Source organism: Heteronotia binoei, chromosome 2 (genome assembly GCF_032191835.1).
Source record: "Heteronotia binoei isolate CCM8104 ecotype False Entrance Well chromosome 2, APGP_CSIRO_Hbin_v1, whole genome shotgun sequence".
In the NCBI taxonomy this organism is placed as follows: Eukaryota; Metazoa; Chordata; class Lepidosauria; order Squamata; family Gekkonidae; genus Heteronotia; species Heteronotia binoei.
In genome coordinates, this window is record NC_083224.1 from 199,227,797 (window position 1) to 199,514,676 (window position 286,880).

Sequence of the window (286,880 nt, forward strand, 5' to 3'; positions counted from 1 at the left end):
CCCATGCACCAGCCATGCCCTGGAGAGCTGCTGCCAGTCTGAGTAGATGGTACTGCATTGCTGCCCTGTTGCTAGAAAAGCAGGCTGGGGCACTCCGCTTGTAGCAATCGCAGTGTTCCTTCCTGCACGGCTGGGCGTCTGGGCAAACAGCATCTCTGAAGAACGCTCACTTACACATCCCCTTTCCCCCCTTCTCTCTGACAGAGCGATGTTGCCGCGCACCAGCGCATGCTGAGGGACAAGGGCCTGCTTCCACACACCACGACATCCGCGCCATTGCCGCTGCCTTCAGGAGCACGCCGAGTGGCTGAGGATGGCCAGCAGGGAACCAGGGACTCCTCTCTTAGAATAAGTGGTGGCTCAGAGAGAGAAATGGTGGGCCAGATCCTCTCAGTCACGTCCAGAACAGCCCGCGCAGCAGGAAGTCTTGCCACTCAGGATGGCAACAGCCTGGAGACTTTTGACTTGGACTCTTATCCCTGCCGTAGTAATGGGCAGCTCTCCTGGTTACACGTTCCAGTCACAAGGTACTGTGGGAGAGGGTGGCGTTTGGTCATGCAAATACCGTGTGTGTCGTTTCTGGGGGTTTTAGGCGGGATTTTAAATGTATGTTGCTGTGATCTAAATTGTAAGCCTGTAGAGTGAGAAAGATGGGAACTTAGACTGATTTCTCAGTAGCCTTATGCCGCTGCCACGCTTGTCTTCCTCCGTCGGATTTCACACTATCGAATTTTCACACTGTACATTTCTGGTCACCGCACCTTCAAAAGGATATTATAGCATTGGAGAAAGTCCAAAAAAGGGCAACTAGAATGATTAAAGGTTTGGAACACTCTCCCTATGAAGAAAGGTTAAAACGCTGGGGGCTCTTTAGCTTGGAGAAACGTCGACTGCGGGGTGACATGATAGAGGTTTACAAGATAATGCATGGGATGGAGGAAGTAGAGAAAGAAGTACTTTTCTCCCTTTCTCACAATACAAGAACTTGTGGGCATTTGATGAAATTGCTGAGCAGTTGGGTTAAAACGGATAAAAGGAAGTCCTTCTTCACCCAAAGGGTGATTAACATGTGGAATTCACTGCCACAGGAGTTGGTGGCAGCTACAAGCATAGCCAGCTTCAGGAGGGGATTGGATAAAAATATGGAGCAGAGGTCCATCAGTGTCTATTAGCTACAGTATATATGTGTGTGTGTGTGTGTGTGTATGTGTGTATATGTATGTATGTATATGTGTCTGTGTGTATATTGGCCACTGTGTGACACAGAGTGTTGGACTGGATGGGCCATTCGCCTGATCCAGCATGGCTTCCCTTATGTTCTTATGTGACACAGAGTGTTGGACTGGAGGTGCCATTGGCCTGATCCAACATGGCTTCCCTTATGTTCTTATGTGACACAGAGTGTTGGACTGGATAGGCCATTGGCCTGATCCAACATGGCTTCCCTTATGTTCTTATGTGACACAGAGTGTTGGACTGGATGGGCCATTGGCCTGATCCAACATGGCTTCTCTTATGTTCTTATGTGACACAGAGTGTTGGACTGGATGGGCCATTGGCCTGATCCAACATGGCTTCCCTTATGTTCTTATGTGACACAGAGTGTTGGACTGGATGGGCCATTGGCCTGATCCAACAGGGCTCCTCTTATGTTCTTATGTGACACAGAGTGTTGGACTGGATGGGCCATTGGCCTGATCCAACATGGCTTCTCTTATGTTCTTATGTGACACAGAGTGTTGGACTGGATGGGCCATTGGCCTGATCCAACAGGGCTTCCCTTATGTTCTTATGTGACACAGAGTGTTGGACTGGATGGGCCATTGGCCTGATCCAACAGGGCTCCTCTTATGTTCTTATGTGACACAGAGTGTTGGACTGGATGGGCCATTGGCCTGATCCAACAGGGCTCCTCTTATGTTCTTATGTGACACAGAGTGTTGGACTGGATGGGCCATTGGCCTGATCCAACAGGGCTCCTCTTATGTTCTTATGTGACACAGAGTGTTGGACTGGATGGGCCATTGGCCTGATCCAACATGGCTCCTCTTATGTTCTTATGTGACACAGAGTGTTGGACTGGATGGGCCACTGGCCTGATCCAACATGGCTTCTCTTATGTTCTTATGTGACACAGAGTGTTGGACTGGAGGGGCCACTGGCCTGATCCAACAGGGCTTCTCTGATGTTCTTATGTGACACAGAGTGTTGGACTGGATGGGCCACTGGCCTGATCCAACATGGCTTCTCTTCTGTTCTTATGTGACACAGAGTGTTGGACTGGAGGGGCCACTGGCCTGATCCAACAGGGCTCCTCTTATGTTCTTATGTGACACAGAGTGTTGGACTGGATGGGCCACTGGCCTGATCCAACATGGCTTCTCTTATGTGACACAGAGTGTTGGACTGGATGGGCCATTGGCCTGATCCAACAGGGCTTCTCTTATGTTCTTATCTGCCCTAGGGCAGCAACTGGCTTCACCTTTTTCACGCGTCAAACAGAAACCAGTTTTTAGAGGATCTTGTTTGCTGTGCGAAAGAGGCGGAGTGAATTGCAGCCCCGGGGCAGAGAGTGTGAAATCCGACGGAAGCTCCGCAGAGAAGAGGAGCGTGACAGCGGCATAACGCTAGTGGGAAATCGGTCTGCGTGGGAAACTAAAGTGTGCTAAGATTGGATAGTATATCCTGGGGGCGGAATGGGTTGTTCGTAGAGTTTTTTTACAGGAGAGTTAGTGCTGATCTCTGGGGGGTGGGGACTGGAGTAGGGAGCTTGTATGAGGTGCTGAAGAGTTCTGTGAGAGAAATCTGTGCTCTGTGTGGAATGTTGTGTGCGTTTCTGGTCACTGCACCTCAAAGATACTATGGCATTGGAAAAGGTGCAGAAAATAGAACACCACCTCTATGAAGAAAGGTTAAAGAGGTTAGGGCTGTTTAACTTGGAAAAACGACGATTGAGGGGTGACATGGTAAGAGATTTACAGAATTACGCATGGGATAGAGAAGTAGCGAAAGGAGTCCTTTTCTCTCTCCCAATACAAGAATTTGTGGGCATTGTATTTAGTGAAGTGAATGAACAGTAGGTTTAGAACAGATAAAAGGAAAGACTTCTTTATTAACACGTGGAATTCACTGCTGCAAGAAGTAATGGCAGCTACAAGCACAGACAACTTTAAGAGAAGATTGGATAAACATCTGGAGCAGAGGTACATCAGTGGGTATCAGCCGCAATATATAGATGGAACAATCTGGAGCAGTGATGCTCTGTATCCTTGGTCCTTGGGGGACCACAGTAGGAGGGCTTCTGGAATTCTGGTGAGCCTCTTGATGGCGCCTGGGTTTTGACCACTTTGTGACACAGAGAGTTGGACTGGATGGTTCACTGACCTGATCCAACATGGCTTCTCATGCTCTTATGTTATGTTACTCTTTGTTGTTAGTTTAAGTGGCAAGTGAAGAAAATAAGTCTGTGGAAGTTATCAGTCTGGGTCGCAAGCTGGGAAGTTAATCTGTGTGGAAGTTATTGCCCTAAGTGGCAAGTGAGAAATAAGCCTGTGTGGTTAGGTCTACTTAAGGAACCATTACACTTATGTAGCAGTCTGAAACCATGGAGTCTATTAGCCATATAGAAACAGTTACGCTGTTGCAAATAAACTCTGTGTTTAAAAACACAACTGTTTATTTTGGAGGACAGGATCCCCTTTTACCTCAGAGCCACCCCCATGCAGTGACCATTCTGTTGCTCTACCATGGACAACTAACCCATCCTTTTCTTTGGGTCCAACTGAGACTTCTAAGGCAAGAGATTTTGGTGGCAGTGAAAACAAGCAAGGCATGTAGGCATCATAGCACAGCTCAGAGCACTACAGAGAGGTGCCTTTACAGAAGTTACACATAAAGGGTTCACACATGGAAAGAGCAATAATGTTACTGGCATTGATGTAGTGGTTAAATGTGCGAACTCTTACCTGGGACAACTGGCTTTGATTCTCCACTCCTCCACTTGCAGCTTCTGGAATGGCCTTGGGTCAGCCATGGCTCTCGCAGCGCTGTCCTTGAAAGGGCAGCTTCTGGGAGAGCGCTTTCAGCCCTACCCACCTCACAGGATGTCTGTTGTGGGGGAGGAAGGAAAAGGAGATTGTAGGCCGCTCTGAGCCTCTGTCCTTGAAAGGGCAGCTTCTGGGAGAGCTCTCTCAGCCCCACCCACCTCACAGGGTGTCTGTTGTGGGGGAGGAAGGAAGAGGAGATTGTAGGCCGCTCTGAGCCTCTGTCCTTGAAAGGGCAGCTTCTGGGAGAGCTCTCTCAGCCCCACCCACCTCACAGGGTGTCTGTTGTGAGGCAGGAAGGAAGAGGAGATTGTAGGCCGCTCTGAGACTCTGTCCTTGAAAGGGCAGCTTCTGGGAGAGCTCTCTCAGTCCCACCCACCTCAGAGGGTATCTATTGTTGGGGAGAAAGGGAAAGAAGATTGTAGGCCGGTCTGAGACTCTGTCCTTGAAAGGGCAGCTTCTGGGAGAGCTCTCTCAGCCCCACCTGCCTCACAGGGTGTCTGTTGTGGGGGAGGAAGGGAAAGGAGATTGTAGGCCACTCTGGGACTCTGAGATTCAGAGTGTAGGGTGGGGCATAAATCCAATCTCATCTTCTTCTTTAGTGGTGGGATACGGGCTTGAGGGGATAGCCATTTGAGGGAATATTGATTTGAGGGAATACTGTTCTGTAGAGAGCAAATGGAAAGAATTCCAAAAGGGTAGAATTACAGTGTATCCCCTCCCCCCCCCCCAAGCAGAGCAGTTCAGATCCTGAGCATAATATAACTTCTATAATCTTAAAATGAATTATGTGTGTCTCCAGGTCACTGCTGAGTGGGACTTCCTGTGTTAATGAGTGGCCACTCATGCACACAGCTTATAGGGAACATTGGATATACACCTGAGGGAAAGAAATAGATAATTCACAAATATTTGTGAAGAACACAAACATAAGAAAGGGAGAAATGACAGTGTTTGTAGAAATGAAGAAAGTCACTCTAATAGCAAAGTGTGTAGAATTGGAAATCCCTCATGAAAGAAAATCTGTAGAGGTGCTGAGGGTCTCTCTAATACAGCACTGGACGTTGGCGATTGGCAAAGTAGGAACTTCATCAAGTTCTGAGGTAATGTCCATATCCCCTGAGTACACAGAGATTCTGAAAGAGCAGAATAGATTAAGAGATCTGGAAATAAAAGGGAAAAAAAATAAAATTAAAATGGAAGCAGAGCAACTTAGAGCTGAGGAAATAAGAATTTGTGGAAGTCATAATTCTGGGTTACAAACTGGGAAGTTAAGCTGTGTGGAAGAAATAAGAATTAGAGTTGAATCAGAATTGGAGAGGGAGCAGTAGATAAAAATAGAAACAGAAATTTAGGCTTTGAAGCAGAGAAATTAACGTTTGAAAGGGAGCAACGAGCAGAGTGACTTGAGGTAGAGAAATTACATTTTGAGAGGGATAAGTGGAATTGTGAAAAGTCCGTGGTGTAAAAAAACACCTAGAACAAGATAAAGAAAAGTAGAGGGTCTAAACTCTCCAAGGATAATGCCTCAAAGTCCACCACAGAATCTCCAGGAATTTCCCATAAACTGCAGTTGATGAATGGTGTATGGTGCTCTTTGCAAAATTCAGAAATGACAGGAAATGCAGCTAGGTGCCAGGCAAAATGGGGCCTCTCGGGTACCTTGTTCTGCCACAGAGGATGTGAAAAGTACTTAGCTGGCCCAGGTCTCAAGGTGGTAGCCCTCAATGGGGGAACCTCTCCAACATTATTCTGCCACCACCCAGCACAACCAGGATTCCATTTCATTGCTGCCAAAAACTTGGGAGTTTCAGGTATTCTTGTCCAGTAACCTGTATTTAAGAGACTTCTTCAGATTAAGAATCACCTTCCTACACCAGTTTGGTTGGCACTTAGCTTCAATACTCCCTCTAAGCTGTGGAGTCTTGTGAGCAAAAATTTTACTGTGTGAGCTGCTGGCATTATAGTTGTGAGTTCCTGCATATGTTACTTTGCTCTGGGTCCATTTTTCCTGAGCTAAGACAAAAAGGTGTGAGCCAGAGGGTAAAAAAACTGTGAGCTAGTTCACACTGGCTCAGTTTAGCTCACACTGCTTAGCTTATATTTTTTAGGTTAGATAAAAAAATATTTGGCCTTCATTTCATATTGAGTGGGAAGGGTCCCATGGATTTTCAAACTAAAAACCAGTTTGGTGTGGATAAGTATGTGGACTCTTATCTGGGAGAATAGGGTTTGATTCCCCACTCCTCCAGTTGCAGCTGCTGGAATGGCCTTGGGTCAGCCATTGCTATCACAGGAGTTGTCTTTGAAAGAGCAGCTGCTGTAAGAGCTCTTTCAGCCCCATCCACCTCACAGGGTGTCTGTTGTGGGGGGGGGGGGAGAAAGAAGATTGTAGGCCGCTCTGAGCCTCTGTCCTTGAAAGGGCAGCTCCTGTGAGAGCTCTCTCAGCCCCACTCACCTCACAGGGTGTCTGTTGTGGGAGAGGAAGGTAAAGGAGATTGTAGGCCGCTCTGAGACTCTGTCCTTGAAAGGGCAGCTTCTGGGAGAGCTCTCTCAGCCCCACCTGCCTCACAGGGTGTCTGTTGTGGGGGAGGAAGAGAAAGGAGATTGTAGGCTGCTCTGAGACTCTATCTTTGAAGGGGCAGCTCCTGGGAGAGCTCTCTCATCCCACCCGCCTCACAGGGTGTCTGTTGTGGGGGAGGAAGAGAAAGGAGATTGTAGGCTGCTCTGAGACTCTATCTTTGAAGGGGCATCTCCTGGGAGAGCTCTCTCAGCCCCACCCGCCTCACAGGGTGTCTGTTGTGGGGGAGGAAGAGAAAGGAGATTGTAGGCTGCTCTGAGACTGTCTTTGAAAGGGCAGCTCCTGGGAGAGCTCTCTCAGCCCCTCCCACCTTACAGGGTGTCTGTTGTGGGGGAGAAAGATGAAGGAGTTTGTAGGCCACTCTGAGACTCTGTCCTTGAAAGGGCAGCTTCTGGGAGAGCTCTCTCATCCCACCCACCTCACAGGGTGTCTGTTGTGGGGGAGGAAGGCAAAAGAGATTGTGAGCCACTCTGAGTCTCTGATTCAGAGGGAAGGTATAAATCTGCAGTCTTCTTCTAAAACTATTTGGCCACTTCCGTTTTATGCAGAGGAGTTCCTCTCCAGCCTCGACCACTATGAGATCGCCTTCCCCGTCCAGGTGGATCAAAACGGTGACTTCCTGACCTTTGACATGAAAAGCAAGTGGAAACGGAGGTCTCGGCGCAGCCCAGACGCCTCACCTTATGACCTACCGGAACAGCAGGTGTTTTACAAAGTTTCGGCCCACAGGATTCAGTTTCTCCTCAACTTGACCCTGCGTGCCAACCTGCTGGCAGAAGATTTCCAGGTGGAGTACTGGAAACGGGATGGGGTGGACCAGCAACACGAATTCCACGAAGACTGCCACTATGCCGGTCACTTGCAAGACCAGTATCTGAACTCAAAAGTGGCCATCAGTAACTGTAATGGTTTGGTAAGTGAGCTACTTTTCTCTGGAGTTGTGGCAGGGAGGCTTTGAAAAGAGTGTGGTCAGGGACCGTTTTGTAGAAAACTAGGTGGTGGAGCTCATTAGCATAACTCGCTAGCATATGCCACCACCACCACCACCCCAGCCAAAAGCAACCTGATGCAAGAAAGGAGAGCCCCAAGCGAGTGAGGCCTGCTTGGGCTGGCTAGAGATCCACCCTGCCCAAGCAAGCCTCGCTCACCTGGGGCTTTCCTGGGCCACCCCCCGCCCCAGTCAAAAGTCCAGTAAGCCACCCACCGCCCCAGATCACATAAGAAGTGGTGGCGTGGGCTTCTCCAGGTGTTAATGAGGGCTGCTGGGGGCGTGGCAAAGCTTCTGGTGGCCGGCTGGCTGCCCGCTCTCCTAATCCAGGGATTGTTATGCAGCTGCACCTCCTATTCAGTGGACAAGGTAGGTGGGGAGGAGGAGGGGGAACCCCCAGAAAGGTTCAGGAGTTGTGCTCCTAGGAGCTCCTGCAGAATCTGAGGCCTGGGTGTGGTAGAGATTTCCCAGCAGCTGTTGGCATTAGAAGTAGAACTGTGCTAAATTTTCACCCTTCCTCCAACCCACTTCTGTTTGGATGCCATTCTTAATTATAACTGGACTTCTGCTTTCTCCTTCCGTTAGGGTTGCCAATCCCCAGGTGGGAGCAGGGGATCCCCCGGTTTGGAGACCCTCCCCCCGCTTCAGGGTCGTCAGAAAGGGGGGGGGGAGGGAAATGTCTGCTGGGAACTCTATTATTCCCTATGGAGATTTATTCCCATAGAAAATCAAGGAGAATTGATCCACAGGTATCTGGGGCTCTGGGAGGGCTGTTTTTTGGGGTAGAGGCACCAAATTTTCAGTATAGCATCTAGTGCCTCTCCCCAAAATACCCCCCAAGTTTCAAAACGATTGGACCAGGGGGTCCAATTCTATGAGCCCCAAGAGAAGGTGCCCCTATCCTTCATTATTTCCAATGGAAGGAAGGCATTGAAAAGGTGTGCGGTCCCTTTAAATGTGATGGCCAGAACTCCCTTTGGAGTTCAATTATGCTTGTCACAGCCTTGCTCCTGGCTCCGCCCCTAATGTCTCCTGGCTCCACCCCCAAAGTCCCCAGATATTTCTTGAATTGGACTTGGCAACCCTACCTTCTGTACATGATCCCGCCAGTCTGGGATTATAGTGTTGAAAGTGCCATGATTAGGATCCCTTGTTCCCTCGTGAGCCTGCTGTCTGAAAAGATCTTCTACTGAGGCTCTGTTGTGTCAGGCCCTCCCTGACAATGGAGGCACAGATAGCTGCCACTGCGAAATCCGCCTTCTTCCATCTTAGAAGGGCGAGACAGTTGGCCCCCTTCCTGGAACGTAGCGACCTAGCAACAGTGATCCATGCAACGGTCACCTCGAGACTAGACTACTGTAATGCCCTCTACATGGGGCTGCCCTTGTGCCGAACTCGGAAGTTGCAGCTAGTGCAGAATGCTGCGGCCAGGCTGCTACTGGGACTACCTCGGTGGGAACATGTGCGGCCTGGGCTGAAGGAACTGCACTGGCTTCCAATTATATTCCGAGTTCGCTATAAGGTGCTGGTTATCACCTTTAAAGCCCTATATGGCCGAGGCCCTGCCTACCTTAGGGACCGCCTCTCCCCACACGTTCCCCAGAGAGCACTAAGATCTAGTTCTCAAAGCCTTCTAAGGATCCCTGGACCAAAAGAGGCCAAACTAAGAGTAACAAGAGAGCAGGCCTTTTCTGTAATGGCCCCCCACTGGTGGAACCAATTGCCGGAGAAAGTGCGAGCCCTGCGGGACTTTAATCAATTCCGCAGGGCTTGCAAAACCACTCTCTTTCTGCAAGCATATGAGGAACCCTGAAAGCGATATCTCACCATCGAAATACGTCAACTGAATATAGCACCTTAACTTAATTTTAGCTGTAATTTAATGTAACTGTTTTAACTGTATGTATTAATTGTATTTTAAAATTGTTTTATAAATCATGGTATACCATGTTATGTTAGCCGCCCTGAGCCTGCTCCGGCGGGAAGGGCGGGATATAAATAAAAGTTTATTATTATTATTATTATTATTGTGGCCCCACCCCCTCAGAGGTGAGATGGTGATCCGTAGAGACAGAGGCTTCTTGGTGTTGGTGCCCCAGTATGGAATATATTTCCCACAGCTGTTCATCTGGCACACAGCTTGTATTTCTTAAGCTCCAGATCATTCTCTGGCATTTTAGTTGATTTATGCGTGTGGGATTTGCCCCTCCCTCTTGTTTTTTGACTAGAAATGATTCAACATTTGACAAGAGATATTTTTAACTGTTGTTGAGGCTGATAGTGGCATGAATGGATGTTTTTGTACGTTTAAAATAACTTGTTGAATGTTAATGTCGGAAGCAAGCTCAGAACTATCTCAGCTCCATTCTACCTCACAGGGTATCTGTTGGGGAGAGAGGAAGGGAAGGAAATTGTAAGCCACTCTGAGACCTCTAGTGAAGGGTGGGGTATAAATCCAGTCTCCTCCTTCTCCTCTTCTCCTTCTCCTTCTTCTTCTCCTTCTCCTTCTTCTTCTAAGATCCAAAACTAGAAAACCTACATTAAAAAGAAAATGTTGACAAGCATACATTTAGTACAGCGCTGGATGAAGCAAGGGATTCAAAAGAAGAGGTTAAAATGCAATTCCTCTATACATGCCCTATCTGTTGTTAAATATAAGGCAGGCTCCTTAGCTTAGAAAGTTACGAGATTTTAGCAGGAATACCATCACCTTCATCGGGCCACTACATGGCCAGGCCTCAGTTAAGAGTTCTCTCTGCTGTGATGGAATCAGTACCAAAGAGCCTTCCCTCCTTCCTCCCAGGCAGGAAACGTTTTGTAGAAAAATAGGTGGTTGGAATTCATCCAAGGATTGTTATGCAGCTGCACATAATATTCAGTGGACAAGGAGGTGGAACTCTCAGGATGAGGTAGAACTCTCAGAAGGATGAGGTGGAACTCTCAGAAAGGTTCAGGAGCTGTGCTGAATCTGAGGCCTGCTCCCAGTTTTATCATCTTTCTTTTTCCCCACCCACTGACCGGGCCAGGCTGAGTCAAAGAAGCGTTTCTTGAAGACTCCAGGAGTTTCTTCCTGAAGTCGTTCTGGTATTTAATACCTCCAAATCTCTTCCCTGCTAGAGGAGGAGGACCGGACCATCCCATCTCAGAGAGCCAGTTTGGTGTAGTGGTTAAGTGCACGGACTCTTATCTGGGAGAACCGGGTTTGATTTCCCTCTTGCAGCTCCACTTGCAGCTGCTGGAATGGCCTTGGGTCAGCCATAGCTCTGGCAGAGGTTGTCCTTGAAAGGGCAGATGCTGTGAGAGCCCGCTCAGCCCTTCCCGCCTCACAGGGTGTCTGTTGTGGGGAGAGAAGATATAGGAGATTGTAAGCCACTCTGAGTCTCTGATTCAGAGAGAAGGGCGGGGTATAAATCTGCAATTCTTCTTCTTCTTCATTGTCTTTAGCTAAACCCAGGCCTCATTTTGGGCAGGAGCTCACAGTAGCGGAGCTTCAGAACCTCTAAATTTTATTGTGCTCTTTCTTTCTCTCTCTCCCCCCCCCCCCCACCAAATACTTACTTCTGGGCTCCATTGTTCAAAAACCCCTGTGAGAATTTTGCTGAAATCTTAAGATCTGACAAACTTGCTAATATTTTTCCCCACAAAAAAGGGGGGAAATAATCAAAACATATAAAGCAGACAGATGGCAATCTTCATCATGCCACTGTGGCCACACGGGAAAAAAGTAATTTTAAAAGTATGATGGGAGTAAGGTTTTATTATGAAATGCTGAGCTGATATAGTTTAGTACACCTTCTGGTGATGTCAGGGGTGTGTGGCAAATGCAAATGAGTTGTGCTAATGAGCTCCAGCACCTCTTTTTCTACAAAACGACCCCTGGCTAGACCTATTAGCATTTCTTAAGAAATGGCTGAGTTGAGGGTGGAAAGCCATTGAACCGACTTCCTTCTTCCTGCCTTTTCTCTGCCCAGAGAGAAAAACTTTTCTAAAACTCCTGGTGAAGGTTTTACTCATCTCAGGAAAGGAAAGGTCCCCTGTGCAAGCACCAGTCGTTTCTGACTCTGGGGTGATGTTGCTTTCACAACGTTTTCACACCAGACTTTTTACGGGGTGGTTTGCCATTGCCTTCCCCAGTCATCTATGCTTTCCCCCCCAGCAAGCTGGATACTCATTTTACCGACCTCGGAAGGATGGAAGGCTGAGTCAACCTCGAGCCAGCTTCCTGAAAACCCAGCTTCCGCCGGGGATTGAACTCAGGTCGTGAGCAGAGCTTAGGACTGCAGTACTGCAGCTTTAACACTCTGCACCACGGGGCTCTTCTTCCCCAAGGGAGGAGCCTCAGGTTTTGCTCTGTAGCTCCTGTGTGATTGAGCAAGGGAGGAGCCTCAGGTTTTGCTCTGTAGCTCCCGTGTGATTGAGCAAGCCTGGCAAAGCAAGCTGTGATGCAGAAGGAAGCAAGAGAAAGGGGGGGAAAGGAAGCAGAGGACAGCCAGTTGCTTGGGGGCCTGTCCTGTCCTTCTGGAGAGGCGCTCAGGTAGTTTGCATGGTCCTCCCCTTCCCTTCTTCATTCTTGCCTTCACAAAAGCCCTGTGAGGTAAATGAGGCTGTGAGGCAGAGAGTGACCAGCCTGTGGTCACTCACAGTGTTTTGTGGCAGAGTGGGGTTTTGAACCCAAATCTTAGTCTGATGCTTTAGTGCAGGGGTGGGGAACCTTTTTTCTGTCAAGGGCCATATGGATATTTATAACATCATTCACGGGCCATAAAAAATTATCAACTTAAAAAACAGTGCTCCGCCAAGGAAGAATGATTCAGACCAGCAAAATTAATGCAAATAATTGTTTTTCAATTTGAAGTCATGTGGGGAAAGCCTAATCTGGCACACACACCCACACCCACACACCTGGCCTGCCGCCCTAGGCAAATGCATAGGTCCAGGGTTTTTTTGTAGAAAAAGCTCAGCAGGAACTCAGTAGCATATCAGACTACATCCCCTAATATTAGCATATTCGGTCACACACTCATTAGCAGATTAGGCCACACCCTCTGGGATAATCAAGTGCAAACTGAACTGTGACAGTAATTTTTCCAGGCCCTGCAGCGATTCTGACTGCCCAGCCAGGCCCCAAGGAGGCTGCCGCACAGCACATCTGGGCCCTGTGATCCCTGCCTGGCCCTGGGGAGGCTGCTGCACATTGCAGCTGGGCCCCACAATCCTCGCTGGCCAGCCAGGCCCCAGAGAGGCTGCCACATGGCTCAGTTCAGCCCAGCAATCCCCGAGGGCCACATCAAGTGATTTTGAGGGCCGTATATGGCCCTCGGGATGGAGTTTCCCCACCCCTGCTTTAGTGACTCCACCACACTGGCTCAGGGAAGGAGAAGAAGATGAAGAAGATATTGGATTTATATCCCACCCTATACTCTGAATCTCAGAGTCAGAGCGGTCACAATCTCCTTTACGTTCCCCCTTCCACAACAGATACCCTGTGAGGTGGGTGGGGCTGAGAGAGCTTTTTACAGCAGCTGCCCTTTCAAAGACAACTCCTGTGAAAGGCCATTCCAGCAGGTGCAAGTGGAGGAGTAAGGAATCAAACCCGGTTCTCCCAGATGAGAGTCTGCACACTTAACGACTACACCAAACTGGCTCTCAATGTGGAAGACAAAAAAGACTCCCGCATCTCACAAGGGAGAAATGAAATTGTAATTTGGGAAGGGGCAGGCAGCCTTTGAATCAGACAACTTTCAATCGTCCGTTTCAGCCTGCAGTTAAAATCCATAATTCTACAATCCTGGCTGACTTCTGCTGCAATCAGATAAACAGCTGGATGCTAAGCATGAAGCAAAGAAGGGGAGGGATACAAAAGGGACCGCGGGACTGTGGTCTCTCCACCTTCGCCCCCTCCAAGCACCGTGCCACAAGCCAAAAGGTGACCTCTTTTCCACCCAGCCGGTTTCATAGGCTGACGCTTGACATTTTGTCTGACGTCCAGCCAGGCTAACCTCACAGTACCTCGCTTGTGCCTGGAATGAGGGCTCCAGGCCAAAAGCAACAAGGGTTTCGTGCACAGAGGAAATCCACCGCAGGGCTATCAACGCCACCCCCTTCCAGGGCTTTGAAACTAGGGACACACAGAACTGATTCAGCACTGGTTGGCGTGATGGCGGAGGGGGGGGCGGGGACAAACCACGGGAGCTCCACGCAGTTTTTAGCCGATTTGGGTGGGTTTTGGGGGTGCAGGACACATAACAGCATTTTTATTTCAAAACAAACAGGCTCAGCTTCTCATTGTGTAACCCCTGTTTTGTCTCAAAAACTGGCCAGGCCTGATTGCCAGAGGTTAACAAAAAAGCCAGGGATAAGTATACACACCGCAAGCCATGATTTCTCTTCCAAACCATCTTCACTTTGAAAGGAAGTGGTGGTGGGGGGAGTCAGGGGGAACCACCCAGATCTTTCAATAGCTCATATCAAACCCGGGCTCTGTGGAACATGGCATCCGGAGCGTCTTTTCTTTTTTAAAATGTAAGGAAATTTTTAATTCCTAGTGGCTGCAAAAACAGGCTTGAAAACATGTGGGTAAAACCTTCGTAAGTTGGCTCCTTGCGCAAACGTGACGTCAACGCACCAATTTCCTGTGATGTTGTAGGGGAATCTGGCGTGCGCACTCTGGTATACCGGGTTTGTGTGTTTTTTTTTTTGCGGGGCTGGCTCAATGTATCTCTCTTGTTCAAACCCCCACCCCAAGCCCAGTTCTCTGCAGGAGGCCGATGGGCCTACAGAAATGTCCTTACCTCAGCCAGAAAACCCTTGAGCCAACGTGTTGTCCTCAGATAACCTCTAATTATCTAAATATTTGAGACTCCCCGCCCCCAGCCACTGGAAGAAATGAGATTGGATTATATACTTCAGTCATCCCGGAGAGATGTTTATATAACCTATTTCTTCTTTATTTAAAAAGCGAGTGTTCCCCCACAAAAACAGGTACTGCAGACCTTCCGTGGATAACTTCTTCCACTGAGTCAAATTCTTTCCTCCTAATTCAAGGAGGAAATTAATGTTTTTTTGGGAAGGAGACCCCGTCAAGGCAAAAAACCACTCAGACATAGAATGACTTGCAAAGTTCGATGGCTTCTTCTCCCTTGAAGCTTTCAGAGTGCTTTGAGCAGGGCAGGGTTTGAAATTACAGTGGGTCACCCAAGTCTTTTCAGACTTGCTTTTTGAGAGCTCCGGATTTTTTGGTAAACAGGGCTGGATTAAGAAATAGGCCAAGTAGGCACCGGGCTATGGGTAGGGTTGCCAGTCCCCAGGTGGGGGCAGGGGATCCCCCGGTTTGGAGGCCCTCCCCTCGCTTCAGGGTCGTCAGAAAGCGAGGGGAGGGGAGGGAAATGTCTGTTGGGAACTCTGTTATTCCCTGTGGAGATTGATTCCCATAGAAAATCATGGAGAATTGATCCGCGGGTATCTGGGGTTCGGGGGGGGCTGTCTTTTGGGGTAGAGGCACCAAATTTTCAGTATAGCATCTCGTGCCTCTCCCCAAAATACCCCCCCACGTTTCAAAAATATTGGACCAGAGGGTCCAATTCTATGAGCCCAAAAAGAAGGTGCCCCTATCCTTCATTATTTCCCAAGGAAGGAAGGAATTGAAAAGGTGTGCCGTCCCTTTAAATGTGATGACCAGAACTCCCTTTGGAGTTCAGTTATGCTTGTCACAGCCTTGATCTTGGTTCCACCCCAATGTCTCCTGGCTCCACCCCCCAAAGTCTCCTGGCTCCACCCCCAAAGTCCCCATCTATTTCTTGAATTGGACGTGGCAACCCTAGCTATGGGCCCCCACACTTTTAGGCGCCCTGGGCTGACTTTCCCCCCGGTCTTCCCCCTGCTTGCCCTTCCAGCCTGCACACGCAGCCACCAACTGAGCCTGTTATGTATGCAGAATTATGTCTAGTATCTGGGTATTCCTATTTAGCTCATTGGAGCCGGGAGAACGGAGCTTGGGGAACTAGAAACAATGGACAGCAGGATGCTGAAACCTGCTGCCCTGCACCAATCATAGGGCCCCGGCCAGTTTGAACGGACCAATAACCTGCTAGCACAGGAACGCAGAGTTGTATATAGTTACGGCCCCGTGGCCGGTTACCTATTCTTGTTAGTGCAGCCATCTACCATGCTGCCTCTAATAAAGAGCTGTACACTCCGTATAGCGCCAATACTTCGTTTTAAATTGTTTTAAATTATAATTGTTTTATTGTCTTATTGTTTTATATCTGAAATTGAGATGTTGGTTTTATTATGATGGTTAGCTGCCCTGAGTCTGTTTGAAATGGGTCCCATGCTCTTTAATTTGTTTGTTAATGATCTGGAGTTGGAAGTGAGCAGTGAAGTGGCCAAGTTTGCAGATGACACTAAATTGTTCAGGGTGGTGAGAACCAGAGAGGATTGTGAGGCACTCCAAAGGGACCTGTTGAGACTGGGTGAGTGGGCGTCAACGTAACAGATGAGCTTCAGTGTGGCCAAGTGCAAAGTAATACACATTGGGGCCAAGAATCCCAGCTACAAATACAAGTTGATGGGGTGTGAACTGGCAGAGACTGACCAAGAGAGAGATCTTGGGGTCGTGGTAGATAACTCACTGAAAATGTCAAGACAGTGTGCGATTGCAATAAAAAATACCAACGCCATTCTGGGAATTATTAGGAAGGGAATTGAAAACAAATCAGCCAGTATCATAATGCCCCTGTATAAATGGATGGTGCGGTCTCATTTGGAATACTGTGTACAATTCTGGTCACCGCACCTCAAAAAGGATATTATAGCATTGGAAAAAGTCCAGAAAAGGGTAACTAGAATCATTAAAGGTTTGGAACACTTTCCCTATGGAAAAAGGTTAAAACGCTTGGGGCTCTTTAGCTTGGAGAAACGTCGACTGCGGGGTGACATGATAGAGGTTTACAAGATTATGCATGGGATGGAGAAAGTAGAGAAAGAAGTACCGTACTTTTCTCCCTTTCTCACAATACAAGAACTCATGGGCATTCAATGAATTGCTGAGCAGTCAGGTTAAAACGGATAAAAGGAAGTCCTTCTTCACACAAAGGGTGATTAATACATGGAATTCACTGCCACAGGAGGTGGTGGTGGTTACAAGCATAGCCAGCTTTAAGAGGGGATTGGATAAAAATATGGACCAGCAGTGGCTATTAGCCACAGTATATATATGTGTGCGTGTGTGTGTGTGTGTGTATGTGTGTGTATATATACACACACACATATTGGCCACTGTGTGACACAGAGTGTTGGACTGGATGGGCCATTGGCCTGATCCAACATGGCTTCCCTTAAGTTCTTATGTCTGGGGCAGTGATGCTGTGCATTCTTGGTGCTAGGGGGCAACAGTGGGAGGGCTTCTAGTGTCCTGGCCCCACTGATAGACCTCCTGATGGCACCTGGGTTTTTGGCCACTGTGTGACACAGAGTGTTGGACTGGATGGGCCACTGGCCTGATCCAACATGACTTCTCTTATGTTATGTGACTCAGAGTGTTGGACTGGATGGGCTATTGGCCTGATCCAACATGGCTTCTCTTATATTCTTCTTATATAAATTGAAAATAAACAAACAAACAAACTGTTATTTCGTCTCCTCGATGCTTTGAACCCACTATATTATAGAGCCGCTCTTTGCCCGACTTGCCTGGTGCGGCTGCTGCTGGCGTCGCTGCCAAGTTTGCCTCTCTCTGCCTCTCCCCCGCAGCTTTGGAGAAGGGGCTTTTGGGAAGGGGCCTGCAGGCTGCAGCAGGGGCCACAGGCGATGGGGCAGGCATTTGTTCTCTGAAACATTTTGCAAGGGGATCTCCAAGATTTCGACTGCCTAGGGGCCTCCACGGGGTTTAATCTGGCACTGTTGGTAAGGGGGAGCAGACTGAACTTCTCAGCAAAGACCCACCGTGGTTGGGGAAATGGGTCCACGCGTATTGGTGATCCGTTCTGTAATTATTTTTTCGACCAATGTATGTGTTCGTTTTCTCTCCTTCTTCCAGCATGGTGTGATAATAGCTGAGGATGAGGAGTATTTCATCGAACCGCTAAACGTCGGCGCCAACATCAGCGGCAGACACGAGAGCGAAGGAAGTCCCCACGTGGTGTACAAACGGTCCTCTCTCCAGCTCCCATACACAGATGTCGCATGTGGTGTGTTAGGTACGCACCAGGCTGGTGAATGTGTTGCTATTCCATACAACCACTGAACCTGTCTTCCTGTGAATCTCAGCATTTTTTTTTTAAGGGGTTTCCAGTCCTCATCGTATTTTGTTTTCCTACTGTACATAGTTTGGTCTGGCTGTTGACCTTTATGGTTCTTTGGTCCTAAAGGTAATTCTCAAGGACTTTTATCCCCTACACTTGGGCAGCAGATTCCAGACAGAGTAAAGTGCCTCTTAACTCATTGAATGAATAACTTGTGGAACTCTCTGCCACAGGATATAGCAGTAGCTACTAGTACCGGTGTCATTAGTAGAGGATTAGACAAGTCTATGATCAAAACGTCCACCAATAGCCTTGATGGTTCAATGTAACTTCCATATCTAGAGGCAGTCTACCTCTGAATGTTGGTAGTTAGCTGGACAGCAATGGGGAGCCTTTGGTACCTGCCAGTAAGCTTTCTGGGGTCATTTGATTGTCCACAGTGTGAAACGGGGTAGGAGGAGCCGTCAGTCTAATCCAGCAGGGTTACTCTTGCATTCCCAACTTTTAAACAGAGCCTGATCCTATGCTTTTAACAAAAAGTCTTGACATGTAGAAACAAGAAGAAGAAGAAGAGGAAGATATTGGATTTATATACCGCCCTATACTCTGAATCTCAGAGCAGTCACAATCTCCTTTACCTCCCCCACCCCCACAACAGACACCCTGTGAGGTAGATGGGGCTGAGAGAGCTCTTACAGCAGCTGCCCTTTCAAGGACAACTCCTGTGATAGCTGTGGCTGACCCTAGACCATTCCAGCAGGTGCAAGTGGAGGAGTGGGGAATCCAACCCGATTCTCCCAGATAAGAGTCTGCGCACTTAACCACTACACCACACTGGCTCTCAAGTGGATAGAGAAGGGATTCACTTTGGCTAATCTCTTTCTATTTTCTTATGCCACCCTTCCTTTGTGGGCTTCAGCATGGGATGTGTGGGTTCCCCCTTCTCCGTTTTTATTCTTACATCATGTTGATGAGGTAGGTGAGTCTGAGAGAAAAAAATGAATACACAGGATTTCATGCCTGAGCCCCTCCCCCCACCCCCAGTCTTAGAACAACACTCCAAACCTCATAGACAAACTATACGTCGCAGGCGGGCATGGGACAACCTGCTGGCAAACAATGATATTTGATGTGTGAGTTGAAAATCTAGCAGCATAAAAACATAAGAGAAGCCATGTTGGATCAGGCCAATGGCCCATCCAGTCCCTCCCACTGTGCCCCCCCAAGCACCAAAAATACAGAGCATTACTCCTCCAGACATAAGAACATAAGAGAAGCCATGTTGGATCAGGCCAATGGCCCATCCAGTCCAACACTCTGTGTCACATAAGAACATAAGAGAAGCCCTGTTGGATCAGGCCAATGGCCCATCCAGTCCAACACTCTGTGTCACATAAGAACATAAGAGAAGCCCTGTTGGATCAGGCCAATGGCCCATCCAGTCCAACACTCTGTGTCACATAAGAACATAAGAGAAGCCATGTTGGATCAGGCCAATGGCCCCTCCAGTCCAACACTCTGTGTCACATAAGAGAAGTCATGTTGGATCAAGCCAGTGGCCTATCCAGTCCAACACTCTGTGTCACATAAGAACATAAGAGAAGCCATGTTGGATCAGGCCAATGGCCCATCCAGTCCAACACTCTGTGTCACATAAGAACATAAGAGAAGCCCTGTTGGATCAGGCCAGTGGCCCATCCAGTCCAACACTCTGTGTCACATAAGAGAAGTCATGTTGGATCAAGCCAGTGGCCCATCCAGTCCAACACTCTGTGTCACATAAGAACATAAGAGAAGCCCTGTTGGATCAGGCCAATGGCCCATCCAGTCCAACACTCTGTGTCACATAAGAACATAAGAGAAGCCTTGTTGGATCAGGCCAATGGCCCATCCAGTCCAACACTCTGCGTCACAGAGTGGCCCAAAAAACCAGGCGCCATCAGGAGATCCATCAGTGGGGCCAGAACACTAGAAGCCCTCCCACTGTGCACCCCCCCCCCCCAGTATCAAGAATACAGAGCATCACTGCCCCAGACATAAGAATGTAAGAGGAGCCATGTTGGATCAGGCCAATGGCCCATCCAATCCAACACTCTGCGTCACAGAGTGCCCCAAAAAACCAGGCGTCATCAGGAGGTCCAGCAGTGGGGCCAGGACACTAGAAGCCCTCCCACTGTGCCCCCCCCCCCCAAGCACCAAGAATACACAGCATCACTGACCCAGACAGAGAGTTCCAACAATACACTGTGACTAATATGCTTATCCATATGCTTATCCAATCCCCTCTTGAAGCTGGCTATGCTTGTAGCACCATGTGATCTTGTTTCCCCCGCCTCCCCCCCACACACACACACATCTTTTCAAGTGCTGAAAACAGTTCCCCACAACTACTTTGGCTCTTGAACAGCACAGGAGGGGGAAACAAGATTGTATGGTGCGGCTGCACTGTGAGCCCTCGCGGCATTTTTTAAGCTGCTAAATTCTTGTCTAGAATGGGTGTCCATTGCCCACCCATACCTACCTGTAATGCGTAATTTGCAGGGCTTTTTTTGATAGAAAAAGCCCAGCAGGAACTCATTTGCATATTAGGCCACATCCCTTGATGCCAAGCCAGCCGGAACAGCATTCCTGTGCGTTCCTGCTAAAAAAAACCCCAAAAACAAAAACCCTGGTTTTTTGGTTCTTACGTGGCAATGGCAGACAGGTTTTCCTTAAAGGCGCAGGAGCTAGTGAAAAAAGTGAGGAATGCAAATCTCACCTGTTGCGTTAAATAAACTGCCGCTCATACATGCTAATATATATTTGAGTGTATAAATGCACAGCTTTTAAAAAGGCATAGCAAGGACATAGCAAGTAGCAAATCACTAGTTTTAAAAGTTATCCAGAAGGGTAAAAAAAGAGAGTTTGCTCCGACAAACATTTGCTTTGAGACCTTGAGTTTTTGTGGGGAAATTCTCCCCTGAATTTTGATCCTGTAATCTGTTGGGGCAGAAGGAGGAGCCAGCCAGATTCCTGGATTCCAGAAGGAGGAGAAGAGAGAAAACCAGTTGACCTTCGCTGCAGAACCATTTTACACAAAGCTGCTGAACAGCCCCCGTGTCTACCCCCGCCCATTACATTCCTCAGCCGAGACAGAAAGCCAGCCTGTTTCCAATTTATTTCTTGGAAAACAAGAAACAGCAGACAATGCAATCCAGAACAAGCAGTTGAACACCCTGTGTTCAAGCCCCTGCATTTGGGTTTTCCCTTCCGGACTGGTGGCTTTGTCACACGCGGGCTGGCAAAGCAGCCTAGAAGTTGATCCGGGGATGGCGGGCCAGAGGAGAGCCTCGCTGGGGGGGCCAGACCCTCTGTGTGCTGAACTTCAGAAGAAACAGCCTAATCTCAACTTAGAGTAGGGGCTTACCTTGTCTTCCCTGACTGGCTACAGATCTCTAGGGCAGGGGTGTCAAACTTTGGGCCCGGGGGCCGAATCAGGCCCTCGGAGGGCTCCTATCAGGCCCACGATCAACTGGCTGTCATCTGCTTCCTTCTCCCTCTCTCTTGCTTCCATCTGTGTCACAGCTTGCTTTGCTAGGCTTGCTCAATCGCACAGGAGCTACAGAGCATACCCTCTATTTTCTCCATTGGCTGAGGCTCCTCCCTTGGGGAGGAAGAGGGGGAAGGGAGAGCTTGCATTGTCAGGTTATCACAATCACACAGCAGAGCTACTGAGCCAAGCCTCTCTTCCTTCTATTGGCTGAGGCTCCTCCTTCTCCTGGTCCCCTGGGGAAGGAAACAGCCAGAGCTTCCTTTGCCCAGTTCCCTGGATCCCATGGGAGAAATTAAAGAAAGCTCCTTTAAGACCAATGAGTGCTAATATTTTAAGCATGGTTTAAGTTTTTTAAAAAAATCTTTAATTGTATTTGTCTGTGTCCTTTATAAAATTTATATCCCTACTATCTAATCTTAATAGGTACACACATGGCCCGGTCTGACACGGCCTGGCATGCCAAGGTCTCATTTATATCAGATCCAGCCCTCATAATAAATGAGTTTGACACCCCTGCTCTAGGGTCCCAGCCAGCAAATGATCTTCCTCAACATTAGTTCTCTAACTGGAGTTTCTGGAAACTGGGCCTGCATGTTGTTATCTCTTAGCTTCTTCTCCAGGCTTTTAGCTCTAGACACTGAAACTGGGGACCTTGAAGAACATGCCCATGTGTATGTTATTACCACAGAGTTTAGGAGAAATGGAAGTACTAGAACAGGCGTCCTTGACATTAGACGGCCAACTTAGATCTGCAACTGTGTGCATGCTTTGTGTGTTTTTTCATAGACCTACATCAGAGCAGGCGTCCTTGACGTCAGACTCTTGTTTCTGCCTTTCCTGGTGTCCGCTGACACCTTTCCTGATCAGGAGGGGAGCCTGATGAAGCTGAGGCGGAGCCGAGTTGCTCTTTATGGGGGACAGAGAATGGCACCTACGTGGACTAGACGTCCACTGACACCAGGTGTTTTTAGAAAGTTGATGGGGACAGTTTTGCCCAGCAAAGCTTTTGATTGGCTGGGCAGCTTTTTAAAAACATTGTGTCGGCAGCAGCTTCTGCCGCAGCACAATCTTCACTGTGTGACTACAGCAGCCATTTTGTGGCTGGCAGCCATTTTGTGGCTGTCTCCATCTCTGGTGGCAGCCATTGTGTGGCTGTCTCCATCTCAAGTGGCAGCCATTTTGTGGCTGCACCCACTATGCTGTGTCAGAATTCCGAAGGTGCCCACAGGCTCGAAAAGGTTGACCTAGATGAAATCTCACGTCCTTGATGTGCTCCCTTCCCAAACTCTGGAAATCTCCTTAAATGTGACCTGGAGGCTCCCTGCTTGGCAGAGCTGGTGTTGGGTCAGCATCATCATCCAGGGCTTTTTCTGGAGCAGGAACTCCTTTGCATATTAGGCCACACACCCCTGATGTAGCCAGTCCTTCTGGAGCTTACAGTAGGCCCTGTACTAAGAGCCCTGTAAGCTCTTGGAGGATCAGTTCCTTCAGGGGTGTGTGGCCTAATATGCAAAGGAGTTCCTGCTGCAAAAAAAAGCCCTGGTTATGACACAACTGCATAAGTCCAATACTGAGCAAGGGCCCAGTATGTGAGCATCAGGTAATGACCTCATCAGTGACTGATGGTCAGGGGTGGAATTCTAGCAGGAGTTCCTTTGCATATTAGGCCACGCCCCCCTGATGTAGCCAATCCTCCTGGAGCTTCCAGTAGGCCCTGTACGAAGAGCCCTGTAAGGAATTCTAGCAGGACCTCCTTTGCATATTAGGCCACACCCCCTGATGTAGCCAATCCTCCTGGAGCTTACAGTAGGCCCTGTACGAAGAGCCCTGTAAGGAATTCTAGCAGGACCTCCTTTGCATATTAGGCCACGCCCCCCTGATGTAGCCAATCCTCCTGGAGCTTCCAGTAGGCCCTGTACGAAGAGCCCTGTAAGGAATTCTAGCAGGACCTCCTTTGCATATTAGGCCACGCCCCCCTGATGTAGCCAATCCTCCTGGAGCTTCCAGTAGGCCCTGTACGAAGAGCCCTGTAAGGAATTCTAGCAGGACCTCCTTTGCATATTAGGCCACACCCCCTGATGTAGCCAATCCTCCTGGAGCTTACAGTAGGCCCTGTATGAAGAGCCTTGTCAGCGCTTGGCTACGTCAGGGGTGTGTGGCCTAATAGGCAAAGGAGCTCCTGCTAGAATTCTACCCCTGCTGATGGTCGTCTGGTTAATGAGTGTCTGAGGTCGCCCACGGCTTCTGAGCAATGGCCGTGTTTCTTCATGTTTCCGGAGCAAATATCCCTGCGTGTTCGAAATAGCTGCTGGGCAGCCAAACTGTGCAGCGTACGGGTGAAGGCTTTGGAGAGGGCATGAGCCGAGTGTGAATTACTTGATGGAAACGTAGCGTGTCTCACCAGCCGTCTTGCCCCTTAGATGAGAAGCCGTGGAAAGGTAGGTCGTGGTGGCTGCGTACACTGAAGCCCCCTCCTCTGAAGCCGCTGGGCAACCTCACGCAGCGAGGTCAGCTGCCCCTGAAGCGGTCGGTCAGCACGGAGCGTTACGTGGAGACCCTCGTGGTGGCTGACAAGATGATGGTGGGATATCACGGCCGGCGGGACATCGAGCAGTACATCTTGGCTATCATGAATATTGTAAGTGTTACAACCAAGATGCGACCTCTCTCCTTTGACTCCTAGCTTTAAAATCCCTCGCTGGGGCCTTGCAGCCCCCTTGGTCGTGGTCTGCTTTAGGTAACTTCATTTGTGCCTGTTCCTTTTAAGATCTGACCGTTTTGCACGTGTACACAAAGGCCCACTTGGATCTGAAACTGCGCGCATGCTTTGTGTGTTATGTCAGGGATTCCCAACCCCCGGGCTGTGGACCAGTACCGGTCCATGGACTGTTAGCAAACGGGACATGAGTTGCATAATTATTTCATTATATATCACAATGTAGTAGTAGTAATAATAATAAGACATTGGATGTATATCCTGCCCTCTACTGCGAATCTCAGAGTGGCTCACAATCTCCTTTATCTTCCTCCCACACAACACACCCTGTGAGGTGGGTGGGGCTGAGAGGGCTCTCCCAGAAGCTGCCGTTTCAAGGAGAGAGGCTCACAATGGCCTACAATCTCCTTTCCCTTCCTCCCCCACAACAGACACCCTGTGAGGTGCGTGCGGCTGAGAGAGCTCTCCCAGAAGCTGCCCTTTCAAGGACAGAGGCTTAGAGCGGCCTACAATCTCCTTTATCTTCCTCCCCCACAACAGACACCCTGTGAGGAGGGTGGGGCTGAGAGAGCTCTCCCAGAAGCTGCCCTTTCAAGGAGAGAGTCTCAGAGTGGCCTACAATCTCCTTTCCCCTCATCCCCCACAACAGACACCCTGTGAGGTGGGTGCGGCTAAGAGAGCTCTCCCAGAAGCTGCCCTTTCAAGGACAGAGGCTCAGAGCGGCCTACAATCTCCTTTATCTTCCTCCCCCACAACAGACACCCTGTGAGGTGGGTGGAAATGAGAGAGATCTCCCAGAAGCTGCCCTTTCAAGGGGAGAGTCTCAGAGTGGCCTACAATCTCCTTTTCCCCTCCTCCCCCACAACAGACACCCTGTGAGGTGGGTGCGGCTGAGAGAGCTGTCCCAGAAGCTGCCCTTTCAAGGAGAGAGTCTCAGAGTGGCCTACAATCTCCTTTTCCCCTCCTCCCCCACAACAGACACCCTGTGAGGTGGGTGTGGCTGAGAGAGCTCTCCCAGAAGCTACCCTTTCAAGGACAGAGCCTCAGAGCAGCTCACAATCTCCCTTATCTTCCTCCCCCACAACAGGCACCCTGTGAGGTGGGTGGGGCTGAGAGAGATCTCCCAGAAGCTGCCCTTTCAAGGGCAACGTCTGTGAGAGCTATGGCTAACCCAAGGCCATTCCAGCAGCTGCAAGTGGAGGAGTGGGAAATCAAGCCCAATTCCCTCAGATAAGAGTCCACACCACATTTATTTAAGCACCACATCAAAATAAAGTGCACAATTGTATCATCCCAAAACCATCGTGCCCCCCCCCCCTCCGGTTCATGGAAAAATTGTCTTCCACAAAACCGGTCCCTGGTGCCAAAAAGGTTGGGGACCACTGTGTTATGTAATATCCATACAGGTGGAGTTGAAGTAAAGCAGCCCACTGGAGATGTAGGGGAGAAGGGGGACCGGAGGAGCAGATCAGAGCTAGATTAAGTTGGGATGGAGCCAAGTGGTTCCTTATGGGGAACAGAGAATGGCAACCAGTGGAATAGATGTGATTGTCAGATTTTCTTACAGCTCAGCCTCAAATATGCAGGAGGTAGAACCTGGGATTTAAGGGATGGAGCCTGGCAGATCAAGGGTGGGGCCTGATGAAGATGGGGTGAAGCCGAGTGGTTCCTTATGGGGGAAAGAGGATGGCACCTAAGTGGACTAGTTGTGGCTGCCCCATGGGAAAGCTTCTCAAGCCATGCAGCTCACCCCTTCCCCTTGATTCTGGCCCTGTACCCCCAAGTCTTTACCGTATCCCCCTGGAGACCCTCCCTAAAGTCGGAACCACTGAAGTTCCAGGTCAAAGAAGCCCCTCTCTTTTTTTAACACTGGTCTTTTTTTGTTTCCTGGAGGTCAGGTTGCTAAACTTTTTCAGGACTCGAGTTTGGGCAATATAGTCAACATCCTCGTCACCCGCCTTATCCTGCTAACGGAGGACCAGGTAAGGACCCTTCCCTGGCCTTCAGTTCATTTAAACCATCAGGCGCTCCCCCCATGCCTTCACCAGCGCTGGGGTGTGTATATGTGTGGGGTGTTTAAAGATGCCTCTCCACGCCTTCCCCAGCACGCCAGCTGGAGCTCTGGCTAGCTCAGGCAGTGCACTGCTCCTGTGTGCTCCTGCCCAAAAAAGCCCTGATTAGACTAATACCGTTTTCGCACACAGCTAACCTCGCTAACCTGTTCCCTCCGCAGCGTCCGGTTGGATTTTGCACCATCTGCGCTGGAGTTACAGGAAGTGCCGCGGCTTTTGCGTAGCAAACGTAAACCACTAAAACCCAGTTTACGTTTGCTACGCAGAAGCTGCGGCACTTCCTGTAACTCCGGCGCAGATGGTGGGAAATCCGACCGGACGCTGCAGAGGGAACAGGATTGTGACTGCGAGGTAAGCTGTGTGCGAAAACGGTATGTATGATGCACACTGTGGACTTGTATTGGTTTCATACTGGTTTAAATGCATGCCATGGCTTCCCACAAAGTATCTGGGGACCTGAGACTTGGAGATCCCCAGTATACTCCTTACAGAACTCCAATTCCTAGGAAATCCATGAGGCTGCCATCTTGTCTAGTTTTGCCCAGAAAGAAAGTGCCGGGGAAGATCCTTTCTGCATCTGAGAACATAAGAGAAGCCATGTTGGATCAGGCCAATGGCCCATCCAGTCCAACACTCTGTGTCACACAGTGGCCAATATATGTGTGTGTGTATATATACACACACACACACCCACATATATGTATGTATATACTGTGGCTAATAGCCACTGATGGACCTCTGCTCCATATTTTTATCCAACCCCCTCTTAAAGCTGGCTATGCTTGTAGCTGCCACCACCTCCTGTGGCAGTGAATTCCACGTGTTAATCACCCTTTGGGTGAAGAAGCACTTCCTTTTAACCCGACTGCTCAGCAATTTCATTGAATGCCCACGAGTTCTTGTATTGTGAGAAAGGGAGAAAAGGACTTCTTTCTCTACCCTCTCTATCCGACGCATAATCTTGTAAACCTCTCTCATGTCACCCCGCAGTCGACGTTTCTCCAAGCTAAAGAGCCCTAAGCGTCTGATTGTGTGGACAGGGGCCGGATGCTGCATAAGACAACTTTATATATTGGGGGCAGTGGTGCAGTGCTCACTTTGTGTTTCAAAGATCCCAAATTCAACTTCCTTTTCCCCTGACTGAAAAGATCTCAGGTCCTGTGTTTGCCTCAGATCTCGGATAACTCGAGCCAGTCAGAGAGAGCCGTTCTTGACTTGATGCATTGATGAGGTGACTTAATTTATAGATATACAGGCCTCATTTGGGGATGGAGCTCACAGGAGCAGAGCTCCAGAACCTCTAAATTTTATTGTGCTCTTTCTTTCTTAAACTCCCCCCTCAAAAAAAAAAACAAAAAAACATTTGCTTCTGGGCTCCATTGTTCAAACCCCCTGGGAGAATTTTGCTGAACTCTCAAGATTTAACAAACATTCTAATATTTTTCCTCACAAAAAAAAATGGGGGAAATAACCAAGACGTATAAAGCAGACAGGCGGAAATCTTTATCCTGCCTGTGTGGCCACAGAGGAGAAAGTAATTTAAAAAGTGTGATGGGAATAACGTTTTATTATGACAATTCTAATTCAAGAAGCCTTTTAAGGTAGATGCTGAGCTGATAGAATTTAGTACACCTTCTGGTGTGTCAGGAGTGTGTGGCCTATGCAAATGAGTTGAGGTAAATGAGCACCTTTTTCTATTAAATGACCCCCCGTATATATACATTCCTTCAACTTCCCCAGCCAACCTTAGAGATCAACCACCATGCCGGCAAGTCCCTCGACAGCTTCTGCAAGTGGCAGAAGTCTATCGTGAACCGTAACGGCAACGGGAACGCCATCCCGGACAACGGCATCGCCAACCACGACACTGCTGTTTTGATCACCAGGTAAACTGGAGATTTGGGGGGGGGCGCAGAACGAGGGGCCCCGCTGCTGGCTTTAGCACCGGACAGAAACCTTCTAACACCAACTGACCGCAGAAGAGCTGTTCTTCCTTCCTTCTGCTCGCCAGACCCCTGGCGACAGCGCGAGCCACCCGGAGCCTGGCTCGTGTCAGGAGAAAGTTGTGAAATACTGTGATGTGAGAGCAGTGTGTATCTCCGGGGGATTCCTGCCTCTTCCTGCCCTCCTCTTGCTCCGCACGTGCAGGACGTGGATTGGAAGAGTTGCTGACTTGGAAATTCTGGAGCTTCCCTCCCCTCCCCTCCGCCCCAGCCCTCGCTGTTGGAGCAATTATTCCTCGGCCCCGCAGTCCCTGAGGCCTAATTTCAGCAGTCAGCCTTTGGAAAAGACATGGCCTGCCTTGGTGCCTTCCCTGTGTCTTGGAAATGCCTCACAGACCGATAACATCCTGTTGTATGGTGAGGTGCTTTTTCAGAAAGGGGATGGACAGAACCCTATTGATTTCAATAAAAAGGAAATATGTTGAATCGGCAGGATCCACTCAAAAGAGAACAGTAAACCTTTTTTTTTTTTTCTTTTGGCGCCGTGACCTTTTTTCAGCATGCAGTTTGTATTTTTGGAGGGCCTGAAAGAGTTGGTGTGGTGCCGTGTCAGGCTAGGTTCTGGGAGACCCAGGTTCAAATCCTTACTCTACCACAGAAGTTCACTGGATGACTTGGGGCCAGTCACACCCTAACCTTCCTCACAGGGTTGTTGTGAGAATAAAACAGGGGTGGGGGGGGAAGAATTGTCTCCGTTTCCTTGAGTTACTTGAGGACGTGTAGGATAAAAATGGAGTAGATGAGAGGATAAGGGAGCAAAAATATTTTTTTTTCCTTTTCATCACTTCATCGGAAATAACAGGAACATAGCAAGGGCTGTGCTGGTTGGTTTTCCTAATCCATCATCTTGTTTCACTCAGTCGCCAGCCATTTGCCCCATTAATGGGGGCACCAAGGTCGTTACAGCTGGCATTCAAATGTGGACTCTCTCTGAACATGGAGGTTCCACTAAGTCGTTGGGGTTAGAGAGCCAGTTTGGTGTAGTGGTATAGTGGACTCTTATCTGGGAGAACTGGGTTTGATTCCCAACTTCTCCATTTGCAGCTGCTGGAGTGGCCTTGGGTCAACCATAGTTCTTGCAGAGTTGTCCTTGAAAGGGCAGCTTCTGTCAGACCTCTCTGAGCCCCAACCACCTCACAGGGTGTCCGTTGTGGGGGAAGAAGGGAAAGGAGATTGCAGGCCTGAGACTCTGGCCTTGAAAGGGCAGCTTCTGGGAGAGCTCTCTCAGCCTCACCTACCTCACAGGGTGTCTGTTGTGGGGGAAGAAGATAAAGGAGATTATAAGCCACTCCAAGACTCTGATTCATAGGGAAGGGTGGGGTATAAACCTACAGTCCTCTTTTTCTTCTTCTAATACCCATTTTTGAACCTATCCTCAACAACTTTGTCCCATCCTCTGTTGAAGACATCTAAACTAGTGGCCATTGCAGTATCCTATGGCAATGAGTTCCATAAGGTAATTTTACACATTGGATGAGGAAGTATTTCCTTTTACATGCCCTGAACTTCCTCCCCGTTGACTTCATTAGGTGACCCCCAAGTTATGAGGGAGAGTGAAAAATAGTCGCTTCTCAGTTTCTCCATGCATAGTTTTGTAAACCTCTGTCAAAGGAGCAGAAAATAATGGCCCTTTTTCCACTTTTTCCTGAGCAAAGGCCTCTGGGTCAAATGGATGTATCTATCAGTCTGTCCTTGTTTATTCAGCCTTCGCTCCAGGGAGCTCCAATCAGCACCCACAACTCTCCCTTCCTTTTTTTATACTCACAACAGCCCTGTGAGGTAGTTAGACCGTGTGTGCGTGATTGGCCCAAGCGAGCTCCCATGGCACAGTGGGGATCTGAACCCGGATCGTAATCCCTCATCACACACCCCTGGCTACATCTCTGGTGCGGCTGATAGGTTGAAATCTGGTTCATTTTTCTCTTGTTCCTTTTCTGTTTTTCTTTTAGGTATGATATTTGCATCTATAAGAACAAGCCATGTGGCACTCTAGGTAGGTGAGAAGTTACCATCACTACCCTGAAGGAGATGTGGGGTGGGAGAGTGAGTTTCGAGATCAGTTTGCAATGTGTGGATGGTTGCCAGAGCTACCGAAACTTGGGGTACTAGCTATATTATGCCATCTAGGTGTCTGTCTTCCATCTGCTAATTATCGTCTATGTACCCACCTTTTATCTTCTGTATTTCTGCTTACCTTCCATTTTTCAATAACCTGTATATGCCTTCCTTCCTTCCTTCCTTCCTTCCTTCCTTCCTTCCTTCCTTCCTTCCTTCCTTCCTTCCTTCCTTCCTTCCTTCCTTCCTTCCTTCCTTCCTTCCTTCCTTCCTTCCTTCCTTCCTTCCTTCCTTCCTTCCCTTTCCTCCCTTCCTTCCTTCCCTTTCCTCCCCATTAACACCTTTCCTTGCCCTGTTTCCATCAACCTCCAATCTGTCCTCTTTGTATCTGTCTTCTGCCTTTCGTTTTCTATCATTTACGTATCTGTCTTCCATCTTCTTGGTTTTTATCTGTCTCCCATCTATCATTGATGTATCTGTCTTCCATCTTCTGCCTGAATATCACTCTTCCATCTATCCTTCATCTTCCATGTATCTGCTGTCTATATCACCTATTTATCTATCCGTTTATTTCCCTTTTAACCTTCTCTTTCACCAGGTTGCTCAGAGCAGCATAAATGGTTCTCCCTTCCCTATTTATCCTCACAACAACCCTGGGAAGTATGTTCATCTGCCAGAGGGTGATGGAGTCTGGCCCAAGGTTACCCAGCAAGCTTAATGTAGGAGAGGGTATTTGAACCTCGAGCTTAGCCTAATAGTTTAACCCAGGCCTCAGATTCAGCAGGGGCTCACAGGAGCACAGCTCCTGAACCTTTCTGACGACCCCCTTCTCCCACCTACCTTGTCCATTGAATAGTAGGTGCAGCTGCATAATGATCCCTGGGTTAGGAGAGTGGGCAGCCAGCCAGCCACCAGAAGCTTAGCCACACCCCCAGCAACCCTCATTAACCCCCGGAGAAGCCCACACCACCCTTCCTCCACTTCTTATGTGATTTTGGGCAAAGGGTGGCTTGCTGGTCTTTTGACTGGGGGGGGGGGGGTGGCCAAGGAGAGCCCCAGGTGAGCGAGACCTGCTTGGGCTGGGCAGATCTCTAGCCAGCCCAAGCAGGCCTCGCTCGCCTGGGGCTCTCCTTTCTTGCATCGGGTTGCTTTTGACTGGGGGGGGGGCATATGCTAATGAGTTATGCTAATGAGCTCCACCACCTATTTTTCTACAAAATGACTCCTGGTATAACCATCGCACTATGCTGGCTCCCCCCAGTGGCCTCCCTTCTGGAATTATCCACATGGCCAGGAATCATCCCCCACCATCCACTACATCCCCACAGCTCTTGAGGGTATGTATCCCCTCGGAAGCCCTTGCTCCAATCTGGCGTCACTGTGATTTTCTGTGGGATCTCTAGCCAAGTCACCACTTGGGGCGGGGGTCATTGCACCAAATAACTGCAGTCAGGGTTGGAATCTAGCAGGAGCTCCTTTGCGAATTAGGCCACACACCCCTGATGTAGCCAGTCCTCCAAGAGCTTACAAGGCTCTTCTTTTGTAAGCTCTTGTAGGATTGGCTACATCAGGGGTGTGTGGCCTAATATGCAAAGGAGCTCCTGCTAGAATTCCGCTCCTGACTGCGATAAACTGAGAGGTGATCCTGTGTTTGGCAAATTCTCTCTAACCCCATTGGTATGAGCACAATGGCTTGGTGGGTGGTAGCCCCACGGTGGGTTTGAGCAGGGGAAGAGAGGAAATGTAAACAGCAAAGTAGGTGTTCTCTCCCTCCAACATCACCTTGACCTCCTGGAAAATTAATACCCTGACCTCCTTGATAATGTTCCCTCCCTCGCAGGGTTGGCGCCCGTGGGCGGGATGTGTGAACGTGAGCGGAGCTGCAGCATCAACGAGGACCTCGGCCTCGCCACAGCCTTCACCATCGCCCACGAGATCGGCCACACGTGAGTCATGTTTGGCATGGAATGTTGCAACGATCTGGTTTGTGGGACAGCGGGTGCAATCTGGGACACACTGTGAGTTTCAACAAGAGCTGATAATCCACAAAAAAAAAATGATCGGAAAGATCCAAGGCTTAACAAGTGTGATCGTAGAGCAAAAAACATTCTTCCAGCTCATCATAGCTCACTCTTCATCATCATCATCACATTTTATTTATATCCCGCCCTCCCCCACCGAGACAGGCTCAGGGCGGCTAACAACAGGAATTCAATACATACATTGTGTTATAACTAACAGCATAAACCTACAATTAATTAAAAACTATTAAAATTCTAAAAACAATAAAATTAACATTAATATATTAGTGCTATTATACAGATGGTGAGTTTACTTAGCAGTTTTAGTCAGTGAAGGCCATTCGAAAAGGAACGGTCTTGCAGGCCCTGAGGAACTGTTCAAAGTCCCGCAGGGCCCGCATTTCTTCTGGAAGCTGATTCCATAGCTGTGGAGCCATAACGGAGAAAGCTCTAGTGTGGGTGCTCTGGAGTTTTACCTCTTTTGGCCCGGGAATAGTCAGCAGGTTCTTTCCTGCTGACCTCAGTTCTCTCTGGGGTTAGTACGGGGAGAGACACTCTTGTGTACTTGAGGTGATTGAGGTGACCGGCTCCGGCATGAAAGCAATGTGTATATTGCCGAATACCAGGGCTGCACAACTGCTTGAAAGGGGCCTGAGACCAGAAGTACTGGCATGAAGCATCCTACCAAAAACAGCACGACTGAAAAACATACTCATACATAACACCAAGGATGGGGCCATCTGTATTTTACCCTGGGTTTTGCTCCTCACTTTTGATTATTTATTTAGGAAGGGATGGCCAAACTTGCTTAAAGTAAGAGCCACATAGAATAGACATCAGATGTTTGAGAGCCACGAGGGAGAGAGGGAGGGAGGGAGGGAGGGAGGGAAGGAAGGAAGGAAGGAAGGAAGGAAGGAAGGAAGGAAGGAAGGAAGGAAGGAAGGAAGGAAGGAAGGAAGGAAGGAAGGAAAATGGATATGGGAGAGGGTGGGCGGAGGGAGAGGTGAAAGAAAGCAACTTTAAATGCCTTCACCGAGCTGGCTGATGGGGTTGTGGGGGCTCCTTTCTATACGGCTCCTTATTCATTGCAAAATCACGAGCGGAACTACAAAGGACCCCACCCAACTTCACAAAGTTGTATATTGAGTAAAGGCTGTTGCCTTTGAGAAAATGCTATAGTGACTTTTAATGGATAAAAGGAAGTACCGTATATACTCGAGTATAAGTCGACCCGAATAGTGACAAGAGTATAAGCCGAGGAGGGGTTTTTTCTGCCCAAAATTTGGGCAGAAAAACTAGGCTTATACTCGAGTATATAGGGTACTTCTCCACCCAAAGGGTAATTAACATGTGGAATTCACTGCCACAGGAGGTGGTGGCGGCTACAAGTATAGACAGCTTCAAGAGGGGGTTAGATAACAATATTGAGCAGAGGTCCATCAGTGGCTATTAGCCACAATGTGTGTGTGTGTGTGTATATATATATATAATTTTTTTTTTTTTGGCCACTGTGTGACACAGAGTGTTGGACTGGATGGGCCATTGGCCTGATCCAACATGGCTTCTCTTATGTTCTTATGACTGTATTGGGGAAGGGAAGTATTCCTTGTATTCCTTTTGTATTAATTGAATTATTTTGTCTTATGTTACACTAAAACAAGAACGCATGTACACACAATCAGTGTGTGAATATTATTGTTGATCGGTGGTTAGTTCTACAGTTAAAACAAAGCAAGACTATAAAATACAAAACAATATAATAAAAACAGGTCATTGGACATAAACAGCATGCAAACTATCTGAAGAAGTGGGCATGCACACGAAAGCTTATATCCAGAATTAAACTTGTTGGTCTTAAAGATGCCACTGGATTCAAACTTCGTTCTGTTGCTTCACACAAACACCTACCTGAATCCAGGGCCTTTTTTGTAGCAGGAACTCTTTTGCATCTGAGGCCACACACAACTGATGTAGCCAATTTCCTGGAGCTTACAAAAAAGAGCCTTGTATACTGTATCAGACCCTCGGTCCATCAAAGTCAGTATTGTCTACTCAGACTGGCAGTGGCTCTCCAGGGACTCAAGCTGAGACTTTTCACGCCTGGACCCTTTTTGTTGGAGATGCCAGGAATTAAACCTGGGACCTTCCGCTTCCCAAGCAGATGCTCTACCGCTGAGCCACAGTTCCTCCATCTCCATCACCTACTGCCTGGACCCTTTTTAGTTGGAGATGCCGGGGATTGAACCTGGGACCTTCTGCTTACCAAGCAGATGCTCTGCCACTGAGCCACGATCCCTCCATCTCCATCACCTACTGCCTGGACCCTTTTGAACTGGAGATGCCGGGGATTGAACCTGGGACCTTCTGCTTACCAAGCAGATGCTCTACCACTGAGCCGCAGTTCTTCCATCTCCATCACCTGCTTGTCTGAGCCCTTTTTAGTTAGAGATGCTGGGAATTGAACCTGGGACCTTCTGTTTACCAAGCAGATGCTCAACCACTGAGCCACCATCCCTCCATCTCCATCACCTACTTCCTGAACCCTTTTTAGTTGGAGATGCCGGGGATTGAACCTGGGACCTTCTGCTAACCAAGCAGATGCTCTACCACTGAGCCACCATCCCTCCATCTCCATCACCTACTTCCTGAACCCTTTTTAGTTGGAGATGCCGGGGATTGAACCTGGGACCTTCTGCTAACCAAGCAGATGCTCTACCACTGAGCCACCGTCCCTCCATCTCCATCACCTACTGCCTGAACCCTTTTTAGTTGGAGATGCCGGGGATTGAACCTGGGACCTTCTGCTAACCAAGCAGATGCTCTACCACTGAGCCACCGTCCCTCCATCTCCATCACCTACTGCCTGAACCCTTTTTAGTTGGAGATGCCGGGGATTGAACCTGGGACCTTCTGCTAACCAAGCAGATGCTCTACCACTGAGCCACCATCCCTCCATCTCCATCACCTACTTCCTGAACCCTTTTTAGTTGGAGATGCCGGGGATTGAACCTGGGACCTTCTGCTAACCAAGCAGATGCTCTACCACTGAGCCACCGTCCCTCCATCTCCATCACCTACTGCCTGAACCCTTTTTAGTTGGAGATGCCGGGGATTGAACCTGGGACCTTCTGCTAACCAAGCAGATGCTCTACCACTGAGCCACCGTCCCTCCATCTCCATCACCTACTGCCTGAACCCTTTTTAGTTGGAGATGCCGGGGATTGAACCTGGGACCTTCTGCTTCCCAAGCAGACACTCAACCACTGAGCCACCGTCCCTCCATCTCCATCACCTACTGCCTGAACCCTTTTTAGTTGGAGATGCCGGGGATTGAACCTGGGACCTTCTGCTAACCAAGCAGATGCTCTACCACTGAGTCACCGTCCCTCCTCATTGAATTTAAGTTGTTGCTCCATAACAGAGGCACCCATTTTCCTTCTGCATGCCTCTCCATGCTGCTTTGGTCTTGTGAGAGGGGTTATTCTCCTACTCTGCTGTCCTGTAAGGTTCATGGATGCATTTATTTACTTTGTAGATTTTCCATGCTTCCCTTAAGCATTTCCTTGAAAGCCAGTGTGCCAGTGGGCCTTTTGCGAGCAACCAGCCTCTGCCTCTTAACTGCTCAGCTAATTAGCTGCTGTGACAGGCCGAGGCAAGCCGTCCCTTGCAGTGAAGCCAGTGGTGCCCACGTGTCTCACCTTCTTATCTGGCATTGAATTTTCCAGGTTTGGCATGAACCATGACGGAGTGGGAAACGGCTGCGGTTCCCGGGGGCAGGAGACAGCCAAGCTGATGGCTGCCCACATCACCATGAAGACCAACCCCTTTGTGTGGTCGACGTGTAGCCGAGATTACATAACCAGCTTCCTGGAGTAAGCATTACCGTTTCTTCTGTCATCCTCCCACAACCGTGTTGCCTTTCCTCTTTTTTGCAAAGTGACCCCCAGCCCTAGGGTTGCCGGGTCCCTACTGAGGGAGGGGATGGGAGGACAGCGCTGCATGCAGTGTCCCCGTGTGATGACATCACTCAGAAGTGACATCATCATGCTGGGGACGTTGCACAGTGACCTGGTTTTTAGGCAAACTCTATGGTAAGATTGGGCTCAAACCATAGAGTTTTGCCTAAAACCAGAGCATCGCCGTATGATGTCCCCAGCGTGACGACGTCACTTCCTCTTGACATCACATCAGGGACATTGTGTGGGATTGTTGCCGTTGGAGGTGGGCAGGAGCCCACAAAAGTGGGGGATTCCCCCACTCCCACCTGGGGACTAGCAACCCTACCCCGCCCCTATAACATCCTGTTCATTGTCCCTTCCTCTAGCTCCGGAATGGGACTATGTCTAACCAACCCCCCGCCCAAGCAAGACTTTGTCTACCCGACGGTGGCGCCGGGCCAGGCCTACGATGCGGACGAGCAGTGCCGTTTTCAGTACGGAGTTAAATCTCGCCAGTGTAAATATGGGGTAGAGAAGCCTTCCTGCTTTTACTCTTGGTTCCAAAAGGGTACTGGCCTATCTAAACCATTCTTTTGCTGATTTTTGACTGCCATCTTTGTAAGCTGTTAAATGGGAAAGGGGTTTGCAGCTTGTCAGCTGGGTAAGATCAGGTATGCCGACAGTTAATGTTGGGGTGCGTTCATAGTTCCCACCCAAAGAATTGCCCCAGAGTAGAGATGAAGTAACAGTTCTGATTTTCCTACTTGTAAAGGAAAACTGCTGTTCACTGTTGCAAACAGAAGTATCCCCAGTAGAAAGTAAATTTGTGAAAATTCTTGCCAAATTTATGGGGGCGGGGGGGGGGGGGGGCGGGAAGTGCAGTGACTTAATTGTGCATTCCGTTTGTGCAGCTCAGTTGTACAATTAAGTTAGTTGTGTGAAATAATTTGTATCTGTATGAACTTATATGTAATGCAGTCTTTTCAAAGAGGAGCATGACGCGCAAATAAATAAAAAACAATTGTAGTATTAAAAAGTTTAGACTACTGTTTGCTCTTTCGCAAGGAAAGTGCTATGTGCAGTTAATCCCTCTATTGCTTCCTGTCAGTTTGGTGTAGTGGTTAACTGTGTGGACTCTTATCTGGGGAACCGGGTTTGATTCCCCACTCCTCCATTTGCACCTGCTAGCATGGCCTTGGGTCAGCCATAGCTCTGGCAGAGGTTGTCCTTGAAAGGGCAGCTGCTGTGAGAGCCCTCTCCAGCCCCACCCACCTCACAGGATGTCTGTTGTGGGGGAGGAAGGTAAAGGAGATTGTGAGCCGCTCTGAGACTCTCCGGAGTGGAGGGCGGGATATAAATCCAATATCTTCATCTACCTCACAGGGTGTCTGTTGTGGGGGAGGAAGGTAAAGGAGATTGTGAGCCGCTCTGAGACTCTCCGGAGTGGAGGGCGGGATATAAATCCACTGTCTTCATCTACCTCATAGGGTGTCTGTTGTGGGGGAGGAAGGGAAAGGAGATTGTGAGCCGCTCTGAGACTCTTCGGAGTGGAGGGCGGGATATAAATCCAATATCTTCATCTACCTCACAGGGTGTCTGTTGTGGGGGAGGAAGGTAAAGGAGATTGTGAGCCGCTCTGAGACTCTCCGGAGTGGAGGGTGGGATATAAATCCAATATCTTCATCTACCTCGCAGGGTGTCGGTTGTGGGGGAGGAAGGTAAAGGAGATTGTGAGCCGCTCTGAGACTCTCCGGAGTGGAGGGCGGGATATAAATCCAATATCTTCATCTACCTCGCAGGGTGTCTGTTGTGGGGGAGGAAGGGAAAGGAGATTGTGAGCCGCTCTGAGACTCTTCGGAGTGGAGGGCGGGATATAAATCCAATATCTTCTTCTTCTTCTTTGAAAGGGAAGCATGATGCACAGTGAAGCCTATTATAATGTGCAGTAGACTTGGGTTGTTGCCTGTCCTTCAGAATGGGTAACATGTCGCGCAGTTCAGCAAATTATAACACGTAATGTATAATGCACAATTAAGCCAATCATTCTGCACAACCAGTTATTCTGGACTCCTGTCTGTCCCTTGAATGGGGAAGATGATGTCCTTAATATGTCTTTTTGAGTGGGCATAATGTGACCCATTTCCTACTAGCCTGATGCCGATCTCACGCTCCTCTTCTCCGTGGGGCTTCCATCGGATTTCACACTGTCTGTCCCGGGGCTGCGACTCGCTTTGCCTTTTTCGCGCGGCAAACAGAAACCTGTTTTTAGAGGATCTTGTTTGCTGTGCGAAAGAGGCGGAGCAAGTCGCAGATAGTGTGAAATCCGACAGAGAAGGGAGTGAGAGCGGCATAAGGCGAGCGGGATATCGGTCTTTGTTGCATAATTAAACCCAATTGTAATTTGCAAGAGATCTGTGTTTCTGTCTGTTCATTAGAATAGAACACATGACGTGCACAGTGATTTGGACCTACTTTATGAAAAGGACACGTCAGCATTTGCAGGAAAAAATTGTGTACATGCAATGCTAGCAGGCAGGAAGACAGAAACACCCATAAAATTGCCACCCGTTAAATAAATAAATTCCCTGCGCCACTTTCTTCTTAGTTCTGATTGTCCTTCAGATAGCATCCAGCCAGTATGAGGACTGCCCTTGCTTCTTGGCACTACAGACAAAAAATGGGAGAAGGTTACGCAAAGTAGCCTGCAACAAAAAATACCCCAGGGTATCATAACCCAATAACTAAAGAATACCAGTATATACAATTCATGCACTTCTTAGTCTTTACAGTTCCACCAAATTTTGAGTACAAAAATCACTCTATTATGTTCTAAATACAAAAGTCCAAACGTGGAATTTCCACACAAAATATTCATTTCAATCTCACACAGATGAATCTCTCTATATCAGGGGTGGCCAACGGTAGCTCTCCAGATGTTTTTTTTTGCCTATAACTCCCATCAGCCCCAGACATTGGCCATGCTGGCTGGGGCTGATGGGAGTTGTAGGCAAAAAACATCTGGAGAGCTACCGTTGGCCACCCCTGCTCTATATTAATGGCGGGTCTCCCCATAAACATTTCCAAAAACTTGTTGAATGCAAGTTTCTACTGTCTTCGGGAGGGACGGTGGCTCAGTGGTAGAGCATCTGCTTGGCAAGCAGAAGGTCCCAGGTTCAATCCCCGGCATCTCCAACCAAAAAGGGCCCAGGCAAGTAGGCGTGAAAAATCACAGCTTGAGGCCCTGGAGGGCTGCTGCTAGTCTGAGTAGACAATACTGACTTTGATGGACCCAGGGTCTGATTCAGTATAAGGCAGCTTTGTATGTTCGTATGTTCAAGTACTTTTAACTTCAATATACAACAGAGAAAAGAGTTTTCTAAAGCTCCACAAAAAAAGATTTCTTCACAAATTTACAGAGCCAATTTACCAGGGCTTCTGTAAAGCGGCTCTATAAATTTGTGAAGAAGTCTGTACACATCATATATAGATAATTTTTGCGGTATCACGGAGCGATTCATTTGTGTGATTATGGAATGAATATTTTGTGTGGAAAGTCTATATTCAGACTTTTGTATTTAGAACAGGGGTGGCTAAACTGTGGCTCAGGAGCCACACGTGGCTCTTTCACACACATTGTGTGGCTCTCAAAGCCTCCGCCATCCCATTGTCTAGCTTGGAGAATACATTTAAAGTGGAAGTTGCTTTCTTTCTACCTCTCCTTCCCTCCCCATCTATATTCCTTCCTTCCTCCCTCCCCCCCCTCCCTGTGTGGCTCTTACATTAAGCAAGTTTGGCCAACCCTGATTTAGAACATAACAGAGTGAAATTTGGTGCAACTGTAATGAATGCTGTTTAGGAAGTGCATGCATTGTATGTACTGGTGTCCTTTAGTTCTTTAGTTCTGATACCGTAGGGCAGGGGTGGCCAACGGTAGCTCTCCAGATGTTCTTTGCCTACAACTCCCATCAGCCCCAGCCAGCATGGCCAATGGCTGGGGCTGATGGGAGTTGTAGGTGAAAACATCTGGAGAGCTACCGTTGGACACCCCTGGCGAGGGGTATTTTTTGTTCCAGGTTGCTTCTCAGCACAGCATTGAACTTAGGTTTGGAAGTGACATTTTTCAAAGTTTTGGGAAACAAATGGTACCTCCATAGATCCTAATCCCACATGCTGTTCCTTGCCTTGGCTGTGTTTTCTCCATCCTGCCCACCATTGCATCTTTTGCCCTTCAGGAAGTTTGCAATGAGCTCTGGTGCCTTAGCAAGAGCAACCGCTGCATCACCAACAGCATCCCAGCTGCAGAAGGGACCATCTGCCAAACGAACACCATCGAGAAGGGGGTGAGTGGCCGCAGGGCCGCAGCTGGGGGTGGGACGGGGTCCTATACTTGCACATGGCGTGGCTAAGCGCACACACTCTTATTGGAGAGAACTGGGTTTGATTTCCCGCTCTTCCTGTTGCAGCTGCTGGAATGGGCTTGGGTCAGCCATGGTTCTTGCAGAAGTTGTCCTTGAAAGGGCAGCTTCTGTCAGAGTTCTCTCAGCCCCACCCTTCTCACAGGGTGTCCGTTGTGGGAGAGGAAGGGAAAGGAGATTGAAGGCCGCTCTGAGACTCTGTCCTTGAAAGGGCAGCTAATGTCATAGCTCTCTCAGCCCTACCCACCTCACAGGGTGTCCATTGTGGGGAAGGAAGGGAAAGGAGATTGTAGGCCGCTCTGAGACTCTGTCCTTGAAAAGGCAGCTTCTGGGAGAGCTCTCTCAGCCCCACCCGCCTCACAGGGTGTCTGTTGTTGGGGAGGAAGGGAAAGGAGATTGTAGGCCGCTCTGAGACTCTGTCCTTGAAAGGGCAGCTTCTGGGAGAGCTCTCTCAGCCTCACCCTCCTCACAGGGTGTCTGTTGTGGAGGAGGAAGGGAAAGGAGATTGTAGGCCACTCTAAGACTCTGTCCTTGATAAGGCAGCTTCTGGGAGAGCTCTCTCAGCCCCACCCACCTCACAGGGTGTCTGTTGTGGGGGAGGAAGGGAAAGGAGATTGTAGGCCACTCTGAGACTCTGTCCTTGATAAGGCAGCTTCTGGGAGAGCTCTCTCAGCCCCACCCACCTCACAGGGTGTCTGTTGTGGGGGAGGAAGGGAAAGGAGATTGTAGGCCACTCTGAGACTCTGTCCTTGATAAGGCAGCTTCTGGGAGAGCTCTCTCAGCCCCACCCACCTCACAGGGTGTCTGTTGCGGGGGAGGAAGGGAAAGGAGATTGTGAGCTACTTTGAGACTCTGAAATTCGGAGTGGAGGGCAGGATATAAATCCAATATAATCTTCTTCTTCCAATGCTCCTGACTTCCAACTGGCTCTTATTCATCTATAATATTTTTGTTGACCATTTTGGTTCTTTGCTTCTTGCAGACGGTTTTGGAGATGTGTTTGCATTTTGTGCACGCCCTGCATTTGTTTGGGTGCAATGTATATACAGCATGTAATCCATACATCTAATATTTGCATGCTCTGGCCTGGAGGGCCCAGGCTAGCCCAATTTCATCAGATCTCAGAAGCTATGCAGGGTCAGCCCTGGTTAGCACTTGAATGGGAGACCACCAAGTCTCCCAAGGAAGTCTAGAGTTGCTATGCAGAAAAAGGCAATAGCAAACCTCCCATTAAAGGTCTCTTGCCTTGAAAAGGCTATGGCAGGGTGGCCAAACTGTGGCTGTTTCACACATATTGTATGGCCTTGGGTCAGCCATAGCTCTGGCAGAGGTTGTCCTTGAAAGGGCAGCTGCTGTGAGAGCCCTCTCCAGCCCCACCCACCTCACAGGGTGTCTGTGGTGGGGGAGGAAGGGAAAGGAGATTGTAGGCCGCTCTGAGTCTCTGAGCTTGAAAGGGCAGCTGTTGTGAGAGCCCTCTCAGCCCCACTCACCTCACAGGGTGTCTGTTGTGGGGGAGGAAGGGAAAGGAGGTTGTGAGCCGCTCTGAGACTCTTCGGAGTGGAGGGCAGGATATAAATCCAATATCTTCTTCTTCTTCTTCTCTCAAAGCCCTCACTACCCAATTGGCTGGCTTGGAGAAGGCATTTCTCTCTTTAAATCACTTCCCCAAGCCAAGACAGCCAGTGGCTTGGAGAAGGCATTTAAAGTTAAAGTTGCTTTCTTTCCACCTCTCTCTCTCCCGCCATCTATTTTCCTTCCTTCCTTCCTTCCTTCCTTCCTTCCTTCCTTCCTTCCTTCCTTCCTTCCTTCCTTCCTTCCTTCCTTCCTTCCTTCCTTCCTTCCTTCCTTCCCTCCTTCCCTCCTTCCTTCCTTCCCTCCTTCCTTCCTCCTGCTCCCAAACATTTGATGTTCGGGTCTTGTGGCTCTCAAACATCTGACATTTAGTCTATGCGGCTCTTACGTTAAGCAAGTTTGGCCACCTCGATCTATATTATTGTTGACCATTTTAGTCCTTTGCTTCCTACAGAAAAAGTCCTATCAGGAACACACAGGAATGCAGTTCTGGCTGGCTTGGTTTTTGAGGGTGTGGCCTAACATGCAAAGTTCCTGCTGGACTTTTCCTGCAAAAAAAAGCCTTTACTGTTTCCACACTGGGCGTTTTCGCACTGACCTTTTACTGGCGGATCCACCCTCCTCACGCCGGCGGATCTGCAGGGATTTCGCACCAGAAGCGCCGGCGCAGCCAAAAGAGCCGGCTACTTCCGTCGCGAAGCCAGCTCAAACGTTTTCCTGCTTCTTGGCGGTTTCCGTTTGAGCTGGCTTCGGGACGGAAGTTGCCGGCTCTTTTGGCTGCGCCGGCGCTTCTGGTGCGAAATCCCTGCAGATCCGCCGGCGTGAGGAGGGTGGTCGCGCCAGTAAAAGGTCAGTGCGAAATCAGCCACTGTGTTTCTCCCATATACTCTGTGCATTTCCCAGCTTTGTTTGGGCCACAAAATTAGCATTCTATGTTATACAAATTGTTTGTGTATAATATAGAACGCTAATTTTTTTTCTGTAGCAGGAGCTGCTTTGCATATTAGGCCGCACCCCTCTGATGTAGCCAGTCCTCCTGTAGGCCTTGTATGAAGAGCCCTGTAAGCTCTTGGAGGATTGGCTACATCAGGGGTGTGTGGCCTAATATGCAAAGGAGTCCCTGCTACAAAAAAAAGCCCTGGTAATGGAGGAGGAATTCAAAATGACCCTTAGCTCAGAAAAGGCCCTAGCCTTAGCAAATTGGTAATCAAGAGCAAGGAAAGTCTAATCTTCTCCTCCAGGTCTTGAAGGCCCTTCCAATTATCTGTCTGTTTATCTGTCACATATCTGTCCTGCCATTCCTGGAGGAGCTGGTTTCCCCTGTTTTGTTTTATTTGCACCGTATCTTCTTGTGCGGCCAGTCAGGCCAAGAGAGGGCCACGAAACCTGGCCTGATTTTGAAGCCAGCCTTCCCTCCTACTCCCTGACCTGTGCAATAGCCTTTGCTACCGGAGGCTCAACAGGAGAACAGGCCTTGTGAATGGCTGGCAGTGGGTGGGACTTCTTCTTCTGCCCAGCCTCACCTCTCAACAGCTGCAGATGGAGAATATCAATCACAGGGGGAGCACTGGGTTTTTCCCGCCCCAGGCTGCCCGCATGGCTGCGCCCTCCCCCCACAGGGTGTCTGAGCAAGGCTGTGTTGTTCCTTTCATCTGCCTTGTTGCCGGTCAGGGGAAAGGGCCACGGGGCTGCGTGCCTCACTCTGAGGCTGACTCCCCTTGCAGGGGAGGCAGCTTCAGAGCAATGCCGTGCCTCCTCCTTCCTTCGCCCTGCTTCCAGGCGGGAGAAAGGGCCGCAGGACTGCCATGCCTCGCCCTGAGGCAGTCTCCCTTTGCAGGGGAGGCAGCTTCAGAGTGAGGCCACTCTCCTCTGAGCCCAGCTAGGAGGAGAGCACAACCTGGCACGCAGTTCCACCGTTCTCAGTTTCTGGGGTCTGCGACCGGGAAAGCTGAGAGCAGCGGAGTGGTGGGAGAGGGCACTTGAAGGCACCCTGTGGGTGAGGTGCCGCCTAAGGCGGCTGCGTACTTCGCCGACTCCCATGTGCCGGCCCTGATCACTCAACAGCTGGGTGCCCTGGCTGCAGCCACTCCATGGCTGGTGGCCCACAGGGGGCGGGGGTGGTATCCTGCCTTTGCCTTGTGTGTTGGTGAATAAAGGCAGTGAACATCTTCCATCCAGTTTGCCGGTAAGTGTAGAGGCACTAATAGTATTTTTGATAATAACTAGGTCATGAACCTTTCTGAGGGTTCCCCCTCCTCGTCCCCACCTACCTTGTCCATTGAATGGGAGGTGCAGCTGCATAACAACCCCTGGATTAAGAGAACAGGCAGCCAGCCAGCCAGCCAGCCACCAGGGGCTTTGCCACGCCCCCAGCAGCCCTCATTAACCCCTGGAGAAGCCCACACCACCCTTTCTCCACTTCTTATGTGATTTTGGGCGGTGGGTGGCTTGCTGGCCTTTTGACAGGGGGTGGTGGTGGTGCAAGAGAACCCCAGGCAAGTGAGGCCTGCTTGGGCTGGCTGGATTTCTGGACAGCCCAAGCAGGCCTCGCTCACCCGGGGCTCTCCTTTCTTGCGTCGGGTTGCTTTTGGCTGTTGGGGAGGTCAGAATATGCTACTGAGTTATGCTAATGAGCTCCACCACCTGTTTTTTACAGAACGACCCCTGATAATAACCAGGGCCTTTTTTTTTGTAGCAAGAACTCCTATGCATATTAGGCCACTCACACCCCTAATGTAGCCAGTCCTCTTAAGAGCTTACAGCGGGGCCTGTACGAAGAGCCCTGTAAGGTCTTGGAAGATTGGCTACATCAGGGGTGTGTGACCTAATATGCAAAGGAGTTCCTGCTCCCCCCCCAAAAGCCCTGCCAATAATAATCATAGTCATTAAAGTCTGTGGTGATGAAACTGGTAGAAGTGATAGCTGAGCCTTTAAGGTTGCCTTTGCTACAGATGGGTAACGGTTTGGCAAGTCCTTTCTTCCTTCAGTTATGCTAAGAACAGGCCAGGACAGAAGAACTGGCACGGGAAGAGACGGAAGAATCTGCAGACGAAAGGTCCACGACTTCTTTTTTGTCTCTGAACTTCCTTGTCTCTCCACCCCCCTCCCCACAGTGGTGCTACAAAAGGGAATGTGTACCCTTTGGCACGAAGCCGGAAGGCGTGGATGGAGCTTGGGGGGCCTGGACTTCTTGGGGAGAGTGCAGCCGGACATGCGGAGGTGGCGTCTCTTCGTCCATCCGCTACTGTGACAGTCCCCGGTAAGTAATCCCCGGATCCCTCCGGGGGCCTGATTTGGCCCCTGGGCCGCATGTTTGACACCCCTGAAGAGGTTCTGAGTTCCTGTCCAAAATGAGGCCTGATTCACGTTAACCCTTGAGAGGAGGCCAGGGGGACGTTGTCTCACAAGGGGCTAGTATCGGGGGGTTGCATTCCCTCATTCGACTTCTGCTACGCAACATCTGAGGGCACTTTTTGTGGTGCTTCAAAAGGGAGTGTGTACCCTCTGGTGCATGGCTGGAGGAACAGCAGCGTCTCCGTCCATTATATGCCAGCAATCCCACACCAGTGCTTCCAGAGGTGGAATACTATCAGGAGCTCCTTTGCATATTAGGCCACACCTCCACGATGTAGCCAATCCTCCAAGAGCTTACAAGGCTCTTTTTCGTAAGCTCTTGGAGGATTGGCTACATCAGAGGGGTGTGGCCTAATATGCAAAGGAGCTCCTGCTCAAATTCCACCCCTGTGTTGCGGCACCTTTGAGAATGCCACTGCTGGCGCGTAGCCATTTCTTTCTTTCTTATTTGTTTCTAAAGACCAACCATCGGAGGGAAATACTGCCTTGGGGAAAGGAAGCGCTACCGGTCTTGTAACACGGATGTGAGTACCATGGTTATTCTGCGATGGGAGGTGGGCAGAGGTTTTGTTGCATGCGCTGTTCCCCTGAGAGCGACCTGGTAACATATTTCACAGCCTTCTCCCATATTCAAGGTTCATTTTATCCAGGGCTTTTTTTTTTGTAGCTGGAACTCCTTTGCATATTAGGCCACACACCCCTGATGTAGCCAATCCTCCTGGAGCTTCCAGGGCTCTTCGTACAGGGCCTACTGTAAGCTCCAAGAGGATTGGCTACATCAGTGGGGTGTGGCCTAATATGCAAAGGAGTTCCTGCTACAAAAAAAGCCATCATCATCATCATCAAATAGAAAAAAGGTAAAGGTAGTCCCCCTGTGCAAGCACCAGTCGTTTCCAACTCTGGGGTGACGTTGCTTTCACAACGTTTTCACGGCAGACTTTTTACGGGGTGGTTTGCCATTGCCTTCCCCAGTCATCTACACTTTCCCCCCATCAAGCTGGGGACTCATTTGACTGACCTCGGAAGGATGGAAGGCTGAGTCAACCTTGGGCCGGCTACCTGAACCCAATTGGCCTGATCCATTGGACTACCTGAACCCAATTGGCCTGATCCATTGGACTGCAGTACTGCAGCTTTACCACTCTGCGCCACGAGGCTCTTCATCATCAAATAGCCATTCCCTAACATTTCCCCCCAAGCGTCTGTTAATTCATGAGGAGGACAGGGAGAGTTCCAAATTGCTATCGTGATTGATAGCGGTCAGTAGGTCTGTCCGCCAATAATTTCTGTCCTTGTTCTTAATGGCCAAGTTGTCTCCCACTTCATCTCCCTCTTAATCCACACTATTGCAATATTTTACAGCTGCGGTTGACATTGGGCATTTTTTGTTCACACCAGGACTGTCCTTCTGGCTCACAGGACTTCCGAGAGCTTCAGTGTGCTGAATTTGACACTATCCCTTTCCGAGGAAAAATACTATACCTGGAAGACGTACCGTGGAGGTGAATGCAGAGGCTGAGAAGGGGGCAGTTCCACTGGCAGTTCCCCCTAGCCCCCAGTTTGCGGCCCCTGAAGACACAGCACTGGCCCATTCCTGATACCCACAAACAGCTACTTTCCTGAGCTGAATGTCTTGCTGTTCAAGCTGAAATGTGAATGTAGGACTCCACCTGGGGTGGAATTCTAGCAGGAGCTCCTTTGCCACACACCCCCTCAGATGTGTCTTATGAGACCAGTGTGTTGGGACTGGATGGGGCATTGGCCTGATCCAACATGGCTTTCTCTTATGTTCTTATGTGACACAGAGTGTTGGACTGGAGGGGCCATTGGCCTGTTCCAACAGGGCTTCTTTTATGTTCTTATGTGACACAGTGTTGGACTGGATGGGGCCACTGGCCTGATCCAACATGGCTTCTCTTATGTTCTTATGTGACACAGAGTGTTGGACTGGATGGGCCACTGGCCTGATCCAGCAGGGCTTCTCTTATGTTCTTATGTGACAGTGTTGGACTAGATGGGCCATTGGCCTGATCCAACAGGGCTTCTCTTATGTTCTTACGTGACACAGTGTTGGACTGGATGGGCCATAGGCCTGATCCAACAGGGCTTCTCTTATGCTCTTATGTGACACAGAGTGTTGGACTGGATGGGCCACTGGCCTGATCCAGCAGGGCTTCTCTTATGTTCTTATGTGACAGTGTTGGACTGGATGGGCCATAGGCCTGATCCAACAGGGCTTCTCTTATGCTCTTATGAGACACAGAGTGTTGGACTGGATGGGCCACTGGCCTGATCCAGCAGGGCTTCTCTTATGTTCTTATGTGACAGTGTTGGACTGGATGGGCCATAGGCCTGATCCAACAGGGCTTCTCTTATGCTCTTATGAGACACAGAGTGTTGGACTGGATGGGCCACTGGCCTGATCCAGCAGGGCTTCTCTTATGTTCTTATGTGACAGTGTTGGACTGGATGGGCCATAGGCCTGATCCAACAGGGCTTCTCTTATGCTCTTATGTGACACAGAGTGTTGGACTGGATGGGGCCACTGGCCTGATCCAACATGGCTTCTCTTATGTTCTTATGTGACACAGAGTGTTGGACTGGATGGGCCATTGGCCTGATCCAACATTGGCTTCTCTTATGTTCTTATGTAACACCAAAAACAAAGACTTGGAGGTTTGATTTGTGCAAGGAAGCTGGGCTGCAAATGTCAGTAGCATCTATACAGGAATGGTACATTTGCAGAATCCTCTGGAAAGCCCCGGGCTGCTAGAAAGGAGACTGTTGCTTTCACACGTCTTCCCTTTTGCCAAAACCGTTTCCTTTCCCTCTCCCGCCAGGGGGCGTCAAATCCTGCTCACTCAACTGCCTGGCCGAAGGTTTCAACTTCTACACAGAACGTGCTGCTGCTGTGGTGGATGGCACCCCCTGCCGCCAGGACTCGAATGACATCTGTGTGAGCGGAGAATGCAAGGTGAGCACCCCACGCTGTAAGCACCATGCCTCACTGACTAGAGATGAATTTTGTTGTTCAGTCACACAGTCGAGTCCGACTCTTTGCGACCCCATGGACCAAGTCATGCCAGGTCCTCCTGTCTTCCACCATCCTCCGAAGTCTGCTCAAATTTATGTTAGTTACATCAGTAACACTGTCCCACCATCTCATCTTCTGCCGTCCCCTTCTTCTTTTGCCTTCTGCCTTTCCCAGCATCAGGATCTTCTCCAGGGAGTGCTTCCTTCTCATTGGGTGGCCAAAGTATTGGAGCTTCAGCTTCAGCATCTGACCTTCCAGGGAACAATCTGGGTTGATTTCCCTTAGGACTGACTGATTGGATAGTCTTTCAGTCCAAGGGACTCTCAAGAGTCTTCTCAAGAGATTCTTCTCAAGAGAGGAATGGTTATCCACAATTATAAATATCTATGGTGTTTAGCAGCCCTGTGGCACAGAGTGGTAAAGCTGCAGTACTGCAGTCCTAAGCTCTGCTCACGATCTGAGGTTGATCCCAGCAGAAGCTGGGTTCAGGTAGCCGGCTCAAGGTTGACTCCGCCTTCCATCCTTCCGAGGGCGGTCAAATGAGTCCCCAGCCTGCTGGGGGGAAGTGTAGATGGCTGGGGAAGGCAATGGCAAACCACCCCGTAAAAAAGTCTGCTGTGGAAACATCGTAATGCGACATCACCTCAGAGTCGAAAACAACTGGTGCTTGCACAGGGGGCCTTTCTTTTTTTTATGGTGCTTTACATGGTATTTTTCCATGTGGGCTTTTTTCTGCATGGGCTTTTTCTGTATGGGCTTGTTTCCATGTAGGCTTTTTTTCCCCCGTGAGCTTTTATGACCGTGGGGTTTTTCTGTGAGCTTTTTTCCTGTGGGCTTTTTTTCCAGTTACCCGGTTTGAGAGAGAGCCTCCTGGTAGGGTGGGGATTTGAAGGCGGATGGGTCATCTTCCTGATGCTAGTTTGTCATTCTGACCACCACACCTCACGTGCTCTCTCTTATTAGCATGTGGGCTGCGACCGCATCCTGGGCTCCGACACAAAGGAGGACAAGTGCCGGGTGTGTGGGGGAGATGGAAGCTCCTGTGAAACCATTGAAGGGATTTTCAACCAATCGTTGCCGGAAGGAGGTAAGGCGGATCTTGTTTTTAGCTTGCATGCCAATAAGAGACGGGTAGAGATTTTTTCGCTGCCTTAGAAAGTCACACCATTTCTGTGTCAAGGAGAGCTCTTTAAAAAAAAAACCAGAACACTTACAGAGGTGGAGTTTGAATGGAGAAATTCAGCCTGTGGAAGGCACCTATTGGCAAGAGGTTGTGGCGTCACGAACCTCCCTAAATCTTGGGGGTAGTTTTGCAACTCTTTAAATGTTTCCAAAGTCATGGAAGGGGTGAAAAAAGGAAGCAAAGAATGACAGCCCAATAAATGATGCTTCCAAGGTAAGTAAAGTGCGGGGGAAGAAGAATTGGTGGCTGAACCTCCATTCAGTTTGCCAACATGTTCATCTGTCTTGCAAATTGCAAAGCCTAACAGAAGCCGGGATTGTCAATGGAAGATACTTTGGCAACATGTTGTTCTCACCTTGTGAAGAGCAGTTCATGTGGATTATTCTGATAGCTGAGAATTTTGAAGACTTGCTGCTGAGAAAGCTGACCGGAATTGTGGGTAAATGCACACAGGGAGAACTGTCTTTTCTCTTTTTTTGCCTCTCTGGCATTTATTTCTGCTTGTCTCTCTGGGTGGTGGCTGATTTTGCTCCTCCACTTGTACCCACCTTCTAGGGGGAGTTAGCTGCTAAGCCTAGAGAGGCACAAAAAAAGATAAACATTGGCAGGAGCAGGCCTTGAATTCAGCAGGAGCTCACTGGAGCACAGCTCCTGAACGTTTCTGAGGGTTTCCCCTCCTCCTCCTCTCCACCTACCTTGTCCATTGAATAGGAGGTGCAGCTGCATAACAGTCCCTGGATTAGGAGAGCGGGCAGCCAGCCAGCCACCAGGGGCTTTGCCATGCCCCCAGCAGCCCTCATTAACCCCTGGAGAAGCCCACGCCACCCTTTCTCCACTTCTTATGTGATTTTGGGCGACAGGTGGCTTGCTGGCCTTTTGACTGTGAGGGGGTGGGCAGCCAAGGAGAACCCCAGGTGAGCAAGGCCCGCTTGGGCTGGCTGGATCTCTAGCTAGCCCAAGCAGGCTTCACTTGCCTGGGGCTCTCTTTTCTTGCGTCGGGTTGCTGTTGGCTGGTGGAGGGGCAGCATATGCTAATGAGCTTCAGCACCTATTTTTCTACAAAACGACCCCTGGGCAGGAGAAAGGCAGCTGGAATCTTCTGATTGCTGGTTATCTCCTTTTCCCACTTTCCTCCCACCCTTGTTTATTTCCCTGTTTAGGAGCTAATTTTCCCTAGGACAGGAGAAGCAGCAGGGGGAAATTAGATAAATTTCATACTCTCCTCTCTCTTTTTTTTTTTGTCTTCCAGGCTATGAGGAGGTAATATGGATCCCCAAAGGATCAGTGCATATCGACATCCGAGAACTCAACCTTTCTGTGAATTACCTGGGTGAGAACTTTGAGAAGATCCTAACCCCCAGTGCCTTGCAGGTGCCCTCCCAGTCTTTCCCTTTCCATGTTTCTGCACAGCTTCTCCCTCCCTCCCTCCTGAATCCAGAGCCTTCCTGTATTATTTTGTCCTCAGGGCTGGATTAACGATTAGGCCAAGTAGGCGCTGGCCTATGGGCCCCCACGCCTTTAGGGGGCCTGCGCCAGCTTCCCCCCCCCCAGTTTCCCCCCTGCTTGCAGCCCTCCCAGCCTGTGCACACGCAGCCAGTTACTGAGCTGCTCTTTGCCCGGCTTGCCTGGAGCGGCTGCTGCTGGCGTCATCGCCAAGTTTGCCTCTCTCTGCCTCTCCCCCACAGCTTTGTCAAATGGGCTTTTGAGAAGCTGCCTGCAGGGGCCATGGGTGGCAGGGCAGGTGCTCCGCCTCTGAAATAATCTGCAAGGGGGCCCCTGCACGGGGTTTAATCCGGCCCTGTTTGTCCTGCTGTTGTGTCAGGGTGCGGTGGGGTAGGGGGGTGGGCATGGCAATCATTTGGCCTCATTTCCCTCTGACACCTATAATAATAATACTTTTTATTTGTATCCCGCCCTCCCCGCAAGCAGGCTCAGGGCGGCTCACAACACGTAAATACAGTGTACAATAAAACCATATACAATAATTACAATTCCAGTTATAAAATCATCCTTAAAATCATTAAAATTACATTAAGGTTAAGATTGTGGTACTATAGTTAAGATCTTCCATAAAACATGTGACTAAAACATAAAACATATCCAGCAGGACTTTCTTGGCTCGGTATTAAGTGAAGGCTGTTTTAAAGAGGTGGGGTCTTGCAGGCCCTGCGGAATTGGTCTAAACATCGCAGGGCCCGTACCTCCTCCGGGAGTTGGTTCCACAGTAGGGGGGGCCGCTACGGAGAAGGCCCGATCCCGGGTGGACTTCAATCTGGCCTCCCTTGGCCCAGGGATATTCAGCTGGTTCTTTGCAGCTGACCTCAGCGCTCTCTGGGGTTCATACGGGGAAAGACACCTAGGAATGACTTCAGATTTCTCATCTGTACTGTTTTGACGCAGAAATCCCTCCTTCAGTTTCCCTTCTCCCCGGTTCAAATCGAACCCTTTTTATACTGTTTCTGACTCTTTTCGTTGAAATTTTCCTGTACAACAAACACCTTATCCAAGATTATCTCCTCACCCGTAAATCGACGTGACTGTCTGTTATAGAGACAAAAACAGATGTCGTATTACGGACCATGCTCCCTCAAAGCTTTTGAGTCTTGTGAGCAAAAATCCTACTTCATGAGCTACTGGCATTAAAGTTGTGAGTTACCAAGTAATTTAGTTTATTCTGGGGACCATTCTTCTTGAGCTAGGACAAAAACGTGTGAGTTGAAGGCTAAAAAAGTGCGAGCTACCTCACACTAGAGGGAACACTGATTACGAATACCCTATAAATTACATATTAAAAACGTACAACATAGTATGGAACATGACCAAGCCTACAAAAACATTTGCAAGAAGCAGTAAACCAAAAATGAAAATGAAAATATAAACAAATATCAAATGATCCTGAAGGTATGTTCCGTATGTGGTATTGCTTTTCTGCAGCACAAGGATGCTTCGCCTTGTGGGAAAGCCATGTAAAAAGCCGTTTATCAAAAAAGGTACCCCCCCCCCCCCGAAAAAAAATGTTGGAAAATATATTTATTTTAGTAGAAGAAGAAGACCGCAGATTTATACCCTGCCCTTCTCTTTGAATCAGTCTCAGAGCGGCTTACAATCTCCTTTATCTCCTTCCCCCACAACAGACACCCTGTGAGGTGGGTTGGGCTGAGAGAGCTCTCCCAGAAGATGCCTTTTCAAGGACAGAGGCTCAGAGTGGCCTCCAATCTCCTTTACCTTCCTCCCCCACAACCGACACACTGTGGGGCAGGTGGGGCTGAGAGAGCTCTGATAGAAGCTGCCCTTTCAAGGACAACTCTGCCAGAGCTATGGCTGACCCAAGGCCATTCCAGCAGGCGCAAGTGGAGGAGTGGGGAATCGAACCCAGTTTTCCCAGATAAGAGTCCACGCACTTAACCACTATACCAAACTGGCTCTCAGGAAGAAGGAAGAAATGGGCTTCAGGAAAGAGAAGCTAGTGGGAAGGCTCCCGACAGTTCGTTTCTCACCACAGAGCAAGGAAATTCAGATGGGGATATTCCAGACAAGCCAGCCAGATTTCAAAATGTGGTGTCATCCCAACAAAGGACCCTACATTCACTGGTCTTCTGGCCTTCTCTCTCTCTGGATTCAAGCCCAATAGCACCTTAGTGAACAATAAGGTTTTGGAGATATAAGAGTTTTGGATCTATTCCCCACTAGCCTTATCCCACTCTCACTCTCCTCTTCTCTGCGGGGTTTCTGTCGGATTTCACACTATCTGCCTCGGGGTTGCAACTAGCTCCACCTCTTTCACGCAGTAAACAAGATCTAAAAACCGGTTTCTGTTTGCCGCACAAAAAAGGCAAAGCGAGTTGCAGCCCCGGGGCAGATAGTGTGAAATCCGACGGAAGCCCCGCGGAGAAGAAGAGAGTGAGAGCGGCATAAGGCTAGTGGGGAATCGGTCCGAGAGTCAGTTGTACTTGTATCTGACAAAGAGAGCTTTGACTATTGAAAGCTTATACTCTGAAAATCTTGTTGGTCTCCAAAGTCAATCAGTTTTGTTGCATTAGAGAGCCAGTTTGGTGTAGTGGTTAAGTGTGTGGACTCTTATCTGGGAGAACCGGGTTTGATTCCCCACTCCTCCACTTGCACCTGCTGGCATGGCCTTGGGTCAGCCATAGCTCTGGCAGAAGTTGTCCTTGAAAGGGCAGCTGCTGTAAGAGCTCTCTTAGCCCCACCCACCTCACAGGGTGTCTGTTGTGGGGGAGGAAGGGAAAGGAGATTGTGAGCCGCTCTGAGACTCTTCGGAGTGGAGGGCGGGATATAAATCCAATATCTTCATCTACCTCACAGGGTGCCTGTTGTGGGGGAGGAAGGGAAAGGAGATTGTGACCCGCTCTGAGACTCTTCGGAGTGGAGGGCGGGATATAAATCCAATATCATCTTCTTCTTCATTATCTTCTTCTTCAAAATGCCTTAGCAACCAACAACCAGACTCAACAATAAAAAAAAAAACGCAATAAAACATTCGATACAACAATAACATTATATTAATCTTGATAAAATTTAGGCTGAATTATCAATAAAATGTATCCAACGACATCCTAAGAAAACAACCCACAGTGGTAAAAAGGAGAGTAATTAATATATCTCATTACTCATTTTTTTTATTTATAATGGCAGCCATAAATCTTGCCACTTGGAAACGAATATATTTATCTCTCTGACAATAGGAATGCTAATTTCTCTTGGCCCGACCTTCCAAGAAGGTGAGATAAAATGGTACACGTTTTACACAGTAAAATATGACACGAGAGAGGTCTTCAATAGACATTTGATCACAGGGGCAAACTCTTTTCTCATGTATCTGCTTAAAACGACCTTCATCGGCCAACCATGGCAAGAAATCAAAATGAGCCCTTCTAAAAACTTTTCGATTCTTGCAATTAATTAAATTAACAAAATATGGAGAAGATACCAGAGGTGAGGGAAATAACTGTTTATAAATCACAAAAATTTTCAATTTGCCTAATAGTCCCATGTCAGTTTGAATACACTGAACCAACAATCTTTGCTTGACGAGAGATTTGGCAATCTGGATATATTTTTCAGATGCGTTGCTAGATCATTCTCTAATCCTAAAATCTAAAGTAGCCCCCTGGTTCAGACTAATCAAATCTGATCATCTGAGTTCCCCAGACCTGGTTAATATCTCCAGATTTAACATCAGAACATCCTTCACAACTCTCCACTTTCAGACTATGCAAACAACTCTGTTAACTGGTCGATATTCCCACATCCCAACAGAACAATGGTTTTGCATCTGTGGTTCACCTATGCTAGAGGATCTCCCCCATTATATTCTATCCTGTCCACTCTACAACGCCCACAGAACTAAATTTCTGTCTGGAGTACTAACCTCCTTAAAAGCACATTCAGAAACTGAAAAGATTATATTTCTGTTATCTGGCAATGATGCTCATGTGTCCCATAGAGTCTCTTTGTTTGCTCTCGCAGCTAAGAAGATAAGAGCAAGAGTAATACCAAATGCTGTAACTTCTTGAGGTTGGCGTTTCTGGGGAACTTTTAAGGTGTTAATTGGAAACTTTGTCGTTTGGGTTCCGTTTTGTAACGGCCAATGGCTATACACAATACATTTTTTACTGACTGACTGGCATTGTAAAATCCAAGGGGGGGCCGGGTCTCCAAAGTGCTTCTAGACTCAAATCCAGCTATTCTACTGCAGACCCACATGACTACCCTAAATCTGTCCATCTCGCGCTCTCTCTGTATAAAACATCCAAGTGAATATATATTCTTTGCTTATTTAAACACTGTCTCTTGTGTTGTCCTTCCAGCTCTAAGAGGAGAAAGCAACGAATACTTTATCAACGGGAAGCTCTCAATAGACCCTCCACGGCGATTTGATGTTGCCGGGACCACCTTCCACTACCGGCGCTCTCAGGATGAGCCGGAGTCTCTGGAGGCCCTCGGTCCGACTAACATCACCCTCGTCCTTATGGTTAGTGCTGCTGTCAAAATGGGGTGGGGAAGACAGATGTGATTTCACACATGCAAATCTCCAACAGGATCAAAAGGAGAGGGGGCCCACTAGCAATCCCCCCACTGGTGAATATTGCAAAAAAGCTGAGAATCTTTCAGTTGTTTGTGATCCTTGATTGGATAGGATTATGTGTTGCCCTCACTCTGAAGGGTCTTCATTTGCATCAGCACAGAGTTCAGTGTGATTGGCAACATAAGCACTGTGTTGCAAGGATCATTGTTGAGAAAACAAAAAAACCTTGAGGGGCTTTCAGGTTCTTGAAAGGGATGCCCATCTATGTGCACACATGAATGATTGTCCTCTCCCGTGGCAGTTCCATCTCTTCCCACGAGCGTCATCCTCTGTGAAGAAGGGAAGTGACTCAAAAACAGTATTATAGCATTGGAAAAAGTCTTGAAAAGGGCAATTAGGATGATTAAAGGGTTGGAACACTTTCCCTATGAAGAAAGGTTAAAGTGCTTGGGGCTCTTTAGCTTGGAGAAACGTCGACTGAAGGGTAACATGATAGAGATTTACAAGATTATGCAGGGGATAGAGAAGGTAGAGAAAGAAGGACTTTTCTCCCTTTCTCTCAATACGAGAACTCCTGGGCACTCAATGAAATTGCTAAGCAGTCAAGTTAGAATGGATAAAAGGAAGTCCTTCTTCACCCAAAGGGTGATTAATATGTGGAATTCACTGCCACAGGAGGGGTGGCGGCTACAAGCATAGGCAGCTTCAAGAGGGGATTGGATAAGCATATGGAGCAGAGGTTATTGTTGGAACTTTCTGGGGCAGTGATGTTCTATATTCTTGGTGTTTGGGGGGGCACAGTGGGAGGGCATCTAGTGTCCTAGCCCCACTGGTGAACCTCCTGATGGCACTTGTTTGTTTGTTTTTTGCCACTGTGTGACACAGACTGTTGGACTAGATGGGCTATTGGCCTGATCCAACATGGCTTCTCTTATGCTCTTATGTGTGTCAGAACTTGAAGAACTTCAAACGAAACTCATTACTTTGTTGCAAAAGTATAAGACGTTTATTGAGAACTGTGTTCAGGGAAAGCACAAGTTGACTCTGATAACGAGTCCAGCTATCGATACATTCTTTATGCAGTTGTAACAGAAACAATAAAACCATTTCTCACACTCTGGGAGACAGTTGTCTGTTCCCAGGGTCCCTTATCTCCATGGAGGAGGAAGGAGCCCTGCGGTGATGCTCAGGCAGGCTAGCTTCAAAGGACACCTGCAGATGTTTTCCAGAGGCTATCTGTCACCCTTCAGTGGTTACAGTTTGTTTGAAATGCAAAGCATTTGGTTAGTAGGCCTGACCAAGGACATAGGATTAGTAGGCAGTTACAATATGGAGTCGGTTAGGCTAAGGGCACCAAGCTCAGCATACACAGCAGATACAAGTTCTGACAATGTGACACAGAGTGTTTGACTGGATGGACAATTGGCCTGATCCTACATGGTTTCTCTTACATTCTTATGACTGGGAGCTTATTTAACTTGTGTGATCAAGGCACAATCTTCCTCAGCCATCAATTCCTTCTAATTAGGGTGGCCCACCTGGGCAGTATAATAAAAAGTAGAGACATCACCCTGCCAACAAAAGTCCATTTAGTCAAAGTGATGGTATTCCCAGTAGTAATGTATGGCTGTGAGAGCTGGACCATAAGGCGCAGAAGAACAGATGCTTTTGAGCTGTGGTGCTGGAGAAGACTCTTGAGAGTCGCTTGGACTGCAAGAAGATCCATTCAATCAGTCCTAAGGGAAATCAACCCAGACTGTTCCCTGGAAGGTCAGATGCCGAAGCTGAAGCTCACATACAATGAGAAGGGAGCACTCACTGAAGAAGACCCTGGTGCTGGGAAAGACAAAAGGCAAAAGAAGAAGGGGACGGCAAAAGATGAGATGGGTGGACAGCGTTACTGATGTACCAAACACAAATATGAGCAGACTTTGGAGGATAGTGGAAGACAGGAGGGCCTGGCGTGACTTTGTCCATGGGGTCGCTTAGAGTCGGACTCGACTGTGCGACTGAACAGCAACAACTCAAGGTTGGAAAATACTCTGAGATTTTGTCAGAACTCAAGAACTTCAAACGGATCCCATACTTAGTTATAAAGCTAGGATTTTATTGAAGAGAACTAGGTGCTGGAAAAGGCAAGATAACAGTAATGGCGAGAGCCAGCATCAGCTTGATTTTATACACGTAAAGCAAACATCTCACAAAGCCACAATTCACATTGTAGGGCGCAGCTGTCTTCTCACCATCACTATCAGTAGAGAGGATGCCTCCCTACTCCGAAGGCCATGCTGTTCGGCTTCAAAGGGTCCCAGTGTGAGAATGTGCAGAGACAAGACATAATTCATTCTACAGCCCCAAATATTTTGGATACCAGTGGGGCAAGGTTAATTACTATTCAGGCACTCTGGGTTAAGCAGAGGTTACAACATGGAGTCAGTTTGGTTCAGTAACAATACAGCTCTAAGCCACAATAAAACTACCATACAGCATTGGTCACATTATAGAGGACCAGCAGCAAAGATACAAGTTCTGACATACTGCCCCCCCTAAGCGCCCCCTCCCACGGGGCCGGCCTTGGGCTTGTGCGGGTACAGTAGGTGAAACTTTTTCAGCAGTTGCGGTGCCACTACATTCTGAGACTCGACCCACTCGTCACAGCTCGGGGGGAAGTGTTTCCACCTGATCAAATAATACAGTTTCCCCCGTTTGACTCTGGAGTCCAGGATCTCCTGGACTTCATGGTGACTCTGACCCCTCACTGTCGTCGGAGGGGGCGGTGGGGCCCTGGGATGGAAGGACGTAGCACCAGGGTCTTTCCGAAGCAAGCTGCAATGAAAAACAGGATGGATCTTACTTAGTGATTTGGGTAGTTCGAGTTCTACCGTTACTTTATTTATCACTCTTTTGATTTTGAAAGGTCCTAGGAACTTCAGTGCAAGTTTGCGGCAGGACTGGGGAAGGGGAAGGTTCTTTGTCGACAGGAAAACTGTATCCCCCACCTTCAGATCCCACTCCGGAGAGTGTTTTTTGTCAAACTGTTTTTTGTATGCTTTTTTCGCTTCCTCCAGGTTTTCCTGAATTCCCTTCCAGCCGTCACGAAGTCCCTCCCACCATTGTTGGCATGATGTTGGCTGGGATGGGCTGGCTGGGAGGGCGAGCGTAGGGAACGGCTTGCCCTCGTAGCCATTGATGATTTGAAAAGGGGAGGTTTTGGTTGAGCTATGGAGGCTATTGTTGTAGCCGTATTCTGCAAAGGGGAGGAGATCTACCCAGTTGGACTGTTGGAAATTAATGAAACAGCGGAGGTATTGTTCTAGAAGGCCATTAACCCTCTCCGTCTGTCCGTCCGACTGGGGGTGGTAGGCAGAACTCAGTCCTTGCTCAATGCCAGCTAGTTTGCAGAACTCCCGCCAGAAGTTGGCAACGAACTGCGTTCCGCGGTCACTAATGACCTTGTCTGGGAATGAGTGTAGGCGTACAATGTGAGTGAAAAAGAGCTGGGCAAGTTTTTTGGCTGTAGGTAACTGTTTGCAAGGAATGAAGTGAGCCTGCTTTGAAAAGGTGTCGACTACGACCAAGATGACTGTCTTGCCCTGTGAGGGCGGGAGCTCTACAATGAAGTCCATGGAGACTACCGACCAAGGTCGGGTGGCTGTAGGGAGGGGAACCAGGTGGCCCGGAGGTTTGCCCCCCCTTCGTTTCGCCATGAGGCAAGTGGGACATGATAGTACAAATTCTGAAACATCTTTTTTCATTTTCGGCCACCAAAATTGGCGGGTGAGCAAGTTGAGTGTTTTGACATAGCCAAAGTGGCCGGCCAAGCGACTTGAGTGGCAGCGGTCCAAAACCTCCTTCCTGAGGGGATCGGGCACATAGATTTTTTCATTATGTAACCAGAGCCCGTTCTCGGCCTTGACCAAGTTGGGGGGGCGGTCAGTTTCTTGTTTGTACTCTGAGAGGAACCGAGAAAGTAATTCTAAGTCCGGTGGGTTGGTCTGTTTACCGGAGCGGGTGGTGACCCCCCCCGCGATGGCTGAGGGGGAAATTAGTGAGTCCACCACCTCCTCCCTGAGACTGTCGTGTTGGGGCAGGCGGGAAAGGGCGTCCGCTAAAAAGTTCTTTGAGCCCGGGATGTGTTTCAACACAAAATCAAACTTGGCAAAGAAGCCTGCCCACCGGATCTGTTTTGCAGTCATTTTGCGACGCCCAGTGAGGGCTTCCAGGTTTTTGTGATCGGTCCAGATTTCGAAGGGGACTCTCGCTCCTTCAAGCCAGGAGCGCCAGGTTTTTAAGGCAAACATAACTGCAAATGCCTCTTTGTCCCAGACCGACCAGTTTCTTTGTTCATTGGAAAATTTCCTGGAAATATAGGCACAGGGTCGGAGCACCCCATTTTCTCCCCTCTGCATTAATATGGCTCCTACAGCGGCGTCGGAGGCGTCGCATTGGACCACAAAGGGCTTAAGTTCGTCAGGATGAGCCAGCACGGGTTCGGAGGTGAAGAGGCGTTTTAGCTCAGTGAAAGCTTTTTGACAGTCAGGCGTCCACGTTAGGCGTGCGCCGGGTTTTTTAGCCTCGTCGCCCTTCCCTTTAGTTTTGAGGAGTTCTGTAAGAGGGAGCATGACCGTGGCGAACCCCTTTATGAAGTCGCGGTAAAAGTTAGCGAACCCGATAAAACTTTGTAACTGCTTGCGGGTTCGAGGGGGTTCCCAGTCTAACACCGCTTGGACCTTTGCGGGGTCCATGGACAATCCCTCCCCCGACACCCGGAAGCCCAAGTAATCCAGTTCGGTCTTGTGGAATTCACATTTTGACAATTTGGCATACAGTTTGTGTTTACAAAGGGTGCTTAACACTTTTCTGACCAAAGGCACATGAGACTTTAGATCTTGTGAATAGATAATGATGTCATCAAGGTACACCACCACCCCCTTGAACAGGAAGTCCCGCAGCACTTCATTAATAAAGTTCATAAAAACACCCGGGGCTCCCTGTAGCCCAAACGGCATGACAAGGTACTCAAATTGTCCCAGTGGGGTGTTGAAGGCTGTCTTCCACTCGTCCCCCTCTTTGATGCGGACGCGGAAGTATGCGTCTCGGAGGTCGAGTTTGGTAAATACTTTCCCCTTTGCTACGGTGTTTAATAAGTCCTTTATCAACGGGATCGGGTAGGCGTTGGACATGGAAATCCCGTTTATCGCACGAAAATCTGTGCAAAGCCTAAGAGACCCGTCCTTCTTCTTTCGGAACAGGACAGGGGCGGCATGGGGAGCTGTGGCGGGTCGAATAAAGCCACGCTTTAGATTTTTGTCCAAAAACTTTCGGAGTTCAGCTTTCTCCGCCCAACCCATGGAGTACAGTTTCGCTTTGGGAAGCTGCTGCCCTGGGATTAGCTCAATGGCACAGTCCGTAGGGCGGTGGGGCGGTAGCTCATCCGCTTCCTTCTCGCTAAATGCCAGCTTTAAGTCTCGGTACTCCTTGGGGATGGAGGCGACTTCCTCGAGTGTGAGGCACGCCCGCATGTTTTGGGGGGGAGCGTGCGGCCCCCACTCGGGGCGCCAGTGGTGATGCTCGCACCTCCAATCCGGGAACCGGACGAGCTGTTCCTCCCACCTTATGTCGGGTTGGTGGCGGGCGAGCCAAGCTGAGCCTACTACCACGTCGAAAGAGCAGGAGGGGGCGATTACGAAAGTCTCAATTCCCCAATGCTCCTCAGTCCCTACCGGGACCGCCTGAGTTTCTAAAGTACATGGTTCCCCTCTCATGGGCCCCCCGTCCATTTGCTGGAACTGCATCGGTTGTGGCAGGGGCGAAGTGGCTAATCCCAGCGCCTCAACTAGGCGGGGGGTGATCAAGTCCCTGTTACACCCTGAGTCGATTAGCGCTCGGGCGTGCATGAATCTCTTTAGGTTCGGGTTAAGGAGGGTGACGGCCATAAAAAGTAAACCCCCAGTTGCTCTCACCGTGAGGAGTGCCGGCTGTTGTTGGACCTGCTTTGCGGCACCCATTAAAGCAGGTCACTGTCGTTTCCCGCCGACTCGGTATCGTCCGACTCCTCGGTCGATTCTTCGACTGCCGCCAGGCTGGTGGTAAAATCCTCGTCAGTCGCCAAGGAAGTGGCGACGGAGCCCCGACTGGGCTCCTTCGATCGGCTGCTCTTCTTCTTCTTCGGGCCCGGGGTGGTTGGCCGCGCCGTGGGTGGTGTGGATCCCGCTTTCCCAGGGCAGTTAGCAGCAAGATGATTTGGGTCCCCGCATTGGAAGCACTTGCGGGCGGGAGACGGGGTGGAGGTCGTCGGAGCCTTCTTCCCTTCAGATTTAGTTGGGGTGTGTTTGGCTTCCTTCCTCGCTAGTTGCTGTCTCCTCATCCCCACGTGTTGGAGGTTGGTCTCCACTTCCCCGGCCAGTTGGATCCAGCCGACCAGCGTGTCGGGCCTTCCCTGACTGTAACAGCGGTCGAGGATGCTCGGATTCAACCCATTGATGAACGCGGTGTATTTCATGACCTCGTTCCATCCCCTCGCTGCCGCACAGTACCCCAGGAATTCGGTGGCGTACTCGCGGGTGGAGCGGTTGCCCTGTTCGATGCGTTGGAGGGCAGCGACCGCCTTCTCCTCCCGCAAGGGATCTCCATACTGGCGGAGCATCGCGTGCAGGAACCCTGCCACGGTAGCTAATTCGGGCTTTCTCCCCATGAAAAGCCCCACATACCATTTGCGGGCCGCCCCTCTCAGTCGAGACGCGATGTGGTACACTCGGCTGGCCTCGGTAGGGTAGTCGGCGCCCCAGTGGGTGAAAAACGTGTCGCACTGAATAGTAAAGTATTCCACGTCCTCCGGATTCCCATCGAACGTAATCTTCAGCTCTCTTCCCCGTCCCTCGGCCCCTCCTGGCGCTCGCGGCGCCCCAGGCGGCGGTGCTGGGCCCGGTAGGGCCGGCGGGATCGGACCGGGTAGTGCAGGCGGCGCCGGGGCGGCCGGGGCCCCTGGTGCGGGCGGCGCCGGCGGTGCCGGGGCGGCCGGAGCCGGCGGAGCCGGAGGTGCCGGGGCCGCTGGGGCCGCTGGGGCCGGCGGCGCCGGGGCAGCTGGAGCCTGCGGGGCGGGGGCCGGCGGGGCGACAGGCGGTTGCCCCAGTGGCAACACTCCATACGGTATCCCCAGGACCGCGGTTTGCAAAGTGCGGAGCTGGTCGTGGATAGCGCCCAGGTTCTGCTGCATCTCCTCGGCCATCGTCACGCGGGAACGGTGCACATCGCCGTGGATTTCCCGCACCCAATCGAATAATTCGTTGCGGAGGGTCCGGATCGGGTCTTCCCCCCCTCGGGGCTCCGTGCCCTCCGCCTGGCCCTCGTCGTCGTCTCCTGCCCCTCCTTCGCCCAACATGCTTCGATACCGCTGCTCCGCGGCGTCGATTGCTGCCGTGGACTTCCGCGGGCTCCAGGTTCGCGGGGCCGGGAAGGCGGCGTCGACCGAGAAGGGCGCTGGAACCTTAATTTTGCGTCGGACCCCCGTCACGTTTGGGTCGAGCGGCGGGTCCTCCGATGGGGTGGTGGGCTCTCCGTCGTCTGGTACTTTTGCCGCCATCGAGCCAAGCCTCCAGTACAGATAAGCCACGAACAATGGGATTACTGTTATAATGTCAGAACTCAAGAACTTCAAACGGATCCCATACTTAGTTATAAAGCTAGGATTTTATTGAAGAGAACTAGGTGCTGGAAAAGGCAAGATAACAGTAATGGCGAGAGCCAGCATCAGCTTGATTTTATACACGTAAAGCAAACATCTCACAAAGCCACAATTCACATTGTAGGGCGCAGCTGTCTTCTCACCATCACTATCAGTAGAGAGGATGCCTCCCTACTCCGAAGGCCATGCTGTTCGGCTTCAAAGGGTCCCAGTGTGAGAATGTGCAGAGACAAGACATAATTCATTCTACAGCCCCAAATATTTTGGATACCAGTGGGGCAAGGTTAATTACTATTCAGGCACTCTGGGTTAAGCAGAGGTTACAACATGGAGTCAGTTTGGTTCAGTAACAATACAGCTCTAAGCCACAATAAAACTACCATACAGCATTGGTCACATTATAGAGGACCAGCAGCAAAGATACAAGTTCTGACAGATTTAGGGGTGGAACATGGGGAGGGTGGGGGTTGGTGAGAGTAGGGACCTCTGTGGGATAAAATGCCATAGAGCCCACCCTCCAAAGCAATAATTTTCTCCAGAGGAATCATTGTTTTATCTGGAGATCAGTTTTAATCCTGGGAGATCTCCAAGGCCGTTCTTGGAGGCGGGCAGCCCTACTGCCAACCCAGATGGAAATAGTGTTTTCTCAGCCTGCCAAATTCTTTCAGAGCCTCCTCTTCATATACAAAGGCAAGCTTTATTTGCTTTGGAACAAGAGGAGATCAGGAGGGAAGGATATGGTAGCAGCCTGGTCCATTTTGAGGAGAGTACAGATTAATTGACAGCCAAACCCGTATAGCCTCTGTAACTTCATTTTGTCTCTTGCTAAGTTTCTGAGCCCCGTGGCACAGAGTGGTAAAGCTGCAGTACTGCAGTCCAAATTCTCTGCTCATGGCCTGAGTTCAATCCCGGCAGAAACTGGGTTCAGGTTGCTGGCTCAAGGTTGACTCAGACTTCTATCCTTCCGAGGTCGGTAAAATATGAGTAACCAGCTTTCTGAGGGGAAAGCGTAGATGACTGGGGAAGGCAATGGCAAACCACCCCATAAAAAAGTCTGCCGTGAAAACGCCGTGATGCGACGTCACCCCAGAATCGGAAACGACTGGTGTCACCAGTAGACTGAGCCACAGCAGGCTGCTCCCAAGAGAATGTTTTCATTTACACCCTCCTTATCAAGAAAACTGACTTGTTTTGCTCTGTTGCTGAGTACCAGGTGCAAGGTCTTTCAGTGTTGAGAGTATAGCTTTGACTATGCTGTTCTTGATTTGTAGCCAGCAATTAGAGTATAAGATGTTTAGTTTTAACTACGTCGTTTGAGTGAGAAGTTCTGCCTGGCCTTGCTGTGTATGTTCGAGGCCCAGCACTCAAGGCTTTTTTTTTTTGTAACAGGAACTCCTTTTCATTTTAGGCCACACCCCCTGATGTAGCCGGTCCTCCAGGAGCTTACAGTAGGCTCTGTAATAACAGCTCTGTAAGCTCTTGAAGCGAGCAGACTTCGGAGGATGCTGGAAGACAGGAGGGCCTGGCGTAACTTTGTCCACAGGGTTGCAAAGAGTTGGACTCGACTATATGACTGAACAACAACAAGCTGTTGGTGGATTAGCTACATCAGGGGTGTGTGGCCTAATATGCAAAGGAGTTCCTGCTGCAAAAAAAGCCCTGGATTGAAGCCTGTTAGTTCTGTAAGTCTGACGCTTCGTTAAAGAGCCAGTTTGGTGTAGTGGTTAAGTGCATGGACTCTTATCTGGGAGAACCGGGTTTGATTCCCCACTCCTCCACTTGCACCTGCCTCAATGGCCTTGGGTTAGCCATAGCTCTGGCAGAGGTTGTCCTTGAAAGGGCAGCTGCTGTGAGAGCCCTCTCCAGCCCCACCTGCTTCACAGGATGTCTGTTGTGGGGGGAGAAGATATGGGAGATTGTAAGCCACTCTGAGTCTCTGATTCAGAGAGAAGGGCGGGGTATAAATCTGTAATTCTTCTTCTTAAAAACTCCTTGTAAGCAAACCTGGACCTTGCATATCATTTTCTTGGGATTTCTGCAAACTTTGAGGCTTCTGGCCTGCGCTCCAGTGGAAGTGATTTGCTTTATGAGCTTCCCCACTCAAAATTTAGCTGTGCTAGTAAGAACAAGACAAAACGGAACTGTATATATATTTTTCGTGTGTGTGTGTGTGTGTGTGTGTGTGTATATACGGTTGGACTAGATGATCCTAGGGGGTTGGACTAGATGACCCTAGGGGGTTGGACTAGATGACCCTACAGGTCCCTTCCAACTCTATGATTCTATGATATGATTCTACTGTATGTACATATATGTACATATGTATGTTTCGGCAGGCCTTTAGCAGCTAAACCGGGAGAGGACTGCCATCCCGCTTCTCCAAAGAGCTACTGTTTGCTATAAGATCGCCGTCAGGATAGAAGAGCCTGCCTATATTGAAATGTGCAGCACCATAGAATGTTTTAAACTGTAACTGTATCTTATTGATTTTAAATTGTAATTTATAATTGTTTTGAATTGAATGGATTGTTAGCTGCCCTGAGTCCGCTCGCAGAGAGGGCGGGTTAGAAACTGAAAGTAATAATAAATAAATAAATATTTTGGGGGGGGAGGAAATTAAAACACAGAGGATTTGTGTACAAACTTAGAATTCAGCTTTAGTGAGCCTGTCCCCTTCCTTCCCTTTGCTTGAAAGCATCCTTGGGGAGCTTTTCTTCCATGCCAAATTATGCTCAGGCAGTCCTTGGGAATGAAAGTGGAATATTCTTCGGGGATTGTACCCCACAAGGGAGACTATTAACCTGCTGATGCTGCGATGTTGTTTCCACTCACCCATCCCCCACCCCCACCCGATCCCGGTAGGTTCTCGTGCGAGAAGAATTGCAAGGGATTCGGTATAAATTCAATGCTCCCATCACTCGCAGCTCTGTGGCCCAGTACTTGTGGCAGTACGTCCCGTGGACAAAATGTTCAGCTGTCTGTGCCGGAGGTAAGAATTTTTACGAGGGTGCACCTGGAGGGAAATTTCTGGTGGAGTTCAGCCAGATTCCCACATGAATCAAGTGCTCCCTCTGTTCTGTTCTTATTTCTCTCTGGATCTTGTTCTGTGAATTAATACGAGTTTAACTGTGAGCCTTCTTAAAATTAATTAGGAATTGGATCAGGCATATACACCTCCAGATTTCTCCCTCTCCAAGTATCTGGCCTCATTTTTTTTTAAGTGGAACTGATGTGTTAGGAATCTTCTGTCATCCCTGATTTTTAAAAATTTCAATTTTGCATAAAGAACATATAATGGTTTGCCGCTGTTTTCAGTTTTGACCCCATTTCATCTAGTTTGGCCCTCCTTCAACCACTTCTCTGGTTTCTGCGGTATATATCTTTGCAGCCCACAGGACTAGAAACTCAGCCTTAAAATCAGTGCCAGATTAAAGCCTGCCCCTAGGCAGTCAAAAAGGGGGCTCCTTTCTAATTATCTCAGAGTCGGAGCACCCACCCCACCACCCGCGGTTCCTTCCTGCTACAGCCTATAGGCACCTTCTCAAAAGCCCCTTTGACAAAGCTGTGGGGGAAACCGGGGGAAAAGCCAGTCTGTGGCCTCTAAAGGTGTGGGGGCCCATAGGCCAGTGCCTACTCGGCCTAATTGTTAATCAAGCCCTGCTTAAAATATATGAAAACTTTAGTGAAATATGTGCTCTGACCCTTCTGTGGTGCATAGATCTCCTTTAGGGTTGCCAACCCCACATTCTAAGAAGGATCTAGACAAGCTGGAACGGGTCCAGAGGAGGGCGACAAAGATGGTGAGAGGTCTGGAGACATGAGGAAAGGTTGAAGAAGCTGGGGATGTTTAGCCTGGAGAGGAGATGACTGAGGTGATACGATCACCATCTTCAAGTCCTTGAAGGGCTGTCATCTACAGGATGGTGTGGAATTGTTTTCTGTGGCCCCGGAAGGTAGGACCAGAACCAACGGGTTGAAATTAAATCAAGAGTTCCCGGCTCAACATTAGGAAGAACTTCCTGACCGTTAGAGCGATTCCTCAGTGAAACAGGCTTCCTCCTTGGGAGGTGGTGGGCTCTCCTTCCTTGGAGGTTTTGAAAAAGAGGCTAGATGGCCATCTGACAGCAATGAAGATCCTGTGAATTTAGGGGGAAATGTTTGTGAGTTTCCTGCATTGTGCAGGGGGTTGGACTAGATGACCCTGGAGGTCCCTTCCAACTCTATGATTCTGTGGGTTGTTATACCCAAGAAAAACCACTCTGTGAAATATACTTTATATCAGGGGTGGCCAAACTTGCTTAATGTAAGAGCCGCATAGAATAAACATCAGATGTTTGAGAACTGCAAGACGTGAATGTCAGATGTCTGAGTGCCACAGGACAAGAAGGAAGGAAGGCAAATAGATGGGGGGAGGGAGAGGTGGAAAGAAATCAGCTTTAAAGGCCGCCTGGCTTGATTTGGAGAAGTGATTTCGAGAGACCAATGCCTTCAATGAGCCAGCCAGCAGGACAGTAGGGGCTCCAAAAGCCACACAATGTGTAAAAGAGCCACAGCTTGTACACCCTTGCTTTATGTTATCTTGCTATACATTTTTATAGTTTTCAGACAATTTCCACAACAAATATGCACGACTTTACAAATAGACCGCAATGTTCATATTTCCTCAAAATAATCCTGATACACAAAGTCAATCAAATCTTAAAGCAATACTTCATCATAGTTAAAGCAAAAGTCCTTTTTCTTCAGTGCTGAAGATTTATATTGGTACTTCAGCCGGCTGCATGCTGTTGTATATAACCCCCAGGGGGGGACAGAGAATCCCCCAGTTTGGAGGCCCTCCCCCTGCTTTAGAGTAATCAGAAAGTGGGGTTGGGAGGGAGGGAAATGTCTGCTGAGCACTCCCATTATTCCCTGTGGAGACCAATTCCCGTAGTACATACGGCCGGGGCTGCGCGGACTGCACTGGCTGCCAGTGGTGTACCGAGTTCGTTACAATGTGCTGGTTATTACCTTTAAAGCCCTATATGGCCGAGGACCTGCCCGCTTGAGGGACCGTCTCTCCCCATACGAACCCCAGAGAGCGCTGAGGTCAGCTGGAAAGAACCAGCTGAATATCCCTGGGCCAAGGGAGCCAGATTGAAGACCACTCGGGACCGGGCCTTCTCTATTGCAGCTCCACTACTGTGGAACCAACTCCCGGAAGAGGTGCAGGCCCTGCGGTGTTTGGACCAATTCCGCAGGGCCTGCAAAACCTTCCTCTTTAAAATGGCCTTCACTTAACACTGAGCTAAGATAGATTCGCTGGAAATGTTGTAGCCATTGAACTTTATAGAAGATCTGAGTTTTAGCACCATAATGTTAATTTTAATACAAGTTGATTTAATGATGGTTTTATATAATTGTAATTATCGTGTATTATGGTTTTACTGTACATTGTATTTATATGTTGTGAGCCGCCCTGAGCCTGCCTTGGCGGGGAGGGCGGGATATAAATAAAAAGTATTATTATTATTATTATTATTATATAGTAGGGTATAATGGAAAATTGATCCACAGGTTTCTGGAGCTCTGTGGGGGCTGTTTTTTGAGGTATAGGCACCAAATTTACAGCATAGCATCCAGTGTCTCTCCTCAAAACACCCTCCATGTTCCAAAAAGAATGGACCAGGGGGTCCAATTCTATGAGCCCTCGAAGGTGCCCCTATCCTTCATTATTTCCTATGGAAGGAAGGCATTTAAAAAGGTGTGTGATCCCTTTAAATGTGATGGCCAGAACTCCCTTTGGAATTCAGTTATGCTTGTCACAATCTGGCTCCTGGCTCCACCCCAATATCTCCTGGCTCCACCCCTAAAGTATCCTGGCTCCACCCCCAAAGTCCCCAAATATTTCTTGAGTTGGACCTGGCAACCATAACTTCCTTGTTTATCACTTTTGTTTTAAAATAATTTATTCTCCTGGGGGTTCAGGGATGGTGCTGCCTGTTGGTACAACAGGAACTATTTGCTCACGGAGTGTTGTGTGCTTTAATCTCACCCATCCTTAACTGTTCTGCAGGCAGTCAGGTCCAGTCAGTCGCATGCAAGAAACAAGGGGACAGCTCTACAGTTCTGAACCAGTTTTGCAGTCCTGAAACCAAGCTACCAGAGAGGCAAAGACAATGCAACACAGAACCATGCCCGCCAGCGTGAGTTCAGCCCTTTGCACTACCCACGTTACATCAGGGTGGAGCAACGGAGGGGGTGGGGGGAGAGTAAGAACGTTGAAAGAATCAGGGGTGTGCATTAGGTGTACTTGGGAGGGACGGTGGCTCAGTGGTAGAGCATCTGCTTGGTAAGCAGAAGGTCCCAGGTTCAATCCCCGGCATCTCCAATTCAAAAGGGTCCAGGCAGTAGGTGATGGAGATGGAGGGATGGTGGCTCAGTAGAAGAGCATCTGCTTGCGAAGCAGAAGGTCCCAGGTTCAATCCCTGGCATCTCCAACTCAAAGGGTCCAGGCAGTAGGTGATGGAGATGGAGGGGCGGTGGCTCAGTGGTAGAGCCTCTGCTTGGGAAGCAGAAGGTCCCAGGTTCAATCCCCGGCATCTCCAACTCAAAGGGTCCAGGCAGTAGGTGATGGAGATGGAGGGACGGTGGCTCAGTGGTAGAGCATCTGCTTGGTAAGCGGAAGGTCCCAGGTTCAGTCCCCGGCATCTCCAACTAAAAAGGCTCCAGGCAAGTAGGCGTGAAAAACCTCAGCTTGAAACCCTGGAGAGCCGCTGCCAGTCTGAGCAGACAATACTGACTTTGATGGACCGAGGATCTGATTCAGTAGAAGGCAACTTCATAGTTCATATATGTACTTGAGCTGAATATCTAAAACTGTTTCATATTGGTTAAGGGGCACCCAAAATGACCCAAAACACTCCCAAAATTTTGAGACTGGACTTGGTGGTGCCCTAGGCCAGGGGTGGCCAACAATAGCTCTCCAGATGTTTTTGCCTACAACTCCCATCAGCCCCAGCCAGCATGGCCATGCTGGCTGGGTCTGTTGGGAGTTGTAGGCAAAAAACATCTGGAGAGCTACTGTTGGGCACCCATGACCATGGCAGCTGCCTACCTGGCCTACTCTTATGCGCCAACTCTGGATGTGGCTGAAATTGAAAAGGCTCCCTAAGACAATTTGCAGGAACAAAAGCAGATGAAGACGACCAGCGAGATATTTTATGTCACATTCATTGCAGAGGTGGGGTGGGGGAGGCAGAACACCTTTTCAGGTTTTAGTGTCATTTTACTCCTAGTCTAGTAGGACTTTCGTCTCATGTCTTAGCCGTTGTTTTTATGCAGTTGCTTATTTCTTGCTGTTATGCTGTTCTTTGGGGAGGGTGTTAGTTTTATCGCTGCTCTAAATTGATGGGTTGTGAGGTTCCTTGGGTCAAGCATCGGTATTTCGAATAACCAAGCAATTGTTTAATACAAAGACTCGTTTTATTGATAATCCGGTACTTGCTTCAAGGTGCGATACCTTGGAAGTGATACAAAGTTTCACATGGTGTAGAATCTTAAAGGCTACTTCAAAGGCACTGGAAGAGATAGCTTCAAAACATAACATGCAGATGTAAATTGCAGAGAAATTTCAAAGGGTACCATCAACTAACCATTATGTTACTACAAATTCTCCCGGTTCCCAGACATTCCTGTCTTTCTGATAAGATGTATGGATGGGAACGGGTGGGAGAGACACCTCACTTACAGATACAAGGTTACTTGCATATTCTAAATCTTTTCTCTAGCGGTGAGAGGAGGGGAGGGGGAAGGAAGCTTTGAAATGCAACTATGAGAGAGAAGAATTTAGAGGCAGAGAGGAAATGGATTCAATCACATACATCGATTCAGTACCCAGAAATATCATGCTTGACACCTTGGTGCATGTGAAATGTTATTTATTTAGATAGATGATAGATAGATAGATAGATAGATAGATAGATAGATAGATAGATAGATAGATAGATAGATAGATAGATAGATAGATAGATAGATAGATAGATAGATTGATTGTCATTGTTCTCAACAAAAAGAGAGCAACGAAATGAGGTGCTCTTCCACAAAACATACCAACACATCAAACACACATATTCATATTCATACCATTTAAATACATCTAAAACCATTTAAACCATTTAAACCATTAAAACCATTTAAATACATCTAAAACAGATAAACATTCATAAAACCATTAAAACCATTTGAATATATCTAAAATAGATAATCCTTCATAACCCTGCATTTAGCCTAACCACAGCACTTGGATAGAAACTGTCCTTAAATCTGTTTGTCCTAGCCTTCAACACTCTATATCGTCTACCTGACGGTAAGATCTCAAATAGCAAATGGCCCAGATGTGAAGGGTCCCTTAGGATCATTTGTATCTTCCTTTTACATCCCATTTAGGCCATTTATATTCTGCCCTTTCCCAAAACGGGCACAACATTCTAAAAACAGTAACAGTATAAAACAACAGTAAAAACCAAATCGATAGGAACAATACAATTTGATAATAGGAATAATACATTTTGAAATAACCTAGATATGTTTTACATAAATGACAGCAGACACATCAAGCTGATTTATGCTGAATCAAACTGTTGGTCCGTCAGTGTTGTCTACTCAAAATGGCAGTGGCTCTCCAGGGTCTCAGGTAGAAGTCTTTCATATCACCTGCTGTCTGGTATTATAACTGGAGATGCCGGGGATTGAACCTAGGACCTTTGCATGCCAAGAAGAGTCTTTGCCACTGAGCTGGGTTCCCATCTCAAGTATTATCTCCTCCAGGGGTTGTTTTGTAGAAAAATAGGTGGTGGAGCTCATTAGCATATACCACCCCCCACCAGCCAAAAGCAACCCGATGCAAGAAAAGAGAGCCCCGGGCAAGCGAGGCCTGTTTGGGCTGGCTAGAGATTCACTCACCTGGGGTTCTCCTTGACCACCTCCTCCCCCAGAGTCAAAAGACCAGCAAGCCACCCCCACCCCCAAAATCACATAAAAAGTGGAGAAAGGGTGTTGTGGGCTTCTCCAGGGGTGAATGAGGGCTGCTGGGGATTCCTGGTGGCTGGCTGGCTGCCCGCTCTCCTAATCCAGGGATTGTTATGCAGCTGCACCTCCTATTCAATGGACAAGGTAGGTGGGGAGGAGGAGGTGGAGCCCTCAGAAAGGTTCAGGAGCTGTACTTCCGTGAGCTCCTGCTGAATTTGAAGCCTAATCTCCTTGTTTAGATGGGTGATTGGGAACTGGACTGAATGCAGCCGTAGCTGCAACCAGGGGGTGAGAACCCGAAGCGTGATCTGCCAGCGGAAGGTCTCTTCCACCGAGAAGAAAACCCTGGATGACTCCTTATGCCCCCTGCCACGCCCCCATCTGCTGGAACCCTGCAACAATCACACCTGCCCCCCGGAATGGGCCGCTCTTGACTGGTCTGAGGTGAGCGTCTCTGTGTGATGAATATCTGATCCGAGCCTAAACTTATTCTCTCATGACGGCTGTTATCCAGAATAGCTAACCGTGGTACCTCCGTGTTCACAGGCAGTATACTTCAGGGGATAGACAACTGCAGGGGCTTCTGTTGCCTTCATATCCTACCTGTTGCCTTCATACCCTACACGTCCAACCATGCTTTGAAGGAGAATCCTGGCCTAGGTGGGCACTGTCTTATCCAGTTAGACAGTTCTTAGGTGCTTAGAGAGCCAGTTTGGTGTAGTGGTTAAGTGTGCGGACTCTTATCTGGGAGAACCGGGTTTGATTCCCCACGCCTCCACTTGCACCTGCTGGAATGGCCTTGGGTCAGCCATAGCTCTGGCAGAGGTTGTCCTTGAAAGGGCAGCTGCTGTGAGAGCCCTCTCAGCCTCACCCACCTCACAGGGTGTCTGTTGTGGGGGGAGAAGATATAGGAGATTGTAAGCCGCTCTGAGACTCTGTCCTTGAAAGGGCAGCTTTTGGGAGAGCTCTTTCAGCCCCACCCACCTCACAGGGTGTCTGTTGTGGGGGGAGAAGATATAGGAGATTGTAAGCTGCTCTGAACCTCTGTCCTTGAAAGGGCAGCTGCTGTGAGAGCCCTCTCAGCCTCACCCACCTCACAGGGTGTCTGTTGTGGAGGGAGAAGATATAGGAGATTGTAAGCCGCTCTGAGACTGTCCTTGAAAGGGCAGCTTCTGGGAGAGCTCTCTCAGCCCCACCCATCTCACAGGGTGTCTGTTGTGGGGGGAGAAGATATAGGAGATTGTAAGCTGCTCTGAGACTGTCCTTGAAAGGGCAGCTTCTGGGAGAGCTCTCTCAGCCCCACCCACCTCACAGGGTGTCCGTTGTGGGGGAGAAGATATAGGAGATTGTAAGCCGCTCTGAGACTGTCCTTGAAAGGGCAGCTTCTGGGAGAGCTCTCTCAGCCCCACCCACCTCACAGGGTGTCTGTTGTGGAGGGAGAAGATATTGGAGATTGTAAGCTGCTCTGAGACAGTCCTTGAAAAGGCAGCTTCTGGGAGAGCTCTCTCAGCCCCACCCACCTCACAGGGTGTCTGTTGTGGGGGAAGAAGATATAGGAGATTGTAAGCCTCTCTGAGACTGTCCTTGAAAGGGCAGCTTCTGGGAGAGCTCTCTCAGCCCCACCCACCTCACAGAGTGTCCGTTGTGGGGGGAGAAGTTATAGGAGACTGTAAGCTGCTCTGAGACTGTCCTTCAAAGGGCAGGTTCTGGGAGAGCTCTCTCAGCCCCACGCACCTCACAGGGTGTCTGTTGTGGGAGGAGAAGATATAGGAGATTGTAAGCCGCTCTGAGACTGTCCTTGAAAGGGCAGCTTCTGGGAGAGCTCTCTCAGCCCCACCCACCTCACAGGGTGTCTGTTGTGGGGGGAGAAGATATAGGAGATTGTAAGCCGCTCTGAGACTGTCCTTGAAAGGGCAGCTTCTGGGAGAGCTCTCTCAGCCCCACCCACCTCACAGGTTGTATGTTGTGGATGGAGAAGATATAGGAGATTGTAAACCGCTTTGAGACTGATTCAGAGAGAAGGGCGGGGTATAAATCTGCAGTCTTCTTCGTCTTTGTCATCTTCATTATCTTTTTCATTGTCATCTTTGTCATCTTCATCTTTGTCCTTTTCATCATTTTTTCTTCCTCCTTTTCCTCCTCCTCTTCCTCCTTCAGAGGCAGTATACCAGGTACCGAGGACAAACGAGACAGGTCTTCTGGCTGACTTCTGGATTAGCTAGTCTCACTCAAAAACACTTTTCTGTTTATTTATTAAAATATTTAGAGCCCACCTTTCCTTGTTGGTTTATGGTGGCTTACAGTTCCAAATAGTAAAAGGTTGTGAAGTGCAATACAATACCAAGTAAGCCTCCTCTTTCTAATAAGTTCTTATATAGACAAGTGGCTAATTCAGGGGTGTCAAACATGCGGCCCCGGGGCCGAATCAGGGCCCCAAAGGGCTCCTATTAGGCCCCCAAGCAACTGTCTGCTTCCTTCTCCCTGTCTTTTGCTTCCTTCTGCATCTCAGCTTTCTTTGCAAGGCTTGCTCAATCGCACAGGAGCTACACAGCAAAACCTTAATTTTCTCCATTGGTTGAGGCTCCTGCCCCTCGTGGTTCGTTGGGGTGGGAGGGAAAGAGCCAGAGATCCTTTGCCCAGTTCCCTAAATCCCATGGAATATATACAAAGAAAGCACCTTTAAGACCAACAAGCGCTAATGTTTTAAGCATGTTTTAAGTTTTTTTTAAAAAAATCCTTACTAGTGTTTGTCTGTGTTCTTTATAAGGTTTACATCTCTGCTACCGAATCTTAAATGGGTACACACAGGGGTGGCCCAACGCCCCATGGCACCCTAGGTAGACTTGCTGCCTGGCGCCCCCCCAAAGCACCCCCCGCGCCTCCCCCCCCATGGTTCCGTGCTCCCCCCCGCAGCTCCGTGCCACCCACGCCTCCTCTCCTCCATGCCGTGTCTCCTCCCCCTCCCTCCCTTCCCCACCCCATGTCGATTCCAATGCCGGAACCGGTTCGAGCACTGTGTTCCGACTATCTAAAGCGCACTCCCCCCAACCAATCACTCGATTGGCAGGTAAAACAGCGCCACGAGGCCTTGCTCACAGTATGTCAGGACCAGCGTCCTGAAAGGGCGCCCCAGCTGCCGCTGACTCCTCCCCTCCCCACTTCCTGGATGGGAGAGGAGTCAGCGGCAGTGGGGCCGCCCTTTCAGGATGCTGGTCCTGACAGACTGCGAGAGAGGCCCTGCGGCGCGGTTTTACCCACCAAGCGAGTGATCGGCGGTAGGAGGGGAGGCTTTAGATAGCTGGAACGCAGCGCTTGAGCCGGTTCCGGCATTGAAATCGACATGGGGTGGAGAAGGGAGGAAGGGGGGAGGCATGGGGGGGGGTGCAGAGCCACGGAGGGAGGGGAGGGGCGGGCAACAGCAGTGGTGGTGGTGGGTAGCGGCCGGTGGGTGGAGAAGGCAGGCAAACTCGGTGCTTGCCTGGGCACCGGGAGCTGGTGGGAAGCCCAATTTGGTGCCCTAGGCCTAGTTTACCTAGTGGGCGAGCCGGCCCTGGATACACACACACGGCCCGGCCCAACACAACCCAACCTTGCCCAACAAGGTCTCATTTATGTCAGATCTGGCCCTCATAACAAATGAGTTCGACACCCCTGGGCTAATAGCTAGGCTCTCTACTTCACACGGTTAAGTGTAGGGGACATTCCAAATGGGAGGGCTGTTGCCAGAATCAGGATCCTAACCCACGTTGACCAACATACATTCACCTCTTTTTAGGTTCTCAACCTGCAACCTTTTAGTTTAGCAGTCTGTCCATGTACTCCCAAGTGAGGAGGGGGGTTGGTTTGTTTCATGTTGTTATGCAGAGAAAGAAGGGCTCCCCTGAGGTCAGCCGGTCCCTCCTTGTAATGCTTCCTTTCCTTGCAGTGTACCCCGAATTGCGGGCCAGGTTTCCGCCACAGGATTGTGCTGTGCAAAAGCGGCGACCACACCTCGACCTTGCCGACCTCCCAGTGTCCTGAGAACTCCAAGCCCCCCACCAGCATCCGGTGCAGCCTCCGGCGCTGCCCGCCCCCACGGTGGGTGACTGGCGAATGGGGAGAGGTATTAAAACCTTCTGATTTTTGTCCTGTCACTTGCATGCTCAAACCTAAGGGTCTTTCTGGCTTGGGCCACTAGGGGGAGCCGTGCCCACGGGTAGAAAGTCTGCAAGGTGCCTGCCCATCATACTAGCTGTGGAAGAGGGGCAAATGTATTAAAGGGGATTCTCTAAACATAGCCATCTAGAGAACCAGCCATACAAACAAGCAATATTTATTTATTATTTTATTTTATGTACCGTATTTTTCGCACCATAAGGCGCTCCGGAGGATAGGAAGCACCTTCCTCCTGGGGGGCGATCCGCTGCCTCTTCCTCCGATCCGGCGCTTTCCCCGCGCCTGCTTGCCTGGCTCCATCTTCTTCAGGCAAGCACTGGGATCGCTCCACGTGGCCCCAGCGCTTCGCAAACACCGGCTGCGGAGGGGGCAGCGTGCTTCCTACTTGCCTGTGTCCCTGCCTTCAGCTGTGATGTTTAAAGCAAGCGCTGGGATCGCTCCCTCCCCCCTCCGATCCCAGCGCTTGCTTTAAACATCACAGCTGAAGGCAGGAACACAGGCAAGTAGGAAGCACCCACCCCTTCCGCAAACGCAGCGCTTTGCGAGCGCCGGCTGTGGCGAGGGCAGCGTGCTTCCTACTTCCCTGTGTGCCTGCCTTCAGCTGTGACGTTTAAAGCAAGCGCTGGGATCGGAGGGGGGAGGGAGCGATCCCAGCGCTTGCTTTAAACATCACAGCTGAAGGCGGGCACACAGGGAAGTAGGAAGCACGCTGCCCCCTCCGCAGCCGGCGCTTGCAAAGCGCTGGGGCCACGTGGAGCGATCCCAGCACTTGCCTGAAGAAGATGGAGCCAGGCAGGCAGGCGCGGGGGAAGCGCCAGATCGGAGGAAGAGGCAGCAGTTCCCCCCCCCCCGAAGGTACGTACCTTCGGACTATAAGACGCACACACTATCCCCCCCACTTTTTTTTGGGGGGGGGGTGCGTCTTATACTTCGAAAAATACGGTATATCCCGCCCTATCCCACCGAAGCAGGCTCAGGGCAGCTCACAGCATAAAAATTCTAACAATATAATTCAGAATTAAAATACAATAGTAATTACATAGTTAAAACATTAATATCGATACATCAGTCCATATTAGTGTGCTATCTAAACTTCCTTCAGTATTTCGGTGCTGGTCAGTTATAAGCCAACCGGAAGAGGGCTGTCTTACAGGCCCTGCGGAACTGTCCAATATCCCGCAGGGCCCTGACCTCTTCCGGTAACTGGTTCCACCAGCAAGGGGCTGTAATTTAGAAGGCCCTGTCCCTTTAGGCTTTAACCATTTAATGTCATCACACAATGCTATCAAAGAGGACTGGAAAGAGCAGCTTAATTTTTAGGAACACAAGGAACTTCCCCATTCCATCATCCAGAATGTCTGTTCCATCATTCAAAGTGGTAACAGACTGTAGGTGCTCCCTTACTGAAAGCACTTTGTGCAAGGCCAGAAGTGATTTTTACAATAAAAAATAAGTATTTACCAGAACATTCCTAAAACAAAAAGATAAGGGTAGTCTCCTGTGCAAGCACCAGTCATTTCCGACTCTGGGGTGACGTTGCATTTCCGACTCTGGGGTGACATTGCTTTCACAACGTTTTCACGGCAGACTTTTTTACGGGGTGGTTTGCCATTGCCTTCCCCAGTCCTCTACTCTTTCCCCCCAGCAAGCTGGGTCCTTGTTTTACCGACCTTGGAAGGATGGAAGGCTGAGTCAACCTCGAGCCAGCTACCTGAACCCAGCTTCCGCTGGGATCAAACTCAGGTTGTGAGCAGAGCTAAGGACCGTAGTATTGCAGCTTTACCACTTTACACCACGGAGCTCATATTCTTAAAACAAGCACAGCTTATATTCTAATACTGAACCTGGCTCCATCTGCGGATGCTTAAATCCACAGACTGGGAACAGGTTGAGAGAGGAGATTTTTCTTCGAACACAAAGGACTACCTGCAGGTTTGCAGAAAAATCTGATACCTTAAGAAAGGGGGCGACAGTTTTTTTAAAAACCAAACGTGGGAGACATTGTCTGCACTTGTACAAAATAATATTAGCAAAATAATCTTTGAGGATGGCCATGGCCACAGATGGAAAGGGCTGATACAGAAAGGGTTGCCAGGTCTGACTCAAGAAATATCTGGAGACATTTGGGGTAGAGCCAGGAGCAAGGGTGTAACAAGCATGATTGAACTCCAAAGGGAGCTCTGGCCATCACCTTTAAAGGGACCGCACACCTTTTAAATGCTTTCCCTCAATTGGAAATAGTGGGGAATAGGGGGACCTTAGAACATAAGAGAAGCCATGTTGGATCAGGCCAATGGCCCATCCAGTCCAACACTCTGTGTCACATAAGAACAGAAGAGAAGCCATGTTGGATCAGGCCAGTGGCCCATCCAGTCCAACACTCTGTGTCACATAAGAACATAAGAGAAGCCCTGTTGGATCAGGCCAATGGCCCATCCAGTCCAACACTCTGTGTCACATAAGAACATAAGAGAAGCCATGTTGGATCAGGCCAGTGGCCCATCCAGTCCAAAACTCTGTGTCACACACTGGCCAATATGTGTGTGTATACACACACACACATTGTGGCTAATAGCCACTGATGGACCTCTGCTCCATATTTTTATCCAATCCCCTCTTGAAGCTGGCTATGCTTGTAGCCGCCACCACCTCCTGTGGCAGTGAATTCCACATGTTAATCACCCTTTGGGTGAAGAAATACTTCCTTTTATCCGTTCTAACCTGTCTGCTCAGCAATTTCATCGAATGCCCACGAGTTCTTGTATTGTGAGAAAGGGAGAAAAGTACCTCTTTCTCTACTTTCTCCATCCCATGCATCATCTTGTAAACCTCTATCATGTCACCCCGCAGTCGACGTTTCTCCAAGCTAAAGAGCCCCCAGCGTTTTAACCTTTCTTCATGGGGAAAGTGCTCCAACCCTTTAATCATTCTAGTTGCCCTTCTTTGGGGGCTCATAGAATTGCACCTCCTGGTCCAATCTTTTTGAAACTCGGGGGTTGTTTTGAGGAGAGGCACCAGATGTTATGCTGGAAATTTGGTGCCTCTACCTCAAAAAATACCCCCCCCCGAGCCCCAGATTGATTCTCCATTATACCCTATGGAAACCAATCTCCATAGGGTATAATGGAGTGCTCAGCAGACATTTCCCTGCCCCCCCAGCTTTCTAATAATTCTGAAGTGGGGGGAGGGCCTCCAAACAGGGGGATCCCCTGCCCCCACCTGGGGATTAGCAACCAGAAAAAAAAGTCACATGGAAAGGCGGAATGGGGGGGGGAAACAGTAAAGCTCCGTGTATTTAATTTAATTCTCCTGTTTTGCTCCAACGCTTTATCCCACCCGAAGCTTATTGAGAATTAAATCGATTAAACCTGTCGCACTATTGATTCAATCGCTGCAGAAATAAACATACATATGCAGCTGAAGAAGAAGAATGTGTTTTGTGGATGTATGGCATTATAAACCTGTGTCAGTCCACACTTTTCCAAGGCTTATTGCTATATGGAATAAAAAACTGGATTTACAGCATAGGAGTGCTTAATCCCAACTTTATTGAAGAAACAACAACTCTTGTTGCTGAGTGGTGGCTAAGCCAGTTATACACGGAGCTTTACGGCGTTCCCCCATCCCACCTGGGGATTGGCAACCCTTGATATAAAGTGAAAAAGATTTTTTTAAAAGGTGCGGGGGGGGGGGGTTAAAAAAAAAAAGATGCAGCAAAGGAATAGGGTCACCCCAAGCCCCCGTTGTCTTCCTCCCCCCCCCCCCCATTATCTCCCACAGTGCTCAGGGAAGTGCGGCTTTGGCCAGCAGAGGCGATCGGTCCAGTGCCTGTCTCACACTGGACAGCCGTCTAGAGAGTGCGTGGAGACTCGGAGGCCTGCAACGACGCAGCAGTGCGAGAACAAGTGTGATTCTGGACCCACTGAGAACCCTGAAGGTAAGGCTGCCTCAGACGGCTTTTCCCTTCTAATTAATTGCGGGTTTGTCTTCCCTGTTGATTGAAGAAGACGACGACTGCAGATTTATACCCCACCCGTCTCTCTGATTCAGAGACTCAGAGCGGCTTACAATTTCCTTTATCTGCGAGGTGTGCGAGGTGGGTGGGGCTGAGAGAGCTCTCCCAGAAGCTGCCTTTTCAAGGACAACTCCTATGAGAGTTATGGCTGACCCAAGGCTATTCCAGCAGCTGCAAGTGGAGGAGTGGGGAATCAAACTCGGTTCTCCCAGGTAAGAGTCTCCACACTTAACCACTACACCAAACTGAACCCCAAAATCCCCCTTTCAGTTGGTCTTCTCCTCTGTGCAGACTGAACCCACAGGTCTTTTATTGTCATGTAATTTTCTTTTTGCTATGTCATCCACACAACAGTAAATACATGACTTAAAAAATAAACATACAGTGTGTATATGCAATAAAATGAATCTACAAAACCAACAGAGCAAACCAAAGCAATTGACCAAAATATAGACATGTTATTAATGGGAAGAAGGCAACGGGGACAACTGCTCATAATTATTTTACACCAGACATAAGGGAAGAGAAAAGCTCCTTTTGCATGGGAAAAAAACACTCTTTGCAGCCACTGAGTGCAGACAGATATTTGGGGGATGGAATTTAAGAAGCAGCAGAACAGTGAAAGAAATTCTGCACCTGCCCAAAAGGGATCAATCGTGGCCAGGGGTCATTTTGTAGAAAAATAGGTGGTGGAGCTCATTAGTATAACTCATTAGCATATGCCGCCCCCCCCCAGCGAAAAGCAACCGACGCAAGAAAGGAGCCCCAGGCGAGCGAGGCCTGCCCAAGCCAGTCCAAGCAGGCCTCACTCGCCTGGGGCTCTCCTTGGCTACCTCCCACCACAGTCAAAAGGCCAGCAAGCCACCTGCTGCCCAAAATCACATAAGAAGTGGAGAAAGAGTGGCGTGGGCTTCTCCAGGCGTTACTGAGGGCTGCTGGGGGCGTGGCTGGCTGGCTGCCTACTCTCCTAATCCAGGGATTGTTATGCAGCTGCACCTTTTATTCAATGGACAAGGTAGGTGGGGAGGAGGAGGGGGGCCGTCAAAAAGGTTCAGGAGCTGCGCTCCTGTCAGCTCCTGCTGAATTCAAGGCCTGGCCGGGCCCAGTCCAGAGGAGGTGAGGTGGACCTCTCTGAGCCCTGCTGAAGTTTTGAGGCCTCTGGGGATGGAAGACAGCATGGTATAGCCCAGGGGTTGCCGAACTGCAGCTCAGGGGCCACATGCGACTCTTTCACACACATCGTGCAGCTCCTAAAGGATGAGGAGGAACTTAATGCAGGCTTACTCTCAAGTAGGCATGCTTAGTATCAGGACCTCAGTCAACCTCTGAGTGTTGACCCATAGGTAGGTGATTGTTTCTGCCATGTGTGAAGTGGGGGAGGAGAGGGAAATAGGCAGGCTTGCAAGCTCTCCTCCTCCATCGTAGAGGTCGTCTGGAGACCTAGAGCAAGGAAAGAGACCACAGGAAGAAGGGACAGAATTAAAGAGGGTGCCACAGGGTCCCCCTTAGTTTCATAGCTCTTGTAGGAGCTGAATTTACTAACCTTGGTGTCAAGGCAAAGAGAGATGCATAACGATGCAAACAGTGGTCAGTGATGTGTATGTTACATGTGTGTTTCCTTCTCCCACTGGTGCCAAAAAATAATTCCCTAACCTTTCCCTATGCTGGTCTTATGGTGACTGTTATTCCCAGCTTTTGTTTTCCTTTTTTATTAAAAAAAAGTCTTCTAGCGTGTTCATGTTGTCAAGTGCACACATATGTAGTTTATCTTTCTGTGCAAAGAAAGTAGTAAGAGTTTTACTAAAGATGTGTGTGTAGTATTTGTTCATATCTTGCTGCTCTCAAATATCTGACGTTTGTTATATGTGGCTCTTAACGTTAAGCAACAGAGCTTTTTTTGTACTAGGGACTGCTTTGCATATTAGGCTACACCCCCCTGATGTAGCCAATCCTCCCGGAGCTTACAGTAAGCCCGGTAAGAAGAGGCCTGTAAGCTACATCAGGGGTGTGTGGCCTAATATGCAAAGAAGCCCCTGCCACCAAAAAAAAGCCCTGTTGAGCAAGTTTGGCCACCCCTGCTATAGCCCAATCTTGTCAGATTTCAGAAACTGAGCAGGGTCAGCACTTGGAATGAGAGGCTCTGCAGAGGAAGGCTCTGGTAAACCACTTCTGCTTCACACTCGCCTTGAAAGCCCCTTGCTGTGGTCTCCTTATGTTGATTGCAACCTGAAGGCACTCATGTTTCCAGGTCCCCCTCTATTTGGACTCGCCTCACCCCGCCTTAGCTCTGATGTTATCCCCAAATCTCTCTCTTTCTGTTTTTCACTGCTTTTCCTTCTTTTTTCCCAGTTTGGTTTTGAGAGACGGTTTGGTGTAGTGGTTAAGTGCATGGACTCTTATCTGGGAGAACCAGGTTTGATTCCCCACTCCTCCACACGAACCTATTGGAATGGCCTTGAGTCAGCCATAACTCTGGTAGGAGTTGTCCTTGAAAGAGCAGCTGCTGTAAGAGCTCTCTCAGCCCCACCTACCTCACAGGGTGTTATTTGTGGGGGGAGAGGGAGGTAAAGGAGATTGTGACCGCTCTGAGACTCTGAGATTCAAGGTATAGGGCGGGATATAAATCCAGTAGTAGAGCCCCATGGCGCAGAGTGGTAAAGCTGCAGTACTGCAGTTTGAACTCTCTGCTCACGACCTGAGTTCAATCAAGCCAGTTTGGTGTAGTGGTTAAGTGTGTGGACTCTTATCTGGGAGAACTGGGTTTGATTCTCCACTCCTCCACTTGCACCTGCTGGAATGGCCTTGGGTCACCCATAGCTCTGGCAGAAGTTGTCCTTGAAAGGGCAGCTGCTGGGAGAGCCCTCTCCAGCCCCACCCACCTCACAGGGTGTCTGTTGTGGGGGAGGAAGGGAAAGGAGATTGTAAGCCGCTCTGAGACTCTTCGGAGTGGAGGGCGGGATATAAATCCAATATCTTCATCTACCTCACAGGGTGTCTGTTGTGGCGGGGGGGGAGGGAAAGGAGATTGTGAGCCGCTCTGAGACTCTTCGGAGTGGAGGGCGGGATATAAATCCAATATCTTCATCTACCTCACAGGGTGTCTGTTGTGGTGGGGGGGGGAGGGAAAGGAGATTGTGAGCCGCTCTGAGACTCTGTCCTTGAAAGGGCAGCTTCTGGGAGACCCCTCTCAGCCCCGCCCACCTCACAGGGTGTCTGTTGTGGGGGAGGGAGGTAAAGGAGATTGTGAGCCGCTCTGAGACTCTTCGGAGTGGAGGGCGGGATATAAATCCAATATCTTCATCTACCTCACAGGGTGTCTGTTGTGGTGGGGGGGGAGGGAAAGGAGATTGTGAGCCGCTCTGAGACTCTGTCCTTGAAAGGGCAGCTTCTGGGAGACCCCTCTCAGCCCCGCCCACCTCACAGGGTGTCTGTTGTGGGGGAGGGAGGTAAAGGCGATTGTGAGCCGCTCTGAGACTCTTCGGAGTGGAGGGCGGGATATAAATCCAATATCTTCATCTACCTCACAGGGTGTCTGTTGTGGGGGAGGAAGGGAAAGGAGATTGTGAGCCGCTCTGAGACTCTTTGGAGTGGAGGGTGGGATATAAATCCAATATCTTCATCTACCTCACAGGGTGTCTGTTGTGGGGGGAGGAAGGGAAAGGAGATTGTGAGCCGCTCTGAGACTCTTCAGAGTGAAGGGCGGGATATAAATCCAATATCTTCATCTAACTCACAGGGTGTCTGTTGTGGGGGGAGGAAGGGAAAGGAGATTGTGAGCCGCTCTGAGACTCTTCAGAGTGGAGGGCGGGATATAAATCCAATATCTTCATCTACCTCACAGGGTGTCTGTTGTGGCGGGGGGGGGAGGGAAAGGAGATTGTGAGCCGCTCTGAGACTCTTCGGAGTGGAGGGCGGGATATAAATCCAATATCTTCATCTACCTCACAGGGTGTCTGTTGTGGTGGGGGGGGGAGGGAAAGGAGATTGTGAGCCGCTCTGAGACTCTTTGGAGTGGAGGGTGGGATATAAATCCAATATCTTCATCTACCTCACAGGTTGTCTGTTGTGGGGGGAGGAAGGGAAAGGAGATTGTGAGCCGCTCTGAGACTCTTCAGAGTGAAGGGCGGGATATAAATCCAATATCTTCATCTACCTCACAGGGTGTCTGTTGTGGGGGGAGGAAGGGAAAGGAGATTGTGAGCCGCTCTGAGACTCTTCAGAGTGGAGGGCGGGATATAAATCCAATATCTTCATCTACCTCACAGGGTGTCTGTTGTGGGGGGAGGAAGGGAAAGGAGATTGTGAGCCGCTCTGAGACTCTTCAGAGTGGAGGGCGGGATATAAATCCAATATCTTCATCTACCTCACAGGGTGTCTGTTGTGGTGGGGGGGGGAAGGGAAAGGAGATTGTGAGCCGCTCTGAGACTCTTCAGAGTGGAGGGCGGGATATAAATCCAATATCTTCATCTACCTCACAGGGTGTCTGTTGTGGTGGGGGGAGGAAGGGAAAGGAGATTGTGAGCCGCTCTGAGACTCTTCGGAGTGGAGGGAGGGATATAAATCCAATATCTTCATCTACCTCACAGGGTGTCTGTTGTGGCGGGGGAGGAAGGGAAAGGAGATTGTGAGCCGCTCTGAGACTCTTCGGAGTGGAGGGTGGGATATAAATCCAATATCTTCATCTACCTCACAGGGTGTCTGTTGTTGGGGGGGGGAGGGAAAGGAGATTGTGAGCCGCTCTGAGACTCTTCGGAGTGGAGGGCGGGATATAAATCCAATATCTTCTTCATCTTCAATCCCAGCGGAAACTGGTTCAGGTGGCCGGCTCCAGGTTGACTCGGCCTTCCATTCTTCTGAGGTCAGTCAAATGAGTCCCCAGCTTGCTGGGGGGAAAGTGTAGAGGACTGGGGAAGGCAATGACAAACCACCCAGTAAAAAGTCTGGTGTGAAAACGTTGTGAAAGCAACGTCACCCCAGAGTCGGAAACGACTGGTGCTTGCAGAAGGACCTACCTTTACCTTTTTTTATAAATCCAGTATCTTCTTCTTATTATTTTGTGTCCCCCTCTGCTTGGACTTGCCTCACCCCACCTTAGGTCCGATGTTATCCCCGAATTTCTCTCTTTCTGTCTTTCACCGCTTTCCCGTCTTCTTTTTTCCCTTCCAGAATGCAAAGATGTGAATAAGGTTGCCTACTGTCCTTTGGTGCTGAAGTTTAAGTTCTGTAGCCGGCCTTATTTCCGACAGATTTGCTGCAAAACCTGCCAAGGCCATTAGACCGCCGTGCGCGATCGGTGCCGTGAAGAAACTGGAAAAGCCGGCAGGGGGCAGCCGTGCCGTTCCCCCCACCCCACCTCGCGCCTCTGTCACCTGGCTGCCCTGCGCCCCAAGATCGTCAACAAGTTCCAAGCGAGTGCTGCAGCCGTGTGAGATTCTGCCTGTTCCTTACGGACTTCCATTAAACCACTGCTGATGCATGCACTGAGGACAGGGGCGGGGCGGGGGGGGGGAAGGGGGGGCGCTATCAAGTGCAATGAGAAGCAGAGAAGCTGAACAAGGTGCAGATGAGAGCATTACTTGAAACTCTGATATTATTTATTGTAGTAGCACAGCTGGGGGACCCTAAACGCCAGAAGGTGGCCCTGCCCAACGGTATCCCCTCCACGCAGACACACAGGGTGGGATCGACGCAGGGAACCGAAAGACACCTCACTTGCATCGTCCAGATTCGATTTGCCGCTTTTGTCGTTCGGTCGCACAGTCGAGTCTGACTCTTTGCGACCCCCTGGACCAAGTCACGCCAGGCCCTCCTGTCTTCCACCATCCTCCGAAGTCTGCTCAAATTCGTGTTTGTTACATCACTAACGCTGTCCAGCCGTCTCCTCTTTTGCCGTCCCCTTCTTCTTTTGCCTTCTGTCTTTCCCAGCATCAGGGTCTTCTCCAGGGAGTGCTCCCTTCTCATTGGGTGGCCAAAGTAGTTGAGCTTCAGCTTCAGCATCTGATCTTCCAGGGAACAGTCAGGGTTGATTTCTTTTAGGACTGACTGATTGGATCTTCTTCCTGTCCAAGGGACTCTCAAGAGTCTTCTCCAGTGAGTGCTCCCTTCTCACTGGGTGGCCAAAGTATCTGAGCTTCAGCTTCAGCATCTGACCTTCCAGGGAACAGTCTGGGTTGACTTCCCTTAGGACTGACTGATTGGATCTTCTTGCAGTCCAAGGGACTCTCAAGATTCTACTCCAGTGAGTGCTCCCTTCTCATTTGGTGGCCAAAGGATTGGAGCTTCAGCTTCAGCATCTGACCTTCCAGGGAACAGTCTGGGTTGGCTTCCATTAGGACTGACTGATTGGATCTTCTTGCTGTCCAAGGGACTCTCAAGAGTCTTCTCCAGTGAGTGCTCCCTTCTCACTGGGTGGCCAGAGTATCTGAGCTTCAGCTTCAGCATCTGACCTTCCAGGGAACAGTCTGGGTTGACTTCCCTTAGGACTGACTGATTGGATCTTCTTGCAGTGCAAGGGACTCTCAAGAGTCTTCTCCAGGGAGTGCTCCCTTCTCATTGGGCGGCCAAAGGATTGGAGCTTCAGCTTCAGCATCTGACCTTCCAGGGAACAGTCAAACCTTTAATGGCATAACTGTTGCAAATGAGAATACACCGAATACAAAAAATCAAAAAGGGATAAAATCAAAAAGAAACCGAGATTACAAATGCATGGTCAGGTTTAAATTTAAGGATGTCCGCCAACAATTTTGCCACAGCCTCGCTAACCTCCCACTCAGTAAATAAGGACAGGGTGGCAGAAGAGACAGATCTGCGGAGAAGGAAGGCTTGCAAAGTAGATCTTTATGGAGATTATGATATCTGGAACAATCAAGCAATATATGCTGAATTGAGTGGGAAGGAATATTCGCTTCGCAGGAACAGAGTCTGTCACTTAAAGGGACTCGAGGATATCTCCCCTGGAAGACTTTGGAGGGAAACGCATTTAGTCTAGCCAACATAAATGCCCTGCGATGACTAGAAATGGTTAAGTCTGATAGATAATGGGGCATTTTGCCACAAAAGACATTGAAACCTAAGGATGCTGGGGAGCAGATATAAGGGTCTGTTGGGCGTATTTGATTTATTACTATCCTTTCCGACCGAAGAGATTCTCTTGTACTCTCTGGGCATCCTTCATTGGGGCTATGGAGGTGGTGCAGAAAGGGGATCGGGGCCCAAGAGCATGGGCAAAGAAAAGAAATGGAGCATTTTGAGATATAATTGGATGGCAGAGGAGAGAGAGTAGAGGACAAATCGGAATGATTCCCAACTCCTCCTGTCTTGGACAGGTATGAGCGGGGGGGGGGGTTGTATCAGGAACTCCTTTGCATATTAGGCCACACACCCTTGATGTAGCCAATCCTCCAAGAGCTTACAGGGCTCTTATTCGAGGGCCTGCTGTAAGCTCTTGGAGGATTGGCTACTTCAGGGGGTGTGGCCTAATATGCAAAGGAGTTCCTGCTGCCAAAAAATGCCCTTCAGAAACGACTGGTGCTTGCACAGGGGATTACCTTTACATTTTTATGAGTATTTTTGAATGAGGATCAACAGTTTTTTTTCTCCAGTGCCAGACTTGAGCCCAAATTGTGCACAGATCTTTCATTTAACTAGGTTTGAATATCTATCTACATGTTAATCATACTGTGAGGAACAGAAGATTCCAGATTTTTTAAAATTAGTTGTTTGCTGGACTTTGGTCACAGTCAGGGCTTTTTTTTGTAGCAGGAACACCTTTGCATATTAGGCCACACCTCTGTTATGTAGCCAATATTGTAAAAGCTTACAGGGCTCTTAGTACAAGGCCCGCTGTAAGCTCTTGGAGGATTGGCTACATCAGGTGGGTGTGACCTAATATGCAAAGGCGTTCCTGCTACAAAAAAAGCCCTGGTACACAGTTAAGTTCTTGATGTGCACATTTTTGTTCTTTTGCAGGAGGGCCACTGCCCTTTTCATCTGCTGCTTTTGAATTTATTAAAATACCAACCTGGTGCTTTCTTTGCATTGTTACAGCTCAAGTTCAATTTTATTTATTTTTAAAAAAAAAAATAATAGGATGTTTTCCTCGATGACTTCCTATTCATCACAGACCCCAGCTTTTTAAAAAAGTTCCAGTGATTTTTTTTTTAACCTCTCACAAGTGCATTTATGGGGGAGGGAGAATGAATTGTTTTCCCACGTCATTTTTCTCTGCGGTTGATTCTCCATATGAGCAGGGCTTTTGTTGTAGCAGGAACTCCTTTGCATTTTAGGCCACACCCCCTGATGTAGCCAGTCCTCCAAGATTGCGGCAGGCTTTGTAATAACAGCCCTGTAATCTCTGTAAGGCCCGGGGCGCAGAGCGGTAAAGCTGCAGTACTGCAGTCCGAGCTCTCTGCTCACCACCTGAGTTCAATCCCAGCAGAAGCTGGGGTCAGGTAATCGGCTCAAGGTTGACTCAGCCTTCCATCCTTCCGAGGTTCGTAAAAGGAGTACCCAGCTTGCTGGGGGGAAAGTGTAGAGGACTGGGGAAGGCAATGGCAAACCACCTTGTAAAAAAGTCTGCGATGAAAACGTGATGCAACGTCACCTCAGAGTCGGAAATGACTGGTGCTTACACAGGGGACTACCTTTACCTTTACTTAAGCTCTTGGAGGATTGGCTACATCAGGGGTGTGTGACCTAATATGCAAATGAGTTCCTGCTACTAAAAAAGCCCAGCATCTGAGATTCTGGGCTCTTCTGCATTCCCATTTTTATCACTTGTGTGTTCTTATTGCTTCGATGGGGGGGGGGGCGTATCCCCCCATGTGTTTTGCTCCCTCTAGCTGAGAGCCAGTTCAATGTAAAGGCTAAGTGTGTGAACTCTTATCTGGGAGAACTAGGTTTGATTCCTCACTCCTCCACTTGCAGCTGCTGGAATGGCCTTGGGTCAGCCATAGCTCTTGCAGAGTTGTCCTTGAAAGGGCAGCTGCTGGGAGAGCTCTCTCAGCCCCACCCACCTCACAGGGTGTCTATTGTGGGGGAGGAAGGGAAAGGAGATTGTAGGCCGCTCTGAGACTCTGTCCTTGAAAGGGCAGCTTCTGGGAGAGCTCTCTCAGCCCCACCTGCCTCACAGGGTGTCTGTTGCGGGGGAGGAAGGGAAAGGAGATTGTGGCCGCTCTGAGACTCTGTCCTTGAAAGGGCAGCTTCTTGGAGAGCTCTCTCAGCCCCACCTGCCTCACAGGGTGTGGGGGGGGAGGAAGGGAAAGGAGATTGTAGGCCGCTCTGAGACTCTGTCCTTTAAAGGGCAGCTTCTGGGAGAGCTCTTTCAGCCCCATCCGCCTCACAGGGTGTGGGGGGGGGGAGGGAGGGAAAGGAGATTGTGGCCGCTCTGAGACCCTGAGATTCATAGTATAGGGCAGGATATAAATCCAGTGTCGCCTTCTTCTTCTAGTGGTGAATTCAATATTACATTACTTTAGCGAATCTCCCTGCTGATTTAAAGTGCAGGGAAATGTGCCATTTTATGGAATATCAAATCAGCTACTAGAGAGATCAAAACACTCACAAAATGGGGAGGGGAATGAAGCAGTATGGACAAGAAACAAAAATGAGAATGCGCAGAAGAGCCCTCCATGTTGAATTCCATTTGTGTGATTTGACCTGGAAAAGGTCTCTTGGAAAACTGACTCTTAACCAGGGGTGGGATTCTAGCAGGAGCTCCTTTGCATATTAGGCCACACATCCCCTGATGTAGCCAATCCTCCAGGAGCTTATAAGGCTCTTTTTTTGTAAGCTCTTGGAGGATTGGCTACATCAGGGGGTGTGGCCTAATATGCAAAGGAGCTCTTCCTAGAATCCCACCCCTGCTCTTAATGGTTCAGGTCTTCTTGCCTCGGGATGCACCGCTGCAAATTTAAAGGTCTTGACTGGATTTTTCAAAACCGTTTTTGCTCCCATTAAAATAGCTGTTTGTCTGGGCAAAGATCCCCTGAATCCATTTTGAATTTTGCTTTAAACAAGGCTTCGGTAAAAACAAAAAGACTCTCTCCCCAAAAAAACAATAAATAAAAGTATTATTAGTCTTATTTATAGTAATTTGGTGTCTTTTGAAATGTTTCGCCTGAAGGGAAGCCCCTCAGACTAGCTTTGGAGTTTTCTTCAGGTGAAATTTGGGCGGCTGTTCTTATCTGGACGCCAGGGTTATTTGTCTGTAGCCAGACAAAAACTTAAAAAGCCCTGTCATTCCCTGCAATAAATGTGTCCAGGCTGGCTAGTGAGAGCATCTTTTATTGTGTGTGTGTGTGTTTTCCTGCACAAGTGGAGTATTTTGTACCTTTGCTTATGGGCAGGGATGGTTTTTCGCCATTTCATATATAAATATATACAGATATATTGTATTACGATAATGATTGTTATTATAGAAAATGGGGGGTTTTTTTAATCCTATTTCCAAAATGAGAGAGACAGAGAGACTTTACAAGCATGATTTTACAATAAAGGATTACCCAAAACCCCTGGATTGAGTTTTGAGGGTAACGCCCATCAATCAGCGGGTTTTGAAGACCTAGGAATTGCTACATGCCAAAGGATTTGGGACCAGTCATCCATCAAAACTTTTACAAAACCTCGCTCTAAGTTCTGCGCGCCAAATAAATGAATAAATCCTGACACACAAGCACCCAGTTCCAAGATGGGTGTGTGCAGGGGTGGAATTCTAGCAGGAGCTCCTTTGCATATTAGGCCACACCCCCTGGTATAGCCAATCCTCCGAGAGCTTACAGGGCTCTTTTTTGCAAGCTTCTTTGTTTAAACCAATTTTATTATAATGTAATATATTGTGATAACGTAGCATCATTTACCATTAAATGTTAATACACATATATAACATTTTCTCTACCCCACCCCCTTCTTTTGTGACCTCCAGCAGTGCATGCCCCCTTAGCAAACGTCCCCATCTTACTGTTTAATTTGTTATAAGGTAATAAATTTTATCTATTAAAGAATCTTTCTCCAAAAAACCCAAAAGTTACAATTATAATCCTCTTCATGTTATTTCTTCTTAGTCATTGGGAGAAAAAATAAAAAGTTATGATTCGATAATCATATTTTTTAAACTGTAATCCATATGTCGTTTCTTTAAAAATTAACCATCGTCAAAGATCGCCAAATGTCCTTTAACGTTCCATTGTTTTTCAATGTGTTTTTGAAACTTTCCCCAGTCGTTTTTAAACTTCTCTAAATCTTGTTCTTTTTAAGATTCTTGTAAGTTTGTCCATTTCACTTCAATGCATGACCTTCGAAGTCCATGCCCACTTTGCTGGTATTTTGTCTTGTTTCCACATTTGCGCATATAATGTCCTTGCAGCTGAAAGCATGTATCAAATTATTCTCTCTTGCTTTCGAAATTTTTCCATTTGTAATCCCAACAGGAAAACGCCTGGTGCCTTCTTAATATTATATCCCAAAACTTTCAAAATCTCCTGCTGAATCATTTGCCAGAATTGTTTTTTTGCCTTTTCACAAGTTCACCACATATGATAGAAAGATCCTTCATGACATTTACATTTTTGCAAGCTTCTGGAGGATTGGCTACATCGGGGTGTGTGGTCTAATATGTAAAAGAGCTCCTGCTAGAATTCCACGCCGGGTGTGCAGTATGCAAACTCAGCCAATTAGCATGTCCCTGTTTGGTACAATGAATTTTGTGCTGGATGGTTAATCAAGGGCAGCAAGCATCCGGAAGGCCAGAGATAAAGAGCAAAGGTAAACCCCAGTCTCTGTTCTTTGTTTCCCCCATTTGCAGATGTTAAGATTCAATGGCTAGGATGTTTCTGCGTATAGAGATTCCAATTGTCGTGGCTACTGCACGGAGAGCCAGTTTGGTGTAGTGGTTAAGTGTGCGGACTCTTATCTGGGAGAACCGGGTTTGATTCCCCACTCCTCCCCTTGCAGCTGCTGGAATGACCTTGGGTCAGCCATAGCTCTGGCAGAGGTTGTCCTTGAAAGGGCAGCTGCTGTGAGAGCCCTCTCCAGCCCCACCCACCTCACAGGGTGTCTGTTGTGGGGGAGGAAGGGAAAGGAGATTGTGAGCCGCTCTGAGACTCTTCGGAGTGGAGGGCAGGATATAAATCCAATATCTTCTTCTTCTTCTACTGCTCACTGATGAAATCAGCCTGGATCCTCCTAGAAGTTAAAAGGACTAAACCAGGGGTGGCCAAACTTGCTTTAACGTTAAGAGATGCATAGAATAAGCACAAGATGTTTGAGAGCTGCAAGACATGGACATCAGACGTTTGAGAGAAGGAAGGAAGGAAGGAAGGAAAATAGATGGGAGGAGGCAGAAAGAAAGCAACTTGAAATGCCTTCTCCAAGCCGGCTGACAGGACAGCGCAGGCTTCAAGAGTCACACGATATGGTTCGCGAGCCACAGTTTGACCACCCCTGGACTAAACTGAGGCTATTCTACTTTAGTCACATCATAAGAAGACACGTGGCAAGACTCGCTGGAAAAGACCATAGTGCTAGAAAAAGTGGAAGGCAGCAGGAAAACCAGAAGACCCACCGTGAGATCGGTTGACTTGACCAAGGAAGCCACAGGGGTTTGTGAGACCTGAGCTAGACTGTCAACAGAATGTCTTGAAGGTTATTACTTCATAGGGTAGCCACTCAGTGTCTTCCCCAGTACAAATCGAACCTCCGAGTCTTTACTTTTGTGTCATGTTGTGTTTCGGGGGGTGATATCAGATAGCCGGTTTGCGTCAGCTTCAAGCCGTCCCAAATAGAGTTGGCTGGAAATGGAGCGCCCCAGAGAAAAGGGGTGGGCCGTGGGCGCCAAGGGAGCGTCTGGAACATTCTCACATCCTGTCCGCGGCTCCCTGGGCACTCTCTGAGTGCCTCCCGGCTTCCCGGGGAGGCACCTCAGAGGCACCCCAACGAAAAGGGACCACTTTGAAAGTGGTGCCTTTCTGAGCCCGCTCCCGGCAAGCTGGGGGCGGGACAAGGACAGGAGGCCGATGTGCACGCCTGGATGCGCTTTTTTGGTCCACCCGTCTGGTATCACCCCTTGTGTAGATTTTTATTGTCCTGTTAAAATTGACACGTTTTCCCTGTTAATGCTGCAAGAGTTTGAGTATCCAGGAAACCCAACAAACTGGGAGCTGCAGCTACAAAAATGGTTGGAACGGTTGGGTGACATGGTCAAAGTTTACAAGATTATGCAGGGAATAGCGAAGGTAGAGAAAGAAGCATTTTCCTTCCTTTCTCACAATACGAGAACTCGTGGGCACTCAATAGAAATTGCTGAGCAATTGGGTTAGAACAGATAAAAGGAAGTTCTTCACCCAAAGGGTGATTAACACGTGGAATTCACTGCCACAAGAGGTGGTGGTGGCCACAAGTATAGCTAGCTTCAAGAGGGGACTGGATAAACATCTGGAGCAGAGGTCCATCAGTGGCTATTAGCTACAGCGTATTGTTGGAACTCTCTGTCTGGGGCAAGTGATGCTCTGTATTCTTGGTGCTTGGGAGGGGCAACAGTGGGAGGGCTTCTAGTGTCCTGGCCCTACTGATGGACCTCCTGATGGCACCTGGGTTTTTTGGCCACTGTGTGACACAGAGTGTTGGACTGGATGGGCCATAGGCCTGATCCAACATGCTTCTGTTATGTTCTTATGTCTGGGGCAGTGATGCTCTGTATTCTTGGTGCTTGGGTGGGTGGGGGGCAACAGTGGGAGGGCTTCTAGTGTCCTGGCCCCACTGGTGGACCTGGGTTTTCTGGCCACTGCGTTACACAGAGTGTTGGACTGGATGGGCCATTGGCCCGATTTCTCTTATGTTCTAATGGAAAAGAAAAGAAAACTGGGTGCGTTCATCATTCCTACGTGCCCACCCTTCCATAGTTGTGTCTAATCCTTTGGTGATGGGATTCCATAGATCCATCCAGCAGCGGCAACCTATGATGTAGGTTACTCGGAATCTACTTTTTCTATTTGTCACCCAAGCTGATGTTCAGTCATAAGAACATAAGAGAAGCCATGTTGGATCAGGCCAATGGCCCATCTGTATCACACACTCTGTATCACACAGATACACTCTGTCTCACACAGTGGCCAAAATTTTTGTGTGTATGTGTATATATATATATATACACACACACACACACACACTGTGGCTAATAGCCACTGATGGACCTCTGCTCCATATTTTTATCTAAACCCCTCTTGAAGCTGGCTATGCTTGTAGCCGCCACCACCTCCTGTGGCAGTGAATTCCACATGTCAATCACCCTTTGGGTGAAGAAGTACCTCCTTTTATCCATTCTAACCCAACTGCTCAGCAATTTCATCGAATGCCCACGAGTTCTTGTTTTGTGAGAAAGGGAGAAAAGTACTTCTTTCTCTACCTTCTCCATCCCATGCATTATCTTGTAAACCTCTATCATGTCACCCCGCAGTCGACGTTTCTCCAAGCTAAAGAGCCCCAAGCGTTTTAACCTTTCTTCATAGGGAAAGTGTTCCAAACCTTTAATCTTTCTAGTTGCCCTTTTCTGCACTTTTTCCAATGCTATAATATCCTTTTTGAGGTGCGGTGACCAGAATTGTACACAGTATTCCAAATGAGACCGCACCATCGATTTATACAGGGGCAGTATGATACTGGCTGATTTGTTTTCAATTCCCTTCCTAATAATTCCCAGCATGGCGTTGGCCTTTTTTATTGCAAATGCACACTATCTTGACATTTTCAGTGAGTTATCTACCACGACCCCAAGATCTCTCTCTTAGTCAGTCTCTGCCAGTTCACACCCCATCAACTTGTATTTGTAGCTGGGATTCTTGGCCCCAATGTGCATTACTTTGCACTTGGCCACATTGAACCGCATCTGCCACGTTGATGCCCACTCACCCAGCCTCAACAGATCCCTTTGTAGTTCCTCACAATCCTCTCTGGTTCTTACCACCCTGAACAATTTAGTGTCATCTGCAAACTAGGCCACTTCACTGCCTACTCTCAACTCCAAATCATTTATGAACAAGTTAAAGAGCATGGGACCCAGTACTGAGCCCTGTGGCACCCCACTGCTTACCGTCCTCCACTGCGAAGACTGCCCATTTATACTCGCTCTCTGCTTCCTATTAATTAGCCAGTTTTTGATCCACAAGAGGACCAGTCCTTTTACTCCATGACTCTCGAGCTTTCTAAGGAGCCTTTGATGAGGAACTTTATCAAAAGCTTTCTGGAAGTCAAGGTAAACAATATCTATCGGGTCTCCTTTGTCCACATGTTTGTTCACCCCCTCAAAGAAATGTAACAGGTTAGTGAGGCAAGATGTTCCCTTACAGAACCCATGCTGAGACTTCCTCAGTAACTCGTGTTCATCAATGTGCCTACTCATTCTGTCCTTGATAATGGTTTGTACCAACTTTCCCGGTATTGAAGTCAGACTGATGGTCCTGTTGTTACCCGGATCTCCTCTGGAACCCTTTTTAAAGGTGGGGGTGACATTTGCTACCTTCCAGTCCTCAGGAACGGAGGCAGATTTCAATGAAAGATTACATATTTTTGTCAGAAGATCCACAAGTTCAACTTTGAGTTCTCTCAGAACTCTTGGATGTATGCCATCCAGACCTGGTGACTTATTAGTTGGGGAGGGACGGTGGCTCAGTGGTAGAGCATCTGCTTGGGAAGCAGAAGGTCCCAGGTTCAATCCCTGGCATCTCCAAAAAAGGGGCCAGGCAAATAGGTGTGAAAAACCTCAGCTTGAGACCCTGGAGAGCTCCTGCCAGTCTGAGAAGACAATACTGACTTTGATGGACCAAGGGTCTGATTCAGTATAAGGCAGCTTCATATGTTCATATGTTCAATTCATCTATCAGTTGTAGGACCTCCTCTCTTGCCACCTCAATCTGACCCAGGTCTTTCAACACCCCTTCCAATAGAAGTGCTTTTGTGTGTTATCCTGTGTGTTATCATCTGTTCATGAGGCCGTTAGTTCGCAGGTGCGCTTTCTTGTACAGGAGTGAAACCAAACTCCGCAACTGGATCCGCATCTCTCTGTAACTAGCTTTCCGTTCCCGACTTCCCATGAATGCAAAGACTTTAATGACTTATGGACCGATCCCCCACTAGGCTTGTTCCAGCATCGGAGCTCTTTCCCCCCTGATGCTTCCATCCGATTTCTCACAAGCTGCCACGGGTTGCGACTCACTCCACCTCTTTCCTGTGGCAAGCAAGATCCTCTGAAAACTGGTTTCTTCTTGCGGGGGGGGGGAGAGGCAGCAGTAGGGTCTAACGTGCTCAGGGCTGTAGCCAGGATTTGAAAAGTCAGGAGGCACCTATTATTAGTATTATTATTATTAGTTTATTTATATTCTGCCTATTCCCCCATGGGGGCTCAGAGTGGAGTAAAAAGCCAAAGGTAGTCAGTCCCCTGTGCAAGCACCAGTCGTTTTTTACTCTGGAGTGATGTTGCTTTCACACCGTTTTCACGGCAGACTTTTTACAGGGTGGTTTGCCATTGCTTTCCCCAGTCATCGACACTTTCCCCTCCAGCAAGCTGGGGGCTCATTTTAACGACCTCAGAAGGCTGGAAGGCTGAGTCAACCTGGAGCCGGCTATCTGAACCAGCTTCCGCTGGGATTGAACTCAGGTCGTGAGCAGAGGGCTCCGACTGCAGTACTGCAGCTTTCCCACTCTGCGCCGCGGGGCTCTTAGCTGTACTCAGAGCAGAGTACATCATAGTAAATATGAAATCACAATAAAATCACAGTAACATCACAATAAAAACCAGTTACAGTATTTAGTAAAAGTACAACAGTGTCAGACGATGGGACCTCAGAATCGACCAGACCTTGAATTGTTGCAAAGTTAGGCTTTATTCTGTAATCCATAATTATCTGAGCACAGGGAGATTGAGACTGATACATTCTGGCATTATGGAGATCGCTATATGGGAATACATCAAAGGGAATCCCACAAAGCCACAATTCCAAAACATTATTGCGCTGAGGTGCAAAGATTCACACGGTCTTGTTCCCTTATCTATTGTTACTGCTATTCTTCCGGGGACAGTCCAGAGCCGTCCCTGGAGGCGCCTTATCATCAAAGGGTGGAATTTCTGCCTTTGTTAGTATCAAGGGAAATGAAGGTTCACAGTAAGCATTGGTAACATCTGCATTTTCTACTTTGATATGCGAGGCCCTTTCTCATGGTTAGTAGCAGGGTTCAAAGATGGCTACCGTGCAGCTAAGCATTTCATTCAGTAACGTTCCAAGACATTTTATTCAGCAAGGTTACATCGGCTGACAAACAGGATGGTCCAGCAAGATGGCGTAGCAAAACAGTATAGCAGGATGGTACAGCAGAACAGCACAGTAGGGAAGGCCAACCAATCTAATAGATACCCGCTGCCTCTTCCAAAAGTCTGGCGGAACAGCTCCGTTTTACAGGCTCTACGAAAGGCTTGGCAACCCTAGCCCTGATTATGGTGAATGTTTATATGCCGACTTGCCATGACAACCTAGGGCAGGGGTAGGGAACCTTTTTTCTGCCAAGGGCCATATGGATATTTATAACATCATTTGCAGGCCATAAAAAAAATATCAACTTAAAAAGCAGTGCTCCGCCGAGAGAGAATAATTCAGGGCAGCAAAATTAATGCAAATAATTGTTTTTCTATTTGAAGTCATGTGGGGAGAGCCTAATCTGGCACACACACACACACAGCCCACCACCCTAGGCAAATGCATAGGTCCAGGGCTTTTTTGCAGATAAAGCCCAGCAGGAACTCAGTAGCATATCAAACCACATCCCCTAATATTAGCATATTAGGCCACACCCTCTGGGATAATCAAGTGCAAACTGAACTGGGACAGTAACTTTTCCAGGCCCTGCAGCAATTCTGGCCAGCCAGACAGCCAGGCCCCAGGGAGGCTGCCGCACAGCACATCTGGGCCCTGCGATCCCTGCCTGGCCCTGGGGAGGCTGCTGCACAGCGCGGCTGGGCCCCACGATCCTCAGTGGCCAGCCAGGCCCCAGAGAGGCTGCCACATGGCTCAGTTCGGCCCAGCAATCCCCGAGGGCCACACCAAGTGACCTTGAGGGCCGAATACTGCCCTTGGGACGGAGGTTCCCCACTAGGATTGCCAAATCCAATTCAAGAAATAACTGGGGACTTTGGGGGTGGAGCCAGGAGACTTTGGGGGTGGAGCCAGGAGACATTAGGTGTGGAGCCAAGATCAAGGCTGTGACAAGCATCATTGAACTCCAAAGGGAGTTCTGGCCATCACATTTAAAGGGACGGCACACCTTTTCAATTCCTTCCTTCCATAGGAAATAATGAAGGATAGGGGCACCTTCTTTTGGGGCTCATAGAATTGGACCCCCTGGTCCAATCTTTTTGAAACTTGGGAGGTATTTTGGGGAGAGGCACTAGATGCTATACTGAAAATTTGGTGCATCTACCCCCCAGAACAGCCCCCCCCCAGAGCCCCAGATACCCGCAGATCAATTCTCCATGATTTTCTATGGGAATACATCTCCATAGGGAATAATAGAGTTCCCAGCAGACATTTCCCTCCCCTCCCCCCGCTTTCTGATGACCCTGAAGCAGGGGGAGGGCCTCCAAACCGGGGGATCCCCTGCCCCCACCTGGGGATTGGCAACCCTATTCCCCACCCTTGACCTAGGGGGAATGCAGTGTTTGATCGAGGCCAGCCCTAGACCGTCTGGCACTCTAGGCAAGGTTAACTTCCGGCACCCCGTCCCCCGCATTGATAACATCACCGAGTCACATGGGGGGCACCCAATTTGGCACCCCCAGAAGGCCAGCGCCCTAGGCAGTCACCTGGTTTGCCCAGTGGCAAACTTCCAATCCTAAGAGACAATAGTTTGAGATTGGTGCAGGGGGAGAAATACAGTTTCATGTATGGAGTTTCTTGGTTGGAGCTTCAGTTCTGATCGTGGCACACTGAAACTTTCATATGGCCTTGGTAACATTTTTCAGCCCCCTCCCCCCCCCCAAAAAAAAATTCTGGCTGACCCCAAGGGCTGAAGCAGAGGAGACGAAGTTCGTGCCCATGTCTCACTCCTTCCATCAAATGCAAGCAAAGAGCCCTGGTGCAGCAGGGGGCGTGGGTGGAGGGGCAGGCGCTTGGACTCTGAGATAATTGGTGAGTAGGGTTGCCAATCCCCAGGTGGGGGCAGGGGATCCCCCAGTTTGGAGGCCCTCCCCCCGCTTCAGGGTCGTCAGAAAACGGGGGGAGGGGAGGGAAATGTCTGCTGGACACTCCATTATTCCCTATGGAGATTTAGTCCCATAGAAAATCATGGAGAATTGATCTGCGGGTATTCGGGGCTCTGGGCGGGGTCTGTTTTTTTTGGGGTAGAGGCACCAAATTTTCAGTATAGCATCTAGTGCCTCTCCCCAAAATACCCCCCAAGTTTCAAAAAGATTGGACCAGGGGGTCCATTGGAGGTGGAGCCAGGAGAACAAAAATTAAAACATTGGGGGCGGAGTAGGGTTGCCAAGTCCAATTCAAGAAATATCTGGGGACTTTGGGGGTGGAGCCAGGAGACATCGGGGCGGAGCCAGGAGCAAGGGTGTGACAAGCATAATTGAACTCCAAGGGAGTTCTGGCCATCACATTTAAAGGAACCGCACACCTTTTTCAATGTCTTCCTTCCATAGGAAATAATGAAGGATAGGGGCACCTTCTTTTGGGGCTCATAGAATGGGACCCCTTGGTCCAATCATTTTGAAACTTGGGAGATACTTTGGGGAGAGTCACTAGATACCATACTGAAAATGTGGTGCCTCTACCTCAAAAAACAGCTCCCCCAGAGCCCCTGCAACCTCCAGATCATATTCCCCATTATACCCTATGAGAATCAATCTCGACATAGAGAATAATGCTCAGCAGACGTGAGAGGATGCAAGCACTACAAGTCCCAGCATGCACCTCGCGAAGGGAGGCCAGACTGGAGCGAATAGCAGGCCGGCGGTGGGCAGGTCTTTGTGACTCGGAGGAAGGGAGAAGCCTGAAGCCAGGCAGGGAAAGAGACACGATGCCGTTCCACCCCACCCCCCCACCCCCGCTATCAGATTTTCAGACAGCGGGGGATTAGGCTGCTAATTCAGGGGTCCCCCGGCAGGGCAGGGGGGTTGGGAAGCCTAGGGCGGAGCCAGGAGCAAGGGTGTGACAAGCATAATTGAACTCCAAAGGGAGTTCTGGCCATCACATTTAAAGGGATCACACACCTTTTTAAATGCCTCCCTTCCATAGGAAATAATGAAGGCTAGAGGCACCTTCTTTTGGGGCTCATAGAATTGGACCCTCTTGTCCAATCTTTTTGGGAACTTGGGAGGTATTTTGGGGAGAGGCACTGGATGCTATACTGAAAATTTGGTGCTTCTACCTAAAAAACAGGGCCCCACAGGGCCCCAGATACCTACAGATCAATTCTCCATTATTTCCTATGGGAATAAGTTTCCATTGGGAATAATAGAGTTCCCAGCAGACATTTCCCTCCCCCCCTCCCCTGCTTTCTGATGACCCTGAAGCGGGGGGAGGGCCTCCAAACCGGAGGATCCCCTGCCCCCACCTGGGGATTGGCAACCCTACTTAGATTCTAGGCTAGTATCTTAATTGCTTTTTAATTTAATTTATAAGCTCTTCTAAATTTAATTTTAAATCCCTTTTAATGTTCTGGGATTAAGGAAAAGTGGAAGTAGGACAAAGCAGTCAACGAATGGGGGAAATATGGTCATCCTTAGTCATTCGCTTTCCCTGGTTAAGTTTTGCATTGTGGCCAAACTGACAACTTCCCCTTTCCTCCCAGAAATGGAACTGCAAATTTCTTTGCTCTCTGTACAGCTGAACATTCTATTCTGTAGCAGAAGTTCAGCCAGTCAGGGTCGGAGCCTTCCCTGCCCTCAAGTCCCATGCAACAAATGTTTGGAATCTTTGGTCTATTTAATAACGTAACCTTTGAAAGTAACCTGTCACTGTGCATATTACTGTTTAAGGGGACAGATTCAAAATGCACGAAACCCCTGCTTAATTATTAGTATTTGTTTCTTTTACCTTATTGAGATTTCTGTTAAGAATCTGTTATGGGGGTTTTCTACTAAAAAGGAAGAAGAAGAAGAAGAAGAAGAAGAAGAAGAAGAAGAAGAAGAAGAAGAAGAAGAAGAAGAAGAAGAAGAAGAAGAAGAAGAAGAAGAAGAAGAAGAAGAAGAAGAAGAAGAAGAAGAAGAAGAAGAAGAAGAAGAAGAAGAAGAAGAAGAAGAAGAAGAAGATGATGATATTGGATTTATATCCTGCCCTGCACTCCGAATCTCAATCTCAGAGCAGCTCACAATCTCCTTTATCTGCCTCCCCTACAACAGACACCCTTTGAGGCAGGTGGGGCTGAGAGGGCTCTCGCAGAAGCTGCCCTTTCAATGACAGAGGCTCAGAGCGGCCTACAATCTCCTTTCCCTTCTCCCCCACAACAGACACCCTGTGAGGTGGGTGGGGCTGAGAGGGCTCTCACAGCAGCTGCCCTTTCAAGGACAGAGGCTCAGAGCAGCCTACAATCTCCTTTCCCTTCCTCCCCTACAACAGACACCCTTTGAGGCAGGTGGGGCTGAGAGGGCTCTCACAGAAGCTGCCCTTTCAAGGACAGAGGCTCAGAGCGGCCTACAATCTCCTTTCCCTTCTCCCCCACAACAGACACCCTGTGAGGTGGGTGGGGCTGAGAGGGCTCTCACAGCAGCTGCCCTTCCAAGGACAGAGGCTCAGAGCGGCCTACAATCTCCTTTCCTTTCCTCCCTCACAGCAGACACCCTGTGAGATGGGTGGGGCTGAGAGAGCTCTCCCAGAAGCTGCCCTTTCAAAGACAGTGTCTCAGAGCGGCCTACAATCTCCTTTCCCTTTCTCTCCCACAACAGACACCCTGTGAGGTGGGTGGGACTGAGAAAGCTCTCCCAGAAGCTGACCTTTCAAGGACAACCTCTGTCAGAGCTCTGGCTGACCCAAGGCCATTGCAGCAGCTGCAAGTGGAGGAGTGGGGAATCAAACCCGGTTCTCCCAGATAAGAGTCTGTGCACTTAACCACTACACCAAACTGGCAGAAGAAGAAGAAGGAAGAGAAGAAGAAGTCAACAGAGACTTTAAGATCGTGGTTTGTGTTCAGTTTTGGGCCACTCCAGCATCCTTTCTTCGCAGTACCTACCCGCCCTCATCCTCTCAGCCCCAAAGGAGGAAGTGAGGGAGAGTGGGGCGGAGGGGGGGGCGGTGATAGAGGAGCTCACTGGAGGCTATGTGGTTGCACTTCTGTCTGTCACTGCTTCTTTGCTGTTGCAAGAGCAGCAAACCAGACTCTCCCACCGGGGTTTCGGCCATGTCCCCTGGAGGGACTCAGTGACTCCTTCCAGTACCTGGCCATCTTGGTGACGGTGGGGGTGGAGTTTGGCACGCCAGAAAGCAGCCATGGTAAGTGCTGGTGAAGCCATAAATGGGTGGGTGGGTGAGTGTGGCGGGAGCGGGAGGGGTGCAGCACATAAAATCTTTGCATCTTGGTTTTGCAAGCATTAGCATCACTTAAAAAAAAAGTTCCCTCCATATTTATATATAGTTCATATACAGCGAGAGAGAGAGAGAGTTATAGTTGTAGTTAATAATGATGGGTTTAATTTGTATTCACATACCAATGTTCCCTCTAAGTTTCACAGTTCTTGTGAGCAAACATTCTACTTTGTGAGCTACTGTGATGAAAGTTGTGAGCTACTGCAGAAATTAGTGTGCTCTGGGGTCATCCTTCTTGAGCGAAGACAGAAATTTGTGAGCAGGAGGCTAAATATCTGTGAGTTGTCTCACGCTAACTCAGTCAGTCAAATGTTTATTGTATTAGCCATTGGCCATAACTAGATTGCAAAATTTTCAAGCACTACAAAGATATTGCAGTAAAATAGCATAAAACTAAAACTACAGTTGCAGGAATAAAATGATAAAATTAGACAATAAGATAGGAATAAGATTAGCTGGTCGACAGCTTAACCCTTTTGAGACGGCCCTAGCTCGGATCTTCTTAGCAGCAAAAGCAAAAAGAGCAACTCCATAGGATACAAATTCATCTATCTCTGAAAACGAGTACACAATCTTTTCGTTTTCAGAACACACATTTATAGTCAATAGATGCCCAACCAAAACTTTATCTCTGGGTGCGTTGTAAAACGGGCAAGATAGAATACAATGGGGAAGGTTCTCACTAACTCAGCTTCGAGGGTACACTGGTTAAAACACCCTTTTTTAAACCTTTGGCAAGTTACCCCAGTTCTGGTTCCATGGGCTTGGACTGGAAATGTGGATTATGAATGGCTAAGAGACTGTCCGCATTCTCCACTGTCAGCCTCCCAAAGAGCAGAGATTGGCCATCAGCATTGCGTTTGCCTTACTGGCCTCCCGAATTTGAAGCCTTGGACTAGGTGGTCAGTATTCCAACCTCTCATCCAACAGTCAAATATTCTTGGGAGATTTCCCAAGCACAGCGCAAGGAAGAGAAGGTCCCTGTCATCAGACGCTCTTTTTGTGCACTCACTCACAGGTAAGCTGCCTCTTCATTTGGAGGTTCTATTTTAGATCATCGCTTATGGCCCCCCTGAGAGAGAGATTGGCAGAGAATATGTCTAAAAGCTGTGGTTTCAAAGGTGCTCATAAAGGAAGTTTGTGCTCAAGTCAAGTCCTATTTTTCCTGATCCTTGTGGAAGATGTATAATTGCAGATCCTTCTGGAATCTTGCAGACTTATACACGTTAGAGTGCTTTAAAATTCATCTCTTCTTCCCAGAAAACTGGGAAATAATCCTTTGAGAGCCAGTTTTGTGTACTGGTTAAGTTTGTGGACTCTTATCTGGGAGAACCAGGTTTGATTCCCCACTCATCGACTTGCACCTACTGGAATGGCCTTGGGTCAGCCATAGCTTTCGTAGGAGTTGTCCTTGAAAGGGCAGCATCTAGGAGAGCTCTCTCAGCCGCACCTGCCTCACCTGTTGTGGGGGAGGAAGGGAAAGGAGATTGTAGGCCGCTCTGAGACTCTGTCCTTGAAAGGGCAACTTCTGGGAGAGCTCAGCCCCACCCACCTCACAGGATGTCTGTTGTGGGGGAGGAAGGGAAAGGGGATTGTAGGCATCTCTGAAACTCTGGCCTTGAAAGGGCAGCTTCTGGGAGAGCTCTCTCAGCCCCAAACGCCTCACAGGGTGTCTGTTGTGGGGGAGGAAGGGAAAGGAGATTGTAGGCCTCTCTGAGCCTCTAGCCTTGAAAGGGCAGCTTCTGGGAGAGCTCTCTGAGTCCCACTTGCCTCACAGGGTGTCTGTTGTGGGGGAGGAAGGGAAAGGAGATTGTAGGCCGCTCTGAAACTCTGTCCTTGAAAGGGCAGTTTCTGGGAGAGCCCTCTCAGCCCCACCCACCTCACAGGGTGTCTGTTGTGGGGGAGGGAAGGGGAAGGAGATTGTAGGCTGCTCTGAGACTCTGTCCTTGAAAGGGCAGCTTCTGGGAAAGCCCTCTCAGCCCCACCTGCCTCACAGGGTGTCTGTTGCGGGGGAGGAAGGGAAAGGAGATTGTAGGCATCTCTGAAACTCTGTCCTTGAAAGGGCAGCTGCTGGGAGAGCTCTCTCAGCCCCAAACGTGTCTGTTGTGGGGGAGGAAGGGAAAGGAGATTGTAGGCTGCTCTGAGACTCTGTCCTTGAAAGGGCAGCTTCTGGGAGAGCTCTCTCAGCCCCACCCACTTCACAGGGTGTCTGTTGTGGGGGAGAAACGGAAAGGAGATTGTGACTGCTCTGAGACTCTGAGATTCAAGAGTGGAGGGCGGGATAGAAATCCAATATCATCGTCTTCAAATAAACTGATCTCTGTCACCTGGAGATGGGTAGTAATCTCAGGAGAAATTCAGCTGCCACCTGGAGGCTGGTAACCCCAAAGGGCTCTGAGAGGGCTATCTGCTCAGGGCCCCCCCCCACACCTGGAACTGGCCCTGCATTCAGTTTTATTCTCAACACAACAACTGTCAAAGAGAACTATAGGCCTCCCTTCCAATACCTATGTGCATATCTGTGTCGCCAAACCACAAAAAGGTGTGTCTCTTCCTGGCACAGAACTCACATGTGAGATGAGAAATCCTGTCCTACGCATGGGGGGGACGGGGGAATGGGCTTGGGGGGTGAGGCCGTCCCCTGCCTTTGAAGAAAGCAAGAGCAGAGCAGAGACTCGTGCAGATACCCTCCCCCACATAGGGGTGTTCACTGCGAAGGGGGGGAGAGCGGAGTTTCCTTAAATATTGGTTGATCCCCCGTTTGGAGAGAAAGATGGGTGTCTCGCTGCCCCTGCGGTGCAGACTTTTGAAACCATGTCCTGGGAGATGCCGGAGCAGGTTTTTTTGCAACGTCTTCCCCCCACAGTTCCCCTTTTCCCCTTCCTTTTAACTGAAGCTCTTGAGGCCACAGTGCCAAACCTCAGAGGAAATGGCTTCTTGCAGGATGCAGTAGCTTCAAGATGCTTTGTAAAGGCAAGAGGGGAATGGAATTCAAATTTAAGAGGTTTAAGAAGTCCACGTGGCAAGGAGAATAAAAGATTAAGCCAATGATCTGTTTCCTATAGCAGGAGTGGCCAAATATGCTTAACATAAGAGCCTCATAGAGTAAACATCAGATGTTTGAGAGCCACAAGACATGAACGTCAGATGAGGAAGGGAGGGAGGAAGGAAGGAAGAAAGGAAAATAGATGGGGAAGAGAGAAGTGAAAAGCAAGCAACTTTAACTTTAAATGCATTCTCCAAGCTGCCAGCTGACTTGGCTTGGAGAAGTGACTAAAAGAGAGAAACGCGGGGCGGTGGGGACTTCAAGAGCCACACAATATGGGTGAAAGAGCCACATGGGGCTCCCAAGACACGGTTTGGCCACACCTGTCCTATAGCATCCTCTTTCCAACAGGGGAAAGGCCTTGCAAGAATGTGTTCAGAGGCCAGACAGGTATAGTGCCTCTGAACATAGGAGTTCCTGTTACCTATAACCAGGGCTTTTTGGGGGGAGAAAAAGCCAGCAGGAATTCATTTGCATATTAGGCCACACCCCCTGACACCAAGCCAGTCAGAATTACATTCCTGTGCGTTCCTGCTCAAAAACAAAACAAACCTTGCCTATAACGGCTAATGACCAGATCTAAGTTCCCTAGTTAGCCCTTTCTTCAAGCCATTGAAGCAAGTCGTCTTGTGGCTGTGAGTTCCCAAGGCAGTCTTGCAACTGCATAAAGAACCCCTTCTTTTTCTTGTCCTGAATCTGCTGCCCAGATTCAGGTATTATTAACATATGAACATCTGAAGCTGCCTTATACTGAATCAGACCCCCCCCCCTTGGGTCCATCAAAGTCAGTATTGTCTACTCAGACTGGCAGTGGCTCTCCAGGGTCTCAAGCAGAGGTTTTTCATGCCTACTTGCCTGGACCCTTTTTTAGTGGAGATGCTGCGGATTGAACCTGGGACCTTCTGCTTACCAAACAGATGCTCTACCACTGAGCCACCATTCCTCCCCAAATGAATATATAAAGCTGCCTTCTACTGAATCAGACCCTTGATCCATCAAAGTTAGTCTTGTCTACTCAGACTGGCAGCAGATCTCCAGGGTTTCAAACTGAGGTTTTTCATGCCTATTTGTCTGTACCCTTTTTAGTCAGAGATACCAGGGATTGAACCTAGGACCTTCTGCTTCCCAAGCAGATGCTCTACCACTGAGCCACCATCCCTCCATCTCCATCACCTACCGCCTGGACCCTTTTTAGTGGGAGATGCCAGGGATTGAACCTGGGACCTTCTGCTTCCCAGCTGATGCTCTACCACTGAGCCACCGTCCCTCCATCTCCATCACCTACCACCAGGACCCTTTTTAGTTGGAGATACCAGGGATTGAACCTGGGACCTTCTGCTTCCCAAGCTGATGCTCTACCACTTCCCAAGCTGATGCTCTACCCTCCATCTCCATCACCTACTGCCTGTACCCTTTTTAGTCAGAGATGCCGGGGATTGAACCTGGGACCTCCTGCTTCCCAAGCAGATGCTCTACCACTGAGCCACCGTCCCTTCATCTCCATCACCTACTGCCTGGGCCCTTTTGAGTTGGAGATGCCGGGGATTGAACTGGGGACCTTCTGCTTCCCAAGCAGATGCTCTGCCACTGAGTCACCATCCTTCCTAAAGTATTCTAGTATTATGGAAAATTCTTGTAGTATGGGAAAGGGACAAAAGTTCTCTCTCTCCATCTACTTTCTCCATCTCCATTTAAAAACAAAAACAAAAAAACCTCTTTTTCCCGTTATTTTTTCCCCCCTTGACAACTCCCAAACTCTTGGTTCTAATCCTGGCTCCTCTTCTGAGAGCCGTCTTATTCTGCTTCTTTTCCGGGAATTCATTTTGCTGCTTATTTAACTGGAATGAATCTAGAGCTAGACTGTCAGATGGAATGAACATTACAGATTTCACCATTGGTTTTATTTTTGGGATGAGCTGTTTCACACCACTGTTTTTTTTAAACAAAACAAAATACACACTACGACGCTAGGGTTGCCAATCTCCAGGTGGGGGCAGGGGATCCCCTGGTTTAGAGGCCCTCCCCCTGCTTCAGGGTCATCAGAAAGCGGGGAGGTGAGGTGTGTGTGGAGGGAAATGTCTGCTGGGCACTCCATTATTTCCTATGGAGACCGATTCCCTTAGGGGATAATGGAGAATTGATCCATGGCTCAGAGGGGCCCTGTTTTTTGAGGTAGAGGCACCAAATTTGCAGCATAGCATCTGGTGCCTCTCCTCAATACACCCCCCAAATTTCAAAAGGATTGGACAAGGGGGTCCAATTCTATGAGCCCCAAAAGAAGGTGCCCCATCCTTCATCATTTCCAACGCAGGGAAGGCATTGAAAAGGTGTGTGGTCCCTTTAAACGTGATGGCCAGAACTCCCTTTGGAGTTCAATTATGCTTGTCACACCTTGGCTCCACCCCCAAAGTCCCCAGATATTTCTTGAATTGGACTTGGCAACCCTATCCCCCACCCAGGGTTTTTGGGGCAAGTCCAGCCCTTACTCTTGAAAACTGCATTTCAGAGCCTAGAAGCCAAAACAGTGGTGGGAAGCTGCTGGTGCCAGGGCAGTGGGGTGAGATTCTGGCTTGCTTTGGCCCATACGGCTGTCAGCTCTGAGCTAGGAAATTCATAAGAACATAAGAAAAGCCATGTTGGATCAGGCCAATGACCCATCCAGCCCAACACTGTGTCACACACTGGCCAAAACCCAGGTGCCATCAAGAGGTCCACCAGTGGGGCTAGAAGCCCTTCCACTGTACCCCCCCAAGCACCAGAATACAGAGCATCTCTGTCCCAGAGAGTTCCTACGATAAGCTGTGGCTAATAGCCACTGATGGACCTCTGTTCCATATGCTTATCCAATCCCCTCTTGAAGCTGCTGCCACCTCATCTCACAGAGGTCTGAGAGGAGCAGAACAGAGCAGAGCAGCTCTGATAGCTGAGACAGCTGGAGAAGTTGCTGAGAATTTCTGAGTTTTGAAAGACTTCATTCTGAAGTTTGTGGGGCTCCCTAAAATTCTGAGTTGTGATAGCTGGGGAACTGCTCTTTGTTTGGTTGAGTGGGCTAACGGTGAAAGAGATTGAGAGTGATTGCTGCTGATTGCTTAGGAGTGCCTCTGCTCCACCCTCTTTGCATTTTAAGCTGCACCTTGCCAGAGAGCGAAAGGGCTCTTGGCCTGTGGCTCTTGGCCTAGGGGCTCCCTAAGGACCAGGAACCCAGATCCCTGATTTCCTTGTTCTCCCAATAAGGTAAGTTGACCCTCCAGAAGGGGAGCCACTTAAACAAACAGCATTTAAAGAGGACTGTATATATTTTTTAAATATATATATATCATGAAGATAGAATCCCAGCAGGGGGGTGTGGGCTTTCCAGTGTTTTGCACTGAGTGTCACATATATGACTATCTGCCCAAAGGACAGAAATCTTGGGTGTGTGCTCGATGCAAGGAGCTCCTGGTCCTCAGGGAACGAGTTCGTACCCTTGAGGCCGAGGTGACTGCCCTGGAGAAGCAGAGACGGTCAGCTAGGCACTTGGGGAAGACTCTCGGGGGCGTATTAGATGAGCCCCGCTCTGAATGTAGCAGCCCCGTTGCTGCCAGAGAGCGTGAGGGTCGAGAGGGAACAGGGCACCGTGCTGAGGATAAGGGGAATGTGCCCTCAGAAGGGACCTCTTCTTTGGTTGGTGAGCGGGAATCCTTTCGTGCCAAGGAACCATCCCTGGGCAGGGGGAGAGGGGGGGTTTGGTAGTTGGTGATTCGATCCTTAGGCAAGTAGACAGCTGGGTGGCGAAATCGCGTAGTGACCGTATGGTGACTTGCCTGCCTGGTGCGAAGGTAGCAGATGTTACGCGTGTAGTAGATAGGCTGATAGACAGTGCTGGGGAGGAGCCTGGGGAGGTGCATGTTGGCACCAACGATGTGGGGAAATGCAGTCGTGAGGTCCTGGAGGAAAAATTTAGGCTGCTAGGTGGGAGACTTAAGGCCAGGACCTCCAAGGTAGCCTTCTCAGAAGTGCTACCTGTTCCACGTGCAGGGCAGGAGAGTCAGGCACAAATTAGAAGTCTCGATGTTTGGATGAGACGATGGTGTAAGGAGGAAGGGTTTAAGTTTGTTAGGCACTGGGATGCTTTCTGGAACAAGCGGGAGCTGTACAAAAGAGACGGTCTCCACTTGTCCCCAGATGGAACCAGGCTGCTGGCGCTTAAAATCAAAAAGGTGGCAGAGCAGTTTTTAAACTAAATCTTGGGGGAAAGCCGACAGGAGATGAAATGTCTCTGGTTCGGGAGGACTCGTCTCAAAGAGATGAAGGGTTGGCTGCTATTTTTCTACCGGGTAATGGATCAGAGTTGTCCACTGTGATGGTGACAAACAGTATGGACTGTCTGCCAGAGTCTCGAGGCGGCAGGAGGAAGGTGGCGGGCCTAGCTCGCCTGGGAAATTATAGATGTTTGTATGCAAATGCTAGAAGTGTTCGAAGTAAAATTGGTGAATTGGAATGTTTAGTATTGGGAGAAAACATAGACATTGTGGGAATTTCAGAAACTTGGTGGAATGAGGGGAATCAGTGGGACACGGTGATTCCTGGATATAAGTTATATCGGAAGGATAGGGAGGGAAGGGTTGGAGGTGGGGTGGCTCTGTATGTCAGAGAGGATATACGGTCCAGTAAGACTGAAGTCAGAGAATTAGATTCACTTTTAGAAATGCTTTGGGTTGAAATAGAGGGCCCAAAAGGAAATTTAACTATGGGAGTTTGTTATCGCCCACCAAATCAAAAGAGAGAGGACGATTATAATATGATGGAAGGCTTAAAGATAGCGGCTAAACGTAAAAACTGTGTCGTAATAGGTGATTTTAACTACCCGCAGATTGATTGGGTCAATATGTGTTCTGGTCGAGAGAAAGAGATTGAGTTTCTTGATGCTCTCAATGACTGTGCTATGGAGAAGATGGTCTCAGAACCTACCAGGGGTGGGGCGATCCTGGATTTGGTCCTAAGTAATGCCCAAGACTCGATGAGAGATGTAAAAGTGATTGCGCCGCTTGGGAGCAGTGACCATAATGTTATTGATTTCACCGTTTGTGTAAATAGGGAGTTGCCCAAAAAGACCACCTCAACCACGTTTAACTTTAAAAGGGGTAAGATGAGGAGGCATGTGAGGAGGAAACTGAAAGGAAAGGTAAATACGGTCAAAACCCTTGAGGAAGCTTGGAGACTATTTAAAACTATAATCCTAGAAGCTCAGATAAAATACATACCACAAGTTAGGAAAGGCACAAACAGGCATAAGAAAAGGCCTGCATGGTTAACTAACAAAGTAATGGAAGCTGTAAAAGGTAAGAAGGACTCCTTTAAGCGGTGGAAAACCAGTCCAATTGAGATTAGTAAAAGGGAACATAGGCTGTGGCAAATCAAATGCAAGACTGTGATCAGGCAGGCAAAAAGGGACTATGAGGAACATATTGCAAAAAACATAAAGACCAACAATAAAAATTTCTTCAAATATATTAGAAGTAGGAAACCAGCCAGGGAGGCAGTGGGGCCCTTGGATGACCATGGGGTAAAAGGATTACTGAAGGAGGATAGGGAAATGGCTGAGAAGCTGAATGCATTTTTTGCCTCCATCTTCACTGTGGAAGATGAGAACTTTTTGCCCGCCCCAGAACCACTAATTTTGGAAGGGGTGTTGAAAGACCTGAGTCAGATTGAGATGACAAAAGAGGAGGTCCTACAACTGATGGACGAATTAAAAACTAATAAGTCACCGGGTCTGGATGGCATACATCCGAGAGTTCTGAAAGAACTCAAAGTTGAACTTGTGGATCTTCTAACAAAAATCTGTAATCTTTCATTGAAATCTGCCTCCGTTCCTGAGGACTGGAAGGTAGCAAACATCACCCCCATTTTTAAAAAGGGTTCCAGAGGAGATCCGGGAAATTACAGGCCAGTCAGTCTGACTTCAATACCGGGAAAGTTGGTAGAAGGCATTATCAGGGACAGAATGTGTAGGCACATTGATGAACATGGGTTATTGAGGTAGACTCAGCATGGGTTCTGTAAGGGAAGATCTTGCCTCACTAACTTGTTACATTTATTTGAGGGGGTGAACAAACATGTGGACAAAGGAGACCCGATAGATGTTGTTTACCTTGACTTCCAGAAAGCTTTTGATAAAGTTCCTCATCAAAGACTCCTTAGAAAGCTTGAGAGTCATGGAGTAAAAGGACAGGTCCTCTTGTGGATCAAAAACTGGCTGAGTAATAGGAAGCAGAGAGTGAGTCTTCACAGTCTTTGCAGTGGAGGACAGTAAGCAGTGGGGTGCCGAAGGGGTCGGTACTGGGTCCCATGCTCTTTAACTTGTTCATAAATGATTTAGAGTTGGGAGTGAGCAGTGAAGTGGCCAAGTTTGCAGATGACACTAAATTGTTCAGGGTGGTGAGAACCAGAGAGGATTGTGAGGAACTCCAGAGGGATCTGTTGAGGCTGGGTGAGTGGGCGTCAACATGGCAGGTGCGGTTCAATGTGGCCAAGTGCAAAGTAATGCACATTGGGGCCAAGAATCCCAGCTACAAATACAAGTTGATGGGGTTTGAACTGGCAGAGACTGACCAAGAGAGAGATCTTGGGGCCATGGTAGATAACTCACTGAAAATGTCAAGACAGTGTGTGTTTGCAATAAAAAAGGCCAATGCCATGCTGGGAATTATTAGGAAGGGAATTGAAAACAAATCAGCCAGTATCATAATGCCCCTGTATAAATCGATGGTGCGGTCTCATTTGGAGTACTGTGTGCAGTTCTGGTCGCCACACCTCAAAAAGGATATTATAGCATTGGAGAAAGTCCAGAAAAGGGCAACTAGAATGATTAAAGGGCTGGAGCACTTTCCCTATGAAGAAAGGTTGAAACGCTTGGGACTCTTTAGCTTGGAGAAACGTCGACTGCGGGGTGACATGATAGAGGTTTACAAGATGATGCATGGGATGGAGAAAGTTGAGAAAGAAGAACTTATCTCCCTTTCTCACAATACAAGAACTCGTGGGCATTCGATGAAATTGCTGAGCAGACAGGTTAAAACGGATTAAAGGAAGTACTTCTTCACCCAAAGGGTGATTAACATGTGGAATTCACTGCCATAGGAGGTGGTGGCGGCCACAAGCATAGCCGCCTTCAAGAGGGGTTTAGATAAAAATATGTTCTTATGTTATGTTCTTATGTTATGTTCTTATGTTATGTTGGGGAGGGACAGTGGCTCAGTGGTAGAGCATCTGCTTGGGAAGCAGAAGGTCCCAGGTTCAATCCCCGGCATCTCCAACTCAAAAGGGTCCAGGCAAGTAGGTGTGAAAAACCACAGCTTGAGACCCTGAAGAGCTGCTGCCTGTCTGAGTAGACAATACTGACTTTGATGGACTGAGGGTCTGATTCAGTAGAAGGCAGCTTCATACGTTGATATATGTTCATATCATTCTATGACACAGTAGCAGTGAATCCAAATCTTTTCACACTTTGCAGTATCACGAGGATGGTTGCTTAGAAACGGAACAGCTCCTGGGAATTAAACATTCAACTTCACTATTCCCAGGGTTGGGTATTTAGAGCCGCTAAGTGAAGTCATTCTCCAGCAAACTAATTGTCTGTTCTGAAGCTGTAGTCATGGGTTCGAATCCCCCGTGGACTAACTGGGAACGTGTACATTCTTTTGATTCGGCAACAGCACTCTGAACAGGGGCGTTCAAAACTCCAGGGTGGCACAAGCTGCCGTAACTCTGTTAAGTCAAAAGCAGGTATCTGCAGACGATCACATTTGGGAGTTCACATCCATTAGTCTCTTCCATCTGGAACGACAACCTGAATTGGTTGATTCCCGGCCTGAAGGACATCTGTCTTGCCTTGACTATGGCCAGGGCTTTTTCTGCCCTGACTCCAGTTTGGTGTAGGGTTGCCAAGTCCCCAGTGTAGTCCGGCGGGGGACTTTTGTGTGTGAGCGAAGTGCACGCACGACACAATGAGGTCACCCGGAAGTGATGTCATCATGCCGGTGACATTCCTCGCAGCTGCTCTAGGTGTTCCCAGGAAAACTCTATGATTTCCCTAGACGCTCTAGCCATTTGGTAGGGGAAAACTCTATGGTACCTATTGTACCATAGAGTTTTCCCTCAAAATGGCTAGAGCATCCCAGAAGACCACAGAGTTTTCGTGGAAATGCCTGGAGTGGCCGCCACGCAACATTGCCAGCGTGATGATGTCACTTCCAGGTGATGTCATCATGCTGACGATGTCGGGGGAGGTTCCCCCTGCCAGCCCAATGTCGGTTGGCGGGTTCGGAACCTCCCGGGTTCGGAACCTCCCGGGTGAGGGGACCCCCGCCCAGTCCAGGGGTTTGGGGTCCGTAACTTTTGTGGAATGTGCAAAGATCAGGGCCCTACCTGATTTACTACCTTTTCGTAGGGACTGTAAAACGGAGCTGTTCCGCCAGGCCTTTGAGTGAGGCAGCGGACACCCGTAGTACGCAGAGTCCGGCCTCCCTTCTCACAGAATTCCAATATCTATTGGGCCTATTGGGGTGTCATCGGTATCAGCTTGTGTTCAAATTGATATTAACCAGAATGCCTAAATTGTTGTGTTACTTACTAACCCTGTGAACTGTAACTATAATTTAGCTGTAAGAACAGGAGAAGGGGGGGGGGGGAGAGGAGCTTGGCGCCAAGAGCTGTAAAAGCGTTTGAAGTGCAAACTATGGGGCCAGCTCTCGGCCGAGGCGAGGCCGCTGGGGGGGGGGGAGAGAGAACGGACGCGGCTAGCTATGCAAGATACCAGGGGTCGAACCTCGCACCTCTTAGAAGTAGGATGCAACGGTATTGTGAGAATGATCTGAACCCCTAGCTTTGATCCTGGGCCATAAAGGCCAAGCTAGTTTGTGTGTACCTTATCACTTTCAAAGAACTCTCGTAGCAGTAACATGTATGTATCCAATAAATGAAACTATTTTCAAATGAAAAAGAGTCTGTCCATTGTTGGAGCGTCCATGAACCCTACGCTGACAATCGGTTCCATCTGTGTTTGGCCTGACTAGTAGTCTTCTACCTGAAATGGAGTAATTTTAATTGTTTTAACTGTTTAATTTACTTCTAATTTTATTGCTTATTACTATTGTTTAAGTTTGTTGTAATCCACCCTGAGGCCAGCTCCAGGGATAGGGTGGATTAGAAATTAACATAAACAAACAAACAAATTCAATCTGCACTGGAGACATTGCACTGGTTGCCTGTGGTGTTCTGAGCTCGCTTCAAGATGCTGGTTATGACCTTTAAAGCCCTCTATGGCCTGGGACCTGCCTACCTCCAGGACTGCCTTTCCCCACATGAGCCTCTGAGAGCACTACCATCAAGCTCACAAAACCTCTGAACAATCCCCGGGCCAAAGGATATCCAGCTGCCCACCACCAGGGCAAGAGCCTTTTCGGTGGCAGCCCCTACACTCTGGAATGCTCTCCCTGAAAACATCAGGGCCCTGTAGGACTTGCCACAATTCCGCAGGGCCTGCAAGACAGAGCTGTTCAAACAGACTTTTAACATCTAACGGAGGCGTCCAGTACTTCACCACCCCACAGCATTGATATCTTAACCCTACCCAAACAGAAAGGCAAGGTGCTCAATAACATCCAATAACATCGCAGTAACAGTGCTAATCAAGAATCAATAATAACGCCATCTAGGGATTAAAATTGCATACGTATGAAACATTTTAGTAATTTATTGTGATTTTATTGTAACAGTTAATGTTATGTTGTTTTAATTGTTGTGAGTCCCCCTGAGCCCTCCAGGGGAGGGTGGGATACAAATATAGGGTTGCCAAGTCCCCCGCGGTCTCTGGTGGGGGACTTTTTTGGGTGCACAACACATGAGTGGCATGATGACATCACCCGGAAGTGACATCATCGTAATATCACATGCCGGCCACTCTAGGTGTTTTTGGGAAAACTCCATGGTTTTCCCAGATGCTCTAGCAATCGGGGAAGGAAAAATTCTGTGGTACCTATTGTACCAAAGAGTTTTCCTTCCCCAATTGTTAGAGCATCCGGGAAAACCATAGAGTTTTCCCAGAAACGCGTAGAGCAGCCGGCATGCCACAGCGGTGCGATGACTCCCACCCAGCCCGGTCACTTGGCAACCCTATACAAATATAATAAAATAAAAAATAAAATAAAATAAAATTGCTTTATGGCAGGGATTCTTTTTAGTTGCTGCCCTCCTTGGGCAGTGGGGGGGGAGGTGTCGAGTGAGTTTGTTAAAGAAAAAATAATGCCGCTGGAAGAGAGGCTGGTGTGGATGGCACCAGGTTGGGATGCCAGTTTCCAGGTGGGACGTGGAGATACCCCGGAATGACTGCTCATCTCCACACCACAGAGCTCAGTTCCCCTGGAAAAAATGGATGCTTTGGCGCCTCCACTATGGCATTCTACCCCACTGAGGTCCCCTTATTATTTATTTATCAAACTTGATTTCTTTTCTTTTTTTAACTGCCCTTCCTCACTTATGTGGGGCTTGGGGTGGTTCGCAACAATTTAATTCAGCGTAGTATACGATAGAAAAACAAGTTAAAACCATAAAAACACAATATAGGAGTGTCCAGAAACAGTTGACATCTTGAGAAACAAGACGGCAATAAGCATTAAGACCATAAGTGAACATAATAGAAGCCATGTTGGATCAGGCCAATGGGCAATCCAGTCCAACACTCTGAGTCACATAAGAACATAAGAGAAGCCATGTTGGATCAGGCCAATGGACCATCCAGTCCAACACTGTGTCACACAGTGGCCAAAAAAAACCCAGGCGCCATCAGGAGGTCCACCAGTGGGGCCAGAACATTAGAAGCCCTCCCACTGTTGCCCCCACCCCCAAGCACCAAGAATACAGAGCATCACTGCCCCAGACAGAGAGTTCCAACAATATGCTGTGACTAATAGCCACTGAGGGACATCTGCTCCAGATGTTTATCCAATCCCCTCTTGAAGCTGGTTATGATTGTAGCTGCCACCACCTCCTGTGGCAGTGAATTCCATGTGTTAATCACCCTTTGGGTGAAGAAGGACTTCCTTTTATCCATTCTAACCCAACTGCTCAGCAATTTCATGGAGTGTCCACGAGTTCTTGTATTGTGAGAAAGGGAGAAAAGGACTTCTTTCTCTACCTTCTCTATCCCGAGCATTCAGTCATGGAGGGGGGAGGGGGCCAGGGGCTGATGTAAAGAACCGCCGCTGCCCTCAACCAAAGGCTGGCGGAACATCTCTGCCTTACATGCCCTGTGGGACTTTAAGACAGGGGTGTCGAACTCATTTGTTATGAGGGCCGGATCTGACATAAATGAGACCTTGTTGGGCTGAGCCATGTCAGACTGGGCCCTAGTGTTCCTATCTAAGATTAGGTAGCAGAGATATTAAATTTTATAAAGAACACAGACAAACACACACACACACACACACATATATATATTTTAAACTTCAAACACGCTTTAAATGTTATCACTTATTGGTATATATTCTGCCCATTCCCCTTTTTGGGGGCTCAGAGCAGAGTACATCACAAATAGTAATAAAAACACAGTAAAATCACAATAGCATCACAATAGGGTTGCCAAGTCCAATTCAAGAAATATCTGGGGACTTTGGGGGTGGAACCAGAAGACATTGGGGGCGGAGCCAGGAACAAGGGTGTGACAGGCATAATTGAACTCCAAAGGGAGTTCTGGCCATCACATGTAAAGGGACGGCACACCTTTTTAAATGTCTTCCTTCCATAGGAAATAATGGATAGGGGCACCTTCTTTTGGGGCTCATAGAATTGGACCCCCTGGTCCAATCGTTTTGAAACTTGGGGGGAACTTTGGGGAGAGGCACTAGATACTATATTGAAACTTCTACCTCAAAAAATAGCTCCCCCAGAGCCCCCGAAACCTCCAGAACAATTCCCCATTATACCCTATGAGACTAGATCTCCACATAGGGAATAATGAAGATGTTTCCCTCTCCCTCCCCCCGCCCCGTTTCTGGCGAGTCTGAAGCAGGGGATTGGCCTCTCTACTCACCAGTTGCTGCCAGCTTCAGACACACCATCCTAAATTGAAGCCTTTCAAGTCAAGCCTCCAGAGGTGCAAAGGCACATGGGCTTCCCCTCACCCCTCCCCCCGCCAGCCAGCTGACTGGGGGCGGGAAGCAGCCTGGGAAAACCAAAGAAAGGCTGCTGCGATTGGGGCTGGGTGGGAAGGGAAGGGCAAGGAGAAGCTGCTGGGATCGGGGTTGGGTGGGAAGGGCTGCCATTCCCCCTCCCCCCCCCGCTTTCTGGATTTTTGGCAAGCGGGGGGATGAGGCTCCAAATTGGGGGTCCCCCACCCAGGCGGGGGATTTGGGAAGCCTACATCACAATAAAAACCAATGACAACATTTAGGAAAGTACCGGGATGTCACTTGGCAGAGAGTTCTGCCAGGCTGGGGCCAGGACAGAGAAGGCCCTGGCCTGGGTTGAGGCCACCTGGATATCTTTTAAGCCAGGGGCCACCAGAGGGTTCTCATCTGCTAATCTTAATGCCCTTCGGGGGACATACAGGGCTGGTCCTGCCACTAGGCAATTGCCTAGGGTGCCAACTTTCTGGGGGCGCTGAATTGGGCAGCCCTACCACGTGACTCAATGACATGGGCTATCCAGGTCCGGAAGCAATTTCAAGTTTTGTGCTTTTAATGTTTCCAACAATTCATCTGTTTTTGAAAACTGGTTATCATGGGGGGGGGGGCGGTGTAGGGTTGCCAAGTCCCCTTCTTCCCAGAGCAGGGGACTTTCGTGAGATGACATCACGCGAAAGTGACATCATCAAAATGACGGCATCCGTGCAGGGCTGCTCTAGGCGTTTTCGGGGAAACTCTACGGTTTTCCCAGACACTCTGGCCACTTGGGAGATAAAAACTCTATGGCACCTATTGTACCATAGAGTTTTCCCTCCCAAATGGCTAGAGTGTCCAGGAAAAACATAGTTTGATGACGTCACTTCCGGGTGATGTCATCACACTAGCGATGTAGGGGGAGGGTCCCCCTGCCAGCCCAAGGTGTGCTGGTGGGTTGGGAACCTCCGCCTGGACCAGGGTCTGGCAGCCCTAGGAGGGTGCTAGACATTAGCCTTGCTTAGGGTGCCAGATAGTCTCGGGCTGGTCCTGGGGACATACCAGGAGAGGTATGTCCTCCGCAGGCTCCACCCCCAAATCTCCAGTTTCCCAACCTGGATCTGGCAACCATACCCCCTCTCCCCTGACAGTGGTTGTGGGGGGTGGAGCTGGCCACGCTACACCAAGGCTTGCTCCACCTGGTGAGAAAGAACTCTGGCTTGGCCCCATCTAAGGAAGGCTTGAACCCTTAAGCGTTTGTCAGTTCATGCATGTGGGCCGAGGGGGAGCAGCGGATTGGCGTGCAGCGTAGTGAGGATGGTTTGACGGATGCAAGGACCAAGCAGGAGTGGCGGGCTGGGTTTACATGGTCCCCATTTGTTTGGATTTGACACAGTGAAGCAAATATGTCAAAATTTCAACGTGTTTTGGATCCGGACAAATTGTGACCATATAAACTTAGCTTGTTACTCCTATTTGATCTTTACATCTGTTAAAACCAGGGCTTTTTTTGAGCAGTAACGCGCAGAAACGCAGTTCCTGCTGGCTTGGTGTCAGGGGGTGTGGCCTGATATGCAAATGAGTTCCTACTGGGCTTTTGCTGCAAAAAAAAGCCCTGCACGAAGCAATGGTGATGTCGGGGGTGTGGCCTAATATGCAAATGAGTTCCTGATGGGCTTTTTCTACCCCAAAAGCCCTGGTTAAAACATCATTATGTTGTACACAGGGCCGGATCTAGGGGGGAGCAGAGGGGGCACTTGCCCTGGGCATTGCCAGAGGGGGGCACCAAATTGGGTATGGAGTCCATTCTATTCTAGGGGCCCATAACATAGAATGGGCCTATAAGGAGGCATAGTTTTTTTTAATTTTGCCCCCCCTCCCTCAAAAAACATATACATCCGATCCTGGTTGTACACTAGTTTGCTTTTCACCCTCCGCCTATATGTATGGACTGGTAACTTCTGTTTAAGTGCATCCAGGGCTTTTCTTTTGAGCAGGAATACACAGGAACGCAGTTCCGGCTGGCTTGGCATCAGGGGGTGTGACCTAATATTCAAATGAGTTCCTGCTGGGCTTTTTCTACCAAAAAAGCCCCGAGTGCATCTGAAGAAGGGTGCCTGCGCACAAAAGCTCATACCTTGAATCAAACTTTGTTGGTCTGAAACAGTGATGGCGAACCTTTTAGAGACCGAGTGCCCAAACCGCAACCCAAAACACGCTTATTTATCACAAAGTCCCAACACGGCAATTTAACCTGAATACTGAGGTTTTCGTTTAGAAAAAAAACAACTCATAGTGAAATGAACAGACTGAAAGAACATTTGGTCTGGATAGCATTTGCTTAGGAAACCAACAAAATAGTAACATGTCAGAACGGGAGACTGATGGTGAGAGTGTCATAAGGCAATAAATGGAGGCTGTTCGTTGCTCTGTTGCTTGCAGGTCTGGGTTAAACTGAGAACATGCCTTTCTCAGAGGTGTTCCTGTCCACCTATTTTACTTTTGAACATGCAACATACATTATAAACGTCATTCTAGTTCGCCATTAGGGAAAAAGAATACATTAAAATATAGTGTGTTTAGTAGGAGCTGGTGGTTAGGGTGTCCAAATCAGATCTGAGAAGTCCTGATTCATATGCCCACTCTGCCCTGGCAGCTTGCTGGGAAACCTTGGACCAGTAATATACTCTGAGTTAACCCGTCTTATAGGTTCATTGTGGGGATTAAAGAGAAGGGGAGAGCATGTGAAACCACTTCAGTGTCCTTCTGGGGGAGGAAGGCAGGGGAAACATTATGTTAGTTAATAAGTTAATGAAAGAGTCCACTGATTTATATGGCTAAATCTGAGTCCAGCAGCACCTTAGAGAACAAGATTTTTGACAGTCAAAGCTCCTTTTATCTAATCGAGGGAGCTCTCATGCTGGGAAGCTTGTGCCCCTCCCTCCCCCCAAATCTTGTTGGTCCCTAAGGTGCTCCTGGGCTCGAATCTAGTTGTTTTACTATGGACCAGCATGCCTACCCTTGGGAACTTCAGGGATAGTCTGAATTGTATTAACTAGAAAGTCTGATGTGAGAAAGGAGGGCCAGTTTGGTGTAGAGGTTAAGTGCGTGGACTCTTATCTGGGAGAACTGGATTTGATTCCCACTCCTCCACTTTCAGATGCTAGAATGGCCTTGGGTCAGCCATAGCTCTGAGACGCTGTCCTTGAAAGGGCAGCTTCTGGGAGAGCTTCTCTCAGCTCCACCTACCTCACAGGGTGTCTGTTGTGGGAGAGGAAGGGAAAGGAGATTGTAGGCAGCTCTGAGCTTCTGTCCTTGAAAGGGCAGCTTCTGGGAGAGCTTCTCTCAGCTCCACCTACCTCACAGGGTGTCTGTTGTGGGGGAGGAAGATAAAGGAGATTGTGAGCCGCTCTGAGACCCTGAGATTCAGAGTGAAGGGCGGGATATAAATCCAATATCTTCTTTCTTTAAACTAAAACTGCAGTCCTGTGCATGTGTAGAGAGTAGGTGGCACAGTGCTCACTGTAGATTACTTCCAAGTAACCATGGAGAGCAATGAGGAAAGGCTAAGGGACTTGGGGATATTCAGTCTGGAGAAGAGGAGGTTGAGGGGGGAGACATGATTGCTCTTTTGCAGTATTAGGGCTGCCACTTAGAGGAGGGCAGGGAGCTGTTCCTGCTGGCAGCAGAGGAGAGGACTGGCACAGCAAAAACTTTTTAACAGTAAGAGTTGTTCAACAGTGCAATCGACCCCCTCACTGTCAGTCTTTAAGCAGCAGCTGGACAAACACTTGTCAGGGATGCTCTGGAAAACCAGGACAACAGTGCAACAATTCAAAACAGCTTACCAAGAGTTTGCCTTATGGTCCCTGTAGCTTGAAAGAGCTCTGCTCAGATATTGCTATCAGAAGCATTGTATTTGAAAGCAAGGAAGCCTGCAGTTCCTCCCTTTCCACTCCTAAACCAGAGGTAATCCCGGAGAATGCATTTAAAGTTCAAGTTGCTTTCTTTCCACCTCTCTCTCTCCCCCTCCCCACCTATTTTCCTTCCTTCCTTCCTTCCTTCCTTCCTTCCTTCCTTCCTTCCTTCCTTCCTTCCTTCCTTCCTTCCTTCCTTCCTTCCTTCCTTCCTTCTTTTCTCTCAGACGTCTGACGTTCATGTCTGGTGGCTCTCACACATCTGACATTTATTCTATGTGGCTCTTATGTTAAGCAAGTTTGGCTACCCCTGCCTCAGTGGGTCTCATCTAACCCCCTCCCTAAAACTGCAGGAATACCTGCAAGGAATTTTCCTCTGTGTGTTGTGCTTGGGGGCTGCATTGTGGTTGCACTCCCCCCCCCCCATCAGAATTCCAAAGGTGCCCATGAGCTCAAAAAGGTTGGAGTGCCCTGTTGTCTCTCTGAAGGAGACCCAGTTAGGGTTGCCAGGTTTGGGTTGAGAAATACCTGGAGATTTAGGGGAAGGAGCCTGAGTTTGGGGAGAGGAGGAGCTTCAATGAAATATGCCTGCAGAGCCTCGTGCGCGGAGTGGGGGGGGGGGGGCGAGGGAGCACGCGTGCCCACAGAGAGGGCTCTGAGTGCCACCTCTGGCACCCATGCTATAGGTTTTCCACCACTGGTCTAAAAGATGCCCCTGGACTCAAACGTTGTTGTTCTGATTGTTCTGGAATAGCTTACAGCAGTGGTCCCCAACCTTTTTGGCACCAGGGATCGGTTTTGTGGAAGACAATTTTTCCAGGGACCGGGGGTGGGAGCGATGGTTTAGGGATGATACAATTGTGCACTTTATTTTGGTGTGGTGGTTACATTTGCAGACTATTATCTGGGAGAACTGGGTTTGATTCCCCACTTCTCTCCTTGCAGCTGCTGGAAGGGAAAGGATATTGCAGGCCACTCTGAGCCTCTGTCCTTGAAAGGGCAGCTTCTTGGAGAGCTCTCTCAGCCCCACCCACCTCACAGGGTGTCTGTTGTGGGGGAGGAAGATAAAGGAGATTGTAGGCCACTCTGAGCATCTGTCCTTGAAAGGGCAGCTTCTGGGAGAGCTCTCTCAGCCTCACCCACCTCACAGGGTGTCTGTTGTGGGAGGAGAGTGGAGGGCAGGATATAAACCCAATGTCTTCTTCTTCTTCTTCTTCTCCTTCTTCTTACCTTGTAATATATAATGAAATAATTATACAACTCACAGCCCGGTTGATAACAGGCCACGGACCAGTACCGGTCCATGGTGCGGGATTTGGGGACCCCTGACTTACAGAAATGAAAGGATAACAATTCCTGCCTGCTGGTTGTGGCATCCGCCTCCTTCTCTAGGCTCAGAGAAATTCTGCCACTTGCGCATTCTCCAGGTTCTGGCCTGCACCAGTCTGGCTGATATAAAAGATGAGCCTCCTAATCAGGAATTGGGGGTGGGGAGGGGATATTTGAATATTTCTGCTCTGAAATGGTGCCCAAAATGTTTAAGTTTCATATGGGATATTTCTGATCCAAAACTAGACAGAATTTTGAAGAAGATCGCAGATTTATACCCCGCCCTTCTCTCTGAATCAGATTCTCAGAGCGGCTTACAATCTCCTTCATCTTCTTCCCCCACAACAGGCCCCCTGTGAGGCAGGTGAGGCTGAGAGAGCTCTGAGAGAACTGCCCTGGAGAGAACAGCTCTGAGAGAACTTGTGACCAGCCCAAGGTCACCCAGCTGGCTGCATGTGGAGGAGGAGTGGGGAATCAAAGCCAGTTCTCCAAATTAGAGGCTGCCACTCTTAACCACTACACCAAACTGGCTCTCAGCAGGAGACGCAAAGGCAAGGCCTCAGAACTTGGAAGCTGGGAGCCCTGTCCCTCCCAGAGGGCAGTTGGTGGCAGCGAGTTACCCTAGAGAGTTACCTCCAGGGAGTTGGGCAGGGCGGAAGAAGGCCTGCAGGCCAGAGACGGCATGTTCTGCCACACCTGCCAAAACATTTTCTGGCACTCACCAAGTCCTTTGAGAAAATGGGCAAGGCCAAGTGGGGCTTCTACAACAAGGCATCTGATTGGTTGTGCAGATGTTGCTTTAGCAGCTAGCACAGTACCGAGGACCTTCACTGGGTAACTGAAGGCAAGCTGCAGCAGCCATTTTGTGGCGGACTTCACCTCCCACGACAGCCATTTCATGGCAGCCATATTGTGGCTCTGCCCATCACACTGTCAGAACTAGGGTTGCCAAGTCCAATTCAAGAAATATCTGGGGACTTTGGGGGTGGAGCCAGGAGACATTAGGGGTGGAGCCAAGATCAAGGCTGTGACAAGCATCATTGAACTCCAAAGGGAGTTCTGGCCATCACATTTAAAGGGACGGCACACCTTTTCAATTCCTTCCTTCCATAGGAAATAATGGATAGGGGCACCTTCCTTTGGGGCTCATAGAATTGGACCCCCTGGTCCAATCTTTTTGAAACTTGGGGGGTATTTTGGGGAGAGGCACTAGATGCTATACGGAAAATTTGGTGCCTCTACCCCAAAAAAACAGCCCCCCCCAGGGCCCCGAATACCCGCAGATCAATTCTCCATTATTTTCTATGGGAATAAATCTCCACAGGGAATAACAGAGTTCCCAGCAGACATTTCCCTCCCCTCCCCCCGCTTTCTGACGACCCTGAAGCGGGGGGAGGGTCTTCAAACCGGGGGATCCCCTGCCCCCACCTGGGGATTGGCAAGCCTAGTCAGAATTCCAATAGTGCACACAGACTAAAAAATATTAGTGACTCCTGGTCTAACAGGTTTCCAAATAAAAGGCTGTCATGATTCTGGGCCTAGTGAGGCCTACAGGCTCCAGAGAAGCCTGCCTAAGAGTCCAATAACTCCTAGGCAGGCTTCTCTGGAGCCTGCAGGCCTCACTAGGCCCAGGATCATAACAGAGGCCTTTAGGGAGCATATAGCTGACACGTTGCCAATCCTTTAATAAAAGCTTGTGTCCCCCTTTTTATTAGATGAAGGGCATTTTCTTGACTTCCAGAAAGCTTTTGATAAAGTTCCTCATCAAAGGCTCCTTAGAAAACTTGAGAGTCATGGAGTAAAAGGACTGGTCCTCTTGTGGATCAAAAACTGGCTGAGTAATAGGAAGCAGAGAGTGAGTATAAATGGGCAGTCTTCGCAGTGGAGGACGGTAAGCAGCGGGGTGCCGCAGGGCTCGGTACTGGGTCCCATGCTCTTTAACTTGTTCATAAATGATTTAGAGTTGGGAGTGAGCAGTGAAGTGGCCAAGTTTGCGGATGACACTAAATTGTTCAGGGTGGTGAGAACCAGAGAGGATTGTGAGGCACTCCAAAGGGATCTGTTGAGGCTGGGTGAGTGGGCGTCAATGTGGCAGATGAGGTTCAATGTGGCCAAGTGCAAAGTAATGCAGATTTGGGCCAAAAATCTCAGTTAAAAATACAAGTTGATGGGGTGTGAACTGGCAGAGACTGACCAAGAGAGAGATCTTGGGGTCATGGTAGATAACTCACTGAAAGTGTCAAGACAGTGTGCGTTTGCAATAAAAAAGGCCAACGCCATGCTGGGAATTATTAGGAAGGGAATTGAAAACAAATCAGCCAGTATCATAATGCCCCTGTATAAATCAATGGTGCGGTCTCATTTGGAGTACTGTGTGCAGTTCTGGTCGCCGCACCTCAAAAAGGATATTATAGCATTGGAGAAAGTCCAGAGAAGGGCAACTAGAATGATTAAAGGGATGGAGCACTTTCCCTATGAAGAAAGGTTGAAATGCTTGGGGCTCTTTAGCTTGGAGAAACGTCGACTGCGGGGTGACATGATAGAGGTTTACAAGATAATGCATGGGATGGAGAAAGTAGAGAAAGAAGTACTTTTCTCCCTTTCTCACAATACAAGAACTCGTGGGCATTCGATGAAATTGCTGAGCAGAAAGGTTAAAACGGATAAAAGGAAGTACTTCTTCACCCAAAGGGTGATTAACATGTGGAATTCACTGCCATAGGAGGTGGTGGCGGCCACAAGTATAGCCACCTTCAAGAGGGGTTTAGATAAAAATATGGAGCACAGGTCCATCAGTGGCTATTAGCCACAGTGTATGTGTATAAAAATTTTTTTGCCACTGTGTGACACAGAGTGTTGGACTTGATGGGCCGTTGGCCTGATCCAACATGGCTTCTCTTATGTTCTTATTTTAGGGTTTAAAAAACGTATAGGAGAGGCTAGATTGGAGGACTGGATATTCTTCAGTCCAAATAGGGTTGGTAAGTCCAATTCAAGAAATACCTGGGGACTTTGGGGGTGGAGCCAAGAGAATTTGGGGGTGGAGCCAGGAGACATTGAGGTGGAGCCAAGATCAAGGCTGTGACAAGCATAATTGAACTCCGAAGGGAGTTCTGGCCATCACATTTAAAGTGACGGCACACCTTTTCAATTCCTTCCTTCCATAGGAAATAATGAAGGATAGGGGCACCTTCTTTTGGGGCTTATAGAATTGGACCCCCTGGTCCAATATTTTTGAAACTTGGGGGGTATTTTGGGGAGAGGCACTAGATGCTATACGGAAAATTTGGTGCTTCTACCCCAAAATAGAGCCCCCCCAGAGCCCCAGATACCCGCAGATCAATTCTCCATGATTTTCTATGGGAATAAATCTCCTTAGGAAATAACAGAGTTCCCAGCAGACATTTCCCTCCCCTCCCCCTGCTTTCTGACGACCCTGAAGCGGGGGGAGGGCCTCCAAACCGGGGATCCCCTGCCCCCACCTGGGGATTGGCAACCCTAAGTCCAAAAGGCAGTTGCCTCAGAACTGTCCTCTCTAGGGTTGCCAAGTCCAATTCAAGAAATATCTGGGGACTTTGGGGGTGGAGCCAGGAGACTTTGGGGGTGGAGCCAGGAGACATTGGGGGCAGAGCCAAGAGCAAGGGTGTGACAAGCATAATTGAACTCCAAGGGAGTTCTGGCCATCACATTTAAAGGGACTGCACATCTTTTTAAATGCCTTCCTTCCATAGGAAATAATGGATAGGGGCACCTTCTTTTGGGGCTCATAGAATTGGAACCCCTGATCCAATCTTTTTGAAACTTGGGAGGTATTTTGGGAAGAGGCACTAGATGCTATACTGAAAATTTGGTGCCTCTATCTCAAAAAACAGCCCCCCCTGAGCCCCCGATACCCATGGATCAATTCCCCATCATTCCCTATGGGAATCGTTCATGGAGGTGCATAATGGCTGTGGGGGCGGGGCTTCCCCCACCGGCCAGCTGGCTGGGGGAGGGGGGAAGCCTGTAAAACCGGGGGATCCCCCTCTGGGACCTGGGGATTGGGAAGCCTAGTCCTCTCTCTTTCAGGTTGCGAAGTCCCTCTGCCATTGCGGGGGGAGGGACTTGTTCCTCATGCACTCTTTGTGTGCGTGGCATGATGATGTCACCTGGAACTCGTTGCACTAGGAGCCCTCTAGGACTCATGATAATACTCTATGGTATCATAGAGTTTTACCACGATTCCTAGAGCATCACACTGGGAACACGCTAGGATTCATGGTAAAACTCTATGGCGCGACTCCTAGAGTATTTCTGGTGTGACGTCCCCCAAGCGATGACATCACTTCTGGATGGTGTCATTGTGCCAAGGACGGTGCACGCTCACGGGGCTCTTCGGGGGCGGGGATCCTCCTAGCAGCCTGCTCCCTGCTGGTGGATTGGGGTCCTCCAGGGCGGGATATCCCCCACCCCTGGCGAGAGCTTGGCAGCCCTGTCTCTCTCTCCCATTGACTCCATAGCTGCCATACTGACACAATATTCAAGCTCTCCATTTCTCACTGAACCATTTTCTCTTTCTCCTCATCCTGTTCCCCACCCAGGGCAGCAAGGAGCGATTCCATTGGCAGAGCCACAACGTCAAACAGAGCGGGGTGGACGACATGGTCCTCCTCTCCAAAATCAACGAAGATGCCATTGTCGAAAACCTAAAGAAACGTTTATGGATGACTATATCTTTGTATCCTTTAAAAAAAAATGTAATGAAGATCCTGATCATGTGTGAACATCCAAAACTCTTCATCCCAACCTAAAATTGGTTGGCATGTCAATGGGGCTTTTTTGTAGCAGGAACTCCTTTGCATATTAGGCCACACCCACATGATATAGCCAATCCTGCTGGAGCTTACAGGGCTCTTCTTGCAGGGCCTACTGCAAGCTCCAGGAGGATTGGCTACATCAGGGAGGTGTGACCTAATATGCAAATGAGTTCCTGCTACAAGGGGCTGAGGCTCAGAGAAAGTGTTTTTAAGATGGAGAAGTTCAAGACCCTTCGGCATATTTGTATTGTTTATTTTTTAAAAAAATATTTCTTAGCCACCCTTCTATTTTCCAAAACTCACGGCAGCTTACAATATAAACAGAACAAAAATGAAAAGGTACATGAAATTGGGGTTGGGGGGGGTATAAAGTGCCATTAGATGGCAGCAAACCTTGGAATTCCGTGGTGGTCTCCCATCCGAGTACTAACCAAGGTGATCCTGCGTAGCTTCCAAAGGTCTAACAAGATCAGGCTAGCCTGGGCTGTAGGGTTGCCAATCTCCACTTCAGGGCAGGAGATCCCCTGGTTTGGAGGCTCTTCCCCGCTTCAGGGTCATCAGAAAGTGGGGGTGGGGAAAATGTCTGCTGGACACTTCATTGGATCTTATGGAGTCCGGCAAAGCCACCTTCAAGAGGGGTTTAGATAAAAATATGGAGCAGAGGTCCATCAGTGGCTATTAGCCACAGTGTGTGTGTGTGTGTGTGTGTGTGTGTATAAAAGTTTTAGCCACTGTGTGACACAGAGTGTTGGACTAGATGGGCCATTGGCCTGATCCAACATGGCTTCTCTTCTGTTCTTAGGAGAATTGATCCATGGCTACTGGGGGCTTGGAGGGTTGTTTTTTGAAGTAGAGGCGCCACATTTTCAGCAAAGCGTCTGGTGCCTCTCCTTGAAACATCCCCCAAGTTGCAAAAAGATTAGACCAAGGGGTCCAATTCTTAAAGCACCAAAAGAAGGTGCCCCTAGCCTTCATTATTTCCAAATGGGCTCTTTCTGATGTTCGCACTGAACTGAGAAGCTTGATGCTGTGATTAGAGAATGTAGAATGGGGTTACCTAAATAACTGAGCTGTTAAACTGAAGAACGAATTGAAACGTCATCAAAATCTAGAGAGACGTCTTTTTAAGAAAGCGGCTTAGGGCTGCTAAGCCCCTGGTCCAGGTGGGGAATCTCCTGCCTGGGAGGTTCTCAAGCCGCCGGCTCGCATTGGGCCGGCGGGGGGAACCTCCCCCTGCGTCGCTGGCACGATGACATCACCCGGAAGTGACGTCATCAAAATGGCAGCACCCGTGCAGAGTCACTTTAGGCATTTCCAGGAAAACTCTATGGTTTTCCGGACGCTGTAGCCATTTTTGAGGTAAAACTCTATGGTACAATAGGTACCATAGAGTTTTAACCTCCCAAATGGCTAGAGTGTCTGGGAAAACCATGGAGTTTTCCCGGAAACGCCTAGAGCAGCCCCGCACGGGCACCACCATTTTGATGGCATCATTTCTAGTTGACGTCATTCCGTGGTGCGCGCACACATCGCGCCCCGCAAATGTCCCCTGCCGGGGGATGAAGAGGACTTGGCAACCCTAAAGTGGCTGCATTGAAGCTACGTTCCTCAGGAGCACCCACCTTGTGAATTTCAGTTGGACTATTTCCAAGTTTGGACTTATATCTATTCATTTGGGGACGGGGTTTTTTGGCCCCTTTGGGGTTTCGGTTACTTTAAAAGGCCCTAGCACCATCGGCCTCGATCATTATTGTATTGTTTATTATGTGTTGTACACAGTCCTTGTAATATATTTTTGCAAACTGAAAGACGGTGTATTACTTGGTGGCTTTGATCAGCCTACTAATTACACCAAGTGCCCTTCAAGCAGCACATTTTCTCCAGGGGAGCTGATCTCTGCCAGCAGGAGACCAGTTTTAAAGCGGGAGATCTCCAGGCCCCCCCTGGAGGCTAGTAACCCTGGAATCAACATGAGATTCATTGCCACCAAATGTGGTTGACCACTGCTACTTTGTCGGCCAAGGAAATGAAATGGAACCTCTCTATTCAGCTGCAGTGTACCCAGGGGTGGAATTCTAGCAGGAGCTCCTTTGCATATTAGGCCACACACACCCCTGATGTAGCCAATCCTCCAAGAGCTTACAAAAAAACCTTGTAAGCTCTTGGAGGATTGGCTACATCAGGGGTGTGGCCTAATATGCAAAGGAACTCCTGCTAGAATTCCACTCCTGAGTGTCCCTCTAAGTAGCCACTGCTGGGGTAGGGGTCCCAAATCCCCCGCTAGGCCTGGAGACCCCCGATTTGGAGCCTCCTCCTCCCGCTGGCCATAAAAGGGAAAGCGGGGGGGGAGGGGGAGAACGGCAGCCCTTCCCACCCAGCCCCGATCGCAGCAGCCAGAGCTCTTCCGTTTTCTCAGGCTGCTTCCCGCCCCCAGTCAGCTGGCCGGTGAAGGGAGGGGAGCCCAGCCACGCCCCCAAAGGACCATGTGCCTTTGCACCTCCGGAGGTGAGTGAGTTCTGTCTCCTGCATCAGATTTCCCAGAAAGGGGGGGGGGCGGGGTGGAGGGGGGTGGAGAGGGAAACGTCTTCTCATAGGGTATAATGGGGAATTGATCTGGAGGTTTCGGGGGCTCTGGGGGAGCTGTTTTTTGAGGTAGAGGCACCAAATTTTCAATATAGTATCTAGTGCCTCTCCGCAAAGTATCCCCCAAATTTCAAAACGATTGGACCAGGGGGTCTAATTCTATGAGCCCCAAAAGAAGGTGCCCTTATCCTTCATTATTTCCTATGGAAGGAAGACATTTAAAAAGGTGTGCGGTCCCTTTAAATGTGATGGCCAGAACTCTCTTGGAGTTCAATTATGCTTGTCACACTCTTGTTCCTGGCTCCGCCCCAATGTCTCCTGGCTCCACCCCCAAAGTCTCCTGGCTCCACCCCCAAAGTCCCCAGATATTTCTTGAATTGGACTTGGCAACCCTATGCTGGGGTCAAACAAGAGGGACAGCATTTAGCCTCCACGTCCTACTAAAGACCTTCCCAGAAATATCTTCCTGCCCACAGACAGAAACAGGATGCTGGGTTCGAATGTCGCTCCAAGTCAGAAGGCCTTTCCTTGCGATCGCCTCGTGACTAGCGAGGGCGTTCTTTGGTTCTCTGTCTGACACTCAAATCCCATCCTCAACTTTGTTTGTGAGGTTCAAGTTCTCTTTTTTCACTTTACGGCTAGAGTGATAACAAGGGGACGGCTGGACAGGAATAGCCTTGATCTTGCTTCATGCTTCCAGCTCGCTGCGCTTCCGTTTGGTGCGCATGTGGTTTGTGGCGATGTTCGTCTCTTCCTCTGACCTCATCCTTTCCAAATTTGGGAGGCCCAGCTGAGCGCGGAGACCTCGTGCCATTGCTGTAGACCAGTTTTGGTGACAAATTTTTGTTTCTGGCCACCCGTTTCCTGAGCATGAAAAATGCTGCACCTTCAGATGGGAACTGTCCGCCCACACCAAGTTTCTCAGATCTGCTATTTCAGGTTGGAGAACTGACAGTTCATTTTTGTTTCTCCCTGTTGTGAAATTCCCCTCTCAAGTTCTTCCTGTTTGGTGCTATAAATGCTACTATCAATGCAGTTTTGGTGTTATAAATGCAGTTTTGCCGACTCTGGGTTGGGAAATACCTGGAGATTTTGGGGGTGGAACCTGGGAACGGGAGGCTAGGAGAGGGGCAGGACCTCAGGGAGGTATGATGCCATAGGGCAGGGGTAGGCTTCCCAAATCCCCCGCCTGGGCGGGGGACCCCCGATTTGGAGCCTCCTCCCCCCGCTTGGCAAAAATCCAGAAAGCGGGAGGAATGGCGGTCCTTCCCACGCAGCCTAGAACCCAGCAGCTTCTCCTCTCCCCTTCCCACCGATCCCTGATGCTTCTCCTCCTCCCTTCCCTTCCCTTCTCACCTCCGATCGCAGCAGCTTCTCCTTGCCCCTCCCCTTCCCACCCAGCTCCATTGCAGCAGCCGGAGCTTTCCCAGGCTGCTTCCTGCCCCGCCCCAAAGGACCATGTGCCTTTGCACCTCCGGAGGTGGTGAAAGGCTTCAACTTTCTGTGTCTTTGTTACTGTGAAGAAGCTGGCTGGTGAGTAGAGAGCCAATCCCTTACATTAGATCTGCAAGAAGGGGGGTGTGTGGAGGAGAGGGAAAGGTCGTCATTATTCCCTATGTGAAATATTTCCCATAGGGTATAATGGGGAATTGATCTGGAGGTTTCAGGGGCTCTGGGGGAGCTTTTTTTGAGGTAGATGCACCAAATTTTCAGTATAGTATCTAGTGCCTCTCCCCAAAATATCCTCCAAGTTTCAAAACGATTGGACCAGGGGGTCCAGTTCTATGAGCCCCAAAAGAAGGTGCCCCTATCCTTCATTATTTCCTATGGAAGAAAGACATTTTTAAAAGGTGTGCTATCCCTGTAAATGTGATGACCAGAACTCCCTTGGAGTTCAATTATGCTTGTCACACCCTTGTTCCTGGCTCCGCCCCAATGTCTCCTGGCTCCACCCCCAAAGTCTCCTGGCTCCACCCCCAAAGTCCCCAGATATTTCTTGAATTAGACTTGGCAACCCTACTCAGCTTAGAGGAAACATTGCTCAAAAATATGTTTAAAAGTCATCTAGAACCAACATATTCATAATGCAATAACTATATTGCTTCCTTTTCACAAAAAATACAATTCCTGTCAAACTATCTGATCTTTACCTGGAAAATCCCTCCCCCCAGTCGTTATAGGATTGGTTTGTTTGGTGTGTTTGTTGTGATAAAAAACCTGCTATATCTTAAGGGGGGGGAAGGAGAGCAGGATAATTAACTCAGCAAAACAATGCTAGCAAATAAAAATAGGTTAGTTTTAACACCCATTTTCTCAAGTGAAAATGACTTCTGTAAACTGCAAATCAGTTGAATAAATATGCTTGCATATGAAAAAATATACCTTGAATTAAACTTTGTTGGTCTTAAAGGTGCCACTTGGTTCAAAGTTTTAGCAAGGTTTTAAAAATTAAGACAAATTTCTTCAGAATGTTCCAGACACCCGGGCCAGCAGATACCAAAGTTAAGCTGAACATGGGGTAGCCAAAGGCAATAAAAGCAGAGGAGGCAATAAATCAGATAAGACAATGAAAAAATAAACAGTCTCCACAAGAACACAAGGCTGGGACTGCGCTTAGCCCAGCCCGGCTGAGAAGCACATAAAACGAAAACTTAAGCACTCTAAACGGATACCTTAAATCATTTAAAATCAAGCTTTAGAAAGCACCTTAGTCGCAGAGCAAAACAGCATCAGAAGACTACTCCTTGCCTGCACTTCCTGTTCTGGAAGAGAGGCTTTTCTTCTTAAAGGCAAAACAACCCCAAAAGTTCTCAATAAGTATTCTAATGCAAAGTTCTGCAGAAGTTGCTGCTGACAGGTTGAGGGCAAGGCAGTTTATCAGTTCATGCATCATTCAAAATCTCATCAAGAGCACCTCATGCCTTTCTGTTCTGCAGTGAAGGCACAGAGCAGGTTTGTGTGACGAGAAAATGTTTGCTAGATCTCCCTCTCTCTGTGCCTGGAAGGAATGTTTATTTACACACCAACCACCTCTACAAATCTTCTTTACTAACAGGACAGGACACACACACACACACCCTCCCTTCCCTTCTTTTTCGGCTCTTGCTTAGCATGCCTGGGTGAGGACTGGACTCCAGTGCTGAGCCTTCGGTGGGTGCAGGGAATCAGGCAGGCTACTCTCCGGAGAGTGACATGAAGTTCCCCCCCTCCCCCCCCCCCCCCCCCCGCTTCTGGACTTTTGGAGACCGGGGGAGGAGGCTATAAATTCTGGAGTCCCCCGCCAGGGCGGGGGGGTTGGCAAGCCTAAAGCTGAGTTAGTGTGAGCTAGTTCAGTTTTTAGTCTCCAGCTCACACATTTGGTCTTAGCTCAGGAAAAATGGCCCCACATGAAACTAATTTATGCAGGAGCTCATGACTTCAATGCCAATAGCTCACAAAGTAGATTTTTTGCTCACATGACCCCACAGTTTAGAGGGAACATTGCTTCTGAGTCTCAGGTGTTCTAAATGCAGTACTGCAGATATTGTTTTGATATTGTGTTCTTTCTAATCCCACTAAATGAAAAGATGAATAACTGATACTTGAAAGTATTTCCTGGAATTATGGCATATCTCCAGATTACAAAGTCAATTTCTGCTGGAGAAAATGGATGCTTTGGAGGGTGGACTTTGGGAGCATTGTAATCCACTGAGTTCCGTGTCCTCCCCAGGCTCCACCTCCAAGTCTCCAGGAATACCCCAACCTGGAGCTGGCAACCCTACTCCTGCCTCTGGTCAGTGACAGGTCCTGGCAACCCTAGAGCTATTCTATTACATGATGGTAACCAGAGCTGCTTATTAGGATTTTTGGTAGGGGTGATATATGCAAACCTCCACTCCCAATTGCTAGACATAGAGGAGGACATAATATGCTCTAGTGTGCATATAAGAATTTTCTCTGGTGTGAATTATCTTAAGCTTCCAAATTGCCAAGCATAAAGAGCTACAAATTCTTTTTTGTGGCAAAGAGAATGCAACTGAGAAATACCTGACCACAGAATTACCAGAGGTATGATAGAGCTACTTAGGCTTGTAATTGTGTTTGACCTGAGAAGACAGCAGTAACTAAGTCTTACTAGGTTGGGAATGGCCTCCACTGTTTAAGAGGGAAGCCCATATCTGTTTTGAATTAAGTGACATTATTTAGCAAGCTTTCATCCAAATTTGTCAATTAGAATCTTATCATTTGAATTGAGTCTAGCACTAAAGTCTCTCCCCCCCCCCCTTTAGAATCAGGTGTGCTGGAGTATCTAATAAAAGTTCTTCAATAAAAAATTCAGATTAATTACAGCACCTTGCTATATCTGATCATTTTTGCTGGGGAGGGATATATACATTTAGTATTAGAAGAGACCCCATTTTGAAGTGTAGGAGGATAGCCATTGCCCATGGGTTTGAATTTTTTAGATGGACACATTCAATTTAAGTGATGTAGAAATTAGGATTCCTAAACCCCCATGAAGGGTTTTAGAGGTGGGGTTTGATGCAGTGTGCTGGAAGTGATATAGAGGAGTGAAGTTCAGGAAGTGACATCACTTGACCTTTGACTTGGAAGTGATGTCACTTCCTTGCTCCTGGCTCCACCCCCAAAGTCTCCTGGCTCCACCCCCAAAGTCCCCAGATATTTCTTAAATTGGACTTGGCAACCCTAGTGTGTGGCCTAATAGGCAAAGGAGGTCCTGCTAGAATCCCTTACAGGGCTCTTCGTACAGGGCCTGCTGGAAGCTCCAGGAGGATTGGCTACATCAGGGGTGTGGCCTAAAAGGCAAAGGAGGTCCTGCTAGAATTCCTTACAGGGCTCTTCTCACAGGGCCTACTGGAAGCTCCAGGAGGATTGGCTACATCAGGGGGTGTGGCCTAATAGGCAAAGGAGGTCCTGCTAGAATTCCTTACAGGGCTCTTCTCACAGGGCCTACTGTAAGCTCTTGGAGGATTGGCTGCATCAGGGGGTGTGGCCTAAAAGGCAAAGGAGGTCCTGCTAGAATTCCTTACAGGGCTCTTCTTACAGGGCCTACTGCAAGCTCCAGGAGGATTGGCTACATCAGGGGTGTGTGGCCTAATAGGCAAAGGAGGTCCTGCTAGAATTCCTTACAGGGCTCTTCTCACAGGACCTACTGGAAGCTCCAGGAGGACTGGCTACATCAGGGGTGTGTGGCCTAATAGGCAAAGGTGGTCGTGCTAGAATTCCTTACAGGGCTCTTCTCACAGGGCCTACTGGAAGCTCTTGGAGGATTGGCTGCATCAGGGGTGTGTGGCCTAATAGGCAAAGGAGGTCCTGCTAGAATTCCTTACAGGGCTCTTCGTACAGGGCCTGCTGTCAGCTCCAGGAGGATTGGCTGCATCAGGGGTGTGTGGCCTAATCGGCAAAGGAGGTCCTGCTAGAATTCCTTACAGGGCTCTTCGTACAGGGCCTGCTGTAAGCTCCAGGAGGATTGGCTACATCAGGGGGGAGTGGCCTAATATGCAAAGGAGGTCCTGCTAGAATTCCTTACAGGGCTCTTCTCAGAGAGCCTACTGGAAGCTCCAGGAGGATTGGCTACATCAGGGGGGAGTGGCCTAATATGCAAAGGAGGTCCTGCTAGAATTCCTTACAGGGCTCTTCTCACAGAGCCTACTGGAAGCTCCACGAGGACTGGCTACATCAGGGGTGTGTGGCCTAATAGGCAAAGGAGGTCCTGCTAGAATTCCTTACAGGGCTCTTCTCACAGGGCCTACTGGAAGCTCCAGGAGGATTGGCTGCACCAGGGGTGTGTGGCCTAATAGGCAAAGGAGGTCCTGCTAGAATTCCTTACAGGGCTCTTCTCACAGGGCCTACTGGAAGCTCCAGGAGGATTGGCTACATCAGGGGGGTGTGGCCTAATAGGCAAAGGAGGTCCTGCTAGAATTCCTCACAGGGCTCTTCTTACAGGGCCTACTGCAAGCTCCTGGAGGATTGGCTACATCAGGGGGGAGCGGCCTAATATGCAAAGGAGTTCCTGCTACAAAATAAAAGCCCTGGTTGTTTCAGAAACACATACACAAGACGCTGCCTTCTACTGAATCAGACCCTTGGCCCATCCCAATCAATACTGTCTGCTCAGACTGACAGCGGCTCTCCAAGGTTTTAGGTGGAAGTCGTTCAGATCTCCTATCACCTATTCCATTTTAAGTGGAGATGCCGGGGATCGAACCTGGGACCTTCTGCACGCCACGAAGATGGAGATCACTGAGCCACTATGGCACAAACGTCATTACTGCAGCCCTGGCCTAGATAGTCCAGGCAAGCCCAATCTCATCCGATCTTGGAAACAGGGATGGCTGTGGTTAGTAAATGGATGGGAGGCCTCCTTGGAATACCAGCAGTTGAGAGGCAGGGGCGGGCTTTGTTCAGCCAGCTCTCTGAATATCCCCCAGGTCCCCAGTAGGGGTCAGTCACCAAGGGTCATCACGACTTACACACATACACAAAATACAAAAAAGAACACATCTTCGCTGTGTGACTGAAGACGAGCTGTGGGTGCAAGAACAAATTTTTAAGTGATATGTCCATTTTGTTTGTTCGTTTGTTTTGACTTATAGCCTGCCCGGGGTGTCTGTTGTGGGAGGAGAAGATATAGGAGATTGTAAGCCGCTCTGAGTCTCTGTCCTTGAAAGGGCAGCTTCTGGGAGAGCTCTCTCAGCCTCACCCGCCTCACAGGGTGTCTGTTGTGGGAGGAGAAGATATAGGAGATTGTAAGCCGCTCTGAGTCTCTGTCCTTGAAAGGGCAGCTTCTGGGAGAGCTCTCTCAGCCTCACCCGCCTCAAAGGGTGTCTGTTGTGGGAGGAGAAGATATAGGAGATTGTAAGCCTCTCTGAGTCTCTGTCCTTGAAAGGGCAGCTTCTGGGAGAGCTCTCTCAGCCTCACCCGCCTCACAGGGTGTCTGTTGTGGGAGGAGAAGATATAGGAGATTGTAAGCCGCTCTCTCTGTCCTTGAAAGGGCAGCTTCTGGGAGAGCTCTCTTAGCCTCACCCACCTCACAGGGTGTCTGTTGTGGGAGGAGAAGATATAGGAGATTGTAAGCCACTCTGAGTCTCTGTCCTTGAAAGGGCAGCTGCTGGGAGAGCTCTCTCAGCCTCACCCACCTCACAGGGTGTCTGTTGTGGGAGGAGAAGATATAGGAGATTGTAAACCGCTCTGAGTCTCTGATTCAGAGAGAAGGGCGGGGTATAAATCTGCAATTCTTTTTCTTCTTCATTTACAGATGGCAGATATACAGACTACTTAGTGTCCTTTCCCCATGACAAAAGAGGAAGGGTGAAGACAGGCTAGATGGAAAAGACCGTCGCAGTCCTCAGGGCATCCTGTTAAGCAGAACTTTAGCCTGAAATGTTGAAGAGGTGCCATGAGAGTTACACATAAACTCACTCCCTGACATTTTATATTTGGCGCCAAATGGCCTCTTGTGGAGGCCATTTTGTGGCTAGCTCCACCTCCTGTGGCAGCCATTTTCTGGCTGCCTCTGCTGCTCCGCATCAGAATTCCAAAGGTGCCCCCAAATTCAAACGGTTGGGAGCCACTGGCATAGATACCTCTTGTACGAATGCAACGCATCGGAGAAGCTGATGTCACTTGCGAATCCAGCAAGGTTAAGCATTTTTTGTTTAACAATTTTTTTAATTATATTTCTGTTCCAGGAAAGATTAGGGAAAGGGAAACAGGTAGGGAAGGGATAAATGGGGTTATAAAAATTTACATTTCAATTTTTGTTTCTCCAGTAGATTATCTGCTTTCACAGAGCTTTAAACTATAGTTCCATTAACAATCTCTTCATATATATATATAAAGGAAAGTTAAAGGAATGTCTTCATAATCTATTCTAAGATACAATTTCTCTATCACTCTTTCACTTTACAATTTTCAATCCATTTGTAGAATGGTTGCCATAAGCCTTTTAAGTCCTGTTTACTCTCTTCCCTCAGCAGATCCATCAAAATGTCCATTTCTGCCATTTCAATAGTTGAAAAGATTAACTGTCAAGCAAGCGGTTTCAATGAGGAGTCAAGTTTGATACAAAACTACGAAAGACGGATACTTTCAGTGTAACAGATTCTTGAGAGTGATGCTAAAGATACATTGATACAATACTTTTAAGGCATACTTCAAACGGATTCCAAAAGGTGGGGGCGAGGGATGCGCTCTCACACATAAACTATCATAATGTCTACATTCTCATGGCGTTATCAGGACTCCGTCCTTGCTTTCCCCAGATGTGTCACACTCCCTAACAGGAATGTATGGGAAAGTACTGATTACTCTTTCTCAAGTTAGTTTTGTTCCTCTCTACTTCTACTTCGCAAGCCATAAAGCAAGAAGGGGGGAGGGGGGAAGAATAACAGAGTTAACAGACCTTAGTCCTCCATGACATTTCACAGGCCAGCTTTATGGAGGACCCTAAAACAATCAATTGCCAATGGAATTCTACCATGCTTGACAATTAACCATTTTCCACAGGGATCACATTGGTCTTTACCCATGAGGGAGCTGGTCTATCCAGACCCGTCCTATTCTTTTACTTTGGAGAACAAAAATATACACAAACCGGAAATCTATCTTTCTTTTAACTTTCCTTTAAAACACCTCCTTCCCCAGCAGTGTCTACTGCCACTGAGAAATACTTCTGCATTTCAGGAGTGAGTCAATATTCCTGCCCCACACACAAACACACAGTTTACCAGAAATATCTTAGTCTTCCCAACAGCTCCTGACTGCATTGGGTTTCACCTCTTCAGATGGGGGCGGTAGGGTTGCCAACTTCCAGGTGGGTGACTGGAGAAAACCCAAAGGTTCCGTGATAACCCGCCTCACAAAGAAAGAAACTTATAAACAATAAATAGAAATAGTATTAATACTTATCAACATTCTCATACAAAACATTACAGATATCATACACTGATGTACCTCTATTTAAGTGTAACAGAAGGACATCAATCAGTATTTAAAGGCAAAGTCCTGAGATATTTCCACAAGTCCTTCTGCTTATGGAACTCCAATCTGTCCAATGCTTCTTGTACGCAGCAGTCTTGATACACAGCGACAAGGGTAGTACTTTGGAAATGGTGACTTAATTGTGTGCAAAAGTGTTGGAATCTTGCCATTCTCTGATATATTGTTGAAAACGAGGGAATTTTAAAATATTAGTTCACACACCCCTGAGGTAGCCAATCCTCCAAGAGCTTACAGTAGGCCCTGTAATAAGAGCACTAAAAGCTCTCGCCCCGTGGTGCAGAGTGGTAAAGCTGCAGTACTGCAGTCCAAACTCTCTGCTCATGACCTGAGTTCAATCCCAGCAGAAGCTGGGTTCAGGTCGCTGGCTCAAGGTTGACTCAGCCTTCCATCCTTCCGAGAGCAGTAAAATTTGAGTACCCAGCTTGCTGGGGGGAAAGTGTAGATGACTGTGGAAGGCAATGGCAAACCACCCCGAAAAACGTCATGATGCAATGTCACCCCAGTGTAGGAAACGACTAGTGCTTGCACAGGGGACTACCTTTACCTTTTTAAAAAAAGCTTTTGGAGGATTGGCTACCTCAGAGGGGTGTAGCCTAATATGCAAAGGAGTTCCTGCTACAAAAAAAAGCCCTGGCAAACCAGAATGAAACCTCTGAACGGAAGGTGTCAGATTCCTACTGGAGCTGTGTGCATCTGTATATATCAATGTAAGGATGACGTAACTACCAGCCTTAACAAGTGATTCTCAGACCTATATCGGACCAGTCCTGATCTCTGTCAACCCCTTCAAACAGATGCCCTACTTCACGGACCGAGAAGTCGAGCTGTACCAAGGAGCGGTAAGGAAACTCTTGAACAGAGACTTATTTATTTATTTAGTTAGTTATTACTTTAATTTGGAGAGCCAGTTTGGTGTAGTGGTTAAGTGTGTGGACTCTTATCTGGGAGAGTCGGGTTTGATTCCCCACTCCTCCACTTGCACCTGCTAGCATGGCCTTGGGTCAGCCATAGCTCTGGCAGTGGTTGTCCTTGAAAGGGCAGCTGCTGGGAGAGCCCTCTCTAGCCCCACCCACCTCACAGGGTGACTGTTGTGGGGGAGGAAGGGAAAGGAGACTGTAGGCCGCTCTGAGACTCTGTCCTTGAAAGGGCAGTTTCTGGGAGAGCTCTCTCAGCCCCACTTGCCTCACAGGGTGTGGGGGAGGAAGGGAAAGGAGATTGTAGGCCACTCTGAGACTCTGTCCTTGAAAGGGCAGCTTCTGGGAGAGCTCTCTCAGCCCCACCCACCTCACAGGGTGTCTATTGTGGGGGAGGAAGGGAAAGGAGATTGTGAGCCACTCTGAGACTCTTCGGAGTGGAGGGCGGGATATAAATCCAATATCTTCATCTACCTCACAGGGTGTCTGTTGTGTGGGAGGAAGATAAAGGAGATTGTGAGCCGCTCTGAGACTCTTTGGAGTGGAGGGCGGGATATAAATCCAATATTTTCATCTACCTCACAGGGTGTCTGTTGTGTGGGAGGAAGATAAAGGAGATTGTGAGCCGCTCTGAGACTCTTCGGAGTGGAGGGCAGGAAATAAATCCAATATCTTCTTCTATCTCGCCCTCTCCACAAGTGGACTCAGGGCGGCTAACAGACAATGCAAAACAATTTAAGATTATAATTTAAAACAATTAAATAACAATTAAAATGCATTTTATGGCGCTGATCAAAACTTCAGCATAGGTGGGATCATAACTTTCTTTCTTCTGACAGTGCTCCTATAGTAGTCATAATTCCTCAAGAGTGATATCACTCAGCAGTGTAGGGGGATAGTTCTTTCCCATTTAAGTGTTAAAGGCCTGTCAAAATAGTTCAATTTTACAGGCCCTGCAGAATTGGGAGAGATCCAGCAGGGTCCTTATGGCCTCCGGGAGGGCGTTCCACATTGCTGGTGCTGCCACTGAGAAGGCCCTAGCCTGTGTAGAGCACAGTCTGGCCTCTCTTGGTCTGGGGATAGATAGTAGGTTTTGTGTCCCTGAATGCAGTGCTCTGTGGGGAACATGCGGAGAAAGGCGGTCCCATAGATAGTCAGGATCGACTGAGATCGACTGTCAAGATCGACTGAGAATGACTAAAGACTAGGGGATCTTGGCCTGAGCATTAGGCCTGGTTAAAATCATAACTAATCATAGCTGCTAATGTTCCACCCTTAGTTACTTCCCTTCCCCCCTTTTCTTATTTTGATTTGCAACTGTGTGAAAGAAATAGTCGGCGCCTTCTCAAGGCCTGAGGTGGGAGGAATCCTTGCCAGGACAGGAGGACAGCTATCGCCTGAGAAAGTATCTAGTAGTTGTGTGTGAATGTTTCCTCCTGCCATCCCCCCTCCTGTAGGAATGTTTTTGAAGTGTACCTTAAAACCCATGTATCAATGTATTGGTTTCATTCTTAGCAAGCTAGAGGCTTGTGCCAGAATACCCGTTATCAATAAATGTAGTTTTAGTATCAGCTTTGACTCATTCTCGAATCCGTCGACTTGACACTCGACCATATAGGACAGGTGTGTCAAACTCATTTGTTATGAGGGCTGAATCTGACATAAATGAGACCTTGTTGAACCAGACCATGTCAGGTTGGGCCGAGCCATGTCGGCCTGAACCATGTGTGTACCTATTTAAGATTAGGTAACAGAGATAGGGAACTGGGCAAAGGAAGCTCTGGCTCTTTCTTTCCTTCCCCAGGGGACTGGGGGTGGGGAGCCTCTGCTAATAGAAGGAAGAGAGACTTGGCTCAATAGCTCTGCTGTGTGATTGAGAGAGCCTGGCAAAGCAAGTTATTCCTCCCACCTTTCTCCCCAAGGGAGGAGCCTCAGCTAATGGAGAATATAGAGGTTTTGCTCTGTAGCTCCTGCACAGTTGAGCAAGCCTTGCAAAGCAAGCTGTTAAGCAGAAGGAAGCAAGAGAGAGGGAGTAGGAAGCAGATGACAGCCAGTTGCTCGGGGGCCTGATAGGAGCCCTCCAGGGGCCTGATTTGGCCCCTGAATTGCATGTTTGACACCCCTGATATTGGGCTTTAAAGATCAATACCAGCAACCTGAAGCAGACTTGGAACGCAATAGGCAGCCAGTGCAGCTCTTTCAGCACTGGTTGAATGTGCCCCCATCGAGGGAGGAATGTGCCCCCATTTGTACTAGCTGTAGTTTCCGAGTCAAATGGAAAGTAGAAAGGAAGAAGCTGGTGGACAGCTCATTCTTTGTTGAAGTTGCCACCTCTGTGCTGGTAAATTCCTTATTATTGTAGGGGAGGAACCTGGAGAAGGTGAGGTTTGGGGAGTGGGGGGGGACCTCAGCAGGGTATCATCCCATAGAATGCACCTTCAGAGCAGTCATTTTCTCCAGGCGAACCAATCTCTGTCATCTGGAGATCCATTAAAATTCTGGGAGATCTCCAGTCTCTACCTGGGGGTTGGGAACCCTATCTGCCACCTTTGACCACTCAGCATGCACTATGGATCCAAGTGGAAATATTGTGACTTAACAGCATTATTTTCAGTGGAGTGTTTTGTGGCAGTCTGTTAGCCCTGGGACTGAGAAATATTTTAAGGATTACAGCATGAAAGATTTGGGACTGAGCCACACCCACACCCACTGCTTCCAAGAGTAAGCCAGTTGCTGCTTTCCATCTAAAGGACACAGGAGGAGCTAGTCCCAAAGGGCAAACTTGAACTGTTTTGCTGATGTTACCAGTCTAGGTTTTGCCTTGAAATCTTTGCGAGCAAAGAAGTTATCGCTGAGCACAAGTTCTGCAAGAGATCTTCTCATTGTTTGTCTCCGAGGTTGATATTTTAGGCATCCCCCCGCCATGATTGAGATTATTTTGGACGGGTGGGTGATTTCTGTATTTCAGTGAATGAACGAAAAATGGAGGTCCCATGAATAGGGATGGTACCGAACCGGGAAAATGTGGTTCATAGTGAACAGGGCCAACAACAGCATATGTTTAGGTGGGCTTTTTTTTTTGTAGTGGAAACTCCTTTGCATATTAGGCCACACACCCTGATGTAGCCAATCCTCCAAGAGCTTACAGGGCTCTCAGTACAGGGCTTATTGTAAGCTCCAGGAGGATTGGCTACATCAGGGGTGTGCGACCTACTATGCAAAGGAGTTCCTGCTGCCAAAAAAAACCCCCTGGTTGTAGCTTTAGGAAGATCCCTGATCCATCAAAGTCAGTATTGTCTACTCAGACCAATAGAGTCTCTTCAGGGTCTCATCAGACAGAGGTCTTTCGCATCTCCTGCCACCTGGTCCTTTTAAACTGGAGATGCCAGGGATTGAACCTGGGACCTTCTGCATGTCAAGCAGTTGCTCTACAACTGAGCCACAGCCGATCCTAATTAAAGCGATGCTAACTTGCCTGCTTGCATCTCACAGAGGATGCATGCAAGATCAGGCCTTAACGTCATGGCCTGAAAAATCTGGTTTCCATCCTTCAGTCTTTTAGAAATCATATATGAACATATGAAGCTGCCTTCTACTGAATCAGAGCCTTGGTCCATCAAAGTCAGTATTGTCTTCTCAGACTGGCAGCGGCTCTCCAGGGTCTCAAGCTGAGGTTTTTCACACCTATTTGCCTGGATCCTTTTTTGGAGATGCCGGGGATTGAACCTGGGACCTTCTGCTTCCCAAGCAGATGCTCTACCACTGAGCCACCGTCCCTCCCCAAATCGTGTAACATCCACTCTGATGAAGAATTCTGGTGACTGGAAAGTCTGTAAATGATGCCTCTGAAATTCACAAAGCCAGAGGAGTAAACAGTACGGGCTTCAGAGGTAGGGAACATTGGCTCTCCAGATGTTTTTTTTTTGCCTACAACTCCCATCAGCCCCAGCCATTGGCCATGCTGGCTGGGGCTGATGGGAGATGTAGGCAAAAAGCATCTGGAGAGCCAACATTCCCTACCCCTGGGCTAGATTATGCTTTCCTTGGCCAAGGCTCACAAAACTTAGGAAGCATTCTGCAAAATATCATAGAAGCACATGGTATGTAAAAGAAGAGCTCCAGTGGCAATTCAGGCTTTCTCAGTGAATTGTTTCAAATTTTTCTTTCAGCCCTGATTGTTCGTCTTTGGTTATGTTCTAGGCTCAGTACGAAAACCCACCCCACATCTATGCGCTGACGGACAACATGTATCGCAACATGCTCATTGATGGGGAAAACCAGTGTGTCATTATCAGGTAGCTGGAATCATGAGCGGCTGGGAGGATGGTGGGTGAAGGGGGGGGCCTTCGATACACACTTCAGCACTTTATGGGTGCAACTTCTGCAGCCTTCCACAAGTACACACACGTACTTGAAGCTGTCTTATATCGAGTTTGACCATTGTTCAATCCAGGCCTGTGTTGTCTGCTCAGACTAGCAGCAATTCTCCAAGTTCTCAGGTCATTCACTGAACCGATTCATTTATTTATTTTACAAAACTTATATCCTGCCTTTCTGCCCTCATAGCGTGCACCAAAATGGCTAACAATTTAAAACATGCATGATACAACCCTGCTGTATGATAAAAAAACATATATCACACTATATGCACCTGGACACATAATAAAAACCTACTGCCCAATTCTTTTAACTAGAGAAGCTAGGGATTGAACCCCTAACTTTCTAAAGGCCAAACGGATGTTCCAGAGCTGAGCTGCAGCTCAGTCTCTCTCTATTTGAACTTCTGTGCATGGATTTCCAAATCTGCAGTCCATTCAAGGCTACTGCACTGTTGCCAGGGCCGGTGCGTGGGAGTTGGCAAGGTAGGCAGCAACTTCGGGCGCCCTCTCACCTATAGGGCGCCTTCAGGCGCCCTCGCACACCGCTCCGCTGCTCTCAGCTTCCCCAGTCACAGACCCCAGAAGCTGAGAGTGGCGGAACTGCGCACCAATTTGTGCTGTCCTCCGAGCTTGGCTTCCTTTGTAAACCTTTGCAAACAGGTACCTAGAACCATAGGGGGAAGTGGTAGGGTTGACGTTCTCCAGACGGGACTACTTTGATTGGAAAAATCCCTTGCTTCAACTCTGTTTCTCCCTTGTGAAAATCTTGACTTCCAATTGTTGGATAAATGTAGCAAGAGTGCACAAAGCGTGGAGGAAATAAAGCACCCACAGACAAATGTGTGATTAACTTTCAAGAAAGAGTTAACCAAGAGAAAATTAGGGAAGGGTGACATGGGAAGAAAACCTAGACCCATCTCCCACCAGCCTTATGCCACTCTCACCCTCTTCTCCACGGGACTTCCGCCAGATTTCACACTGTGCGCCCCGGCGCTGCGACTCGCTCCGCCTCTTTCACGCAGCAAACAAGATCCTCTAAAAACCAGTTTCTGTTTGCTGCGTGAAAAAGGTGAAGCAAGTTGCAGCCCCGGAACAGGTAGTGTGAAATCCTACGGAAGCCCCGCAGAGAAGAGGAGAGTGAGAGCGGCATAAGGCTAGTGGGGAATCGGTGCTAATCAGGAGTGACGCTGGCCTTTCCAGCACCCCAGGCCGAAAGCGGCCACCCCCGGCCCTTTTTTTTTTAACTTTTCTCACGTGCGCACGACCCAATGAGGTCACTTCCGGTGACATCATCAGGTCATGCACAGCGCACACGCCCCCCAACTCTTTGCTCTCTCTTTCATGGCAGGTTGGCAGCGGCAAAGGCGGGGGGTGGGGAGTTTCGGCAAGGGGGGGGGCGAGGAGCCGACGGTGCGATCACAGTATGTCACACCCCCACACCTGGCGCAATCACCGCATACTGCACTCCCACCAGCTACAACACGGCATGCTTCATAAGAAGCATGCCGCATTGCAGCAGGTAGGGGCGTGGCATGCTGTGATCGTGCTGGGGCGGGGAGGCGGGAGCAGAAGGGCTGAGGTGCAGCCGATCATACAGGGAGGGAGGGAGGCGGGAGCGGAAGGGTCAAGGCGATCGCGCTGGGGGGGGAGGCGGGATCGGAGGGGCCAAGGGGTGCAGCCAATCGTGCCGGGAGGGAGGCACCAGTGTTGGAGCCGTCACCTAGTTCACCGACTCCCATGTGCCGGCCCTGGTCCTAATCTTTTTAGTTCTAACTCCATCTTGTCTTCTACTCTCTCAGCGTCTTGTCTGTGTCATTATGGGATATCGGCCTTTACTGGGAACTTCAAGGGACGGGCAGGCCTCTTGCTATAGTGCAAGTCTTCCAGACATTTCATTTAGCACTTCACAAACTGGGGAGGAGTGTGAAAATGTGGGGGTACGCTTCCAGCACCAAATCAGAAAGGATGTCATCACCTTGGGGGCAACACTCTGGGATTTGCTCATAACGTTTTTGGGGAGATCCTAGAGCAACCCCTGGAGCAACTGGGGTGTACCTAGGGTTGCCAGCCCCTAGATGGGGCCTGGAGATTTCCTCCTTTTACACCTGATCTTCAGCTGGCAGAGATCAGCTCCCTTGGAAAAAATGGCTGCTTGGAAGGGTGGACTCTATGGCCTTGTACCCAGCTGAGGTCCCTCCCCTCCCCTCCCCTCCCCAAACCCCACCCTCTCCTGGATCTACCCCTAGAGTCTCCAGGTATTTTTCAACACAGACCTGGCAACCCTAGGCACACCTGGACCAATTTCCCACTCCCCATATGCCACTCTCACGTTCGTCTTCTCGGCGTGGCTTCCTTCTGATTTCACACTATCTGCCCCCGGGGCTGCAGCAAGCGTCAGCGTTTTCGCGCAGCAAACAGAAACTGGTTTTTAGTGGTTTCTGTTTGCTGCGCAAAAACTCCAACGCTTGCTGCAGCCCCGAGGCAGATAGTGTGAAATTGGAAGGAAGCCCCGCTGAGAAGACGAACGTGAGAGAGGCGTAAGGTGAGTGGGAAATTGGTCCTGTTCTCACCTCCCTGTTGTTCCCCAAGAGTTAAACGGATAAAAGGAAGGTTAAAACGGATAAAAGGAAGTGCTTCTTCACCCAAAGGGTGATTAACATGTGGAATTCACTGCCACAGGAGGTGGTGGCGGCCACAAGCATAGCCACCTTCAAGAGGGGCTTAGATAAAAATATGGAGCACAGGTCCATCAGTGGCTATTAGCCACAGTGTGTGTGTATATATAAATTTTTTTGCCACTGTGTGACACAGAGTGTTGGACTTGATGGGCCGTTGGCCTGATCCAACATGGCTTCTCTTATGTTCTAAGAGTTAGTCAGCTATGGCTGTCTACCCTACTTCAGGGTAGCACAGATTTTATTTTGGATCATAACAAGTGCAGAGGAGGAAATTTCTCCACATCGTGCAACCGATCTGTCGCAACAGTCTCATAAGGAAAAAACAAAATTGTCCTCTGTTGGGTGAAGAAGATAACAAGGGCCCTGCCGCATCCGGCCAGAAGCCATCATGTTTCCCACAGCGACCAGGTTGACGGGCGGGGACACAGAATCCCAGGCCTTCTCCCACCCCCACCCCAGCCGTGGAATGTGGAGTCTCTGGTTTCATGCAGCCATCCAAGTTAGGCTTACCAACTTCCAGGTGAGACCTGGAGTTACCTCAGAATTACAACTGATCTCTTAACTGGAGAGATCCGTTCCCCTGGAAGGAACGTCAGCTTCTGAGGACTTGTTCTATGGTATACCATAGAGCAGGGGTGTTGAACTTATCTATCATGAGGGCTGAATGAGACCTTGTCGGGCTGGGTGATATCAGACCGGGCCGTGTGTGTACTTATTTAAGATTAGGTAGCAGAGTGGTAAAGCTGCAGTACTGCTGTCCTAAGCTCTGCTCACGACCTGAGTTTGGTCCCAGCGGAAGCTGGGTTCAGGTAGCCGGCTCGAGGTTGACTCAGCCTTCCATCCTTCCGAGGTCGGTAAAAGGAGTCCCCAGCTTACTGGGGGGAAAGTGTAAAAGACTGGGGAAGGCAATGGCAAACCAACCCGTTAAAAGTCTGCCGTGAAAACGTTGTGAAAGCAACATCACCCCAGAGTCGGAAATGACTGGTGCTTCCACAGGGGGCTACCTTTACCTTTTACCTTTTTAGCAGAGATATAAACTTTATAAAAGACACAGACAAATTAAAGATTTCTTTTTTTAACTTTAAAAATAAAAACAGGCTTAAAACACTACTATTCGTTGGTCTTAAAGTTGCTGTCTTTGTATTTCTCCCAGGGGATCCAGGGAACTGGGCAAAGGAAGCTCTGGCTCTTTCCTTCCTTCCCCAGGGGACTGGGGGAGGAGCCTCAGCCAATGGAGAAAATCAATGTTTCGCTTTTACTTTTATTTTGTTTTGTTTGATTTATATCCCGCCCTCCCTGCCGAAGCAGGCTCAGGGCAGCTTTGTAGTTCCTGTATTATTGAGCAAGCCTTCCAAAGCAAGCTGAGATGCAGAAGGAAGCAGACAAGAGCCAGTTGCTCAGGGGCCTGATAGGAGCCCTCTGTTTGACACCCCTGCCATAGAGCATATGAGAAACTGAAGTCCTAGATGGACAGGATAACAAGACTAACGCCATTTTCTTGGGAGAGCCAGTTTGGTGTAGTGGTGAAGTGTGCGGACTCTTATCTGGGAGAACCGGGTTTGATTCCCCACTCCTCCGCTTGCACCTACTTGCATGGCCTTGGGTCAACCATAGCTCTGGCAGAGGTTGTCCTTGAAAGGGCAGCTGCTGTGAGAGCCTTCTCAGCCCCACCCACCTCACAGGGTGTCTGTTGTGAGGGAGGAAGGTAAAGGAAATTGTGAGCCGCTCTGAGACTTTGTCCTTGAAAGGGCAGCTTCTCAGCCCCACTCACCTCACAGGGTGTCTGTTGTGGGGGAGGAAGGAAAAGGAGATTGTAGGTCGCTCTGAGACTCTGTCTTTGAAAGGGCAGCTTCTGAGAGAGCCTTCTCAGAGCCCCACTTACCTCTAGGGTTGCCAATCCCCAGGTGGGGGCGGGGGATCCCCTGGTTTGGAGGCCCTCCCCCCACTTCAGGGTCGGCAGAAAGTGGCGGGTGGGGGGGGGGGAGAGGGAAATGTCTGCTGAGAACTCCGTTATTCCCTACTGGAGATTTATTCCCATAGAAAATCATGGAGAATTGATTTGCGGGTATCTGGGGCTCTGGGGGGGCTCTATTTTGGGGTAGAGGCACCAAATTTTCAGTATAGCATCTAGTGCTTCTCCCCAAAATACCCCCCAAGTTTCAAAAAGATTGGACCAGGGGTCCAATTCTATGAGCACCCAAAGAAGGTGCTCCTATCCTTCATTATTTCCTATGGAAGGAAGGCATAGAAAAGGTGTGCCGTTCCTTTTAAATGTGATTGCCAGAACTCCCTTTGGAGTTCAGTTATGCTTGTCACAGCCTTGATCTTGGCTCCACCCCTAATGTCTCCTGGCTCCATCCCCAAAGTCTCCTGGCTCCACCCCCAAAGTCTCCTGGCTCCACCCCCAAAGTCCCTAGATATTTCTAGAATTGGACTTGGCAACCCTACCCACCTCACAGGGTGTCTGTTGTTGGGGGGGGGGGGAGGAAGGGAAAGGAGATTGTGAGCCGCTCTGAGACTCTTCAGAGTGAAGGGCGGGATACAAATCCAATATCTTCTTCCTCTTGTTATTAAAGGTGACTTAAGCAAAGCTAACTTGCTTATGCAAGCTAAACTAACACCTTCTCAAAGTCAGACCTCATTTTGGGAAGGAGCTCACAGGAGTGGAACTCTGGAGCCTCTAAATTTTATTGCGCTCTTTCTTTCTTTCTTACCCCCACCCCAGCCCACCCCAAATAATTGCTTCTGGTCTCCATTGTTCAAACCCCCTGTGAAAATTTTGCGGAATTTTAAGATATGACAAGCTTTCTAATGGTTTCCCCCATTAAAAAGGGGGGAAATAATCACAACATATAAAGCAGACGGATGAAAATCTTCATTATGCCGCTGTAGCCACACAGGAGAAAAGAATTTTAGAAGTATGATGGGAGTAAGGTTTTATTATGACAATTGTAATTCAAGAAGCATTTTAAAGTAGATGCCGAGCCGATATAATTTAGTACACCTTCTGGTGATGTCAGAGGTGTTTGGCATATGCCAATGAGTGATGCAAACGGGTGGAATTCTAGCAGGAGCTCCTTGGCATATTAGGTCACACAACCCTGATGTAGCCAATCTTCCAAGAGCTTACAAAAAAGAGCCTTGTAAGCTCTTGGAGGATTGGCTACATCAGGGGTGTGTGGCCTAATATGCAAAGGATCTCCTGCTAGAATTCCACCCCAGATGCAAATGAGTTGTGATAATAAGCTCTGGCACCTCGTTTTCTATGAAATGGCCCTGCTCAGACTCTATTCTTCCCCTGAAAGTGATGCCAAACCAATACAGAGGAAGCTGTAAAACAGGTCCACCAGCAGCAAAAAAGCTCACAGATCAAATTATTATACAAAGAAGTTCCCTGAGATTACATTCTATTGGTTAGTGTGGCGGAACCGGCCCGATTCTGCCTTCAGACCCGGTCCCGTCAGCTCCCTATGGAGTCGCCAACTCCTGGAGGGAGCTATTCCTCCTCCTGCCCCTTGGGCTCGCTGCCACCACCTGCTCAGTCTTGGGGTTCAGATTGAGAGGAACAGGACTCCCAATCCCCCTCTCCGGCTGTGAGGCTAGGCCTCCAGGTCCTCTGCCACCCTGCACTTGGGTTTCACAGAGACCTCAGCGCTTCTTTGGGGCACCCCTGGAGGATTGGCACCTTATCCACCTGCATGCCTTCCCCCTTCCCCGGGGCCCCCTTTATAAAAACAGCGTGGTCTAAAGCGGTCTGGGGATCTAGGTGGTACAGAGATGAACTGCCAGCATTTAAAACAGAAAAAAACATTTATTTAAAAGAGAAAAATATAGGAAAAGAAAAACACAAAACAAAAACAGTTGCATTTAAAAAGTTAGCACCGCACAGCACCGCACAGCAAACAGCATAACAAAATAAAGATGGTTTTTAAACGCATCGTATTGTCCCTGGTCTATACTTGATCTGCCTAAGAAAATGACTTACTTTGTCTGCCTGCCTGGCCCCCCCCCCCCCCGGCAGGAGCCTCCATTGCTCACCACATGCTTGCTCGAGCGCTGGCTCAAATCTCCCCTCTCTTCCTGCCTAACACATGGCAAGAACAACAGCCCTTCCTGCCTCTCTAGGAGACTTTCCCCCTAGCGTTGTTGGTTTGGCTCTGGAAGGGAGGGGGGGAGTGAGGGGAAGGCTACAAAGCCGGCTGAATGGATTTACTGATCCCTGCCTTTTTGGATGAAGCCCCAACACTCTCAGATGGCGTTTCTCCACACGTCCCCCTCCTTAAATTCTGAGCCGGAGGGGTTGCCTCCTACAGAGGTGACCCCGTAGCAGAATCCAAACAAACAAGGAGAAACCCGTTAACCAAAATATTTCACAAACATTCAGGTATTTCTCCACTAATACACAAAGTCCAGCACCCTAGGTGCCCATGTCCTTTCTGGACAAAACGTTGCATGGCTGCATGCAGCAGGAATGTCCAGTCCTTAAGATGTACTCCTCCATCTCCCAGGACCACCTCTGGAGTTTGGTGCTCTCCCTTCGTTGCTGCTGTTGCTGGGGTGAGTGGTCCATCAAAGGAGGAAATCCCTGGCCCCACATATGGGGTTGGAAACTGCCCAGTTCCCACACAGTTGCTTCTTCTTTATCCCTCATTGGTGGAATGTTCCCTCTGTCCACTCTGTCCTCCCAGAAAACCACCTCTGGGGCTCCAAACAATTGCTGTCCCAGCTTCTTTTTGTCTCCTTCCTTCCTACCTATATGCAACACCATGGACCTCGCAGAGAATGGCTGTGGTACATTCACCTGCACCACTTTAACTGCCTTTCCCATTTTCTCCATAGCCACCACATAAGTAGCCTCGTCTAGGTCATCCACAATCACATGGGGTCCCTCCCATTCCACTTTCCGTTCACCAGTATGAAGGGGCAGGAAATCCATCACCCTATCCCCTGTCTCAGCTTCTGAGAACTCCACTTTCTGGTCCCTTGCCACCTCACACAGTGGATCCAGCCTCGGGTCACTTTGAACCTCAGACAGGAACATTTCTGGCTCCCCCAGACTTCCTATCATCTGTTCCTTCAAGCCACCCCTAGTCCCACTGTTTCCAGAACACTTAGCCAAAGTTGGATCTGGGTTCTCCGCCCCCTCAGTTGGTTTTTCAGTGTCAGCCAACTGAGCTCCTTCCTGCCTGGAACGCTCCACAGCATCCTGCTGCCCTTGTGGAAATTGGCACCCCTCTTCCCATTGGGCACACCCTCCTGCAGGGTTTGAGACAGGCTGGTCCTCCCCCTCCCTGGTTGGTGGTGAGGTGGCTTCCCTAAAGTTGCCCTCCTCCCCCCACCTTCCCCTGAGGGTTTGGCTTGGGTTCTCCGTCCCCTCGGTTGGTTTTTCAGCACTACCAAACTGACCCCCTTCCTGCCTGGAAGGTTCCACAGCTTCCCAGGATTCCTGTCTGCCCTGCTTCAAGACGACCTGTTTTGAGAGCGTCTCGGACGATCCCACTTCCTGATCCACAGCTACTTGGTGAACCGGTTCCAACCTAAGGCTGCTCCGGACCCCCTTCTGGAACCGCTCCCGTTCCCCCAAGCCTTCAGCTATGTGCTCCTCTGAGCCCACATTAGCCTTGCTGCTCTCAGAACCTCCTGTGAAATCTCCACTCTCCACCTCGGTCTCTTCAGCTTGCACATCCTTTACGCTAGACAGGTTCCCTTCCTCGCTAGGAACATCCACAGCCTCTTGCTGCACTTGGGGAAAGCTACACCCCTTCTCCCCTTGAGAACACCCTACTCCAGGGCTTGAGACAGACTGGTCCTCCCCCTCCTGGGTGACCGCCCTCTCTTCGTCCTCAGTAACCTGGGTTATTTCCCCCTCCCTGGTTGGTGGTGAGGTGGCTTCCTTAAAGTTGCCTTCCTCCTCCCACTTCCCCCTGGGGGTTTGGCTGCGGGGTACAGCCTTGATAGAGTACTGGCCAACCACCAAATCCCGGCCCAATAACACTGGAACTGTTTGCTCCTTCATTACCCCAAATTCAGAATAGGCTTCACATTCTTGTGGAGCTAAACCCCTGAACTGCTTTCGGGAGTGGTCTGGCCCCAGTTTAAACCTTTTAAATACAGTGGCTTTATAGGCCGCAAAAGTTATCCCCCCATCTTCCATAGGCATGCTGTAATAGATGGCTGAAAGCTCTCCAGTCAGGTTGCTACAAAGGTAAGACATATAGTCCTCCTCTGCAATCCCCCACTGTTTGGCTGCCCTCTCAAAGTTGGAGAGGTATGTGGAGGGGTCTTCTCCCTCCTTGTACACTGCAAAGTCTTTGGGCGTGACTTGGATCTCTTTGCTTAGTTCAGCTTCCAGACGTAGCACCTCAAGCTCATGGCGACGTTGCTCTTCTTGTTCCCGTCTGCGGATCTCTGCTTCTTCCTGTCTGCGGATCGCATCCCTCTCTGCTTGTCGTTCCTCTCTCTCTCTTTCCTCCTGTCTGCGGACTGCATCCCTCTCTGCTTGTCGTTCCTCTCTCTCTCGTTCCTCCTCTCTGCGGACTGCATCCCTCTCTGCTTGTCGTTCCTCTCTCTCTCGTTCCGCCTCGATACGCATTCTTGCCAGTTCCAACTGTAGCCGCAAGGTTGCTTCTGACTGGGTGGGGGCCACTTTTGCAGGTGCCCCTGCATGCTCAAGATGCTCCAACAGGAGGACTTGCATATCTACTACAGTCAGGTTGTCACACTCCAGCTCTTGCTTTGCGCACTCTTCCTGGAGCTGTGGCTTTGTCATCTTCAGGATTTCCAGTTTCTTAGCACGCTCCATCCTAACTAGCTAAACTTTCCCTACTCCAGTTGACCCGAAAAGAAAACAAAACCGCTGTTGCTTCCTCTGGGTGCTTGCACGCATCAAAAACCAAAAATGCCTGGCCAATCAAGTTCTCTGTTTGTTCTCATCCCACCGCTGCCGCCAAGTGTGGCGGAACCGGCCCGATTCTGCCTTCAGACCCGGTCCCGTCAGCTCCCTATGGAGTCGCCAACTCCTGGAGGGAGCTATTCCTCCTCCTGCCCCTTGGGCTCGCTGCCACCACCTGCTCAGTCTTGGGGTTCAGATTGAGAGGAACAGGACTCCCAATCCCCCTCTCCGGCTGTGAGGCTAGGCCTCCAGGTCCTCTGCCACCCTGCACTTGGGTTTCACAGAGACCTCAGCGCTTCTTTGGGGCACCCCTGGAGGATTGGCACCTTATCCACCTGCATGCCTTCCCCCTTCCCCGGGGCCCCCTTTATAAAAACAGCGTGGTCTAAAGCGGTCTGGGGATCTAGGTGGTACAGAGATGAACTGCCAGCATTTAAAACAGAAAAAAACATTTATTTAAAAGAGAAAAATATAGGAAAAGAAAAACACAAAACAAAAACAGTTGCATTTAAAAAGTTAGCACCGCACAGCAAACAGCATAACAAAATAAAGATGGTTTTTAAACGCATCGTATTGTCCCTGGTCTATACTTGATCTGCCTAAGAAAATGACTTACTTTGTCTGCCTGCCTGGGGGCCCCCCCCCCGGCAGGAGCCTCCATTGCTCACCACATGCTTGCTCGAGCGCTGGCTCAAATCTCCCCTCTCTTCCTGCCTAACACATGGCAAGAACAACAGCCCTTCCTGCCTCTCTAGGAGACTTTCCCCCTAGCGTTGTTGGTTTGGCTCTGGAAGGGAGGGGGGGAGTGAGGGGAAGGCTACAAAGCCGGCTGAATGGATTTACTGATCCCTGCCTTTTTGGATGAAGCCCCAACACTCTCAGATGGCGTTTCTCCACACGTCCCCCTCCTTAAATTCTGAGCCGGAGGGGTTGCCTCCTACAGAGGTGACCCCGTAGCAGAATCCAAACAAACAAGGAGAAACCCGTTAACCAAAATATTTCACAAACATTCAGGTATTTCTCCACTAATACACAAAGTCCAGCACCCTAGGTGCCCATGTCCTTTCTGGACAAAACGTTGCATGGCTGCATGCAGCAGGAATGTCCAGTCCTTAAGATGTACTCCTCCATCTCCCAGGACCACCTCTGGAGTTTGGTGCTCTCCCTTCGTTGCTGCTGTTGCTGGGGTGAGTGGTCCATCAAAGGAGGAAATCCCTGGCCCCACATATGGGGTTGGAAACTGCCCAGTTCCCACACAGTTGCTTCTTCTTTATCCCTCATTGGTGGAATGTTCCCTCTGTCCACTCTGTCCTCCCAGAAAACCACCTCTGGGGCTCCAAACAATTGCTGTCCCAGCTTCTTTTTGTCTCCTTCCTTCCTACCTATATGCAACACCATGGACCTCGCAGAGAATGGCTGTGGTACATTCACCTGCACCACTTTAACTGCCTTTCCCATTTTCTCCATAGCCACCACATAAGTAGCCTCGTCTAGGTCATCCACAATCACATGGGGTCCCTCCCATTCCACTTTCCGTTCACCAGTATGAAGGGGCAGGAAATCCATCACCCTATCCCCTGTCTCAGCTTCTGAGAACTCCACTTTCTGGTCCCTTGCCACCTCACACAGTGGATCCAGCCTCGGGTCACTTTGAACCTCAGACAGGAACATTTCTGGCTCCCCCAGACTTCCTATCATCTGTTCCTTCAAGCCACTCCTAGTCCCACTGTTTCCAGAACACTTAGCCAAAGTTGGATCTGGGTTCTCCGCCCCCTCAGTTGGTTTTTCAGTGTCAGCCAACTGAGCTCCTTCCTGCCTGGAACGCTCCACAGCATCCTGCTGCCCTTGTGGAAATTGGCACCCCTCTTCCCATTGGGCACACCCTCCTGCAGGGTTTGAGACAGGCTGGTCCTCCCCCTCCCTGGTTGGTGGTGAGGTGGCTTCCCTAAAGTTGCCCTCCTCCCCCCACCTTCCCCTGAGGGTTTGGCTTGGGTTCTCCGTCCCCTCGGTTGGTTTTTCAGCACTACCAAACTGACCCCCTTCCTGCCTGGAAGGTTCCACAGCTTCCCAGGATTCCTGTCTGCCCTGCTTCAAGACGACCTGTTTTGAGAGCGTCTCGGACGATCCCACTTCCTGATCCACAGCTACTTGGTGAACCGGTTCCAACCTAAGGCCGCTCCGGACCCCCTTCTGGAACCGCTCCCGTTCCCCCAAGCCTTCAGCTATGTGCTCCTCTGAGCCCACATTAGCCTTGCTGCTCTCAGAACCTCCTGTGAAATCTCCACTCTCCACCTCGGTCTCTTCAGCTTGCACATCCTTTACGCTAGACAGGTTCCCTTCCTCGCTAGGAACATCCACAGCCTCTTGCTGCACTTGGGGAAAGCTACACCCCTTCTCCCCTTGAGAACACCCTACTCCAGGGCTTGAGACAGACTGGTCCTCCCCCTCCTGGGTGACCGCCCTCTCTTCGTCCTCAGTAACCTGGGTTATTTCCCCCTCCCTGGTTGGTGGTGAGGTGGCTTCCTTAAAGTTGCCTTCCTCCTCCCACTTCCCCCTGGGGGTTTGGCTGCGGGGTACAGCCTTGATAGAGTACTGGCCAACCACCAAATCCCGGCCCAATAACACTGGAACTGTTTGCTCCTTCATTACCCCAAATTCAGAATAGGCTTCACATTCTTGTGGAGCTAAACCCCTGAACTGCTTTCGGGAGTGGTCTGGCCCCAGTTTAAACCTTTTAAATACAGTGGCTTTATAGGCCGCAAAAGTTATCCCCCCATCTTCCATAGGCATGCTGTAATAGATGGCTGAAAGCTCTCCAGTCAGGTTGCTACAAAGGTAAGACATATAGTCCTCCTCTGCAATCCCCCACTGTTTGGCTGCCCTCTCAAAGTTGGAGAGGTATGTGGAGGGGTCTTCTCCCTCCTTGTACACTGCAAAGTCTTTGGGCGTGACTTGGATCTCTTTGCTTAGTTCAGCTTCCAGACGTAGCACCTCAAGCTCATGGCGACGTTGCTCTTCTTGTTCCCGTCTGCGGATCTCTGCTTCTTCCTGTCTGCGGATCGCATCCCTCTCTGCTTGTCGTTCCTCTCTCTCTCTTTCCTCCTGTCTGCGGACTGCATCCCTCTCTGCTTGTCGTTCCTCTCTCTCTCGTTCCTCCTCTCTGCGGACTGCATCCCTCTCTGCTTGTCGTTCCTCTCTCTCTCGTTCCGCCTCGATACGCATTCTTGCCAGTTCCAACTGTAGCCGCAAGGTTGCTTCTGACTGGGTGGGGGCCACTTTTGCAGGTGCCCCTGCATGCTCAAGATGCTCCAACAGGAGGACTTGCATATCTACTACAGTCAGGTTGTCACACTCCAGCTCTTGCTTTGCGCACTCTTCCTGGAGCTGTGGCTTTGTCATCTTCAGGATTTCCAGTTTCTTAGCACGCTCCATCCTAACTAGCTAAACTTTCCCTACTCCAGTTGACCCGAAAAGAAAACAAAACCGCTGTTGCTTCCTCTGGGTGCTTGCACGCATCAAAAACCAAAAATGCCTGGCCAATCAAGTTCTCTGTTTGTTCTCATCCCACCGCTGCCGCCAAGTGTGGCGGAACCGGCCCGATTCTGCCTTCAGACCCGGTCCCGTCAGCTCCCTATGGAGTCGCCAACTCCTGGAGGGAGCTATTCCTCCTCCTGCCCCTTGGGCTCGCTGCCACCACCTGCTCAGTCTTGGGGTTCAGATTGAGAGGAACAGGACTCCCAATCCCCCTCTCCGGCTGTGAGGCTAGGCCTCCAGGTCCTCTGCCACCCTGCACTTGGGTTTCACAGAGACCTCAGCGCTTCTTTGGGGCACCCCTGGAGGATTGGCACCTTATCCACCTGCATGCCTTCCCCCTTCCCCGGGGCCCCCTTTATAAAAACAGCGTGGTCTAAAGCGGTCTGGGGATCTAGGTGGTACAGAGATGAACTGCCAGCATTTAAAACAGAAAAAAACATTTATTTAAAAGAGAAAAATATAGGAAAAGAAAAACACAAAACAAAAACAGTTGCATTTAAAAAGTTAGCACCGCACAGCACCGCACAGCAAACAGCATAACAAAATAAAGATGGTTTTTAAACGCATCGTATTGTCCCTGGTCTATACTTGATCTGCCTAAGAAAATGACTTACTTTGTCTGCCTGCCTGGGCCCCCCCCCCCCGGCAGGAGCCTCCATTGCTCACCACATGCTTGCTCGAGCGCTGGCTCAAATCTCCCCTCTCTTCCTGCCTAACACATGGCAAGAACAACAGCCCTTCCTGCCTCTCTAGGAGACTTTCCCCCTAGCGTTGTTGGTTTGGCTCTGGAAGGGAGGGGGGGAGTGAGGGGAAGGCTACAAAGCCGGCTGAATGGATTTACTGATCCCTGCCTTTTTGGATGAAGCCCCAACACTCTCAGATGGCGTTTCTCCACAGTTAGAGAGGGCGAGTGAAAGCAGAACCAGACAGGAAGGAGACAGATATTGTCCTATCTATCTAGCTTGCTCTATGGTGTTTGTAGTCTTTGAGAACTGAGCAAGTCTGTTCTTCCAGTCTTTGAGAACTGAGCATCGTCAGTCTGTTCTTCCAACAGTACAGCTTGGGAAGGGTGAGGTTTGGGGAAAGAAGGGACTACAGCAGGGTATAATGCCATATGGCCCACCTGCCCAAGCAGCCATTTTCTCCAGGAGAACTCACCTCTGTGGTCTGGAGATCAGTTGTACTTCCAGGCCTCACCTGGAAGTTGCTACCAAATAAAACAAACTGTGAAAAATACTATTACAAAATATAATTCATACAAGGAAAAAAGTGTATTTCAGCAACCTCATTATTTTACGTACCGCACATGCATATTTATGCACATATATACAACAGTGTACAAATAGTCCAAATCATAAATAAGTTCAAATCATAAATCCAAAAAAGAGCTCTTTTATTTTATTTAATAGTATTTTTCACCGAGTGGTTTGTTTTATTTGGTTGCAACTTCATTCCTCTGTGTAGCCTATTGTGTATCTTCAACTCACCTGGAAGTTGGCAGCCCCTGGGTGTAGATTTATGGAACTGAGATAGAAGGACCCTCATTTTGTTCTCTTCATTGCTGTTCACTTGTTTCATAGACCCATCCTGTCTGACAACCTGCTTCTGTTCTTGTTTAGTGGCGAAAGCGGAGCCGGGAAGACAGTGGCAGCCAAATACATCATGGGCTACATTTCCAAAGTATCCGGGGGCGGAGAGAAAGTGCAGGTGGGTCTTCTTGGCGGGTGGATATCTATCTCGACTTCTTCCCTGCCCACCTCAACCCCGCTTTTCCCTTCCTAAGTCTTTGTTTTCTGCTGACTCCAGAGAAACTGGAAAAATGACTAGCAAAGGCTCCCTCTAAGCTGTGGAGTCTTGTGAGAAAAAAATCTGCTTCGCGAGCTAATGGCATCAAAGTTGTGAACTACTGCACAATTTAGGCTGCTCTCAGGACCGGATCTACATGTTTTTTTTTGGGGGGGGGGCAAAATTAAAAAATGCCCCCCCTTATGGTCCATTCTATCTTATGGTCCAATAGAATATAATGGACTCCATACCCAATTTGGCGCCCCCCCTCCTTCGGGGGCAAGCACCCCCCTCTGCCTCCCCCTAGATCCGGCCCTGGCTGCTCTGGGGCCATTTTTCCTGAGCTAAGATAAAAAGGCCATGTCATTCAAGAGGTTATCAGATGACCGTCATTTGAAACTTTTGAGCAGAATTTTCTCAGAAGTGTGCCCAACAGGCCTGCTTATTGTTCCTGACAGCACACTCTACCATCTTATGTCAAGTAGTTTTACAACCCTCGTGGTTAAGCATCTGTTGGTCTTGAACTAAGACGACTACCTGTGTGTATATGTATGTATGTATATGTGTGTGTGTGTGTATACACACACACACACACACATATATTGGCTACTGTGTGACACAGAGTATTGGACTGGATGGGCCATTGGCCTGACCCAACACGGCTTCTCTTATGTTCTTATGTGACACAGAGTGTTGGACTGGATGGGCCACTGGCCTGATCCAACAGGGCTTCTCTTATGTTCTTATGTGACACAGAGTGTTGGACTGGATGGGCCTCTGGCCTGATCCAACATGGCTTCTCTTCTGTTCTTATGTGACACAGAGTGTTGGACTGGATGGGCCACTGGCCGGAACCAACATGGCTTCTCTTCTGTTCTTATGTGACACAGAGTGTTGGACTGGATGGGCCACTGGCCTGATCCAACATGGCTTCTCTTATGTTCTTATGTGACACAGAGTGTTGGACTGGATGGGCCATTGGCCTCATCCAACATGGCTTCTCTTCTGTTCTTATGTGACACAGAGTGTTGGACTGGATGGGCCACTGGCCTGATCCAACATGGCTTCTCTTATGTTCTTATGTACCCCACTGAATTCGAAGGCAGCGCCTTCCCAGTGTGCAGTCTCATTCGTTGGCGCACAGCTGGGTGCTGGTCCATTTCAGTGACTTTCAGAATTCCAAAAGGTTGTAGCAGGACACAGATTTGTGGCCTGAAGAAGTGTAGATCTAGAGATCTTGATGGGCCAGCTGACATTCCTAAATAACAGGGAATAAGCCCTGAGCTCATATTAAGGATCAAAGGACATGAGATGGGGTTTGAGTATCCAACAAAACTGGGCACTACCTGGGGAGACCACACAATACTGCTAGGCCCGTTAAATCCTGAAGTGGGTGAGCTGTCTGGTCTTTATTGAGGCATTTATGAATACAGTCGAGTTTTCTGATAAAGTCCCCTTCAGTAGTTTCACTTTTTTAAGTATCTCGCAGCAAGGGATGCTTTGAGAGGGAAGCACCTGATATAAAGTCTTGTCGTTTAATACCTACTCCTTCTCTGCCCCCTCCCTCCGTGTCGTGTGGTTTTTCTCTGTCTCTTCAGCATGTCAAAGACATCATTCTCCAGTCTAACCCGTTGCTAGAAGCCTTTGGCAATGCCAAGACCGTCCGGAACAACAATTCCAGCCGATTTGTAAGTCTTTGCAATGGTTTGGGGGACTCCGTTCAAGAGCCCACCTCTGGGTGAAGAAAAAGTTGAGGAAAAAACTTGGAAATATCACGCTGGTTTTCCATTGCAGCATTTTACAATCCAGTTTACATTTCCCCCTGTTTTAATAAAAAACATATTGTTCTTTCCTCGTCTTTCAGTTCAGTTTTCAGAACACTACCTTAGGGGGGGGGGGGAATCGGAGCTGAATTGTTGCTTTAAAACAAACACTTTATTTGGCAACTCCCTTAAGGGTAATGGATTCCCAGAGTAAAATCAGCATTACCCAAACGTCAGATAATTAGGGTTTAAGACAATAAATAGAAGGGATTTGGGGGAGGCAGGACTATGGATACACTGCAGTTCTGCAGGGACAATGAAAAAGTGCAGAATGTGCTAGAATGTCTACTTTGCAGAGATACACGTCTAAATTTTCTTTAAAATCAAGATTCTAGTCCACGTGCTGTGACTTGGATAGCTTAGGTTAGTCAGATCTCAGCTAGGATTGCCAAGTCTGACTCAAGAAATAACTGGGAATTTTGGGGGTGGAGCCAGGAGACATTGGGGGTGGAGCCAAGAGCAAGGGTGTGACAAGCATGATTGAACTCCAAAGGGAGCTCTGGCCATCACCTTTAAAAGGACCGCACACCTTCTAAATGCCTTCCCTCCATTTAGAAATAATGAAGGATTGGGGCACCTTCTTTTGGGGGCTCATAGAATTGGGCCCCCTGGTCCAATCTTTTTGAAATTTGGGGGGGGGGGGGTCGTGTTTTGAAGAGAGGCACCAGATGCTATGCTAAAAAATTGGTGCCTCTAACTCAAACAATAGCTCCCCCAGAGCCTCAGATAACTCATGGATCAATTCTCCATTATACTCTGTGGGAATAGATCTCCATAGAGTATAATGGAGTGGCCAGCAGATATTTCCTCTCCCCCCCCGGACCGCTTTTTGATAACCCTGAAGCGGGGGGAGGGCCTCCAAACCGGAGGATCCCCTGCCGCCACCTGGGGATTGGCAACCCTTGATATAATGGAGAATTGATCCATGGGTATCTAGGGCTCTGAGGGGGAGCCCTAAATACCCAACTTTTTTGAGATGAGGCACCAAATTTTCAGCATAAAATCTGGTGCCTCTCTCTACAACACTTCCCAAGTTTCAAAGATATTGAACATATATGAACATATGAAACTGCCTTATACTGAATCAGACCCTTGGTCCATCAAAGTCAGTATTGTCTTCTCAGACTGGCAGCGGCTCTCCAGGCTCTCAAGCTGAGGTTTTTCACACCTCTTTGCCTGGACCCTGTTTTGGAGATGCCGGGGATTGAACCTGGGACCTTCTGCTTCCCAAGCAGATGCTCTACCACTGAGCCACCGTCCCTCCCCACGGGCTAGGGGGTCCAATTGTATGAGTCCCAAAAGAAGGCATCCCTGTCTTATTTCCAGATGGAGGGAAGGCATTTTAAAAGACATGCGGTCCCTTTAAGTGTGATTGTTAGAAACTCCCCTTGGAGTTCAGTCATGCTTGTCACACAACCTTGCTCCACGCCCAATGTCTCCTGGCCCCACCCCCAATATCTCCTGGCTCCACCCCCAATGTCTCCTGGCTCCACCCCCAAAGTCCCCAGACATTTCTCGAATTGGACCTGGCAAACTCCGTTGCATCTGTTGAACTCAGACAGACTAAACGGGCTTTCCAGAAGTTATGCACAAGCCTTTAGTGCCTGCTTCCCCCATATGCAGCAGAAGAATCTAAGCCAAATCACAGCAATCATGCAAATGTGCTTAATTTGCACAAATTTACAGGCTACATAATACGGCTTTTCTTTGCGTGCAATTTGGGTTTCCACCGGTGCAGAATTTTAATCGTGTTTTTAATCTAAGTGTATTTTGTATCTCAGAGGCACACACTTAGGAATCTCTACAGCGTGCCCCACTTGTTTGCAATTCAGCTGTGGGTCGGCAAGCATTTGAAGATCCAAAAGCACGACTCAATTCACAATGGACCCAAATTGCGATCCTTACAGGAGTTGCCATTGTCTCCCACCAGGGGAAATACTTTGAGATCCAGTTCAGTCGAGGTGGGGAGCCGGACGGAGGGAAGATCTCCAACTTCCTGCTGGAGAAATCCCGGGTGGTGAGCCAGAACGAGAGCGAGAGGAACTTCCACATTTACTATCAGGTACGAGAGCCAGTGGTGCGTGAGGAGCGAGCTTGGGAACCGCTGGGTTGGAGGAGTGCAAAGCCACGTGCCTTTGAGCAGACGACTGGCATCACGATCGCGCATGGTCAGACATTTGCTGGAAGCTGGAGACGGGCTCACCACCAGTCACTGAGCACTCCCAACTTCGCAACACGTAGGGTTGGCAACCACCAGGTACTCTAGAATTGCATCTGATCTCCAGACAATGGAGGTGAGTTCCTCTGGAGAAAATAGCTGCTCTGAAGAAGAAGATATTGGATTTATATCCTGCCCTATACTCTGAATCTCAGAGCGATTACAATCTCCTTTCCCTTCCCCCCCTGCCACAACAGACACCCTGTGAGGTGGGTGGGACTGAGAGAGCTCCTACAGCAGCTGCCCTTTCAAGGACAACTCCTACGAAAGCTATGACTGACCCAAGACCATTCCAGCAGCTGCACGTGAAGGAGTGGGGAATCAAACCCGGTTCTTCCGGAGAAGAGTCCGCACACTTCACCACTACGCCAAGCTGGCTCTGGAGGGTGGAATCTATGGCAAAATAGAGGCCAAAGGGGTGGGCACAATTGTCCTAGAGGGAAGAATAAAACAAAAAAAATAAGGTCTCGTCTACTTACAGGAAGTTCTGGCCATAGAATTCCCAAGAATTCCTAGAGCTACTTGGAAGTGACAATGGTAGCACTAGCAATTGCCAGAACTTCCATTATGTAAAAGGAAAGGAAGGATCCCCTGTGCAAGCACCAGTCGTTTTTGACTCTGAGGTGACGTTGCTTTCACAATGTTTTCACGGCAGAGTTTTTATGGGGTGGTTTGCCATTGCCTTCCCCAGTCATCTACACTTCCCCCCCCCTCCCCCAGCAAGCTGGGCCCTCGTTTTACCGACCTCGGAAGGATAGAAGGCTGAGTCAACCTTGGGCCGACTACCTGAACCAGCTTCTGCTGGGATAGAACTCAAGTCGTGAGCAGAGAGTTCAGATCACAGTACTGCAGTACTGCTGCTTTACCACTCTGCACCACGGGCCCTTCCATTATGTAGCTGAGGCCTTATTTTTCTTTTGAATTTTTCTCCCAGGACCCTGTCTCTTACCAGCCTGCCCGGTGGTTACCCCTGCTTGGTAACCCTGCCGACACCTGATACATGAGATCTTTTTCACTGCAGCTCTTGGGAATCGAACCCAGGGCCCTCTGCATGCCCTACCTGCTGAGCCAAAAGCCCTTCCCTCTTTTCTCAACAGCTCATTGAAGGAGCCCCGCAGCAACAGAAACAAAACCTGGGTCTTATGAATCCAGACTATTACTATTACCTCAACCAGTCGGAAACATATAAAGTCGATGGCACAGACGACCGAAACGAGTTCCAAGATACTATGGTGAGCAGATGGAATTTGCATGGCGAATGCTTAGCCCTCGAACCTGGGATTTGTACTTCAGGACGGGCCTCAGATTCAGCAGGAACTCATAGGAGCACAACTCCTGAACCTTTCTGAGGGTTTCCCCTCTTCCTCCCCACCTACCTTGTCCATTGAATAGAAGGTACAGCTGTATAACAATCCCTGGATTAGGAGAGCAGGCAGCCGAGCTTTGCCACGCCCCCAGCAGCCCTCATTAACCCCTGGAGAAGCCCACACCGCCCTTCTTCCACTTCTGATGTGATTTTGGGCAGCGGGTGGTTTGCTGGCCTTTTGACTGTGGGGGGAGGTGGACCAGGAGAGCCCCAGGAGAGTGAGGCCTGTTTCGGCTGGCTGGATCTCTAGCCAGCCCAAGCAGGCCTCACTTGCCCGGCTCTCCTTTTTTGCATCGAGTTGCTTTTAGCTGGGGGGGGGCATATGCTAATGTTATGCTAATGAGCTCCGCCACGTGTTTTTCTACAAAACAACCCCTGCTTCAGAACCATGTTTCTCTCTTCTCTTCTGGGCTCCCCCTCACCCACCTCAACCAGAATGCTATGGGTGTGATCGGCATCGCAGACCAAGACCAGCAGCTCGTGCTACAGATCGTGGCCGGTATCCTTCATCTCGGCAATATCGGATTCCAGGAACAAGGCAACTATGCTCAGGTGGAGACTCCTGACTGTGAGTACATAAGGACATAAGAGAAGCCATGTTGGATCAGACCAATGGCCCATCCAGACCAACACTCTGTGTCACACAGTGGCCAAAAAACCCAGGTGCCTTCAGGAGGTCCACCAGTGGAGCCAGGACACTAGAAGCCCTTCCACTGTGCCCCCCACAAGCACTAAGAATACAGAGCATCACTGCCCCAGACGTAAGGACATAAGAGAAGCCATGTTGGATCAGGCCAATGGCCCATCCAGTCCAACTCTGTGTCACACAGTGGCCAAAAAACCCAGGTGCCTTCAGGAGGTCCACCAGTGGAGCCAGGACACTAGAAGCCCTTCCACTGTGCCCCCCCACAAGCACTAAGAATACAGAGCATCACTGCCCCAGACGTAAGAACATAAGAGAAGCCATGTTGGATCAGACCAATGGCCCATCCAGTCCAACTCTGTGTCACACAGTGGCCAAAAAACCCAGGTGCCTTCAGGAGGTCCACCAGTGGGGCCAGGACACTAGAAGCCCTCCCACTGTGCCCCCCCTCAAGCACTAAGAATACAGAGCATCACTGCCCCAGACATAAGAACATAAGAGAAGCCATGTTGGATCAGGCCAATGGGCCATCCAGCCCAACACTCTGTGTCACACAGTGGCCAAAAAAACCAGGTGCCTTCAGGAGGTCCACCAGTGGGGCCAGGACACTAGAAGCCCTCCCACTGTTGCTCCCCCCAAGCACCAAGAATACAGAGCAACACTTGCCTCAGACAGAAAGTTCCATCAATAGCCATTGATGGTTCCTCTGCTCCATGTCAAGCATCGGTATTTCGAATAAACAAGCAGTTGTTTGATACAAAGACTCATTTTATTGATAATCCGTTGTTGACTCAAGGTATGATATCTTGAGAGTGAGACAGTGTGTCACACAGCATAGTGTTTAAGGGCTACTTCAAAGGCAATAGAAGAGATAGCTTCAAGTCATAACATACCATTGTGAATTACTACAGATATTCAAAATATTACCTGTTGCTATTATGCCGTTATAGCTTCCCATACATTCCTGCGTCTCTTCGGGGGAGGCGCCTCCTTTCTTTCTATCATCAAAGTTACTTGCATTCCTAAAGCAGGGCGGGGGGAGGGGGAGCCAGCTTTGAAATGCAATTATGGGAAAGAGGAGCTTCCAAAACAGAGTGAGTGGAATTGGATGCCAATAAATGTATTGATCTAACACACAGAAATACCGTGCTTGACACTCCATATGTTTATCCAATCCCCCACCCTGAAGCTGTCTATGCTTGTAGCCCCCACCACCTCCTGTGGCAGTGAATGCCACATGTTAATCACCCTTTGGGTGAAGAAGGACTTCCTTTTATCTGTTCTAACCTGACTGCTCAGCAATTTCATTGAGTGCCCACGAGTTCTCGTATTGTGAGAAAGGGAGAAAAGTACTTCTTTCTCTACCTTCTCTATTCCATGCATAATCTTGTAAACCTCTATCATGTCACCCGCAGTCGACGTTTCTCCAAGCTAAAGAGCCTCAAGTGTTTTAACCTTTCTTCATCAGGAAAGTGTTCCACCCCTTTAAGCATTCTAGTTGCTCTTTTCTACACTTTTTCCAATGCTATAATATCTTTTTTGAGGTGCGGTCACCAGAATTGTACACAGTACTCCAAATGAGGCCACATCATCGATTTATGCAGAGTAATCATATTGCACTAACCTGGGGTTCCCAGCGTGGTATTCACTGACACCTCTCCTGGCCATCCATCAGGTGTTTATAAAGTGGGTGGGGCCAGGGGGGCAGGTTCCTGCCCAGCTAGGCTTCTGATTGGCTGTGCAGTTTAAAAATCACATTGTTTTGGTAGCAACTGCCACCATTATTGGCTTGTTTCACTCTCTTCAGAGTCAGTTTGTTGTAGTGATTTAGTGTGCAAATTCTTATCTGGGAGAACCAGGTTTGATTCCCCACTCTTCCGCATGGAACTGCTGGGTCAGTCACAAGGGGTGGTTTCACACAGGAGATTTGCCCCGACCCAGCTCTGCCTCCCATTTGGATTAAAAGTGCACGATCACATGAGCACATCTGCCCTCATATGGACATATGAAGCTGCCTTATACTGAATCAGACCCTGGGTCCATCAAAGTCAGTATTGTCTTCTCAGACTGGCAGCGGCTCTCCAGGGTCTCAAGCTGAGGTTTTTCACACCTATTTGCCTCGACCTTTTTTGGAGATGCCAGGGATTGAACCTGGGACCTTCTGCTTCCCAAGCAGATACTCTGCCACTGAGCCACCGTCCCTCCAAGCTGCACCTGTTCTCACCCCGTCTCCAGATGCCTCCTGTCCGCATCAAAAAGCTACCTGGATTTTCCTGGTAGCATCCCCCTGAATCGGACATAGGTTGCATAATCGGCTGCTGTCTGAATGCCCTGGGGCAACTCAGAAGTGGAAGAGCTGTGTGAACGTGCCAAGCAGCTTCCAGCAAGGTCGGGGGGGGGGGTCGCCGTAACCCTTCCCTGAGGTGCACTTGTGCGCTTCTGTGATGGAGCGCACACACAAGAGCCTTTTTTTCAAAAAGACAACCTTTTCTGCAGGGGTCCATGGTTGAACCAGGCTAGCAGTGTGAATGGGGAACCACTGACTGCTGCCGGGATCCTGCCGTTTCAGTAGCGGCTGTCAGATAGCCCAGAAACGGTTCAAACTGAAGTGGATTTTTTTCGCAACGAGATAGAATCGTATCAATTTCACCATGTGAAACTAGCCAAGTTCTCTCAGAGCTGTTCTCGGAGAGTTCTCATAGCCCCACCACCTACCTCACAGGATGTCTGTTGGGGAAAGAGTTTGAACATAAGAACATAAGAGAAGCCATGTTGGATCAGGACAACGGCCCCTCCAGTCCAACACTCTGTGTCACATAAGAACATAAGAGAAGCCATGTTGGATCAGGCCAACGGCCCATCCAGTCCAACACTCTGTGTCACATAAGAACATAAGAGAAGCCATGTTGGATCAGGCCAACGGCCCATCCAGTCCAACACTCTGTGTCACATAAGAACATAAGAGAAGCCATGTTGGATCAGGACAACGGCCCCTCCAGTCCAACACTCTGTGTCACATAAGAACATAAGAGAAGCCATGTTGGATCAGGCCAACGGCCCATCCAGTCCAACACTCTGTGTCACATAAGAACATAAGAGAAGCCATGTTGGATCAGGACAACGGCCCCTCCAGTCCAACACTCTGTGTCACATAAGAACATAAGAGAAGCCATGTTGGATCAGGCCAACGGCCCATCCAGTCCAACACTCTGTGTCGCATAAGAACATAAGAGAAGCCCTGTTGGATCAGGCCAATGGCCCATCCAGTCCAACACTCTGTGTCGCATAAGAACATAAGAGAAGCCCTGTTGGATCAGGCCAGTGGCCCCTCCAGTCCAACACTCTGTGTCACATAAGAACATAAGAGAAGCCATGTTGGATCAGGCCAATGGCCCATCCAGTCCAACACTCTGTGTCACATAAGAACATAAGAGAAGCCCTGTTGGATCAGGCCAACGGCCCATCCAATCCAACACTCTGTGTCACATAAGAACATAAGAGAAGCCATGTTAGATCAGGCCAATGGCCCATCCAGTCCAACACTCTGTGTCACATAAGAACATAAGAGAAGCCCTGTTGGATCAGGCCATTGGCCCCTCCAGTCCAACACTCTGTGTCACACAGTGGCAAAAAATTTTATATATACACACACACTGTGGCTAATAGCCACTGATGGACCTGTGCTCCATATTTTTATCTAAACCCCTCTTGAAGGTGGCTATACTTGTGGCCGCCGCCACCTCCTGTGGCAGTGAATTCCACATGTTAATCACCCTTGGGGTGAAGAAGTACTTCCTTTTATCTGTTTTAACCTGTCTGCTCAGCAATTTCATCGAATGCCCACGAGTTCTTGTATTGTGAGAAAGGGAGAAAAGTACCTCTTTCTCTACTTTCTCCATCCCATGCATTATCTTGTAAACCTATACTTGTGGCTGCCACCACCTCCTGTGGCAGTGAATTCCACATGTTAATCACCCTTTGGGTGAAGAAGTACTTGTAAGCGCCTCTGAGGCTCCAAGTGAAGGGCAGGGTATAAATCCAATCTGCTCTTCCTCCTCCTTTTCTTACACCTCTTTCCCAGTGTGTTTTTTTTAAATTACTCCTTTTAAATTACTCCAACAACGTTTTATTCAAGGTTAGAGCTTTCATGGGTCAGACAATGAAATGGAATTAGAAATAGCAGTCGTACGTTTGTAGGGTTGATGGGATTCCATTCCATGCAGCTTAAAGTGGTGCTCACGTGGGAGAGACGCCATTGTTGACTTCCTTCTGTTCCAGCGCTCGCTTTTCCTGCCTACCTCTTGGGGATTGACCAGTCCCGCCTCGAGGAGAAGTTGACGAGCAGGAAGATGGACAGCAAATGGGGAGGCCGGTCAGAATCCATCAATGTGACTCTCAACGTTGAGCAAGCTTCCTATACTCGTGATGCTCTCGCCAAGGGCCTCTACTCTCGTGTCTTTGACTTCCTTGTGGAGGTAATTCTTCCGTTGAATTCTAGAACATCTTTAGGGGTGCGTGGGAATTTTGAGGAAAGAATCAAAGAGCATAATGCTCATATCAGTTTTTCTTCAGAAGACAATTTTAGAAGACCCCTGGATTCTTCTGAGTATTCAACAAGTTGGCCATCCGCAGGCCTTGAATTCAGCAGGAGCTCACGGGAGCACAGCTCCTGAACTTTTCTGAGGGTTCCCCCTCCTCCTCCCCACCTACCTTGTCCATTGAATAGGACAGGGGTAGGGAACAGTGGCTCTCCAGATGTTTTTTGGCCTACAACTCTCATTAGCCCCAGCCATTGGCCATGCTGGCTGGGGCTGATGGGAGTTGTAGGCAAAAAACATCTGGAGAGCCACTGTTCCTTACCCCTTGAATAGGTGGTGCAGCTGCATAACAATCCCTGGATGAGGAGAGCGGGCAGCCAGCCAGCCACCAGGGGCTTTGCCACACCCCCAGCAGCCCTCATGAACTCCTGGAGAAGCCCACACCACCCTTTCTCCGCTTCTTATGTGATTTTGGGTGGTGGGTGGATTGCTGGCCTTTTGACTGGGGGTGGGGGCGGCCCAGGAGAGCCCCAGGCGAGCGAGGCCTGATTGGGCTGGCTGGATCTCTAGCCAGCTCAGGCAGGCCTCGCTTGCCTGGGGCTCTCCTTTCTTGTGTCAGGTTGCTTTTGGCTGGTGGGTGGGGCAGCATATGCTAATAAGTTATGCCAATGAGCTCCACCACCTATTTTTGTACAAAATGACCCCTGGTCATCCATCTTTCACCTCCAAACAACTCTATTTTTTTTTTTGAACGAATTCTTACAGGGGAGTGGTATAAGACTCTTTTAAGTGCATTGGACAATATGATTTACCAATTTCAACTCTGTTGTTCTTTGAATGCCAACTCTAAGAAGGACATGGGATTCTTTTGAGCCAGGACGATAGCTGATTTATTGTTTTCGGTTCTGTGGGGGGTTTCCCCCCCCCCCTTCAGTGTTAACTGTGTGGCCTCACAGTACCTGAAGATAACCTTCCTTGAGTGCTTCTTTTCTATCTATCTAGCACTGTTCAGGGCTGGCCCGTCCACTAGGCACACTAGGCATTTGCCTAGGGCACTGGCAGGACAGGGGCGCCAAATCCGGCCTCCCCCCGCCCCTCCCCCTAGGCAAATCCCTATTTGTCTCCTCCTCCTTCCCTTGTCCCTTCATCAAATTTTTAATGCCCGGGAAGAGCAGTGAAGTGCCGCACTCCCAGGCTCTCTAAAAACTGATCGGCGGGTAACACCGTGCCAGGGGCTGGGGGCTCCCATGCTGCCCCTCGGGCACGCTCAAGATCAGTGCCAGGACAGCAGCGGCAAGCCAGCCGCCGAAAGAGCGGCTGCACCGCATTCTCCTCCCCACCCCCTTCCTGGATTGCGTGGGGAGGAAGTAGGGCAGAGGCTGTGGCGCAGTTGCTCGTTCAGTGGCTGGCTCGCCGCTGCTGTCATGGCGCTGCTCTTCTTGAGTGCACCCAAGGGGCAACATAGGAGTCACCAGCCCCCAGTGTGGTTTTACTCGCCAGTCAGCTGATTGACAGGGGAGGTCGACCTTTAGAGAGCTCAGGAGCGCAGCATTAAAATTGTGACAAAGTGACGAGGGTGGGTGGGAGGGAGCAAATGGGGGTGGGGTGCAGCGCTGCATGTGCTGCGGGGTGGGGGGAGGCAGCGGGGTAGCAAGGCTGCCTGGGGTGCTATGCGCCCTAGTGCCGGCCCTGCCTTAAGCAGAAATCAATTGCTTAAGGTAGAATTGCTTAATACAAGAGCTCGGGTAACATGGCCACTATCGGATACAAACAATCTTGTCACCCTTTTGGTGGCAAAACTGATAGGCACAATCGGGGTGGAATTCTAGCAGGAGCTCCTTTGCACGTTAGGCCCCACCCCCTGATGTAGCCAATCCTCCAAAAGCTTACCAAAAAGAGCCTTTTAAGCTGTTAGAGGACTGGCTACATCGGGGTGGGTGGGTGTGGCCTAATATGCAAAAGAGCTCCTGCTAGAATTCCATCCCTGGGTGCAATAATTAAAAACCAGGGATTCCTCTTCTCAACACTCGGATCTTCTCCACCCGCAGTCCATCAACAAGGCCATGCGGAAGCCGTTCGAAGAGTACAGTGTGGGCGTGCTGGACATTTACGGGTTTGAAATATTTCAGGTAGGTTCCTCCTTTTCCACAGACAGACAATGGGACTAGTAGCCCAGAAAATTGTGTTAAACTAGTCAATTTGCTCAGAATTTAAGTCACTGGAGCATACTAACACCAATAAAGGAATAAATAAACTGAGAAAACATTGGCTCTGCTCCAGTTTACAGAAATAGATAGAATCCTGCTGGGCCCTGGCTGTTTTTACCACAAACTCAGTCTCACTGTGCTCTGCTGAACTGGAAAGGTCGAAGCTAAAAATCAATATTATAAGAATATCTGAAGGAGACCTCTTGGGTAGGACCACAGGATCCATCCAGCCCCGAATCCCACAACCTACGCTTGTCAACCAAATGCCCCAGAAGGCCCTTGTAGCCAGCTTCAAGAAGGAATTGGCTAAACATCTGGAGCAGAGGTCCATCATTGGCTATGAGCCACAGGGTATTGCTGGAATTCTCTGTCTGGGGCAGTGATGCTCTGCATTCTTGTGCTTGGGGGATAGAGCCACAGTGGGAGGGCTTCTAGTGTCCTGGCCCCACTGGTGGACCTCCTGATGGCACCTGGGTTTTTTGGCCATTTGTGACACAGAATGTTGGACTGGATGGGCCATTGGTCTGATCTAACATGGCTTCTCTTATGTCTGGGGCAGTGATGCTCTGTATTCTTGATGCTTGGGGGATGGAGCCACAGTGGGAGGGCTTCTAGTGTCCTGGCCCCACTGATGGACCTCCTGATGGCACCTGGGTTTTTTGGTCACTGTGTGACAGAGAGTGTTAGACTGGATGGGCCATTGGCCTGATCCAGCATGGCTTCTCTTAAGGCACAGAGGCGGTAGCCAGGATTTTGAAATTTGGGGAGGGGCATGTAGAAAAAGTCGGGGGGGGGGGCTTAGTGGCTCCCCTCCCCTGGCTGCCACTGCTGTGACTCAGGGCACCTAACTCAGGGTGTCTGATTGGCAGGGTCCTGAAATGCTGTGGGAGGGGGCAGCAGCTGCTCCTGATTACCCCTCCCATGTGGGGGGATGGAGGGCTCTGCCAATGGCTGTGGCAGTGTCAGGGAAAGGGAAGGTCTGGGGCACCTGACATGAAGTCAGGGGGCAGGACCCCCATGGCCCCGCCTGCAGCTATAGGTCTGGCCATACACCTCTTGTTGCTCTTACCAGATGGTACTCACATGTACAGGACCCAGGGGTGGAATACTAGCAGCAGCTCCTTTGCATATTAGGCCACACACCCCTGATGTAGCCATTCCTCCAAGAGCTTACAAAAAAGAGCCCTGTAAGCTCTTGGTGGATTGGCTGCATCAGGGCTGTGTGGCCTAATATGCAAAGGGAGCTCCTGCTAGAGTTCTACAACCTGACAGGACCTCTAAACATGGTGTTATTATGGCTTATTACCTCATCCCCAATAAAGTTATCAAGTGGCAGTGAATTCCAATATTTAATCATGTGGTGTGCAAAGGCTTTCCTTTTGTCGGCCTCTGGTCAGCTATCAGCTGCTTCAGGTACCCTGAATTCTAACATTTTGGAAAGGGGGGGGGATCCCTTCCTTTGTAATCTTCTACCACAAGTTTTTATTGGCAACAGGGGTGGAATTCTAGCGGGAGCTCCTTTGCATATTAGGCCCCACTCGCTGATGTAGCCAATCCTCCAGGAGCTTACAAAAAATAGCCTTGTAAGTTCTTTGAGGATTGGCTACATCAGGGGTGTGTGGCCTAATATGCAAAGGAGCTCCTGCTAGAATTCCACCCCTGAAGGGCAACTTTGCCAAGAATCTCCCGTTTCACGTCTCCCTCTTTTCCCTCTCCCTTTCAGAGAAACGGCTTTGAACAATTCTGCATTAACTTTGTGAATGAAAAACTTCAACAGATTTTTATTGAGCTGACTCTCAAAGCGGAGCAGGTGAGCATCGACAGCATGCAGCACGGATACTGAATGTTTATGTAGAAGGGAGAAGGAATTGTGTTGCGAAGGAATGGGCTCACAAACCCCATTTCATTGGGGTCCAGGAGGTCAAAAATACAATATGGCGAACTGAAGTATTTGCTTGGCAATGTTTCCCCTTTCCTTTACTCCTGGGGTGGGTACACAGCTCTGTATAGTAAACCGCCGGCAGGCAAATTTGCACATCTACCACTCTGCATCTGTGTTGCCAGTTAAAGGCTCTATCTAGTAGCCGCATCTCCTGCTTCACTTTTACAAGCTGAAGAAAAACAACAAACTCACTCCGTGTACAAAATAATTCTCTGTGTGATCCACAAAATACAATTTCTTTGTCTTAAATAACAATTCAATCGTACGGAAAAAAGACCGTCCAATGCACAACACGACTACTGCCCACAAAACAAATTGACGTTTAAACTGTAGTCCAACGATAAAAAGAACCGGTCCAATTTCGTTTCGGATATGAACTATCCTTCTCCAGGGGACCGTCTTTCAAATTATTTCGGTTCAGTAGAGTTGAAGTGCCATATTTCATTTCTTGGCTTTCCAAATTTCTATTTCATTTTAATTCATTTTTATGCCGCTTAAAGAAGCTAACACGAAAACATGGATTGCTGGCTGCACATACCGGTATTTAAAACATTGGATTTATTCAGGCATTAATTATTTTGACTCAGGACTTTCCCAAATAACTGGCATTGATTTGCTGAAGAAGAAGGAACTGGCCTCCGGGTGAATATCTTCCTTGTATATCTTAAAAGACTGATTGGGCGTTTTCGCACTCACCTGAATCAGCAGCGACGCCCCTCTTCACCGCGCAGGATCTGTGCGGATTTCGCACTAATTGCCGTGGAGCACCCGGAAGAGCCGGAAAGTCCCGGCGCTTTGCGGCGCAAATGGAAACTGGTTTTTGGCGGTTTCCGTTTGCGCCGCAAAAGCGCTGGGACTTTCCGGCTCTTCCGGGTGCTCCGCGGCAATTAGTGCGAAATCCGCGCAGATCCTGCGCGGTGAAGAGGGGGTCGCTGCTGATTAAGGTGAGTGCGAAAACGCCCATTGACTTCACTTTCTTGGAACAAATATATATATATATATATATATATATATATATATATATATAGTGTTTGTATATTTTGGAAGTATTGGTCTAATTGTTTATTTGGAGGCTTTTCATGGTAGCTTTATGCTTTGGATTTCCCTGCCCTCACCTGGGGATTGTACAACCAAAATAGAAGATCCGGGCAAAAAAGGCAAAGGAAACCAAAGCAAACAGCTACCGTGATGTCAGCCTCCAAACAATCAAGCAGTAATCCAAATTGTATCAAAAAGAGCATATATTTATTGCAAAAACATGAAGTCAATCAAACGTCCAAGGGGTATAAGGAACGTGTCCCCAGCAGCCAGTTCCTACTTCTTAAACAATTGAATGTTAGTGATTTAGAGGAATCTTGGGTCAACGTGTTAATGATTCGTTTAAGTCCAATATCTTGAATATATGCAGACAGCAATCCATAAGGCGACAAGACTGTACCTGTGCCCCTGTTTCACAATAAGCTTCTTCAAGCTTTTCACAGACTATTTTCACATTTTAAAAAGTTTTATTAGTTTCAGAAAAGATAGGTGTAGGGAATAGAGGGTATAGAGAGCACAATACATACCGGTAGATAGCACTATACATTTTAACCTTATTCTGCATACCAATACTTTAAAAAAAAAAAATACAAGCCTACATCTGCAATACTTTCTTTACATAAATTGTCCCATATTATTATCTCTAAGCTAAGCATCATCAGCATTTTAAAATTTTATATTATAAATCTTTTGACTGAGTTTTTTGTAAAGGCAATTTTGTAATATAAAATACAAGTAAAAAGGGAGAAATAAGGTAAGAACGCCAAACTTTCACAACAGTAGATAACACTTCTATGAAAGTTTGGCATTCTTACCTGGTGTTGAAAATAGTCTGCGAAAAGCTTGAAGAAGCTTATTGTGAAACAGGGGAAGTACAGTCTTGTCGCCTTATGGATTGCTGTCTGCACATATTCAAGATATTGGACTTAAACGAATCATTAACACGTTGACCCAAGATTCCTTTAAATCACTAACATTCAATTGTTGAAGAAGTAGGAACTGGCTGCTGGGAGACACGTTCCTTATACCACTGGGAAGTGTGATTAACTTCATCTTTTTGTAATAAATATATGCTCCTTTTGATACAATTTGGATTACTGCTTGATTGTTTGGAGGCTGGCATCACGGTAGCTGTTTGCTTTGGTTTCCTCTGCCCCCACCTGGGGATTGGCAACCCTAGCGTGGCCTCATATGCAAAGGAGTTCCTGCGACAAAAAAAAAAAACCCTGGTTCCAGGTCACCCTCACATCTTTGTTTTTGCTTTAGGAAGAATATGTGCAGGAAGGCATCAAGTGGACCCCCATTGAGTATTTCAACAACAAGGTTGTGTGTGACCTCATTGAAAACAAGCTGGTAAGGAAAGGCAAACGCTTCCGGCCCAAATCCTCACAACCTGACAGCTGTAACATGAGTGGCTGTGCCAAGACTCGCTGACCTCTCTGGTTTTTTCCTCAGAATCCTCCGGGCATCATGAGCGTTTTGGACGACGTGTGCGCCACGGTGTATGCCAAGGGCGAGGGTGCAGACCAGACGCTTCTGCAGAAGCTCCAGTCAGCTGTGGGAACCCACGAGCATTTCAACGGATCGAGTTCGGGATTCATCATCCACCACTACGCTGGCAAGGTCTCTTGGGGCTCTGTGTGGCATGAGTAGAGTTGCCAAGTCCAATTCAGAAATATCTTTGGGGGTGGGCAGGGGATCCCCCAATTTGGAGGCCCTCTCCCCGCTTCTGGGTCATCAGAAAGCAGGGGGCGGGGGAGGGAAATGTCTTTTAGAGAGCCATTTTGGTGTAGTGGTTAAGTGTGTGGACTCTAATCTGGGAGAACCGGGTTTGATTCCCCACTCCTCCACTTGCAGCTGCTGGAATGGCCTTGGGTCAGCCATAGCCCTGGCAGAGGTTGTCCTTTAAAGGGCAGCTGCTGGGAGAGCCCTCTCAGCCCCACCTGCCTCACAGGGTGTCTGTTGTGGGGGAGAAAGGGAAAGGAGATTGTGAGTCGCTCTGAGACTCTTGAGTGGAGGGCGGGATATAAATCCAATATCTTCTTCTTCTTCTGTTGGCACTCCATTATTCCTTCTGGAGACCGATACCCATAGGGTATAATGGAGAATTGATTGGCAGGTATCTGGGGCTCTGGGGAGGCTGCTTTTTGAGGCAGATGCACCAAATTTGCAGCATAGCATCTGATGCCTCTCCTCAAAACTTCCTCCAAGTTTCAAAAGGATTGGACCAGGGGGTCCAATTCTATGAGCCCAAAAGAAGGTGCCCCTATCCTTCATTACTTCCAATGGAGGGAAGGTATTTAAAAGGTGTGCTGTCCCTTTAAATGTGATAGCCAGAACTCCTTTTGGAGTTCAATTATGTTTGTCACAACCTTGCTTCTGGCTCCACCCCCAAAGTCTCCTGGCACCACCCCCAAAGTCCCCAGATATTTCTTGAATTGGACTTGGGAACCCTAAGATTTAAGTTTACTTGAGAAATATATAGAAACATTTCAATTCCTTTTTATTCTGCTTTAATTAAAAGATCTGTCTCTCTCTTTCCCACACCCCCCCCCCAACCCATATGCCTGTCAGCAACAGAGTTTTTCACACTGCATCCATTTCTAGATCTTGTGTTGGGCCTGTGGTAGGTTGTGCTAGTCTGGTGGGGGGTGAGGGGGTGTTCTCAGGTCCGGATCTAAGGGGGGGGGGGCAGAGGGGGGTGCTTGCCCTGGGCACCAACAGAGGGGGGGCTAGGGTTGCCAAGTCCAATTCAAGAAATATCTGGGGACATTGGGGGTGGAGCCAGGAGACTTTGGGGGTGGAGCCAGGAGACATGGGGGTGGAGCCAGGAGCAAGGGTGTGACAAGCATAATTGAACTCCAAGGGAGTTCTGGCCATCACATTTAAAGGGACAGCACAGCTTTTAGAATGCCTTCCTTCCATAGAAAATAATGAAGGATAGGGGCGCCTTCTTTTGGGGCTCACAGAATTCGACCCCCTGTTCCAATCCTTTTGAAACTCGGGAGGTATTTTGGGGAGAGGCACTAGATGCTATACTGAAAATTTGGCACCTCTACCTCAAAAAACAGCCCCCCCCCCCAGAGCCCCTGATACCCGCGGATCAATTCCCCATCATTTCCTATGGGAATCGTTCATGGAGGTGCATGATGGCTCTGGAGGAGGGGAAGCTGGCTGGCTGGGGGAGGGGGGAAGTCTGTAAAACCGGGGGATCCCCTGCTGGGACCTGGGGATTGGGAAGCCTAGGGGGGGCGCTAAATTGGGTATGGAGTCCATTGTATTCTATGGGACCATAAGATAGAATGGCCCATAAGGGGGCGCCATTTTTTAATATTGCCCCCCCCTCCAAAAACGCTTAAATCTGGGTGTTCTCACAGGCCCTTAGACCTGGGCTACCCAACAGAACACAAATTTACTTGCCAGAACAGTAGAATAAACCTGACCAGTTGTCGGATTCTGCTTCCAGGTGTCCTATGACGTCAGCGGCTTTTGTGAGAGGAATCGGGACGTGCTCTTCACCGACCTGATAGAGCTGATGCAGAGCAGTGACTTGTGAGTGTGTAAAACGCAGAAATTTCTTCCCTCAGAACTTTGGGAGAATAAGCAGTAGAATGGTGGGGAGGCAGGTGCTGCTTACAGGGAGCAGTGTTCCCTCTAAGATGAGTTAGTGCAAGCTAACTGACAGGGGTTTTTTAGCCTCTGACGCACACATTTTTGTCTTAACTCAGGGAAAATGGCCCCAGAGCAAACAAGTTTATGCAGAAGCTCACAACTTTAAAGACAAAAAGCTCACAAAGTAGAATTTTTGCTCACAAGCAGGGTTTTTTTTTTTTTAGCAGGAAGTCGTTTGCATATTAGGCCACACACACACACAATGTAGCCAATCCTCCTGGAGCTTAAAGTAGGCCCTGTACAAAGAGCCCTGTCAGCTCCAGGAAGATTAGCTTCATCTAGGGTGTGTGGCCTAATATGCAAAGGAGTTCCTGCTACAAAAAAAAAAGAGCCCTGCTCCCCAGACTCCACAGCTTAGAGGGAGTGTTGGTGGGGAGGGGATCGGATTTCTGCCATTTATTCTTCGGAATATGGCTGCCTGAAGGTCTGAAAGGAAGTGGGAGAAAACCTGAGCGGTTCATCCAACCGTGCAGGGCTGCCTTTATGACCACATGAAATACTTTGAACCGGGGCTTTTTTTTTGTAGACAAAGCCCAGCAGGACCTCATTTGCATATTAGGCCACACCTCCTGACCAGTGTTCCCTCTAAGCTGAGTTAGCGTGAGCCAGCTCACAGAACTCTGCAGCTTAGAGGGAACACTGCTCCTAACACCAAGCCAGGCAGAACTGCGTTCCTGCTCAAAAGAAAAGAGCTCTGTTCAAAGGTAGTTGACTTCTGAATTCGCGCTGCAGAGGGGCAACAATAAGGGGAAGTTTTGGCCTCTGTGCCCTGTTTTTATGGTCATCTGTGGAACTCATGGACACAGGATGGCCGCTATATTAGATAAATTCACAGAGGAAAAGAAGCTTGTCATTGGGTATTTATTTATCCATGATGATCAAATGGCACCTTCATGTTCAGAGGCAGTGTTGCCTCTAAATACCACTTACAGGGAGAGGACTCTGCCTGCATCCGTGCCCCTGTTGTTGTGCTTCTGGTGGCATCTGATTGGCCACTAGGGGAAACAGGAGGCTGGACTAGATAAGAACATAAGAGAAGCCATGTTGGATCAGGCCAATGGCCCATCCAGTCCAACACTCTGTGTCACATAAGAACATAAGAGAAGCCCTGTTGGATCAGGCCAGTGGCCCATCCAGTCCAACACTCTGTGTAACAGAAGAACATAAGAGAAGCCATGTTGGATCAGGCCAGTGGCCCCTCCAGTCCAACACTCTGTGTCACACAGGGGCCAAAAAACCCAGGTGCCATCAGGAGGTCCATCAATGGGGCCAGGACACTAGAAGCCCTCCCACTGTGCCCGCCCAAGCACCAAGAATACAGAGCATCACTGCCCCAGACAGAAGAACATAAGAGAAGCCATATTGGATCAGTCCAACGGCCCATCCAGTCTGACACTCTGTGTCACACAGGGGCCAAAAAAACCAGGTGCCATCAGGAGGTCCATCAGTGGAGCCAGAACACTAGAAGCCCTCCCACTGTGCCCTCCCCAAGCATCAAGAATACAGAGCATCACGTGCTCCAGACAGAGAGTTCCATCAGTACCTTGTGGCTAATAGCCAATGATGGACCTCTGCTCCAGATGTTTATCCAATCCCGTCTTGAAGCTGGCTATGCTTGTAGCCGCCGCCACCTCCTGTGGCAGTGAATTCTATGCGTTAATCCTCCTTTGGGTGAAGAAGGACTTCCTTTTAGCCGTTCTAACCCAACTGCTCAGCAATTTCATTGAGTACCCACAAGTTCTTGTATTGTGAGAAGGGAAGAAAAGTACTTCATTCTTTACCTTCTCTATCCCATGCATAATCTTGTAAACTTCTATCATGTCACCCATGCCCTAATCTTGATCTTATGTTATCTGGAGCACCTGTATTCTGTTGTGTGTGTTTAAGAACATAAGAGAAGCCATGTTGGAGCAGGCCAATGGCCCATCCAGTCCAACACTCTGTATCACACAGTGGCCAAAATACACACACACACACACACACACACACATTTATATATATATTTACACACAGACACACACTGTGGCTCTGCTCCATATTTTTATCCAATCCCCTCTTGAAGCTGGCTATGCTTGTAGCCGCCACCACCTCCTGTGGCAGTGAATTCCACATGTTAATCACCCTTTGGGTGAAGAAGGACTTCCTTTTATCCGTTTTAACTCAACTGTTCAGCAATTTCATCGAATGCCCACGAGTTCTTGTATTGTGAGAAAGGGAGAAAAGGACTTCTTTCTCTGCTTTCTTCTTCTCATGCATAATCTTGTAAACCTCTCTCATGTCACCCCGCAGTCAACATTTCTCCAAGCTAAAGAGCCCCAAGTGTTTTAACCTTTCTTCATAGGGAAAGTGTTCCAAACCTTTAAAGGTTTGTGGCATCCTTATAGCAATAAACATTTTGTTCTAGTGGCTTCATTCGGGCGCTGTTCCCTGAAAAACTCGATGCCGACAAAAAGGGACGTCCCACCACAGCCGGTTCCAAAATCAAGGTAAGGAAGCTTATGAAGGAATGAAAGGCATCCTTAAAGACCTCCGAGTAATCAGAAGAGCAAAGGAGGAGTAAAGTTGCAACTTTAAGACCAACAACGTTTTATTTAGAATGTAAGCTTTCATGTGCATACATAACTCTTCAGACCAGGGAATGGGGTACAGTGGGCTGAAATACATATAGCTGGCGGGTTAAGAGTGTAAACTGATAAAAAGTTAGGAACAAATGGCAGAATAGAGTAATAAAATTGGAAGACTCTTTGGTCTGGATAGCAATAAAAGGTAATAAAGGAAAAGGAAAGGTCCCCTGTGCAAGCACCAGTCGTTTCTGACTCTGGGGTGACGTTGCTCTCACAACATTTTTACAGCAGACTTTTTACGGGGTGGTTTGCCATTGCCTTCCCCAGTCATCTCCACTTTCCCCCCAGTAAGCTGGGGACTCCTTTTACCGACCTTGGAAGGATGGGAGGCTGAGTCAACCTTGAGCCAGCTACCTGAAAACCCAGCTTCTGCCGGGGATCGAACTCAGGTCGTGAGCAGAGTTTAGGACTGCAGTACTGCAGCTTTAACACTCTGCGCCATGGGTTAATTTTCTGTTGCTGCAAGTCTAAGTAAAACAAAAGGACATATATTTTCTAGTGATGTTCTTGTCCACCTAATTTGAGTATGTCAGTACAAAAAATTGTTCTGATACACTCTTCTAAAAGAGAAATACATTGGAATAATGTGGATGTATAGCTATACTCAGTGGGAGTGGGTTTAGCATATGTAATGAGATTAAAAAAACCCAATATCCCTGTTCAGTCCTGGGGAGGTGTTTGTTCCAAGTTTCATAATAATTTGTAATTCAGCAATTTCTCTCTCAAAAAATATTAGAATATTAGAGTGGAGTAAAGACCACAGCTTGGTAATACCCTTGACATTTTCCTGACCTGCAAGTTGGACACTTAGGGTTGCCAATCCCCAGGTGGGGACAGGGGATCCCCCCGGTTTGGAGACCCCCCCCCCCCCGCTTCAGGGTCTTCAGAAAGCAGGGGAGGGGAGGGAAATGTCTGCTGGGAACTCTGTTATTCCCTATGGAGATTTATTCCCATAGAAAATAATGGAAAATTGATCTGCGGGTATCTGGGGCTCTAGGGGGCTGTTTTTTTGGGTAGAGGCACCAAATTTTCAGTACAGCATCTAGTGCCTCTCCCCAAAACACCCCCCAAGTTTCAAAAAGATTGGACCAGGGGGTCCAATTCTATGAGCCCCAAAAGAAGGTACCCTTATCCTTCATTCTTTCCTATGGAAGGAAGGCATTGAAAAGGTGTGCCGTCCCTTTAAATGTGATGGCCAGAACTCCCTTTGGAGTTCAATTATGCTTGTCACAGCCTTGATCTTGGCTCCACCCCCAAAGTCTCCTGGCTCCACCCCCAAAGTCCCCAGATATTTCTTAAATTGGACTTGGCTACCCTATGGACACTGGGAGAGTTTGTCTAACATCATTTTCACGCTGACTCATGGAGGACCCACGAGGACTATTGGAGCCTCCTTGTTCAGAGGCAGTGTACATTTGCCTACCAGTTGAAATATGAGGGAGGGGCTATGCCTTGCTTGGAGACCTATTGGGGGATCCGATTGGCCACTGTGGGAAACAGGAAGCAGGATTTGGGATCTGACCCAGAAGTAGGGTTGCCAAGTCCAATTCAAGAAATATCTGGGGACTTTGGGGGTGGAGCCAGGAGACTTTGGGGGTGGAGCCAGGAGACATTGGTGGCAGAGCCAGGAGCAAGGGTGTGATAAGCAAAATTGAACTCCAACGGAGTTCTGGCCATCACATTTAAAGGGACAGCACACCTTTTGAAATGCCTTCCTTCCATAGAAAATAATGAAAGATAGGGGCACCTTCTTTTGGGGCTCGTAGAATTGGACCCCCTGGTTCAATCCTTTTGAAACTTGGGGGGTATTTTGGGGAGAGGCACTGAATGCTATGCTGAAAATTTGGTGCCTCTACCTCCAAAAACAGCTCCCCCAGATACCTGCAGATCAGTTCCCCATCATTCCCTATGGGAATTGTTCATGGAGGTGCATAATAGCTGTGGGGGTGGAGCTTCCCCCGCCGGCCAGCTGGCTGGGGGAGGGGGGAAGCCTGTAAAACCAGGGGATCCCCCGCTGGGACCTGGGGATTGGGAAGCCTACCCAGAAGGCCCTTGTATTCTCTTGTGCTGGATTTCTGCTTGCAGGGAGTTAGGATTTTTTTTTTTTTTAATTTAAGGGAGCATTTTAAAATCGGATCCTCTCCCTACAGTGGCGCAGAATATTCTTCTGCATGGTACCCCCTTGCCCACATCAACCGAGCCTGAGTTTTTCCTGGGTGAGCGGGTATCCCAGTGACCAGGTGTGGGCTGAGTGACACCAGGAATCTTGGCTCTCTCCCAACAGAAACAGGCCAATGACCTTGTGAACACCCTGATGAAGTGCACACCTCATTACATCCGCTGCATTAAGCCCAACGAGACCAAGAGGCCTAGAGACTGGGAAGAGAGCCGGTAAGAAAGAGATTTCTTTAGCACAAACTATGCTAGGGTTGCCAGAATCCACGTACCACCTTACGGTTGCCAAGTCTCCTGCGGCCTCTGGTGGGGGATTTTTTTTCACACGCACAACGTGCGTGCGGCACAACGACATAATCTGAAAGTACCTATTGCGCCGTAGAGTTTTCCCTCCCAAGTTGCTAGAGCGTCTGGGAAAACAATAAGAGTTTTCCCGGAAATGCCTAGAGCGACGGGTGCATGGCGTCACCAGCAGATGACGTCATTTCTGGGGGGCGTCATTGTGCCAGCGACGTCAAGGGAGGTTCTCCACATTGTGCCAGCGGGTTGGGGACCTCCAGGGCAGGAAAACCTCTGCCCGGCGTGGGGGCTTAGCAGCCCTATAGCACCTGGAGATCTCCAGCTATTACAATTGATCTCTGGACAATCAAGAACTGTAGAAAATGGCTGCCACTAGCCAAAGGAAGAACGAAGAATGGAAGAATAGCAACCCTAAATTATAGGAAAATGTCAAACTTCTCCCAGAAACTGGCAACCATTAGGGGTGTGAGTTTACAGGAAAACTGGGTTTTGAAGAGTAATGTGATGGGAGAGAAACTGCTTGTTCCAAACTTAAGGCGCAGGGGTTTCTGAGGGAACAGGATATCTGCAGAGCATGGCAGGGGCAGGGTGGATTTGGGAGCCTAGTGGAACAGAAGCACCACCAGGGGTAGAATCCTAGCCAGAGCTTAGGGTTGCCAATCCCCAGGTGGGGGCAGGGGATCCCCCGGTCTGGAGAGCCTCCCCCCGCTTCAGGGTTATCAGAAAGCGGGGGGAGGGGAGGGAAATGTCTGCTGGGAACTCTGTTATTCCCTATGGAGATTTATTCCCATAGAAAATCGTGGAGAATTGATCCGCGGGTATCTGGGGCTCTGGGGGGGCTGTTTTTTGAGGTAAAGACACCATATTTTCAGTACAGCATCTAGTGCCTCTCCCTAAAATATTCCCCAAGTTTCAAAACGATAGGACCAGGAGGTCCAATTCTATGAGCCCCAAAAGAAGGTGCCCCTATCCTTCATTATTTCCTATGGAAGGAAGGCATTGAAAAGGTGTGCCGTCCCTTTAAATGTGCTGTCCAGAACTCTCTTTGGAGTTCAATTATGCTTGTCACAGCCTTGATCTTGGCTCCACCCCTAATGTCTCCTGGCTCCACCCCCAAAGTATCTTGGCTCCACTCCCAAAGTCCCCAGATATTCCTTAAATTGGACTTGGCAACCCTACTGGAGCTCCTTTGAATATTAGGCCACACACCCCTGATCAGTGTTCCCTCTAAGCTGAGTTAGTGTGAGCTAGCTCACAGATTTTTAGCCTCCAGTTCATGCATTTTTGTCTTAGCTCAGGAAGGATGACCCCAGATCACAATAACTTAGGCAGTCGCTCACAACTTTAATACCAGTCGCTCACAAAGCAGAATTTTTGCTCACAGGACTCTGCAGCTTAGAGGGAACATTGCCAATCCTCCAAGAGCTTACAAAAAACAGCCTTGTAAGCTCTTGGAGGATTGGCTACATCAGGGGTGTGTGGCCTAATATGCAAAAGAGCTCCTGCTAGAATTCCACCCCTGAGCGCCACCATGGAATTCCAGTAGAGGCATTTGGGCACGGGCAGACTGTACTATCTGAGAGGAGTGCAGGATTAGGGTTTGGTTTCGGTGGAGTAAGAATCGGAGAAGTAACAACAAAAGGCTGCATTAAATGGAGAGTGATGGGCTAGAGAAACAGACTCGGCAAAGTATCTCTTACATCCTGTCTTTGCTAGAGAATTAAACTGGCTTGGCATTCATTCCTGCTCTCCCACACAGGGGAGAACAGAGAAATATGAATGAGAACTTCACTGCCATCGCTGATCTACAATCCCCTGGATTCTTTATGGGGTGGGGAGCCAGGATGGTAGAAAGCCAATGGATAGTTGTCTTGTACGTCTTCTAGTTACACTGAATGCTTTTTTTTTCCTTTTCTTTTTAGGGTGAAGCACCAAGTGGAATATCTAGGCTTAAAGGAGAATATCCGTGTCCGCAGAGCTGGGTTTGCCTATCGCAGGCTGTTCCAGAAATTCCTTCTAAGGTAAGAGCGCTTCTGCTTTGCCGGGATCCCAGCTCAGCATGGTGGAACACATTGTTACAAATAACCTCAGCTGATGAAACAAGAAGGCTACATAACAAGTAGAAAATTATTTATAGGCTTTTTTGCCTAGGTGGACTCATCAGTGTTCTCTTTATGTTTATGTTTGTTTATAATTTTGTGTTCGTAATATGACCTGTTTGTAAAAATCGGGTTTCTTACCCTGATTTGTTATATATTATGCTAAAAGTGAAAAATCATAAAAATGAGATGAATTGAACTAACACTAAGCTTGCATAAGCAACTTTTTTGAGAACTAGAGTGTTTTGGAAAGATTTCTTGAGAGTAAGATTGTGGAACACAGGTGTCTCCTATTTACCAATCCCCAGCTGGGGGCAGGGGATCATCAGTTTGGAGGCCCTCCCTCTCTTCAAAACACGACCCCCCCCCCAAGTTTCAAAAAGATCGAACAAGGGGGTCCAATTCTATGAGCCCCAAAAGAAGGTGCCCCTATCCTTCATTATTTCCAATGGAGGGAAGGCATTTAAAAGTTGTGCGGTCCCTTTAAAGGAGAAGGCCAGAACTCCCTTTGGAGTTCAATGATGCTTGTCACACCCTTGCTCCTGGCTCCACCCCCAACATTTCCTGGCTCCAGCCCCCAAATCCCCAGTTATATTGAATTGGACTTGGCAACCCTAGATTCAGAACAGCATTTCCCACAGGGATGCTTGTCTTCTGAATTTAAAATGGAAGTCCCTCGATCTTGCCGTGAAAAATGGTTTGCTCCAGATGATGTACACCCTGGTTGGTTGGTTTTTTTAAAAAATCTCCTTCTTATCCTTCTGAGATTCCCCTGAACTTCAGTGGTCCATTGCATCATTGGATTAAAAATTAAGAAATCGGTGTCGTCAAACTATCTAGCAAATTTGTTGTTTCCCAAACACAGGACAGATATCATTCTGACCCGATCTTAACGTTCTTTCATCTGCTTTATTAGAAGGGAGATAATGTGGTGTGCCACTTCAGGAGTGTTTATGCCCTTGTGCACTGAGGAAATTGAAGCGGCTGGAGATGGGCTGCTCAGTTCTCCCTTAAGAACATATGAGAAGCCGTTCTGAATCAGGCCAGTGGCTCATCCAATCCAACACTCTGTGTCACACAGTGGCCAAATCCAAGTACCATTAGGAGGCCCTCTAGCAGAGCCTTAGATATTTATTACAGCCAGGGCTTTTTTTGTAGCAGGAACTCCTTTGCATATTAGGCCACACCCTCTTGATGTAGCCAATCCTCCAAGAGCTTACAGTAGGCCCTGTAAATAAGAGCCCTGTAAGCTCTTGGAGGATTGGCTACATCAGGGGTGCATGGCCTAATATGCAAAGGAGTTCCTGCTACAAAAAAACGCCCTGATTACAGCCATCTTCCAAAAACTCTCGAGCAGATCAGAGGAATGGTATACCTCCTTTCTTCTCACAGACCTTGAATCTGAAACCTAAGTTTCCAGATTCTGTCCAGCTGCCAGAGCCTACCGAGATCTAAAGTGTTGAGTCAGTGAAACATTTGCTTTTTAAATACACATTTTAATGGAAGATTGATGTCTGTTTTATCTGCTGCTCTATGACTGCAATCGAGGCTTTTTTTGTAGCAGGAACTCCTTTGCATATTAGGCCATGCCCCCCTGATGTAGCCAATCCTCCAAGAGCTTACAGGGCTCTTAGTACAGGGCCTACTGTAAGCTCCAAGAGGACTGGCTACATCAGGGGAGTGTGCAGCGAAGGCTCAACGGCACATGGTGCCCTAGGCAGGCCCCCTGCTGTTGCCCCCCCGCCATGCTCCCTGCCCCCCAGCTTGCCGCGAGAATGACGGGTCCAGAGGAGGGCAACGAAGATGGTGAGGGTTCTGGAGACAAAGTCCTATGAGGAAAGGTTGAAGGAGCTGGGGATGTTTAGCCTGGAGAGGAGGCAGCTGAGAGGTGATATGATCACCATCTTCAAGGACTTGAAGGGCTGCCATATAGAGGATGGGGTGGAATTGTTTTCTGTGGCCCTGGAAGGTAGGACCAGAACCAATGGGTTGAAATTAAATCAAAAGAGTTTCCAACTCAACATTAGGAAGAACTTCCTGACTATTAGAATCATAGAGTTGGAAGGGACCTCTAGGGTAATCTAGTCCAACCCCCTGCACAATGCAGGAAACTCACAAACATTTCCCCATAAATTCACAAGATCTTCATTGCTGTCCAATGGCCATCTAGCCTCTGTTTAAAAACCTCCAAGGAAGGAGAGCCCCCCACCTCCCGAGGAAGCCTGTTCCACTAAGGAATCACTCTAACGGTCAGGAAGTTCTTCCTAATGTGGAGCTGATTTTGATTTAATTTCAACCCATTGGTTCTGGTCCTACCTTCCGGGGCCACAGAAAACAATTCCACCCCATCCTCTATATGACAGTCCTTCAAGTACTTGAAGATGGTCATCATATCTCTCAGCCACCTCCTCTCCAGGCTAAACATCCCCAGTTCCTTCAACCTTTCCTCATAGGACTTGGTCTCCAGACCCCTCACCATCTTCGTCGCCCTCCTCTGGACCCATTCCAGCTTGTCTATATCCTACTTAAAATGTGGTGCCCAAAACTGAACACAATACTCCAGGTGAGGTCTTACCAGAGCAGAGTAAAGTGATACCATCACATCACGTGATCTGGACACTATACTTCTGTTGATACAGTCCAAAATTGCATTTACCATTTTTAGCCACCGCATCACACTGTTAACTCAATTTCAGTGTATGATCCACTAAGACCCCTAGATCCTTTTCGCACATACTACTGCTAAGACAAGCCTCCCCCATCCTATAACCATGCATTGGATTTTTCCTACCTAAATGCAGAACTTTACATTTATCCCTGTTAACATTCATTTTATTTTATTGTTTTTAGCCCAGTTTTCCAGCCTGTCAAGGTCATCTTGGATCCTGTTTCTGTCTTCTTCTGTGTTTGTAACCCCTCCCAATAGAGCGGTTCCGCAGTGGAACAGGCTTCCTCAGGAGGTGGTGGGCACTCCTTCCTTCATGGTTTTTAAACAGAGGCTAGATGGCCATCTGACAGCAATGAGGATCCTGTGAACTTAGGGGGAGGCGTTTGTGAGTTTCCTGCATTGTGCAGGGTATTGGACTAGATGACCCCAGAGGTCCCTTCCAACTCTATGATTCTAACTAGCTTCTCACAGCCATATCTGCGTGTTTTGTGAAGAGACAGGAGGCTTCTCCCCCCTCCTTTCCAGAACCGGAAGTGAGAAGGCAGCGAAGTCTCCTCCATCCATCTCTTCACAAAACACACAGATACAGCTGCGAGAAGCCGGCAATAGGGCTCAGTGTTGTTGTGGCAAGCTTCGGGTGGGGAGGGGAGGCAAATTTAGGCGGTTGCCTGGAGGATCGGAGGGGAGCCAAATTCAGCGCCCCATCCCTCCCGGCGCCCTAGGCAAACGCCTAGTTTGCCTAGTGGACGAGCCGGCCCTGAGTGTGTGGCCTAATATGCAGAGGAGTTCCTGCTACACAAAAAGCCCTAATACATGGCTGATTGAAGAAAGTGACCTCCTGTGCTCAGGTATGCCATCCTGACCTCAGAGACATGGCCCAGGTGGCGAGGAGACGAGCGCCAAGGGGTCCAGCACTTGTTGAGATCCGTCAATATGGACACGGACCAGTACCAGATGGGCCGCACGAAGGTTTTTGTCAAGAACCCTGAGTCGGTAAGCTCATCATCCTTAGCTCTGTCCGGCACCAAACGTCTACAGAAGGGCAGCCAACGGTTGGGAATTTTTGCTTGGTTTCAGGATCCAGTGTTTCCATGGAAAAAATCAGGGGTCGTTTTGTAGCAAAATAGGTGGCGGAGCTCATTAGCATCTCATTAGCATATACCACCCTCCCCCAGCCAAAAGCAACCTGATACAAGAAAGGAGAGCCCTGGGTGAACAAGGCCTGTTTTTTTGACTGGCTAGAGATCCAGCCATCCCAAGCAGGCCTCGCTCGCCTGGGGCTCTCCTGGGCTGCCCCCTCCCAGTCAAAAGGCCAGCAAGCTACCCGCCGCCCAAAATCACATAAGAAATGGAGAAACGGTGGTGTGGGCTTCTCGAAGGGCTAATGAGGTGGTGCGGGTTTCTCCAGGGGTTAATGAGGGCTGCTGGGGGTGTGGCAAAGCCCCTGGTGGCTGGCTGGCTGCCTGCTCTCCTGATCCAGGGATTGTTATGCAGCTGCACCTCCGATTCAATGGACAAGGTAGGTGGGGAGGAGGAGGGGGAGCCCTCAGAAAGGTTCCTGTGAGCTCTTGCTGAATCTGAGGCCTGAAAATGATAGTTGGGTTGAGCTGGGGATTATAAGGAGCGACCCTAAGCCCTGATCGACCACGCTGCACTCCAGTTCTACCCATTGGCCAACCCTCTGACTCCGCCCACAGTGAGCAGCAGATTCCTAATACAAAAAGACGTCCTTTCAGAGGAAATTATTTCCTAGGTCAGGGGTGTCAAACTCATTTGTTACGAGGGCCGAATCTGACATAAATGAGACCTTGTTGGGCTGAGCCATGCTGGGCCATGTGTGTACCTATTTAAGATTAGGTAGCAGCGGAGAGATAAATTTTATAAAGAACACAGACAAACCCAAATGTATATTTTATAAAAACTTAAAACGTGCTTAAAACACTCTTAGCACTCTTTGGTTTTAAACACGCTTTCTTTGTATTTCTCTCACGGGATCCAGGGAACTGGGCAAAGGAAGCTCTGGCTCTTTCCTTCCTTCCTCAGGGGACTGGGGGGGGGGGGGAGCCTCAGCCAATAGAAGGAAGAGAGGCTTGGCTCAGTAGCTCTGCTGTGCGACTGAGCGAGCCTGGCAAAGCAAGCTCTGCCTTCCCCCCTTCCTCCCCAAGGGAGGAGCCTCAGCCAATGGAGAAAATAAAGGTTTTGCTCTGTAGCTCCTGTGCAATTGAGCACACCTTGCAAAGCAAGCTGTGATGCAGAAAGAAGCAAGAGAGAGAGGGAGAAGGAAGCAGATGACAGCCAGTTGCTTGGGGGCCTGATAGGAGCCCTCCGGGGACCTGATTTGGCCCCCAAACTGCATGTTCGACACCCCTGTCCTAGGTGGTAGGTCAGGCAAGATATTAGATTCTGTCCAATCCAGTCTCTGCAGCAAGAACAGCTGAATTGAAAGAGTATAGCTGCATAAACTCTCTGTTTGTGGCTGCCAACAGACGGCTGGCTCAGGGCGGCATCAAGCCAATCTGGAAGTGAGTTGGCCAGAGAAGGAGAGCCAGGGAGCATCCTGACAGCCCACAGAAGATGGATGAGCCACGGGTGCCCCCAGGGAGCATGTAGAGCGCCCGCTGTCCGCAGCTCCCCAGGCAGTTTCTGAGTGCTTCCTAAGTGTCCGGATGGCCGGGGAGGCACCTCAGAGGCGACCCAGCGATAAGGCAACACTTGAACATGATGCCTTTTAAAGCTGGCTCCCAGTAAGTCGGGGACAGCTCGAGCAGGGCAGGGACGGCGGGCAGATGTGCGCATGTAGACGCACTTTTCTGGGATGCTCGCCTGCCATCCCTGGGACCGCCCATCGTTAACCAGCCTGTATGAGCCTCATTTTGTCGGCTGTGGGGACAGGGCGGGCCCTAGACTTTCTGGCCCCCTAGGCGCGGCTAACTTCTGGCACCCCCCCCCCGCACTGATAACACCACCAAGTCACATGGGGGGGGAGTGCCCGACCCGTCACCCCCAGGAGACCAGCGCCCTAGGCGATCACCTAGTTTGTCTAGGGCAGGGCTGGCCCTTTGTGGGGGAGGCAGGAGGCGCTGCAAATTCCACCCCTAGAGCAGCTGGAGATCTTGTTCTGGGCTTCTGAGATTCTATCAGGCATTGGTCACACGCTTCTCAAAACGGAGACTTAAGAACCTGCTATCTTTTGAAAGGATGACATTGAACTCCGCGCCCGTTTCCTAATTCGGTGCTTTTTGAACTCATTGGTGAAATTGTGGCCTACTTTCATGTAACCCCAGGGAGGGTCTGTGCCTTACTGGTAGAGCAGGCGGGCGTTTCATATGCAAAAGGCCTCCGGTTGAACCCAATGTTTATTTATTATTTATATTTATTTATTACTTTAAATTTCTATCCCGCCCTCTCCGCAAGCAGACTCAGGGTGGCTGACAACATTCATTTTCACGTGTTAAAACCAATAAAAACCAATAAAACATAACTGCAATGTAAGGTTTTAAAAACCATTTCGTGGTGCTGTGTCACTACAATATAAGCGAGTTCTTCTTTTAGGCTTCCCAATCCCCAGGTCCCAGCAGGGGATCCCCCGGTTTTACAGGCCTCCCCCCTCCCCCAGCCAGCTGGCCGGCAGGGGAAGCCCCGCCCCCACAGCCATTATGCACCTCCATGAACAATTCCCATAAGGAATGATGGGGAATTTATCCACCGGTATCGGGGGCTCTGGGGGGGCTGTTTTTTGAGGTAGAGGTGCCAAATTTTCAGTATAGCATCTAGTGCCTCTTCCCAAAATGCCCCCCAAGTTTCAAAAGTATTGGACCAGGGGGTCCAATTCTACGAGCCCCAAAAGAAGGTGCCCCTATCCATTATTTTCTATGGAAGGAAGGCATTTTTAAAAGTGTGCTGTCCCTTTAAATGTGATGGCCAGAACTCCCTTGGAGTTCAATTCTGCTTGTCACACCCGTGCTCCTGGCTCCGCCCCCAATGTCTCCTGGCCCCACCCCCAAAGTCCCCAGATATTTCTTGAATTGGACTTGGCAACCCTATCTTCTTTTCCGATGGTGACCACACAGTAACTTTATAATGTGGGGTGGCAGTTCTCTCCCGGTTAGATATCAAAGGCCTGTCAGAACAATTCGGTCTGACAGGCCCTGCGGAAAGTAGAAAGATCCCGCAGGGCCCTTATGGCCTCCGGGAGAGCATTCCACAATTCTGGTGCTGCCACTGAGAAGGCCCTAGCTCGCGTCAAACACAGCCTAGCCTCCTTTGGTCCAGGGATGGACAATAGATTTTTTTGTCCCTGAACGCAGTGCTCCCTAGGGAACATGTGGAGAAAGTCGGCCCCGCAGATAGACAGGCCCCTGACCATAGAGGGCTTTAAAGGTCAATACCAACACCTTGTATCTCTGTATCTCAGACAGCTGGTGCTGGGGAAACTATGTCTCTGCCCGAGTCCTGTGCAGCAGTCCCATATTTAGTCCCTGCCTCTTCAGTTCAAGGATCATCACAAATTAATTCAAACAGACAGAACGCCATCTGAACTGTATTTAAACTGTTTTAATATTTGAATGATGTTTTATTGTTATAATGTGAATCTGTCATCGAATTGTGACTGCTGTTAGCCGCCCTGAGCCTGTTTGGGGAGGGCGGGATATAAGTGCAATAAATAAATAAAATAAGGATCTTGGGTGCTAGGAAAGATGCTTCTCTGTCTGAGTCCTGGGTGAACATTCCCAGGTTCCATTCCTGCATCTTCAGTTCAAGGAACTCAGATGTTGAGGAAGATGCTTCTCTGACTAAGTCCTGGGTGAACATTCCCAGGTTCCATTCCTGCATCTTCAGTTCAAGGAACTCAGATGTTGAGGAAGATGCTTCTCTGTCTGAGTCCTGGGTGAACATTCCCAGGTTCCATTCCTGCATCTTCAGTTCAAGGATCTCAGGTGTTGAGGAAGATGCTTCTCTGTCTGAGTCCTGGGTGAACATTCCCGGGTTCCATTCCTGCATCTTCAGTTCAAGGATCTCAGGTGTTGAGGAAGATGCTTCTCTGTCTGAGTCCTGGGTGAACATTCCCAGGTTCCATTCCTGCATCTTCAGTTCAAGGATCTCAGGTGTTGAGGAAGATGCTTCTCTGTCTGAGTCCTGGGTGAACATTCCCAGGTTCCATTCCTGCATCTTCAGTTCAAGGATCTCAGGTGTTGAGGAAGATGCTTCTCTGTCTGAGTCCTGGGTGAACATTCCCAGGTTCCATTCCTGCATCTTCAGTTCAAGGATCTCAGGTGTTGAGGAAGATGCTTCTCTGTCTGAGTCCTGGGCAGATGGCTCCATGTTCAGTCCCCATGTCTTCGGTTCAAGGATCTCAGATTCTGGGGGAAGACATTTCTCTGCCTGAGGCCCTGGACTCACAGCAAGGCAGAGTAGAACAAGTCGCTGGCCTGCAACTGAGGATCTTCAAGTGGTCACCTGTGCAGTCCAAACCCACGTGTGGGACTGCACGGGGCCACGAAGAAGATGACAAAGTGAGGCAAGGTCAGCGTTGGCCCAAGGGCACATGGCGACCCAGGCAGGCATCCCCCCCCCTGCCGGCCCCTCCCCGCAGCGCTGCAACTGGAACCGGAAGGGAGGAGGAGCCAGGCATCCTCCAGCGCGTTCTTTGAAAGATAAGATGCATGCTGCATTGCGGCCGGAAGGCCCAGGCATGGCACACTCTGATTGCACTGGGGGGGGGGGGGTGCGAAAGGAGGGACAGGCGACAGGAGGGCAGAGGAGGCAGGCAAACTAGGTGCTTGCCTGAAGCACCAGGAGGGCGGGGAGCCCAATTCGGCACCTCCCGGAGCCTTAGGCAAGCGGCTAGTTTGCCTAGTGGGTAAGCCGACCCTGGGGAAGATGGACCAGCAGTCTGATTCAGCAAAAGGCAGCTTTATGTGTTCGCCTTCGGATGTTTGATGCCAAGGCGAGGGACCAGCTGAAAAGAGGATAGCCCCCATTTTGTATCCGCCACCCAAGTCTGAAATCACGTGCTCTCTTTTCTCCAACCAAGCTCTTCCTTCTAGAGGAGATGCGGGAACGGAAATTCGATGGCTTTGCCCGGGTCATCCAGAAAGCCTGGCGTCGGCACATCGCCATCCGGAAATACGAACAGATGCGAGAAGAAGGTGAGGACTAATCATGCCCTAGAATCATGCCTTGTTTGTTTTTTTTAAAATGTTGGGTGTTTTTTTTCCCCAGGACACTGAGTTTGGTGCCCAGTGTCTTATTCCGTACTTGGAATATCCCTGTTGGCCCACCAATCCAGGCCTCAGAATCAGCAGGAGCTCACAGGAGTGCAGTTCCTGAACCTTTCTGAGGGTTCCCCCTCTTCCTCCCCACCTCCCCTGTCCATTGAATAGGAGGTGCAGCTGCATAACAATCCCTGGATGAGGAGAGCGGGCAGCCAGCCAGCCACCAGGGGCTTTGCCACGCCCCCAGCAGCCCTCATTAACCCCTGGAGAAACCCGCACCACTAGGGTTGTTGTTGTTGTTGCCAAGTCCAATTCAAGAAATATCTGGGGACTTTGGGGGTGGGGCCAGGAGACTTTGGGGGTGAAGCCAGGAGTCATTGGGGCAGAGCCAGGAGCACGGGTGTGACAAGCAGAATTGAACTCCAAGGGATTTCTGGCCATCACGTTTAAAGGGACGGCACATCTTTTAAAATGCCTTCCTTCCATAGAAAATAATGAAGGATAGGGGCACCTTCTTTTGGGGCTCGTAGAATTGGACCTCCTGGTCCAATACTTTTGAAACTTGGGGGGTATTTTGGGAAGAGGCACTAGATGCTATACTGAAAATTTGGCACCTCTACCTCAAAAAACATCCCTCCCCAGAGCCCCCGATATCCATGGATCAATTCCCCATTATTCCTTATGGGAATTGTTCATGGAGGTGCATAATGGCTGTGGGGGTGGGGCTTCCCCCACCGGCCAGCTGGCTGGGGGAGGGGGGAAGCCTGTAAAACCGGGGGATCCCCTGCTGGGATCTGGGGATTGGGAAGCCTACGCACCACCCTTTCTCCACTTCTGATGTGATTTTGGGCGGCGGGTGGCTTGCTGGCCTTCTGACTGGGGTGGGGGGGGGGAGGCAGAAGAGCCCCAGGCGAGCAAGGCCTGCTTGGGCTGACTGGACCTCTCACCAGCCGAAACAGGCCTCATTTGCCCAGGGTTCTCCTTTTTTGCATCGGGTTGCTTTTGGCTGGGGGTTTTGGCTGCTAATGAGTTATGTTAATGAGCTCCCCCACTTGTTTTTCTACGAAACGACCCCTGTACCATTCGTTTCTCAAACTGGACACTTCTTTCTTTTTCTCTGTGCAGCATCCCACATCTTGTACAATTTCAAAGAACGCCGGAGGAACAGTATCAACCGTAACTTCGTAGGGGATTATCTGGGGATGGAGGACAAGCCGGAGTTGCGTCAGTTCCTGGCCAAAAGGGAAAGGATTGATTTCGCCGACTCGGTCACAAAATACGACAGGCGGTTCAAGGTAATTTGGGGAGCCATTTGGTTTTGAAAGTAAAGGGTTTATCGAACAGGGTAAGGAAACCTCCCGAGCTGTGGGGGGGTGCTGCCAAAATTCTCATCCAGATTTCTCTCTGGTTTACTTTGGAGTTCACCTTATTCCGTTCCCCGCTTCTGGGACAAAACAAGGATTTAGGGTCCAGTATAGGTGTTAGCCAAGTTCACAAAACTGGCAACTCAACCTTTAGGAGACAGCTGAAGACAATTTTATTCAGGAGAGTAACTTCCAGCTCTATGAGTCTATGGTTAGTTGAGTTTTTTGCCAATTCACAGTTTTAAAATTGTGATTTTTAATTCATAGCCTTTTATGTATTCTCAGGACTTTTTTGTAGCAGGAACTGGTTTGCATATCAGCCCACACCCCCTTGATGTAGCCAATCCTCCTGGAGTTTACAGGAGGCCCTGTACTAAGAGCCCTGTAAGCTCTTGGAGGATTGGCTACATCAGGTGGTGTGGCCTAATATGCAAAGGAATTCCTGCTAAAAAAAAAAAGCCCTATACAGTGTTCTATGTATTTTAAACTTCTGTTTACACTGTACATTGTCCCTGTCTGGGAATTAAGATCACAGAGAGAGGCTTTCTTGACTTTCCCACCAATCAAAAAGGCTCATTTAATGGGTACACAAGAGAGGGCCTTTTTGATGGCAGCCCCATGATAATGGAACAACCCTCCCAGAAAGGCGTGCCTGGCTCTCTCACTGTTGATTTTCAGGATGTGATTGAAGATAGTTTTAGAAGATGAAGATATTGGGTTTATATCCCGCCCTACACTCTGAATCTCACAGTCTCAGAGGGGTCACAATCTCCTTTACCTCCCCCTCCCCCACAACAGACACCCTGTGAGGTAGGTGGGCTGTGAGAGCTCTGAGAGAGGCTGCCCTTTCAAGGACAGAGTCTCAGAGCGGCCTACAATCTCCTTTCCCCTTCTCCCCCACAACAGACACCTTGTGAGGCTGGTGGGGCTGAGAGAGCTCTCCCAGAAGATGCCCTTTCAAGGACAACTCGTGCCAGAGCTATGGCTGACCCAAGGCCATTCCAGCAGGTGCAAGTGGAGGAGTGGGGAATCAAACCCGGTTCTCCCAGATAAGAGTCCGCACACTCAACCACTATGCCAAACTGGTTTATTTAGGACTGCATTTGACTGATAACTGTTTTTATTTATTGAAAGTCCTAAACTGGAGTTTTTTAAACTGTGTCCTTTTGTGTGTGTTTTTTTATAACTGTTGTTTTATGTATATCATTTTTATTGTGTTCTTTATAATAGCTTTATTTATACTGTAAGCTGCCTTGAGTTCTGTAAGGCAGAAAGGTGGCTAATGAATGAATCGAAATAATTCGAAGGGTAAATGGGGGAAGCAGCAGTGGTTGAATCATTTAGCCTTGCTTTGGCAGCAGGTGAGGTTGCAGGTAAGCTGCACAAAGCTATGCCAAATCAGAACATAAGAACATGAGAAGCCATGTTGGATCAGGCCAATGGCCCATCCAGTCCAACACTCTGTGTCACACAGTGGCAAAAAATTTTTTATATATACACACACACTGTGGCTAATAGCCACTGATGGACCTCTGCTCCATATTTTTATCTAAACCCCTCTAGAAGCTGGCTATTCTTGTGGCCGCCACCACCTCCTGTGGCAGTGAATTCCACATGTTAATCACCCTTTGGGTGAAGAAGGACTTCCTTTTATCCGTTTTAACCTGCCTGCTCAGCAATTTCATCGAATGCCCACGAGTTCTTGTATTGTGAGAAAGGGAGAAAAGGACTTCTTTCTCTGCTTTCTCCATCCCATGCATAATCTTGTAAACCTCTATCATGTCACCCCGCAGTCGACGTTTCTCCAAGCTAAAGAGCCGCAAGCGTTTCAACCTTTCTTCATAGGGAAAGTGTTCCAGCCCTTTAATCATTCTAGTTTCCCTTTTCTGGACTTTCTCCAATGCTATAATATCCTTTTTGAGGTGCGGCGACCAGAACTGCACACAGTACTCCAAATGAGACTGCACCATCGATTTATACAGAGGCATTATGTTACTCGCTGATTCAGTCACTTGAGCCTAGAGAGAGGTCAGATTTGAAACAAGAACATCCTCTTTGACAGTGTGGGCACCACAATTTAAGAAAGATATAGATAAGCTTGGAATATGTCCAGAGGAGGGTGACGAAGAGGGTGAGGGGTCTGGAGACCAAGTCCTATGAGGAAAGGTGGAAGGAGCTGGGCATGTTTAGCCTGGAGAGGAGGCGGCTGAGAGGTGATCTGATCACCATCTTCAAGTACTTGAAGGGCTGTCCTATAAAGGATGGTGGGGAATTGTTTTCTGTGGCCCCAGAAGGTAGGACCAGAACCAATGGGATGAACTTAAATCAAAAGAGTTTTCAACTAAACGTTGGGAAGTATTTCCTGACCGTTAGAGCGGTTCCTCAGTAGGGAGCAGGCTTCCTTGGGAGGTGGTGGGCTCTCCTTTGGGGGTTCTTAAAGAAAGGCTGGATGGCCATTTGGCAGGAATGCTGATTCTGTGAATTGGGCAGATCATGAGAAGGGGGGCAGGAAGGGGGGTTGCATCAGTATTTAGTTCTCATGACTCCTTCTCACACGCCCAGGAAAATGCTGTTCACAACTTTGGGATCCAGCACCAAATTGTCTCCAGGCCAGTTTGGCCAGGTAGGAGTCTCCAACCCCCGGGGCTGGTCCCCAGTCCATGGCCTGTTAGCAACTGGGCCGTGAGTTGTATAATTATTTCATTATATATTACAATGTAGTAATAATAAGAAGACGACATTGGATTTATAGCCTGCCCTCCACTCCAAATCTCAGAGCAGCTCACAATCTCCTTCCCCTTCCTTCCCCACAACAGACACCCTGTGAGGTGGGTGGGGCTGAGAGAGCTCTCCCAGAAGCCGCCCTTTCAAGGACAGAGTCTCAGAGCAGCTCACAATCTCCTTCCCCTTCCTCCCCCACAACAGACACCCTGTGAGGTGGGTGGGGCTGAGAGAGCTCTCCCAGAAGCCGCCCTTTCAAGGACAGAGTCTCAGAGCAGCTCACAATCTCCTTCCCCTTCCTCCCCCACAACAGACACCCTGTGAGGTGGGTGGGGCTGAGAGAGCTCTCCCAGAAGCCGCCCTTTCAAGGACAGAGTCTCAGAGCAGCTCACAATCTCCTTCCCCTTCCTCCCCCACAACAGACACCCTGTGAGGTGGGTGGGACTGAGAGAGCTCTCCCAGAAGCCGCCCTTTCAAGGACAGAGTCTCAGAGCAGCTCACAATCTCCTTCCCCTTCCTCCCCCACAACAGACACCCTGTGAGGTGGGTGGGGCTGAGAGAGCTCTCCCAGAAGCCGCCCTTTCAAGGACAGAGTCTCAGAGCAGCTCACAATCTCCTTCCCCTTCCTCCCCCACAACAGACACCCTGTGAGGTGGGTGGGGCTGAGAGAGCTCTCCCAGAAGCCGCCCTTTCAAGGACAGAGTCTCAGAGCAGCTCACAATCTCCTTCCCCTTCCTCCCCCACAACAGACACCCTGTGAGGCGGGTGGGGCTGAGAGAGCTCTCCCAGAACCTGCCCTTTCAAGGACAACTCCTACAAGAGGCTCTATGGCTGACCCGAGGCCATTCCAGCAGCTGAGAGTGGAGGAGTGGGGAATCAGACCCGGTTCTTCCAGATAAGAGTATGTGCAATTGACCACCACACCAAAATAAAGTGCACAATTGTATCATCCTGAAACCATCCTCCCCCCCCTCCCCCCCAGTCCGTGGAAAGATTGCCTTCCACAAAACCAGTCCCTGGTGCCAAAAAGGTTGGGGATCACTGTTGTCAGGGAACCTGAAGGATTTTTTTCTTTTTCTTTTGACATCTGGGCTTGGAGCAGGGGTCACTGTGTGTGGTGGGGAGGTACTTGTGAATTTCCTGCATTGTGCAGGGGGTTGGACTAGATGACCCTGGAGGTCCTTTCCAGCTCTATGATTCTATGTGGAATATTTGCTTGACTTAGTTTTGAACTGAACACACAAGTGTCATAGTCATAGAGATGGTTTTCAGCGGAGATAAACCTCTTGTGTAACAGCCCCGTGGCGCAGAGTGGTAAAGCTGCAGTACTGCAGTCGGAGCCCTCTGCTCACAACCTGAGATCAATCCCGGCAGAAGCTGGGTTCAGGTAGCTGGCTCTAGGTTGACTCAGCCTTCCATCCTTCCAAGGTCGGTCAAAGGAGTCCCCAGCTTGCTGGGGGGGGGGGGGAAGTGTAGATGACTGGGGAAGGCAATGGCAAACCACCCCATAAAAAGTCTGCCGTGAAAACGTTGTGATGCGACGTCACCCCTAGAGCTGGAAACGACTGGGGACTAGCTTTACCTTTAAACCACTTGTGCTGGTGTCTTGTCTTGTGACCTATATCTTTTCTCTCTCTCACTCCTTGTTCCCCGCAGCCCATTAAACGTGATTTCATCTTGACCCCCAAATACTTCTACTTAATTGGACGTGAGAAGGTGAAGAAAGGCCCGGAAAAGGGGCAGATCCGAGAAGTGCTGAAGAAGAAGGTGGACATCCAGTCTGTCCACAGGGTGTCTCTCAGGTGATGCTTTTTCCCAGACTTCCCAGGTCTTTCCCAAATACTTCCTGCAGACACATCTGCTCCTTCCTCGCTTCCTGAGAGCCAGTTTGGTGTAGTGGTTTAGTGCGTGGACTCTTATCTGGGAGTACCAGGTTTGATTCCTCTCAGCCCCACCCACCTCACAGGGTGTCTGTTGTGGGGGAGGAAGGGAAAGGAGATTGTAGGCCGCTCTTAGACTCTGCCTTGAAAGGGAAGCTTCTGGGAGAGCTCTCTCAGCCCCACCTGCCTCACAGGGTGTGGGGGAGGAAGGGAAAGCAGATTGTAGGCCGCTCTGAGAGTCTGTCCTTGAAAGGGAAGCTTCTGGGAGAGCTCCCTCAGCCCCACCCACCTCACAGGGTGTCTGTTGTGGGGGAGGAAGGGAAAGGAGATTGTAGGCCACTCTGAGACTCTGTTGTTGAAAGGGAAGCTTCTGGGAGAGCTCTCTCAGCCCCACCCACCTCACAGGGTGTCTGTTGTGGGGGAGGAAGGGAAAGGAGATTGTAGGCCACTCTGAGACTCTGTCCTTGAAAGGGAAGCTTCTGGGAGAGCTCTCTCAGCCCCACCCACCTCACAGGGTGTCTGTTGTGGGGGAGGAAGGGAAAGGAGATTGTAGGCCACTCTGAGACTCTGTCGTTGAAAGGGAAGCTTCTGGGAGAGCTCTCTCAGCCCCACCCACCTCACAGAGTGTCTGTTGTGGGGGAGGAAGGAAAAGGAGATTGTAGGCCACTCTGAGACTCTATTGTTGAAAGGGAAGCTTCTGGGAGAGCTCTCTCAGCCCCACCCACCTCACAGGGTGTCTGTTGTGGGGGAGGAAGGGAAAGGAGATTGTAGGCCGCTCTGAGACTCTGTCCTTGAAAGGGAAGCTTCTGGGAGAGCTTTCTCAGCCCCACCCACCTCACAGGGGGTCTGTTATGGGGGAGGAAGGGAATGGAGATTGTAGGCCACTCTGAGACTCTGTCCTTGAAAGGGCAGCTGTTGTAAAAGCCCTCTCAGCCCCACTCACCTCACAGGGCGTCTGTTGTTGGGGGAGAAGGGAAAGAAGATTGTAGGCCGCTGTGAGTCTGATTCAGAGAGAAGGGCAGGGTATAGATCTGCAGTCTTTTTCTTCTTCAAGAGGTCTGATCTCCCCCACTCATCTTCTCCTTTCTTCCCGGACGCCGCAGCACCAAGCAAGACGATTTCTTTGTCCTTCACGAAGCAGAGGCCGACACTTTCCTGGAGTCCATCTTCAAGACGGAACTCATCAGCCTCCTTTGCAAACGCTACGAAGAGGCCACCCACAACAAGCTCCAGCTCAGCTTTAGTGACACGTAAGCCAGTCTTGCCATGACCTGGAGGGCCCAGGTTAGCCCAGTCTCATCAGCTCCCAGAAACTAAGCAGGGTCAGGCCTGCGTAATACTGGGATGGGACACTTCCAAGGAATACCAGGGAAGGGAGGCAGAGGCAGGGAATACCAAGACCCCTTTCTGAAACATCCAAGCCCCACTAGAGGTGTGGCATACGCATAGCTAGTTTGGTGTGGTGGTTAAGTGCGTGGACTCTTATCTGGGAGAACCGGGTTTGATTCCCCACTCCTCCACTTGCAGCTGCTGGAGTGGCCTTGGGTTAGCCATAGCTCTCGTAGGAGTTGTCCTTTAAAAGCCAGCTTCTGAGAGAGCTCTCTCAGCCCCACCCACCTCACAGGGGGTCTGTTGTGGGGGGAGAAGATATAGGAGATTGTAAGCCACTCTGAGTCTCTGATTCAGAGAGAAGGGCGGGGTATAAATCTGCAATTCTTCTTCTTCAGACACACATACATAAAATACCCCCAAAATAACGAATATCAGGATTTCAGTAGCAGATATGATGTCTGAAACCAGGTAGTCTAATGATTAAACTAGGCAAAGGTTCAAATTCTTGCCCTGCCATGGATTTCAAGTAGGCCAACTGCTTGTGTTCTTGCCCTCTTTCAACCAGCTTACCCCAGGGCTTTTTTTTTGTAGAAAAAGCTCAGCAGGAACTCATTTGCATATTAGGCCACACACCCCTGACACCAAGCCAGCCGGAACTGCGTTCCTGCTCAGAGTTGTTGCGAGCAGGGGTGGAATTCTAGCAGAAGCTCCTTTGCATATTAGGCCACATACCCCTGATGTGGGCATTCCTCCAAGAGCTTACAAAAAAGAGCCTTGTAAGCTCTTGGAGGATAGGCCGCTCTGAGACTGTCCTTGAAAGGGCAGCTTCTGGGAGAGCTCTTTCAGCCCCTCCCACCTCACAGGGTGTCTGTTGTGGGGGAGGAAGGGAAAGGAGATTGTAGACCACTCTGAGATACAGAGTGAAGGGTGGGGTATAAATCCAATATCTTCTTCTTGAGAGAGCCAGTTTGGTGTTGTGGTTGTGCACGGGCTTTTATCTGGGAGAACCGGGTTTGATTCCCCACTCCTCCACTTGCAGCTGTTGGAATGGCCTTGGGTCAGCCATAGCTCTCATAGGAGTTGTCCTTAAAAGGCTAGCTTTTGTGAAAGCTCTCTCAGCCCCACCTACCTCACAGGGTGCCTGTTCTGGGTGCGGGGGGGGGGGGGCGGTAAAGGCGATTGTAGGCCGCTCTGAGACTCTCTCCTTGAAAGGGCAGCTTCTGTGAAAGCTCTCTCAGCCCCACCCACCTCACAGGGTGTCTGTTGTGGGGAGGTAAGGGAAAGGAGATTGTAGGCCGCTCTGAGACTCTCTCCTTGAAAGGGCAGCTTCTGTGAAAGCTCTCTCAGCCCCACCTACCTCACAGGGTGTCTGTTGTGGGGGAGGTAAGGGAAAGGAGATTGTAGGCCGCTCTGAGACTCTCTCCTTGAAAGGGCAGCTTCTGTGAAAGCTCTCTCAGCCCCACCCACCTCACAGGGTGTCTGTTGTGGGGAGGTAAGGGAAAGGAGATTGTAGGCCGCTCTGAGACTCTCTCCTTGAAAGGGCAGCTTCTGTGAAAGCTCTCTCAGCCCCCCCTACCTCACAGGGTGTCTGTTGTGGGGGGGGGGGCAGGGTAAAGGAGATTGTAGGCCGCTCTGAGACTCTCTCCTTGAAAGGGCAGCTTCTGTGAAAGCTCTCTCAGCCCCACCTACCTCACAGGGTGTCTGTTGTGGGGGAGGAAGGGAAAGGAGATTGTAGGCCGCTCTGAGACTCTGTCCTTGAAAGGGCAGCTTCTGTGAAAGCTCTCTCAGCCCCACCCACCTCACAGGGTGTCTGTTGTGGGGAGGTAAGGGAAAGGAGATTGTAGGCCGCTCTGAGCCTCTGTTCTTGAAAGGGCAGCTTCTGTGAAAGCTCTCTCAGCCCCCCCTACCTCACAGGGTGTCTGTTGTGGGGGGGGGGGGGCAGGGTAAAGGAGATTGTAGGCCGCTCTGAGACTCAAAGTACAGGGTGGGATGTAAATCCAATATATTCTTCATTTATGATGCCTGATTTTGCTCCATTCTCCATTGTCACAGACTACAGTTCCGGGTGAAGAAGGAAGGTTGGGGTGGAGGGGGGACCCGAACGGTGACTTTCCTCAGCGGGCAGGGAAGCGTGGCCGTCCTCAAAGCGGGAGCGAAAGCTCTTTCTGTCAGCATCGGCAGTGGACTCCCCAAGAACTCCAGTAAGTCTTTGTTTCCTCCCCTTAGGAGTGATGTTTTAAATGCTTCCCCCTTACCCTCCCTGTTCCTTTTTTCCCTGTTTCCCCCCCTCCGTCCTTCCCAATACTGTGGTCAGTAAACTCAAATGGTGTCGTGGTTAGGGTTGCCAAGTCCAATTCAAGAAATATCTGGGGACTTTGGGGGTGGAGCCAGGAGACATTGGGGGCGGAGCCAGGGACAAGGGTGTGACAAGCATAATTGAACTCCAAGGGAGTTCTGGCCATCACATTTAAAGGGACCGCACACCTTTCTAAATGCCTTCCTTTCATAGGAAATAATGAAGGATAGGGGCACCTTCTTTTGGGGCTCATAGAATTGGACCCCCTGGTCCAATCCTTTTGAAACTTGGGGGACGTTTTGGGGAGAGGCACTAGATGCTATACTCTACCTCAAAACTTAGCCCCCCAGAGCCCCCAATACCCTTGGATCAATTCCCCATTATTCCCTTGTTTGTTTATATTGCACTGACCTTAAAATAAGCTTTTTTTTTTTCTGTGGCTCACTCTGCCTGGTCCTCACGCCCATTATTTGGCCTAAGCTAAGGGAGGCCTGGAAGGGCTTGGGAGGGTACTCTGGGCCTTCTCAAGGGAGACCCCCTTAACCCAGAGTGCTGGCAGCAATTGGTGAGACTCCCCTGAGTGGTGACAGTGTCAGACAAGGATCTGGAACCGATTCCCCACTGGCCTTAAGCCACTCTCATTCTTCTCTTCTCTGCGGGGCTTCTGTTGGATTTCACACTATCTGCTTCAGGGCTGCAACCTTGCACTGCCTCTTTCGTGCAGCAAACAAGATCCTCTAAAAACCAGTTTCTGTTTGCTGCGTGAAAAAGGCAAAGCGAGCTGCTGCCCCGGGGCAGATTGTGTGAAATCTGAAGGAAACCCCACGGAGAAGAGGAGCCTGAGAGCGGCATAAGGCGAGTGGGAAATCGGTCTGGGAGATGCAGGTTCGAATCTCAACGTGCCACAGAAGCTTGCTGGGTGACCCTTGGGCCTGTCATGCTCACTCAGCTCACTCACTCAGGGTTGTTGTAAGGAAAAAATGTGGGAGAAGAGAACAATAGAAGCTGCTTTGGGTCCCCACCGGGAAGAATGAAGTAAATAAATAAATGAAGTAAATAAACAGTTTGCAGGGGTGGCCAACGGTAGCTCTCCAAATGTTTTTGCCTACAACTCCCATCAGCCCCAGCCAGCATGGCCAATGGCTGGAGCTGATGGGAGTTGTAGGCAAAAAACATCTGGAGAGCCAACCGTTGACAACCCCTGAGTTATGTTATGTATAAATGGCATGCATTGTAGGCAATGCTCCCTCTAAGCCAGAGGTGGCCAAACTTGCTTAATATAAGAGCCACAGAGAATAAACGTCAGATGTTTGAGAGCCGTTAGACAGGCTGGCAGGCAAATGGGGGAAGTGGAGGTGGATATAAAGCAACTTTAAATGCATTCTCCAAGCTTCCAGCGTTGGCTGGCTTGGATTGGAGAAGCGATTTCAAGAGACAACTGCTTTCTCCAAGTGGGCCAGCAGGGTGGTGGGGGCTTCAAGAGCCACACAATGTGTGTGAAAGAGTCACATGTTGCTCCTGAGCCACAGTTTGGCCACCCCTGCTCTAAGCTGTGGTGTCTTGCGAGCAAAAATTCTATTTCCTGAGCTACTTGCATTAAAGTTATGAGCTATTTCATAAACTAGTTTGCTCTGGGGCCATATTTCCTGAGCGAAGACAAGAACGTGTGAGCCGGAGGCTAAAAAACTGTAAGCTCGCTCACAGTAACTCAGCTTAGAGGGAACACTGATTGTAGGTACAAATTGTGCCTAATGGCTACACAACCCGCACTGGCATTTGTATAAAACCAACAGTGAGGAGAAACATGCCCCAACTGTTCACAAGAAGATAAAGAAGCGTGATAAACATTGGCGCATTTCTTGTTTTTCTGGACTTGGTTGCATGCAGAAGAGGAATGCAATCCTCAGAAAGATTCCCATCTTCACATATGTCCGTAATCTTTACTGTTTTGTACCTGCACCTGCGTTCTCTTCTTTTCCTGCACTCCTGCAGGTGAGGAAACAGTTTGGGAATGATTTCTAAAGGAGCTGGTAGTCAAATCCACCTATCCCCCCCCCCCCTCCCGGCAAGTTCCACCATTATCCCCCTCTCCATCACCATCTCTTCTGTTTCTGCAGAGCCCACCAGGAAAGGACTCCAGACGACCAAAGGCTACACCTCGCACCTGCCCCCATCACGAGCCGCTCCACCAGCCCCAAGAGGTAGGGAAGGAACTCAGCTTTAAGCATGGTAGTAAGCAGAGGTCGTTTTGTAGAAAAATAGGTGGTAAAGATCATTAGCATAACTCATTAGCATATGCCACCACCCCCAGCCAAAGGCAACCCGATGTAAGAAAGGAGAGCCCCATGTGAGCGAGGCCTGCTCACCTGGGGCTCTCCTGGGCCACCTCCTTCTTCCAGCCAAAAGGCCAGCCAGCCACCCACCACCCAAAATCACATCAGTAGTGGAGAAAGGGTGGCGCGGGCTTCTCCCGGGGTAAATGAGAGCTGCTGGGGGCGTGGCAAAACCCCTTGTGGCTGGCTGGCTGCCGCTTTCCTAATCCGGGGATTGTTATGCAGCTGCACCTCCTATTCAGTGGACAAGGTAGGTGGGGAGGAAGAGGGGAACCCTCAGAAAGGTTCAGGAGCTGCGCTTCCATGAACTCCTGCTGAATCTGAGACCTGGTAGTAAAACAGGTATCATATGAAGGAGCCAAGAAAGACAAGAGCTAGGAATACGCACAGAGGAAGGGTATGCACGAAGTATAGCGGTTAGTGTCCGATTTGGAGAGCGGATGCTGTGGTTTGAATAAGCAATGTGTATCGCTGGGTGACCCTTGGCCAGTCACTTGGAGAGATCTTTTTGGTGGGATTTTTCACACCGTACAATAAAATGATCCCATTTATGCTTGAATAAGACTCTAGGGGGAAAAGTGCAATTTAATATATAGCTAAATGGGGGGGGAAATGATTTCGTGACATGCCAGTCCCTCGGTGAGCTGCCTGAAGAAGGATTCGCTCTGAAAGTGGACGGAAGCAGCAGTCCGGTTGCAGCCACCCCAGTTTGGGAACTGCAGTCACACCTGCATTGGACTTCAGGGAGTCCTACAAACGGGGAAAAAAAACCCACACTGTATATTGTAAAATGGACCGTAAAATAATTCTGAAATTAATATGTGAAAAATACTGTGGTTTAAAACTTTAATTTCAATATATGTATTAGTTAAAGCTCTCACGGAGTGTTCTAAGTTATACAGTTTACTCATTCCCGTGAGCTCTCTGGTTTCACTAGGTTTTTCTGTAATGGCTACTCACAGGTTTCCAAGTGGGGCTGTAAAAGGCTAGAAATCTGATCCATGTATTTCAAAGAAAGATGATCAAGTGCAGGAGAGCTAAAGGCTCTGAGATGACTTTTTAAAGTAAAGCAGCATCCATTTCCACCCCGGAATAGTTTCAGGACTCTTTTGCATGCATTGGGGTTTTGTGAGGAGAAGGATCCAATTTTCTGTCTTCTGTATGTTACCATGTTAATCAGCCCCAGGGCTTTTTTTTTTTTTTTTGAGCAGGAATGCAGATCCAGCTGGCTTGGCATCAGGGGGAGTGGCCTAATATGCAAATGAGTTCCTGCTGGGCTTTTTCAGTCCCCCAAAAGCCCCGATCAGCCCCATATCTTTTGTCTGCCGCTTCTATGTTCTGATTGTATTATGATGTTTAGACCGTTGTGTGCTTTTTTTGTAAGCCAGTTTGATTCTTGCTTTGCAGGAGAAAAGTGGGATAAAAATATTCAAATAAATGAATAAATTAGACGTTTGTAAGTAGCTCCTCGCCAGTAACAAGTTAAGGTAGTGAAGAGTTAGTGAAGCATTTGTAGATTGGAATGTGTAGAGTTCTCTTTCAAATGACTGGTTCTGTCACATACGACAAGCACGGGGACATATCAGCAGACTAGTAACAAGTGCTGAGGACTAGTAACCTGTGAATTTAGGGGGAGGTGTTTGTGAATTTCCTGCATTGTGCAGGGGGTAGGACTAGATGACCCTGGAGGTCCCTTCCAACTCTATGATTCTATGATCTGCAGATAGATCCAAGCGGGCAGCCGTGTTGGTCTGAAGCAGTAGAACACAGTCGGAGTCAAGCGCACCTTTAAGACCAACAAAGTTGTATTCATAGTGTCAGCTTTTGTATGCATGCATCCTTCTTCAGACGAGGGGACAGGGTACAGTGGGCTGAAATACATGTAGCTGGTGGGTTGTGTAATAAATTGGAAGACCATTTGGTCTGGATAGCAATAAAAGGTAGAACAAAGCAGGAATCAAGTGGCACCTTTAAGACCAACCAATTTTTATTCAGAACGTACGCTTCCGTGCGCTCTGCACACCATCAGACGAGGGGATCAGGTTTTGTGAGCTGAAATACAAGCAGTCTGGCAAACTAACTGGTCACATGGTCATATAAAGACAGTGTGGCTTAGCCATTTGGTCTGGATAGCCATAAAAGGTAATAAAATTCTCTGCCAAATGGTGTTTCTGCAAATCTATGTGAATCACAAAAGGACACGTATACCCAACTTGTAGACCACCCGATCAACTTATCAACATCAATCAACACATATTAAACATCATTCTAGTCTGCCATTAGAAAACAAGAATACATAAAATATGAAGCTGCCTTCTACTGAATCAGACCCTCGGTCCATCAAAGTCAGTATTGTCTACTCAGACTGGCAGCGGCTCTCCAGGGTCTCCAGCTGAGGTTTTTTACGCCTATTTGCCTGGACTCTTTTTAGTGGGAGATGCTGGGGATTGAACCTGGGACCTTCTGCTTACCAAGCAGATGCTCTACCACTGAGCCACTGTCCCTCCCCTAAATGAAATGAAAATGGGTTGAGTATATGTAATGAGATAAATAGCCAATATCCCTTATTTGGTTATGTCAGTATAAAACATTATTCTGATACACTATTAGAAAAGAGAAATACATTGGAATACTGTGGATGTATAGCTATACTCACTGAGTGGGGGGGTTAGCACATGTAATGAGATGAAAAACCAATGTCCCTGTTCCGTCCCGGGGAGGTGTTTGTCCCAAGTTTCATAATAATTTGTAATTCAGCAATTTCTCTCTCCATTCTGTTCTGGAAGTTCCTTTGCAGTAAAACAGCTACCTTGAGGTCACCCATTGAATGCTTTGGAAGGTTAAAGTGTTCCCCCACAGGTTAAAGTGTTCCCCACAGGAGAGCCAGTTTGGTGTAGTGGTTAAGTGTGCGGACTCTTATCTGGGAGAACCGGGTTTGATTCCCCACTCCTCCACTTGCACTTGCTGGAATTGCCTTGGGTCAGCCATAGCTCTGGCAGAGGTTGTCCTTGAAAGGGCAGCTGCTGGGAGAGCCCTCTCCAGCCCCACCCACCTCACAGGGTGTCTGTTGTGGGGGAGGAAGGTAAAGGAGATTGTGAGCCGCTCTGAGACTCTTTGGAGTGAAGGGCGGGATATAAATCCAATATCTTCTTCTTCTTCTTCTTCTTCTCAGTTCTGTAATTCCTAATGTCAGATTTGTGTCGATTTATCCTTTGGCGTAGGGTTCGTCCCGTTTGCCCTGTGTAGAGAACTGAAGGGCATTGTTGGCATTTAATGGCATATATATTGTTGGAAGATGAACAAGTGAATGAGCCTGAGATGGTGTAGTTAATGCTGTGAGGCCCAGTGATTGTGTCGTCTGGATGTATGTGGCAGCAAAGTTGGCACTTGGGTTTATTGCAAGCTTTGGTACTTGGGTTTATTGCAAGCTTTGGTCCATGCTCAGATGAGATGCTATATTGTTGTGGGCGAGGAGTTGTTTGAAAAAGTTAATAAAATAAAAAAAAAGGTAATAAAAGTTGCCTGTTAATTGCTGTTGCCAAATCCAGCTGCGTTGGTGTGAAGCAGCAGAACAAAGTAGGAGTCAAATGGCACCTTTAAGACGAACAAAGTTTTCTTACGAATATAAGTTTTCGTATGCCTGCCTATGGAAGCTTATGTTCTGAATAAAACTTTGTTGGTCTTAAAGGTGCCATTTGACTCCTACTGTGTTCACTTGCTGTTGCTGCAAGTCTAGGTAAAACAAAAGGACATGTGTTTCCTATCGACTTTCTTGCTGCGATGCTTCTTTTAGGGAGAACTCTCCCGACAGGCCCCTGCAGGAATGGGGCCCCACAGTTTCCTCGGAACAGCACCCGTGGGCCAGACCATACGTACACCACGCCCCAAAGGCAGGGGCAACGGCCCCCGTCCATGGCCCTCCCCAAGCAAGGCCAGGCTCGGCGGCCAAAGGCGAGACAACCTTCTGAGCACAACCTGGACTTCCTTAATGTCCCTGATGAAGGGATGGCAGGGTAAGGCAATGCTCTGGGAACAGGGGTTTGGGGTTTTTTTGTTTTTGTTTTGCAGTATCTGATGGAGGACTGGTAAGAGCTATAGCTGAATCTTCACTGGGGACACGGTTTGCCTTTAAGCAAAATTTTTCATTTGGAGCAAGTAGAAGAAGAAGATGATATTGGATTTATATCCCGCCCTCCACTCCGAAGAGTCTCAGAGCGGCTCACAATCTCCTTTCCCTTCCTCCCCCACAACAGACACCCTGTGAGGTGGGTGGGGCTGAGAGGGTTCTCATAGCAGCTGCCCTATCAAGGACAACCTCTGCCAGAGCTATGGCTGACCCAAGGCCATGCTAGCAGGTGCAAGTGGAGGAGTGGGGAATCAAACCCGGTTCTCCCAGATAAAGAGTCCGCACACTTAGCCACTACACCAAACTGGCTCCAGAATTTGCAGAATTTGAATTAAAAACTCCAATCCCCAGAAGTATATATACCAGGGGTGGCCAAACTGTGGCTCGGGAACCACATGTGACTCTGAAAGCCCCCACCGCCCCATTGGCTGATTTAGACAAGGCATTTAAAGTTAAAGTTGCTTTCTTGCCACCTCTCTCCCCCTCCCTATTTCCTTCCTTCCTTCCTTCCTTCCTTCCTTCCTTCCTTCCTTCCTTCCTTCCTTCCTTCCTTCCTTCCTTCCTTCCTTCCTTCCTTCCTTCCTTCCTTCCTTCCTTCCTTCCTTCCTGTTTGGTGTAGTGGTTAAGTGTGCAGACTCTTATCTGGGAGAACTGGGTTTGATTCCCCATTCCTCGACTTGCACCTGCTGGAATGGCCTTGGGTCAGCCATAGCTTTCGCAGGAGTAGTCCTTGAAAGGGCAGCTTCTAGGAGAGCTCTCTCAGCCCCACCCACCTCACAGGGTGTCTGTTGTGAGGAAGGGAAAGGAGATTGTAGGCCGCTCTGAGACTCTGTCCTTGAGAGGGCAGCTGCTGTAAAAAGCTCTCTCAGCCCCACCCGCCTCACAGGGTATCTGCTGTGGGGGGGGGGCAGGAAGGTAGAGGAGATTGTGACCGCTCTGAGATTCAGAGTATAGGGTGGGATATAAATCCAATTTCTTCTTCTCCTCCTCCTCCTCCTTCCTCCCCTCTCTTAAATATCTAATGTTCATGTCTTGCTAATCTTAAACATCCAACATGTATTCTATGTGGCTCTTAAACGTTAAGCCAGTTTGGCCACCCCGATATACACTGACTCTCTTTTGTCTTGGTTTCGGTAGGGCACAGAGGAAGAAAAGTATCGGACAACGGCCGCTGCCAGCCCGACCGAAGCCCCCCCAGCTGAGGCCTTCAGGCCCCCGCTGCCAGGCTGTGTACCAGTATCACGGGCAGGACGTGGACGAGCTCAGCTTCAACGTAGGAGATGTGATCGACGTCTTGATGGAAGGTAGGAAGACCCGTGCATAGATCTCATGTGTTTCAGGAGTATTTATGCAAGATGGGCAGGCTGGTTCTGGGGAACCGGATGAGCGCAAACGCACAAAACCCGCCGTGCTGAGGAAATGAGGCCACAAGCGCAGAGAGGTGGGGGTCAATCAGATGTGTACGAGATGCGCTCATACTAAACTTCTTGTCACGTTCCACTCCAGCAACCTAATTTAATGAATTAGATTTAATTTTTAGCTTTAATACCCCGCCCTATCCTTAGGGTTGCCAAGTCCAATTTAAGAAATATCTGGGGACTTTGGGGGTGGAGCCAGGAGACTTTGAGGGTGGAGCCAGGAGACATTAGGGGTGGAGCCAAGATCAAGGCTGTGACAAGCATAATTGAACTCCAAAGGGAGTTCTGGCCATCACACTTAAAGGGACCGCACACCTTTTCAATTCCTTCCTTCCATAGGAAATAATGAAGGATAGGGGCACCTTCTTTTGGGGCTCATAGAATTGGACCCCCTGGTCCAATCTTTTTGAAACTTGGGGGACATTTTGGGGAGAGGCACTAGATGCTATACTGAAAATTTGGTTCCTCTACCTCAAAAAACAGCCTCCCCCAGAGCCCCAGATACCCGTGGATCAAGTCTCCATTATTTTCTATGGGAATAAATCTCCCCAGGGAATAACAGAGTTCCCAGCAGAAATTTCCCTCCCTCCCCTCCCCCCGCTTTCTGATGACCCTGAAGTGGGGGAAGGGTCTCCAAACCGGGGGATCCCCTGCCCCCCCCTGGGGATTGGCAACCCTACCTATCCTGCAAGCGGGCTCAGGGCGGCTCACAACAGTAAAACAATTAATACAAAACAGGAACAGGACAGTAAACATCCTTACAAACATAGGCGATAAACAGCACGCGACTGATAGCTCACAGCGTAACAGAACACCATAAAGATGAAATGCTGGGGGAAGAGATGACTTTCAAGGACGCCGGCTGGATTAATTGAAAGCCTGGTGGAAGAGCTCCGTCTTACAGGCCTTGCGAAACCTTGATAAGTCCCGCAGGGCCCGGATTTCCAGCGGGAGCTCATTCCACCAGGTCAGGGCCGGGACCGAAAAGGCCCTGGCCCTCGTTAAGGCCTTAGAACCAGGGACTATGAGCAGATGTTGAGAGCCCGGGGGTGGGGGTTCATATGGGGAGAGTGGCTAAGAGAACAAGCTATGATCCAGGACCAACTTAACTCAAATCTGGTCTCTACCACAAATGTTGTCTCTACCACAGATGTGGTCTACCAGATGTGGTCTCTACCACAGATGTTACATCACCCCTGTGTTCCAAAGCGCAGTAGTCCAGCACTGTGTACAAGACCGCAAAGGCCTCTTTTGGAGAAAAGGTTCAAGCCCAGAGTCCTAGTCCTTTGCTGGGCTCCATCCTGCACCCGACGGTGTCCAGACTTTGCACCTCTTTCTCCAGAGGAATCTGCAGCTGGGCCGCTGCCATTGCAGATAACGAACATGCCGCTTTGTCTCCTCTTTACAGACTCCTCTGGCTGGTGGAAGGGTCGTCTCCACGGGCGAGAAGGGCTTTTCCCTGGGAATTACGTACAGAAGATTTGAGTAGAGCCAGTGTTCCAGGAGCAGGAGGAAGGCGCCGAGTTGGTGAGAACGTGCAAACGGCCCCATAAAACCGAGTGAGGGCTTGCGGCACGGAAAGCGGCTCAGTTCAACAAAGCCGGAGGAAGAGATCTCCTTTGGCGACGGCTTCAAAGCAGCAGGACTTGCCTCCCCCCCCCCTTTATTTTTAATCACCGAGATCACAAAAAAAGGGGGAGAAACAAAACTCACCCGAGCATGTGTTCTGTTTACTTGTTAGCTGCCTGGTGCTATTGGGCAAAGGGAAGGGGGGTGGGGTGAAAGTCTTCTAAGGGACAGAAGCTCTTCAGCACAGACCCACTGGTATTTCAGCTGTGTCTTTGTGTTTCTTGGGTATGTTGCAATGCATTTATGTGGGAGAATAATAAAAGTATTCCTCTGACATGCTGTCCTACTGGCTCGCTGGGCCCAGAACGGAGGCGATTCCTTTTGTAGGGTTTACTGAGTTTTCAATCTCCTATCTTTGCAAGGAAGAAGAACACTAAAATCCAAGCAATGTGGACTCGTAGATGCCAATTAGTGATGCTGTATGGCTCTTACAGAGAGTCATTGAGGCAGTCCTTGGCTTCCACTAGTCTTTCAGAGGGTTCATGCCTTGGTTTTGGCTAGCAGCATTTCATTCCTGTAAGACTAAAAGGTAAAGCCAGTTTGGTGTAGTGGCTAAGTGTGCGGACTCTTATCTGGGAGATCCGGGTTTGATTCTCCATTCCTCCACTTGCACCTGCTGGCATGGCCTTGGGTCAGCCAGAGCTCTCGCAGGAGTTGTCCTTGAAAGGGCAGCTTCTGGGAGAGCTCTCTCAGCCCCACCCAACTCCCAGGAAGTCTGTTGTGGGGGAGGAAGGGAAAGGAGATTGTAGGCCACTCTTGAGACTCTGTCCTTGAAAGGGCAGCTTCTGGGACAGTTCTCTCAGCCACACCCGCCTCACAGGATGTCTGTTGTGGGGGGGAAAGATATAGGAGACTGGAAGCCGCTCTGAGTCTCTGATTCAGAGAGAAAGATGGGGTATAAATCTGCAGTCGTCTTCTAAAAGTAGTCCTCCCCTGTGCAAGCACCAGTAATTTCTGACTCTGGGGTGATATTGCTTTCACAGCAGGCTTTTTATGCGGTGGTTTGCCATTGCCTTCCCCAGTCATCTCCACTTCCCCCCCAGCAAGCTGGGGACTCATTTTAACAACCTCAGATTGATGGAAGGCTGAGTTGACCTTGAGCCGGCTACCTGAACCCAGCTTCCACCGGGATTGAACTCAGGTCGTGAGCAGAGCTTGGACTGCAGTACTGCAGCTTACCACTCTGCGCCATGGGGCTGCTCTCCTATAAGACTACCCCACCTCTTTTTTTTTTTTTTTAAAGGCAGGGTTTGTTCTCCTTCTCCTTCACATGGTACCTTGGGAAATCTCCCAGCAGCAAAAACAGATCCTCACCTCCAAAGAGCTTACAAACTTTTAAAAGGAAAAGGGGAAGAGAAGTTGCAAGAGTGAATAGATAGAACACAATCATTTGACCAGCAGTGGTACTAATTTATTATTACTATATGGCATTGTGTGTAGAATAGCTAGGACAGGTGGCCAAACTTGCTTAATGTAAGAGCTGCAAAGAATAAACATCAGATGGTTTGAGAGCTGCTAGGAAGGAAGGGGTGGAAAGAAAGCAACTTTAAATGCCTTCTCCAAGATGGCCAATGGGGTGGAGGCTTCTGGAGCCACACAATATGTGTGAAAGAGCCACGTGGGGCTGCCAAGCTACAGTTTGGCCACCCCTGAGCTAGGAGATCCTAAAATTATCTGGCAGCCATAAATTTTAGCTTCTGTAGCATTATGCACCACTCAGTGGTGAGTTAAGACTTGTTTTTAAGGCAAAAGACATTTCATTGGTGGTTTACCATTGCCTACCTCTGTGTCACAGCCCTGGTATTCCTTGGAGGTCACCTTCCAAATATTAGCTGAGGCCATGGGATCGGGCTAGTAGCTGATGGGATCGGGCTAGCCTGGGAAGAATAGCTGTGGTACTCACCTGTACAGATTGCCTTCCCCCAACTCCAATGTACTTCCATGTATTCAAAACATGGTAGCAGGAAAAGAGATGAATACTATTAACACTTGAACCAACCTCACATCTAGGAAGTAAATGCAACTGCTCTAAGGAATTTAAGGGCAAAACTACAGGACAGATTTTTTAACTAGTTGGGACTGGGTTCCGTACTCCATGCACTCTTGTTGCTGTTCAGTCACACAGTTGAGCCAGACTCTTTGCAACCCCGTGGACCAAGTCACGCCAGGCCCTCCTGTCTTCCACCATCCTCCAAAGTCTGCTCAAATTCATGTTCGTTATATCAGTAACGCTGTCCAGCCATCTCCTCTTTTGCTGCCCCCTTCTTCTTTTGCCTTCTGCCTTTCCCAGCATTAGGGTCTTCTCCAGGGAGTGCTCCCTTCTCATTGGGTGGCCAAAGCATTTGAGCTTCAGCTTCTGACCTTCCAGGGAACAGTCTGGGTTGATTTCCCTTAGGACTGACTGATTGGATCGTCTTGCAGTCTGAGGGACTCTCAAGTCTTCCCCAGCACCACAGCTCAAAAGCATCTCTTCTTCTGCCTCCTTATGGTCCAGCTCTTAAGTCATACATTACTACTGGGAATGCCATCGCTTGGACTAAATGGACTCCATGCACAGGCAGCTCCAAAATGGAGTAAATGCCCTCACCATCACTGGAGCTGTTTCAGCGAAGGAAAACAGTAGGGGGAGAAAAAACAACTCGCGCACACACAGACCCAAGCTGCAGTTACATGCAGCTGTTGCCATGAAAGCAAGTCCGAGAAGTAGGATCCGGCGTGTTAGAAAACTCAGTGATACAGCGAAGATCTGAGCCCTGTAGCATCTCAGAGACCGACAACATTTTGGGGATAAAGGTTGAGAGTTAAAGCTCCCTTCATTAGATACCATCTCATAGTTTCATAGAATCAGTTGGCAGAGACCTCCAGGGTCATCTAGTCCAACCCCCTGCACAATGCAGGAAACTCACAAACACCTCCCCGCAAATTCACAGGATCCTTATTTTGCTGTCAGATGGCCATCTAGCCTCTGTTTAGAAACCTCCAAGGAAGGAGAGCCACACAAGGAAGCCTGTTCCACTGAGGAACTTTGGGCCCTTACCCAACTGTGTCGGGCGCCTCCAACTTCCCCCTCCCCCAAAACATCCGGCACTGAGAAATCCTTCTTAAACAAGGAATTGTTGGTTTGGAATTGTTTTCTGTGGCCCCAGAAGGTAGGACCAGAACCAATGGGTTGAAATTAAATGAAGAGTTTCTGGCACAACATTAGGAAGAACTTCCTGACCATTAGAGCAATTCCTGAGTGGAACGGGCTTCCTTGGGAGGTGGTGGGCTCTCCTTCCTTGGAGGTTTTTCAACAGAGGCTAGATGGCCATCTGACAGCAATGAAAATCCTGTGAATTTAGGGGGGAGGTGTTTGTGAGTTTCCTGCATTGTGCAGGGAGTTGGACTAGATGACCCTAGAGGTCCCTCCCAACTCTTATGATTCTATGAAGTGCTCACTGGGAACAAAGGATACAGTGACCGATTACTTTACAGAGTGTGTTGTGTGTAGATAGGGGCTCAGGGCAAGACGGTAAGAGCAGAAAAAACAGGATTGTAACTACAGCAGGATTCAGCGGGTAAAACTCTTAGCAGCCAAGGGTTCCGTAGGCAAGCAGTGAGAGCAGCATACTTCCTCGATCTCTTCTGTGCACCTGCATTACTGAAATCCAGCACCCTAAACCAGGGGTCCCCAACCCCTGGGCCGTGGACTGGTGCCGGTCCATGGCCAGTTAGCAACCCGGCCACAGAGGGAGAACAGCCCCGCCACCCTTCGCTGGAACAAGGCAGAACAGCCTCACTAGCCCTTTTGCCTTCCTGGGACTTGGGCAGATGAAAGAGGCAGCGCGGCCTTGCTCTGAAGCACCACCTATTTCATCTGCCTGGGTCCCATTGCAGCAGCAACTTCTGCCTACTCTTCATTTAAAGATCCTTATGGGGGAGGTGCAGGGGCAGCTTGGGGTGGCAAAAAAACCAGCATACCCCCCCCCCACCAGTCCGTGGAAAACCTCTTCCACAAAACTGGTCCCTGGTGCCAAAAAGGCACTGCCGTGCACTAGCCTGGAGGTGGCTGAGAGGTGATAGGATCACTACCTTCAAGTACTTGAAGGGCTGTCATATAACGGGGGTGGCCAACGGTAGCTCTCCAGATGTTTTTTTGCCTACGACTCCCATCAGCCCCAGCCATTGGCCATGCAGCCTGGGGCTGATGGGAGTTGCAGGCAAAAAACATCTGGAGAGCTACTGTTGGCCACCCCTGATATAGAAGATAGTGCAGAGTTGTCTTCTGTGGCCCCACAAGGTAGGACCAGAACCAATGGGTTGAAATTAAATCAAAAGAGTTTCCGGCTCAACATGAGGAAGAACTTCCTGACCGTTAGAGTGATTCCTCAGTGGAACAGGCTTCCTCGGGAGGTGGTGGGCTCTCCTTCCTTGGAGGTTTTGAAACAGAGGCTGGATGGCCATCTGACACCAATGCGGATCCTGTGAGTTTCCTGCATTGTGCAGGGGGTTGGACTAGAGGACCCTGGAGGTCCTTTCTAACTCTGATTCCACCTAACCCACTGGTTACAAATCACCTTGAGTCTAATGAGCTGTGTTTTTTTAAATCAGTCTATTAAAACTACGTTTCCTGAGTTCCCTTCAGCACTCTGAAGATCAGCTACAAGGCTAAAAAAAGCCATGAAGACAGGAACCCGCCCCCCCCCCCCCCGCTTGAATTGTTTATGCATTTGAGAGAACACTGCTAACTTCAGTGCTTCAACTGGGAACTGCCCTGACCCAGAAAGAAAGGAAGGCTCACTTTTAGCATTCCCCTCATCCTAAGCAAAGTTTCTCAAGTCTGCTTCCACCACCGCTGGGTGTCGCAGGAGAAAGGGCCAGGAACTGCTGGTGAGATGAAGGGTTCCGTGCACAAGCAGCCACTCCGGGGGGAACCAGGCTGATCCGCTCTACACCAGAGCACGGCCTCAGCTTTTCCAAGCAATAAAACCAGCAATAAAGTAAAATATAAACTTTTATTTAGAATTAAAGCAAATACTTCAGTATCACAAACACACAATATTAAACTTGCAAGAAATATACTGCTAATTTGGAGTGAGCATTTATTTTTGCACAATCACAACATGCGGACAAAATCCAGAAAAAGAGAGAAAGATGACAAAAAAAAAAAAAAACAAATTCAGAAATTTTTAACGTCCCCCCCGCCCCCACCACCACAGCAGCCTGTCACAATAATTCGTACAAAGAACATGGCATTGAAGCGCACACGCGTGTGAATGTTGCAGATGTTGACAAAATTTCTACAGATTTATCTTTACAGAGAACAAGAAAGCTCTACAAGGCAAACACTGCAATCTAGTCTTCTCCAGAAGAGTCTCGTTCAAACGTGTAGGCCATGAAGCAAGCGTCGGGTCTCTTGGGGACTAGGGGATGCCCTGGTTTCACAATCTCAAAGCCCAAAAAGCTGAAAGTACGGAGCAGCGAGGCTGCCGGGAAGAAAAGGGAAAGTTTAGTACAGGGGTGTCAAACATGCAGTTTGTGGGCCGAATGAGGCCCCCGGAGGGCTCCTATCAGGCCCCCAATCAACTGGCTGTCATCTGCTTCCTTCTCCCTCTCTTGCTTCCTTCTGCATCACAGCCTGCTTTGCAAGGCTTGCCCAATTGCACAGGAGCTATAGAGCAAAAGCTCTCTTTTCTCCATTGGCCCAGACTTGCTTTGCCAGGTTATCTCAATCGTACAGCAGAGCTACTGAGCCAAGCCTCCTTTCTTCTATTGGCTGAGGCTCCCCCCCAGTCCCCTGGGGAAGGAAGGAAAGAGCCAGAGCTTCCCGTTGCCCAGTTCCCTGGTTCCCATGGGAGAAATACAAAAGCATCTTTAAGACCAGAGTGCTAATATTTTAAGCATATTTTAAGTTTTTAAAAATACATATTTGTGTTTTGTCTGTGTCCTTTACAAAATTTACATCTCTGCTACCTAATCTTAAACAGGTACACACATGGCTCGGCCCAACCTGACATAGCCCAGCTGAACAAGGTCTCATTTATGTCAGATCTGGCCCTTGTAACAAATGAGTCTGACACCCCTGGTTTAGTACAAGGATCTAAAGCAGAGCCCCCCAACTTGGTGCCTCTGTGGGTACCAGGCCCCCCTCCTCCAAGTTTCTTCCGAAAGTGGGTGGGATCAGATGATTGGCCATTAGTGACCTGCGCAAACTGATGTTGCTTTGATAGCAGCTGCCGCCACAACAGAGGTTTCATTCTCTCATTCTTCCTTCTCAGTGTATTCTTGTCAGCTGCCCCTCTCATCGCCTCTGCACTGGGGCTTCCTCTGGAGGGGTGGGGAGGCGCTACCTTCTGCCGCAGCCATCGGGTGGGGTGGTTGCACCCACCACCCTATGTCCACATTTCAAAGATGCCCACAAACTCAAAAAAGAATGGGGACCCCTGGTCTAGAGATCTAGGACCCAATGGATTGGATTTCTCGAATCCATACCCAATGAAAGAGGGGAAAGCATCACAACTCACTGGCAGGATCCCACCCAACCTGCACTTAAAACACAACAAAAGAGGCTTTGCGCAGCAGCACAGCTTACCTCTGTCATCTCTGTTCTTGTGGAAGCAAATGAAGACATGGTCGACTTGAAGTTGTTCTTCAGCAAACTCGAGAAGAACTGCAAAACTGAAAGGAGGGGGAAAGTGAGTCTGTGCTTCCTCAGAGGCATTCAAACTGCTGTGGGTTTGGATTTGGGTTTTTTTTTTTAAAGTGAAGAACATAAGAGCAGCCATGTTGGATCAGGCCAATGGCCCATCCGGTCCAACACTGTGTCACGCAGTGGCAAAAAAACCCAGGTGCCGTCAGGAGGTCCACCAGTGGGGCCAGGACACTAGAAGCCCTCCCACTGTGCCCCCCTCAAGCACCAAGAATACAGAGCATCACTGCCCCAGACAGAGAGTTCCAACAATAGGCTGTGGCTACTGCAAATAGCAAAGCTAAAGGACAGGCAAGAGTCCAGAACAATTTCAGCCATCTGTTCTACAGCCACAGCAAAAGTTCTCTCTCCCCCACACATCCCGTCCTCATGGTGCCCCAACTTGCATGCTAGTTATAAGCATCCCATCTATAGTTTAATACCCTTTTTAGGATTAAATCTGCACAAGAACCAATCTTGCCTGCGCTTCTTCACTACAGTTTCAGCTCCTATTAAATGCTGATTGTTCATGCAAATGGTGCCAAGGAGGTGCAAGTATAAAATGTGCCATTTTCAGATTAGTCTTTTCTGCACTTCATTTTGGACACACACTCATCCATGTGTTATAAAAGACTCTCTAATCCCCACCGGCAGAATTCTGCTACTCCCTGCCATCCAGTGGTCCTTTTGTAGAAAAACAGATGGTGGAGCTTATTAGCATAATCATTAGCATATGCCACCCCCCCACCAGCCAAAAGCAACCTGACGCAAGGAGAGCCCTGGGTGAGTGAGACCTGCTTGGACTGGCTAGAGATCCAGCCAGCCCAAGCAGGTCTCACTCACCCAGGGCTCTCCTTAGCTGCCCCCCCCCAATCAAAAGGCCAGAAAGCCACCCGCCACCCAAAATCACATAAGAGGTGGAGAAAGGGGGGGGGCTTCTCCAGGGGCTATGAGGGCTGCTAGGGGTGTGGCAAAGCTCCTGGTGGCTGGCTGGCTGCCCGCTCTCCTGATCCAGGGATTGTTATGCAGCTGCACCTCCTATTCAATGGACAAGGTAGGTGGGAAGGAAAGGATGCTTGTGAAATACCTTCAAATCCTACAGCCAGAGACTACACAGAGCAATGGGGTGGGGACGGAAGTTACTGTGTACTGCACACACACCTGCCTTCTCCAGCAGAACCTGACTGTTTTTACGAAACACCCAAACAGGTGGCCTTGTGAAGAATTTACCTGAGAGTGGCTTTGGAGAAGATAGATAACAAAATCCCAAACATGACAGCATCCAACACCCGCCAAGCTATTTTCTGCTTACCTGTCTTTGCTCCCTTCAGGCAGAGCACCATTAGGGATTTCAATGTACAGGTGGTTGTTGTTCAGCACAGTTCTCCAACTAATGTGCTTGGCATCCGTCAGCCTGGACTGGACATTCAGGATTCTGGTCCTGTTATTCGATGTTACTTCTTCTGTGACATTCAGCCGATTATCCTGCGACAGCAAAGCAACACGTAGCTGTGTGTCTTCAGATGCTGCGATTTACTTAAAGCTGCAAGCTGTACTGATTTGTAAAGCGTTCCATCTAAGGTAGCACGGACAGTTCCTTCCTCCCCCTCCACACTCTACCACTAGGTCTTGTGACTGCTGCGGCACACTTGCCAGAGCAACTCTTTGGAAAGATGCGATTCAAACACCGCTGGGCTCCTCCCGCTGCCCCCAAGATTAGCCGCTGGTCCCTCAGATTAGTCCCCACTAAAAACGCCACGCATACTTACAGAATAAAATAAATTAGCTGAAAGATTGTGATCCCGCTGACTATTCCCTCGCCCACCTGGGATCTTCAGGGGTGGGTGAGGGGCATCAGGAGCACCACCGAGGCCCTGGACCCAGGTTACTACAGCAACTGAAGGACACCCTGGAACTGAAAGAAAACAAAAGCCAAATGTTAGTGTTGTCGTGACAGTTACGTACAGCGAGGGGCCGGTACGTCAGAAGTGGAAGCAACAGGTTCTAACAGAGGCTACAGGATGACAACAAGCGGCTCACAGTATTGCAAGGAGAAAGAAACCAGGTTTTGAGCTTATATTTCTATACCACTATAGAGAATCAGTCAGGCAAGAAGCTCCTGACTATTCAAATCAGAGCTGGAGTTCTACCCCAATTGAAGCCCACTAAAATGCCTTACTAAGACACAACACTCCCACCCTTTTTAAATTCTTTGTGGTGTTGCAATGACATTTCTGAGTCATTCCTGCTGGGGATTTCTTTCAGTTTCAGGCTCTCTTGTAAGTGTGCCCAGAACCTTCAGGGAAGTTTACCAGCATGACAGTTGCGAAATAGCCAACGGGGAGTTTCTTGATTTCTGGCTGTGGGAGGGAGATGAGGATGGAGGGGAGAGCAGAGCCTTGGCTTAGGTGTGCCCACAACAAGCCTGGGGGAATTCCAGGCTCAAATGCACCCTCCTTTCCCCATGCATGGCAAGACTTAGTTACTCCCAGTATGCCATCATTCCCAAATCAGCACCGCTTGCCCTGGAAATCAAAACCCTCACCAGTCTGGAATCCTGCTTTTGCCCTGTAAACTGGAACATGAAAAAACTATCGTTTGCTGCAAAAACTGGACTGATCTCATTACAAACGACAGGGTAACCAAGGCCAAGGGCCCGTTGCTAGGCACGCTGGCATTAAACACCAATGACCATGAGCTGCCACTGCTGCTGTTTATTAAAAAGCCATCAAGAGAGGCAACTCCCTTCCACCAGAGGGAACCAGCTCCTCTCATTAAGCCAGCATCCTGTTGCAACATCTCTGCTCCTTAAGATGACTTAGTTGGATACGGCTGTGTTCGTTGACTGGGAAACCTTCACAGTTCGCTGGTGGCGATGCATAAAAGCCTCCTTTGCTAGTAAGTAAAATGGAAGGCTCATAAGAAACAGGTCGGCTTGGAAATTTGCTGCACGCGTCCAGTGTTAAATTACAGGAAGCTGATTTCAAGCGCAGGCACCAAGCTTTAAGAACATGGCTCTGCAAAGGACTGTGCCTGTAGAACACCAACAATTACTTCTAAACTTGGTAGCCACCAGCTGCTTCTGCTAAAGATTCCACTGTCTCAAAACAAACACTCATCAGTTTGTCATACACACAAAACCAGGTTTGTGTCAACACGCCGCGGGAAGCTCTCTCCCGTTCAAGGCCAAGAGAAATGATCCCTTGCCCCCATTGGCCCCTCCCTCTGCACCACCGCTCACCCTGCGGGCTCGTTTCGGTTGCGTCAGCTCAGCAGATGCAGCAGGATCAATGTTCCCCCTTTGGGGAATTCGCGAAACCTTCCTGCCAACAGCCATTTGCAAAACGGGGCAAATGGGCAGAAGAAGAAACAGCCACCATTTTGCATAGCCCCCGCCCTGCCCCCCCTCCCAAATCCTTTCATTCGCAGTCACTGCCTCGGAATTCTCAAAATGATTATGCAGCTAGCCGATTTCTCTCTCCCATCCCTTCTGCTGGACATGCAAGGCTCAACGATTGCAAAACAACACACTGCATCCTAGGTGATGCTGAGCATGACATGCACAAAAAAGCAGTATCGACTTTGCACGGATTCAAGCGTTCCCTGAAGGAGGCTCCCAGATGGAATTCCTTTTTGCACACTCGAAAAAAGGAATCCCGGCTTCTGTACTATTTGTCTCTTCTCTTTTTTAGACAACAGCAGTTCCAATTTTTACAATGTTATTTTTTGCTAGCAGCGGTGAGGCCGAGCGGGCCCATGCAACTACCATTAGTTTAAAAGGCTTCAGATTCATTAAGGTTTCCATTTCAAATGACACCTATCTATCAGCGGCCACATATTTCCGTATTATTATGTAAGGAAGCTTTCGCCTCTCCAGATCCACGCATTCGGCGCTGGTTTTTGTTGCGTCAGAAAGAGTCCGGAGCTGCAGACGGTAAGAAGTGTCCTTAAGATACTGACTGCTTAGAAAGGCTATAAGCAGAAGGAAGATCCCATCACCTGCTTGGTGCCGGAACTGGGCAGACCTTGACCTCATCTAACAAGGCACATGCGCTCGTATGCAAAAAGACATGCACCAGATCTCTAAGCACAGGTCAGTTACACTTCAAATGCATACTCCTGATGCTATATTATTTTTTTAAAAGTCAGCAAGCAGTAATTCTGGTTGAAAATGTCGACCACCATCAAATAGACTTGGAATCCCTCCAACAGCAAGTATTTTGAAGCCATTCAACAGCTGTGAAGTGAATCCTCTCCCATACACGCTGATTTCATAGACAGAGGTATTTAATGGCTCCCCAGCATGGCTCAGAAAACAGACTTCTGGAGCTTAGGCCCCTCCCCCCATCATGCCAGGCAAATTCTGCTCCTGAAAAGACTGCCACGATCTGCTGCAAGAACAGCCCTCCCCCTCCCCCCCCGCCCTGTTCAGAAAATCCAGAACAAGACTAGCCTGCATCACAGCCCACCCACCTACTCCACCCTTAAGAGGCTCCCACCTGCCATGTTCAGACACAGCAAGGAGAACGAGGAGAGGCCTCAGGCTGAGCTAGTGGGCGAGGCGGTTTTGCAAGAGCAGCCAACAACGGCCTACTCAGCCCTACCATCTGAGCCTCCATCCCCAAATCCTTCACGGATTTCAATCCTCCAACAAAACTGACTTGTCTAAACCCAGAGGGCACAATGGAGCAACTGAGCCTTGGCATCACTTCTGGGAAAGGACAACAGGGCATTAGCCTTTCACCCCAAAAGGCTGTGGACAAAAATACAGTTCTCTGCCAAAAGTCCATGCCAGGACTGAAAGGGGAGAATTCCTGCAGGCCATGCGAGTGTGCATGAAGAGACTTCTCCCGCTCCAAAGAGACCACTGCCTTTTCTAACTGACCCCAGTGCCTTACCTTCAGGCACCCTACGCTGTTTATCAGTGGAGAGAGATGAGCCATCAAAGTCTTATAGTCACTGAACTGAGATGGAGCGGAGACGTTCTCTTTCCTCATCACATCTGAGCAGATGGCAGGGGGGTTTCCATTCAGACTCTCCCCCCCCCCATTACTTCCTGCACACCAGGCCGCAGAGTCCACCCCACCCCCCACTTTTCAGAGTGTGTGCCTAACTCGGCTATGTAATTGCTTGCATCATCTCAACTGTTGGGAAGGGGGAAAAACACACACACACACACACACACAAAGCTGACTGTTCCCTTGAGACTTAAACAGATGCAAATTGTCTGGGGAAGCCCATTCCCTTTGCCACCTGAGGCTTCTTTTATACACAGATTACTTTCCCCTCCCCAAGATTCTGCTGTCTCCTGGGGGGAAATCAAATGGCTAATGGATGAGAATTGTCCTGTCAGTTCTGAGATCACACTCGAGATTTCATTTTACTGAAAACTTTGTTCAGTGGGCACTGCCCTTCCTCCATTATTTCAAACCCGCACTGTGGAGTGTGCAGCTATTACACGTCTCTGCTTGAAAGATTTAAATGTAATTTTATAAGCCACAGAATCTTACCATTGGAGAGTGGCATCCCCCTTCCCAAATAATCACTCTTTGCCAAGATCTGGTTACACCTTTAACGAATTTCCCCCATGAAAGGAGACATCACACTGATAAAAGTTTCCATGTACCTGGCCTATACCCTGCTCTTCTACTTGAAGATTTTTCACTTTCTGGAGAGCACCCTATCTGTATAAATCCCAGTTGTAATCCATTCATGAATGTGTCAGATCTTCTCCGTAAATATCAGCCTGATTAGGAAATCCAGAGAGCCAGCTTTGCATGAGACCTTACATAATTCTTGCTCCGTTTACTTATATGTTTCACTCACACATTCACAAACACATTTCCCTGTAAGTCTCATGTGCTCATGCTTCTAGTGGGTTGGGGATCACACTTTCCCCTGTGATAAAACTATCCCTTCCCGCTACTCACCCGTTTTACAAAATTTACACCCCATCTTTCTTCCCTCATATGGCCCATCAATATGGTCTGTTCCAGCATTGGACACCCAATGAAAAAAAATCAGATAACGATAACAAAGACTTTAATTTGCGCCTAATAAAACAAAAACTCCCGTCTCTCCACATATTAAGCAGTTTTATCTGATATTCGGGTGCCTTGATGGCCATTTGTGTGGGTTTTGGAAGGAAGGTGGAAAAGAAAACACTTAGATTTTGATTACCATCAAGGAAGAGATGGTTTCTCTCCCTTCTGCCTTGCAAACACAGCATGCTGCTCAGAACTGGATGCTTTAATGACCCCAGTGGAGAGGGGAGGGAACAAAACATGAATATAGATTTGCTTGACAAATGGGAGTTTCACTCCTTCCTCTTCCCTCCCCATTGAAAGCACACTGAGCAGCCCTTCATTCCTCACAGGGTGTTATGCTCCTACATGGCCAATTTTGTGTGTGCGTGCATGGAAGGGAGAGAGCAAACATATTTTTTTATTTCTCCTGATAAACAGAGAAGCGTCTCACTTTCTCTCCTCCCTTCCCACAGATACCCACTGAATGAGAACCTGTGTGCTCCTGGGTATTTTTCCTATATGAAAGAGGTGGGAGAAAAAAAATAAGCTTGGATTCCTACTCTTCCACTGAAGAGAAGAGCTGTCTTTCTTCTTCTTTAATATAGACGGTATGTTTACTGGGGTGTTGACAGTGGGGTTTTGTGTTCGTGTGTGTGTGGGAGGGGGGGGTTTTACAAATGCAACCACCTTGCAGCAGCTCCTCTTCTCCCCGCCCCCAAATACCTATCAAATAGGAGTTCTTCTTTTCCCAGGCGTTAGTGCGGGGATGACAGTAGGCTGTAACAAATCCGATTGTTGACTCTTTTCTCCCTCCCACCTTAAAACCTTTCTATCCTGCCTTTCATGTTGGTTTGAGGCAACAAAAAATCAGAGATACAGAACAGTGATTTTTCCCATTTGTTAGGGGAGGGATGGTGGCTCAGTGGTAGAGCATCTTCTTGGGAAGTAGAAGGTCCCAGGTTCAATCCCCGGCATCTCCAACTAAAAAGGGTCCAGGCAAATAGGCGTGAAAAACCTCTGCTTGAGACCCTGGAGAGCCACTGCCTGAGTAGACAAGACTGACTTTGATGGACCGAGGGGGGTCTGATTCAGTAGAAGGCAGTTTCAGATGTTCATATGTTGGCCTGTATATGGATCCCGCCCCCCTCCCCAGCAACTCACTGAACAAAAATATTACTGTGTTTTATTGAGTTAAAATTTCGTTTGGGCGACAGGTGTGGTCAGGGAAGTTTCTTTCCCCGCATTTTGAAGGTGAAAAGAAGAAACACCCCCAAAGGGGCTAAAGTGACTTTGGGCCAATCACCTGCTCTCAGCCTGACCGACCTCACAGGGTTGTTGTAGGGACAAAATGGAAGAGAGGAAAAAGATGTAAGATGGAGAGATGGTGACTCAGTGGTAGAGTACCTGCTTGGTAAGCAGAAGGTCCCAAGTTCCATCCCTGGCATCTCCAACTAAAAAGGGTCCAGGCAATAAGGCTTGAAAAACCTCAGCTTGAGACCCTGGAGAGCCGCTGCCAGTCTGAGTAGACAAGACTGACTTTGATCGACTAAGGGGGGGGTCTGATTCAGAAGAAGGCAGCTGTTCATATGTTCTTTGGGGAGGGTCAGTGGCTCAGTGGCAGAGCATCTGCTTGGTAAGCAGAAGGTCCCAGGTTCAATCCCCGGCATCTCCAACTAAAAAAGATCCAGGCAATAGGCGTGAAAAACCTCAGCTTGAGACCCTGGGGAGCCGCTGCCAGTCTGAGTAGACAATACTGACTTTGACGGACCGAGGGTCTGATTCAATACAAGGCATATGTTCGTGACGCTTTGAGGTCCCCCACTGGGAAAGAAAACAGGAGGTAAGTAATTTTTTTTTTTAAAGATCTGACATTTTCCTCGGTGCAGTGGGGGGTCTTCCTGGAACGAAATAAGAAAATGGGTGTGTGTGCGGGGGGGAGAACAACTTGGGGGTGGGGTGGTTTGAGAGCCTCATCCCAACATCACGGTAAAAAAAGCCCCACCCCCCAAAAAACAAGCTTCCCCAGGGCTGTTTTTGTAGGAAAAGCCCGGCAGGAACTCGTTTGCATATTAGGCCACACCCCCTGGCGCCGCCACTGTTTCGCGCACGGGTATTTTTTGTAGCGGGGGGGGGACACACTTGCGTATTAGGCCACACCTCCTGGCACCGAGCCAGCCGGAACTGCGATCCCCGCACCAACAAAAAGCCTCGGGCATCCCTCCCACTCGGCAGAGACCCGGATCGCCCCCCTCGACAGCGAAGGAGGGGGGAGGAGGCGGGGCCCGCGGAAGCCCCGCCCCTCCCGCGCGGGGAGGGGCCACCACCAGGCGAGGCCCAGCGACTAGGCCCGGGAGGCTACGGGCCAGCTTTGTGTCTCGCGCGAGGCCTTTGGGGGGAAGGGCCTCTCCTCCTCCTCCTCTCACCTCCTCATAGCGGCGCTGGCGGGCATGTCTGCGGCTTCTGGGTGGGTCTTTTTATTCCCTTCCTTCTCGCGGGCGAAGCAGTGACTGTTGAGGATCCGCTGCAGGGAGGATTTCACCATCCGGGCCGCCCCCTGGTCACCGAACCCCCGAGTCGGGTCTTCGCCCCCTCCCCCTCGGCGCTGTCGCTGCTCCCGTCTCTTTCCCTCAGTCGCACAAAATGGCGGATGGGCGGGCGCCGGCGGCCGCTTTTATAACTGCCGGGGGGGCGGGGCGGGGCGGCGACGCCCACCTGCGCGTGTCGCCGCGCCCACTGGCCGGAGAAACAGGCGGCACGCCCACTTCGGGGAGGGGCTTTGCGGCCGTTAAAGGCCACGCCCTGCTCAACGGACGCGGTAAGGCCACGCCCTAAATTTCTCCTCCTCGAGCCTTCTGCTTCTTTCACTCTTCTCTTGAGGTAAACAATTCCTCCTCCCCCCCTCCCCCAACGGCAAGAGACCTCTGATTGGCTGAGGGCAGTCGGCTGGTGAAAAAGGAAGAGAAGGCGACCGGCTTGCTGGGGTTGGTTGAGGCACGCGTGCGCATAGTTTGGTTGATCGCCGCCCTCTGTCAACCAAGGAGTGGGGGCGGGGGGGGGGGAGAATGAAGGAGGGCGGTGTCCAAGCGGGGGAAGAATGAGCTTCCTTGATTGGATAAAGGAGACCCGCTTGGGGAAATTTGATTGGCTGGATCGGTCGACTTTCTGGAAGGAACGTCTCATCTGCGATGGAAAAGGGGCGGCGGAATCTCATTCAGTTGTGGGGCACTGGCGCATGCGCAGAGCAGTAGGAGTGAGAGGAAACGAGGTGGGGGTCACTGAAGGAGAAAGTGCAGGGCCTCTGAAGTACAGACATGAGTCATATAGGAAATAAGTCAATAAAAACAAAATTTAGATAGGCCTGCCTTAGTCTATTGACACCTCCCCCCTTGAAATGTGCCCCCTTCCAATGTCCCCTTAGCTAACACGCACAAAATATAATTAAAAATAATTTTATTTTATCAGAGGAATCATTTCCTCTCATAAAATAAAATAAAATATTATTTTATCAGAGGAAACGAGGTGTGGGGGGTCACTGAAGGAGAAAGTGCTGGGCCTCTGAAGTACAGACATGAGTCATATATAGGAAATGTCAATAAAAACTACGGCTCCGAATCGTGGGTTTTATACCGCCATCACCTGCGACTCCTCGAGCGCTTTCATCAGCGCTGCCTTCGCACCATCCTCAACATCCACTGGAGTGACTTTGTGACCAACACTGAAGTCCTCAAGAGGGCGGAGATTACAAGCATCGAGGCACTGCTGTTGAAGACGCAGCTGCGCTGGGCAGGGCATATTTCCAGGATGGAAAACCACCGCCTTCCCAAGATTGCTCTGTATGGCGAACTTTCCACCGGCCATCGAAATAGAGGGGCACCAAAGAAGAGGTACAAGGACTCCTTGAAGAAATCCCTTGGCACCTGTCGCATCAACCATCACCAGTGGTCTGACCTAGCCTCAGATCGCAAAGCATGGAGGCACACCATCCACCAGGCTGTCTCTTCCTTTGAGAACGCACGCGTAGCTGGTCTTGAGGACAAAAGGAGATTGAGGAAGAATCGCACTGCTACAGCACCAACCCCAAATCAGACTTTTCCCTGCAGCCACTGTGGCCGGATCTGCCTGTCCCGCATTGATTTTGTCAGCCACCAGCGAGCCTGCAGCAGACGTGGACTACTGCACCCTTCTTAAATCTTCATTCGCGAAGCCAAGCCGAGAGCAATAAAAACAAAATTTAGATAGGTCCCGCTGCACTGTGTTGATACGCCCTTGAAATGTGCCCCCTTCCAATGTCCCCTTAGCTAACTGGTGCAAAAAATAATTACAGCCTCTGACTTGTGAGGATTTTGTTATGTGGGAAGCAAAGCAGAAGTCCAGAATCGCCTTAAATGCTAATAAAATTGATTCCGTGACCTGTTTTTGTGAGGCAGACCACCTTACGCTCAGGGAAGTGCATGCTGGATATACGGTTGCCAACCTCAAGGTGGGTTTATATATATATCACCCTAGAGAACCACAGGAAGAAGCTAGGACAAACAAAAAACTGTGGAAGATTAACGCAAAGTCCCAAATACTAGAAGTTGCTTCTGTTAAACCTAGTTCCAAAACTCTCTTGAAGGTGAAACAGCCTGAAGAATAAATTTTAAATCTCAATATTACATATATTTCATTATTATAACAGTAAGTTGTAAACAGTCAAACATAAATTATAATAACCAAAGTCCCAAACCATTCAGTCCCATGTAAGCATGTCACTTTCAGACTTCTGTAATTTCGGCCCCCTACTCCTGTGGGGCAGGTTAAAGCGCTAGTGCTTGTGCTGATTCCATTGAAGAAAATTGCCTTATGATTTTATATCAGTTCTTTCCTATTTCCAAACAGCAGTTATAACAGCTTCCAAACATCAACAAGTTGGAATTCATAAAAGTGGGTGCAAAGGAAGCCTCTGACGGTAACGCCAGCATTGATCACCCTTTCCGGTTCACCCTTCCTCAAAGAGGCATTCCCCACTCAGCACTTCAAAAATGGCTCATCTCTACAACACTAAATACAGAGAACCCCCATCCAGGCTGCCTGGCCAAATTGGCCTGGAGAAATATTGCTTATTGACCGCAATTGCCTAATTCACAGAAGCAGCATTGCTGTCAGATGGCCATCTAGCCTCTGCTTGAAAACATCCAAAGAAGGAGAGCCCACCACATCCCAAGGAAGCCTGTTCCACTGAGAAACCACTTTGTCAAGAAGTTCTTGATGATTTGCCAAAAGCTCTTTTGATTTTTAAGATGTCTTTTAAGATGCCACTGGACTTTTCCCCTAGACGACACAGTTACCCCCACTGGAAATAGACCCAAGTGGGCAGCCGTGTTGGTCTGAAGCAATAGAACAAAATAGGAGTCAAGTGCGCACAGAGAGCCAGTTTGGTGTAGTGGTTAAGTGTGTAGACTCTTATCTGCTTTGATTCCCCACTCCTCCACTTGCACCTGCTGGAATGGCCATGGGTCAGCCAGAACTCTCACAGAGCTTGTACTTGAAAGGGCAGGTGCTGTGAGAGCCCTCTCAGCCCCACCCACCTCACAGGGTGTCTGTTGTGGGGGAGGAAGGGAAAGGAGATTGTGAGCCGCTCTGAGACTCCTCGGAGTGGAGGGCGGGATATAAATCCAATATCTTCATCTACCTCACAGGGTGTCTGTTGTGGGGGAGGAAGGGAAAGGAGATTGTGAGCCGCTCTGAGACTCCTCGGAGTGGAGGGCGGGATATAAATCCAATATCTTCATCTACCTCACAGGGTGTCTGTTGTGGGGGAGGAAGGGAAAGGAGATTGTGAGCCGCTCTGAGACTCCTCGGAGTGGAGGGCGGGATATAAATCCAATATCTTCATCTACCTCACAGGGTGTCTGTTGTGGGGGAGGAAGGGAAAGGAGATTGTGAGCCGCTCTGAGACTCTTCGGAGTGGAGGGCGGGATATAAATCCAATATCTTCATCTACCTCACAGGGTGTCTGTTGTGGGGGAGGAAGGGAAAGGAGATTGTGAGCCGCTCTGAGACTCCTCGGAGTGGAGGGCGGGATATAAATCCAATATCTTCATCTACCTCACAGGGTGTCTGTTGTGGGGGAGGAAGGGAAAGGAGATTGTGAGCCGCTCTGAGACTCTTCGGAGTGGAGGGCAGGATATAAATCCAATATCTTCATCTACCTCACAGGGTGTCTGTTGTGGGGGAGGAAGGGAAAGGAGATTGTGAGTCACTCTGAGACTCTTCGGAGTGGAGGGCGGGATATAAATCCAATATCTTCTTCTTTAAGAACAACCAAGTTTTATTCAGAATGTAAGCTTTCATGGGCTAGCACCCAGTTCCCTCTAAGCTGAGGTAGCATGAGCTAGCTCACAGATTTTTAGCCTCCAGCTCACACATTTTTGTCTTAGCTCAGGAAGGATGACCCCAGAGCATACTAATTTATACAGTAGCTCACAACTTTAATGCCAGGAGCTCACAACTTTCATGCCAGGAGTTCACAGTGTAGAATTTTTGCTCACAAGACTCTGCAGCTTAGAGGGAACATTGGCTAGCACACGAAAGCTTACATTCTGAATAAAACTTGGTTGGTCTTAAAGGTGCAACTTGACCCCCGCTGGAAATGTTATGGAGAGCTCCATGGCAGGCCCCTCAGAAGAGAAACCTGCACAGCAATGCCTATGAAAAGGTGTTTTCTTGGGCCCCAGTAGGGCTGGCAAGCTCCACTCTCAGAATTACAATCGATGTTCAGACTATAGGCACAGTCTGGAAGCAATATAATGAAGAGAACAAGAACGATAAAGAGGGTATGCTTTTTAAAAGAAGTTTAAGTTCAATACTGGGGAAAAATGGGTCTGACAATGAGAGGGGAGGTGGGATAACGTCTCCCTTTGCTTTGTCAATAACCATCTACAAATATGCCTTGGTGGTTTTTCTTACAGACGGCCTGGAGAAGGTGGCCAGTTCAGTCCCCGGCTCAAAGACACCGGAGAGCCCCTGCTGGATGGACCAATGGGCTGACTCTGTGTAAGGCACCTGAATGTGTTTATTTACCTTTATTTATTCCATGCGGTTTATAGCCCGCCCTCCTCACAATCCATTTAGTCCAGCAGTTTGTTCGCTGTTCGTTTTAATAACTGCCGCTTGCACTAGCGGGTCTGTTTTTCATTCCTTGTCCAAGTTGTGCTCTGTGCCCCACCCTCTAAATTATGCTGCCGAGCCAGCTCTGAAAATCTGGTGCTTCGGCATGCCTGTCTGAGCCAGGTTGCAGGAGGGACCCTCGCCCTGGATCTTTTGCATTGTTTTCCCTTTCATAAGAGCAGGCCTCATTTTGGAGAGAAGCTCACAGAAGCGCAGCTCCGGAATCTCTAAATTTTATTGTGCTGTTTCTTTCTTAACAACCCCCCCACCCCCTTCCCGTATCAAACACTTGCTTCTAGGCTCCATTGTTCAAACCCCCTGTGAGAATTTTGCTGAACTTTTAAGATTTCTAATAACTTTGCTGAACTCTTAAGATTTCTAATAATATTTCTAATACATAACCAAAACATATCAAGCAGACAGATGGAAATCTTTATCTCGCAGCTGTGGCCACATAGTAAAGGTAAAGGCAGTCCCCTGTGCAAGCACCAGTCGTTTTCAACTCTGGGGTAACGTTGCTTTCACAACGTTTTCACGGCAGACTTTTTATGGGGTGGTTTGCCATTGCCTTCCCCAGTCCTCTACGCTTTCCCCCCAGCAAGCTGGGGACTCATTTGACCGCCCTCGGAAGGATGGAAGGCTGAGTCGACCTGGAGCCGGCTACCTGAACCAGCTTCCGCTGGGATCGAACTCAGTTCATGAGCAGAGGCCTCCGACTGCAGTACTGCAACTTTACCACTCTGCGCCATGGGGTCACATAGTAGGAAAAAGTAATTTAAAAAGTATGATAGAAGCAATATTCTCTCTAAGCTGCAGAGTCTTGTGAGCAAAAATGCTACTCTGTGAGCTACTGGCATTAAATTTGTGAGCTACTGCATAAATTATTGTGCTCTAGGGGTCATCCTTCCTGAGCTAAGACAAAAATGTATGAGCTGGAGGCTAAAAATCTGTGAGCTAGCTCACACTAACTCAGCTTAAAGGGAACACTGGATGGGAGTCAGGTTTTATTATAACCATTCTAATTCAAGAAGCCTTTAAAGGTAGATGCTGAGCTGATATAATTTAGTGCACCTTCCAATGATGTCAGGGATGTGTGGCATATGCAAATGAGTTGCGCTAATGTGCTCCGGCACCTCTTTTTCTACAAAATGACCCCCTGCATAAGAGACTGTGGAACTGAATTGTGTCAGAACAGGCAGGAAGCTAATCCTGCTGAATCCATGTCAGTGGAAAGTGTCATCCAATCACAGCTGACCTAGGGCGACCCTGTCCGGTTTTCAAGAAATGAGACAGAGGTGGCTTGCCATTGCCTGTCTCTGCATAGCGAACCTGGACTTCCTTGGTGGTCTCCCATCCAAGTACCCACTAGGCCTGGCGCATGCTTAACTTCCTAGATCTGATGAGACTGGGCCAGCCTGGGCTCTAGTGGATGCAGTAATTGTATTTATTTATTTATAGCCCACTTGTCTCCCTACGGGCGAACCAAAGCAGCTTACACAATTCTCTCCTCCTCCATCTTATCCTGATGACAAAAGCCCTGTTACTGTCCCCAGGTCATCCGGAGAGCTGCCACGGCACAGGAGAGCCAGTTCGGTGTGGTGGTTAAGTGGGCGGACTCTTATCTGGGATCCGGGTTTGATTCCCCACTCCTCCACTTGCACCTGCTGGAATGGCCTTGGGTCAGCCATAGCTCTTGTAGGAGTTGTCCTTGAAAGGGCAGCTGCTGTGAGAGCTCTCTCAGCCCCAACCACCTCACAGGGTGTCTGATGTGGGGAGGAAGGGAAAGGAGATTGTAGGCAGCTCTGAGACTCTGTCCTTGAAAGGGCAGCTTCTGGGAGAGCTCTCTCAGCCCCACCCACCTCACAGGGTGTCTACTGTGGAGGGAGAAGGGAAAGGAGATTGTAAGCCGCTCTGAGTCGCTGATTCAGAGAGAAGGGCAGGGTATAAATCTGCAGTCTTCTTCTTCAAATCTGGTTTTCCCAGATCTTAGTCCTACAGTCTGCTGTACACGAGTTAAAAAAAACATTTGAATCGTTTTTTAAAAAGTTAACTGCCTTGCTGAACAATTTAATTATTTCAGATGCCAACTCCATTGTGTTCAGGGCTCTGCAGTCTGTGGAATTCCTCTTCCATGTTGTGTGCATCTGTGCGGGTGTGTTTAACTTCCCCCTCCCTCCCCCCCCTTTTTTAGCTAAAGGAACACACTGTAGGATTAACTGATCCCATTTAATCTCTGTTATTGTTGGGCCGATCCACATTAGGGACACGGAAGTGCACCGTACTGCTCTGTTTTTTTAACTCTCAATTTTGTTGAGAAATGCCATGAAAACAAGCAGACGGCCGGTGGCCTGGGCTTTTGGGTAGGACTCTGTGTCCAGGAATGAATTCAGGCTCAGTTTTGCTTGCCTAAACATTCCGTCTCCAAACAGCCCATTATGAGGGCATAAGTCCATTAGCTCAATCATGTGTTGAGATTATTAATGCTCATTATTAATGAGTCTATTTTCCTACCAATTAACTGAGCAATAGGCCATTTTGTTCAGTCCCATGTCCGGAGACTGTATATCCCGTACATAAAAATTTCCACTGAATGTTTGTTGCTCAGTCTCTCTTCATCTGAGAAAGTCCCCCTGCTGTGGTTTTATAAGCACATTGCCGGTTGCAGTTTTAAATTCCAAAATCCAGTTTTCCATCTGCATCTCTTCTTGGTGAATGGATCGTTCGCCTGTTGTGAAGATGTCTGATTTACAGCATGCAGGATAATGCAGTTTTGCTTCCATCTTTGCAAATCGTGGGAACGGTTTTTTGCACGAGACCGATAGGAAAAAAAAATAGTGCTTTGTTTGCACTGTGACACTCACAGAATGCAGTATTCTTTTTGCAGTGCACCGAGTGGTTGGATTTAGGCTTACCAGTCCCCAGGTCCGGGGCGGGGGTGGGGGTGGGATTCCCCGGTTTTGCAGGCTCCCCCCGCCAGCCAGCTGGCCAGCAGGGAGGAGCTCCACCCCAACAGCCATCATGTGCCTTTAGATCTCAGGCAGTTTCAGAACCTTGCAACTGCTTCTGTTTCGGAAGGTGTGTGTGTGCCTTTAAATCTCAGTGAGACTGAAACTGCGGTGGAGGGGGGCAAGCAGAAAGAGCCAATTGTGTGTGTGTGAGAGAGAGACAGAGAGAAAGAGAGAGGAAAGCAGAGAGCCCAGTCTCTCTGTTCATTTTGCATTCCTTTCAAAAGTTGTGTAGTAAAGGGATGGTAAAGAGTTAACTAGAACCTGAGTATGGGATAGAGGAAAACTCCACACCCTAGACAGGGGTGTCAGACTAATTCAGTATGAGGGACGGATAGGGTTGCCAAGTCCAATTAAAGAAAAATCTGGGGACTTTGGGGGCGGAGCCAGGAGACTTTGGGGGTGGAGCCAGGAGACATTGGGGGTGGAGCCAAGAACAAGGGTGTGACAAGCATAATTGAACTCCAAGGGAGTTCTGGCCATCACATTTAAAGGGACAGCACACCTTTTAAAATTCCTTTCTTCCATAGGAAATAATGAAGTATAGGGGCACCATCTTTTGGGGCTCATAGAATTGGACCCTCTGGTCCAATCGTTTTGAAACTTGGGGGGTATTTTGGGGAGAGGCACTAGATGTTATACTAAAAATTTTGTGCCTCTACCTCAAAAAATAGCCCCCCCAGAGCCCCCAATACCAACGGATGAATTCCCTATTATTCCCTATGGGAATCGTTCTCCATAGGGAATAATAGAATGCCCAGTAGACATTTCCCTCCCCCCCCCACGCTTTCTAAAAGGGGGGAGGGCCTCCAAACCAGGGAATCCCCTGCTCCCTCCCTCTCACACACACACACACAAACACTTACCAGATCTTCTTCCGGAGAACTCTTGTGAAAGCGAAAGCAAAAGAAAGGGCGGGGCTGTTCTCCCAAGCCCTTCCTGCTCCCTGCCCAGCCTTAAAGGAGCAGACATTTTACAAACGGCTCAGGAGCTCTATAATGAAGCCTACAGGTATGTTCTCCCCCCCTCCACCCCCCACCCCCCGCTTCCCACTTCTTGAAGACCGGGAGATGAGGCTGCAAACCCAGGAGACTCCCGCCAGAGCGGGAGGGTTGGGAAGCCTAGGGACGGATTTGACATAAATGATATCTTTTTGGGCCATATGTGTTGTGAAATGTAATGACAGATGGTGGAGACATAAACTTTATGTTTTATAATTTTTATTGATTTTAACTATAAAAAGAAAAGGCATAAGCATAGATACAGAGGCATTAAAGAGGGGGAAGGGTGGTTACAAAGTAGGAAACCAGAAACAAAGAAAAATGCAGATATATCAGTTACATTTCTACTTCCAAATAAAATACCCAATTCTTTCTACCTGCAAGTATTAAGTTTTCCCCTTATATTTTGCCATCTTCATCTTTCATTATAGACTTTTTACTAAACTATTACTTAAAATACAAGTCTAAACTATTCTTCAGCACATAGTATAAAAAAGTCAGAGAAGTCTCAACACAGAACTAACTGGCTAAACTTAACCATATTGAAAATACATACTAACTTGTTATTTTAACAATGTCATCATTAAAATGAGAATAAGAAACAAATATCTTTGTCCTTCTTACTTAATTCAAACGGAAAGAAAAAAAAATCAGATTTAAAATATCATAAAACATAGAGAGAGAAAAAAGTAATAAGCAGGAAAAAAAACATAGTAATTTATCTGTCTCAATATAAACAATTTCTCCAAACAAATATATTAAGAGCATATCTACCAGATTACAGAATAATTGTGTTGCCTGCCTTCTTAAAAAATGATCCAAGTAAACTATTTATTTATATAAAATTCTTTTCAAAACTTTTCAATCCTTTAACTCTTATATCCATATTGCTCTAGAAGAAACAACTTAATATGACCCCAAAATCTCACTTGGCCTTTTAAAATCGCATATCAGTTCTTGTTGAGAATTCCATATCCAATTACCCAGAGAGAGAGAGAGAGAGAGAGACAGTTCAAAGACCCTTCCTCCTGAAAGATTTCCAAGTCTTAATTTTTTTTGCTGAGATGTTCCTTCTCTCTCCTTAATGTAGTCATCCCTCTTGGTAAAAATAGTAAGGATACCACGTCACTTGTTCCTCTCGAAAAAGCTTCAATCAGTCTCGATTTCCAGTCCTTCTTTTTAACTGCGCAATAAGGTTCCATTTTGGTTTTCTTCTGTTCATTTCCCAGCGGATCACTCTCCATTTCCAATTCCACAGACGTCACCGAGATCTCTTTAACACTCTGCTCGTGTAGATTTGAGATTTCGCTAGCTTTCAACATAAAAGCTCCCATTTGCTTTTTAATCAACTCTGTTAATGAACCAAGATCTTGCTTTAGAGAAGTTATGGTAACCATTATATTTTTTTTATAAAACATTTAGCTTGGTAATGCCATTTTTCTCTACCAAATAACTCAGTCTATTAATCCAAGTTGAAAAATAACTCAAAGACCTAGTTAGTCTGCCTCTCCAAATCTCCTCCAGCTGTGTGTTTTGATGTTGCCATTTCAGTTGCACTCAGCAAAGACAAATCTCTCTAAAATATATCTCGTTTTTGTTGAGACCATATTATAGCCAGATAATAGTCGCTTTAACACATATTCAATTAGAATCTGGGTCGATTTGAGTATCTATATTCAGTCTAATTCAAATTGTTGCCAATGCTCGAAGTTGTTCTTCTCGAAGCCTCATTCACAGGAAAGTGGGGTGGGGGTGGAATCCACCTCTTTCCCTTCCTTTGAACTGTCCCGTTTATTGTTATGTAAAACGACCCAGTAGCCGGTGGTATTGAAAACAAACTTACTTGCCAAGTAGAATTGCCGTACTTGAGGTAGGAAAGCGATGCATCAAAAGCTTGTTAAGAAAAAAGAGAGCAAGCGGTCAGGTGTTCACCTCTTACTGCCGTGATGGCGATCATGGCGGTGGAGCTTCAGGGCATACAAGAAGGACAGGAACAGCCACCGCTATGCCCTGGCTTCTTGCAAAGTCCCATGCTGAAAGGAAACCCCTTCAGGGTCTCCCTGGAGATGCCACGTCAGTGGCACCTCCAACTGCCTGATTCAGGGGGACCGCTAGAGACAAGCTCCGCGGACCCTTACTGAGCTCAAGGCGACATAACCCAGAGGTCCAGAGACATAAACTTTATAAAGAACTCAAACACAAAGTTTTTTTTAATCTTAAAATCTTAAAAGCAAACTGTGACACATGAGGCAAAAGAGAGGAATAAGGAAGCAGGTGACAGCCAAAAGTTCCTCACGGGATGTCTGATAGGAGCCCTCTGGGGGCCTGATCTGGCCCACAGGCCACATGTTTGACACCCATACTCTAGACCTCTCTCTCTCTCTCTCTCTCTCTCTCTCTCTCTCTCTCTCTCCCCCTCTCCAGGAATTGGTTGAAATACAGCAAATTATTACATTTAGCAACTCCAGTGAGTAAAGCTATCTATATCCTTGTCCCAGGGAGATCACAAAAGTGTGGGCATGCAGACTGTTTATTTTGGCTGCTTTGTGAGTGTGTGTGAGAGTTCACTTTCATTTTAGTGGAAGTGCAGTTGCCGCAGAACCATTTGAATGCAAAAAAGAGGAGGAGGAAGTGAAGACTGTATTCAGGGGAACTGCACTGCTGTGTTTTTATCTATTTGTTTTTAGAGAATGAGAAAGACTCTCGGCCCCACCCCCAAAGTTCCCAGATGTTTCCTGACTTGGACCTGGCAACCCTAGTTGAATTCCTCTCTTACCCTTAATTTTCTGTTCTGTCCTCTCCCACCTTTTTAAAAGTAGAGACTTCACCCTGCCAACAAAAGTCTGTATAGTCAAAGCGATGGTATTCACAGTAGTAACATATGGATGTGAGAGTTGGACCATAAAGAAGGCCGAGCACAGAAGAATAGATGCTTTTGAGATGTGGTGCTGGAGAAGAATCTTGAGAGTCCCTTGGACTGCAAGAAGATCAGATCAGTCAGTCCTAAGGGAAATCAACCCTGACTGTTCCCTGGAAGGTCAGATGCTGAAGCTGAAGCTCAGATACTTTGGCCACCAAATGAGAAGGGAGCACACCCTGGAGAAGACTCTTGTGAGTCTCTTGGACTGCAAGAAGATCCAATCAGTCAGTCCTAAGGGAAATCAACCCTGACTGTTCCCTGGAAGGTCAGATGCTGAAGCTGAAGCTCAGATACTTTGGCCACCCAATGAGAAGGGAGCACTCCCTGGAGAAGACTCTTGTGAGTCTCTTGGACTGCAAGAAGATCCAATCAGTCAGTCCTAAGGGAAATCAACCCTGACTGTTCCCTGGAAGGTTAGATGCTGAAGCTGAAGCTCAGATATTTTGGCCACCCAATGAGAAGGGAGCACTCCCTGGAGAAGACTCTTGTGAGTCTCTTGGACTGCAAGAAGATCCAATCAGTCAGTCCTAAGGGAAATCAACCCAGACTGTTCCCTGGAAGTCCAGATGCTGAAGCTGAAGCTCAAACGCTTTGGCCACCCAATGAGAAGGGAGCACTCCCTGGAGAAGACCCTGATGCTGGGAAAGACAGAAGGCAAAAGAAGAAGGGGACGGCAAAAGAGGAGATGGCTGGACAGTGTTACTGATGTAACCAACAGGAATTTGAGCAGACTTCGGAGGATGGTGGAAGACAGGAGAGCCTGGTGTTACTTGCTCCATGGGGTCGCAAAGAGTCAAACTTGACTGTGCAACTGCACAACAACAACGAATAAAATCTTACAGCACTGAAAGGGCTTTTGCTATCTTTTCAGAACAAAGTGGAGTAAGTACTGTTCAGCATCTCCAAAGCAACAATGTTCTTGAGGAATTCTTTTCACCATTGTCCAAAATCCTCTGCAGCTCATGCCAAGTCAGCCGACAGAAGGGAAAACTCTGTAACTTAAGACTCCCCCCCCCCCCCGCCCAACATGGGTGTATCCCCAACGCTACCACGTTGCTGTTATTACTAATGGATAACCAACGCTCACTCTGCAGAAAGGAAACAAAAATGTCCCCCCGGCAGGCTATAGAGTGGGCGTAGTGATTGCGTCAGAGACCACAGCAACCTCACTGGCATCCACCAATCGCAAAGCGGCATGTTATCGACGCCCCCCCCCTCCCCGTGACAGGCAGGCAGGGACAGCCAACTAGCTCGTGCTGATTTGCCCGCACGTTCTCACCACAGATGCTGGGGTATTGCTGCCCTTGGGCAGAAAACACCAAGGAAGAGAAGAAAACAAACCTCCCCATCCCCAAAATGCTCTGTGATATAGCCAGCAGGGGTCTTGGAGCAAACATTCCTCAGAGAGCTCTGCAGACATGGGTTCAAGTCTCTGCCTATGTAGCCAAGTTCCCTTCTGCCTGGTGCCCTCCCAAGGAATGGAACAGCCCTTGCCTGCTTCTACGGTACAGCTCACGCAGCTAAACCAAACAAACAAAAGGGGAAGAAGAACCCCCAATCCCTAAAACAGGTGGGTGCTCAGAAGTTGAGTTTAACAACTAGAACGTACTGCAAGGATTTATTCCACTCTATGACAAGTAAAGCTGTGAAAAATACATAGAAAACAAAATGCGGTTGTTAGTTAGGAATATCAATTTGTCAAAACTTAATTACAGACCAAAGGATTATGTACATAAACCAACAGGCCAAACACGTTTTGCCTTGATGTGACCTCTTCAGTGGCCTGTTGTCATAATCAAAGCGCATGCACTATTGATAGAACACTCTGTGTGGGGCAGTGATGCTCTGTATTCTTGGTACTTGGGAGGGGCAACAGTGGGAGGGCTTCTAGTGTCCTGGCCCCACTGATGGACCTCCTGATGACACCTGGGGGTTTTTTGGCCACTGTGTGACACAGATTGTTAGACTGGATGGGCCATTGGCCTGATCCAACATGGCTTCTCTTATGTTCTTATGTCTGGAGCAGTGATGCTCTGTATTCTTGGTGCTTGGGAGGGGCAACAGTGGGAGGGCTTCTAGTGTCCTGGCCCAACTGGTGGACCTCCTGATGACACCTGGGGTTTTTTTGGCCACTGTGTGACACAGAATGTTGGACTGGATGGGCCATTGGCCTGATCCAACATGGCTTCTCTTATGTTCTTATGTCTGGGGCAGTGATTCTCTGTATTCTTGGTGTTTGGGAGGGGCAACAGTGGGAGGGCTTCTAGTGTCCTGGCCCCATTGATGGACCTCCCGTTGGCACCAGGGTTTTGGCCACTGTGTGACATAGAGTATTGGACTGGATGGGCCACTGGCCTGATCCAACATGGCTTCTCTTCTTAAGCCCTGTGTGAAACAATGGTGATGTCAGAGGGTGTGGCCTAATATGCATATGAGTTCCTGCTGGGCTTTTTCTAAAAAAAAAAAAGCCCTGGGGGACTTGATCTTTCTCATCTGGTGATCAGTAATTCTGGGAGGTCACCGAGCCCTACTTAGTTGGCAGCTCAAATCCCAGCTGAGAGGACCTTGGCCCATTCTAACCGCAGCGGACCCAAGTAATAAAGAGACCGTGCCAGGCAGAATTCCCTGCTGTGTGGTGCAAATACTCTGAAAGTTGCACATTAGGTTGTACTCATAGAAGGCTGGTGCTGGGTTTGGCATACTTCCTCTCTGTTTGTGCAACAGATGAGAACTCTGCCAAAGCCAACATCAGCCTCTCTATCTGCACAGTCCAGCGTGTGATGCAGATGGGATCCATTTTGCAACTTCGAGTAAGACTTTGCCCTGCTTTTGAGTTGAAGCCAAGACACACAAAATGCTTCCCAGTGGAGCAAAGTAAATATTTCAAATTCTTTGGCTCCGGCATCAAATTTCCGGGCTTCCGGAGGGTTTCCCTGCCCAGTTCTGCTGCATAGGAAATCTAAAGTCAGGAGTGTGACTTCAGTTTTTAAAAGGTCTTTGAATTTTCAAGCAGCTGTGATCGATTTCAGTTAGCCTTGCCAATCCCCAGGTCGCAGCAGGGATTCTTCTGCTTTCTCAGGCTCCTTCCTGCTCCCAGTCAGCTGGTCGGAAGGCCACCATGTGCTTTTCCACTTCCGGAGGCTTCAGACTCCACTTGGAAAGGCTTTCTTTTGGGATGGTGTGTGTGTCTTTAAGGCTGAATGGAGGCGGGGGGAGCAGGCAGAACAACATGGCTGCTCTCAGTGGCTGTGAAAGCAGCTCAGACCCTCCGTTGGTTGCACAATCTTTTCAAAGGTTGTTTGCATAGGAAAGGTAAACTTGAACCATTGGTTGCTCTGTGTTACTTTGAAGAAGTTGGAAGTTCAGGTGGGCAAAAAAATCAAGGTACATAACCCACCGTGAAAACCAGCTCTATTATCAAATTATACAAGGTCAACAAAATTAAACACACTCATATACAGTTCCACCATCATAAATTACAAAACAACCATAACTCCTGGTCCTTGATAGAAAGGAAGCATTAGCACAAGAGTCCTCCTTTTCATCCTATAGTAAAACTTCCCATCTCATTCATGAAATCCTGGTGTAGTACTCCAGATGTTTAATGTCTGTCCACAGATGCAGCCAATAATCCAAATGTCCAAGGACAAAGTCATACTGAACCCTTGTTTCGCATGAGCTTCTTCAAGCTACAGTAAGCCTCTTCAAGCTGCAATAATCCTTTCAGCAATTTCTCTAACTATTAGGCCAAACAGCCAGCATGTTTGAAGGGACACCTACTCTCTGTGTGTTGTATAATCCCCAGGCGGGAGCAGACCCTCCCCACTTCAGAGTCGTCAGAAACTTCAGGGAGGGAGGAAATGTCCCCTGGACATTATTCCCTATGGAGATCGATTCCATAGGGACTAATGAAGAATTAATCTGGAGGTATCTGGGGCTCTGGAGGGGCTGTTTTTTGAGGTAGAGGCACAAATTTTCAGCATAGCATCCGATGACTCTCTCAAATGCTCACCGTGTTTCAAAAAGAGTGCCCCTATCCTTCATTACTTCTGATGTAGGAAAGGCATTTAAAGGTGTGTGGTTCCTTTAAATGTGATGGCCAGAACTCCCTTTGGAGTTCAGTTGTGCTTGTTACAACTTTGCTTATGGCTCTACCCAATGTCTCCTGGCTCCACCCCCAAAATCTCCTGGCTCCACCCCCAAAGTCCCCAGATATTTCTTTAATTGGACTTGGCAACCCTAATTTCAGTGAAACATACTTCCAAAGGCCTGTGCATGGAATCACGACCTAACAAAATGCAAAAACTCCAAAATGCAGCTTAAAAGCTCTGCTTTCCTCAAGATGGCTGTTCTAGGAACAAGTACGTAACCAGAAAGAAAAATGGGTGACTCGTACAAGTGAGCGAAGCTGCATAATGCCAGCAGGGGCAAGCATCAGGTTCATTGGCTACAGACTAGAAAACACATTCCTTCCCAACCTCCAAGCAGGCTGGCCTGTTTTAAAAGCAGGACAATGTACATCTTGAAGGGAGAAGGGCTGGTTTTTTAATTTAAAAAATGATTCAAAAGAAAAATGATGTAGGAAGATCTAGATGCAATCTTTTATATTGTTCTTTATGTACTGATTTTACCTGGCTGATACATGAAGTGGCATGAAGAGGCAGGATCCCTGCATAGTAGATTGGATTAGAATCATAGAGTTGGAAGGGACCTCCAGGGTCATCTAGTCCAACCCCCTGCACAGTGCAGGAAACTCACAAATTCCTCCCACTAAGGTCACAGGATCCTCATTGCTGTCAGATGGCCATCACACCTTTGTTTAAAAACTTCCAAGGAAGGAGAGCCCACAACCTCCTGAGGAAGCCTGTTCCACTGAGGAACCGCTCTAACAGTCAGGAAGTTCTTCCTAATGTTGAGCCGGAAACTCTTCTGATTTAATTTCAACCCACTGGTTCTGGTCCTACCTTCCAGGGCCACAGAAAACAATTCCACACCATCCTCTATATCAGTGGTCCCCAACCTTTGTGGCACTGGGGACCGGCAGGGTGGGGGCACAGAATTTGCCCCCCCTCTCGTGGCCATGCAACCTCGCCACCCCACCCCCCACCACACAGCCTCATCCCCCACCCCTGTGCAGCCTCGCCACCCCTCCCACAGCCTCACCTGAAGAAGTGACACTGCCCTTGTCTCCTCCCCCCCCACACACACACCCAGGAAGGAAGTGGAGAAGAGACAAGGGCGATGGTGCTTCTTCAGCGGGTCGCCCGCTGCTACGGAGCTGCACTTTGCCCCTTCCCTGACCTTAAAATTGTAAAAACGGAGGGTGCTGGAGACCCCACGAGGAAGTGCGTGGCGGAAAGGCTGCGCAGCACTGCAGGTGGGGCAGGGCAGGGGGAAGAGGCTGTGGCCTAGTTGCCAACAGGCCACAGACCAGTAGTGGTCCGTGGCCTCGGGGCTGGGGACCCCTGTTCTATATGACAGCCCCTCAAGTGAAAACACTGTGAAAGCAACGTCAACCCAGAGTCGGAAACGACTGGTGCTTGCGCAGGGGACCTTTCCTTTCCTTTCAAGTCCTTGAAGATAGTGATCCTATCACCTCTCAGCCGCCTCCTGTCCGGCTAAACATGCCCAGCTCATTCAGCCTTTCCTCATAGGACTTGCTCTCCAGACCCCTCACCATCTTCGTCACCCTCCTCTGGACCCCTTCCAGCTTGTCTAGATCCTTCTTAAAATGTGGTGCCTCAAACTGAACACAGTACTCCAACTGAGGTCTTACCAGAGTGGTACGACTTGTAATATTTTGAATGCCTCACAGTGCAGAAACTATACTAACCTCCCACCAAGTCTCCCACAAGAATAAAACAGCACATGAGCTTTTATTTAGATACTTTTCCCCTGCTTTTGATTTGCTGGTTTTGATGTGAATGAGGAATGTTTAAAAACCGCTCCCTCTGCCTACCAGCTGAAAGTTGCACCAGCGTAGAACTCTGCCATTGAATGCAACTATTAATGGAGATCAAGGCAATGGTAATTACTAATTAGTACGGTTTAAACATTGGAAGGGAGGCTAAGGTACAACTTCAAAGGGCATTTACATTATCTAGACACAGTCGGCTCGCTGACTCTAGGTTGGGTCGGGATGCCAGTCCCAGGTGTGGGGTGGGCAGGGGATCCCCTGGCTTACCCCCACTTAGGATCATCAGAATGCGGGTGGGGGGGGAGGGAAATGTCTACTGGGCACGCCATTATTCCCTATGGAGACCAATTCCATAGGGTATAATGGAGAATGATCCAAAGGTATCTGGGACTCTTTCAGGGGCAGCTGTTTTTTGAGGTAGAGGCGCCAGATTTGCAGCATAGCATTCAGTGCTCTCTCAAAAGACTTCCCTTCCTTCCTTCTTCCTTCTTCCTTCCTTCTTCCTTCTTCCTTCCTTCCTTCCTTCCTTCCTCCTTCCTTCCTTCCTTCCTTCCTCCCTCCCTCTTTCTTTCTTTCTCTTCTTCTTTCTTTCTTTCTTTCTTTCTTTCTTTCTTTCTTTCTTTCTTTCTTTCTTCTTTCTTTCTTTCTTTCCCTCCCTCCCTCCCTCTCTCTCCCTCCATCCTCTCTCTTTTCTCTCTCTCTCTCTCTTTCTTTCTTCTTCTTTCTTTCTTTCTTTCTTTCTTTCTTTCTTCTTTCTTTCTTTCTTCTTTCTTTCTTTCTCCCTCCCTCCTTCCTTGTGTCTTTTGGATTATTTAAAAAAATGATGAAAATCTTCTCTATGTGGGATGGAAGGCTAGGAATATTCCTAGTAGCAATTATCCCAGCTTAAAACGTGAAGGTAAAGGTAAAAGTACTCCCCTGTGCAAGCACCAGTCATTTCTGACTCTGGGGTGACGTTGCTTTCACAACGTTTTCAAGGCAGACTTTTTACGGGGTGGTTTGCCATTGCCTTCCCAGTCATCTACACTTTCCCCCCAGCAAGCTGGGTACTCATTTTACCAACCTTGAAGGATGGAAGGCTGAGTCGACCTGGAGCCAGCTACCTGAACCAATTTTCGCTGGATCGAACTCAGGTCGTGAGCAGAGAGCTTGGACTGCAGTACAGCAGCTTTACCACTCTGCGCCTTAAATAGTAGGGTATTTAAAAGGAGATCTGTCATAGCGATCCCTTGTTTGAAGAAGTCAGCCGGGAGATATGCCCCCTTTTTTTTTTTCTAAACACTGTAACCCTCATTTTATCGGCTGTCTCTGTAATTCAACCTGCTCCAAGTCTGAAAGGAATGCTAGCTGCTACTAACATTGTGTGGAGATCAGCTTCCTTCTGGGCGAGAGCTGTGCGCTCGGCCATTGTTCTCCGGTTGGTCTTCCACATTCTCACTCATCCCAAAGCAAACAGAGGCCTGTTGTCTGCGTGTGCATTTGCCTTTGCAGGACGAGGGCGCTGAGAATTGCAAAGGCGTTTTTTGACAGAGCGCCAGGCTTGTGTTTGGGCTGGATATCGATGACTCAGCTGCTGTTGGTTTCAGAGGAAAAAACAGATGGAGAAACAAGGCCCCACATGACAGTGAGGCTTTACAAGCCACTGTGGTCGGCCTAATGTTGATCTTTTTTTAGCACTCCAGGCCCGCAGCCTTATGCTGTACGGCAGCGGTGGCCAAAGGTACTGCTCCAGATATTGTTTGCCTACAGCTCCATCAGCCCCCAGCCAGCATGGCCAATGGCTGGGGCTGATGGAGTTGTAGGCAAAAAACATCTGGAGAGCTACCGTTGGCCACCCCTGCTGTAGGGGAAGGACTACAGCTAGGGATACCAGGTCTGATTCGTGAAACATCTGGGGACTTTGGGGGTGGAGCTGGGAGACATTGGGGGTGGAGCCAGGAGCAAGGTTGTGACAAGCATAATTGACCTCCAAAGGGAGTTCTGGCCATCACCTTTAAAGGGACCGCAACCTTTCAAATGCCTTCTCTCTATTGGAAATAGTGGATAGGGGCACCTTCTTTGGGGGCTCATAAAATTGGACCCCTTGGTCCATCCTTTTGAAACTTGGAGAGTGTTTTGAGGAGAGGCATCGGATGCTATGCTGCAAATTTGGTACATCTACCTAAAAAAACAGGGGGCCCCCAGAGCCCCAGATACCCATGGATCAATTCTCCATTATACCCTATGGGAGTCAGTCTTTATGGAATAATGTAATGCAAAACTACAATAGAGGGTTGATGTTACAGCAACAGCAGCAGCTGTGGATTGCCTAGGGAGCTGTCCATTGCATTCGCCTTCTTCAGGCTGCAGTACATTAGGTAAAGCCTTGAATTCAGCATTGGAATACCCATTATTTCCTTCAAATTTATATTGAGACACTCTCCAGCTTTTACAATTGTTGTATAGACCAGGGGTGGCCAACGGTCGCTCTCCAGATGTTTTTTGCCTACAACTCCCATCAGCCCCAGCCAGCATGCTGGCTGGGGCTGATGGGAGTTGTAGGCAAAAAACATCTGGAGAGCGACGGTTGGCCATCCCTGGTATAGACATTTGCAGTTGGAGCCTCAGAGATCAACAGTCTTTCATTTATCAGATTCAAGACCGAGAGCTTAGCACAGAGACATTTTGAATCCGACATAGGGTAACCCCTAACGGAAGACTGTAATTTTGCCGATGTTGTTAAAATCTGGCATCTCGTGTGTAGTGTTTTTTGTCAATAATATTGAGAATAAATTGTTTGTTTCAAAATATAGGGTTAGCAAGCCAAGACTCGTATCAACAGTTATTTTTATATAGTCCCTACCTGGGTATTGGCAACCCTAACGACAGCTACAGCTCAAAGGGGAGCGGGGAGCAGGAGAGAGAAATGAAAACAAGACCCCCTTAATAACAACAAAACTAACGAAAGACTTTTGCAAACACCGAAGACAAGTGTGTGTCTTTTCCAGTGTGTATCCCTAGGAAAGTTTCATAGCCATGTCGCTCTGCAGTGGAACATCTAGATTTGAGTCTAGCAGTGTCTTAGAGACCAACAGGGAGTATACAAAATTTTGAGAGTCAAAGCTCTGATGAAGGAAACTTAGTCTATACTCCAAAAATCGTGTGGGTCTCTAAGGTGCTCGGGGACTCCCAAGTGGTCTTGGAGAATAAGGGTACCAGCCAGGCCCCTTTGAGTGGGGAGGTGGGGGGCGGTGTTCCGGAAGCTGGAAGTGTTGCCCCCAACATGCTTATGTCACTGGAATGGATGTTGGATTCCATGCCTACACCACTCAGAAGTGACATAGGATTATTGGTGGCGATACTCTGGCTTTTGGCCAAAACTCTGTGGTAAAATCATCCTCAAGCCATACAGTTTTGCCCAAACATGCTAAACCCATCCAACGCTCCATCCCACCTTGAAATGTCTTGTATTTCTCTACTAATCTTCCTGCCAGATTTTGGCAGCGGTTACCTTCAAATTGCCCAGTCAAAATCAAACATAATCGTGTTCCTGGGGGCGCCTTTGGAATTCTGGCGAAGCGTGGTGGGCACAGCTTCAACATGGCTGCTTGCAGGGGGGCGGAGCCAGCCATGAAACAGCTGCTGCAGCTTCCCTTCAGTCACACAGTTAAGGTCCTCGTGTTTTTAAAAATCTGAACAGCCAGTCAAATTTCCAGTGGCCAATCAGAAACTTTGCTGGGCAAAAGCCCCACTGGCCCTACCCACTTCCTAAAGACACCTGGTGGACACCAGGATAGGTGTTGGTGAGCCCCATGGTGCCCATGGTCACCACGTGGGATAGGGTTGCCAATCCCCAGGTGGGGGCAGGGGAGGCCCTCCCCCTGCTTCAGGGTCGTCAGAAAGCGGGGAGGCGAGGGAAATGTTTGCTGGGAATTCTGTTATTCCCTATGGAGATTTATTCCCATAGAAAATCATGGAGAATTGATCCGTGGGTATCTGGGGCTCTGGGGGGACTGTTTTTTGGGGTAGAGGCACCAAATTTCCAGTATAGCATCTAGTACCTCTCCCCAAAATACCCCCCAAGTTTCAAAATGATTGGACCAGGGGGTCCAATTCTATGAGCCCCAAAAGAAGGTGCCCCTATCCTTCATTATTTCCTATGGAAGGAAGGAATTGAAAAGGTGTGCCGTCCCTTTCAATGTGATGGCCAGAACTCCCTTTGGAGTTCAATTATGCTTGTCACAGCCTTGATCTTGGCTCCACCCCCAAAGTCTCCTGGCTCCACCCCAAAGTCTCCTGGCTCCACCCCCAAAGTCCCCAGATATTTCTTGAATTGGACTTGGCAACCCTAACGTGGGAGAACCCTGATATAGAAGATCCATGGTTCAATCCCAGGCATCACCAGCTGGATGATCGGGTAGTAGGCAGGGCCCTTTTTTTCTAGCAGGAGCTCCTTTGCACATTAGGCCACACCCCTCTGGTGTAGCCAATCCTCCTGAAGCTTACAGGGCTCCTAGCGCAGGGCCCACTGCAAGCAACAGGAGGATTGGCTACATCAGAGGGGTGTGGCCTATTGGTCCCTTGGCCCGAACATAAAGCTGCCTGGAATGAAGCCATCGGTTTTTCACTGACTCCCTTTTGCATGCTCTGGCGCAACGTGAATTTCAAAGAACTGCCAAGCGAAGCTCTTTCACAGAACAGACAACAAGCGGGAGGGGAGAAACCCATGAGCGCTCACTGCAAGAGAAAGCAAGGGCTTCAAGGAAGGAGGTTAGTGGGCGAGAAAGCAGCATGGCAGGCAGCGTGTGCAAATGTGCTTCCTGGGCCTTGGCTTAGGGCTGCCAGGTCGCCCCAGTTGCCGGCGGGGGTGGGGGGGTAGAGTTCCCAGGTTACTCCTGGAGATTTGGGAGTGGAGCCTGTGGAGGACGGAGAGAGAGAAGGAGAGCCAGTTTGGTGTAGTGGTTAAAGTGCGCGGACTCTTATCTGAGAGAACCGGGTTTGATTTCCCACTCCTCCACTTGCACCTGCTGGCATGGCCTTGGGTCAGCCATAGCTCTGGCAGAGGTTGTCCTTGAAAGGGCAGCTGCTGTGAAAGCCCTCTCAGCCCCACCCACCTCACAGGGTGTCTGTTGTGGGGGAGGAAGGGAAAGGAGATTGTGAGCCGCTCTGAGACTCTTCGGAGTGGAGGGCGGGATAGAAATCCAATATCTTCTTCATCTTCTTCTTCTACACTGTCCTAGAGCAGGGGTGTCAAACAACTGGCCTGGGGGCCGAATCAGGCCCTCGGAGGGCTCCTATCAGGTCCCTGAGCGACTGGCTGTCATCTGCTTCCTTCTCCCTCTCTCTTGCTTCTTTCTGCGTCACAGCTTGCTTTGCCAGGCTTGCTCAATCGCACAGCAGCTATGGAGCCAAGCCTCTATTTTCTCCATTGGCTGAGGCTCCTCCCTTGGGGAGGAAGGGTGGGGAAGGAAGAGCTTTCATTGCCAGGCTATCACAATCACACAGCAGAGCTGCTGAGCCAAGCCTCTCTTCCTTCTACTGGCTGAGGCGCCTCCCCCTCCTGGTCCCCTGGGGAAGGAAGGAAAGAGCCAGAGCTTCCTTTGCCCAGTTCCCTGGATCCCATTTGAGAAATACAAAGAAAGCACCCTTAAGAGCAGCGAGTGCTAATATTTTAAGAGTGGTTTAAGTTTTGGTTTTTTTAAAATCTTTAATTATGTTTGTCTGTGTCCTTTAGAAAGTGTGTATCCCTATCTAATCTTAAATAGGTACACAATGGCCCGCCCCGCCAAAGTCTCATTTATATCAGATCTGGCCCTCATAACAAATGAGTGACACCCGTGTCCTAGAGCCTGCCCTCCAAAGCAGCCATTTTCTCCAGGGGAACTGATCTCTGTAGTCTGGAGATGTGCCGTAATGGTGGAGGTGGTGATAGGCTTCCCAATCCCCAGGTCCCAGTGGGGGATCCCCCGGTTTTACATGTTTCCTCCCCCCCCCCCCCCGTCCCCAGCAAGCTGGCCGGCAGGGGGAAGCCACACCCCCAGAGCCACCAGTACCTCTAGAGCTCCCACAGGTTAAGAAACCTGCAAACAGGTCCTAAAATGCCTCTTTGTGTGTGTGTGTCCCTTTAAAGTTTGTTAGCTTTTATGTTGTAAGCCGCCCTGAGCCCACCTCGGTGGGGTAGGGCGGGATATAAATTGAATAAAATAAATAAATAAAGTTGAGCAGGAAGTACTTCATGGGGAAGGGTCAGAAGCAGAGTCACGTTTTGTTTTGCTTTCATTTCGCAGTAAGTAAGAGTGTGTGCATGTGAGAGAGAGAAAGAGAGAGCAGCGTAGCCCCTGTAATTGTCAGATGTCGTTGCGGAGGAAGCAGCCCCAGTGGGGGAGAGAGAGAGTACTTTTCAGAAGTCTTTGTAGGGGAGGCAGTAATAGTGTGTGTCTGCCTCTGTGCTTGTTTTGCATTGTTTTCAGAGTCTTTGTATAGGAGCTTGTTTGTGGGATAAACTCCACCTCTCTCTCTTTCGTTTGCCTGTGTTAGGCTGAAGAACAGCAGTTCCTGTGAGTAAAGCCCCAGTGAGAGCACAAAAATGTGAGCTTGCAAACTCTGCGTTTTGGCTGCTTTTTGTGTGCTTACACTTTCATTTACTAGAATTGCAGCTATTGGGGGATGAGGAAATGATGACTATTCAGGTGAACTGCACTGCTGAATTTTCATGCATTTATTTTGGAAATGGGAAAGTCTGGCTCCGCCCCCAAGTCTCCTGGCTCCACCCCCAAAGTCCCCAGATATTTTCTGAATTAGACTTGGCAACCCTAGGTGGTGACAATGCTCCCACTTGAAGACCAGCTATGGACAGAAGCTGAGAGAGATCCAGCTTTTCTTTAAAGAAAAAAAATTCCTAATTTGGAACCCAAGGACTACCTATTGGAAGGCCTGGGAATGACAGGTGGGCTTTGGAGATCCCAAACCCAAGGAGAAACAAGGGGCACAAAGGGAAAGGTGTGGGCTGGGAGGTGCTGGACGTTGGTGGGTGGAGTTAAGTAGCAGGACCATTTTAAACTGATCGAGTGGGGTTGTTCACGCAGTGAACTCAAAATCCTCCCTAGCAACTCCAGTGCCCTTTAAAAAGGTAAAGGTAGTCCCCTGTGCAAACACCAGTGATTTCCGACTCTGGGGTGGCGTCGCATGATGACATTTTCATGGCAGACTTTTTTAATGGGGTGGTTTGCCCTTTCCCCCCCAGCAAGCTGGCTGCTTCTTTTACCAGCCTCAGAAGGACGGAAGGCTGAGTCAACCTTGAGCTGGCTACCTGAACCCAGTTTCTGCCGGGATCGAACTCAGGTCGTGAGCAGAGAGCTCGGACTGCAGTACTACAGCTTTACCACTCTGCTCCGTGGGGCCTTTGCACTCAGCCAGTTTCTTCCCCTGAGGGGTCTATCTAGCCATCTAGCCAGCTTATGCATAATTGTGACCTATAGTACCTTATAGCACCTGTTTTACCTATTTTAATTAATTTATGTAACTGAATTGTATTTTAAATTGTTTGCTTACATTGTATTTATTCAAATCATGGTATTCCATGTCTGTGAACCGCCCTGAGCCCGCCTTTGGCGGGGGAGGGCGGGATATAAAAATAAATTTACTTACTTACTTACTTACTATCCCCAAAATTCAGTTTCAAAGTTGACAGTCTCCTCCTTTGCCCATCCCTCTGTGTTCTCCTTTAAAAAGAAGCCTCAGGTCTGGGTTGCACAATACCTTAGGGTTGCCAAGTCCAATTCAAGAAATATCTGGGGACTTTGGGGGTGGGGCCAGGAGACATGGGGGCGGAGCCAGGAGCAAGGGTGTGACAAGCATAATTGAACTCCAAGGAAGTTCTGGCCATCATATTTAAAGGGACAGCACACCTTTTAAAATGCCTTCCTTCCATAGAAAATAGTGAAGGATAGGGGCACCTTCTTTTGGGGCTCATAGAATTGGACCCCTTGGTCCAATCCTTTTGAAACTTGGGAGGTATTTTGGGGAGAGGCACTAGATGCTATACTGAAAATTTGGCGCCTCTACCTCAAACAACAGCCCCCCTCAGAGCCTCCAATACCCGCAGATCAATTCCCCGTCATTCCCTATGGGAATCATTCATGGAGGTGCATAATGGTTGTGGGGGCGGGGCTTCCCCCGCCGGCCAGCTGGCTGGGGGAGGGGGGAAGCCTGTAAAACCGGGGGATCCCCCGCTGGGACCTGGGGATTGGGAAGCCTACAATACCTGGAGACTTCGGGGGTGGATCTGGAAGAGGGTGGGGGTTTTGGAGGGGAGAGGGCTCAGCAGGGCCCAGTGCCCTAGAGCAGGGGTCCCCAACCCCCCAGCCGTGGACCAGTACCAGTCTGTGGCCTGTTAACAACCAGGCCGTGAGTTGTATAATGATTTCATTATATATTACAATGTAATAATAAAGTGCACAATTGCATCCTCCTGAAAACTACTGTTCCCTCTAAGCTGAGTTAGTGTGAGCTAGCTCAGTTTTTTAGCCTCTGGCTCACACATTTTTGTCTTTGCCTAGGAAAATGGCCCCCAGAGCAAACTAATTTAGGCGGGAGCTCAACACTTTAATGCCAGGAGCTCGCAAAGTAGGATTTTTGCTCACAAGACTGCACAGCTTAGAGGGAACATTATCCAAAACCATCCCCCCCCCCCCTGGTCCGTGGAAAAACTGTCATCCCCACAACCGGTTCCTAGTGCAAAAAAGGCTGGGAACCGTTGCCCTAGAGTCCACCCTCCAAAGCAGCCCTTTTCTCCAGGGGAGCTGATCTCTGCTGCCTGGTTGTAAAAGCGGGAGATCCCCGGGCCCCACCGGGAAGCTAAAGGCAAACGAAATAATAACTGTGGGAAATCACGAAAAGCAATAAGAAAATAAGAGAAGCCATGTTGGATCAGGCCAACAGCCCATCAAGTCCAACACTCTGTGTCACATAAGAACATAAGAGAAGCCATGTTGGATCAGGCCAACGGCCCATCCAGTCCAGCACTCTGTGTCACATAAGAACATAAGAGAAGCCATGTTGGATCAGGCCAGTGGCCCATCCAGTCCAACACTCTGTGTCACATAAGAACATAAGAGAAGCCATGTTGGATCAGGCCAACGGCCCATCCAGTCCAACACTCTGTGTCACATAAGAACATAAGAGAAGCCATGTTGGATCAGGCCAACAGCCCCTCCAGTCCAACACTCTGTGTCACATAAGAACATAAGAGAAGCCATGTTGGATCAGGCCAGTGGCCCATCCAGTCCAGCACTCTGTGTCACATAAGAACATAAGAGAAGCCATGTTGGATCAGGCCAACAGCCCCTCCAGTCCAACACTCTGTGTCACATAAGAACATAAGAGAAGCCATGTTGGATCAGGCCAATGGTCCATTCAGTCCAACACTCTGTGTCACATAAGAACATAAGAGAAGCCATGTTGGATCAGGCCAGTGGCCCATCCAGTCCAGCACTCTGTGTCACATAAGAACATAAGAGAAGCCATGTTGGATCAGGCCAATGGCCCCTCCAGTCCAACACTCTGTGTCACATAAGAACATAAGAGAAGCCATGTTGGATCAGGTCAGTGGCCCCTCCAGTCCAACACTCTGTGTCACATAAGAACATAAGAGAAGCCCTGTTGGATCAGGCCAATGGCCCATCCAGTCCAACACTCTGTGTCACATAAGAACATAAGAGAAGCCATGTTGGATCAGGCCAATGGCCCCTCCAGTCCAACACTCTGTGTCACATAAGAACATAAGAGAAGCCATATTGGATCAGGCCAGTGGCCCATCCAGTCCAACACTCTGTGTCACACAGTGGCAAAAAATTTTATATACACACATACACTGTGGCTAATAGCCACTGATGGACCTGTGCTCCAATGAATACTGATTCCCAATACTATGCACAAAATTCAAAAAGCAGCAGTCAAGTTAATTTCACAGAAAATTTGCAAAACACTCTATTACTACAGCATCTATAAGATCATATGCCCAACAATACAATTGATAACGTCACTCAAAAGTCGGAACAAACTGCTCATTAAAAGTACGTCGAGGGACATTGGCTAGTGACTTTGTCCATAGAGGCTATCCCACGCAGGTGGTAACTGAGGCTGTCACTAAAGCTGACAGTATCGATAGAGCACTTTTATTTGAGGAGAAGCAGAACGGCAGAGATCATCAAATAGTGTGTGCCTTTGGTTATGCTCCATTTCCTAATAAGATCGGAAACATCATAAATAGACATTGGTATATTTTGAGTGAAGCCCCTGGTTGTAAGGAGAGACTTCTGATTGGCTTCAGAAAAACAAAAAGTATCGAAGATTTGGTTACACACTCTGATGTGAGACAGAATACTGTTCTGGAGGGTGAGATGGTGCTGGGAAACTTTCCTTGTGGGAGATGCAAAGTCCGTCCACTGGCCATGAACGCCAAGGAGCTTGTACATCCTGGCAGTGGACTTAAAGTCAGATTGAGACATTGCAGGACTTGCTCCACGCGTCACGTGGTCTACGCAATCACCTGTGGGTGTGGCAAGGTGTACATAGGTACGCACAACTAGACAGATACGTGTTAGGGTCCTGGAACACCAGTCTAGGGTTCATTCACACAACATGGAGGCTCCTCTTACGGAGCTCTTCATTTCCCATCAGCATTCTGAAAATGATATGTCCGCTGATAGCGGCGGACAGGGTCAAAAGCCTGGGGGTACTATTGGAGTCCTCCTTAACAATGGAGGCTCAGATAGCGGCCACTGCCAAGTCCACATTTTTTCATCTTAGGCGGGCAAGGCAGTTGGCCCCCTTCCTGGAGTGCGACGATCTAGCAACAGTGATCCATGCCACGGTCACCTCGAGGTTGGACTACTGCAATTCTCTCTACATGGGGCTGCCTTTGTGCCGAACTCAAAAGGTGCAGCTAGTGCAGAATGCCGCGGCCCGGCTGTTGTTAGGACTTCCAAGAAGGGAGCACATCCGGCCGGGGCTCCGGGATCTGCACTGGCTGCCAATAGCTTACCAAGTCCGGTTCAAGGTGCTGGTTATTACCTTTAAAGCCCTATATGGCCTAGGACCTGCCTACCTGAAGGACCGTCTCTCCCCACATGTTCCCCAGAGAGTACTGAGATCGGGAACTCAAAATCTCCTAGTTATCCCCGGGCCAAAAGAAGCCCGCTTAAAATCTACCAGGGACCGGGCCTTTTCTGTTACGGCCCCTTCTTGGTGGAACCAGCTGCCGGAAGAGGTGAGGGCCCTGCGGGACCTTGCCCAGTTCTGCAGGGCCTGTAAGACAACCCTCTTCCGGCTGGCCTATGACTAGCTGGTACAAGAAACCATGTGTAGTTATACTAGATGCCTGCTGTCCCTAATGTTTTAAATGGTTTAAACGTTTTAAAATTTTAAATGTATTAATTATTTTAACTGTTTTATGCTTAAATTGTATTTATGTGAATTTTTGTGTTGTGAGCCGCCCTGAGCCACTTGTTGGGAAGGGCGGGATATAAATCTAATAATAATAATAATAAAGTTTTGTGTTACGTATAAATATCAGGGTACCCATAGGACAGTGGATGATATTCAGAGAGCTCTACTTCGTGAGGAGGCCTTTTGGGTTTTCAGAATGAACTCTCTTGTGCCCGTGAGGCTTAACTCAGCCTTGGATCTTGTTATTTATAGGAGGGCTTAGCTTAGCCTGAGATAGGATATTTTGTTAATGTGAGATAGTTTTGGTTATGTGGATAGGTTGTAATTATTTTGGTAACGGTGTGCCTGTGGTTTCCTCGCTGGAGTTATTTCTTTAAGATAAGGAGCAGCTGTTGTGTATTTATAAGAATGTAAGGATCCTTTTGAGCTGTGGTGCTGGAGAAGATTCTTGAGAGTCCCTCAGACTGCAAGAAGATCCAGTCAGTCAGTCCAAAAGGAAATCAACCCAGACCGATCCCCGGAAGGTCAGATGCTGAAGCTGAAGCTCAAATACTTTGGCCACCCAATGAAATGGGAGCACTCCCTGGAGAAGATCCTGATGCTGGGAAAGGCAGAAGGCAAAAGAAGAAGGGGACGGCAAAAGATGAGATGGCTGGATAGTGTTACTGATGTAACAAACACGAATTTGAGCAGACTTCGGAGGATGGTGGAAGACAGGAGGGCCTGGCATGACTTTGTCCATAGGATCGCAAAGAGTTGGACTCGAGTGTGCGACTGAACAACAAGTTGGTTAGCTATGTTGAGAGTTTCTCCGTGCGTAGTGCTGTGAGGCTAGTTGGTGAGCAACTTAAATTTTAAATGTTGTATAAAGGGTTTCTGATTTGAGTTACGTATTTTGTATAACGCTGTCAAAATTACTGTGTGGCTCTGTGTTTCTAGATGAGTGGGGGATGCCTCTTCGATAAAGAAATGGGTCTGAAATGGCGATACATCCCTGTCAGAGGTTTTCCACGTACCCACTGGTTTGTTTTTCCAAGGACTGAAGCCTGGATTGATATTCTTATTGATACATCTCTCAACATTTAAGATCAATATCGGCCATGGGACTGTTGGAGCGCACTCGCACTTCAGTCCACCGCGGAAAGAGCGGCAGGATCGATTTTCTAAACTTTTGGAAGTCTTCTGGAGCAACGACGTACTTTAGGACTTTAACGAGCAGTTTGTTCTGATTTTTTTAGTGACGTTATCAATTGTATTGTTGTGCATATGATCTTATAGACGCCGTAGTAATAAGTGTTTTGCAAATTTTCTGTGAAATGAATTTGACTGCTGCTTTTGTTCACAGTATTGGGAATCAGTATTCATTGCTTTTCGTGATTTCCCACAGTTATTCTTCTGTTTGCCATTATCTTTCACCGTGGTTCTCTGGTTTTTCTATTCTCGCCTGGAAGCTGGCAACCCTAACTCTGAGAGACTTTGCTTGGTATCTTTTTTCGGCGAGTCTGCCGCTGAAAAGCGCACTGCCAGAAATGGGGGCAGGAAGCTGCTGTCTGCTGGAAATGAGGAACTTACTCAGGGGCACCCTCTTCATGCTGGCAAGTCGCAACCTCGCCCCCCCCCCCTCTTCCCTCCTCTTTGGACAGCTCCACTGGGCTTGCATTTGCTACTGACATGGGCTTCCCCAGTTTATAGAGAGACTGGTGCTGGATTTAAGTAGCGTACGAGCAACTGAGAACAAATGGGGGATGTTGCAATGCTTAATGCTACCAGAAGAGGGTGCCGTCTTCCCATGTAACCAGAAGAGGGTTTTGCTTTTTCTCTTTTTACAGATCTTTGAAATGGAACAAAGCAGTAGACGACTGCACCTTTAAGACCAACTAAGTTTTATTCAGAATGTTAGCTTTTGTATGCTCTTAAGCAGACTTCATCAGACCAGATGGGAATGGCAAGCTGCATTTCTTAATATAAGTAGGCAGTGAGTTGGTATGTGGAATCATGGGAACGTTTTTAGCAGATTAAAAGAATCACAAATAGGGATCTGTGTCTGTTAGTGTTAGAACAAAGCAGGGCTGAAACAACACTGGAGGGTGATAAAAAGCAGATGCTGTTGTAGGTGTGAAGTGCCATAAATCTAGGTAACATTCTGGCTTTGTTAGTTTAAATAGGGGGCATGGTTTCTCAAGAGGTTATAACATCCATCATAGTTTGCCATTAGAAAAAAAGGAAGACATTAAAATACAGTGGAGGATGGGTTAGTTTATGCAATAAGACAAACACCAATATCCCCCATTTGTCTATGTCAATACAAAAAAAACCACCCCAAATCTTCTGATACACTGTTCTAAAAGAGAAATAATATAAGTTATCCATTAGAATAAATGCATTAAAGTATAGTGGAAGGTAGGTTAGTATATGTAATGAGACAAACAGCCCACATCCCTCATTTGAGCATGTCAACACACAAAAAAATTATTCTGATACCCTGTTCTAAAAGAGAAATACATTGGAACACTGTGGATGCACAGCTATACTCAGTGAGAGTTGGTTTAGCATATGTAATGAGATAAAAAAACCCAATATCCCTGTTCAGTCCTGGGGAGGTGTTTGTTCCAAGTTTCATGATAATTCATAATTCAGTAATTTCTCTCTCCGTTCTGTTCTTGAAGTTCCTTGGCAGTAAAACAGCTACTTTGAGGTCACCCATTGAATGTTCAGGAAGGTTAAAGTGTTCTCCCACAGTTTTCTCAGTTCTGTGATTCCTGATGTCAGATTTGTGTAAGGTTTGCCCTATGTAGAGAACTGAAGGGCATTGTTGGCACTTAATGGCATATATGATATTGGAAGATGAACAAGTGAATGAGCCTGGGATGGTATAGTTAATGCTGTTAGGCCCAGTGACTGTGTGGTGTATGTGGCAGCAAAGTTGGCGCTTGGGTTTATTGCAAGCTCTGGTCCTGGTATTCCTGCTCAGATGCGATGTTGTATTGTTGTCACCCACAACAATAAAAGATCGCATCTGAGCAATGGAGGGGGTCATACACTTGGAAGGGGGGGTTGAAAAGATGGGCCTACCACCCTGGGCCCCACTGTAGCTACGGGCTGGCTGGCCTCACACCTCCTTGGAAGAGGAAAGCCTGAGGGGGAGGGAACCACACACTGACCAGAGACAGCCTTTGTGGGAGGGACGGTGGCTCAGTGGTAGAGCATCTGCTTGGTAAGCAGAAGGTTCCAGATTCAACCCCCGGCATCTTCAACTAAAAAGGGTCCAGGCAAGTAGGTGCGAAAAACCTCAGCTTGAGACCCTGGAGAGCCACTGCCAGTCTGAGTAGACAACACTGACTTTGATGGACCGAGGGGGGTCTGATTCAGTATAAGGCAACTTCATGTGTTCATGTGCTTGCTTACCAGTCCTGCTAATCCTCCAGTAACAAACCCTTTCTTTTCAAAGAGAGCAGTCGATTAACTAGCTTTGCTCGATAGTTTCCTTACCTGCTTTCTGGCAAGGGAAGTACTTGTGGGCACCAGTTTGGGGAACCCTGGATTACAATACAGAACACATTCAATAAGTAGTCAAAACATGTACGTGTGGCCTGGGGGCCGCATCAGGCCCCCGGAGGACTCCTATCAGGCCTACGAGCAACTCACAGTCACCTGCTTCCTTCTCTCTCCCTCTCTCTTGCTTCCTTCTGCATCACAGCTTGCTTTGCCAGGCTTGCTCAGTCTCACAGGAGCTACAGAGCAAAGCCTCTGCTTTCTCCACTGGCTGACCAGCACATGAAGCAACAGATGTACAAAAGCTCAAAATGCCCAGCCATTTCATTTTTTCCCCTTTGTCTTGGGCTCAAAGCATTGACCATGAGATCTCTGTAATGAATGTCAATGGATCAAAAGTAGGTTCATAATTTACAGACACACACCTGAACAACACCTGAACTCAAGATTGCTACAGCACAGACCTGGTCTCCAGATTTTGACGCAATCATTCAGAGCAAGAAATGTCACTTATCAGAGACTGTTAAATAAACAACATATTGCAAGAATGCTAACGTTTGAGCATGATTTTAGTTTTTAAAACATCTTTAATTGTCTTTGTCATTTTCCTTTACAAAGTTTATATCTCTGCTACCTGACACACGTGGCCCGGCCCAACAAAATCTCGTCGGTGTCAGACCTGGCCCTCGTAACGAATGTGTTCGACACCCCTGACAGCCAGACAAGAAGGCTCTTAAGAGTATTTATATGCTAATTACAGTTAAGCAAGATCATTTTAACCTTTTGGAAGAGCCTCCTGCTGGCACGGATGGGTAGGACTGAAAACAAAGGGCACCGTATGCCCTTCCTCTCTTCTGTCAGATTGCTTAGTGGGGGAAAGGACCCTTCCACGACTGCTCCACTTTTAGCTAAAAAGCTACCCATGCGGTTTGTATAGAAATGTGTTCGGTGCCATGGAGGCACTTCCAATATTAAAAGTTAATCGTCCTCCAAGATGCCCTATCAACAAGAGACTCGCTCAAGTCTTGCGAACGGAGGGTGGGGGCTTTCTTTCCTCCAGTCTCCTGTTGGGTTTTCCCAGGGCTTCTTTGTAGAAAAAGCCCAACAGGAACTCGTTTGCATATTAAGCCACACCCCTGACACAAAGCCAGCCAGAACTGTGTTCCTGCTAAAAAAAAAAAGTGTTGGGTCTTCCCCTTCTCCTGTTGCCTTCCACATTTGTTTTTTTTTTAAAAGATATTGAATTTATAGCCTGCCCTTCACTCCGAATCTCAGAGCAGCTCACAATCTCCTTTCCCTTCCTCGCCCACAACAGGTGGCAGGTGGCAGGTGGGGCTCCCAGAAGCTGCCCTTTCAAGAACAGAGTCTCAGAGCAGCCTACAATCTCCTTTCCCTTCCTCCCTCACAACAGACAACCTGTGAGGTGTGTGGGGCTGAGAGGGCTCTCCCAGAAGCTGCCCTTTCAAGGACAGAGTCTCAGAGCAGCCTACAATCTCCTTTCCCTTCCTCCCTCACAACAGACACCCTGTGATGTGTGTGGGGCTGAGAGGGCTCTCTCAGAATCTGCCCTTTCAAAGACAGAGGCTCAGAGCGGCCTACAATCTCCTTTCCCTTCCTCCGTCATGGCTATAGTCACCATCTGCAGTGATCTTGGATCCCAGAAATGTGAAGTCTAGAAATTGCCTAAAGAAATAAATAGTTGTTGAGGCACCCTAAAGAAAGCGGCTGAGCGCCCCTTGAGTCACTAAGGGATCAACAGTGGGTCCTCCTGGGTTCCAGGCAACTTCCTGGCTAGACCAGGCTCTGACGCGAGTGCTCACCGTTTCCAGCAAACCTGTAATACTGCAGATAGAGCCAGGTGGGCAGCCGTGTTGGCCTGAAGCCGTAGAACAAAGCAGGAGTCAAGTACACCTTTTATTCAGAATGTCAGCTTTCGTGTGCATGCCCACTTCTTCAGACGAGGAATGTGGTATACTGAGCGGAGCTACATATAGCTGGTGGGGTTTAGGATGCAATGTGGTACAAAGTTAAAGTCCAAAATGAGAGCCAGTTTGGTGTAGTGGTTAAGTGCGCGGACTCTTATCGGGGAGAACCGGGTTTGATTCCCCACTCTTCCACTTGCACCTGCTGGCATGGCCTTGGGTCAGCCATAGCTCTGGCAGAGGTTGTCCTTGAAAGGGCAGCTGCTGTGAGAGCTCTCTCAGCCCCACCCACCTCACAGGGCGTCTGTTGTGGGGGAGGAAGGGAAAGGAGATTGTGAGCCGCTCTGAGACTTTGAGATTCGGAGCGGAGGGTGGGATATAAATCCAATGTCATCGTCGTCGTCATCATCTTCAACAGCAGAATAGTAAAAATAGTAAATAGTAAAATTAATAAATTCAGAAAACCTTTGGTCTGGGTTGCATTAGCGTGGGAAACCAATAAAACAGTAACATGCCATAAGAATATTCTAATTATTCCATTGCCATAAGAGAAGCCATGTTGGGTCAGGCCAATGGCACATCCAGTCCAACACTGTGTCACACAGTGGCCAAAAAAACCAGGTGGCATCAGGAGGTCCATCAGTGGGGCCAGGACACTAGCAGCCCTCCCACTATGCCCCCCAAGCACCAAGAATACAGAGCATCCCTGCCCCAGACAGAGTCTGGGTCAAAGTGAGGGCATTTCTTTCCCAGAAGTTTTTTCCTGTCCAACTAATTGACATATTAACATGTAATATAAATATATACATCCTTCGCGTTTGCCGTTAGAAAAAAAAATACATTAAAATATAGCGGAAGATGGGTTTCGTATATATAACGAGATAAAAAGCCCATATCCCTTTGTCAATACAAAAACATTATTCTGATTCACTATTGGAAAAGAGGAATACTGCAGACAGAGGCCGGGGCCTTGAGGATCAATCGATTCAAATGAGCGAGATTCTTGTAATTGCCTCCTGCGTCAGCTGGCGGGACTGCTGCAGATTCAGTTGCCTAGCGAGGGAGATTTTGGAGAGGATCTGGGTCACACATGGATTAGCGCGGGCGCAAAATGGGTCTCAGTGCTGAGCGCCTTTCGGTAACTACAAGCTGCCTTGTGCTAACACTAAATGAGGGCTTTGGGCTTTGAAGCTGGTTTGGAACCAATCGCTAGCCAAATCTAGTTAAACACTCACTGAAAGGGCTTTTTTTGAGCAGGAACGCAGTTCCGGCTGGCTTGAAGTCAGTGGGTGTGGCCTGATATGCAAATGAGTCCCTGCTGGGCTTTTTCTACACACAAAGCCCTGCTTACTGATATTTTCTGGCTTTTTGAAGAAGAAGAATTGAAGAAGAATTGCAGATTTATACCCCGCCCTTCTCTCTGATTCAGAGACTCAGAGCAGCTTACAATCTCCTATATCTTCTCCCCCCACAACAGACACCCTGTGAGGTGGGTGGGGCTGAGAGGGCTCTCACAGCAGCTGCTCTTTCAAGGACAGAGGCTCAGAGCAGCCTACAATCTCCTTTTCCTCCTCTCCCACAACAGACACCCTGTGAAGTAGGTGGGGCTGAGAGAGCTCTCCCAAAAGCTGCCCCTTCAAGGACAGAGTCCTCAGAGCGGCCTACAATCTCCTTTCCCGTCCTCCCTCACAACAGACACCCTGTGAGGTAGGTGGGGCTGAGAGAGCTCTCTCAGAAGCTGCCCTTTCAAGGACAGAGTCTCAGAGTGGCTTACAATCTCCTTTCCCATCCTCCCTCACAACAGACACCCTGTGAGGTAGTTGGGGCTGAGAGAGCTCTCTCAGAAGCTGCCCTTTCAAGGACAGAGTCTCAGAGTGGCTTACAATCTCCTTTCCCGTCCCTCCCTCACAACAGACACCCTGTGAGGTAGGTGGAGCTGAGAGAGCTCCCTCAGAAGCTGCCCTTTCAAGGACAGAGTCTCAGAGTGGCCTACAATCTCCTTTCCCTTCCTCCCTCACAATAGACACCCTTGAGGTAGGTGGGGCTGAGAGAGCTCTCTCAGAAGCTGCCCTTTCAAGGACAACCTCTGCCAGAGCTACGGCTAACCCAAGGCCATTCCAGCAGGTGCATGTGGAGGAGTGGGGAATCAAACCTGGTTAAGAACATAAGAGAAGTCATGTTGGATCAGGCCAATGGCCCATCCAGTCCAACACTGTATCACACACTGGCCAAAAATATATATATTCCCCGTAGCAATGATGGTTATTGCAATAAATGGGAGCCAGTTTGGTGTAGTGATTAAGTGTGTGGATTCTTATCTGGGAGAACCAGATTGTGTGTGTGTGCGTGTGTGTGTGTGCATATACACACACACAATCTGGTTCTCTCACATAAGAGTCCACGCACTTAACCACTACACCAAACTGGCTCCCATTTATTGCAATAACCATCATTGCTACGGGGAATAAGCTTAGTACTAATTTTGAATACACATAGGGTGGCCATAATGTCTGAAGGCCAGTCAGGGACACCTTTTGGGGGGGGAAGGTAAGGGTGCGTGCGCGCGCCGCCAGAAACGGGAAGTGACGTCACTTCCGGTGATGTCATGCCACTGCCGGAAACAAGAAGTGACATCACTTCCTGTGGCATCATTCCCCCCCCCGTGCCACCTGCCGGAAACAGGAAGTGACATCACTTCCTGTGACATCATTTCCCGCGCCACCTGCTGGAAGCAGGAAGTGACATCACTTCCTGTGACATCATTTCCCCAAAATGACATCATTTCCCCCAAATACCACTGCCAGAAACAGGAAGTGACTTCACAGCACTTCCTGTGATGTCCCCAAAAATCCCCCAAATATCACCGCCGGAAACACCAAGATTATTTATAGAGAGGGAAAGGGGGAAATAAAGTTAAATAAAACTCTTTTTTTACTTTTTTCAAAGTGAGAAGACTAGAGAGAACGGGTTCCACGCTGAGAAGCCAGTCAGATTCCAGTGAGATTCCAGTGAGACTGTGCTGCATAATGCAGCCTATTTATTTTGTCCTGTTTGCTCTGTTGGCTCCATCTGCGCCACCTTCATCACTTTCGGGGTGTGGATCCCCCAGTGGGGTGGTCTCCCGACTCCCTCCGCCGGCTGTTTCTGATAGCCCTGCGCCCCCTCTTTCATTTGATATGTGTCCCGTGCGGGTGCCACCCTCCCGCCGGGAGATGCCACAAAATGAGCCCCCTTGAGGCTTATGGCGGCAGGGCTCGGGGAAGCGAGCTAGACTGCTGTTCTTTTGAGGGGTTATAGAGTGTTTCAAGCCCGTCCCTGTGGCATCGGTCCCATCGTTGTGGGGCCCAGGGGGCCAGCGCAGCGGTACGCTGAAGCAGCCTGTCACTAATAACACAGGTCGAGATGCAGGACAGGAACCCGGAAGTGACTGACAGGCTGCTTCAGCGTGCCGCTGCATTATGCAGCACAGTTGAGAAAGTGCCTTATCCCATATACTGATGAAGTAAATACAGGATCTGAGAACAAAATTGCACCAGAAGACACAAACACAAAGCTCCCTTACACTGAATCAGTGCTTGGGTCCACCAAAGTCAGTATTGTCTAGTCCAGTCACAAACACAAAGTTCCCTTACACTGAATCAGTGCTTGGGTCCACCAAAGTCAGCATTGTCTAGTCCAGTCACAAACACAAAGCTCCCTTACACTGAATCAGTGCTTGGGTCCACCAAAGTCAGTATTGTCTACTCCAGGGGTGGCCAGAGGGAGGGAGGGAAGGAAGGAGGGAGGGAGGGAAGGGAGGGAGGAGGGAGGGAGGGAAGGAAAGAAGGAGGGAGGGAGGAAGGAGGGAGGGAGGGAAGGAAGGAGGGGGGGAGGAAGGGAGGGAGGGAAGGAGGGAAGGAAGAAAGGAAGGGAGGGAAGGAAGGAGGGAAGGAAGGGAGGAGGGAGGGAGGGAGGGAAGGGAGGAGGAAGGGAAGGAAGAAAGGAAGGGAGGAGGGAGGGAAGGAAGGAAGGAGGGAGGAAGAAGGGAGGGGAGGGAAGGAAGGAAGGAGGGAAGGAAGGAAGGGAGGAGCGAGGGAAGGAAGAAAGGAAGGAGGGAGGGAGGGAAGGAAGGAAGGGAGGACGGAGGGAAGGAAGGAGGGAGGGAGGAAGGAGGGAAGGATGGACGGAAGGGAGGAGGGAAGGAAGGAGGGAGGAAAGGAAGGAGGGGAGGGAGGGAGGGAAGGAAGGGAGGAGGGAGGGAAGGAAGGAGGAGGGAGGGAAGGAAGAAGGGAAGGAAGGGAGGAGGGAAGGAAGAAGAAGGAAGAAGGAGGAAGGAGGGAGGGAGGAGGGAGGGAAGGAGGGGAGGGAAGGAAGAAAGGAAGGCCGGCCGCCCCCTCCTGCCAGCCGCCCCCCCCGCTTTCGGCCCCCCCCTGCTTACATTGTTCCAGGGCGGGTGGGCGGCCTCATCCTCCGGGCAGCTGGTGCTGCTGGCGGGGCTGGCGGCGGCTGCGGAGGCCGGGGAGGCGGCGGAGAGGCCGGCGCTGGTCTCTGGAGGGCCTCCAGGGACCAGCGCCGGCCTCTCCGCGGCCTCCGCTGGTCTCTGGAGGCCCTCCCTGGACCAGCGCCGGCCTCTCCGCGGCCTCCGCTGGCCTCTGGAGGCCCTCCAGGGACCAGCGCCGGCCTCTCCGCGGCCTCCGCGGGCCTCTGGAGGGCCTCCAAGGACCAGCGCGGGCCTCTCCGCGGCCTCCGCGGGCCTCTGGAGGGCCTCCAGGGACCAGCGCCGGCCTCTCCGCAGCCTCCGCGGGCCTCTGGAGGCCCTCCAGGGACCAGCACCGGCCTCTCCGCGGCCTCCGCGTGCCTCTGGAGGCCCTCCAGGGACCAGCGCCGGCCTCTCCGCGGCCTCCGCGGGCCTCTGGAGGGCCTCCAGGGACCAGCGGCGGCCTCTCCGCGGCCTCCCTGGCCTTCGCCACCGCCGCCGGCCCCCTGCGCGCGGGCGGGGAAGGCGGCGAGTGAGGGAGCCAGCGTCCCTGCGCGTGCGCACACCGCCGTGCGCACGTGCAGGGACGCTGGCTCCCTCACTCCCCGCCTTCCCCACCGCGCGGCCCGCCGGCTCCCGCTGGCTATACCGGGACTTCTAATGGTCCCGGTATAGCCAGCCCAGGAGCCGGGAATTGGGGGCCAGAACCGGGAAAGTCCCGGGAGACCGGGACGGTCTGGCCACCCTAAATACATAACCTCTCAAATGAAACCAGAAGAATTAGTTTTGGTTCCAAACGTATTTCATGCCTGGTCCTTTTAACTGGAGGTGTTGCAGACTGAACCTTTAGATAGGATTGTCTCCGCAGGGGACTCACAAGTGGCATCATCAAACCAGTGATGTTGAGAGCTGGCTGCCCTAGAAGCTTCCGGGAAATCTGTTTTTTCCGGATGGTCTAGCAATTGGGAGAGGAAACTCTATAGTTTTCCCCTCCCAAATTGCTAGAGTGTCCGGGAAAACCATAGAGTTTTTCCGGGAAGCTCCTAGAGCGGCCAGCGTGCGATGTTGCCGGCGTGATGATGTCACTGTGAGTGATATCATCGCACCAGTGACATTGGGGAGGATCCTCCCCCGCTGGCCCAATGCGGACCAGCAGGTTGGGAACCTCCGGAGTGGGGGAAACCTCGCCTGGCTGGGGAACTTGGCAGCTCTACCTTCAGCTGGTCTGCCCTTGAGCCGTAGTAGCTCTTCCAAAATTAAGCTCAGCTATGGCAGAAGTCTGTCCAATGACTTTTCAGCGTGCCTCTCTCTCTGTCCAACAAATGCCAAGCTGGTATTCCCCCCCACACACACACATTCTCCCAAATGCATTCGGGGGCAACTTGATTGCCAAAGTGAATGTATCTCCCTATGTATATTCTAGTGATTGATCCTGACCCTTCTTCTCCCGCTGTTCTAAGAGCCAGTTTGGTGTAGTGGTTTAGATTTATTAAACAGAGAATCTTAGATCTAGAATCTCATAAACTGTGTCCTGTCCAATGTTATACCTGCTCTCCTGCATCACTTGGACTTGATCAGACAAACGGCCAGGAAAATGCAACATCGTAGAGCTTTCTGCTGGCTGGGATGAATGCATTTCCCTCCAATGTTCTCTATGGGAGATTTCTTCAAGTCCCCTTTACCGAGAGACATTGTCTATGAGGATCAAGCTCGCCGGATTCCATCCAGTGTAATTTTATAGTGGTTAAGTGTGCAAACTCTTATCTGGGAGAACCTGTTTTGATTCCCCACTCCTCACTTGCAGCTGATGGAATGGCCTTGGGTCAGCCATAGCTTTCGCAAGAGGTTGTCCTTGAAAGGACAGCTGCTGTGAGAGCCCTCTCAGCCCCACCTGCCTCACAGAGTGTCTGTTGAGGCGGAGGAAGGGAAAAGAGATTGTAGGCCGCTCTGAGCCTCTGTCCTTGAAGGGTCAGCTTCTGGGAGAGCTCTACTCAGCCCCACCCATTTCACAGGGTGTCTGTTGTGGGGGAGGAAGGGAAAGGAGATTGTAGGCTCCTCTGAGACTCTGTCCTTGAAAGGGCAGCTTCTGGGAGAGCTCTCTCAGCCCCACTCACCTCACAGGATGTCTGTTGTGGAGGAGGAAGGGAAAGGAGATTGTAGGCCGCTCTGAGCCTCTGTCCTTGAAGGGTGCTCTCTCAGCCCCACCTGTCTCACAGGGTGTCTGATGTGAGGGAGGAAGGGAAAGGAGATTGTGGGCCGCTCCTTGAAAGGGCAGCTTCTGGGAGAGCTCTCTCAGCCCCACCTACCTCACAGGGTGTCTGTTGTGGGGGAGGAAGGGAAAGGAGATTGTAGGCCGCTCTGAGACTCTGTCCTTGAAAGGGTAGCTTCCGGGAGAGCCCTCTCAGCTCCACCCACTTCACAGGGTGTCTGTTGTGGGGGAGGAAGGGAAAGGAAATTGTAAGCCATTCTGAGCCTGTCCTTGAAAGGGCAGCTTCTGGGAGAGCCCTCTCAGCTCCACCCACCTCACAGGGTGGGGGAGGAAGGGAAAGGAAATTGTAAGCCACTCTGAGCCTGTCCTTGAAAGGGCAGCTTCTGGGAGAGCCCTCTCAGCTCCACCCACCTCACAGGGTGTCTATTGTGGTGAGGAAGGGAAAGGAGATTGTAGGCTCCTCTGAGACTCTTGAGATTCAGAGTCAAAGGTGGGATATAAATCCAGTATCTTCTTCTTCTTCACCCTGTGTTTCAGTTCCGCCCGTCTTTGCATTGTGAGGGCCCCGGGGACGGCACCCTCGGAACAAGGAGGGCAATGGCCATGTCGTGCCTCAAGATTTGGCCCTGTCCCTCCAGGGTGAAATCAGACCATCTCCTTGTCTTGTGAAAAGACGAAGCGGCAGCAGCTGAAAGTTTCCCCCGTGATTGGCTGGTATTTCCCTCTGACAGGATCCGGCACCTGTTGCTGTATTTTTACGGCTGTGTGGAGAGGGTGGTGGGGGGGAGGAAGGGAGAGAGAGAGAGAGACCGATCCAGCCAACAAGCTGAAGGCAAGGCGGTGGGATTTCAGTCCTAGGTACAAGCCGTGTGTCTCTGTGTGTGCGTCTGGGCAATTGGGAGGGTCTCCCTTTGGTCTCCCGGTTGCAAAGAAAAGTAACCGGTGGCTTCTGAGAATCCCCCAAATCCACTCCGGTCTCTGGGATCCGCATGCTCAGCACGCTGGCGGATTAAAGGCAAGCTCGAGCCAACTCCTGCTGCCTGGCCAAGGTTGGCCGGGAGGGAGGAAAGGAAAGCTATTTTGGGATCCTTCTTTGATGTCGAGTCAGCTGCAGACCCCCTCCTTCCCCTTCAGTTCTCTGTGGGCCACCAGGCTGCTTTAGATGAAAAACGGAGCGCAGATATGACAGTAGAAAGGTATTCGTCTTTTGCTTTCTTGTTTTGCAGTGAACTAACCCCAGTGTTGAACAGCCCCCATCCTTTTCTTTACAGAGGGCAATTTAACCTGAGGAGCTGACACTGGGTGTGTGTGTGTGAAGAAGTGTGGGTTGTGGGATTTTGTCTACCACCATCTGTCTGTTGTCAAATAACTTCAGGGGGCCACGTTTCGGCCTGGAATCTACGTATTCATCCAGATGTGAGCCAAAGTCTGCTGTTAAGTGTCACCAGGGGCGAAGGAAGGGCTTGTATTTTGTCAGGAGATCTGGGGTACGGTTTTGTCACTGCATGCTAAGAAGCCTTGCCTTTCGCCCCAGAGTCACTCTTTTCGGATTTTGTGTTCACAGAAACTAAGGAAGGCCTCCATGTGGTTGGCAACAGAAAATAACATTTTAAATCCAAGAGCAACAGCATTTCATGTGGCAACACAGGCTGGGTTTGGAGACACGGTAGCTATTCATGTATCAGGCCAGGGATGGATCTATGTAGCTACTAGGGTTCCCAAAGGGCAGGGGTTCCCCTGATTTGGGGGCCTCCAACCCACAGCACGGGATTGGCTGGTGGGGGAAACCCCACCTCCGAAGAGCTCTAACAGCACCTGACGTGCCTGGCGTGATGACGTCACCCAGAAGCGACATTATCGTGCTGGGACACTCTAGCATTTTGGTATTAAACTCTATGCCGCCATAGAGTTTTATACCAAAATGCTAGAGCACCCCTCACACACACACGACGTGCCTGACGCAATTACATCACTTCTAGGTGACGTAATTGTGCCGCGCCACCAGGAGTCAGCCAATAGGAGGAAGAGAGGCTTGGCTCAGTAGCTCTGCTGTGCGATTGAGAGAGCCTGGCAAAGCACTGCCAAGTCCACCTTTTTCCACCCACGGCGGGTACGGCAGTTAGCCCCTTCTCTGGAGCACTGCGACTTAGCGATGGTGATCCACGCTACGATCACCTTGAGGATAGGCTACTGTAATGACCTCTACATGGGGCTGACCCTGACTGACTTGGAGACTGCAGCTAGTGCAGAACGCTGCGGCATGGTTGTTAATGGGGCTCATTGATGGGAGCACATTCAACCAGTGTTGAAAGAGCTGCACTGGCTGCCTATTGTGTACCGAGTCCGTTTCAAAGTGCTGCTATTGACCTTTAATGCCCTGTATGGCCGAGGACCTGTCTATCTACAGGAACTCCTTTCCCCATATGTTCCCCAGAGAGCCTGCATTCGGGAACTCAAAATCTGTTGTCCATCCCTGGACCAAGGGAGGCCAGACTAGGCTCTACATGGGCCAGGGCCTTCTCAGTGGCAGCACCAATGCTGTGGAATGCTCTCCCAGAAACCATAAGAGCCCTGCGGGATCTCTCCCACTTAGGGTTGCCAATCCCCAGGTGGGGGCAGGGGATCCCCCGGTTTGGAGGCCCTCCCCCGCTTCAGGGTCGTCAGAAAGTGGGGGGAGGGGAGGGAAATGTCTGCTGGGAACTCTTATTATTCCCTATGGAGATTTATTCCCATAGAAAATAATGGAGAATTGATCCGTGGGTATCTGGGGCTCTGGGGGGGCTGTTTTTTGAGATAGAGGCACCAAATCTTCAGTACAGCATCTAGTGCCTTTCCCCAAAATATCCCCCAAGTTTCAAAAAGATTGGACCAGGGGATCAAATTCTATGAGCCTCGAAAGAAGGTGCCCCTATCCTTCATTATTTTCTATGGAAGGAAGGAAATGAAAAGGTGTGCCGTCCCTTGAAATGTGATGGCCAGAACTCCCTTGGAGTTCAATTATGCTTGTCACAGCCTTGATCTTGGCTCCACCCCCAATGTCTCCTGGCTCCACCCCCAAAGTCTCCTGGCTCCACCCCCAAAGTCCCCAGATATTTCTTAAATTGGACTTGGCAACCCTACTCCCAGTTCCGCAGGGCTTGTAAAACCGAACTTTTTAAACAGGCCTATAATAACTAGTGGGAGAAGGCTGCCTCTTCTATGCTGCTGGGCAATTCCACCAGAAGGACCACCAACAGATAAATAGAAGATCTAATATAATCCGATCCGCCAGTGCTTTAAGATTCTATAGCACCAATATTTTGTTTTAAATTGTAAATTGTTTGTTTTATCGTTCTATACCTGTAATTGAGATGTTGGTTTTATTATGACTGTTAGCCGCCCTGAGTCCGTTTTGGAATGGGCGGGATATAAATCGAAGGTAGGTAAATGAATGAATGAATGCTAACTCTCCCTCTCCCACTTCCTCCCCAAGGGAGGAGCTTTGCTCTGTAAATCCTGTGTGATTGAGTAAGCCTGGCAGGGCAAGCTGTGACGCAGAAGGAGGCAGACATCAGTGAGTTGCTCACAGGCCTGATAGGAGCCCTCCAGGGGCCTGATTTGTCCCCCCGGACCACATTTTTGACACCCCTGGTCTTGAAGACTGCAGAAGAAGACTGCAGATCCCCCCCCCCCTTCTCGCTGAATCAGAGGCTCAGAGTTGCTTACAATCTCTTATATCTTCTTTCCCCACAACAGACACCCTGTGAGGTGGGTGAGGCTGAGAGGGCTCTCCCAGCAGTTGCCCTTTCAAGGACAGAGTCTCAGAGCAGCCTACAATCTCCTTTCCCTTCCTCTCCCACAACAGACACCTTGTGAGGCAGGTGGGGCTGAGAGAGCTCTCCCAGCAGTTGCCCTTTCAAGGACAGAGTCTCAGAGCAGCCTACAATCTCCTTTCCCTTCCTCTCCCACAACAGACACCTTGTGAGGCAGGTGGGGCTGAGACAGCTTTCCCAGAGCTTTCAAGGACAGAGTATCAGAGCGGCCTATAATCTCCTTTCCCTTCCTCCCTCACAACAGACGCCCTGTGAGGTGGGTGGGGCTGAGAGAGCTCTCCCAGAAGCTGCCCTTTCAAGGACAGAGTCTCAGAGCGGCCTGCAATCTCCTTTTCTCTTCCTCCCCCACAACAGACACCCTGTGAGGTGGGTGGGGCTGAGAGAGCTCTCCCAGAAGCTGCCCTTTCAAGGACAGAATCTCAGAGCGGCCTACAATCCCCTTTCCCTTCCTCCCCCACAACAGACACCCTGTGAGGTGGGTGGGGCTGAGAGAGCTCTCCCAGAAGCTGCCCTTTCAAGGACAGAGTCTCAGAGCGGCCTGCAATCTCCTTTCTCTTCCTCCCCCACAACAGACACCCTGTGAGGTAGGTGGGGCCGAGAGAGCTCTCCCAGAAGCTGCCCTTTCAAGGACAGAGTCTCAGAGCGGCCTGCAATCTCCTTTCTCTTCCTCCCTCACAACAGACACCCTGTGGGGTGGGTGGGGTTGAGAGAGTTCTCTCAGAAGCTGCCCTTTCAAGGGCAACTCCTGCAAGAGCTGCAGCTAACCCAAGGCCATTCCAGCAACTGCAAGTGGAGGAGTGGGGAATCAAACACAGCTCTCCCAGATAACCACTTAACCACTACACCAACTGAGGGTGCCGCTGGACTCAAACTGTGTTCTGTTAAACAGAACCTGTATATATCTTGATCCCTGACAATGTGAGGTTGGTTCTGCCTGCTGCGGCAAGCCACGTTTATGATTATGCCCACCACCCTGGCCTTAGATTCATCAGGAGCTCACAGGAGCACAGCTCCTGAACCTTTCTGAGGGCTTCTCCTCTTCCTCCCTACCTACCTTGTCCGTTGAATAGGAGGTGCAGCTGCATAACAATCCCTGGATTAGGAGAGCGGGAAGCCAGCCAGTCACCAGGGGCTTTGCCATGCCCCCAGCAGCCCTCATTAACCCCTGGAGAAGCCCACGCCACCCTTTCTCGACTTCTGATGTGATTTTGGGTGGCGAGTGGCTTGCTAGCCTTTTGACTGAGGTGGGGTGGTGGTGACCCAGGAGAGCCCCAGGCAAGTGAGGCCTGCTTGGACGAGGTGGATCTCTAGTCAGCCCAAGAAGGCCTCGCTCACCCAGGGCTCTCCTTTCTTGCATCCGGTTGCTTCCGGCTGGGGGGGGGAGTGGAGATCTCTGCCAGCTGGAGAGAGGGCTGGATTAACAATTAGGCAAAATAGGCACTGGCCTATGGGCCCCCATGCCTTTAGGGGCCCCAGGCTGGCTCCCCCCCCTCCCCTCATTTCCCCCCTGCTTACAACCCTCCCAGCCTGCACGCACAGCCAGCAATTGAGCCACTCTTTGCCTGACTTGCCTGGTGTGGCTGCTGCTGGCGTCATCTCCAAGTTTGCCTCTCTCTACTTCTCCCCCACAGCTTTGTTAAAGGGGCTTTGGAGAAGGGGCCTGCAGGCTGCAGCGGGGACCATGGGGGGCGGGGCAGGCGCTTCGACTCTGAGATAATTTGCGAGGGGGCCGCCAAGATTTTGACTGCCTGGGGGCCTCCACAGGGTTTAATCCGGCACTGGCTGGAGATCAACTGTCAAGGATGACTTTGACAGGCTGGAAAACTGGGCTGAAACCAATAAAATAAATTTTAACAGGGATAAATGTAAAGTTCTGCATTTAGGTAGGAATAATCCAACGCATGGTTATAGGATGGGGGAGACTTGTCTTAGCAGTAGTATGTGCGAAAAGGATCTAGGGTTCTTAGTGGGCCATACGCTGAACATGAGTCAACAGTGTGATGCGGTGGGAAAAAAGGCAAATGCAATTTTGGGCTGTATCAACAGAAGTCTAGTGCCCAGATCATGTGAAGTGATGGTATCGCTTTACTCTGCTCTGGTAAGACCTCACCTGGAGTATTGTGTTCAGTTTTGGGCACCACATTTTAAGAAGGATATAGACAAGCTGGAACGGGTTCAGAGGCAGGATGGTGAGGGGTCTGGAGACCAAGTCCTATGAGGAAAGGTTGAAGGAGCTGAGGATGTTTAGCCTGGAGAGGAGGCAGCTGAGAGGTGATCTGATCACCATCTTCAAGTACTTGAAGGGCTGTCATCTAGAGGATGGGGTGGAATTGTTTTCTGTGGCCTTGGAAGGTAGTACCAGAACCAATGGGTTGAAATTAAATCAAAAGAGTTTCCAGCTCAACATTAGGAAGAACTTCCTGACCGTTAGAGGGGTTCCTCAGTGGAACAGGCTTCCTCGGGAGGTGGTGGGCCCTCCTTCCTTGGAGGTTTTTAAACAGAGGCTGGATGGCCATCTGACAGCAATGAAGATCCTGTGAATTTAGGGGGAGGTGTTTGTGGGTTTCCTGCATTGTGCAGGGGGTTGGACTAGATGACCCTGGAGGTCCCTTCCAGCTCTGTGATCAGCTGTAAAAGCAGGAGGTCTCTCCAGGCCCCACCTGGAGGCTGAAAAGAACAACAAACCTGGGATCACAGTTGATAATAGAGGAAATACAAACAAATCCCGGGATATGCTGACTAACACATTTAGTAAGACTTTTATCACTAATCTTAAAAATCTTTTGTCACGTTATAAAGAAGGACAACAATACAAAGAAAAGTCCATCCCAATGAGCACCCGGATGTAGGCTCATTTTGTCAAAATCTTCCTCAGGAGTATTCCTGTATATTTCAAAGTTCTCAGCCTCTTATACAATTCCGTTTGTGTACTGGGAGCAAGCCAGTCTTTAACTTCTTCTCTAAACAGATGCAAAAGCCTTTTGGATTTCCCTGGCAAGGTGCTTTCTGCAACCTCTTTATTTCCTTCAAAATTAGCATCTTGGAATAAACCAGAGGTGGCCAAACTGTAACCGTTTTCCCAAGCAGCTTTCCTCGGAGTGACGTCCCTCTTCACCACGCAGCATCTGCTCGGATTTCCCACCATCTGCTCCGCAGAAGCAGGAAGTGCCGGGGCTTCTGTGTCGCAAATGTAAATCGCTAAAACCCAGTTTACGTTAGCGACACAAAAGCCCCGTGGGAAATCCAAGCAGAAGACACTGCGCGGTGAAGAGGGACGTCACTCCGAGGTAAGCTGTGTGGGAAAACGGTTTATGGCTCCTTCACACGTATTGTGTGGCTCTTGAAGCGCCCACTGCCCCGTCAGCCAGCTTGGAAAAGGCATTTGTGTCTTTAAATCACTTCTGCAAACCAAGCCAGCCTGGGGCTTGGAGAATAAATGAAAAAACATCAGGGTGAAAACATACTTTCAAAACACATATGTAATAAGGAAAACCCTTTTGGCCTCTACTTCTGAGTAGACTCTGCTCCGAAATAATCTAAGATAACCAATATAAATGTGCACAAAAGGCACTTTAATAATCCAAACCTTCTACCTTAAACAGACTGCAATATGAAACCCAAGACTGCACACAGGCCCTTAGGCATGACCTCTGTGCTCAAACAGTCTGCACCAAAATGAACTCAAAACAGTCTGCAGAAAAATCACAGGCACTTTTAAAGTGCACGCAGGCACTTTTAGAAGGTTCAGAGTGTCTTTAAATCAACTTCTCCAAACCAAGCCAGCCAGGAGCTTGGAGAATGCATTTAAAGTTAAAGTTGCTTTCTTTCCACCTCTCCCTCCCCCATCTTTTCTCCTTCCTTCCTTACAGCTCTCAAATGCTGATGTTTCTGTCTTGTGGCTCTCAACCATCTGACATGTATTCTGTGTGGCTCTTTATGCTTAGCAAGTTTGGCCACCCCTGGAATAAGCCATTGTAATCATAACAAGATATAACCTGGAGGGTGATTACACTTTCCACCAGGTAGGGGCCAGGGCTGAAAAAAGAACTTCCAGCAGGGACTTTTTTGTGGCTATGGTTGGGGCTTCAATGGACGGGATCTCCCTCCCCCACTTTGTGGCTAGAAAGAAACCAAACAGATTTGCAACTCAAGACAGTCTGTTCAGGGTCCTCTGTTGCAAATACAGAAGGCCCTGGTGAGGGGTGGGAGGCGCAGACGTATTCCAGCGTGGCTCCCTAAGGCAGTGGCCGGAGAGGAGAGAGGGACGTCTGCAGCAGGTGGAAGGAGCTGACGTCCCGGCAGAAACATCTGCTGAATCAGGGACTCCCCTCCCCACGAAAAGAGCACATGGTCCTTTCCGTAAAAATAGGGGTGGGCAGGTCATACCCACCGTCACTTTTATTCTTGCTTGGAGTCCTAAGGATTCCTACGTGGCATTTTCCGGAGCAGGTCTACCCTCATGGCTGTAAATGGTTTTTAAAATTGAAAATGTGATATAAATAGTAAAATTTGGGCTGCAAATTCCAGTTCCTAACCAAGTAGGGTTGCCAGTCCCCAGATGGGAGCAGTAGCAACCCAAAAGAGTAACGTGAAAATATAGAGCAGGGGGAAAAAAGCCCAAAGGGCATCCACGTCAAGCCGGCCTCCAATCTAGAAATTCAAAGTTTATAAAGCAATATATTTGTAGAAAATTACAGCGTTATACAAAGTGCAACAGGAGACCACACCCAAATAGACCATTCGTGTACTTATAGTCCACAGTCAGTTCTTTAAAGCTGGGATCTCGGGAAGTGGTGAAGTGAGCCATGAAAATAGAGCCCGGTGCTCCAAGTCTTCTTTTAGGCAGTGTAAAGACTGAATGCAGCAAGGCATAAGATCGCAACAGATGTGCCTAATGCCCCGTTTCACACAAGGCTTCCACGAGAGCTTTTATCCCATTTTGCGGCCCCACCACCTTGCTCTGCGTTTGCTTTTTCATGCCTCCCGCATACCATTCCAACACCATCATCACCAAAATGTGATTATGTGATATAAAATGTGATATAAATAGGAAATTTTGGGCTGCAGATTCCAGTTCCTAACCAATCCCCAGGTGGGGACAAGGGATCCCCCGGTTTGGAGACCTTCTCCCTGCTTCAGGGTCATCAGAAAGCAGTGGAGGGGAATGTCTGCTGGGCACTCCCGTTATTTCCTATGGAGACTGATTCCCAAAGGGTATAGTGGGGAATTGATCCATGGAAATCTGGGAGGGTCCTGTTTTTTGAGGTAGAGGTACCAAATTTTCTGCACAGCATCTGATGCCTCTGCTCAAAAGACCCTCCAGGTTTCTAAAAGATTGGACCAGGGGGTCCAATTCTATGAGCCCTCAAAGGAGGTGCCCCTGTCCTTCATTATTTCCAAATGGAGGGAAGGCATTTAAAAGGTGTGCGGTCCCTTTAAATGTGATGGCCGGAACTCCCTTTGGAGTTCAATCATGCTTGTCACACCCTTGCTCTTGGCTCCACCCCCAAAGTCTCCTGGCCCCACCCCCCAAAGTCCCCAGATATTTCATGAATTGCCAACTCCAGATCCAGAAGTGCCTGTGGGTTTGAAGCTGGATAATGGAAGGGGGGGAGCTATAATGCCACGTAGCCCACCTTCCAAAGCAGTCCTTTTCTGTGGAACAGGGATAAATGTTTTCAGTAAACTAATTGTTAACAAACCATTGGTTTATATAGCCTGGAGATCAGTTGTAATTCCAGGAGAGCAAGCCTATCCATTAGGCTAAAAACCAGTGTCGTATTAGGAGATTTCTGTATCCTTACAGTTGCCTGGCACTTTCCAAGGGCTGCCAATTCCCAGGTGGGACAAAAAAAGGGAAAAAACACACGGAAAGCTGGAGACTAGTTGGACGTGTTAAATCTGCCAACGCATATAACTGTTAAAGGTAAAGGTAGTCTCCTGTGCAAGCACCAGTCGTTTCCGACTCTGGGGTGACGTTGCTTTCACAACATTTCACGGCGGACTTTTTACGGGGTGGTTTGCCACTGCCTTCCCCAGTCATCTACACTTCCCCCCCCCAGCAAGCTGGGGACTCCTTTGACCGACCTCGGAAGGATGGAAGGCTGAGTCAACCTCGAGCCGGCTACCTGAATCCAGCTTCCGCTGGGATCAAACTCAGGTCATGAGCAGAGCTTAGGACTGCAGTACTGCAGCTTTACCACTCTGCGCCACAGGGCTCTTATTTATATATATATAAAACTATTACTCACAAGTAATACTAGTTTGCTCTAATGCTTATTTTTGTTTACTCCTAAAAATTGATCAATTTGCACTTATATCATGAACGGACATACACAGAAGTATACGCTACATGTCTGAAGATGCATTCAATTTGCAATAAATTCCATGTATAGTCCACTGGTACAAAAATAACAATTTATACATGAAAACTTATATAAAGGTGCCAGAGTTTCTCATCCAGAAAATGAATTGTTTGTGACACGTTTCCGATAATATACGTGTTTCGAATATGATTCTTTGTCCGACAAAAGAGATTAATTTCTCTGGAAGCACAGCTCGATTCAAAGTAAGTATAAGTTAATTTAACAAGGCAACGGTTCTCATTGGCAGCTGATAGCCGCAGGCTGATAGTAATTAGTCTGGAACCCGTGCCCTATACGCTACACAGTGTTACTGGTCAATTACTCAAAGTAGGCACTATCGGTTCTCCATGGAGTATGACTTGTGAGTAACAGTTATATGCGTTGGCAGATTTAAGAAGAAGAAGAAGATGATATTGGATTTCTATCCCGCCCTCCACTCCAAGAGTCTCAGAGTGCCTCACAATCTCCTTTACCTTCCTCCCCTACAACAGACACCCTGTGGGGTGGGTGGGGCTGGAGAGGGCTCTCCCAGCAGCTGCCCTTTCAAGGACAACTTCTGCCAGAGCTATGGGTGACCCAAGGCCATTCCAGCAGGTGCAAGTGGAGGAGTGAGGAATCAAACCTGGTTCTCCCAGATAAGAGTCCGCACACTTAACCACTACACCAAACTGACTCTTCCAACACAGTTTTCCCCTAATCCCCAGGTGGGGGCAGGGGATCCCCCGTTTTGGAGAACTTCTACCCGCTTCAGGTTCATTAGAAAGGGGGGGGGAGATTTCTGCTGAGCACTCCTTTATACTCTATGGAAACCAATTCCCATAGGGTATAATGGAGAATTGATCTGTGGATTATATGGGGCTCTTGGGGGGGACCTGTTTTTTGAGGTAGAGGCATCAAATTTTCAGCATAGCAACTGGTGACTCTCCTCAAAATAGGCCCCCCCAAGTTAAAAAAAAACAAAACTGAACTGGGAGTCCACTTCTATGAGCTCCAAAAGAAGATGCACCTATCCTTATTGGAGAGGGCATTTAAAAGGCATTTGGTCCCTTTAAATGTGATGGCCGGAACGTCTTTGGAGTTCAATTGTGCTTGCCACACCCTTGCTTCTGGCTCCCACCCCCACCCCCACGAAGTCCCCAGATATTTCTTGGACTCGGCAACCTACACTTTCCCCCCAATAGTTTGATGGGGGCCTAGCTTATTGTATGCGTTAGTGCTTCTTTGAGTTTAGGAAACGGCACCCTTCCGAGGGCCCCTTCCTCCCTCTTGGAAATGTGCAACTTCTTTAATCACAGAATTCCTCACTTTCTGTGCCACACCCTTCTCTGCAGGCGCATAGTTTCTCCACTCCCACAAGAGCTGCTCCAAGGTTATGAGGCCTGCAGAAATTTCGTTCAATCTCAGTAGAATCTCACAACCCCCTGTGTTGGGAAGCCCGGAGACTACGCTGGGGAGGATTAAATGGCCAAGCCGAGTGGGTCTTTGCAGAACCCTGGCGTCTGTAAGCGTGTGGTTGATCGCCATGGCTGCTGTTAGGGAAGAGTTTTCCTGCGGCTTAGCATGCTGGGCCCGCTTAGGGAAAGAAACACATGTGATGTAGTAAATTCCCCACAAAATGCATACTGGGGTGCTCTGGTAGGGTTGCCAAGTCCAATTCAAGAAATATCTGGGGACTTTGGGGGTGGAGCCAGGAGACTTTGGGGGTGGAGCCAGGAGATGTCAGGGGTGGAGCCAATATCAAGGCTGTGACAAGCATAATTGAACTCCAAAGGGAGTTCTGGCCATCACATTTAAAGGGACGGCACATCTTTTCAATGCCTTCCTTCCTTAGGAAATAATGAAGGATAGGGGCACCTTCTTTTGGGGCTCATAGAATTGGACCCCCTGGTCCAATCTTTTTGAAACTTGGGGGGTATTTTGGGGAGAGGCGCTAGATGCTATACCGAAAATTTGGTGCCTCTACCCCAAAAAACAGCCCCCCCCCCAGAGCCCCAGATACCCGCAGATCAATTCTCCATGATTTTCTATGGGAATAAATCTCCCTAGGGAATAAAAGAGTTCCCAGCAGACATTTCCCTCCCCTCCCCCCGCTTTCTGACGACCCTGAAGCAGGGGGAGGGTCTCCAAACCGGGGGATCCCCTGCCCCCACCTGGGGATTGGCAACCCTATGCTCTGGTCTGATCTTACGTGAAATAATTGAAGGCTCCCCCACACAAAGGAGGCTGCCTGTTCCATCTCTGAATGATCCCCTGCTCCATCTGCCAATCAGATAATTATATTCTACATGAAGCACCTTTAAGACCAAGAAAGTTTTATTCAGAATGTCAGCTTTCATGTGTGCATGCACACGTCTTCAGAGAGCTAGGCTGTGGTTTAGAATGCAAAATGGTACACATTTAAAATCCAATGACAGAATAGCAAAATTGACAAATTGAGCAAACCTTTGATCTGGGTAGCATGAGCATGAGAAACCAATAAAACAGTAACATGTCAAAATGTGAGAATGTCTGCTAATCACTCTATTTTTTGAAAGCCTGGGTCAAAATGAGGGCATTTCTTTCTCAGAAGTTTTTCCCATCCAACTATTTTACCTTTTAACATGTAACCAGTGTTCCCTCTAAGCTGAGGGAGCGTGAGCTAGCTCACAGATTTTTAGCCTCCAGGTCACACATTTTTGCCTTAGCTCAGGAAGGATGACCCCAGAGCACACTAATTTATGCAGTAGCTCCCAACTTTAATGCCAGTAGCTCACAAAATTGAATTTTTGCTCACAAGACACTGCAATTTAGAGGGAACATTGCATGTAACATACATATAGTTTGCCATTTGAAGAAAAATACATAAAAATATAGTCGAAGATGGGTTTAGTTTATGTAATGGATAAATAGCTAATATCCTTTATTTGATAGATCCAAGTGGATAGCTGTGTTGGTCTGAAGTAGTTGAACAAAGCAGGAGTCAAGTTGCACCTTTAAGACCAAGTTTTATTGCGAACGTAAGCTTTCGTGTGCTCTCTAAGCACACTTCATCAGACGAGGGGATCAGGTATTGTGGGCTGAAATAGAAGCAGTTTGTTGAGTAAGTGTGCAGAATGATCACATGGTAAACCTGTGTGGCTTGGCCATTTGGTCTGGATAGCCGTAAAAGGTAATAAAGTCCTCTGCCGATTGGTGTTTCTGTAAATCTAGGTGAATCACAAAAGGACGTGTATTTCCTAGTTGTAGTCCACCTAATCTATTATTATTATAAATTATATTATAATAATTATATTATTATTATATTATTACTATTATATATTATTATTATATATTATTATATTATTATTATAAATTATATTATAAATTAGGTGGACTACAACTAGGAAATACACGTCCTTTTGTGCGATGACATCACTTGTGAGTGACATCTTATGCTATGCTGAAAATTTGATGTCTGTACTTCAAAGAAATCCCCCCACCCGCTGGCGACATCGGGAGGGGATCCCCCCACCTGCCCACTGTGGGCCAATGGGTTGAGGACCTCCAAAGTGAGATAACCCCCGCCCAGCAGTTTGGCAGCCCTATCTACAAGTAAACATTTTTTTCCATGTTAATGACTAATATGTGGCCATAGCTTTTGGCATATTCGCATTATTTGGACATCCCTTTGGTTTGCTTTTCTCCCCTCCCGCTACTTTTCCCTTCTAATGATGTCCTGCTTAATTGCTTTATTTCTCCTCCACTTTTGAACCTCCATACCATCTGGCCACTCACTCTTTTTTTAGAGTCCGACTTTCGCAGGGTCTGTGTTTAGGGGGAAGAAACACCCCACGCCCTTAAAACAGTCATCTTATTTCACTCCTGGGAAGGCCGAGGTTTCATTCACACTTAGAGAAGTCCAACCGAAGCCTCGGCTTGTGTGCGGTCACCGTTCAACCCCCCCCCCCCGAAGCGGTTTTCTAAGAATAGGGATTGAAACCTGGTACCTTGGAGCGATTCCAAGCCGCGTAACCCCATCCTAATTCCCCAAGCCACCCTCATTCCCTGACAGTTGTTAGGAGATGTAAGGGACTCTGCTTCGGCCTCCACCCCCTGTCCAGTGGTCTTGTGCTCTTGGCTGCATTCTCAGCCACATGCATGATATCACCCCGCCCCAGAGGGGGGGCTGCCAGCTAAGCAGGGTGGGAAAGGGGTAGGGTTGCCAAGTCCAATTCAAGAAATATCTGGGGACTTTGGGGGTGGAGCCAGGAGACTTTGAGGGGGGGAGAGCCAGGAGCAAGGGTGTGACAAGCATAATTGAACTCCAAAGGGAGTTCTGGCCATCGCATTTCAAGGGACCGCACACCTTTTAAATGCTTTCCCTCCATTGGAAATAATGAAGGATTGTGGCACCTTCTTTTGGGGCTCATAAAATTGGACCCCCTGGTCCAATATTTTTGAAACTTGGAGGGTGTTTTGAAGAGAGGCACTGGATGCTATGCTGAAAATTTGATGTCTCTACTTCAAAGAAGTCCCCCCCAAGTTCCAGATACTCGCAGATCAATTCACTATTATACCCTATGGGAATTGGTCACCATAGGGAATAGTGGAGTGCCCAGCAGTCATTTTCTTCCCTCCCCCCCCCCCTGCTTTCTGATGACCCTGAAGCAGGAGAAGAGCCTCCAAACCAGGGGATCCCCTGCCCCCACCTGGGGATTGGCAACTCTAGAAAGGGGCATGGCTGCTTTTTTTCTGCCTGCCAAAATATCCTCTCATTTTCCCTAAGGAAGCTGCATAATCTACCTATTGCATTTTTAATCCCACCCTTCCTCCAGGGGCTTCAGGGGGCCAGGGACGGTACTCCCCTCTCCCTCTTTCTTGGTGTTATAACCCTGCGAGGCAGGTCAGGCTGAGTGGCCCTAAGGCACCTAGGAAGCTTCAAGGCTGCATGAGGATTCCCCCCCAGTCCTTGCCTGTTACTATACCTGTTAATTTATGTAGTTAAATAAGTTCCTCGCACTCTCTGCTAAAGGCATTCAAGGGAGGGGCTGTGGCTCAGTGGCAGAGCATCTGCTTGGCATGCACAAGGTCCCAGATTCAATTCCCAGCATCTCCAGCTAAAAGGACTGGATAACAGGTGATGTGAAAGACTTCAACCTTGGAAAGCCACAGGAAGGAAGGAAGGAAGATGGGGAGGGAGAGGTAGAAAGAAAGCAACTTTAACTTTAAATGTATTCTCCAGGCTGCCACTTGGATTGTGATTGAAAGAGACAAATACCTTCTTCAAATTGGCCAACGGGGCAGTGAGGGCTTTGAGAGCCACACAATATGTGTGAAAGAGCCACATGTGGCTCCCTAGCCATGGTTTGGCCACCCCTGCTTTCTGCATTTGGCACCAGATGAATGGCTGTGGAAGAGTGTTTGTTATCAGGGTGCCACCACAGAAAGGCCCTGGTTAGGGCTTCCTTTGAGTTGGGCTTCAATAGAGGACTGTAGTAATCAGTTAGCACCAACTACTGCAATAGACTTGGGCACAGAAAGTCAGTATTCTACTGTTGACACCTTCCCCCAAGCAGTTAGAATGTTGGTGAATATTCTACTGCAGCAAGTTCAAGCAGCTTGGGAGCCTTTTTTATATTTTAGGATAAGCAAAAGTGGTAACGTAGGCTGTATCCACGCAGTGAGGTTTCTCCACTTCCATAATTGCTGCCC

The 286,880-nt window shown here is 48.9% G+C and overlaps 3 protein-coding genes and 1 non-coding gene across 4 annotated transcripts; 3 read left to right on the forward strand and 1 right to left on the reverse strand.

Annotated features, from left to right (window-relative positions):
* Positions 1–208: 208 nt before the first annotated feature.
* On the forward strand, positions 209–86,005 carry ADAMTS10 (ADAM metallopeptidase with thrombospondin type 1 motif 10). Its single transcript, XM_060232829.1, is given in 25 exon segments — positions 209–527; positions 7,173–7,537; positions 17,649–17,808; positions 23,806–24,023; positions 26,000–26,083; positions 27,914–28,059; positions 30,126–30,169; positions 32,072–32,177; positions 35,978–36,124; positions 36,577–36,718; positions 40,423–40,530; positions 45,291–45,436; positions 45,992–46,055; positions 46,930–47,001; positions 47,003–47,033; positions 48,372–48,505; positions 49,529–49,652; positions 50,998–51,078; positions 55,577–55,740; positions 66,341–66,467; positions 69,534–69,663; positions 72,727–72,931; positions 76,413–76,589; positions 80,423–80,579; positions 85,824–86,005. Coding segments are annotated over 25 exon segments (3,330 nt in total). The 5' UTR covers positions 209–439; the 3' UTR covers positions 85,934–86,005.
* Positions 69,883–69,957, forward strand: TRNAR-GCG (transfer RNA arginine (anticodon GCG)). Its single transcript has one exon. It is a non-coding gene; the product is annotated as a tRNA-Arg (tRNA).
* Positions 86,006–103,008: 17,003 nt separating the features above from the next.
* On the forward strand, positions 103,009–214,744 carry MYO1F (myosin IF). The gene is given in 29 exon segments (XM_060232830.1): positions 103,009–103,129; positions 128,232–128,343; positions 128,346–128,368; positions 140,783–140,872; positions 145,148–145,242; positions 160,050–160,137; positions 161,814–161,903; positions 163,969–164,100; positions 165,354–165,488; positions 166,058–166,190; positions 170,544–170,740; positions 172,852–172,932; positions 174,734–174,820; positions 177,257–177,343; positions 177,446–177,613; positions 179,457–179,542; positions 182,067–182,148; positions 184,571–184,677; positions 186,684–186,782; positions 190,377–190,521; positions 195,563–195,677; positions 196,869–197,038; positions 201,485–201,630; positions 202,812–202,958; positions 205,093–205,241; positions 207,454–207,537; positions 211,463–211,682; positions 212,933–213,099; positions 214,622–214,744. Coding segments are annotated over 29 exon segments (3,315 nt in total). The 5' UTR covers positions 103,009–103,126; the 3' UTR covers positions 214,699–214,744.
* A 5,078-nt stretch (positions 214,745–219,822) lies between these two features.
* Positions 219,823–230,165, reverse strand: OAZ1 (ornithine decarboxylase antizyme 1). The gene is given in 6 exon segments (XM_060232832.1): positions 219,823–220,307; positions 221,414–221,499; positions 222,822–222,994; positions 223,279–223,365; positions 223,367–223,424; positions 229,959–230,165. Coding segments are annotated over 6 exon segments (654 nt in total). The 5' UTR covers positions 230,078–230,165; the 3' UTR covers positions 219,823–220,176.
* Between the last annotated feature and the right edge of the window lie 56,715 nt (positions 230,166–286,880).